Source organism: Triturus cristatus, chromosome 7 (assembly GCF_964204655.1).
Source record: "Triturus cristatus chromosome 7, aTriCri1.1, whole genome shotgun sequence".
Lineage (NCBI taxonomy): Eukaryota > Metazoa > Chordata > Amphibia > Caudata > Salamandridae > Triturus > Triturus cristatus.
In genome coordinates, this window is record NC_140590.1 from 1,716,546,175 (window position 1) to 1,716,834,532 (window position 288,358).

Below are 288,358 nucleotides of genomic sequence, written 5' to 3' on the forward strand. Positions count from 1 at the left end.
AAGCCACCCCAGCGCTACATCCCCCAAAAAGTCCTCCAGGTCTAAATCATCCCTTCTATTGGTGGTATACAATTGCCCGTAATGTCTCGTAAATGCACTAAGAATATTAGCCGTGTCCCGTTAAACCGCCCCTTCAAGTTCTTCAATCTCCAAAATATAGTTTGAATAGCGAGGTTTCCTAACTGAATTTGCCAACGTCCTCCCCGGCCGTTCACCCTCTCGATAGCAGCGGGCCCTCCAATATTTCCCCCGAAAGCAGGTCTCCCTCTCAGCTGTAGCCATGTACTCCATTAGCGTGTCCCTGAACCGTACCTGGACCTTGGCGGAAGGAGTCAGGGCCATCTCCGCCTCCATCAGTTTCAGCTCCCCCCTCCAGCCTATGCAGTGAGTTAGTTATATCTTTAAGCACCCCGAACCCCTTGGACATGCAGAAACCCTGAATTGTTACTTTGAAGGCTTCCCAAATGATTTCTACGCTGTCCACTGAACCTTTATTGCGGGCAAAGAACTGCCATACCTCCTCCCGCAGCACCTCCTGGAAGATCGCATCAAGCAACATGGTAGCTAGCTCGCAACCGCCAGCTGCCTCGCGGCACTCCAAGGTCCGACGAGGACAATGTGAGCCGGACCGGGGCATGATCAGAGTATGTTCTAGCTAGATGTTGCACCTGTGAGATCGCTGGACCTAGCACCCTAGACACTAACCAATAATCGAGCCTCGCCCAGGAGGATGCCTGCGCTGTGTAGTGCGTGCCCTCTTGCGAGCTCGGGTGTATGTGCCTCCAAGCATCTATTAATTGATGTGTATCAATAGTATCTCTGAGAATCCCAGCTGCCTTGGTGTAATGATGCGGGCCGGATGTGATCTATCACACCTCGGATTATAGGTGACGTTAAAGTCTCCGCCCCAAATAATGTGTTGGGAGCCAACCTCAGAAATCTTGGCCCACAGCGCAGTAAAGAATGCCGGATCGTCAACATTAGGCCATAGCAACAGGCCAATGTAACGGACACCGAACCCAGCCGCCCCCACGCTAGGCAATTACGTCCCTGTACATCCCCTGCTGAACCCACAAGAGGGAAGGGCACCTGTCTCATCATAAGTATTGCCGTCCCGCATGCATAAGAGGAGTAGGAGGAGAAGATCCTGTGCTCCGCCCATTTGTTCGCAAACCGGCTGGATTTCTGGGGAGTAAAATGCGTTTCTTGCAGCATAGTGACGTGTGCGCGATGTCTGTCTAGATAGGCTGGCAATTGTCGCCTCTTCCGCGCATCACCTAGCCCTCGAACATTCCATGTTACGATATTCAAATTGCCAACCTCACAATCAGCCATACTCCCGACTACCAGCCATGACCTGGTGCATTACCCCAGTGCTGCAGTTTATCCAACCCTCTACAGTATCACATAAGACAATAAACAAGCTGAGATGCTCAACTTCTAACTCGGTCCACCTCGCCCCTAACCCATTCCCATTATCACCCTTCTGGGAGGTAGACATACTTAAACCAATAAACTTCCCATTAGTCCCCACCCCCTCCCACTGAAGCAGCCCCAACTTGCCAGCGACATACTCCCTCCCTGCCCTCCCCAATCCCAACATGTTCATTGTGTATGCTACAACACCCAACTAGGATGTGCAGCGAACCGCCCCGGGGTAATACCCGCTGGGGGCCTATACTAGGTAGCCGCACAGACACCTCTCGCCCCAAAAGCCTCCCCCAGATGAAACAGCCAGGCTGCAGGGGCCAGAGGGTGCCCGGTGATCAAGATAATTTGCTCAAATAGGTCAGCAGGCAGCAACAATACTTAACCTCAGTCTCATCTCCTGCCTTAGTAAAAGTGTTATGCATCAGGTCCCGAGAAAGACCCCACCGGATCCTCAGGTAGTAGCTCACAGCGAGTCCTCCGCCGCTCCCTCTGACACCGACCGCTGCGAAGCCGGCTCTCCTCCACCATTACGATTCGCTTTCTTCACTTGCTTAAGGAATTCTTCCACTGGGTTCGGTGCGGTGAAGAAATGTTGCTTTCCCTGATATGTCACTCTGAGGCACGCTGGGTATAACAACGCATAATCGATTTGCGCCTTTCGCACTTTAGCCTTGACCTCCATAAATTTACGCTTCTCCTCTTGCATCATAGGCGTAAAGTCTGGATAGATTGAAAAGGTATTCCCGTCATACACCAAGGACTGTTACCCTCTGGCGGCACGCAAAGCCACGTCGCAGTCTCTGCTGTTTAATAGTCTCGCAATGATCGGATGTGGATTGCCTCCTGGCGGCGGCCGTGGCCCCAGAGCTCTGTTGGCACGCTCTACAATGAACTGGTTGGAGAAGGCTTCCACACCTACAGAGGATAATAGCAGTTTCTCTATATATTCCTCCATCCTCCCAACATTGGTGGATTCCGGAATCCCCAGTACGCGAATATTGTTGCGCCTACTGCGCGCATCCAAGTCCTCATTCTTTGCGGCAATGACCCGCAGCAGATTATCCATCCGGGCAAGCTGCGTGGTATGTCTGGAAGTCGCATCTTCCGCATCCGATATACGCCGTTCTGCTTCGTTAGCCGCTCCTCATGCCCCTCTAGCTTGTGGACTATAGCATCCATTCGGGTCGACATGTGGTCTACTTTCTCAACCACAGTGGCGAAGCCCTTTTGGATCTCCTGCAGAATACTCTGGACATCGGTATCCGGCGCCGCAGCGCCTTCCTGGGCCTCATTCCGTCCCTCTTGAAGCTGACCTGCTTGTGGGGCCTGAGTCCCGCAGTTTTGGCTGCCTGGCATCTGTCTTGCCCATACTGACGCTATAGCGGTCTTACAGGTCAAGCGTCAGTTAATCCCCGCCTCGCCGTCCGCCAGGCCTCTCTCTCTTCTCCTGGTCCGCAACCGCTTCTCGCTGCAAGGGAAAATCTCTAGTCCCGGCCACGCTCCTCCACCTCAGTCACCAATATCAACTTAGTCCACAAGTTCTCCTCAACATCCGCTCTTTTAGGCCCACTCAGCAAGCCAACTGCAGGATATCCCCTTAGATCACCGTTCCGCTCAGTCGACCCTGCACCACCCGGGCAGAGAAGCGGATCAACTGCCACCGCAATGTGGATGCCGCCCAGCGATCAAGCCGAGCCGCTCTCTCAATTGTCCTGCCACAGAGGATGGGGAAGTCCAAATCATATAGTGCCCCCTCTAATAGTGCCTTTCTCCTTCTCCGCTGCCAGCAGCTCTCCTCCCAAATGCAAGTGAGGCTGTCTCCCTAGCAATACATATACCACCAGCCAGCAGGCCTCTCTCACCAGTCTCTTTGAAAGAAAAAACGCTTACAGTCCTGGCCGGGGGTCTCAGCAGGTATTCAGTCTACAAACTCCAGCAGCACCGCTTCTCAGGACGCCATTCGCACCCAGGCTGCCACCGGTGCTCAGCGCAATTTTATGCCTTCACTCGGTAGTGCAGCAGGGGGGGGGGGGATGCACCCGTTCCTCCGCCCCACACGTCCCCCGATCCCCACGCCTGGGTAGCAGCACTGGGGCGATCGCCAGGCGGGTCTCCCGTTAGTCGTCACTCACCGCCTTAATGACAGGGAAGGCCAGCAACGCCGCCAACACTCATATTGTCTAGTATAGGGCCACAGCTGAGGTACTGGACGGCGAGCTCCTCCGCTCCAGCCACGGCCTTCCACTCCCTCCGTGCCCGACGTCCAAGCCGCTCCGCGAGGCCTACCGCCTCGTGTGCAGCTGCGGCCTCAGGTACGCCTGCCAGCCGCCTCAGTGTATCCCAGCGCTCCACTGCGGCGTCCCGGCCAATCTTCCCAGCCGTCCAGCGTCGGGTTTCTCGGCGCGATTCTCACCAGACTCGCAGCGAGGCTTCATCTAAGTGTTCTGTAGCCTTTGATATAGGCTTACACTGCCGCCTCTTCATTTGAGCAGGATTATTGTAGGATTAAGGCACCGGGCTGTAGGAGCCTCACTACAGTGCGGCCATTGCGTGTGAGCGCCACCTAGCGCCCCATTTTTACTTGATCTTTCCGCGGCGTTTGACACCGTCAACCATGATCTTTTGTTAAATCGTCTAATTTCTATTGGCATCTCAGATAAATCACTCACACTACTCTCATCCTTTCTGTCTGACAAAACACAATCAATAGCCTTGGGAAGCTCTGAATCTCCATCTTTCGTCCTCCCCTGCGGAGTCCCTCAGGGATCATCCTTAAGCCCCACCTTATTCAAGATTTATGTATCTGAACTGCCTAAGCTCATAAGAACCTTTGAGCTGGCAGTGACATGTTACGCAGACGATACACAAATTGTCTTATCTTTATCAAAAAAAATATGCACCACAAATGCAAAATTTCAAGGATTGCATGCTTGCAGTCAGTTTATGGATGAAATCTCGTTGTCTGAAATTAAACTCAGACAAAACAGAAGTCATCACATTTGGCAATTTCCTGCCTAACTGGTCACACAGCTGGTGGCCGGATGAACTGGGATCGGCTCCGATTCCAGTCAGCACAGCTAAGAACCCTGGCGTGATTATTAATGATAAACTTAATTTTAAATCACAGGTAAATGCTGTCTCTTCATTGTATTTTTTCTTGTTAAAAACCACAAAAAAAGTACTCCCATTTATCCCCATGGACAGCACAGCAGAAAAACAGTGATCTCTTCTTTGATCCTGGCCAAGTTAGACTACTGCAATGGTCTTTACATCAGCCTACCTGGGAAGCAACTCAATAAGCTGCAGATGACTCAAAATGCAGCGGCGCGTCTTCTGTTGGGTATTCCTAAGCATTCATCTGTCAGAAATCATCTGCATAAACTGGATTGGCTCCCTCTCTCTGCATTACCTAAGGAGCACTCCAGAATACTGGCCCCATTTTTTGGGGGGGCGTCTGTTCTACTGGTATATTCCAAAAAGGCATCTACGCTCCGAAGGAGCTAAAGTGCTAGCAACTCTGAGAGTCTTTAAGGCCATATGGGGTGGCAGTAGCTTTAGGGCAGCTGCCCCCAAACTCTGGAACAAACTCCCTTTTGCCATCAGATCCCTTCCAACTCTACTTACATTCAGGAAGGCCTTGAAAACATGGCTTATAGTCATCGTCATCTTTACAGAAACTGGCATAGTCCACGGGCCAGCGCCAAGACACCCCCGGGTAATCGTGCGCTTAACAAATTTATTAACTTAACATACATTTGTGACAAAGCAGTGTGGATTTACTCTTCCCACTGGAGCAAGACCAAGACTGGTCCATCAGGTGATGCTGATTCGAATAGAGTAGGTCTCCATCTGCATTGGCCCACACAACAAGCAGGGATGGACCAGTGGCTTGTTTTTGCTTTTCTCAGTGAGATGCCTCCAACCGGATCCTGTTTTCCCTGTGCCGTGGGACTCCAGCTGCATCACTGATGAGGACCAACAAGGCTGATCCGCGGATGCTCGTGTTTCCATTCAGAGGGGGCCTTGCCTGGCAGTTGCGCTGCTCTCCCTTCATTGGAGCAGGACCAAGGCTCATTGCCCTATAGTTACTCCCTGTCTGGAGGGATACGATGGGCAAAAAATGATGGACTGGAATGCAATATAGTGAACTTACTGACATCTGAGTTTAATTCAAGCGTTCTACCCGTCTCTTTTTTACATTTATTTCGGTGAACCAAATCACAGACTTTAATTGAAGAGAGTGCGTACACCAGTGATGCGGCCACTGATGCCATGTCGTATTATGGCGAATATGAAACTGGATTCTCTCCTCAAAAGGAAACCAATCGGCTGAGAGAGATGTAGTTCAATTTCTTTACCTCAAGGCTTTGAATTCTCTGCTGCAGTCCGAATCCTTTTTTTTGGGGGCCGCCCACCATTAATGTTGTTGCAGGTGTCTTTGTGCTTGTTGGCCTTAAGAGATTCACCCATTGATCAGTTTGGAAGCTGGCGAGAACTCTCCTATGCAATATTTATTGGAAACTGGTTGTCGATGTCTTAAGGGCCATGGGGAACCTCTTCCATGGTGGCTTCTCCCACCCCCTCTTCCATCACCGCTACCCTCTGTTAATTGGTGACAATGTAGCACTACCCGGGTGTGTGCTGAACTTCGGGAAGAAGGAAAGAGCAGCTTTGGGTGACCAGGCAGGGTGTCATCACAGGGTTGAGTATGAGTGAAAACTAGCATGTGGTCACAGTGAAATCTAGACGGTCTTTGTGGATTACCACAACTGCCTCTGCTCCTCCTTTCAACGAATATAAGGATGCTAAGGCTCCAGGGTAAAACATGGTCAAAGAAAGGTGGCTGCGTTCCCGTGTGTCTGCCAGGACCACAGCAGGGCACTTCACAAAAGCAACACGAACTCGTTACAAGGAAACTCTGATTGCATGAAGTAAGTGGCACTAAAAGCCCACAATAAAAGGCCTCGTGTTCTGCAGTGCATTTATGAGCTATGGTTTCTAATAAAAATATTCTGGATAACATTGTCTGAATACAGATTAGGCAAGGCCCCACACACTTAGGTGAAAGCCTCCTTATTGACTATAGATTATTATTTTCATGATTTTGACAGATGGTGCATAGTTTACAAACAGTTACAACACACACTATGGTACAACGTCACCATGCTGTTGAACACAATATTACTACACAGCTACACAGCAATTGTTACAACAGACTTATAAAGCTAGCCAAAGGCTTCTACCAGGGACCCCCTTTTCTGACCCTCACCTCATGGCCCTTCTCACAAAAGGGTCAACAGACAACAAACTCTTGTTGACTTTGTTCAAATTGCCCTCTAGGACCCAGGAAGTCCTTGGGACTGGCCAATCAGGAGCTGGGTCAATATTTACCAGCTCCTGCCCTCTTCCTGCTGCCCTCACCTCCTGCCTGCCCTGGTGTTTGTGCCTGTGGGCGAGCGTGGGAGTCGGGGCAGTATATGAGGACAGGCTCTGGCCAGGGCTCAGTCTGGCTGCCCCTCCTGACACCATGAAGGCCTGGGCCCTGGTCACCCTTCCCTGCCTCCTGCTGCTGAACCTGCTCACAGGATCCGAAGCCTCCCTGTGAGTTTTCACTACCTGGTGTATCCTCTCGCCAGCTTTCTCTTGTCTTCTTTGAGTTTTTTTCCTGTCTCTTGTGAGCTATTGCATGTTTCTTCTTTGAACCTTAACTTGTTTCTTTAAGGTGTTTTCTACCGTTTTTGAGCTTTCTTCTTTTTTCCGTTGTCTCTTCTTTGAAGTTTCCATTGTCTTCTCTGAGATTTCCCCGTATTTCTATGTTGCCCCTAGTCTCGTGTCTTCTTTGATTGTTCTCTAAGTATCTTCTTACGCATTTCTTCGATAATTTGAGCTCTCTCTGTTGTCTTGCGACATTTTCGTTTTTTAGGCTCTCTTGCGTTTAATCCTCATGCTTTCTGTTTTGTCATCTTTGAACTTGTCCTCTGACATCGCTGAGTTTTCTCTACTGTCATCTTTGAAATGTCTTACTTGATCTCTTTAGGATCTCCTGTGCATCATTCTCTTAGGATTTCTTGTGTGGCTTCTTTGTGCCTTCATCTGTGCCTTCTTTCACCTTTGTATTCTGTACTCTGTGGTACTTCATTCTGGAAGCCTGGGTGAGTCTAGAAGACAAGGGAATGACTGAACAAGAATAGTCAGTGATCACTACAACGGTGTGGGTTGTTCTGGTGATGAAGTGTATGGAGAGTGTGTGTTTGGTGGAGTAAAGTCTGCAGTGCAGCATTAGCTGTAGATTGTGAACAGGAATAGATTGGAGTGATTTGGTGTTGATTGTGGCAATCCATCCCTCTCTGGGTCTGCTTGCTCTTTACTGGAATACATTGGCGGGTGGGATTGCTTTCTGAACCTCTGGGGTATCGCTGTCTAGAAATCAGAATAACAATGCGATTTTTGGTGAGCAAATATAGTGCAGGCCACAATAGTGATTGTAGACTGAGCAGGGATTTAACAGCAGCAGCTAAGGTACGAGAGGCAGAATGCACTGTGACTGATTTGTGAGTCAGAGTGGTTTGCATGGTTGTTGATGAGGGCTTAGGTGTAGGACAATGTTGCCCTGTTGGTTCATGGTGGTGGATGCACCTGGTGCTATTGTATGGCTGGTGGTTTGAGGAAGGGATCTTACTGAGGGTGAAGGGATTTTACTGAGGGTGTCAATTTGATGCTGGTGCTTATCTACATTTTGCTTGGAGTGTGTCTGGATATATGCAGCACTGCATGCACCCAGGATGTTGTGTGATGCTGTGTTAAGAGCAGTATGTTAGCAGTGGCTGTGGCACATGTGAGTTGGACCACAGACGCGCACTGTTGTGTGCATCTGAAAGGATGAAGTCCTGCAGCTGGCACGGGCTGTCAGATGGAGAAGAACTGTTGCTCAAGGATGTGGGCATATTTTTAGGGGTGGGAATTGTTGTGTTTTGTGGTAAGATGTCTTATTTTTACAAGCATTTGCTATAGTGTGGGGGCTTTCTGATAGTTTGCTTGAGGTGTGGCTGTGGTGGTGAACTGAGTGTAAGCCTGCCATGCTTTGTAATTACCAACAGATCAATGCACTGATATGAGTTTTCTGAGGCAATGATTGTTTTAAGATCAATGACAAATAACAATAAACACAGACCCAGCAAACCATAAAATAGGGCAACCAAAAGAAGGGCCCAAACATTGTTCTGTAACACCAGCCCATTGGGCATGCCTGATTGTCCCATAGGCCAGTCCAAACCTGGGTTATATTGCCTTTTTGGGTGTGCAGAGGGTGTGTCTGATGTGGTTGCAGATGTCAGGTTCCATTGTTGTGACTGCAAGAGGGTGATTTAGTGGCTGTGTTCATATCATGCCATCTGCACTTTGGCTGTTTCATAGACATATGGGCATGTGTAGCTCGGCAAGTGGGGAGCAGCTGTATGGAAAGGTTTAACACGTATGGTGAATTGACTTGTGATGAGCAGTGTGAGTGTATAGCGAGGGCTAGAAGGTGATCCAGCGGTAATTACTTGGTAATTTCCCTATTCAAAACCTCATTACCTATGGTTTACCGCTGTAAAGGGTGAAAATGATGGACCTTTTGATGACCGTGTTTAACCAAACAGGAGACTTTACATAAATATGAAAATTAAATGCAAACAATATTAAAGGCAATAATGAGAGTGGTGAGTTATTTTAAAGGGTTTTATTTTAAGTCAAAAGATAAGGTTCTCTGACTCTTTATTCATTAGTCAAATATCAATCAGGTTACAGAATTGAAAAATAGGAAAAATAGCATTAATACAGAACATTACAGTCTGCATATAAGCATCACATATAGGAAGGAAAATGTGGCACAAATTGTCAGTCAAACTCTTAAAGAGTTTCTAAGGAAAAGAGTAAGTCTTACAAGTTTAATCAATAATTAATAATGGCAAAAATATCCTATAAGAAAAATAAATGCAGTTTAGCACCTAAAATCTAAATCTGTTCTGATCCTTTCAGCTCCTTCTCTCTCTGCCTCTGCTTCGCTGTGCTAGTCTGTGTCTCTGTCTCAAGCTGCACCATAGCCCCCACAGAATGCAGCCCCTCCCTGTCTCTGTGTCCAGCACAGAAACTGGGCCTGGCCCTCAGAAAAAATGAAAAAAGAAGCAAGCCACTCCTCCCACTTGTAAGCCATATTTCAAGTAAAAGTTCACATGCTCAGTCCTCATAGCTGGTCCAATCAGAACTTCAAGACACATCATCTCCCCATGGGCTGACTGGATACGTCATTAATCAGGCTTGTTCCTGTTCAAATTTCTGTCTTGTGATTTATGAAAAGAAAAGTGTGTTCTTCTCTCCACGTTTAAACAGGCTACAAGAATATGCAACATTGTGAATGTCAAAGGAAACTGTAGGCAGGATTTTTTAACAGAGTCCTTTCATTGAAAGTTGCTAGGGAAAGAGGAGTACATTCCATTCTGAGTGTCCAAGGGCAAAAAAAAAAAACTACAGAAAACTGAGTCCACTAAAGCAAACTAAAATCACATGATGCCATTTTAAAAGTACAAATACATTTTCTAAATTAATGAGCATTCTATAGTGAGATTACATATGGATTAATCACATATAAACATGGCTGTTCAACTAATTAAGCATGTTTTCACATGAAAGCACCTCCAAACTGAAGCATTATGATCAGGCCCTATGTTTTCATCTTGGTTGCGCCACAATCTGCGTGCCATTTTAGAACTCATGTCTGCAGCTTTTTGTCACATAATAATGCATACATTTTATAGGTGAAATCTAAGCTCCATCAAAGGCATGAAGGAATGTGGCATGCACAGGAGGTTTTGGGCTTGTGAGATATGGTAGCTGGGGGCATGGGTAGCTGAGACTGGTGTGAGTATTTGCTAGGCTGATTTTGGCGAGGTATTGTTTAAGGGTGTGCTGGACTGACTGAGATATTATGGCAGTTTCGAGCATGTGCTGTGGTGATAATGTGTTGTAGGTTGTGTGATCATGTTGTGGTCTAAATTAGGCATCACAGGGTGTGAGAAAGTGCCATCTTTCTTGCATGGTATGCCCCCACTTTTTGCTGAATTGCTGAATGTACTTTGACTGAGTGTGCCCTGGACTCCTGCCAATCAGGTGCCCAGGGCCTATGTTCCTTCACTAAAAACCTCAAACCCAAATTGGCAAGCCCTGGCCACATGTCAGCCCCTGGTAAATGGTACTCTAGGTACCCAGGGCCTTGTAACCAGGGAAGGCCTTAAAGGGCTGCAGCACTCATTGTGCCACCCTTAGAGGTCCTGTACCCTAACACACACACACTGCCCTGGCAGGCTCAGTGTCTGGGTACAAGACAAAACAAAGAGTCGACATGGCACACATCCCTGTGTGCCATGCCCATCACCTACACTGCCCTGGCATACATCAGCCACCCCTCTAGCTGGGTGCCCTATGCCAGTGGTGTGGGCACAGGAGCATGAGCCTTGTGCCTCTACAGTACCCAGGTCCATTCCCGGGCACTGTAAGTGCAGTGCTGCCATTTAAGAGTACATGGGGCTGAGAGCTCGTCAAACACGAACTCCTCAGCACCATAATGGCAACACTGAAGACTGAGAAGTTTGGTATCAAACTTCTCAGCATATTAAACCAGCACTGATGCCAGTGTGGGATTTAATGTACCAAGCACCCCAGAAGGCCTCTTAGAGATGCCCCCTGAAACCTAACCTACAATCCACATCTGGTGTGGGAGGCTGCCTAGGCTGCCACACAGCAGACAGGTTGCTGGACCCCTGGGTAGGAGAACCCCGCTCTCCTGGGCCTGCAACAATGCACATCCTGGGCGAAGTGCTAGGTCTCCTCCCTCAGGATGGACAGGGGGAAGCTTCAAAGGCATGCCGCCTCTGTGAGCTTCCCCAGGCCACTTGCTACCCCCACTCTGGTGGGAAGCCTAGCCGGCAACCCCAAATAAGGACAGGGGATGTGCCAGCCTGACAACCCCACCCCTCAGGTGGGGGAGGCAAGGTGAAGCACATCTCCGGGCGCTCGCCATCTTGAAGATGGGAAGCCCTGCCCAATCAGGACTAGGCTACTGCCCCCCTCCCACAGGAGAGTGGCAGGATAGTGGGTGTACCCACCCCAGGGCAGGGACCCATTGGTCCCTGCCCTTTACCTACCTGTAACACCCCTAAATCTAGTATTTAGGGGCACCCTGAACCTTCCTTCCTTAGATTCCAGATTCCGAAAAACTAAGAAGAGCAAGAAGAAAGAAGACCTGCCGTGCAGCTGCTAAGAAGAGGAATACACCAACTGCTTTGGCCCCAGCCCTACCGGACTGTCAACCCTCGAACCTGCTCTAGCTCCATCCCGGCACCTCTTGTGGCCAGCAACCTCACAAACCCCGGAGGACCTGGCTACCTTTTGGCTCTAAGCACCTGGGACGCCCATGAGCAGAGGCTCTGCTCAAAACCCGCTTCTAACCCCTGGCATCAGCCCGGAACCGCGAACCCTGCACACTCTGCACCCGCCTAGCCTGGCCTGTGCCGGAGTGAACAAAGACCCCGAGGACGTCCCCCCGGCGACTGTGACCCCGAATCCGGCACCCAAGGACTCACCTCGACGCTCCTGATGACGCCTACAGCCTCAGAACCAGGTACTCCCCCCCCAACCGCGATCAACAGAGGTTAAGATTTCCCAACACCAAAAGGCACCCCTGCACCCGGCGCCCTGCGGTCCCCTGTGCCCAACTACTGGGTACCTACCCATCCTCCAACTACACAACTTACCTCTCGAAGTGGTGGTGGCACCTGAAGAATCTTCGTCCCCGAGCTTGCAGCCTTTTTTCAACCAGGAGCTTTCCCAATACATTGAGCGCCCGAAGGCTCAAAAGCACCCTGCACCCAGTCGCCTGAGTGGCCCTGGCAGTGTAACCTCTACACCTATCTACTTTCCCATTTGCCCTGAGCAAGTGACCAGGAGCCCAGCTCCCACAGCCATGTGGCCTGCTAGTCAGCAGCTACCAACCAAGGCCCCCCTGCCTCCCATAGGATAACATTGGGCCTAACTCACTCTGCACCCGGCTGCCCCTGTGCCGCTGAGGGTGTAACAATTGTACTTACCTGACCCTGGGAGACCCCTGAGTCTGTGCCCAGAACCTTAACTCTGCCCGTCGAGTACTTACCCAAAAGCCGATAACCCAATTTTCCTCCATAGGGTAACATTGACTGGTTTCTTCTGAAACTTCTTCGAAGTGTGGAGTTTCTAAAACTTAAAATATTCACCAAAAATCAACCGAGTAACGAAGACAAAAATACTCACCTGCTATTAGGAGAGATCCCAGTGCTGGATCTTGGTGCCCAGCACTGACCCTGAAAAATATTCACAACCTTACTTACTAGTAACCCAATTTTCTTCCATAGGAAATCATTGACTGTTTTTCTGTGAAATTTCTTCCGTGTCGATTTTTGCAAACTTCAAATATTCTTTAAAAATCGTACCAACTGTGAAAACGTAATTACTTACCTGTTTTAGATAGAGGTCCCAGTACTGAGCCTAGGAACCCAGTACTGGATTACAAAAGTAACGAGAACATACTTACCTGCAACTTGAATTTTCTCCCATAGGGAATCATTGACTGTTTTTCTATGAAATTTCTACTGTCAACTTTTAAAATAGCAAAATATTGCCTAAAAATCACAACAGTAACTAAGTCGACTTTTATCACTTGTTTCTAAGAACTGTCCCAGGACTGAATCTAGGATCGAGTTCTGGAGTTACAAAAGTAATCCTGAAAGTAATCTATTGCAAATAATTTTAAACTTCCATTGAATTCAATGCATTATTGTGTTTGAAATTGTGTTGCCTATTGCAACAACCTGTATACAGTATTTACAAAAGCCAATTGCATATTGCAAAAGTATTTACCTAAAGCCTCTCATTCTGAGAAAGTATATTTTAATACCTATTGTTGGTTCTAAAATAAAACAAACATATATTTTTTATATAAACCATTGGCCTAGAGTTCAGTTATTGAGTGTGTGAGACCATTTGCTGACTGAGTGTGTACAACAAATGCTTTACACTGTCCTCTGATACTGCCTTACTGCGCGACCAAGCTGCCACTTTAGGGAGTAAGGTTATCTAACTTTAGCCTATGCCAAACCTCTGGGGACTGTGGACTGTGTACACACTGTATTTATTTGGAAACAGTATAAACAGAGCACTTTCTCACACGGGGTACTTGTGTGTATGGTTGGCTGAGTCAGGTATGGTAGGATGAGAAAGGTGTTTTGGGCAGCTTGGGGTATGGTTAGGTGGACGATTGCCCACTGAGAAGAAAGCAGCATGATTGGTTTATCAGAGTGTGCTGGGCCAGTTGTGATTTCAACAGATGCATGCATAAGTCTTGAGCTGAGCTGAGTATGTTGTGTGGTCGCCTGTGTTCAGCAAGGTGGTCTATATGTGTTGTGGTTATCTGCGTTGGGAAACGGTTGGCATGTTGTGGTGCAGAAACCTGTGCTGGGCAGAATGTGGTCTAGTGGGGTCTATCAATGTGTGCTTGTCAGGGTGTGGAGTGTCGTAAGGTGGCAGTCTGTGGTTGGCACGTGTTGTAACAATGACATTACGAGGGTGCATCCGGGAGAATGGCCACACCTGTGTTTTGGGAGTCTGTGCTGGATAGAGTGTGGTATGCTTGGGTATGTGAGGGTGTGTTGAGAAGAGTGCTGTGTTACATGTGGAGTTCAATGCCACAGTAGAATCCTTTTGAGTTGAACTCTGTGCTGGACGGTGCCTGCAAGATTTGAGATTTTATGTTGTGATTGGTAGGGTGGGTATGCTTCAGTGCTAGGCTGAGTGTAGTATGGTTGGGTAGACGAGCACCTGTGTGGCGTGTGCCATGGTGTGATGCATGGGATGTAAATAACGTTTTGGGGGGAATAGAGTGTTGGAAGCCTGGGCAGACATTCTCTGAAGTTCGGTGGACAGTTGTGCAGTCCCTGCATTCTCTATGGTCTTTGTCCTGCATTACAGCCTTGAGTCGCCCCTGTAACTAGAAGGATTATTCTAATCCGCATTTCTTTTGGGAGAAGGCTGATTATAGCATGAGTAATTTTCCAGATATCCTCACCAGACTGTGACTCATGACACCAGGGTAAATGCTTCGTTTTATATTGCATTTATCGCAATGAAAGGTACCCTTTTTAAATAATATTAAGATATTTGTTGTTTAAAAATGTTGGGTAGTGGCAAACTCTGAGAAATGTGATGGATTGTGCGGAAAATGAGGGTGAACATGCCAAATACTGGATATTATTTGTGCTACTGGAGAAAGGCATCAGGTTGCAGAGACCATGGCATCAGGTGACATTGAAAGAGCAGGGCTGCAAGCCACCAAATCTAATATGTCCCTGTTCCTCCACATCTAAGGTTTTTACTCAGTCTTGTATGTATTTCCAGAGTGGCCCTGGCCAGTGCAGGCGTGGGCTCGCATCCTGGTCTGATGTACACACGCATTATAGGGACATCAACCCTTACCATGTGCAGACACTCAGAGTGTCTCCCTCCTGGTCCACAGGCTCCATGTGACTCTCACACAGGAGGAGTAATCACACCTACAGAGGTGGCTGCCTGCCCTACTCTGTGGGGTTGTTTACATGGCCGCCTGCCACAGTAGGGCAACACATATCTAGTCACAAAGTGGGATAATGCAGGCTCTCACTGAGGGCTCACACAATCACTCGATACAACTCCTGCACATACGTTAGTGGCTCAGACACACATAGGTGAGACCTGTTCCATCAGTCAGTACCACCAGGAGCTGGGGCAACACAAGGCCGGTTCTACTCTTTTCTGGGCACTCAAATGAAGAATTTCTTATTTTGTAGTATTGGAAGCGTCTCACTGATTTTGCCCTCAATCCCATCTTTCATGAAGTTACAGTAAATCACAGAGCGGCAATCCGTTTTTCATTCTCCTCACTGTGCATTCACTCTAAACCTTTTGCCAGCTTTTATTTCCTTTCCACTGGTTTTCGAACGCCTTTAAAGAAGTTCAGCCTCTCTGGCAACAATGCTGTCAGTTAGTTTTTCACAATGTGCATGTGATTATTTCACAGCCATTCACGGCATTCAGTGGTGTTATTGAGGCCAGGTTTTACCCCCCCCCCCTCCCCCCTTGATGCCTCTAATGCCACTTACATGTGGGTATAATAGTTGTAAATTCATTTATTGTATAGAATATTCACTTCTGTACACAATACCTGGAAATAATTAGGACTTATAAAATACATAATTTATATTGTTAAAATCAGCAAAATCAGCTACAGATAGTAGCACGAATGTTAGGAATCCCTGTGAGTTTTAAAACCCCGGTAAATCTTGTGCATACCTGATGAGGACCATAGAGCATTTCTCAACCATCATCTGATGATCTGGACATGTCTCTGATTCCTATCTCTCCATCTCTTGGTGAGCCTCTGCTCCATCATCATGGTTCTTAGCTCCCCTCTCTTTGGTCTATTTTGCAAGCACTTCCATCTCCTTGGAGGCTCTTGTCTTACTCACCCATCAAGTAATTTTGCATTCTCACTCCCTCTACGCTCAGGTAAAGTCTAACAATCCTGTTCCATCTGGCAATCTTGTCAAGTTTCTTTTGCTCGTGCTCTCAGAGACAGCCCACTGGGCAGCACTGAGTGCTGAGCGTCTCCCCCCCCTCCTCCTCCATCTTTCTCCTTCCTCCTTCTCCTTCCTCATCCTCCTCCTCCTCACAGAGGGCTTATGTGGCCTAATATCATGGCTCTGTGCCAAATTGGCAACTATTGATATGCACACGCCTCACCTCTCTGAAATATGCTCCTTGTTGTTTCCGCGATCCCTAGAAAATCAAATGCCAAACTTCTCAACACAACACTCACAAAGCGTCCATACTCTTGGCCCTTCCCCTCTGAACGAGCCCAGCTGCAAAAGCGATTTGCCACAGCTACTTCCCACCATGCTCTTTCTGTTCATACAATGTGTTGGTCTTAACGCCACCCGTACACATGACCCCGACTTCAGCCTGTCACCACTTCCATACGTCTGCCCATCCAGGATTATACAGGCTTGCACCATTCCCAATGTGAAATCATCTCAGTCAACTAACACAATACTGCAACACACTGAGCAAGCAACCACCTTCAATGGCCAATGAGCTGTCACTTGAATAATATGTGCATTCCTTGGGGTTCTGGGGGATATGAGCTAGAGTCTTAGCATGACAGGATAAGCCTTGTTTCCTTCTGAGCTGGATGAATTGAGTTCCATAAATAGAATAATAGAAGCATTTTACAGCAATTGGAAATTACTGAATTGTGGTTTTTAGTGCTATATAAAAATATTGCTATGTCTCTCTGCACACAGCTTCTGCTGTGTGCTAGAGTTAATGTCAACACAACAAGAGAGCAACATACAGAGGTGGGTTTTTGGTCAGCTCCTTTCTTCCATTGCTGGCTTGGGTCAGCTCCCTTTACCCACTGCTTGTTTGGCCAGCCGCCTTCAGCCATTGCTTGTTTGGGTCAGCTCCCTACAACCATTTATTGTTTGTGTCAGCCTCCTTCATCCACTGCCTGTTTGGGTCAGCCCCCTTCCTCCATTGATTGCTTGGGTCATCCCCCTTCATCCATTGCTTGTTCGGGTCAGTCCCCTTCAGCCATTGTTTGTTCGGGTCAGCCATCTCTTGTTTGGGTCAGCCCCATTCATCCATTGCTTGTTTGGATCAGCCCCCTTCATCCGTTGCTTGTTTGGGGCAGCCCCCTTCATCCGTTGCTTGTTTGGGTCAACCCCCTTCATCCGTTGCTTGTTTGGGTCAGCCCCCTTCATCCGTTGCTTGTTTGGGTCAGTCCCCTTCAGCCATTGCTTGTTTGGGTCAGCCCCCTTCATCCATTGCTTGTTCGGGTCAGTCCCCTCCAGCCATTGCTTGTTTGAGTCAGTCCCCTTCAGCCATTGCTTGTTTGGGTCAGCCATTTCTTGTTTGGGTCAGTCCCCTTCGCCCATTGCTTGTTTGGATCAGTCCCCTTCGCCCATTGCTTGTTTGGGTCAGCCCCCTTCAGCCATTGCTTGGTCGGGTCAGCCCCCTTCATCCATTGCTTGTTCGGGTCAGTCCCCTTCAGCCATTGCTTGTTCCGGTCAGCCATTTCTTGTTTGGGTCAGCCCCCTTCAGCCATTTCTTGTTTGGGTCAGTCCCCTTCACCCATTGCTTGTTTGGGTCAGTCCCCTTCGCCCATTGCTTGTTTGGGTCAGTCCCCTTCAGTCATTGCTTGTTTGGGTCAGTCCCCTTCTCCCATTGCTTGTTTGGGTCAGTCCCCTTCAGTCATTGCTTGTTTGGGTCAGTCCCCTTTGCCCATTGCTTGTTTGGGTCAGTCCCCTTCGCCCATTGCTTGTTTGGGTCAGTCCCCTTCAGTCATTGCTTGTTTGGGTCAGTCCCCTTTGCCCATTGCTTGTTTGGGTCAGTCCCCTTTGCCCATTGCTTGTTTGGTCAGTCCCCTTCAGTCATTGCTTGTTTGGGTCAGTCCCCTTCCCCCATTGCTTGTTTGGGTCAGTCCCCTGCAGTCATTGCTTGTTTGGGTCAGTCCCCTTCGCCCATTGCTTGTTTGGGTCAGTCCCCTTCAGCCATTGCTTGTTCGGGTCAGCCATTTCTTGTTTGGGTCAGTCCCCTTCACCCAGTGCTTGTTTGGGTCAGTCCCCTTCAGTCATTGCTTGTGTGGGTCAGTCCCCTTCACCCATTGCTTGTTTGGGTCAGTCCCCTTCGCCCATTGCTTGTTTGGGTCAGTCCCCTTCGCCATTACTTGTTTAGGTCAGTCCCCTTTGTCCGTTGCTAGTTTGGGTCAGCCCCCTTCAGCCATTGCTGGTTTGGGTCTGCCCCCTTCACCACTGTTTGTTCGAGTCAGTCCCCTTAAGCCACTGCTTGTTTGGGTCAGCCCTTTTCAGCCATTGCTTGTTTGGGTCAGCCCCCTTCACTACTGTTTGTTTGGGTCAGCCTCATTCAGCCATTGCTTGTTTGGGTCAGCTCCCTTTAGCCACAGCTTCTTTGGGTCAGCCCCTTCCATCCATTGCTTGCTTGGGTCAGCCCCTTTCATCTACTGCTTGTGTGGGTCAGCCCCCTAAGCAACTGCTTGTTTTGGTCAACCCCCTTCAGCCATTGCTTGTTTAGGTCAGTCCCCTTCAGCCATTGACTGTTTGGCCAACCCCCTTTATCCATTTCTTGTTCGGGTCAGCCCCCTTCAGCCCTTGGCCTACATCAGGTAGATGTGGACTGCTGCACAGTGTGGAAGTAGTAACTCTGCGCATGTTTGGGAAGGGAACAGTGCAGGGATACAGCAGTACTGTGCAGTATGTGTGTAGGTAGCACATGTACTGAGTCTTTTTACCTGTATGGAATACATGACACAAGACATGGAGTGCTGTGCAGTGCGTGTTCTGGGTGTATGTGTGCTTGCATTAAGAATAGAACATGAAGGGTGATGTTTTGTGCAGCGCACTAATGGTAAGTGTGTGTGCTTGCAGTGTGTGTTTGTAAATAGCACACCTTGGTCCAATATAAAAAAGTGGATGTATGTCGTTACAACGCATACTTTTACAACGCATGCACTTACAACGCATTTTTTACAACGCAACATCCACTACAACGCATTCCATTACATCGCATGACACTACAACGCATTTTTAAAAACTACCTTTACAACACATTCCATTACATCGCATACTACCTTTACAACGTATACCATTACAACGCATAATATTACATTGCATTTAAAATAAGTGTTGGATAGTATAGGGGTAAAAATTATTAATCTTACTCCAGGGGGTGCAACAGTAGGGTAAGTGTTGGATAGTATGGGGGTAAAAATTACTATTCTAACTCCAGGGGGTGCAACAGTAGGGTAAGTGTTGGATAGTATGGGGGTAAAAATTACTATTCTAACTCCAGGGGGTGCAACAGTAGGGTAAGTGTTGGATAGTATAGGGGTAAAAATTACTATTCTAACTCCAGGGGGTGCAACAGTAGGGTAAGTGTTGGATAGTATAGGGGTAAAAATTACTATTCTAACTCCAGGGGGTGCAACAGTAGGGTAAGTGTTGGATAGTATAGGGGTAAAAATTACTATTCTAACTCCAGGGGGTGCAACAGTAGGGTAAGTGTTGGATAGTATAGGGGTAAAAATTACTATTCTAACTCCAGGGGGTGCAACAGTAGGGTAAGTGTTGGATAGTATGGGGGTAAAAATTACTATTCTAACTCCAGGGGGTGCAACAGTAGGGTAAGTGTTGGATAGTGTAGGGGTTTTAATGTAACATTATGCGTTGTAATGGTATGCGTTGTAAAGGTAGTATGCGATGTAATGGAATGCGTTGTAAAGGTAGTTTTTAAAAATGCGTTGTAGTGTCATGCGATGTAATGGAATGCGTTGTAGTGGATGTTGCGTGGTAAAATTTGCGTTGTAAGTGTAGTGCGTTGTAATAGTTGCGTTGTAAAGGTTGTTCCCCTAAAAAAGCATCAGTGCTGAACTGTGCATACAGACTGAGTGTGTGTGTTGAATTTATGTGTACATGTAAGGGTACAATGCATGGAGGTAAGTGTGCTGTGAACGTACACTTAGTAAGTTTGTCTCCAATGGTACATTACATGGAGGACCCTGGTTTCCATTTTGGGAAGCTCAGGCCTGCCTGGTGAAGATATGAGGAGAGGAATCCCCCAGACAGGTTTGTGTATTGCTGCATTCTTGTGAACTGTGTGGGACACACTGATTAGAAAAATACTTTTTGTTTTATTTGATAAGTGTTTCATCACAAAGAAGGGGTCAGGACAAATCTCAGGAAGGGTGATTAGTCTGATAAGGGAATGATAAAGAGGAGGACTGGGGGTGCTGGGATTAACATTTTGATGCACATATCACTGTGCCTGACATTCAGGTGTAAACTCTGGTCACTCCCATGAATGATGTTGTAGATCAATAAGCTTTGGAGTCTTGCCTACTGTGATGGTCTTTCATGAGAAAAGGAGAAGTGTCCACTTCAAAAGAGGCAGAGTCCCAACATAAAACTTCAATGACTCAGACCCTCAGACATAGAGGTTGAGACCCCAACATTTTTCCTCTGCCAAGCAGCCAGACTGGCTGTGTGAGAAGTGGATGTTCTGCCAGACTTCTGCTGTGATCAGACTGGGGGCAAAGGCCTGTTAGTCTCCCTTCTGGGTTAGGGGTCATTATCTAGGACACCAGGACCACCTGCCCTGGAGCCTGAAGCACAAATGCCTGCCTACTTGCCAAGACCTGTGTGGAAGAGGAGAGCACTGGGGAGAGCGAGGTCCAGTGGTGAGCCTTGTGAGAGGATTCCCTGAGCAAGGTGTGAGGTTGTGCATCGATCGGTTCGTTGCCCGTGTACCATGTTGACTCTATGACCCCCATATACCAGGAGAGGGCTGCGGGAGACTGAGCTGAGAGTGAAGCCCCATGCGGCCATGGGTTAGCCCTTATCGCTGTGCTGTGGTGTCCCCATATGTCAGAGGGGACCACTGCTAAAGTTACCACTGCTGGATCTCTGGGACCTGCGACCATCTCATCCAGGGTATGTACATCAGGAAATTTGGCGTCTGTGTTGTCCAAGTACTGCGGCAACCCCATATGACAGGTGGGGTTGCTGGTATCAATGTGCCAAAGGATTCGGGTTGTTCATTTGCTCGCTTTGAGGGCAACCGCTGCTCCACCGAAGTCCTCCATGCGGCAGTTGAGCCATGGGGGACTAGCTGCTGACAGGGCTGTGGCACAGTAAATACTTATGACTAAAATCCTGAAGAGTCAATAAAGAGCTCTTGAGTTCAACCTAATGGTGTGCATTCCCTGGTTGTGGCCACCGGTGAATGGGGAATAACCCTGAACAAGTTACATGAAGGAGGGTGTGACAGGGATTTGCCAGACAACTACTAGAGCCCCGACCTCACGGGTGATTGTGTTGTTGCTCCTGAATGCTGTATGCCTCTGCTCGTGTAGTGTTAGAAATAAAATACTACTTCTGTTTGTATAGAAGCAAGTATTTGACTGGACATTGATTTATAGTTCGTACTGCGTGACCTTTGATTTATAAGCTGTATTCACTGACCTGTATCTCCACTCCCTCCTGAGGGAGCATTGACTGCTCATCTACAGGTAACACTGAGAGTTAAGTGCTGAAGGGGTACTTGGCCCAGTTCGGATCCATAGTAGGTCAGACCCAGGATATCAGGAAAGGGGTTCAGATAATGAGCTTTTTCTTGGGTCTTTGTTGTGTTTTGTTTGCGTCCTGTACTGGTGTACTCTTTGAACATTTATTGTTGTCTTACTTGAAACTTCTCCCATTTTATCTTTTTGCATCTTTCTACAATCTTTATTAGAGGTTTCTCCATCGCTTCTGTTTAATTTTCTCCTGTGTCGTCTTTGAGTTGCTGCAGTTTCTTCTTTGAGCTCCCATATAAGCCTCCATTGAAGTTAACTCATGTGCTGTCTTGTTGCTGTTTCTTGTATCTTCTTTAACTTTGTCCTATTTCTCCTCTCATATACTAAGTCTGCCTTTTTAAACTTTATCCATCTCTGTGATTGTTTTAATATAATTTATTTGATCATTTTCTTACACCTTTTTTGAGTTCACTTTGCTGAGCTGTTGCATGTGTGTTATTTTAGCCTTCTCCTGTCTCGTTTTCTTTAGCCTTGAATTTTCTTCGAACTTCTGCCCTGGGATTTCTTTGTTGGGAGAAAGCATTGAGAGACTGAAAGTCACTGGAAGTGTTTTAATGTGTTTTGCATGTGAATTGTGTTTATGTGCATTGGTGCCATGTGTCGGGTTTTATGTATTGCATATGTTATTTTTGAGTTGCCTTTATTTTTGTGGGCTGTAGTTAGACAAATCATCACTTACCTCATATTTAAAATTATGGCCATTTATGAACGTCAATTTTTATTTGGCACCAAGGGCCATATTCTTAATGATAATTTCAAATGTAGATTTACTGACATGTAAATTTGCTCTTGCACCTAGGTATAAATCTACACTTTTTTGCTATTCCCCATTTTCAAGTATATAGTTATATGTCGCCACCCTTTGAAACTAGGGGCTGGTTAGATTTAGGAGTACATTTACAAGTGTAAAGCTACCACTAGTAACTTTCCACACTTATGGGGAGATCTCCGCCACTAGGTCAGAGGTATACTTATGGAAAATATAGGGGAAATGAATAAAATGTATTAATATTATTTTCAATATATAACACATATTTTAATGTAAAACAAAATTGTAAATCAATGTAAATTCAATATTAATAACCTAGAACTAACATAATAACATTTTATAGCACAATAACTCATCAAAGTAAATCTTTAAATACCTAATTAACTAAAATATCTTAATTTGTTTTAAAGATAATAAAAATGCAAAATTCCAGAAATTTTATTTAATTTAACACAAGGGTCTTATAGTACCTGTGAGTGGCCAAGTGCAGTACAAGACTTACTCCAAGGCTAGGCTGGAGTACATTTATGACCTTGTGGTCTTGTGGGTTGCAGTAACTTTAGAAGTGCAGCTGATGAATAATAATGATATTGCTCCTTATTTGTATATCCCTCTCTTAACCCCTCCTTACCCCTCTCCAAAACCACTCCTTACTCCTCCCTAAAATCCTCCTTTGTTGTATTAAGTACTCACCATTTTCCAGCCACTCCCCCTGGTCACTGCCACATTTACTACAAAAACGCATATTTATGTGTGCAGAGATCCCCACATAAGCACACAGGCGCCAATTACGAGTTAGGCAGACTTAGGTGTGAAGATGCTGAGTGCCTAAAGCTAAGGATTCCAGCCAATAACCCTGCACCTGAATCAGTCTGTTATGAGTTAATCTCATGGAAGGGAAAACAAGCATGCAGACATGTTTTTCAGGCTGAAATATAGCATGGTATTGCCTTTACCATGTGGGTTAATGCTCAGATTTACCACCTGCTTTGATGAGATGAACAGCATGAGCTGGGGCCAGTGTGGAGAAGAGGGTGAAGTTGGGGAGTGGGAAGAATGGCACTGGAGGATGTGGCCTGGTAGAGGGGGACATAACATGCTTCTCCATTGCATAAGAGGGGTTCAGGTAGGGGCTGGTCTGCTCTAAAGCTCTAAAGTGATTTTATGGTCTAGATATTCTGACAGGTAGAATTGGGTCTTGTGCTAGCCCACTCAGGGGCATATTTACAATAAAGTGGCAAACGTGTTATTAAGCCAAGAAGTCTAACGACACGATTTGTCACTTTAGAAATGCAGGGCTGCACCATATTTAGTAGAATATGTTGCAGCCATGTGTTTCCCAGTGCGATGGCATTAACTTTAGCTACCTAGCGCCAACGCATGTACCCTTGCACCATAGTGCAAGGAGGCCTATGTTGAGGGGGAAGATTGCCTCTTTCCCCTCAACAGGTCCCCCCGTCCTGCACATAAGCAATCTTTAAATGCCGTTTTGTAACTTCTGCATGTGCTGCTTAATGCAGCACACGTAGAAGTTGAAAACCGCATTTTTTGAAATGGTTGTTTATTTGAAGGAAGGGGGATCTTCCTGCACATATCCAATCATAGGCAATTTGTTGTTTATATGTATGCTGCACAAGGAAGCACACATGGAAACAGCAAAAACGAGGAGAAATAAAGCATTTCTCCTCGTTTCGCCTGTTTAAGACCAGGTTTTCCCTTGTCTTAATGTTGGTGCTGCCTCCTATTTACGCTGCCCTTGTAAATAGGGGGCAGCCTCAAAATCAATGAGAGTTGCGGTGGAACGCCCATTGCAACACCCATTGCCCTCTCTTTTCATGCTAAATACAGCGTGAAAGGGGGCCTTATTTACAAGGCAGCGTTAAGCTGCGTTAGGTGGCTTAACGCTGCCTTGTAAATTAGGTGAGGCCCTATTGCCACTGAGAGTGACGTTGTGGTGGCGATAGGGACTTGTATATATGCTCCTCAGTTTGGGAACACCCAGTGACTTAATATGGACGGGGGGAGCTCTCTCTGACCCTGCGATAACCTCCTATTCAACTTGGGACCATTGTCGTTTTCTGCACATTAGGAGGAAGGGTAATCTGGCTTCTGCCACTGCTTAAAAACCATGATGTCACAAAGGAGTGTTAATTGTTTCGAAGAATTTTGATAAGAATTGAATTGTTTGTAAAGCAGAAACAAATAGAAAGGGCCATGATATTTGTGAACTGTGCTCTGGAGAATTGTGAGGATCCTCATAGCGCTCTGTGGTCGGCAATCAAATTGGCCTTCATTGTATCTCTGAAATGGGATCATTTTTAATTCTTGTACATATTAGGTACTTTTTATACTCTTTCGAAGGTCTTTTCTGAAATGGAAAGATTGCTTGCTTCAAGGAGTGAGTTGAGTGACTGAGTTATTGACAGCGTCAGATCAGGATGTAGTCATGAAAGATTGAATCGCTCAGTGGTAAGCATTAGACTATCTCCTGGAGCAGGAGCATTTGTAGTACTTTACAGCACAGGGATCCTTCCCAGTTTTTTAGGTTGCACTGATGGACTTTCTAGACGATTGGATCCAGTTAGACGGTTTGACCGCCCACTCCCATGTTGATTTTGGGACTTTAGTCAACTTTTGGTTGTCTGAGTAAACATTCAATAAATGATGACGGGTGTTTACAGAGACTATCTGGTAGATAACATGGTCACTGGCCGAAGGGATTTTGCCCTGCGATGAGGCCATCTTGTATTTGGATTCTGACTTAAGGCAGTGGGGCCGCTTATCCACTACTTGGTTCAGGAAGGTCAGATTTAGAGAATATTTGGTTGCATATGTTGATGGTATGGCCTTGGCACAATCTATGCCCAATACTGAGTCCAACAGCACTAGACAGATGTGTTTCTGCAAACAGAAGGCGGCTTGCAACAACGTACAAACAGGTGGAGCACTGATGGAGCCCAGTGGAGATACGTCTAATGGCAGAGTGATGTGGGTGTCAGCTCCACACACAGCACAACTGGGAGTTCACTGGAACACTAGCCTTGTAGCTTTCTAAGGACACTTCAGATCTCCTTCTGTTGTGCGACCGGCACGAGCCGTCTGCTGATAGTTACCAGTGACTGTTCTGGCAGCCCCCTTGAACCAAGTCACACAGGTTCTGCACCTGCTGTGATTTTAATTAATTTTATTAAGCACCCATTAACCAACATAGGCATATTGGTACATAGGAGAAAGCATTAAACTTGTAAGGATGTAATACCAAGAGATAGGAAGAAACCAGCAGAAAAGTTGAGTTTCTAAGGAATTTCTGAAGGAAAGATTTGAGTGTTCTTAATTTGTAAAGGGGAGTTAATGCAGAGTTGAGGACCACGCAAAGGCTGCCCATCCAAGAATGTTTAAAATGGGCATTCGAGTGTAGGATCTGCTGGTTGGAGTGCATGGTTTTTGGAAGGGTGCAGTGGTAGAATCATGCAGGATGTGATTTCTCAGTTTCACAGAAAATTCTGTCCTTTATGACAATCTACAGCTCAATCAGTAGCCATTGGAGTTTAGCTGAGGCTTAATATTAATAGCATATTTGAATGTACGCAACTTCTTACATTCCGTACTGTGAGGTTCGGTGTCCTCTGAAGCTTCACTAAGGAGGCCTCGAAGAGGCCCAGAAAAGCTTTGCTACAATAGTGAACTCTTAATAAATCACATGCTGAAACTACCTGAACATAAAGGTGATGTGGGAGGTATGCAACAATTCTCCTCAAGAGTGTTAAAGATTAGAAGCATGCTGAGGAAACAGTGTTAATCTGAGGTTTGAGGGAGAGATCTTGATCCCGCATAACTCCTAGAGACTTTACGGTCTTTAACGGGGAGCAAACTTCTCTCATAGTCACAGGCCAGAGTGTATTTTGCATTTGCTCAATGTTGTTGCCCACTAACAAGCCCTCGGTTTTATTAAAGATGTTTTACAAAAGCCAAGTCCGAACTTCATGCAGACTTGTAGTTAGCCTGACTGCAGAGTTGGGTGCATGACTGCCCCTCTGTTCTTGGGTCCTCTCGTCTAATTGGCTCCCTTACACCATTTCCCTGTCCTGTATCCCTATTGCGTGCTTGTTGGCCCCGATAAATTGCTTTGCATCCCCCCGGTCAATATAGTACAGTTGTGTGTTGTTTGAACAGCTTTGTATGTTTGCGTTATGTGTCCTTGCCTTTGTTATTCATAATGACGACACTTATCCTCGGATATAACTGGCACTACTGCAGGAGAAACACCTAGTGGGTAATGAAGGCCAGCTTGTAGGATTCATGAGAGGCACTTGGGGACAGAGATGTATTCACGTAGATCACTCTAGTTCCAGGATTCCAAGAAATGTCTATTCCTCAAAGGCAGTTATGTTATGGCTACGGTTCAGTGGAGAGTTCACCAGGTGACAGAACTGTGGTGTATGTGCCACACCCACCTTACATGGGGAATCTGTGAACGTGATTGGTTGCATCATGACTGAAGTGTCAGACTCAATCCCGATTATTGGAGGTGACTTTAACAATGTCATAATTAAGGCTGAATTGAGGGTTGGGGCTTCTACTTCTGGGTGGTTTTTGGTCTGATTGGCAAAGAGCAACTCTGGAAAATGTTGACTGCCTGGAGCATGTCTTCAGGATATATTTCAGTTCCTTGTGTGCTGCATATTTGAGCACAGGTGGATGTGGGCCCACAGACCAACTCTTCAAATGATTCAAGTGCACAATGGCTTGTCAGGGTTGTGTACTGGCCCCTGCCCTATCCGCAGACAGACTTACCGATTATCTTAGTAAATCAGTCTGCCAAGAAAGCAGGTGGCCCTGCTAGAATACTGCATTAATAATCACGTCACAGTAACATTTTGGGAAGAAATAATGGATATATTCCTGGCAGTTTAGAGGAAATCTGATGGAGAGCGAACATGCATATAAATATAATGGCTTAAAATGTTCTGCTTCCTTAATCTAGGCAGTGAATTTAGATGAGGGATTTGTCCAGTCTATGATAACCTTGGGCGATTTAGCAAGGTTTAGTCCCAAATATGGGGACTATATACTGAGTCCATTTTATTAGCTTTTAAAGGTAAAGTACCACCCCATGTTCAGTATGGTGCAGAACTACTGGCTTGTGACCATAGACTCTCCTGGAAGTCATCAAGAGAATCCCTTTGAAACATCTTCCACCCAATTTGGTGACTGAAGAGTCAAGCATGGGACTGGGCTCATATCAGGTCATGATCTGGAACGGGCAATGCGAGTTAGATTTATATACTCTTTGGATTCTAGCATTCAAAATAAAATCTCCATCCTATGTTTGAGGGAGATATTAAAGAATGAGACCATGGGCCAGGTCAGTTTGAAGGCACAAAGACCTGCATTATGATTTTTGTTATATTCAGCAGTGGGATGTTTTTTGCTCCCATGCAAGCATCGAAGTGTTCAGCCATGAAATTTTGGTGGTGGTACACCTTCTTGCATGCACTGGTGACACGCTATCCTACATGCGCTGGTGGCACACTATCCTACATGCGCTGGTGGCACACCTTCCTACACATGCTGGTGGTACACCTTCTTGGATGCACTGGTGGCACATCTTTCTTAATATTACTCATGATATATGTGTGATGCAAAGAAGACGCAGAGGTAAGTGAAAGAAAGAGTCAATATTTGATAAGGAGTAATAAAGTGAGACTGTGAGTAAGTCTTTGACACACTTGACCCCCTGCGCCCAATACTGTAATGAGCATTGTCCTAGAATCAGAATACCGCAATCACCAGAATATGTGGACATAGGGCGGTTGATTCCAGCACCCACTATTAAGGTTACCTCTGGTTGCCTTGTCTGGGCATCTCAGATTAAACCTTTGAAGAACTTAATCAATACCATGTTTATGAGTGAGTGGGTGATGATGAAGGACCGAGGAAGGTAGAGGGAAGAATGGCCCTAAAGGAGCCCATGTGAGTGTGATGGTACTAGTGAGAACAGAGCCTGACACGACCCTTGACCTCTGTATTCTTCCCTTTCAGGCACTATGCAGTACTGATCCCGGCAGAGATCCACTTTCCGCACACAGAACGGGCCTGCGTCCATCTCACCGGCCTCAATGGGACTGCACATGTGACAGTCAAACTTTACCTGCAGGAGGTTAACCTTACCCTCCTGGAAGAAAATGTTGAACCCTCCACATACTTCAAATGTGTCTCTTTCCAGGTACAGTATCCAGGGTTTGTGGGTGGGAGGGGGCTGGAGGAACCATCAGTTGATGGTTGGCAGTGCCCAGGTCATAGAGGTTAAAAGCCGACACAGCAATAGTACTGAATCCCCAGCTAGATGCCTAGAATTGCAAGGTTCATGGTAAAGGTTAACGACTGAACGTACATGAAGGTGTATCACCACCTCACCCACAAGTGATAGATACTTCATAGTAAATACCCAAAGACAGTACTTAATTTGATCCTGTGGTTTACAGTGCTCAGCACCGGCACTTATTTGTCAACACTGGCACTTATGACAGTCTGCCACAGTGTGGAGCTGTTTGCCTAATTTAGATATGAGCACAGCGACAGTTCTTTCTTAATTCAACATGCATTAAAAAGACTAATGCCTGCACCCAAGCCATTCTTATAGCTGATGAGGCTTGGAAAATTCTGAATTGTCACACTTACAGGAGTGTGATGGTTTGTAGCTGTGTTGGTATTGGCATTGACTGCACTAGCAGGAGCAATGTGTAGCCTCCTGACAAGGGCCCTGGCACTTACATTTTTACAAATTAAGCACTGTCTAAAGGCATCCTCATAGATTGTTCTGGTGAAACATTTAGGTACCTTTCGGTCTTTATGTCCATATTAAACACATTACACCTCTTTTTCATCTTCAAACTACTTTTTAGAGGTGCTCATTTTCTTTTCTACTTTAGCTCTGGATGAGTTTAAACATTAGCTTCTCAGATTTAAGCCTATACTTAGCTCCAGAATGATGCTGGTCTCCATGGGCCTGGGTGTGTGCTGTTTAGGGGCCTTTACATCTGTCTGTAGTCACAGAATTTGCAGAAGCCGCAGAGGCACTAGGCTGATCCAACGGGTCCAAGAGGTGCTCACACTATGCCACAGGTTCAAAATTTCTTAGAAGCTTGCGTATTCGTGCAATAATATGTTAAACTAAATATGTACTAACTTGTCTCACAACAGTACATATACAGTGACCAAAACAATTACAAACAAGCATTTGCAATGCAATAGGTCTCGCATTTATAGGAGTTTGAGCTATTGGCATTGTAAATGACATTGCCTTGTATTTAAGTTTGGTTTTTTTAAAACATAAATAAAAGGCACTGTAATTTATAATGCCAATAGCTCAAACTCGTATAACTGCGAGACCTATTGCATTGCAAATGCTTGTTAAAGAAGTAATGTTTGGCACGGATCCCAAAATCATCTAACAGGAAGGTATGTAAGATGTCTGAACGCCTCAGCAGTTCCACCCATGATGTAGTGCGCTGTGCACAGCAGCTCTCAGTGCCATCTCTCCCACATCTGAAAGCCATTAAGGCAAGCAGCAACACTTCCGCCTCCCCTAGTTCCTGCCTGGCTTCACCGAGCGAAGTAAGTAGTTTCACTTCTTGTGTTTTCTGAAACATTTTGAGATGTCTAGAAGGGATAACGAACCCCGTGATGTTAGTTCCGCAGTGACACCAGGCACTGCTCCGGGAGTGAATCAAAACACGTGAAGCTGCGACTCCCTGCAGACCGTGCCTCGAGCACCGGCGTGTGCACTCCTGTCTGATGAGAGGCGGCTCGGGCTTGAAATGTCCCGAGCCAGCCTCCGTTAGGAATCGGATGTTCGCGTGCCTGCAGTGGGCTGGCATTCCGCTGAACAGTTTCACGAAGAGACCTCTTCAGATCCTCTGAGTGTGTGTTTTAGGTTTCCTTAACGCTCACTGAGACCTCTGCCGAGGGAGAGACTCGTGCGTGCGTATCTGCCGTGTACTGTTTAAAGAATGAACAGCTCACTTGCAGCCTCCAGCATAAAGTTTGCATTAGTGGCTTCGAGTGAGAGTGAGGAAAGGAAAAGAAAAGATTCTTCTAAATCTAGAACTGGAAGAGGAGGTTTGTGTTCAGCGTACAAGCGAGAGAGTGCTTTCCTGCAATAAAGCGTTTTGCTTCTGAAGTTGCCTGGTTAGGATGTCTCCGAGTGTGATTGGCTCACCGTGGGAACATGACTATCGATTTTCTGGCATTCATGGAGGGAGGAAGGGAGGCGGCCGTGCGGCCGCGAATGTGAAAGTTATCGCGATCAAACATCAAAGCGGCCGCGAAAGTGAAATAAAACGAGTGCTTTCAGGCTGCCAAATGGTGCGCGCGCCCGCGCACATGCACTGTAGTTGGCGGCCTGAAATGCACTCGTTTCCACTTCCAAAAGTCGCTTACTATAAGTCTCGCCAGAGCAGCGCTAAAGCGCTGTCTCAGGCGAGACCTAAAAACCGCTGTATCACTGGTAGCCATTAGTTACTTATACCCCTGAGCTGAGTTTATATAAATAAAGGTGCTTTTATTATTTAGCATGAGTCCTTCAGTCTTCAAAAATGCTCACCATTGGCAAATTGCAGCAAAGATTCCAAGAGGATACCACACCCAAGACATTCTCATCAGAATATGTTTTTCATGTTTCACGGCATATGCCCCTGTCAGCCTTTCCTATTTCTAGTCCATATAGAGGGAGGAATTCCTCAGAATGCATGCCTTCAGTTTACCCATACATGGTACATTCTCCAAGGTTCTTAAAGTATGCACTGAGCAGTATATACTCCTTTACTCACACTCACTCATTCCAGAAAGATCAGTAGTATCTTCTCTCTCTGAATCTGCATATGGGCCTGTTGGACTTGGCCCTTTTTCCAGAAATTTTTCGCTTTTCTGGGAAAATAAATGTGTAAATGGAAAGACTGAATGTGTGCAGACTGAGTTTCCCCATTTTAAAAATGTAATTTAAGATGGATGCCAAAGCTGTGTGGTTGCGCCGTTTGACTGAGCTAGGTTGACAGTCTAGGCGTTATTTCCCAGCAGCCCCAGCTTTTGGAGGGAAGCCTGGCACCCAGGGTGCTCTACCCCTCCCCCTAGGCCAGTTAGAGCCAGTTTCCCCAGATGCTTCTAGAAGCTTCTGGCACTGTCTGGAAGGTGGGGGTGAGGGGCGTAGAAAGGGCGGAGCTGGGCTGCCATGCAGTCAGTCAGAGGGTGGACCTGGGAGAGAGGGGACCTGCTGCCAGGGGTTACCGCCACATAGGCCTGTGTGCTGGGCCCTGAGCCTACCTACCCCCCCCCCTACTGTCCACAGGGCGAGGGAAAGATATAGTTGGGGCAACGCAAACCTGGAGAAGCCCTCGCAGGAGTTTTAGGCGGTAGGATCAGTCAGGGACCTATGCCTCTGAAGGTGACAGGGTTTAGGCACTGCCCTTTAAGTGAGTGAGGGATCCTGAACTACCCACTGATCTGGCCCGGCGAGATGAGAATCCAGGGACGACAGGCAGAGACTGAGTAGTCCGCCTGCAGCCACCAACGCAACTTCCCCCCCCTCAAGAAACCCTCAATCAAGGGGCAGGGACCAGAGAACGCTATCTACAAGCTCCCTGGAAGGAGAGCGCTAGTTACAAGCCCCTGGAAGGAGAGCGCTAGTTACAAGCCCCTGGAAGGAGAGCGCTATTTACAAGCCCCCTGGAAGGAGAGCGCTAGGTTTGGGTGAGCGCTATCTGGGAAGTAACTGTGCACTGCCCCTAAAGCTGGTGGGACTGCCTAGCGCCTGCAAAACGCTACACCTCGTGGCCCAAAGGAGGTGAGGAGTGTGTGGCCAGGCAGAGCTGGGCGCTGAAAGACATATCGGGAGCCTACCCCGTGTGCCAGCCTACTTAGGAGTCCAGCGGGAGCCCACCCCGCGTGTGTGCCACCTTTAAAGATTTGAACTTATAGCGGGAGCCTACCCCGCATTTTTGCCACCCTCATCGCGGGAGCCCACCCCGCACTTTGCCGCCGCCGAAATCACCGCCGCGGCCCCCGAGGCCCAGGGAGAGCCGCCGCGGCTTCAGCGAAGGCCGTGCTAGGCCTGAGGCACGCAAGCAGGCGTTGCCCGGCAACCGGGGCGCCGGCCGTGTCAGTGGCCGCGCCCCCGGGAAGCTGCGACGGGATTGGCTGTCGGGCTCAGGCCTGAGAAGAAGGCCGGAGGACGCCGGACGAAGAAGCCCGGGGAGAGCGGGAGCCTACCCCGTCTCCCCCCCTGGCGAGGAAGTGCCCCAGTAACGTTGGGGGCTCCCCGTGAGGAGAGGAGAGCCCCGCGGAAGAAGTCCTGGGTCCCAGGAGGGGGCCCGGGCGAAGTCTGAAGACGCGCTGCTGTGGTCGGGGGCTCCCCGGGACTGAGGAGAGCCCCGCATGCCGCGCCTACAGCAACAGAAGTCCGGAGCCGGCCCCAGGAGCTGGTGAGTGGGGCCTGGGGTTTTGCTCGGTGGGGGGGTGTCGGGGCACATTGCCGGTGCCCGCCCCTAGTGCCCGGACTGGTCGCCCCCGCTGCCCCGTCTGACAGAGGGCAGCGGCAACGAGGCCCAGGAGTTGGAGGAGGGGGGGGCCACGGGGTACATTGCCGGTGCCCGCCCCTGGTGCCAGGAGCCTGCACAGCTGCCCCACCTGTCAGCGGGCAGCTGCAACGAGCAGGCCTCAGAGCCTGGGAGCCCCTTACAGGAGCAAAGGCTCCCCTTCACAGCACAGCCATAGACAGGGCATTTCTAGAAGCGGGGGATTGAGGGGGCGACGGGGCACATTGTCGGTGCCCGCCCCCCCCTTGCACCAGTGGGACTCTGTCCAACGGCGGGACACGGGAAGAAGGGACCCGGGGGAATATTCCCCCCAAGGAAGGCTCCAAGCCAGAGCCAGAGGTAGCGCTTGGATCCCTGAAATGGGGAAGCGCTGTAAGGACTTGCTACGTTTAATGTGCCAAGAGCTTGCGATGATTAAGGCTCCAGTGAGCGGCTAGGTAGTGCTTCAAGGACCAGCCCTGGGGAATGTGCCTATGCTAGAGTGCCCTGTTTGAAGCGCTAATAGATTGATAGGCGTAGCCCTATGTTTAGATGCCTGATTTAAAGTGCTAGTCATTTGTTCTGTGCAGCGCTAGTTTCAGAGGCCAGGGTTTGATGTATTGGTGCACTGCCTACCCTAATTTCCTGCCTAAGGGGATGCCCAGGACGGTCAGGTATATTGTGATGCTGTGAGGTTTCCTTTACAGGTGTGCCGGCCTAATGTTCAACGTCATGCCCTGATGTATTTTATTGCAGGTTGCAGCTAATGGACTTACGTTTAGTATCTGCTAAATCGCAATGATTCCGGCAGGGGCCCGATTGGCCCTGCCCTGTATATAATTCCCCCCTGTAAATGTGACCCAGCGCCAGTTGGCGCAGTGTAGAGATTACCTGACACCTTGTGGTTTTGGACAATACAATAGTTCTTTTACCTAAACTGGTGTAGTGTCTCTTTTTGTAGTGTGCCTTGTGTGTCGCCTGTGTGTACTGCGTGGATGCTTTGCACATTTCCTCCGGAGTTTGGCCCGCCCGCTCTGCACCACGCTACCCGTTTCCAACATTGGTGGCAGCGGTGGGATAGGACTTGTGTTTGCGCAGTACCGCAGCGACCACGGGTTGCACTGCAAACTGAGGATTGAAGTAATCTCAGGTTTTGGTGAATTATTGGTTTTCCTGATTGTGATTTCCTCCTGGAAGTGTGATTTTAAATTGTGTCCCCTTGTTGCACTGTGGGTGGTGTGTCCCGGGGGTACCGTGCCAGGATGGGGTTGACCTACGAGGAGGTTTGCCTGATGGAGTACACGGAGCAGGAAGTAGTGGATTTCTGCAGGGAGAGAGGGATACCCCCAGTAGGCAACACACGCAGGAAGCTCTTTCTCTATGAGGCCCTCAAGAGGGGGGAACCCTTAGCGATTGGTGGGCACCTGTCAGATTACCCCTCCGCATATTTAAAGGGTGGATTTAGTGGAGACCCGGAGGAGGACCTCCAGTGTAGGGAGGACTCTGAGAGTGAGGGGGCCCAGTCCATAACCCAGGAGGGGGGTGACACTGACGAGGAGGAGGAAGATGACCGGGGGGAGACGCCAGTAGCGAGTAAGGACACCAGAGTTAGGGAGTCCCGCGCTGGGTCCAGTCCCGGGGGCACTGCCCCGTCCCTTTCCCTGTCCCCAGAAGAGTGGGTAGATAGGAGGGAAGAGAGGGAGCATCAGCTGGCGCTGGGAAGGCTCAAGGTGGAGCTAGCGCGGCTGAGTGTGCAGGAGAAGAGGCTAGAGACGGAGAAGGTCCTAGCGCAGGAGAGGATGGCGGAGGCAGAGAGGGCCTTTGCCAGGGAGAGACCAGCTCGGGCGGGTAGGTTGTCCCCTGAGAGTGGTTTTTGTGGTCTGGATTCACCAGTAAGGGTGGGATCCAGTGGTGGCAGCGAGAGTGGATCCAATGTAGGGTGTCCCACTCCCAGAGCCCAGGAGACGGTGCCTGATTCCCAGGAAGAGGGGGACAGGTTAGAGTTCAGGGGCAGGGGAAAACTGTCCCACCAGTCCTGGGGGGAGTTTGCGGAGGTGTGTGGGACGGCATTGGAGGATTGGGTGGTGAGGAGTGCAGTGAATGAGTGGGAAGGGCTGTGCCAGGTACTCATCCGGGAGCACATGCTCAGAAATTGTTCCCCCAGGTTGCGTCACCACCTAGTACAGTGTGGGTTCTCCGACCCCAGGGAGCTTGCACAGGAGGCAGACCTCTGGGTGAGGGCCAGGGTGTCTGAGGAGGCATTGGGGAGTGACCCTGAAGAGGGTGGTGCAGGGATCTTCCAACCCAGCGAGGTGGGAGAGGTGGCAAATAGCCCAGCTAGGTCCCTGGGAAGAGAGAGGGTTGTAGGGCCTCACGACCTATCCATAGGAAGGAGTGAGATGGGGAGGTGTCCCGAGGTGCCCCAACCGCAGTCTCAGGGCCTGGAGAGTTCCGTAAGGGAGCCCCAGGTTGGGAGCCTAGGCTGTCCTGATGTGCCGCCCGGTGAGGGGGAGCCCCTAGTGTCAGGAGGACCCGGGGCATCTGTAAACAGAGCTCCTGAGGTCCTGGGGTTGGCCCAGTTGCAGGGTTTAGATCTTGGGCTGGGATGCCAGGTTCAGGGGTTGCCTGACCTGGCGGGTGGGACATCTGTTAACAGTGTCCCCCCAGAATTGACTTCCAGGGGTACTTCTCTAGGTGGGAGGGTGCGGAACTTTGGAAGGGGGTGCAGAGGGAGGAAGGTCTCACCTCGGGCACCGGCTCAGCCACAGGGCTTAGATCCTGGGTTGGGAGGCCAGGGATGGGTACTGCCTGACCTGGCGGGTGGGACATCTGTTAGCAGTGTCCCCCCAGAATTGTCTTCCAGGGGGCTACTCCCGTTGGGAGGGTGCGGAACTCTGGGAGGGGGTGCAGGGGGAGGGAGGTCTCACCCCTGGCACCGGTGCAGCCTAAGGGTTTAGACCCTAGGCTGGGGAACCAGTTGAAGGGTCAAGGCCCTGGACTGGGGAGAGAGTGGCGGCCTGAGGGTGCCTCGCATGGGAGTAGGGTGAGGAACCCCAGAAGGAGAGGTAGGGGGAGGAGAGCCTCGCCCCTGATGGCTGGTCAGCCTGAGGGTGCGGACCCCAGGAGTGAGTACCAGTGGCAGTTCGGAACTGCAAGAAGGAGGAGGAGGAGAGTGGTCAACGGGTACTACGAGCCTGGGGTTACTGCCCCCCACTCTGTGAGACCGCAAGGGCCAGAGACATCTGGGTGGCCTAGGGGCCAGTCTTGACCACAACCAGCTAGGGAACCCCCGGGTGGTGGCTCAGTCGGTCGAGGAAGGTTTGAGAGAGGGAACCTTCGGGTTCCAGAGTGGAGGAGAACCTGCGGGTGCTCCTGCAGTTGCGGGCCTGCGTCCACCTTTTCTCGCCCTAAGCAGGGAAGCCCATCAAGGCATTGATCGGTCTACCCTGGCTTTTGGCTGGAAGGGGGTTGTGTTGGACTTGGCCCTTTTTCCAGAAATTTTTCGCTTTTCTGGGAAAATAAATGTGTAAATGGAAAGACTGAATGTGTGCAGACTGAGTTTCCCCATTTTAAAAATGTAATTTAAGATGGATGCCAAAGCTGTGTGGTTGCGCCGTTTGACTGAGCTAGGTTGACAGTCTAGGCGTTATTTCCCAGCAGCCCCAGCTTTTGCCCCAGCTTTTGGAGGGAAGCCTGGCACCCAGGGTGCTCTACCCCTCCCCCTAGGCCAGTTAGAGCCAGTTTCCCCAGACGCTTCTAGAAGCTTCTGGCACTGTCTGGAAGGTGGGGGTGAGGGGCGTAGAAAGGGCGGAGCTGGGCTGCCATGCAGTCAGTCAGAGGGTGGACCTGGGAGAGAGGGGACCTGCTGCCAGGGGTTACCGCCACAAAGGCCTGTGTGCTGGGCCCTGAGCCTACCTACCCCCCCCCTACTGTCCACAGGGCGAGGGAAAGATATAGTTGGGGCAACGCAAACCTGGAGAAGCCCTCGCGGTAGGATCAGTCAGGGACCTATGCCTCTGAAGGTGACAGGGTTTAGGCACTGCCCTTTAAGTGAGTGAGGGATCCTGAACTACCCACTGATCTGGCCCGGCGAGATGAGAATCCAGGGACGACAGGCAGAGACTGAGTAGTCCGCCTGCAGCCACCAACGCAACTTCCCCCCCCTCAAGAAACCCTCAATCAAGGGGCAGGGACCAGAGAACGCTATCTACAAGCTCCCTGGAAGGAGAGCGCTAGTTACAAGCCCCTGGAAGGAGAGCGCTAGTTACAAGCCCCTGGAAGGAGAGCGCTATTTACAAGCCCCCTGGAAGGAGAGCGCTAGGTTTGGGTGAGCGCTATCTGAGAAGTGACTGTGCACTGCCCCTAAAGCTGGTGGGACCGCCTAGCGCCTGCAAAACGCTACACCTCGTGGCCCAAAGGAGGTGAGGAGTGTGTGGCCAGGGAGAGCTGGGCGCTGAAAGACATATCGGGAGCCTACCCCGTGTGCCAGCCTACTTAGGAGTCCAGCGGGAGCCCACCCCGCGTGTGTGCCACCTTTAAAGATTTGAAATTATAGCGGGAGCCTACCCCGCATTTTTGCCACCCTCATCGCGGGAGCCCACCCCGCACTTTGCCGCCGCCGAAATCACCGCCGCGGCCACGAGGCCCAGGGAGAGCCGCCGCGGCTTCAGCGAAGGCCGTGCTAGGCCTGAGGCACGCAAGCAGGCGTTGCCCGGCAACCGGGGCGCCGGCCGTGTCAGTGGCCGCGCCCCCGGGAAGCCGCGACGGGATTGGCTGTCGGGCTCAGGCCCGAGAAGAAGGCCGGAGGACGCCGGACGAAGAAGCCCGGGGAGAGCGGGAGCCTACCCCGTCTCCCCCCCTGGCGAGGAAGTGCCCCAGTAACGTTGGGGGCTCCCCGTGAGGAGAGGAGAGCCCCGCGGAAGAAGTCCTGGGTCCCAGGAGGGGGCCCGGGCGAAGTCTGAAGACGCGCTGCTGTGGTCGGGGGCTCCCCGGGACTGAGGAGAGCCCCGCATGCCGCGCCTACAGCAACAGAAGTCCGGAGCCGGCCCCAGGAGCTGGTGAGTGGGGCCTGGGGTTTTGCTCGGTGGGGGGGTGTCGGGGCACATTGCCGGTGCCCGCCCCTAGTGCCCGGACTGGTCGCCCCCGCTGCCCCGTCTGACAGAGGGCAGCGGCAACGAGGCCCAGGAGTTGGAGGAGGGGGGGGCCACGGGGTATATTGCCGGTGCCCGCCCCTGGTGCCAGGAGCCTGCACAGCTGCCCCACCTGTCAGCGGGCAGCTGCAACGAGCAGGCCTCAGAGCCTGGGAGCCCCTTACAGGAGCAAAGGCTCCCCTTCACAGCACAGCCATAGACAGGGCCTTTCTAGAAGCGGGGGATTGAGGGGGCGACGGGGCACATTGTCGGTGCCCGCCCCCCCCTTGCACCAGTGGGACTCTGTCCAACGGCGGGACACGGGAAGAAGGGACCCGGGGGAATATTCCCCCCAAGGAAGGCTCCAAGCCAGAGCCAGAGGTAGCGCTTGGATCCCTGAAATGGGGAAGCGCTGTAAGGACTTGCTACGTTTAATGTGCCAAGAGCTTGCGATGATTAAGGCTCCAGTGAGCGGCTAGGTAGTGCTTCAAGGACCAGCCCTGGGGAATGTGCCTATGCTAGAGTGCCCTGTTTGAAGCGCTAATAGATTGATAGGCGTAGCCCTATGTTTAGATGCCTGATTTAAAGTGCTAGTCATTTGTTCTGTGCAGCGCTAGTTTCAGAGGCCAGGGTTTGATGTATTGGTGCACTGCCTACCCTAATTTCCTGCCTAAGGGGATGCCCAGGACGGTCAGGTATATTGTGATGCTGTGAGGTTTCCTTTACAGGTGTGCCGGCCTAATGTTCAACGTCATGCCCTGATGTATTTTATTGCAGGTTGCAGCTAATGGACTTACGTTTAGTATCTGCTAAATCGCAATGATTCCGGCAGGGGCCCGATTGGCCCTGCCCTGTATATAATTCCCCCCTGTAAATGTGACCCAGCGCCAGTTGGCGCAGTGTAGAGATTACCTGACACCTTGTGGTTTTGGACAATACAATAGTTCTTTTACCTAAACTGGTGTAGTGTCTCTTTTTGTAGTGTGCCTTGTGTGTCGCCTGTGTGTACTGCGTGGATGCTTTGCACATTTCCTCCGGAGTTTGGCCCGCCCGCTCTGCACCACGCTACCCGTTTCCAACAGGGCCTAACCCACGAGGGCTTCACAGTTTATGAGCATGATCAAACTTCTTGGGCTCGATTCACAAAGTGACTTACATGTAGTAAAGCTATGAGTATGGGGTCCCCACACTCATGGCTGAGCCTCTGCGCTCGTGGTGGAATCTCCACACTCAGGCGGAATCTCCTCACGGCGCACTCTATGCAGTGTGTCATGCTGAGAGTCCACCCCCAGTGCTCATCTTGGACATTCCACACAATGCTCAGATCTCACTGCACCGCAACGCACTCCACTGGCTCCCAGTCCAGCAAAGATACCAATTCAAGCTGCTCATGTACTCCTACAAAGCCCTCAACAAAATCAGACCAGCATACCTCAACCATCGCCTCAACTTCTACCAACCCACCAGACACATCTGATCGGTCTACATGGTACTGTATGTACCCCTGCGGGGGACATTCCTTCTCACACATCGCAGCAAAAGCCTGGAACGACCTCCCGCTACACCTCAGAACTGCCCCCTCCCTCATGGACTTCCAAAAGACGCTCAAGACCTGGCTCTTCCAGGAAAAAACAAACATAATTCTATCCATCCACCTTTCTCGGGTCCTCGCCCTACTCACTCACCTGGATACCCTCACTGGTCATTAGCCGTGCATTAGAAATCCACACAACATAACATAACAGTGCAGAGATTTCACCACGAGTGCGGAGACGTCGCACTCGTAATTTTACTACACGTAAGTCCCTTTGTGAATTGGGCCCCTTGTGTGGATCATGTCTTGAGTTGGTACAGCTGCCCAGATTCACTCTGTGGTTGCATCCATCATGAGCCAGTTTCACTCCTCATTAGTTGCTGGGCCTTGTCCTCCTGCCTCAATTAATGCTCATAATCCTGGTTGTATGACAGCATATCAGATACCACAGTATTATTTAGCATTTACCTTTCATCTAATACATCACACATAATTAAATCATTTTTAGGATGAGCTACTCATTTTACCACTCTGTTGTCTACATTTATATCATCTTCCATTATACTATACTAAATGATGTTGTTAGTATTTATGTGCAGTATGTGTCCACACCTAGCCCCGACCCTTGACCTAATAGTTACATCACAACATACCTACCTATATGGGGTACAGATAATTTAAAGGCAGAAGGTATTATAATTCTCCATGCCATTGTGATGCAATTACAGTGATATTACTGTAGCACAATATTTTGTATGCAATATAGTGATTATGCACTGGGCGCATGAGGAACTGACACAGTGCTTAATTTGAACCGGTGGTTTCTGGAGCTCGGCACCTGCACTTAATTGCTAACACCGGCACTTATGACAGTCTGCCACATGGTGGCACTGTTTGTTTATTTAGAGTTGAGCATAACAACAGTTGTATATTAATTCAATATATACGTTAAAAATAAGATACCTACAACCAAATCCATTCGTATAGCTTTGGGCGCCTTGAATAGCCTGAAGTGTACTACTTGTATGAGTGTGACGGTTAGTAGGTGTCTTCGTACTGTCGTTGGCAGCACTGTCATGGGCGATGGATTGTGCTAGCTGCAGTGGCCATTGAGGAGCACCCTGGCACTTTATTCTTTTACAAATTAAGCAATGAATTGGCCTTTATCTTCGCTGATGGACTGGTGTCACTCAGACACTGTCTGCAGAGGTCATGATCCCCACTGTCTGTTCTCTCTAAATTTCTAGGTAAAGGGATCTCTCTAACCTCCTTCATGTTCTCATCAGCTCCCGACAACAACTGGTCCCAATAATGAAAAGAAACCCTCAGGCGTTTTTGTGGCAAAATAGTGTGTAACTATGCCATGTCAGTTCACAGGCTCACAACTCACTGATTTAAAAACTCAAGTCGACTCATAGCCAGGAACTTTTTCCCTCGAGTACCAACTCCTCAACACATAAATCAATGATCCGAGCAAAACAAAAAAAAATCATAGTGAAATTAAAACAATGTTTAATGTCAGTAAAATATGACAATTAGATAGTTGTAATGAAAAAACTAGAAGGCAGTGGAAACCTCTTTACTTGTTGATGGAAGGGGTACGGGTAGTGAGTGCAGCTGCCGGCTTTGGAACTGGGCACCCAAATCCGAATATCACCTTCAGCTCAACATCCAGTGCTTTGGGGAAAATCACCTAATCTAACTGTGCCTCAACCAATAAAAAAGCGTGACGTTGTCTATTATAAAGTGTCTTAATGCCCTCGGGCAGAAATAGCTGTAAACAAAACTGCAAAAAAAAGAGTTTCAATCTGTAAGGAATACGTTTTGATCCACGGTGAGAATGGATACATTTTATAGTGTGCAAGATGCCCAAACATGTCAAAGTGCCTGCCGTGGACATCTGGCCTGATCTGCAGGCTGTGCAGTTTTATCTTGGTAGGGCCAGCTCAGCATTTCATCCTTCAGGGGTTTATAAATTGAGAAAAAATACGCTGAAACATTGTGGCAACTGTTATTTAAAGCGCTTCAAAGGGTAAAAAGAGCAGTTTGAAGCACTACATAAAAACAAATAAGAATCTATCACCATAATTTTAATTAATATAATTATATTAATGCAACTTTTAATTGTTCACATTTCGCCTCATGCTGTAAACTGTTTCTGCAATACCGCAACCAGATTTTCTGAAAAAGCAAGATTGGGTATTTACAGACTGCGGCATTATTGACTTCTGCACAAATCCTTATTCTGCTGATGGTAAACACAGCTCCCAATAAAAACTGCACTCAGTGGTATCAGTTTGTACCTGATGTGGTATTGTCTCTCCGAATACCATGTGGCATTGGTTTGTTTCCAAATCAGGATTCTAGACTTTGCTGCAATTACCACAACTTCAGGTTTTTCCGCAAATAATTTTCTGCCAGTAGAATTCATACAGAAGAAAACACATAGGGTCTGGTTCACCAACTGCACCTTTGAGTAAGTTTACACTTTTGAATAAGTTTAGTACTTTTCCATGCATAAGGTTTAACAAGTATACAGAACATTTAAAAAAGGATACAGCTACTACTGGGATGAAATGAATATGATTGCTTTTTATTACATTCATAATACAATTCTCAAAATACAGATTTTCAGACTTCTTTAGAACTGGCAAGTGAGAATGTTTTTTTAATAAAACAGAGATAGTATGGATAATTCTAGAAACGTTTCCAGTAATATTTTGGTTTAGCTGCAATATTCTGCTGGACTCAAAGAAATAGACTAATTAACAAAGCTGTTAATGATGCTGCCTTGCTTGCATTTGGTGAGGGGTAGCCCCTGTCAATGGTACCCTGAGAGGATGTGCAGTGAAATCTTTCATGTGTGATATGGTTCTGTTCCCTTACAGGTGCCGCTCCCCGCTGGTGGCTCCGAGGAGGTTGGGCAAGTGGGCATTTCTGTTGAGTCTGAGGGCCAGACACTGAAAAACAAGAAGAAGGTGCTTTTGAGGACCGTCAAAAGTGGGACATTTGTGCAGACCGACAAGGCCGTGTACAAGCCGGGACAGACAGGTACCCCCAGGATATATCCTCCCTTCTGTGTTCAAGACAGAGCTTGGTTAGGAGTTTTGAGGCGTTCAAGCTCTCGACCCATGCGAACCTCACACAATGTAGTGATATAAGCGAAGGAAAGAGTGAATGGAATGGAGCGAAAGTGAGGAAAGTTGCAAACTCAAAACTTTTGAAAGATGAAAAGGGCAAAAGGAAGGATGACTAACAATTTAAAGCAGTACTGAAACATGAGTAAAAAAAAGGGATAGCAAGAGTGAAGGAAAAAACAATTAGAAGAAATAGACATTGAAGGGATCAAAGAGGAAATAAAGGGCCAGTGAGTGATTGAAGGAATCTTTGGCGGGAAAATGAGAGACAAGATGAGGAGGATGGGAAGTAACTTGTGTAGAAAAACTTGTTTGAAACCATGTTGAAAGAAGGGGAAAGTTGAGGTTAATACACTTGTATGATTATGGACAATCAATGACACTTAGCATGATGTGGCAGTGAAAAAGAGAAAGTGGATGTGTTACTTGGGGTCCAATTCACAATATTGTTTTCAGCGATTACGATAAATTTACTAATGACCAAAAGCTCAGTGAATTGGGCCTTCAGTACAGTACTGTGTGGGTGCTCCAACCTCCAGCTAAACTAGCTCCTGTCCCTCAACCATTTGAGAGCTGTGAGGTGAGACACACTCCTAGGCTCTGGAGGAAGGTGCACTTGAACTGATCTCAAGGTGTGGGGATTCTCATACCCAAAAGCCACCCACTAACACTCACTTCTTGTCCTTGCAGTGAAGTTTCGCATTGTGACTCTGAATGAGGACTTTATTGCGGAGAACAAGCCGGTAAGTAAATCTGAGCTGAGCAATGCGATGCTCTTCGTGGGCAAAGGAGAGCATTTAATGTGTCAGATGGGTGTCTGCCTTGAATCACCTTTCCAATAGCCAGTGAGATAACTTCTGAATTAGAAGAAAAACCCAAGAAATCAGTGCAATTTATCTTATTACCTTGGTTCATACTTCTATGGAGTGTGCACAAACTGAAACAACTGGTAATGTCTAGTTGCATACTTAGAGCCTACGACACTCTGATCCTCAAAGGACGGTCCATTTCTCTTTTCTTTTTGCACAACTCTCTCTCGAACTAGCTCTAAAACATAACAAATACAGAAAATGATCGTGTCTTAAAATAGCATTTCCCACATGGCTACATTTCAGTTTTCTTAGATATGAATTGCTTACTGGCATTTTTTGTTAATATTTGCTGTTAAGTTTCTTACAGACATAAAAGAATGCCTTAACTATGAGCTATCCTGTAGAACCGGTCTATAGCCGTTCTATTATAAAAACTTGTATTCACGTTGATGTAGCACATACATTGGAAACATTTGGTATCTGCCATTTCCTTTACTTTTTTGTCTCAATCCAAATTTCTTACTCATTTTTTTCTGTACAGAGGAGCAGCTAACATTTATACAATATTTACCAAGCAATTAGCACTTTCACACCCAGAAACTGCCTACAACTCACTTCTATGGTTAGCAAATTTCTTTAGTATGCTGGCTTAAGAAGGATATATTTCACTCTCACAATTTGTCGGGCTTCGAATCTATCATACCTTGTAGTTGAGATAAGCGCCCTGTTGAGTGCCCAGTAGTTTGTGCACCAATTTTACTTCAAACAAGGACAGCTCTTGAATTAGGAAAGTAACATGGATATTTAACTGCCTTCTTTCTAACAATCTCCTCTGTTCTCTTTCAGTACTCACTCGTGCAAATCCAGGTAAGAACTTTTAAGATGTCTGCTTTGTCCATCGTGCCTTTTTAGTTGTTCACCTCCTTTTGGATTTATTATGTTTGGTATTTCTTGGCTGCTTTTTACAGCATTTGTATTTTTTTTGTTATGCCGCACTTGTAAAGTTATGCAGTGCCTAACAGCTAACTGATTTGCCATAAAGCACTATTGATGACAAGGGGATTCCACTGTGATGGTTAGTTGATTTAATGAGTCCGGTGACTATTTCTGGCAGGTAGACGCAAGGAATGGCCAGTGGATGGAGAGCTGGATTGTGGATCCAAGGTTGTGGGTCTTATACCATGATGTTGCTCTCTTCTTTGATTAGGAATTGGGTTTCAGGGATGTTACAGAGGTCCAAGTATTTAGAAGAGGACATAATTCTACGAAGCTCTTGATTGGGATTTGACCATTAAGTGGAATTGAGTCTTTCCTGTTGGCCATTCTGGGTGAGAAGTCCATGAGACCAGGCGGTAATACTATTGGACGATCTCCCTGCTGCCGTTGGTACATTTATCATAATGTTTTGATTCAGCAGCTTGCAGCTGCATGGATTTTGGGCTGCACACTACCTACGGTCTACCCGAAGGACGTTTAAGGAAGTGACTGCCTCAGTTTCACCTTTCAGTATTTTCAGTTTCATGAGGAGTTCACCATGAATTGTTGCTGTTCCAGAGTCTTTCTACCTACAACTTAATTAGTGCTTTCCAGATGTCTAGATACTATAGTCATCGGCTGTCAGTCCCCACCGAATTATGGGCTCCATCCCCACCCCTGTTTGTAAACAAATATAAGTGTGTCACCAGATCTAGGTGACTTAATCTGCCTCACTATAAAATCATATCTACTTCTCATTGACTGTTGTGAATTTACGGGTCAATGTAAACTCAGGAATCTCCCTGAAGACCCCTACAATTTCTCCCTCATGCTAACCATGTGCCATTTTTAATCACACCTGAGAGTCCGCTAATATTATTTCTGGCAAACAAGGGATTGACTCTGTTATCTCAATGCTGCATACTGGTATGAAAGCCTGACAGTACACTTAAAATGCTACCTATCGTAGGGCCTCCTCTAATTCATATCACTCTTGATGAGGGACAGAGGTTAGTTGACTAAAACACATTAAAGGTTTCAGGAACTATGAACCTACAATCTTCTGCACAACAGCAAACACACAGGCGAATGACGTGCAGTTAAATAACACAAAGAACAAACAAAAAAATGCTTTACCTTTGGTATAATCGTGGCACCCGCGCTTTATTCTTAATGTTATAAGTAAAGCGCGGGTGCCGCGATTATACCAAAAGTAAAGAAATGGATGTTTTTTTCTATTCCTTTACTTTTTGTATAATCGCGGCACCCGCGCTTTATTTATAACATTAAAAGTAAAGCGCGGGTGCCGCAATTATACCAAAAGTAAAGAAATAGAAAAAAATCTATTTCTTTACCTTTGGTATAATCGCGGCACCCGTGCTTTACTTTCAATGTTATAAGTAAAGCGTGGGTGCCGCGCTTATACCAAAAGTAAAGAAAAGCAAGTGGCGCGCGCCTCACGCCTGATTCTGGGCACAATCATAGCTCCTCCCATGGCCTATTGGTGTCTATTACGCGCATGGTGCGCGTAATAGACACCAATAGGCCATGGGAGGAGCTATGCGCGCGCCTCTAGCCAATTGCGTGCAGTCTTTAAGACTAAGACGCACGCAAGGGCTAATGAAAGAGCTGAAAAGAAAACAAACACTCACTAGTGTGTGCGATTCCAGGGTCCATTTCTGAACCCTGGACAAAAGGACTCTCGTCTGCGCGATCACAGCTGCGCAGTGCAACGCAGGTCGCAAGACCTAAAAAGAACATATCTTCAATCCCTATGCCTATTCCACAAAATGAATGTGCTATTTGTGGGCTTGGTGTTAGTACAATAAACAATACATTGGTGCAAGAAAGACTTAGGTCATTGCCCCACTAAATACCATGGGGCTGATTCGCAAAGCTATATAATATGTAATTTGTACTGGCACATTTACATATGTTGGTAGGAGATATCCATGCACAATTTGCATTCTTGTCAATTTACCTAACTTCTGACTATTTGTAAGGAATACATGATTTTTTATAAAAATCTTTGTGAATCTGGTCCTATGGATTCATCTAGCTACGGAAAAGTGTCCTTTAGTCATAACTAATGTTTTTTTTAAAAGTAGCAGGCCCCTTCGTGGACTCACTTTATCAGCATCGTGTTTAAAAAAACGCATCAATGCCTGAGCAATTAAATCAAGGACGGGACCGGTGTCTCCAGCCAGCGGACCGTGAGCTATCAGTAGCTGCCAGTCACCTTCAGAGTAGCTCACACCCTGGAGTTCATTTTTAGGTCTCGCCTTGCAATCTCAAAGCGAGACTATTGTAAGGGGCTCCCAAAAGTGCTCCTGAAAGCGGGTTGCATGGCGAGCACGCGCACAGTCACGCGCATCGTACTGCCATGTAATCCGTTTGGCATCGCACTTCAAAGGGTCCGCTCCCCCGCCTGGAATGCGCTCCCCCGCCCCCGCCAAGCGCGCGCGCCACGTTCCGCCGGGCTTGTCTTGTGAAATGTTGTTTTCAAGAAGTACTTCTGTATTCTATCATGGCCCCTTTTGGTGAAATTTTCTGAATAATGAGGCCATTGCATTGTAGCCTCTTCTGTTTCTTTTGCTTCTGGTTCATCAGGCACTTGTATTGATACGTTCTGTTAAAGTGCTCTGATGCGTAACGGCCATGTATGTGCTACAAACAAAATAACATCAATAAATAAATCAGACCCTTCGTTGCCCCCTCTTTTATGTTTCTGTTGCTTTTCCTTCATTTGATCCTTTATAATTGTTTCTTCTGTTTCTATTTCATCAGACCCGGGTTTTAATGTCTGGATGAAGTAAACATTCTCGACTCATCCCAATGCTTCATCAGTGAATACCGGGGCAGGAGAGGCATTACTACATTATAACAGGGGCATTTGGTGACTGAACTGCATAATAGAGACATTTCTCTGTAGTCTCACTTTTACTTCGACTGTCACTCTTTCGACTGCTTCCTGCAGTGTGTCCGGACACCAGGCAACGGGGAAGTGTGAGTCACCGAGATCAAGGCGCGGTTGTTCGTTATCTGCAGCCAGTTGCTTTTACCACAGAAAGAGATGAAGGCCGCTCGTAAATACTTTGATCTGATTTGCAGCAGAGCGTACGCGGCCGTGTTATCTCAATGCACCAAGACACGGCTCTGTTTACAGGCAGGCCCCTTTCAACAAAGCCTGAATCCACACAGTATTGTGAAGCATAGAGAGATATGGACTTCTGCTCACAGAAGCCCCTGTCCCCAGAGAAGTTGTACTCAAGGCTCACGCGGTTCGGCTGTGGTCTTCGTTGCCCTTCACTTTTGTTCTGCTTGTGGCTGCGTTTGGGGCCTGCGCAAGCCCCTCTGTGCAGGTCGTGTTTGTTGTTTCAAACGCACAGATATCTTCGACACAAATGAACGCAGCTACTTTCTGGAATTGCTCTTCCCTGGTTGCTCGGCCGATTTTGCAGCATACCCGAAACTAGATGAAGGAAGGTGTTTAGGATCACTATGCGAGTGAATATTCCGCCGCTGAACTCTATTGACAAACTTCACGCATACTTGCTGGTTAAATTGGGAAGAAAGGAGTGCAAAAATAGACACTTCACTCGCGTTGAGGAACTGGGCGTGAAAGGAACTGGTAGTGCTGCGTTTTTGCAGGAGACTGTGAAAACCATGCACTATTTGGTGCATCACCCGGACACCTCGGGTTTTGGTGCTGTTTAAGCAGCTACGTTCAATTACCCGTGTTGTCTCCTCACAAATACCCCTGAAACTGTTTTGAGGTGGCCACTTCAGCGTGCTGGTTATTTTTTTCTTTAAAAAAAAAATAATAGCAAACATAAATCCGCCACGTTTTCTTCTTTTAGGGCTTGGTTTAGTCAAGAACTTTTTTGGGGATAAAAATATACGTACTATACATAATTATACAAAGTGCCTTTCAGTTTATCCTCTTCCCCCATTAGTCTGCTGTAGTATAATTCCCATTTTACTTTTTCCACCACAGCATGCAGCATTGGACACTGGGTCAGTAGCCCCCTTCAATGTCAGGGAATTACTGGGGCAGTGTGTGGTTTTAAATTAAAACACATATTTTGGCTTTTAGGCAATGATTGTTTTACATAGAAAGGGGGCCAGCAGGTCCCCCAAAACTACTAATGGGCTGTTCAAGTGTCCGGTGTCATTCATACAAAAAAAACTCGCAAACAAAATAAGAATTTGAAAATCCAAATGGTCAACAGCCAGTGCCAATACTATAGGCTTTGCCCATGCTCGATTTTTAGGTCTCGCCTTGCTATCGCGTAAGTAAGCGATCGCAAAGCGAGAATATAGTAAGGGGCTCCCAAAAGTGCTCCGAAAAGCGGATTGCATGGCGAGCATGCGCACAATCTCTTGCATCGTACCTTCATGCAATCCGCTTTCGGGAAGTGCTTCAGCCCACTGGCGCCCTCGGCATCAAACCTCAAAGGGTCCGCTCCCCCGCCTGTAATGCAGTCCCCCGCCCCCGCCAAGCGCGCGCGCCACACCGCCGCGTCACAAATTTACTTTCACTTTTGCGGCGGGCGCTCGTTTATTTAAGCAACACAGTTTATTTCAGCAACACAGTATTTTGTGTGCTTTTGATACATGCACAACGGCCACCACTGCCTCATGTAACGTAACTTTTGTTTTAGTGTTTTGAGTATCTGCCATTTATTGAATTTTTTTTACCTCTACGTGTACCCTATATGCTCTTTTAACCTGCACACGTCACTTTTTCCTTTTGTAACGTATCGTTTGCTACCTCTTGTATTTTGTTTGCTCTTGATACTTGCACAATTGTCACTATTGCCTCATGTAACGTACCGTTTCATTTTGTAACTTGCTCACTTGTAATTTTTCTCCTTATGTATCATTACTGCTCCTATTGTGAAGCGCTCTGACACCTTCGGGTAAAGTCCACGCTATATAAAAACGCATTAATTAAATAAATAAACAGCTCGTGCCAGTTTCCCGCCGGGCGTCCCTTCCCTATCCTATCTCGTATCCCCATCCCACCGCTGGATACACAGTATACTCGTTTAGGAATGTGGAACCAATTGTAAAAGACAGTAGGGGGCCAGACTACTATGAGAGCAAACTCAGGAACATCTTTTGCAATATCCCCAGTGGCTGCCTCGGTGACCCTTTCTGAAAAGGGTCTTTGCAGCTTGGGTTGTCAGGTTGTACCAAAAGCAGGTTATTCAAGTACAATGGAACGCAGAATAACAGCGCCACTGTAAAGGTTGCCTGAGTCACTTCTTTCCACTACAATCGTGTGAAATTCCACTGTGCTCGCTGTTAAATTCTGATACTGATGCTAGCCATGATTATTTTTTTCCCCACAAAAACAAACCTCGTGCGGTCGAAACAGCCAATGGAGCACCCCATTAGCAGGGAGACACATCAATACCTAACCCACCTACAAAGCTCGTAAGATCTGCTTTTATATTGCAAAATCATTTGCTTAACCAGACACCTGCTAGTCAATTTTCTTTTCTTGTCCCCTCTCCCAAATGGAACTTTGCGCGGGTGCTGTAGGCTTCGGTATGCCCCTTCTGGCCCTCCCGCCTCACCATTGCCACCATCTCTGGCGCCCTCGGCATCAAACTTCAAAGGGTCCGCTCCCCCGCCTGTAATGCAGTCCCCCGCCCCCGCCAAGCGTGCGCGCCACTCCGCCACGTTACAAATTTACTTTCATTTTTGCGGCGGGCGCTTGTTTATTTCAGCAACACAGTATTTTGTGTGCTTTTGATACATGCACAACGGCCACCACTGCCTCATGTAACGTAACTTTTGTTTTAGTGTTTTGAGTATCTGACATTTATTGCGATTATAAAACTAAAGCGAGTTTCAGGCTCGCTGCTGACATCAAGTGGGACGATATATTTACAAGACTCAATACTAACGAGAACTCACCCTACTATCCTTACGCACTCGGTACACAGCATACCATTCAGAGTGCGTGAACGTGCAATTATAAAACTAAAGCGAGTTTCACACTCGCTGCTGACATCAAGTGGGATGGTACATTTAAAAGACTCAATACTAACAAGAACTCACCCGACTATCCTTACGCACTCCGTACATAGCATACCATTGATAATGAGTGAACTTGTAATTATAAAACTAAAGCGAGTTTCACGCTCGCTGCTGACATCAAGTGGGATGATATATTTACAAGACTCAATACTAACAAGAACTCACCCTACTATCCTTACGCACTCAATACATAGCATACCATTGGTAATGAGTGAACATACAATTACAAAACGAAAGCGAGTCTCACGCTCGCTGCTGACATCAAGTGCCATGGTATATTACGGCACATATTTCTAACATTAGCTCTGCAAACCCTACGCAGTCAGTACATGACAGAGCATTTCTAAAGGATTCCTAAAACCAGAGGTCAAAACTAGATTACAACTGAAAGCGCTGAGCCCATATTCATTATAACATAAGCAAAGCTTTAACAAATAATGCTTTGTTTTGTGCAGATGCAAAAAACAGCTTAAAGGGCTGACCCATATTTAGTATAGTACACGCATAGCTTAAAATAATGTTTCGTGTTATACATATGCCTGTGCAATTTGAAACTGAAGCGAGTTTCACGCTCACTGCTCACATCAAGTAGGATGGTATATTTACAGGACTCAATTCTAACAAGCACTCACCCTGCTATCCTTACGCACTCAGTACATAGCATACCATTGAGAGTGAGTGAACGTGCAATTATAAAACTGAAGTGAGTTTCACGCTTGCTGCTTACATTAGATGTTAAGGTATATTTAGCGCACTTAATAATGACATCAACTCACACTGCTATGCTTACACAGCCGGTACATAGCATACCATTGATAGTGAGTGAACGTGCAATTATAAAACTGAAGCAAGTTTCACGCTCGCTGCTGACATCTATTGGGACGGTATATTTACAAGACTCAATACAAAAATTAACTCACCCTGCTATCCATACGCACTCGGTACATAGCATACCATTCAGAGTGAGTGAACGTGCAATTATATAACTAAAGCGAGTTTCACGCTCGCTGCTGACATCAAGTGGGACGGTACGTTTACAGGACTCAATACTAACAAGAACTCACCCTACTATCCTTAAGCACTCCGTACATAGCATATCATTGATAATGAGTTAACGTGCAATTATAAAACTAAAGCGAGTTTCACGCTCGCTGCTGATATCGAGCGGGATGGTATATTTACAACACTCAATACTAACAAGAACTCACCCTACTATCCTTACGCACTCAATACATAGCATACCATTGATAGTGAGTGAACATGCAATTATAAAACTGAAGCAAGTTTCACGCTTGCTTATGACATCAAGTGTGATTGTATATTTACAGGACTTAATTCAGACATTAAATCACCCTGCTATCGTTACAAAGTCAGGACATGGCGTGCCATTTGTTATAAATTTATAAAGAGACAGGGAAGAACTGTAAAACTGCATAAAGCGCTGCACCTATGTACACCATAACACTAGTGTTTTCTACCCGCGTCCATACAACACCCAAGCAGCCACTTCGCATTGTCCTTTAATTGGGAATAGGATGTGAAAAAGAGAGACAGAAAGTCTGGTACAGTGTGAAGTATCAGCTTGTTTGCGCCATCTGAGAAACCAGGACAAGATAATTAAGTGCTTTAAGATCGGCAGTAAAGATTGCAATCTCTTTGTTCCCAGCATCAGTGAGATGCAAATGAACAAACAGCGTGACGCCAAAGGTCTTATTTTTTTTAAACCAAACCAGTTCACTGCTACAGTGAAAGGAACAACAAGCATTTGCAATGCAATAGGTCTCGCATTTACGCGAGTTTAAGCTATTGGCATTGTAAATGACGATGCCTTTTATTTATGTTTGAAAAACGAAAACACAAATAGAAGGCATTGTTATTTGCAATGTGAATAGCTCAAACTCGCGTAAATGCGAGACCTATTGCATTGTAAATGCTTGTTAAATAAGGGCATATAAATTTTCCTTTTAAAGTTGAGGGAAGGCTGTGCTTATTTTACATTATTATCATCAGGCTGCAGATAGCATTGCCTTATAATGAGCAGTGCTCAGTCAGATTTATGAACGAAGGTGGGGCTGGGACACAGAGGTGAACAACTGAAGCGCTGAGGTATTTAACTCTTGATTAAAAGTCCTTGTCAACTCAGTATTGGAGCTGTGAACAAAATGATGATTCTGAATGCTTTTTAATGGGAGAAAATGAAAATGTAAGGTTACCTTAGTGATTAAATAAACACTTCATTTTAATTTTCTCCCATTTCAAAGAGCATTTACAAACAGCAGTCCCCTTACTCCCAGTGGCCAGTAGACACAGTGCCATAAGTATAACTAAAAAATACAGCAAGGTTTTTTAAATGTTAATCTTAATCTCAATGCGACTTTAATGAAGTTCAATATACAGCACAAGGTCAATGGATCAGCTGCCCTTTGTAAAAACATTAGCGCTGATTTGGCTTGAGTCAGGTTGGCCTTTTTCAAAATATTAATTAAAAAACTTCGCCTTGGAATGGAGTAATAAGAACAAAAAAATACAAAATGAAGGGTGTCCTGCGGAGACAGGTTGTCGCAGCCGCAGGCACCCTTCTGCTCAATCAAAACAGTGTAGCCTTGTGGATCAGCTAATAAATATGATAAAAGATTGAGACTAAAACGAGATATTAAAAATCTGTCCTGTGCATTATACATTAGGCAAAGATAGGGTTCCATTCCCACAGTAGTCTTGATAAGGCTATGTGCGTTCACTGACCCCTTAGTCCCTTCTTCCAACGCTCTACTCGCGATTCTTTGGGCCAGGAACAAGCTTTTTAACAAGGGTTTATCCTGCGCTCTAATTACTAGTGGGTTAGTGAAGAGTTCTAAATGACCCAAACTCTCCAAGGTGGCCTTAACATACTTAAACCAAGGTATATTCATCCATTTTTCTCTTCCTAGACAGTCACTCAATATTAGCCTACTTATCTTAGCTTCTGGGTTTGACCAAATATTGAGCCACGCTGAAATGGGTCTATACTTGACCATGTCTTCAATATATGGCCTCCCTAGCTCTCTGTTGGCAATGATAGCTGGGGTACTCTGAGGGATTTTTAGTATAGACCGAAAGATTTTATTTTCCTCCCGCTGTAGTTGTTTAGTATCTGTGAAACCCCAGACTTCTGCTCCATGCAGAACTTTAGAACAACTAACTAAAGGACAGGTTTAAACTGTGATTGCCAAGAAGCTATGTATCTATTATGTGACATGTTCTTTTTCCCCTCATCAAACGTTCTTATGATGTTGATTTAATTGTTTTAAAAAAAATTTGTATTGTGTATATATGCTCTTTTATGGTGTTTTTAACATCCGAATAAAGAACTATTGATTGATTGATTGAGTGAAATTTAAAGTGCAGAAAAATGTTCCATATTATGAACATTTTTGCAGAACATTTTTCTGCACTTAAAATTTCTCCCATTAAAACTAATCATTGTATGTTTGTGTTACACATGTAACGGTGCTACATATGGTGAAAGGCATGTCCTGTGCCACAAGTACATATGACACAGTCTCTCAGTCACCCGTAAACATATATCCCATTCATGCACACGCATGTTCATACATCCCCAAAGGCCACGCTCTCACTGACACACATGGCAGCCCTGTCATAGTGTCCCTAATCAAAGTATTTTGCTTAAACCATAGTATCTGGCTCTATGGACATGAGGCTTAAAAGAAATGAAGCTGGGTATGGGGGTGTCTGGTAACACTGCACAAGTTGTTTAGTATTCAGTAGCTAACAATGATTTTCTCTGATCAGAAGCAGCTCTCATTGCAGAAAAGGTTAGAGACTCTAAACCCACTTTTTATTACATAAAATTATATTTAAAAAGTGTTTCCACAGAAGCCCTGTATTCATGTATCTGTATGTAGTAATAGGATAGCGTGGGCCTCACCGCATTGATAGAGGAGTGATTTACATATGAGTGGTAGTGGAGTTGTACAAGCGTGGGCCTCACCGCATTGATAGAGGAGTGATTTACATCTGAGTGGTAGTGGAGTTGTACAAGAGGGAAACCACAAAGACAGCTATAAGCAGGAGAATCTACTAGACTTCAATTCCAGAAGTATAGTTTGTTCAAAATGTAGGTTTTGAACAGGGCTTTTTTAATGCCCACCAGTCAGTGGTAAACACAGATTATTTTCTTTTCTATAAAACGGTTCCGAGGTATGAGTGCATATCATGAAATCCGTGTTAAAGAAATAGAAATGTTTCTATAGGAATGGTGAGAAGGTGTTGTGGTTTACTTCTTGTGAACTTTGAGCCTCCACGCAGTGACATTTTCTCTTTGAGGTACGTAGGTATTACTCAAGACATTTATTACAGTGATCTGTACATTAAGAAGGAGATAATTATGTTTTATTAAGGGGTTATATCATCAGACTTTGTTCCTCTCGATGCGATAATCTGCTGAGGGTAGAATGACATTAAAAAGGGAATAAATAGTGGTTGGAGACCACTAGTATGCCTCTTACCAAATCAATGTGGGGTTAAACAAAAGTTTGTACTCCATCACCCTCTGCTCTGTTCCCTCATTTTTGAAGGGAGGCTTAATATTCAACTTATTGAAGAAACTGAATCAGGACGTTCACACCTTAAGTGATTACCAGTCTAATACTAACTTACAATCCTCACCAAACTGGTAGAGTATGTTCAGAGGGCCAACTCAAAAACTTTCATGACCCATACCACTACTGTTCCAAGTTTAATCTAGCTTCTGGAATTTTGCCTTGGGATATGTTGATGGAGATCAAGCTACCATTGTTATAAAATGGGTTTGTGGTTGGCAGAGGTATGTACCCTGTCCAAGCAAGAACCACGATCCCAGTCAGGGTAAGCGAGATACAGCCTGTGCTCACCCTCTGAGAGCTTGGCACAGAGCAGTCAGGCTTATCTAAAGAGGCAATGTGTAAAGTATTTGTGCAACTTACAAACAGTAACACAAACAGTAACACAATGAAATTACCACAAAAAAACTCCAAACAGGTTTAGAAAAATAGATCGCAATTTAATAAATAATTTACGGTGAAAATGACAAAAATCCAATGTGTAGAAGTGGAGTTATTGAATAGCAGAAGAATGAAAGCAGTGTAGCACTTAGAAACAAATAACACAAAAATGGGTTATCCGGTCGCACTGAACCTGGGCAAAGTCAAAGTTCGGGCTGAATGGATGGAGCGTAGGCCAACAACAGGACCCACGCTGGCCCCGGTGAACAAAGTACCTTTCCTGATTGCAACACAAGATGTATCGTGAGATGTGTTAATGCTGATCCCGCAAGTCGAAAGACGCATCAATCTTTTCCAGGCAGTGGCGGCGATGCGCCGGTTACATAGACGAGGTGCTGGTCCGCGATGCGTTGATTCCGTAGAGTGATGCTCTGGGTTTCTTCATGCAGTCGAGTGATGCATTGATCTCTCCGAGCTGCTTCAATTCCACTGAAGTCCAAACCAGCATATTTGATAACTGAAAGTCCAGTAGCAAACACCTTGTGCCCTGAGTTTTTGAAATCCTCTGTTATCTTACTTGCACTGTTCACAAACACTGTGCTATCACTTTCATGTGTTAACCAAACCAGCATAGTTGGGTGCGACTGACATTGTATCAGCATTCAAAATATCAATATTTTACTTCCATAACATTAATTACACTCAAATTTGTTATTGCCCCTTTAAAAAAATGTATTGTCTTGTGGCAATAGACACCTATCGCATGTGTATGCATTTCTCGAAACATAAAAGCATTTGAAGTATTACTTATTAAATTCTGAAAGAACTGCTATGACTTATGCTGTAGAAATAGAAATACGACTTTATTTTTGCCAGGCGTATTTTTAAGACTGTAACTTCAGAATATCAGCTCTTTAGAAGTTACCATTTATTATTCTTATTTAAAACATGTACATGCCAATGAAGGTACTCTCTTCAAGTATCATTCTTTTTATAGTGTTCTTAAATTGGGATACAATTAAATGCTCGGGCAAGACAAGTGTTGTTTCTTGTTACATGGTTTTATTTTGGGGTTTTATTTGCGTTATTATTTGACTCTCTACTACTCATGGCATTCCCGTCTTAAAATTCTCTGTATTTCTTGCAATGTTCTGTATTGTTGTACATCCCCAGCATTGGTATATTCGGTTCACTCAAGGTCTCCTTTTCTTCTTGCTGTATTGTTCCTCGCCGATGGCTTTCTCTTCTATACACTCTATTGCATTATTCATAACACCTCCTTTTTGGGCTGGTCTATATTGTTCTTGAAATTCTATACTAATATTTATCTCCTATGAATGTTTGTAATCAGCTTTTGCACTCCTCTTTAGCAGCCATGTATTTTTATTTCCTCATTTAAAGTGTGTATTATCCACATTGTTTTCAGTTTTGATCTATTGAATAACATTTGCTAATCATTTAGTTCCAGCACCTGTTTTTTGTTCAGTATTATCTTTCCTAATCTTTGATTTTGCGCCTCTTCTTTTTTTGGTTGTCTGCTATTATTTTTATGCATCTTCCTAATTATCCTGCTAGCTCCTTTGCTGTTTCCTTCTTTCAATATTACATTTACAAATTAAGGGGCCCATTAGGATGGCGGGCAGTCCTGCACCTGCAATTAGGATGCCACCGCGGCGGTGGCATCCTCCATTCCCAGCACCGCCCGTCACAATGCTGGGAATGCACTGTGTGCATTGTCATGCAAAAGGTGACAGGCACTGCGAGGTGCCTGCCACCATGTCCATGACAATGCAGGGGGGTACCATAGGTACCCCCCCTGTGCACCCCCCACGCCCTCGAATACCCCATGGGCCCGCAACGGGCCCCCAAAGACAAAACCGCCTGCCTTTCCATGGAAAGCCAGTTCACCGCCACGATGATAATATGGACGCCACCATATTCCTGGGCTTTTCTGCCCGGTAGGCAATCGGGCGGATTGTCTACCGGCGGAAAACGGTCTTCCCGTCCGCCGGGGTCCCCCCGCATTCGTAATGTGGCGGGGCGGGGGGGATGGGGGGGGGAGTCATGCGGGCGGTAGATTTTAGTGGGCGGATCGTAGTGACCCCTATAGTCTTTTTTGTCAGCGTTTTTTTGTGGTTCCTCTTGTCCTGATTGCATACCCCCTTGCTGTTATATTTCCTTCAAATTTCAATTTTAATGTTGATCGATCTTTTCTTCCATTCTGCTTGCTAAATAACAATAACAGTTGTCATTTTCCTGACCTCCTGACATTCTTCAAATAGACAACTGTTTACTTTTTGATTATCCTTGAGTTCCTTCTTTAATGTTTGAGCTGTTCATTACATACTTACATAGGCATTTCATCTTTTGTTTATACATATGAGTGTGCAGTTTTTGGATTAGAAATGGTTTGCATGTTAAACACCTTTTCCTGTGGACAAGTCTGTGAGCATCACATGTTGCATGAGATTTCTCCCATCCTAAACTCCTCATGTGTATGTTTGTTCAGGACCCGAACAGTAACCGCATTAGTCAGTGGCTGGAAGTGGTTCCGAAGCATGGCATCGTTGATCTGTCCTTCCCGCTGTCAAGCGAGCCTCCGCAGGGGACCTACGTTATTAGTGTGGGAGATACAGCTACGAATCATTTCCAAGTGGAGGAATATGGTAACGTATCATGGAGCATCCAGGCAGAAAGTGTTGGTTTGGAAATTTGGGCAGTAAAATGTGCTCAATAAAAGGTCCTACACCAAAGTGATTTTCTTGGTAAAGTTACATTAAAGTACTCTTAGACCACATGTCGGATTGGGACAGAAAATAGAGCTGGGTACCAAAATTAAAGTAGCCCCATTAGTGAATTAGAAAGCTGAAAGAAGTGGCTCATGTTTGCAAATTGGGGCAGTTTTGACCTTTTAAACACATGCCCTTATAAGTGTTTTCAAGGGATGGAACACTACATGGATATGAGCTTTCTGCAGGCAATGTTTGTTTCAGTATCCGGCAAATCAAAAGTAAATACTGGCCCAGCAGACCATAAAACGGGCACACAAATAGCCAAAAGAAAGTCCCACTCACTGACCTGTCAGACCAGCCCATCAGACCCTGCCTGATTGCCCTATAGTATAGGCCAATCCAACCCAAACACCATGAGGGTGCTTCTTGAGTGTCTGTGGGCTTGCAACAGCTGAAGCTGAGTTACTCCAACACAGGACGAGATTTCAAAGCATGCCCGGAAGCAAACTCATTAAAAATGTTGTCAGGTAAGCTACAGCAAACTGTGCTGTTTGGTAAATGGTCCAGAGATTGCTTAAGCACGTCTGTGGTTTATTTTGGATTTGGAGTAACAAGAAGGCCAAATCAAGTTGATCAAAGGGAAAGTCTTCTTTGAAACTATTAGCGTACAACAGACTGCTGCTAGATCACCTGGTGCACCATGCTGAAAATGTGACAGATCACTAATTTCTAAATAGCTAATGATCCTGTCACCAGTGGTTCATTGTGCCATTATGGGATTAGAGTCCATTAGAGATTCTTCACTTGTATATCTTATACTGGGCAGTTCCCGAGAGCAGGAGGCTAGATGCCTAGATGGAGACTACATTAGAACCATTGTAATTACCTGGGATCTTTCAGGCAAAAGTCACCTAGACTAGCCTAGCAACTGTAGGTTTGCAATCTGACCATAAATGCTGTTTGGTCAAGCATATTCATTCATTACTTCTTTGCTGTCCATTGAGCTTTTTGTGCCATGGGGGCTCACCTTCCTGATGAAGCTCAACAAGACTGAAACGTGTCTGCAGTCGCTTGTGTTCCTCTTCAGAGCAGAGGCAGCCTAGACGGTCGCTCCGAAATGCCACTTTGGGTGGGGCCAACACTGATTGGCATGTGGTTAGTCATTTCCTGTAATAATATAGGCAAACGAAAAACAAGAGAATGGAATGCTGCCTAGAGGAATGATTAGTGAATGAGACTGAGTCGCAGTCCATGAATGTTTTCCATTTGAAGTGTAATTCATTCATTACTGCTGCCGCCAGGAGTGTGCCGGCATACGCCAGCTTGAATATTGGCCAATAGTTTGAGAGATCCACTGGATTCACCTGGGGTTTCTTCAGCCATTTAAAAATGGTATCAATGAAATATGACTTATGATGTGGGGGCCCAGATAACATGTGTAAAAGATGCACCTAATTGGCCCTTCTGATTTTGCCTCCAACACTGATCCTAACTTAGAGCAACTCTTCACAAATGCCACGTTTGTGCTCCTTAGCTCCATCCTTATGCATGCCATAGAATATTGTTCTTTTTCACGTTTGGTTTGTGAAGTTGCCTTTTAATCAGAAAGAGAAGGTGTGATTTATCCTGCTCTCATTTTTCTCTGTTTGTTAAATGTTTGACATGTATTTTGACATTGTTCGAGTGAAAGGGACATGTAGACTTTGCCTTGTTGGCCTTCTAAAGTATTTGCCTGTAGACATGAACAACCCAAGTTTGGTGGAAAGGGAACATTCTCCTATCTGTGAAGTAAGTGCCTAATCCAGGGGACAATGCATCAACAGAATTTCCTCCTCTCTAGGAAGGTTATGGTGGAGGAAATTCCAGTGATGAATTCTGCTCTGGATATATAATTTCATTCAAAAAGGATTTTCTGTTACTACCCTATTCTAGATCAATCACTAAGTTAGTTTGGTGTATGGCTTCATTCCACATTGCCAGGTGAGGAACATGCAAAGGGATGCATAGTGCCTCACCAGTGTGCATGTTGCTGCATGAGAATGAGATGTTTCTGTCTATGCAGGTCTTAGAAAGAGGCAGCATCAGGCAGATATGTCGAGGGGTGGGGCAGGGTCCCGCACTAGTGCATGTTTGTTAAAAAATATCATGAATTTGGAAACCCACCAGATGTTTCACGAAATTTAAGAGATGCTGTGGAATATACATCATGCAGAGTGAAATTAAATTGAAATCTTATGATGTTTTTAGCAGAATGAAAACTATTATTTATTTATGTTTTGAAGCAGTTATACCATGTCGTAATTTAGAGAAAGTTGACGAGCATGTGCTTTATGTTTTGTTCGCCATGATATTTATGTACATAAACTCACTCTGAATGATCAAAATCTTCTTTCTCACCCCTCCCAGTCTTGCCCAGGTTTGAGGTCCAAATAGAGCTTCCCAAAGTCGTCAGCATTGTAGATGAATATTTCAAGATGCAGTTGTGTGCCAGGTGAGGTGAAGTAAAGTTTCGTGTTCCATTCCAGCTGTCACAGTGTATGATCCTTGGTGCAAGGGAAACATGTTTCCTTGTGTAACTTTGTGTATACACCTGTGTGTTGATCTTCTTTGCTCCTTGCATTGGACTGTGCCAAATTTCAGCTTTGACTTTAGAAAATGTTTCACTGGAATTGAGGTAGTCAGTTTGAGACTGAATAATTTTTTGGAGTGCATTCCTAAGCCAAAAAGTTGCTAACCTGGCATCTCTTACATGACATGCGTTTTTGCATTACAGAAACTGAGCCCCAGGATAAGAAAACATTGGCTTACAGTGATTTTAGCATGTTCAAATGTAGCACTAGGGGTGTGCAAAGGTTTTTACTATGCAAGCATAGTGTGTTGTGACGTTACCAATTATTGTCCTTCACACAATTTGTGTAATTTACTGTTTCCCTTTCTTCTCAGTGCCCCAGTGTGGATTCTCCATGAACTCATTGTCCTTGCCTTTGCTCAGCATACGTTTCCACAATGAACTCAAATGTTTCCAAATTTTTTACGCTAGTGTTATTTGGTTCTTGTCACACCCAGTTTGTGATCCCTAGGATACGCAAGGGTTACTAGACCAAGTCGAGGGTACTGAGTCCGATTGCCTCTGGCGTCTTTGGAGGACTTACTAGGGCCTGAAATCTGGACACTAAGTACTCCATGGTGGCGCAAGGACATTTGGCACTGGCGCAAGAAAACTTACGCATCTATGCTGATGCGTCAGTTCCTTGTAAATCTGTCCCTAAGTACTCCACTTTAGCTCTTAACTCTCAGGATAGAAGTGTTAACACTCCTGGGCTTATCCAGGGAAGTAGTATTAGGTTAGAGACTCAGAACTCCACATTTCACAAAATAACTCCCAATAATAGGATGGTCCAGCCATTACTTTAACTTGGTAAGAAAAAGAAACGTATTCTACACATCATGGGCAATATATATGCCTGAGGTAGAAAACTAAAAGTAATTGGCTTACTAGGACTGGGTTCTTTAAATGCAATTCTTGCCGTGCGTGTACATTTGCTACAAACAGCACTCACTATAAAACAGCTTTCAGTGATAAGGAGATAGCAATTCAAGAACATTTAACCTGCCGTACTGAATATGCCATCTACAAACTTAAGTGCACCTGCAATCTGGAATATATTGGTAGCACCAAACTCCCTGTGCATAAGCGTATCTTACAACATGTTAGGGCCATTGTCAATTCTGACCATAACTATCCGGTCGCAAGGCACTTCAAATCTGTTCATGAGAATAAACTAAAGGATTTGGAGTATACAGTTATAGGGTCAGTTGCCAACCCCGGACGGGGAGGTAATCGAGACAAGCTACTGAGACAACGAGAGTCTCATTTCATTTTAGCTCTCGACACAAGAGTTCCTAATGGCCTTAACATGAATGAAGATCTGCATAATTTTTTATGATTGTCATATCTTGCCTTGTATCAGTACTTTTTGTACATTCCTTTCCTGTATCGAGTTGTTCTGTCCTGTGTTGTTTTTTTCAATTTTTGTTTATCCGTTCTATTTATTACTGCACTCGCACTTTAGGATTGTTTTGGCCTAAACGATTTAGGGTCATTTCCCTTGCTGCTAACGATTCTAATTGTTGTATATAGCACTATTTTGCACTATTTTTTCTGCACTTTAGTTTTTTAAGAACAAACAGACTATTTATCATCATGTGAAACTCTGACTGTATTTTTACAACTTTTATCATGCAATTTGACAATAGGAGATTTTTTATCAATTTTTTGGTCTTTTTTAGCATATTGACAATTTCTGCACTAGTAGTGTTATTTTGATACATATGCTGCTAATCTGACTGATATGAGATTTTATCTATTGTTTGGTCATCTTCTGGTCTCCTTTTAGCCTATGGTTTTTAGCCTATGGTTTTTATATATGTGACCAGCTCTTCACTTTTGCACTTGCACTTTAATGAGATATATTTGCTGCCAAACTGACTTAGTTGATATATGCTGTATCTCCTCCGATATCTCTGTTTACTAATTAGTTTATGCATGACATTTACAGGATGCTATAAGTCCAATGCAGTCACTGTGTATTTTCGAGTTGCATATTAGTTTTTTACGCTCTTCCTTTAGAGATTTGTCATCTTTGTTGGGTATTCAATTTGGACACTTGTCCTCTATTTCTTGAAAGTTACTACCGACTGTGATGTAGGTTACTACAGAAGTGGATTCTTCTAAAAAACGTTTTCTAATACGCTATGTAATGATTATGGAAACCACTTCTATGTACTTTTATGTATTTATACATATTATTTTCTTCTCATGGAAATTTTGCGTATTTTGCACATGATTCTAACTACAACAATATTATTATTCAGATGTATTGTATTGGACAAATAGATTGCTGCAGTCTGTTTTCTATTTCTTTTGATCCATTACAGCTTTTTTCTTGGTTGTGCCCATTGTTTCTATTTAACACATCACAATACGGAGACGCATCATGTGATCAAGCTCCCTGCGTGGAGCGAAACACGTCATGGAGGACACTGGTCCTGTGATTTTCCTGGTTTTAATTCGCTAATAAACCATCACTGCTTCACCCACTGTTTTGTGGGACTTTGTATTTGATTTCTGGAGGTGAGAGGTCCGTGCCTATGGTTCCGCTGAGAGAAGAGAGCGGACAGGACTGTTTCTATATATATATGTGTGTATATATATATATATATTCACTGAAAAAACCATAGGTTTCACACATGTTATAGTTAGCGGAAATTTTACTGATAAAAAACCAATGAAATTGCCCCGTTATAGTTAGTGCTGGCAACTATAACTCACGCGACCGCAATCCTCTGCTGATGCTAATACTGTATTTAGACACTTATTTGCCCATGTCTTCTTCCATACATTTTTAGCTATACATATATTACAAATATTTTTTTTTATAAAGACACATATGTCATCAGCAGAAGATTGCGGTCGCGTGAGTTATAGTTGCCAGCACTAACTATAACGGGGCAATTTCATTGGTTTTTTATCAGTAAAATTTCCGCTAACTATAACATGTGTGAAACCTATGGTTTTTTCAGTGAATTTGCAAGGTTTTTTAAATGCTAATTCCTAACTATAACGTGTGTGAAACCTATGGTTTTTTCAGTGAATTTGTACGGTTTTTTAAATGCTAAGTTACTTTACGCCATTCGAGGCGTGCGCGCCCACTTAACGCAGTGCGTTCCGTGCACGGTTTTTATCAACTTTAATCAGCCCTGTACATTTGGTGGCCTTCGGCCACCAAAAGCACAGGGGGTGGGGTCAATGTGGATAGTGTTTTTTTTATTTCGATTTTATAATTTCATGTTGCCAAAATATAGTTTTTTTACAGATGTGATAAGCCCTGTACATTTGGTGGCCTACGGCCATCAAAAGCACAGGGGGTGGGGTAAGTGTGGATAGTGTTTTTTTTATTTCTATTTTTTACCGTACGCTTACGGTAAGCGTACGGTAAGCGTACTCGGCGAAATTGCCGAAAAAAAAATAAAACCGTTTTTGCTCTTGGGGGATGTTTGGGGACTCCCTCAACATGACTATGTGGGAGGGAGTTGTCAAAACAGCCCCGTAACATGTTTTTGGGCATCATGTTTCATAAATAACACTCAGTGCGAGAGACAAAATGGCGGACGCCGCTTCCTGGTTTCGGCCGATTCGAATGTTTACTAAGATCTAAGAGCCAATCAGAATCGCGCTCGCGCACGCCACCGTACGCGTACGGTAAGCGTACGGTAAGCGTACCGTAAGCGGGCTCAGATATATATATTGATTTAAAGGCTATTTTCTCAGAATCTACTGAACAGATTTACACCAAACCTACAAAAGGCACTTCCTTGACATAGGGACTACCTCTCTGCCAAATTTCTAGTAATTCTGTTCAGCCGTTCGGGCTGTAGCTCGTTCTAAAGGTCCTATGGAAAAATGCATGGGAAAAACGCGTTTTGGGACCCCCCTTTTATCTCAGCCCCCGCTTGACGAATCCCCCCGAGACTTTCAGGGTAGGAGCGGAGCGTAGCGCCCCACCTATTTTGAGAAATTCGCGAGGATTCATCGACCGGCGCCAAAGTTATTCAAAATAGAATGTTGCGGATTTCCTATGGAAAAGGGGTCCTAACTATAACTACCTACTGGCGACCGCCAGTAGGTAATATATATATATATATATATATATATATTCACAGAAAAAAACATAGGTTTCAGGCACGTTATAGTTAGGAATTAGCATTTAAAAAACCTCAGAAATTCACTGAAAAAAACATAGGTTTCAGGGGTGTTATAGTTAGCTGGACTTTTCACTTGTACAAAACCATTGAAATTCCCCCGTTATATTTAGTTCAGCTAACTATAACTCGCGCGCCCGCAATGCACTGCTGATGACCTCACATATTACATCACTCATGACATGGTCAGTGACATCACTCATGACATCACTGATGACATCTCAAATGACATCACTGATGACATCACTGATGACATCATCCAGTGAATGTGTGTTTTTCTGAAAATTAAATATGTTTTATATATGTATATCTCAAGGTCGATGGAAGAATAAATGGGTATATAAGTGTCTAAATGGATGATTTGTTTTTGAAAAATTGATTGTGTAACTGACTGATTAAGTGTATCATAGTGAATACATGGCTTAGTGAGTAATGTTTAAATATGTAAATATCTGTATCAGTCTCTCACTTTGTGTATAAGTGGCTGCATGGGTTGGTGAGTAGATACATGGGTGTCTATATAGGTTATTAGTTGGTTTTTTGAGTATCAGTCTGAGTGTCTGCATGGTTCGGTGGGGGGTATTACGTAGTGCATAGGTGCATGAATGAGTGACTCACTGTTTGTATGTGTTGAAGACAGCATGTGTGCAGGACTGTATGGGTGGATGAGTGTGTGTATGGGTGTGTTACTGAGTGAATGACTGTCTCAATAGTGTCTTTATGAGTAACTACATATGTTTTAAACTAGTATATGTGACTATTGGTGTATATAAGTGAGTATATGTGAGAGTGAGAGATTGAAAGAGTTCCTGTATGAATAAGTATGTGTTTCTATAAGTGATTGTTTAAAAGACTAAGTATGTGTAAGTTTCCGTAGAAGTAAGTGTGGTGGTGTGTGTAACTGTATATGCAAGTAAATGTATGTTTGATTCTTTATTAGCATGAGTGACTATGTGTGTGAGTAACTCTATGGATGAGTGGCATTGTGTAACAGGATGTATAGGTGTATGAGTACATATGATGAGTGAGTACATGTATGAGTGACTGTATAGGACTGTTGGTGAATGAGTGGATGTGTATGTGGATCTTAGAATTACTGAAGAGGTTGTTGTAACTGGTATTGGTATGTCCATTGTTTTGAAAATGTTAGTCTCTATTTTTGAATGTGTGTATCAAAGGTTATATTAGGGTGAGAGGAGGTCTGCCACTCTATCACAAGGATGATGTCATCAGTGATGTCATCAGTGATGTCATTAGAGATGTCATCAGTGATGTCATGAGTGATGTCACTGACCATGTCATGAGTGATGTAATATGTGACGTCACCAGCAGTGCATTGCGGGCGCGCGAGTTATAGTTAGCTAAACTAACTATAACGGGGGAATTTCAATGGTGAAGAAAGAAGAAAAAATGCACAGAAAGAAAAAAAAGAAGTGCAGAAAGAAGCAACAGAAGTCCTCAAAGACGAAGAAAAGTGCAGGAAGAAGGATAACGTGCAGAAAGAACAAAAAGAAGAGCAGAAAGAAGCCTTGTTGCAAAATCATCCTGTACCCTCAACTTTTTCAGACGGATACTGGTGGTAACTGAGTCTGACTAACCAGTCCTAGAGCCAGTGCTATGTTAAAAGACACTTAGAATACAGTGAAAACACCTACATACACTAGGGAACATTATGCGTTGGGGTCCCCCTGTGATTAGCATGACCTCCTCTGTAAGCCCCTAGTATATAATAGGGCAGGGGGATTAAAACTACCTCTTAAAACAGGCCACAGGGCGTTTTTGCACACGTTAACTCAGGCCCCGTCCCCTCCCTTCACCACTGTGTAAACACGCCCTGTGTCCGTTTTTAGTTGGGAGATTAAGTTCATTTGAATCTTGAGGGTCCCTAGGGTCCAACTAGCCCACTAGGTACCTCCAGTAAGTGCCACAGAGCTGCGTTGCAGAGAGGTGTAAAAAGTGGCACGGCCTGGACCACCTCTCTGCAATGCAGCTCAGTGGCGCTTACTGGAAGCACTTGGTGGACTAGTTAGCCCCCAGGGGCCCTCAGTATTGAAGGGAAATTATATCCCTAATTTAAAACGTGCCATAGTGCGTGTTTGCACACGTCACCTCAGGCCCCGTCCCCTCTCTTCACCACTGTGTAAACGCGCCCTGTGGCTGTTCTAAGTTGAGAGATTAAGTCCCCTTGAATCCTAAGGGTCCCTAGGGTCAAACTAGACCACTAGGTACCTCCAGTAAGTGCCACAGAGCTGCGTTGCAGAGAGGTGTAAAAAGGGGCTTGGCCTCAGAACACCTGTCTGCAGCGCAGCTCCCTGGCGCATACTGGAGATGCCTGTTGGGCTAGTTGGCCCTCAGGGACCCTCAGTATTGAAGAGGAATTAATTCCCCAACTTACAACTCGCCAGGGGGCGCGTTTGCAGAGTGCTGCAAGGAGGGGGCGTGGCCTCCGGCACGATGCCAGTCTTTTATTTATTTTAATTTTTTAAGAAGGGGGGCTGTGTGGTTCCCCTTCTTATTCTAATTTATTGGCCCTGATGACCCCATTCCCCAGGGCCTGTCTCCTAATTATATTTTTTTGACCCCAATCCCCAGGGCCGGCCACTGTTTTTTATTATTTTTAAAAAATATATATTTATAGACACACCTAGGACATGCTGGACAAACCGTACGTACCTATCACCATGAAGATTTGTGTGATATTCATTAAAAGGCGACTATGCATACAATGAATCCACGTGGAATGTATTTACACCACTAGTGAAGCTCTGACATGTCTGATGCCCTACCGTGCCTAATCCCGGTAGACACCCTTGTCGTTTATTTATACAAACATGGGTAGCTATTGACGGGCACATTTAATACACATGCACACCAAGCCATTCAAAGGGGATTCAACAAAAATTCGACCAAAACTATGCAAGAAACCCCCCTCACGGTTAATAAAACACACATCCACTGCCGGATGTGTAATACTTTTTATTTTACTCTCTGGAAAGGGGACGAACATCACTTGAGAGTCACAGCATGCTCCTGGCAGAGCCCAATGCTGTGTTACACCCACCATTGCCTGCTGAGTGCCACACACCTCTGTGTTGTATTCCACTAGCTAGTGCATATGCTATGACACTCTCTAGCTCATGTGCACTGTAACACCACCCCGTGAATATGTCATGCCACACTTGTCTTCGCCCGGGTTATATTGCCCCATCTAACGTGCCTTCCTCGATGCCTATGTTATAACGCACAGTGCTATGCCATACATATTACAATCTGGGATCCATATCTTTGTCACAGTGCATATGCAACGTTACACTCCCCAGCACATATTTTATATTACAACTTTAGAGACTAGTTAGGTTACACAACACTGCCCTGTGCATATTACACTCCAAGGCGCATATCGCATAGCACGCGCTAGTGCCTGTGCTATCTCGCGCTCTCCAATGAATCTGTCATTGCGGACAATGTATTGCATATTATATTTCACGCCCGGTTCATCATATATCACACTTTTTGGTGCATAGTTTATACCATACACTATATCTAGTTTTCAATTTCAATCGTGCTCTCAGGACTATGTTCTATATAACACGGTGTTCACCTACCCTTTTCACGGGCATTACATTTTGCGATAGGGGGTGGAGGGTCAGGGGGTGTTTCTGCCAAGTGAGCCCAGAGTCACAGTCACAAACGTCCTCTTCTTCCTGAATAAAAGTGAGATTATGCTGCATACTTGTTCATATTTTAAGTAGTTCACACAGACACACGTTTTAAAAACAATAAAGTTCCTAATACCTGCCTTCTCTGAACAGTTAGCTTGCTGCCCATCCCCCTCCTCCCTATCCTCTGTTGTGTGAATCCATGGACTAGCCTCCTCCCTCCTGCCATGCATGGTCTGATGTGCTGCCACTGCCCTCAATTTAGTATGATGTACCAGTCCACTCCTCCTGCCCACCATTGCCCAATTCTATGCCCCATCATTGACCTCCTGCTTAAACTCTGTGCTTAGCTTGCTGCCCCTATTCTCCTTCCCCCTGCCCTCCGATGTCTTTGTGCATGCCCCTGCTCCATCCTTTTTGCCCACCATGTTCCATGGACCTGCCACTCCTATCTACTCTGAGTGTTCTGTTGAGCTGCCACTCCCCTCCCACCTGCCTAGCATTGTCAGATGACTGTAACCTGTCCCTGCCACCTCCACCCTGCCGGTCCACATGCCATGCCCCTATCCTCTTCCTCCTGTCCTACATGGTCCAATGTACTGCCACACCCTTCTGCCCTCCCTGGTCTGTTGTGCTGCAACTGCTCCTCCTGCCTGCCCCGTGCGGTCTGTTGTGAGGCCCCTTCCCCTGAACTTTCTTGTCTGTGCACAGGTCCTGACCCTCCCTTCTATCCTCCATCGTCCTTTGTGCATGCCCCTACACCCTCCTTCTTGCCCATCATAGCCATTGTGCTGCCACTAACCCTCCCACTTGCCATGCATGGTCTTATGTGCTGCCATGGCCCCTCCCACCTTCCCTGTGTGGTCAGTTAGCTGCCCCTGACCCCCTCCCACCTTCCCTCCATGGTCTGTGTGTATGCCATCACAGTCTCACTGTTGCTCTTCATGTTGTGTCTTGCTTCTAGTGCCCATCCTGCCTGACCTCCATGGCTATCTTGCTGCCCTGCCCCCTTGACCCCAGCCCTCTGTTTACATGTGCAGACCCCTACTCCCTCCCTCCTGGCTTGTCTGTCCCATTGTAATGCCCCTGATCCGTCCCTCCTGCCCTTTATGGTCTGTTATGCTGCAGCTTTCTCTCCTGTCTGTCCATTATGGTCAGCTAGCTACCATTGCCTCTTGCCCCTCTGTTCTCTGTTGTCCATGTGCATGGTCCTGTCCCCTCCCTCTTGCTTTCTATGGATTGTTGTGCTGCACTCCCGTCCCGCATGCCCTGTGTGGTGTATTGTGCTGCTGCAAACCCTGATGCCTGCCCTGCAGGGTCAGTTTGGTGCACCTCTCCATGTCCCTCCTGTCCTTTGTTATCCAAGTCCATGTCCCTACCCCATTTCCTTCCATGATCCAATGTACCATACTTGCGAACATTTTGAACTTGGTAAGAGGGAGATTTTGAAAAAAAACTGGGGTATTGATTTTCCCCTTTGAGTTACATTGAAAAAGAGGAGATTGTAGACAGGAGACAGATCAAATAAAGCCCATTTGAGCTTAAAAACATTGGACGTTTCCTGGCTGAATCGGGTCTGTTGGCATGTATGGCTGTACTACCATTGCCTCTTCCTTCTGCCCACAATGGTCTATTACATTGCCACAGCCTCTCTTGCAAGTCCTGTATTGTTGGTTTGTTGCCCCTGCCCCCCTTTCCACTGCCCTCCATAGTCTGTTGTGCTGCCACAGCCCTTCCTGCCTGCTCAGTGTGGTTAAATTGTTGTCTTGGCACCCTCCTACCTGCCTTCAATTTTCAGAGTCCGTGCCCCTGGCCTCTGCCTCTCAACAGTATCCTAATGAACAACTAGATTGCTAACATTCTATATTTATTACAAAAGTGTGGAACGCCTGACGTCATCTTGATGTAATCAAAACTGTAATACCTAGAGCATTTCCTTTAGAAATTACATATATGAGAGGGTCTTATTGGCATCAAAATTATGGTTAGTGCTCTAAAAGACTAAAATAAGGGCATATTTTCTGAGTTTTCGAATAGCGACAAAGCACTTTTAAATTATTTGTTATCTTTATGTTTTTTTATCCAGTTGACCACTTGATTAAATGTTGCACTTAGGGGAGAGGATGTGGTGTTACTTCCAGAACTGCAGACTTTGCAACTGGAGAACCAGGTTGGAGTTTCTGCTTCAGCTCGACATTCTGTGATTCTGGTCAAATCACTTAGTCTCCCCATGTCTACAACCAAAATGAATTTGTTCTTGTGTGATGTAACCAATGCTCATGTAAAGCACTCCAATACCTGACAAGTCTGCACTATATAACACTGCAAAAACACAAAATAATAAGTGTTTTGCACACTTCTGTCATTGGGCTATATTTGGGCTACATCTGGGTGATATTTGGGCTACATTTGGGCTCTTTTGTCTCTGGTGGCCATCTTGGGAGACTTATTTGTTATGAAGTTTCCTAATTTCCTAATTTACTGCAGTCTCCTCAGTAGGAACTACTTTCAGTTTTTTACTTTGATTCTATCAAGAAGGCATTCAGATATGTCACACATTTGCCTAAAATTCAGAATGTTAGCACTCTTTTTGCTCATTAGATCACTGTAGTAAAGCTACTGCTCACCAGGGGAAACTGCTGCTGGTATTGAAAGTGCATGTTTCAGTCTGCATGTCAGAATATTTTAATGAAATAGAAGAGGATTTGAGAAGTCACTCAAAATGTGCCCTAATTTTTCTTTCTGCAGCACTAATCATACTTTTTATGGAAAAATGAACCCCCTCATTTTGTTCCTTTTTAAATTAAATGTTTTAAGAGTTACCACTTTAATCCAAGCAAGATGGCTTCAGGTGTGCCATACGTTTATCATAAGTAGGACTGTTAGCGCTCTAGTTGTTCTTTGGAACACTCTGGGGAGCTGCAGTAGAACACAAAGGAATCAACTGACAGTCTCTGCCCTTGTTGGATGTACATGTTTTACTGAGAATGTCAGACTTCATTCTCACATGACTGAGAAAGATAATGTGAATTTACAGAAAATAAGCTCTCAGTTTAGCTTATAGATCACCTTCCAAACCTCTGTGGGAAAAGCATGAGAAAATATTTTTCTCTCAATCATGATATCCCAGCAGAAGGCTTTTTCACATGGTGAAATCACCTTAGAACATACCACAATTCCTAAAATGAGGATGGTACCATCAACAAATGATTTATAATGTAACTAAAGTCTTAAAACCTTCTATTAACTGCAATGCTTTTTAATGAGGTGCTATCATGTATATTGGTCCCAAGATGGCTGCCAATACTTCTTGGATGAAGTGCTGACAGCCAATCAGATCTCAGGATGAGATGTGTGGTTAGGCTCCGCCCACATATATATATATGATTTTACTTTTGATTTTCTCAGGAACTACTGAACAGATTGACACCAGACCTGCAAAAGGCACATCCCTGAGCTGAGGACTACCTCTCTGCCAAATTTCAAGTAATTCTGTTCAGCCGTTCGGGCTGTACCTTGGACTAAAGGTCCCTATGGAAAATTGCATGGGAAAAACGCATTTTGGGCCCCCACTTTTTTCTCAGCCCCCGCTTGACGAATCCCCCCGAGACTTTCAGGGTAGGAGCGGAGCGGAGCGCCCCACCTATTTTGAAAATTTCGCGAGGATTTGTCAACCGGCGCCAAAGTTATTCCAAATAGAATGTTGCGGATTTCCTATGGAAACATGGTCCTAACTATAACTATCTACTGGCGACCGCCAGTAGATAATATATATATATATTATCTACTGGCGGTTGCCAGTAGATAGTTATAGTTAGGACCGTGTTTCCATAGGAAATCTGAAAAGTCTATTTTGAATAACTTTGGCGCCGGTTGACCAATCTTTGCGAAATTTTCAAAACTAATGGGGCGCTCTGCTCAGCTCCTACCCTGAAAGTCTCGGGGGGATTCGTCAAGCGGGGGCCGAGAAAAAAGGGGGGTCCCAAAACGCGTTTTCCCCATGCATTTTCCCATAGGACCTTTAGTCGAAGGTACAGCCTGAACGGCTGAACAGAATTACTTGAAATTTGGCAGAGAGGTAGTCCTCAGGTCAGGGATGTGCCTTTTGCATATATGGAGTCAATCTGTTCAGTAGTTCCAGAGAAAATTGCAGTAAAAAGCACATACATATCTATAGCCGCGCACCGTGCGCGCACAGTGCGCGCACCCTAACGTGCACGAGCGTAATTCTGATTGGTTGTTACATGTCAGTCAACGTTCGAATCGGTGGAAATCAGGAAGTGTCGGCCGCCATTTTGTTTGTTTTCAGTGCGAGAGTGGAAAAGGAAGGTGGCGAACGTGAAAAGGGGGCAGGGTAGAGAGTTCCTGACCCCCTAGCCTTGGTCAGGGGGTCCCTGAAGGACCCCGAAGGCAGAAAAAAACATTTAAATTTTTATTTAAAACAATCGTGGGGGTGCGCGCACCGTGCGCGCACGGTGAAAAACCATTAAAAAAAATAATAATTTAATACGTAGTTTATTGAAAAATAAATATATAAAAAAATTATAATACATACATAACTTAGCATTTAAAAAACCATACAAATTTACTGAAAAAACCATAGGTTTCACACACGTTATAGTTTGGAATTAGCATTTAAAAAACCTTGCAAATTCACTTAAAAAACCATAGGTTTCACACATGTTATAGTTAGGTGGATATTTCACTCGTAAAAAACCAATGAAATTCCCCCGTTATAGTTAGTTGAGATAACTATAACTCGCGCGACCGACACTCTATCACAAGGATGATGTCATCAGTGATGTCATGAGTGATGCCACTGACCATGTCATGAGTGATGTAATATGTGACGTCATGAGCAGAGGATTGCGGGCGCGCGAGTTATAATTATCTCAACTAACTATAACGGGGGAATTTCAGTGGTTTTTTACGAGTGAAATATCCACCTAACTATAACATGTGTGAAACCTATGGTTTTTTAAGTGAATATATATATATATATATATATATATATTCACAGAAAAAACCATAGGTTTCAGGGGTGTTATAGTTAGCTGGCCATTTCACTCGTACAAAACCATAGAAATTCCTCCGTTATTGTTAGTTCTGCTAACTATAACTCGCGCGCCCGCAATGCACTGCTGATGATGTCCCATATTGCATCATTCATGACATGGTCAGTGATATCACTGATGACATCACTGATGACATCTCAAATGACATCACTGATGACATCATCCAGTGAATGTAGTTTAGTTTGAAATTTAAATATGTATTATCTATATATATATATATATATATATAATATATATATATATATATATATATATACAGATATACCAATCTGTATTGAAGATTGAGTGGATATATAACTGTCTGGATGGAGGATTTAGTAGCTATTTGACTGTCTGTTTAAGTGAGTAATTAAAAGTGTCTCACTTAAGACATGGATTAGTAACTAAACTATGTGAATGTGTGCATCACTGTCTCTGTTGTTGTATAACATGCTGCAACAGTTGGTCACTAACTACATGAGTGCGTATATTAGTTATTGATTAGTTGAGTGAGTATTTGTATGGGACACTGAGTTTGCGTGTGGTTGGATGGGGTGTGTGTAACTCTATGCATAGAGGTGTGAATGGTTGATTGACTAGGTGCATAGGTTTAAGAGTGCATGTGGAAACAGTTGTTTGGGTGACTGAGTGTATTTATTTGTGTGTTGGTGAGCGAATATATGTTTTAGTTGTACATCTTCAACAAAGTAAAAAAATAAAAGCCATTGTATGTGAGAGTTGGTTAATATAAATAAGTATGTGTAAGAGTCAGTGATTGTGAGAGTAACTATATGAAGGAGTGTATAATTGTAATGGTGCTTTTTTAACATATTAATTATGAGTTACTATGTGTTTGAATAAATGAGGTGTTGATGGATAATTGTGTAAGTGAGTAAATGTAAGTGTGATTAATTTTTTCATGAGTGAGTAGGATGACTGCATAACTGACTAAGATGACTGCTGATGGGTCAATGTCTATATATGTGTATAAGTGCATTTGATAGTGTTCTATTAATTAGTGACTGCATGTATAAATGATTATGTTGTTGAATGGGTAGTTGTGTGTGTAGACTTAGGAATTAGTGAGTGGGTATGTAGTAACTGGTATTGGTGTGTCAATGGTTTCAAATATGGTACGCTGTATTTTACAGTGAGTGATGAAAGGTTATACTAGTGTATGATGAGGTGTATCAGATTGTCACGTGGATGATGTCATCAGTGATGTCATCAGTGATGTAATTTGAGATGTCATCAGTGATGTCATCAGTGATGTCACTGACCATGTCATGAATGATGCAATATGTGACATCATCAGCAGTGCATTGCGAATTCTACGAGTGAAATTGCCAGCTAACTATAACACCCCTGAAACCTATGTTTTTTTCAGTGAATTTCTAAGGTTTTTTAAATGCTAATTCCTAACTATAACGTGCCTGAAACCTATGGTTTTTTCAGTGAATTTCAAAGCTTTTTTAAATGCTAATTTCTATCTATAACGTCTCTGAAACCTATGGTTTTTTTCAGTGAATTTCAAAGGTTTTTTAAATGCTAATTTTTAAGTGTGATAGTAGTTATACCTATTTTTTTTTACAAATTTTCTACAGTTTTTAACTGTTCATTTATAAATATTTTATTCATTAAATAACATTATATACTTTTCTGAAAATTGCAAAAAAACATTAAAAAATTATTTTAATATATTTAGATTATTTTCTTTAAAAAAATGTGTTTTCCAATTTTTTTTCGGAGTCGCGAACTCAAAGAGTACACATCACGGTGGGTGCGCGGATTCTAGCCACTATTAAAAAAAAGTTGTGAAGGATCCGCGTACGGTGTGCGACGGCTGCGTGTTTTTCAGTTATATCATATGCATTTAATATTACGTGATGTGCGCGATTGGTATGCGACCAGTCCGCGACTCCTGCTCCCGCGCATTTGTGACACATGCGCATTACGGTACAAGATGCTTGCGCGGTGGCGGGTCCCGCGTGATGTCGGGCTGCGAGAGTGTTTTTTAATTGTTTTCAACAAAAACTGTTTCCTTTTCTCTAAATACTTTCTCCCGTGTAACACTGCAATTGTAGCGGCGGTGCCCGTCCGTGCGATCGAGCCCGCCTTCTTGGGTTAGGGCTCTAGTCCTCCCCAGGAAATTTCATTTAAATCCCACGCTGGCGCGAGCGCGCAGCATATGTAATGCTGGCGCTCTGAGTGCTGTGTCAAGGTGGCAACTTTCGGGCTGCGAGAGTGTTTTTTAATAGTTTTTACAAAAACTGTTTCCTTTTCTCTCAACACTTTCTCCCGTGTAACACTGCAATTGTAGCGGCGGTGCCCATCCGTGCGATCGGGCCCGCCTTCTTGGGTTGGCGCTCTAGTCCTCCCCAGGAAATTTCATTTAAATCCCACGCTGGCGCGAGCGCGCCGACGGCGCGCCATGGGCGCGCCTAAGGCAAACCCGTCTGCGCCCGTCAGCACCCGGATCGCGCCCAGGGCCACGACCCCTGGTCCTATGAGGCTCGTCTGCTACACGCCAGAGATGTTGTTTGGCCTCCGGTCGCAGCAGTCCAGGGACTGCACCCTGTTTAATTTTGACGGTGAGTCAGGAATACACACCTGTACACACTGCCATTTTTCAACAGGTATGAATGTTGGTAGAAGTAGTAGGAGAAAGGGCAGGACAGCTACCTATGCTGATATTGGTAATGGAGAGGGTTCCCGGCCGCCTGCTGCTCCTCGCATTGGTGAGGAGCAAGCTCCGGCCTTAAAGCCTGAGTCTATTCTAGCTAACAGGTTCATGGGTATTCTTTTAAATGCACGCTCAGTCGTGAAACACAAACATGAACTTGAGTTGTTCCTAAATACTCATAGCCCTGACATGGTCTTTCTTACTGAGACCTGGACAGGCGCAACGTCTGGTCCAGACTGGAATGTGGCCCTGCCATCGGGCTATGCACTACTGAGCCAAGATAGAATAGATAGTAGAGGCGGTGGTATAGCCATTATTTATAAGGAAGCTCTGAAGGTTCAGGTTAAGGCTGTGGCGGACCTACACGCCGAAGCAATGCAATTCTGTATTATGTTAAAAGACGTGACTGTTTTTCAAGGTCTGTTGGTCTATCGGCCGCCGGGCCCCAGAGCCGCTTTCCCATCGGCCCTCCTGTTCCACTTGGAATCTTGCACTGATTCTGAATTTTATTCTATTCTTGGCGATTTCAACTACCATCTGGAGCTGGGCACTAATGTTGATACCACCAGACTCCTAGACTGTATGGCTGCCTTTGGCTTGCATCAACTGGTTTCTGATCCTACACACAAAGGAGGCCACACCTTAGAATGACTGTTTTCCAGCCATCCTGATATCTCCTTTTGTAGGGTAGAAGCACTTCCCTGGACCGATCATAAAGCAGTATTCTTTGAGGTCAGGGTCAAACCGATGGGAGGGGGTGCTCCCTACAAACCTATTAAGGTCACGTTTAGGCGATGGAACAAGATAACTTGCATCGGCCTAACGGCCGCTCTCGATCATTCCCCTCCAATTTTAGACAACAATAATGAGGTGGTAGCAACTCAGTTTAATGAATGGATTCAGGGAGCGATCAACTGTGTCACTCCCGTACAGACTGCCACACTCAATAGGCGCCCGTCGGGTGCACCGTGGTATGGTCCGGAGCTCAAACGACTAAAGGTTGAATGCAGAAGGTACGAGCGTCTATGGAGAGTGTATTATAGCAGGGTCAGCAAAGACGCCTATAACTGTGCCTTGCATAAATATAAACAGGCCATTCTGACAACTAAGAGAGCATATTTCACTCGGAAAATCCAGGATGTGGGTAACTCTGCCAAATAACTTTTTAAATCCGTGTCTTTTTTGGCTAAACCCCAGCAGGGTAACCTGTTTAGTCCCGACCAGGTCTTCTGTGATCAGTTAGCAGTCTTTTTCCACAATAAGGTGCAGACAATATACGATGATCTGGCCAATTCATCAACTTTAAAATTTTCATCAGGCAAGCAGCCGCCCCCGTGTGATGAGGAGAACCTGTTGTGTAGCCTTACCAATTTTAGCCCCTTATCGGAGGAGGTGGTAATAGATATTTTAAAATCTATCAAATCGGGATCAGTCTCTGATCCCTGCCCCCCGCCGATCATGCATTTGGCAGCGGAAAGGATCAGTCACACCCTCACGTCTTTGATCAATCAAGTCCTGGCCGCCGGGACCTACCCCACTGCCTGGAAGACTGCCAGTGTTCGGCCTATCCTTAAGAAAGCCACGTTGGAGCCTGCAGAATTTAAAAACTATCGGCCAATCTCCGGTCTGCCATTGGTAGCCAAAGTTACTGAAAGAGCTATCAACACAACCTTAACTGAGTACCTGGATAGTAACGGCCTGCTTGACCGGTCCCAACATGGTTTTCGTCCAAAACATTCCACTGAGTCTGCCCTTATCTCAGCAGCAGAGGGAATTCGGGCGGCAGTTGACGGGGGAGGAAGGGCAATCCTTGTCCTCCTTGATTTGTCGGCCGCCTTCGACACCGTTAATCATATGGTGTTGGTGCGGCGACTAAAGGAGGTAGGGATCACTGAGCGGGCTTTGGCCCTCCTTTCCCCGTTCTTGGATGACAGAAAGCAGAGCCTGAACTGGGCGGGTTTACAATCGGGTAATTTCAACCTGCCCTGTGGCGTCCCACAAGGCTTAGCTCTGTCCCCTACCCTGTTTAATGTTTATGTTAGGCGCTGCCTAGAGTAGTGAGGAAACACGGTTTCACCCTCGTGTCCTATTCCGACGATTCACAGCTGGTGATATCCGTATCCGATAGACCGGAGCTAACAGCGGCAAGATTTCATGCCTGTCTGAAGGACGTTATGGAGTGGATGAGCCTGAGCTTTCTAAAGATAAACACTGAGAAAACAGAAGTCATTGAATTTGGCAACGGTCCCCCATTATGGAGCACCTTGTGGTGGCCACCAGAGGCTGGGGAGTGTCCTCTACCTGTTAGAAAGGTCAGGAATCTTGGGGTGATTTTCGACGATAAACTGAACATGTCAGCCCAGGTTAACAGTTTAACCTCAGCATGTTTTCTCTTGCTTAAAACTCTGCGTAAAATCTTCCCCTTAATTCCCCAGGCACTGCAGAAGACGGTAATGGCTGCCCTCTTCATGTCCAGATTGGACTATTGTAATGCAATGTTCCTGAGCATCAGGTCAGTAAAATCCAGTCACTGCAGAACGCCGCCGTCCGTGTTATCTTGAAATTACCCAAAGGTCACCCTACCTCTAATGGAAGAAGGTCACTATATTGGCTTCCTGTTCAGCAGAGAATCGAGTTCAAGGCGCTCTGCTTGGTGCACAAGGCACAGTACGGAGGGGGTTCGGTGGATTGTCAGGATAGGTTCAGGCTTTACACCCCTTCCCGGGATCTACGTTCGGCCAATCTTGGCTTTATATGTACCTCCAGACATAGACGGGCCAGATGGGGTGGTCGCTCATTTGCCAGTTGTGCAATCCAATTATGGAACAATCTACCAGTGGCCTTTCGACTTCAACAGAATCTTCCCTCTTTCAGGAAAGCCTTGAAGTTCTGGTTGTTCAATCTCCACTAGCTATCAGCCCTCCACTCAGTCAACGTTCACACACTCCAGCGTCAAGACACCTTATGGCATTCGAGCGCTTAAAAGGCTTCTTTATACTTATACTTATGTTCCAAAATGATATGTATGTGTCTTTGATATACATATTGGGGCAAGAGAATATCTAAGATAGTCATAAAAATAACATTTGTACTTATAATAAACATATTATTTTTAAATATATTTTCACAAAGTCGGGTGCGTGCATCGTGAGCACAGAGAACCAGGTCAGCAGAGCTGCTGTAGAGCCAGAGAAACCAGGTCAGCAGAGCTGTTGTAGAGCCAGAGAACCAGGTCAGCAGAGCTGCTCTAGAGCCTAAGAAGCAGGTCAGCAGAGCTGCTCTAGAACCAGAGACCCAGGTCAGCAAAGCTGCTCTAGAGCCAAAAACCCAGATCAGGAGAGCTGCTCTAGAGACCGAGAACCAGGTCAGCAGAGCTGCTGTAGAGCCAGAGAAACCAGGTCAGCAGAGCTGCTTTAGAGGTAGAGAACCAGGTCAGCAGAACTGCTTTAGAGCCAGAGAACCAGGTCAGCAGAGCTGCTCTAGAGCCAGAGAACCAGGTCAGCAGAGCTGCTGTAGAGCCAGAGAAACCAGGTCAGCAGAGCTGTTGTAGAGCCAGAGAACCAGGTCAGCAGAGCTGCTCTAGAGCCTAAGAAGCAGGTCAGCAGAGCTGCTCTAGAACCAGAGACCCAGGTCAGCAAAGCTGCTCTAGAGCCAAAAACCCAGATCAGGAGAGCTGCTCTAGAGACCGAGAACCAGGTCAGCAGAGCTGCTGTAGAGCCAGAGAAACCAGGTCAGCAGAGCTGCTTTAGAGGTAGAGAACCAGGTCAGCAGAACTGCTTTAGAGCCAGAGAACCAGGTCAGCAGAGCTGCTCTAGAGCCAGAGAACCAGGTCAGCAGAGCTGCTCTAGATCCAGAGAACCAGGTCAGCAGAGCTGATTTAGAGGGAGAGAACCAGGTCAGCAGAGCTGCTTTAGAGCCGGAGAACAAGGTCAGCAGAGCTGCTCTAGAGCCAGAGACCCAGGTCAGCAGAGCTGCTTTAGAGCCAGAGACCCAGGTCAGCAGAGCTGCTCTAGAGGCCGAGAACCAGGTCAACAGAGCTGCAGTAGAGCCAGAGAAACCAGGTCAGCAGAGCTGCTCTAGAGCCAGAGAACCAGGTCAGCAGAGCTGTTATAGAGCCAAAGAACCAGTTCAGCAGAGCTGTTGTAGAGCCAGGGAACCAAGTCAGCAGAGCTGCTTTAGAGCCATAGGACCAGGTCAGCAGAGCTGCTTTAGAGCCAGAGAACCAGGTCAGCAGAGCTGCTTTAGAGCCTAAGAACCAGGTCAGCAGAGCTGCTCTAGAGCCAGAGAACCAGGTCAGCAGAGCTGCTGTAGAGCCAGAGAAACCAGATCAGTAGAGCTGCTTTGGAGAGAGAGAACCAGGTCAGCAGAGCTACTCCAGAGGGAGAGAACCAGGTCAGCAGAGCTGCTCTAGAGCCAGAGATCCATGTCAGCAGAACTGCTTTAGATCCATAGAACCGGGTCTGCAGAGCTGCTTTAGAGCCAGAGAACTAGGTCAGCAGAGCTGTTGTAGAGCCAGAGAACCAGATCAGCAGAGCTGCTCTGTAGCTTAAGAACTAGGTCAGCAGAGCTGCTCTAGAGCCAGAGAACCAGGTCAGCAGACCTGCTGTAGAGCCAGAGAAACCAGGTCAGCAGAGCTGCTTTAGAACCAGAGAACCAGCTCAGAAGAGACACTCTAGCTGACACTGACTGACACTGACAGATTGACACTGACTGACACTGATTGACTGACACTGACTGACACTGACTGACTGACACTGACTGATTGACTGACACTGACTGATTGACTGACACTGACTGATTGACTGACACTGACTGACTGACTGACACTGACTGACTGACTGACACTGATTGACTGACACTGACTGACTGACACTGACTGACACTGATTGACTGACACTGATTGACTGACACTGACTGACTGACACTGACTGACTGACACTGACTGACTGACACTGACTGACTACTCTCTACTACTCTACTACTCACTCTACTACTCTCTCTCTACTACTCACTCTCTTCTACTCTCTACTACTCACTCTCTACTACTCACTCTCTTCTACTCTTTACTACTCACTCTCTAATACTCTCTACTACTCACTCTACTACTCTCTACTACTCTCTACCACTCACTCTCTACTACTCTACTACTCACTCTCTACTACTCTCTACTACTCTCTCTCTACTACTCACTCGCTACTACTCACCCGCTACTACTCTCTACTACTCTCTCTCTACTACTCACTCGCAACTTCTCTCTACTACTCACACTCTACTACTCACTCTCTACTACTCACTCTCTACTACTCACTCTCTACTACTCACTCTAATACTCTCTACTACTCACTCTACTACTCTCTACAACTCACTCTCTACTACTCTACTACCCACTCTCTACTACTCACTTTCTACTACTCACTCTACTACTCACTCTCTACTACTCACTCTCTACTACTCACTCTCTACTACTCTCTACTACTCTCTCTCTCTACTACTCACTCTATACTACTCACTCTCTACTACTCACTCTCTACTACTCACTCTCTACTATTTACTCTCTACTACTCGCTCTCTACTACTCTCTACTACTCACTCTCTACTACTCACTCTCTACTACTCCCTACTACTCACTCTCTACTATTCACTCTCTACTACTCACTCTCTACTACTCTACTACTCTCTACTACTCACTCTCTGCTACTCTCTCCCTATTACTCACTCTCTACTACTCGCTCTCTACTACTCTCTACTTCTCACTCTCCACTACTCACTCTCTACTACTCGCTCTCAACTACTCTCTACTACTCTCTCTACTTCTCAATCTCTACTACTCTCTCTACTACTCACTCTCTACTACTCACTATCTACTACACACTCTCTACTACTTGCTCTCTACTAATCGCTCTCTACTACTCTCTACTACTCACTCTCTACTACTCTCTACTACACACTCTCTACTACTCCACTACTCTCTACTACTCACTCTCTACTACTCTCTACTACTCACTCTACTACTCTCTACTACTCTCTACCACTCACTCTCTACTACTCTACTACTCACTCTCTACTACTCTACTACTCTCTCTCTACTACTCACTTTCTACTACTCATTCTACTACTCAGTCTCTACTACTCAGTCTCTACTACTCAGTCTCCACTACTCAGTCTCTACTACTCAGTCTCTACTACTCACTCTCTACTACTCACTCTCTACTACTCTCTCTCTACTACTCTCTCTCTACTACTCACTCTACTACTCTCTACTACTCACTCTCTACTACTCACTCTCTACTATTCACTCTCTACTACTCACTCTCTACTACTCGCTCTCTACTAATCGCTCTCTACTACTCTCTACTACTCACTCTCTACTACTCACTCTCTACTACTCCCTACTACTCACTCTACTACTCTCTACTACTCTCTCTACTACTCACTCTCTACTACTCTCTACTACTCACTCTACTACTCTCTATTACTCTTTACCACTCACTCTCTACTACTCTACTACTCACTCTCTACTACTCACTCTCTACTACTCACTCTACTACTCACTCTACTACGCACTCTCTACTACTATCTCTCTACTACTCACTCTCTACTACTCTCTACTACTCACTCTCTGCTACTCACTCTCTACTACTCGCTCTCTACTACTCTCTACTTCTCACTCTCCACCACTCACTCTCTACTACTCGCTCTCAACTACTCTCTACTACTCACTCTATTACTCACTCTCTACTACGAGGATTCGTCAATCGACGCAAAAGTTATTCCAAAGAGAATGTTGCGGATTTCCTATGGAAACACGGTCCTAACTATAACTATCTACTGGCGACCGCCAGTAGATAATGTATGTGTATATATATAGACATACATATATATAATCTGCATAGCTATATAAATACAAATATAAATGCATGCATACATATACATATATGTGTACATATGCATGTTATGTACATGAAAGTTTGAAAACATTAATACAAGCAAAGCTAAAAAGCCATCTAATTACAAACAGAATTTCTTTAACTTAAACGAGGGCGAGACCTATTGCATTTTCAATGCTTGTTTACTTGGTTCCATCAAGAAGGCATTCAGATGTATCACACATTTGCCATAAATTCTGAATGGTAGCACTCTAGTTGCTCATTAGATCACTGTAGTAAAGCTACTGCTCACCAGGGAAGTCTGCTGCTGGTATTCAAAGTGCATGTTTCAGTCTGCATGTCAGAATTTTTTAATGAAATAGAAGAGGATTTGAGAAGTCAAAATGTGCCCTAATTTTTCTTTCTGCAGCATTAATCATAATTTCTATAGCAAAATGAACCCCCTCATTTTGTTCCTTTGCAAATTAAATGTTTTAAGTGTTACCACTTTATTCCAATCAAGATGGCTTCAGGTGTGTCATACTTTTGTCATAAGTGAGACTGTTAGCCGTCTATTTGTTATTTAGAACACTCTGGGACATTTTGTCATTGGGCTATACTTGGGCTACATCTGGGTGATATTTGTGCTACATTTGGGCTCTTGTGTCTCTGGTGGCCATCTTGGGAGACTTATTTGTTATGAAGTTTCCTAATTTCCTCATTTACTACAGTCTCCTCAGTAGGACATACTTTCAGTTTTTTACTTTGATTCCATCAAGAAGGCATTCAGCTGTGTCACACATTTGCCATAAATTCGGAATGTTAGCACTCTAGTTGCTTATTAGATCACTGTAGTAAAGCTTCTGCACACCAGGGAAGTCTGCTGCTGGTATCGAAAGTGCATGTTTCAGTCTGCATGTCAGAATTTTTGAATGAAATAGAAGAGGATTTGAGAAGTCAATCAAATTACAAACAGAATTGCTTTAACTTAAACGAGGGCGAGACCTATTGCATTTTCAATGCTTATTTACTTTGGTTCCATCAAGAAGGCATTGAGATGTGTCACACATTTGCTATAAATTCTGAATGTTAGCACTCTAGTTGCTCATTAGATCACTGTAGTAAAGCTACTGCTCACCAGGGAAGTCTGCTGCTGGTATTCAAAGTGCATGTTTCAGTCTGCATGTCAGAATTTTTTAATGAAATAGAAGAGGATTTGAGAAGTCAAAATGTGCCCTAATTTTTCTTTCTGCTGCACTAATCATACTGTGTGCCATACGTTTGTCATAAGTAGGACTGTTAGCGCTCTAGTTGTTCTTTAGAACACTCTGGGAAGCTGCAGTAGAACACAAAGGAATCAACTGACAGTCTCTGCCCTTGTTGGATGTACATGTTTTACTGAGAATGTCAGACTTCATTCTCACATGACTGAGAAAGATAATGTGAATTTACAGAAAATATGTTCTCAGGTTAGCTTATAGATCACCTTCCAAACCTCTGTGGGAAAAGCATGAGAAAATATTTTTCTCTCAAACATGATTCATGATATCCCGGCAGAAGGTACATAGTAAATCACCTTAGAACACACCAGAATTCCTAAAATGAGTATGATACCATCAACAAATGATTTATAATGTAACTAAAGTCTTAAAACCTTCTATTAACTGCAATGCTTTTTAATGAGGTGCTATCTTGTATATTGGTCCCAAGATGGCTGCCAACACTTCTTGGATGAAGTGCTGACAGCCAATCAGATCTCAGGATGAGATGTGTGGTTAGGCTCCGCCCAGATATATATGTGATTTTGATTTTCTCAGGAACTACTGAACAGATTGACACCATTTAAGCAAAAGGCACGAGTCTGAACTGAGGACTACCTCTTTGCCAAATATGGTGTAATTCCATTCAGCAGTTCGGGCTGTAGCTGCGGCTAAAGGTCCTATGGGAAATTGCATGGGGAAAACACGTTTTGGGACCCCCCTTGTTTTTTCGGCCCCCGCTACACTAATCATCTCAAGACTTTCAGGATAGGAGCGGACCGGAGCTGGCCAAAAGTTTTGAAAATTTCGCGAAGATTCGTCAATCGGCGCCAAAGTTATTGGGAATAGAATGTTGCGGATTTCCTATGGAAAATAGGTCCTAACTATAACTACCTACTGGCGACTGCCAGTAGGTAATATATGTATATATATATATATATATATATATATATATATATATATATATATATATATATATATATATATATATATATATATATATATATATATATATATATATATATATCTACAGCAAAGTTTGCCTGTTGAAGAGAAAGCCGCACTACAGGTAAGTTTATGCCAAGCCATCATTTATTGAAGGATGCTGCGAGGATTTCGGCTGGAACAGCACAAAGTATTCGTCCAGAGCCTGACGCGTTTCGTGTGATACACTTCTTCAGAGGCGTGGACTTGCGAATTCAAAGGCACGGCAATTTTGGCGATGTTTTATCTTGCTTTCCCCGCCCAGAGTGGGCGTAGCCACTCCCGTGGCTTTCTGGTCTTAGTAGTGCCGTTTCTTGCTTCAGTGAGCTGACATGCCGTTGGTGCAAAATAAAGTTAAATGATACCGCAGTGGGTTAGTGATGTCAACCTCAATGCTTCGCTGCATTCTTTGCCCTTCAACAACAGGCACCTGCTCCATCAGCAGCGGCGTCGGTTGGCGTCGCTGCAGGAATGCAAACTGCATCAGGGCGTTCTCCGTGGCTCAGGCGGGGCCACTAACATCTACAGCAAAGTTTGCCTGTTGAAGAGAAAGCCGCACTACAGGTAAGTTTATGCCAAGCCATCATTTATTGAAGGATGCTGCGAGGATTTCGGCTGGAACAGCACAAAGTATTCGTCCAGAGCCTGACGCGTTTCGTGTGATACACTTCTTCAGAGGCGTGGACTTGCGAATTCAAAGGCACGGCAATTTTGGCGATGTTTTATCTTGCTTTCCCCGCCCAGAGTGGGCGTAGCCACTCCCGTGGCTTTCTGGTCTTAGTAGTGCCGTTTCTTGCTTCAGTGAGCTGACATGCCGTTGGTGCAAAATAAAGTTAAATGATACCGCAGTGGGTTAGTGATGTCAACCTCAATGCTTCGCTGCATTCTTTGCCCTTCAACAACAGGCACCTGCTCCATCAGCAGCGGCGTCGGTTGGCGTCGCTGCAGGAATGCAAACTGCATCAGGGCGTTCTCCGTGGCTCAGGCGGGGCCACTAACATCTACAGAAAAGTTTGCCTGTTGAAGAGAAAGCCGCACTACAGGTAAGTTTATGCCAAGCCATCATTTATTGAAGGATGCTGCGAGGATTTCGGCTGGAACAGCACAAAGTATTCGTCCAGAGCCTGACGCGTTTCGTGTGATACACTTCTTCAGAGGCGTGGACTTGCGAATTCAAAGGCACGGCAATTTTGGCGATGTTTTATCTTGCTTTCCCCGCCCAGAGTGGGCGTAGCCACTCCCGTGGCTTTCTGGTCTTAGTAGTGCCGTTTCTTGCTTCAGTGAGCTGACATGCCGTTGGTGCAAAATAAAGTTAAATGATACCGCAGTGGGTTAGTGATGTCAACCTCAATGCTTCGCTGCATTCTTTGCCCTTCAACAACAGGCACCTGCTCCATCAGCAGCGGCGTCGGTTGGCGTCGCTGCAGGAATGCAAACTGCATCAGGGCGTTCTCCGTGGCTCAGGCGGGGCCACTAACATCTACAGCAAAGTTTGCCTGTTGAAGAGAAAGCCGCACTACAGGTAAGTTTATGCCAAGCCATCATTTATTGAAGGATGCTGCGAGGATTTCGGCTGGAACAGCACAAAGTATTCGTCCAGAGCCTGACGCGTTTCGTGTGATACACTTCTTCAGAGGCGTGGACTTGCGAATTCAAAGGCACGGCAATTTTGGCGATGTTTTATCTTGCTTTCCCCGCCCAGAGTGGGCGTAGCCACTCCCGTGGCTTTCTGGTCTTAGTAGTGCCGTTTCTTGCTTCAGTGAGCTGACATGCCGTTGGTGCAAAATAAAGTTAAATGATACCGCAGTGGGTTAGTGATGTCAACCTCAATGCTTCGCTGCATTCTTTGCCCTTCAACAACAGGCACCTGCTCCATCAGCAGCGGCGTCGGTTGGCGTCGCTGCAGGAATGCAAACTGCATCAGGGCGTTCTCCGTGGCTCAGGCGGGGCCACTAACATCTACAGCAAAGTTTGCCTGTTGAAGAGAAAGCCGCACTACAGGTAAGTTTATGCCAAGCCATCATTTATTGAAGGATGCTGCGAGGATTTCGGCTGGAACAGCACAAAGTATTCGTCCAGAGCCTGACGCGTTTCGTGTGATACACTTCTTCAGAGGCGTGGACTTGCGAATTCAAAGGCACGGCAATTTTGGCGATGTTTTATCTTGCTTTCCCCGCCCAGAGGGGCGTAGCCACTCCCGGGGCTTTCTGGTCTTAGTAGTGCCGTTTCTTGCTTCAGTGAGCTGACATGCCGTTGGTGCAAAGAATGCAGCGAAGCATTGAGGTTGACATCACTAACCCACTGCGGTATCATTTAACTTTATTTTGCACCAACGGCATGTCAGCTCACTGAAGCAAGAAACGGCACTACTAAGACCAGAAAGCCACGGGAGTGGCTACGCCCACTCTGGGCGGGGAAAGCAAGATAAAACATCGCCAAAATTGCCGTGCCTTTGAATTCGCAAGTCCACGCCTCTGAAGAAGTGTATCACACGAAACGCGTCAGGCTCTGGACGAATACTTTGTGCTGTTCCAGCCGAAATCCTCGCAGCATCCTTCAATAAATGATGGCTTGGCATAAACTTACCTGTAGTGCGGCTTTCTCTTCAACAGGCAAACTTTGCTGTAGATGTTAGTGGCCCCGCCTGAGCCACGGAGAACGCCCTGATGCAGTTTGCATTCCTGCAGCGACGCCAACCGACGCCGCTGCTGATGGAGCAGGTGCCTGTTGTTGAAGGGCAAAGAATGCAGCGAAGCATTGAGGTTGACATCACTAACCCACTGCGGTATCATTTAACTTTATTTTGCACCAACGGCATGTCAGCTCACTGAAGCAAGAAACGGCACTACTAAGACCAGAAAGCCACGGGAGTGGCTACGCCCACTCTGGGCGGGGAAAGCAAGATAAAACATCGCCAAAATTGCCGTGCCTTTGAATTCGCAAGTCCACGCCTCTGAAGAAGTGTATCACACGAAACGCGTCAGGCTCTGGACGAATACTTTGTGCTGTTCCAGCCGAAATCCTCGCAGCATCCTTCAATAAATGATGGCTTGGCATAAACTTACCTGTAGTGCGGCTTTCTCTTCAACAGGCAAACTTTGCTGTAGATGTTAGTGGCCCCGCCTGAGCCACGGAGAACGCCCTGATGCAGTTTGCATTCCTGCAGCGACGCCAACCGACGCCGCTGCTGATGGAGCAGGTGCCTGTTGTTGAAGGGCAAAGAATGCAGCGAAGCATTGAGGTTGACATCACTAACCCACTGCGGTATCATTTAACTTTATTTTGCACCAACGGCATGTCAGCTCACTGAAGCAAGAAACGGCACTACTAAGACCAGAAAGCCACGGGAGTGGCTACGCCCACTCTGGGCGGGGAAAGCAAGATAAAACATCGCCAAAATTGCCGTGCCTTTGAATTCGCAAGTCCACGCCTCTGAAGAAGTGTATCACACGAAACGCGTCAGGCTCTGGACGAATACTTTGTGCTGTTCCAGCCGAAATCCTCGCAGCATCCTTCAATAAATGATGGCTTGGCATAAACTTACCTGTAGTGCGGCTTTCTCTTCAACAGGCAAACTTTGCTGTATATATATATATATATATATATATATATATATATAGGAGGAAACACTAACATTACGCGAACTAGACAAATAGGTCCTTACAGTGTAATAAGTGATTCAGTTTCTGCCCTTGCCTTGACCCTGAAGGTCAACTCGTAAGCTTTATGTGGCACTGCATTCTATCACAATTGGTGGCTACCCACACATTGGCAAATATAACTGGCAGCCATTATGCAGGCGTGGTTCCAAATGGGACTGTTGACTTTGTGATGCAGTGCATGGCAACCAATCCAAGGAGAGCACTGTTTTCTTGCAGTATTACAGCTCCTTTGTTCGTATGTCCCTGCCTCTTCTCCTGTGCAAAGTAGCAGATCTTCATGCAGAGGTTACAGGCCCTAACAAACCCCCAGGTGAACAATAGAGGATTCCACATGAATATCTGTTGAGTAAATCAGGGGGTCTGCTGGGAAATTAATCTGTATATTGCAGGGGAACTAAAGTTGACTCTAGGAATTTGTTCTTTAGGATCGCCGGGCTGCAATGGTGAATGGGTACAAAAGTCATATGAGTAGACTCTGCGGCTCTACACTTAGGGCGTGATTTAGAGCTTGGTGGACAGGTTACTCCATCACAACGGTGACCGATATCCACTCGGCCGAAATATAAATTCCAATATATCCTATGGTATTTGTATTTCAGTGGATGGGATATCTGTCACCGTTGTGACGGAGTAGCCTGTCCCCCAAGATCAAAATCAGGCCCCTAGCTCTTTCGATCATAGAACAACTACTGGCCATGGTCGTCCTAAGTAAATCACTATGCGCTTTGGTGAGCAAGGTAGGAGGACCTGCTTGGTGGCAGGAGATTCCTGCATTCACAAAGTTCTGTAAATGGTTAATGATCAGTGCCATTTCAACTGGGCTATCCCACCAAACTCTTCCAGGCAATGGGGGAGAGCAGACATGTTGCTATGATCCAGATGTGTGCAGCGAGGTCATTCTCTTCCAGGTCACTACAGATCCTTAAAGCAACGTTTATCCATTGATACTTTTTTCTCCAGAGTTTTATATAGCGCAAACTTCACCCAAAGGTATCAGGTATCAGAACACTTTACAAGAACACCAGTTGCATTACAGACGGACACATTCATTTTTGTCAGGTACGGGGATAATAAATGATTTGCCCACAATCACAGGATGTTGAGCGTCATTGCAGAGACTCGAACCCGATTCCCCAGATTAGAGATTGACCACCCTAGCCATTAGGATACATCCTCTCCCCACACTTCAAAAGGCAGTGGTTGTCTGTAGTTTCTTGTGCAACTCTCTGAGCAGATTCCCACCATGCAGGCACAGTTGGGTTCTCTGGGCAGACCCCTCCAGCAGGGACAATTCAAGCATCACGCTCTCAGCAGGATAGCAGACTCATCCTCCAAGGTAGATCCTCAGCACCTTCAGCAAAAAGTTGCAGACGTCACAAGGGAGGTCCCCTCGTCTGACTGGAAAGCTGACTCTCAAATACATCAGTTCTGATCTCACAAGATTCTACATCAACAAATAGGGTTTTCCCTATAAAGATGAGAAAGACGTCCTGGAATGTTGACCCAGGTTTCCAGTCTTTCTTAAACCACAGTAACAAGCAGGGTTTGTGTATTCCCCTGGCTCAATCTGGGACTGGTTCAAGGCAGTGCTGTGATTTGTGTATTTCCAGACAAGACAGCCATAGTCTTTGTTTTCAAAAGACAGCCTAAAAAAGGTGTGGCCCTTGCAATCTTTTCATTAAGAAAGACCCGAAAAGAGCGAGAATCATTCACACTCTACACTCATCAGCCTTTAGGGTACTGCACCTCCAGGAGAACAAAAGGGTAGGTCAGGGCCGAAGACTAACTCTGCACTCCTAAAGAAACATCTGTCTAAAGAAACATCTGTCTCCTGTACGTCCACATCACCTATCAACCTGATGAGTGTGATATCTAAAGGGAAAGGAAGGGCAGGACCTGACCAAAGGCTATCCCTGCACTTCTAAAGAGACCACTGTCACCAGTTCCACACTAGTCTGGCAGACTTCCTCCAACCTCCATTCTGTACACCTTGCTTAGGTGGAGATCCAAAATCGATTACACTGTTGCATCCCTAGTTCATCCTACATCACATATACAATATGCATGTGTGCCTAGCCATGCACACTGAATGGGGAAATAGCGTTTACAATGCTGTCATTACATCGCAGTACTATTACATTACGGTCATTAAGACGACCGCGTTGTTAGTACGTGATGCATTTACATCGCAAGTCATTATAATGACTTGGTGTAGGGGGCGCTGAGGTATTGGAAAATAATTCCAACACCCTCCCTACTGTTGCACTAACTGTTGTAGGAATAGTAAATAATAGTATTCCTAAATCCAGCGCGCCCCCTACTGCAAATTACTCCTGCGTAAAAAGTTGTGAAAATGGGTCACATGAAGGATTACAAACCAAACAACGTTCCTTTTCCGGCAACATTAAGCATCGTAACCTTTGTTTATTTTCAGCCTTTTTTGTCAGAAATAAGCAAAAGCCACATGAATTTGTTTTTCACTTTTTACATTTCTTTATAATATACTTTAATACACATACAGTAGAAAGACTGATAGTGTAATTATGAGATGTATGAGAGAAAAACACTTTTAAAGTCCTCTGAAAGAGGAACAGATTTCCCCAAATAGGGAATGAAAATTTGTGTAAGCTATGAGTTAATCTATGCATCTTAGTGGTGGTTTGTGATGCTTTATTAGCGCACTCGATGTGTACATGACATTCACTGCTAAATAAAAAACTTCTAATTAAACTAAATCATGGAGCAGCATCATACCTGCAACCTTTGTTTCACCCTATATTCAGGTTAAATAATAAAGGAGGGACAAAGATGTCTACCCAATTCAAGAAATACCTATTTGAATGTTATTGGGACACTGTACTTTTGCTGATAAGGATTAAAGTGCGTAAAACCTGATGGACAAGGGTTTCAATGCCATCAGAGGAGCAGTTTTTTGTTTTTTTAGGTGGATCAGTTGAGTTCCAGTGGGTTAGATATTACATATTCGCCATGCTGTTCTGCGGTTTCAAATGCTACATGGAAATGCAACTTATTTAATGTGTGCCCATTTACTTTAGATTATATGTGCACAATCATTAAAATCCCTACCATATAACTATGTCCAGCTATGTATATATTTTGGACATTTATGGACAGTTACAACTAGAGCTGTCAACTTTTGGACCAAAATCAACTCATATTGTTAAGCTCTGAAAAGTGACACAAGATACTTCAGGTTCCACTCTTTATAACAACTTAAAAAAAAAAAGAAGAGATTTTCTCAGGTTATGTAAAATATGTGCCCTATTCTGAAAGCTCTTATAGAAACTGCCTCTTTAAGAACAAAATGTACAGAACCACTGCTTGTTTGTATCGGAAGAGTGATGAGTTGAGTGCAGTGGCTGGGAAAGCCAGCTTTAGTCCTACATACTTGTTTATTAAATTTTCTGAAAACAATATTATCTAAATCTTTTTTGCTGGGACAATAAACCATCATTTGAGTTAATGCGAAACTCACTATTTCTGAAAAGTTAAATTTATGTAAATCAATATTCCTTTTCTGGAAATTTTCAGTGCCTTCCATCTGTATGGCAATAATTAGACTATTATTTTTTTCAAAAACAAGTGCTGGTCATTTCTGAATTTGACCTAAACTGTCATTAAAGTTTCGGTGCTTGTCAGATTACTAAAGCCCACTAGACCTTACAATGCTTGAAGCTGTCCCAGTGGTTGGTGTACCAAAGCTTATAGAGCCTGATGTCCCACGGCTGTTGCATACTCACTGATAATATCAGGGTCCCTTCTTCTTTCGAGCCCTTCTCCGAAGGTGACGCAGCACCCTGTTTTATACCTTCTGATCTTGCTTGGCTGACACATACTATCCAGAGACAGCACATCCTCCGCCACCACAGATAAAGGACATTGTTCAAGGGGTTGCACTACAGGGTCAAAGGGAGATGCCCTTATCTAGATAATATTGCCTTCATTTCCTTCATTACCCTCCTCAAGTTATGCTCTGTGTAGGAAGTTAGCTCTTTATGTTGTATACCAAAAAGAGGTATACTATGCAAAGAGTTTTGGTATTCCCTTATGAGTGGACAGGGGATTGCTCTCGCAATCCCAGGTGGTCCTCTAGGGGGAAGTGTCAGCAAGCAGCGTTAGGATTATCAGAGAGGAATGTTAGACATATGCAAATACATACACAGTCAATAGATGATGCACACGACTCAATAAGGAGATTCACACCCATTTATAGAAATAACACATATTTTTTATATTTATTCAGGCACCAGAATCCATGCAATCAGGTAAGTATGTTTTGCAAGAGAAATACTTTTAGGTTTCAAAAGTCAACTCCGTGCATTTTTCACAGGTTGCAATGTTATCCTATGGGAGGAAAAACAACTACGGCATACAGTTAGATTATAGCAACTTACAACACCAATCTTCTGAACTTAAGGTGAGTATGGGGCAAGGTCCAAAGCAGCACCAAGAGGCCACACTGGGCGGCACTGGAGAGGTGAGGGGCAGAGGTCCAATATAGCATCTGGTGCCCAATGTTAGTCTATGGGGATCAGTCTTTGTGAAAAGAGGCTGCAGGTTTGGACTAGGGGGGCCATTTGAGCTGAACCAACCATCTTAGGGGATGTGGGGACACCTTTGGTCGTCTTCTCGAAGGCCAGGGGCGACAGGTGCAGAGGTGTCATTAGGTGTCGGGTTTTTGTTCCCAGGAGCACTTGCTGTAGAGTGAGCCTGCAGACAGAGGATTCAGGTGATGTCGGTGAGTTCACAGTGGGCAAGTCCAAGGTGGGCTTTGTCTCTGGAGGGCTGGGGGACCACTTTGGCACCATTGCCCAACTTCAACTCGGGCTTGGAGTGACTGGGGCAGTCGTGCATGCCGGTGTTGGGTTTTTGCGGTCTTGGAATCCTGTCAGGTTTCTTTGGGTACCTACAGGATGCAGGGAAGCAGATCCGCTGCTCCACTGGAGTTCCTGAGTCTTTAGAGAAATGCTTGCAGTCCTCTCATGCTCTGGAAGATCAGCAGCTTCCAGAATGAGATGACTTTGGCACAATTGTCGAATAGGTGAACAGGCCGGCAGGGTTGGCACAAAGTCAGTTGGTTTGCCTTCAGTTCTTGCTTTCATGGTTCTTCGGTCCTTCTTCTTTTGGTTGGCAGGATCTGTTTACCTGGTGACAGGAGCTCCCCTAAATACTAGCTTGAGGGGCTTTAGAGAGTGTAGGGTAGAAGCCAATGGGCTACTGATCCCTCGGGTCACTATGCCCCCTGTATGACCACTTACTGTGGGAAGTGAGTATAACCTTGTCCCAGAGTCCCTAAGTTTGCCATCACCAAGATGGCAGACTCCAAAAAGTCGTATCCACTTTAGGTAGCCCACCTTACGTGTGGTACTAGCCTGTCGGTGGGCTTGCCTATCTGACTACTAATTTTCCTGCCTGTCCCGGTGCCAAAGGGGCTCAGGACACAGGGGATCTGTATCCTCTCCTGTGAGGATAGCCGGACTGGCTGTACTGTGCATCAGGTGTTTCCCCAGGAGACTGGAAGGGTGGGTGCCAGTTTTACAGCGGTGAGGGCAGACATTGTTACTGGGGTCCAGTGGTGCTGCACTATCGGCCCCCAGTAACAAAAGCAGCAAGCGTTTCCAGCCTCCCGGGGCCAGGTACAGCTTCCCTAGGGGCTGGTCCAAGAAAATTGCCAGGGCTGCTTTGAGTTCTCAGTCCGGCCCTACCTATGAGGGAAGCCAGATTTGCATACCAAAGGTGGCGGGCTCTTTGAAGCTCTCTGCCTTGGAATGCTAATTCACAGGTCATCCTGTGGGAGGGGGTGTAAACACCCTCTGCCCAAGCAGGCTTGATTCATTACCTCCTGAAAGCAAAGACACTCATCCCTTGCGGTCAGAAACTCATTTGTGGTGGCAGGCGGGCTAAGATGAGTCAGTCAGCACACTAGTAGTAGGTAGGTTTTCAGGGGGCACCTCTAGTGAAGATGGTGATCCTCCCCAAGCTGAACTATTTGTTTGATAACATCCCTTAATCTTTTCCTAGGGACAGCTTAGATAAGATACAAGGGAGGATAGAGAGCTTTATTTGGACCTCTAAATGTCCTAGACTTAGTTGGAAGAAACGTAGAAGGTAGTTGGTTAAGGGCGGGGTAGCATTGCCAGGCGTTTTTCTTTACTACCTCTCCTTCCAATTCAGGAACTGCAGAATGGTCTTGGTGAACCCAGATAATTCTAGTAGGGGTAAAATCTATGCAGGGCTGTTCAACTCGATTGGGCAGGAGGATATCCTGTACACGTTCGGGGACTAGAAGTACTTCAAGAAGGTCTGGCTTAAAGTACTGCAGGCCTTCTTACAAGTTTGTTATTGTATGAAGAAAATCCTTGGAATTGATTACTGCTCATAGTTTGCCCCAGTTTGGAACTCCCCAGGTACTCCTCCTTTCTAGTTGGACAAACTGACCATCCCTCTGAATAAAGTGGGCATTAATTGCTGGGGGCAGCTGCAGGAAGGTAATGGGCTAATTTTGTGGGTGGTGTTAAGTGCAGAAACCAACTATTTCTATTGGGTGCGTGTTGCATGTGAAGTCGGAGCTCCATCTCCCTTCATTACCAGGACTATTGGCTGAGGAGACTAATGCATCCCCTTGCAGAATCTGTGTATGAACTCATAGCAAAGGTTAAAATTCTGGTGCATCAACCCAGCCTTTTATCCTTCAGAGGTTAATAAAATGAGTACTGTTGAGTTGCTAATAAATAACATGAGAGCCAAGATGACCCAAAAGGATGAGCATATACTTTACATCTACATATGCTATGTTATGTGAGGCTATGTCATCCTTGCCCTCACTTCCGATAACCCCTCACAATATGAATACTATGTTGTAGATACAGTTAGCAGTGATGAGATTACTATTAGGCTATAGAAAAGGCTATGCCAGTGACTATCACTGGACCCATATCAGGTGTTTTGGCATCACTGCCATCTGGTCATGTTGTTGCTTTACCCAGAATCCTGTGACTGATGCTCCCATTTCTCTCTGTTGCTGACAGGTACACATACGGAAAGCCGGTCCAAGGACAGTACAGTGCTACTGTATGCCGCAAGCCATTTTATTACCAGTGGAGCTGGAGCTCCTCCCTGCGCCCCCCAGATCTGTGCATGAGAATGACAGGCAAGGTAAGGGGGCAAGGGTGAGGGGTCAGTGTTTTGAGAAGGAAGAGGAGAGTAGATTATAAATCAATGGCATTTGCGTGCAGCATTGTCTTCAGAGCTGACAGCCACTATTACAATGTTACAGAAGGCACAACTTGCTCTTCTTTGGCTATTTTAAGAGTTTTGTCATTCTTTGTCCCTATTCCTTGCTTTCTTCCATTTGACCTGACTATCATCTGTATGACCTGTATTTCGGCTACGCCCAGAGAGGTTCTCAGAATTGTCTAATAATGCTGATCTTACTGTAGAGTTTCCATCTGAAATGACGCTGTTGTCTGCACATAGTTGATTCTATTTTATTTTTGTTTGAAAAGCTTGATTTAAAAATTTAGAACAATTGCGAAAAAAAATAAAAAGGAACAGAACTAGATAATAAATAAATAAATGCGAAATACAATACATTGAATTCAGCTCAATAAAGGAAAACATATCTCAAAGTGGACTAGATTTGAATGGATCTCATTATTGTTTGTAAATCTAAATTTTCTTCACCGCACACTACTTAATCCCTTTGGTACAGGCAGTATGCCAATAGTTTAGTTAAAATGCAGTTTGCTTAATTAAAGAGCTTCCTTGATTTCTCAGGCTCTTAAGACACAATCCTATTTTTTAAAGTTCTTTATTTTTAAGGCTGTGTTTCACTTTACTCCCCTTTCCCACCTCATGATGATACGCCACTCTTGGAACGGGGAGAGGTAGCACCTCACTTGGCCGGTTTATGCTTGGGTGCTGTCGGAAATCTCTTAAACTTTTTATGGAAATTGCTCAATTCTGAGGAGATTGCACTGTCTGGGCTTACTCCACCATACTATGAAAATTGTGGAGATATTCAGTTGATGGCTTGCTCTCCATACTAAGGATTTTCACCAGAAATTGACTGGTCCATCAACACCCTAAAGCAAGGGGCCACGGTCACACTCAATGGAAAGTGTTGCTTCACTTGCTGCTGGTGTGTTGTGATTCTCATACTTTTAGAGATGCATTTACAGGCCAGCCTCATATGATCATTAAACACAAAAACAGTGTTTTGTTGCCCTACAGTGGAGCTGAAAACCTGTAGAAAGTAGCCAATAAACAGCACTGTTGAGCTTCATCTAAGTTGGTGTGTAAAACACACCTGATAATACTCTGATAAACACCTGAAAATACCCAATCATTTCCTGTCTTTTCAATCCTGCCTCTGTGACCTAAGCAGCCGTGAAGTGAAAATCTGTCTAACAACTGAAGGCTTCTAGAACTGATAAAAGAAAAGATGTTTTTATGTCATCGAATCAGTTGTTGCACCCATACATTATTTGTGTATTATTCCTTCAGGTTATGTAATTTGACACTCTGCACCCGAATGTTAAATCTATTTGGGTATGCAAGTTTGATTTACACGTACAAGTAGATTTTTTTTACTTGAGTATAGCGACTTAAAAGATAATTTTGTGTTTGTGAGGGTTTTCACAGGAATGGATGTTAACCTGTGGATTTATGAACATACACAAGCTTACACATTTGTACTCACAAACCTTTCTTCAACCTGTTCCATCTCCAGAATAGGTCAGGCATTTACTCCGGTCAAGGATAGGAGTAAGTCACTATGCAGATTTGGGGGGGCGGAGCTTGGCTCGCAACGAGAATGGCCGCTTGAGCCTTGAGCTCTGGCTGGCGGCACCACTATCCGTCCATTATCCTGCCCTACACCGCTGGTCTGCACAACCTGATGGTGAATTCTCGAGTGGTAGCGGGAGCGCTACCGAATGCTGTGACTCCGGTTTCTGGAGATGTTATGCTGGCGAAGTAGCGGAGAAAGAGGAATCGCGACATGCTAGGCCGCTGATCCCCGGCTCTCGAGTCCAGTGCGTGCTGGCGTGCGTCACTTGGCATGCGGCTGGCAAAGTGAAAGTGCACGGCCCGCCAGATCGCCTCTCCGTAACCGCCTCGATAGATGGTAGCCCAGCACGACCGACGCGGTGAGAGCATGGGGGGGACACTTTGATCCCGCCGGAGCAGCACGAGAGGCGCGACGAGGGGCAAACCCCCCTCCACCCCCCCGACTGAGTATATGCCGATGGTCGCCGGGAGGAGCTGACGGAGGGAGCACCGCAATTGGAGCCGCAGTACCGGTTGGTGTGAGCTGAGGGGTGCAGATAGGGCGCCCAGGGACAGAGTACCGTTAAGGGAGACGCGAGTGGAGTGCTGCACCCCAGAGTTGACTGCAGTGCGCTCTCTTGGGCAGCGGCGGGGAGCGCGCTCAACACCCTTCGGGCTTGCATACACGTTCCCAACACAGCGAGACGCGGCAGCTCCGGCTGCCACAGAACACTGCAGATGGTGGAGGCTGGTCCGTGGAGGCCTTGAGGAGCGCGGGCGGTTGCGACCTCCCTACGGAGCTGTATGTGCAGCTACGGTGTGGCCAGCGACGGGTGCAAGATCAAAGAGGAGGAGGCGGCTTGGGGCGGTGGGCCCTGACACCGGCAGCTGGTAGGCGATAAGGAAGTTGCATGGCCTGGGTAGGCTTGCACCCGCAATCGGCGACGGAAGGCGTGCTGGACTAGCTGCGGATGTGCCCCAAGCCAAGGAGGAGCACCACGAACGGCGCGGCGCTCGAGCTGGATGTCTTATAACGAGGCCTAATCCCGCGGTGATCGGGGAGGTGAGTTGGGCGCTCTGTGCCTGTGCGCGCCGGGGGGTGCCTCCGGTCATAGCAGGAGCGGCTGAGAGCGGCACCGATTCGGCGGTCGAGATGGGCAAGTCTGATAGGTCCCAGCCCAAGCTGTCCTTTGATCCAAAACGCTCTAAAACCCAGATCCAGGGAGCGGACGATGCTGGTGGGGCCGCGGTGCCGCCTCCGGAGGAGCTGGACCTGCGTGGATTGCTACTCTCGATGGAGAAAGGTTTGCAGTCTGGAATCACTTCCCTGGGTCCGAAGATTGACGCACTTTCCTATAGAATGGATCGGATGGGGGAGCGCCTTGATAAACACGGGGAGAGACTGGACCAGTCGGAGCGCCGCATTGTGGAGGTTGAGGAGGCCCAGTCCACACTGGACTCGGGCCATAAGCAGCTCGGTCGGCTCCTACAGGTGCTGCAAGACAAGACAGAAGATCTTGAGGCGCGTACCCGGCGCTGTAATTTACGCATCACGGGCCTGCCCGAGACGACTTCAACGGGACGAATGGAGTGCTTTATTGAGACGATGTTAGTGGAGCTGCTGGGCAGGGAGGTGTTCTCCGGGATGTTTGTGGTGGAAAGAGCACACAGGTCGCTGGGTCCGCGGCCCCCACCAGGAGCGCCTCCACGACCGATAATTGCGAAACTATTGAACTACCGCGATAGGGACGCGGCCCTCTGCACGGCACGAGAGAAACAGACATTGGTATACGAAGGGACGACCATATCTCTCTATCCTGATTTCACTGCCAAGGTACAAGAGGCGAGACGGCAGTTTGTCCCAGCGAAAAAACAGCTAGGCGAAATGGGACTAGACTATGCCATGCTGTACCCTAAGCTCCATGTCAACAGGCAGGGGAAATCGCACATCTTTTTGAACCCCAAAGCACTGAATAAGGCGTTGAAGGACTGGCATAGGGAGCGGCGGGGCAGTCCGGAGAAGAATCGGCAGAGTGAGGAGATGGAGAGCTCGCTGGAGACGCAGGACTGAGAAGGCGCACTGGCAAGCATTGTTTTTAATGACTAAGCGCCCAGATATTAAGAGACAGTGGGTAGTGGGGGCAAAGGTCCTTTGTTGGGCACGAGACTCGCAGAGTGGTGGCGACAAAGGTTTGATTAATGTAGCTCTACGACGGTCGCTACTGTTCCCTAGTCATAGTAGTTCATGTGGTTACTGGAGGGGTTGCGGATGGAGGGCCCTGGCACATAGAGGCCAATTCATCTCGTAGAGGGTAGTCATGTACCGCGCCCATAGGGTGCACAGCTGCGTGCTGACTGTGACAAATGTAGGAGTATGGCGAGAGAATGTGGATAAGGCGGTTGGGCCATGATGCGGTTGCTGTGCTGGCTGGCTGAGCTCATATTTACAGAGATAAGTTACCATATATTACGGACTGAGCGACCTCTGCCCACGAGTGCATTTCACTTTTTTACCTTTTGTTTGGGATTAGTTATTTAGGGCTGGGAGGGGGAGGGCGGTGAGTAGTTCCTAGATGGAACACGGCAAGGCCGAGTTGGGGGTGTCTGCTGTGGGAGGAGGGTGGGGTCAGGGTCTTTGTTTTTTCTTTTTGTGTTGGGGGGGGGTTGAACTGTCGGTATGCTTTGATATGGTTCTCTCTCCGCGACAGGCATGTGCGGCAGGTAGAGATAGAGCACAATGCTTACAAAGGGATCTGCCATGGCGCACACTGAAAAAGATAGTGAGTTGCACGCTTCCATCAGAGTGGTGACCTGGAATGTTAGGGGTTTGAATGACCACCGTAAGCTGCGCAAGGTATTGCATTATCTTAACAGACATAATATAGATATAGCCTTCCTACAGGAAACGCACCTCCCCAGTCGTAGTCCAATGCTGCGCGCTAGAGGCCTGGTTGGTAACTCACATGCGGCTGGCTTCACTACACACGCCAGAGGTGTGCTAACATGGTTTAACCCACGGCTGGGCAGCGCGACGCAACTGCTTTATGCGGATGGGGGTGGCAGGTTTGTCCTCTCCCGGTTCCAGTGTAGAGGGCTGGATTTGTTATTGATTAATGTGTATGGACCTAACTATGACAGTCCTGAGTTTTACGCAGATCTAGCTACCAGGGTTAAGGATCTGGGGATTCCATGTATGCTGTGGGAGGGGGGACCTCAATATGGTTATGAACCCGGGTCTGGATAGATCGGGAGGCCCGGCCAGGTCGCTGTCGGCGGCAGCTAAGACTATGCAAAGAGAGATGATATGCATGGCACTTTCAGATGTTTGGAGAGTTCTATACCCTACGGAGGGGGGCTTTACGCACTACTCCGCCTACCATGACCTGCACACCCGCATAGACTATTGGCTAGCCTCGTCATCGCTGGTGCCACAGGTTCGCGCGTGCAGGGTGCTCCCGCGAACCCTTTCGGATCATTCCCCTGTGGTGATTACATTGGTCGCCCCAGGAAAACTATTCCCCCATTCTTATGGCGGTTCCCCCCTTACTCGCTGCTCGACCACTTGTTTGAGGAAGAACTGGCGGAGGCCATAACAACGTTCTTTGACACCAACCTGGGCTCAGTAGACAGCTTCCAAACGGTGTGGGAAGCATTTAAAGTTTATATCAGAGGGGTAGCGATCTCTAAGCATTCAGGAGTGCTGCGCTCTATTCGTAAGAGGTTGGCCACATTGGAGCGCAAGATTGGGGAAACAGAGTCGAGGCAGCAGTCGGACGAGACGGACGATATTGCAGACGAGCTGCTGATGGCAGAAAACTATAGGGAAGCAGACGCGGAAGTGCAACATCTAGGGAAGTATGCCACTGCCAGAAAGTATGGGGAAGGTGAGAGGCCTAGCTCTGTCCTGGCCAATGTCCTAAAGTCCCGTAGAAGCAGGGCAGCGATTACTAGGGTTAAGTCTGACAACGGAGAAATGCTGACGGAAGAGGCGGACATAGCCGCCCGCTTCCAATCTTACTACGCCAATCTGTATGCCTCCCAACAGAATAATATGGAGGAAAGCATACAAGACTACTTAGACCATATTCAGCTACCCTTCCTCTCTAATGAACACAGGGAATTCTTGGCCCTCCCCATCGAGAGGGACGAAATCCTGGAGGCGTTGGCAGGCATGAAGGCAAACAGCGCCCCTGGAGCGGACGGACTTACGGTAGCTTTCTATCGGTCCTTTATAGACCTGCTGCTCCCTCACATCTCCACGCCGTTTGATGATATATGTGTATCCGGGCATATGCCCCAATCAATGCGGGAGGCGATTCTGGTAGCTATCCCTAAACCAGGTAAGGACCTGGAGGAGTGTAGCTTGTACCGGCCACTGTCACTGCTGAATGTCGATAATAAACTCTTGGCAAAGGTGCTAGCCACGCGCCTAGCGCTGCTCACGCCGGAATTGATAGCTCCGGAGCAGGCGGGATTTGTGCCGGGCAGGAACCTCACGTATAACCTCAGGACGGTGTTTGGCGCTTTGCAACATGTTAAGCCGGACTCGAGGGCTCTGGCAGTTTTCCTGGATATGGAGAAGGCCTTCGACTCGGTGGAATGGCCCTACATGAGACTGGCCCTGACGAAAATGGGACTGGGCCCCGTCTTCCTTCAAATGATCGGTGTGCTATACAGAGGCCCGACAGCGAGGATTAGACTAGGCGACTTGGTCACGGACGCTATACCAATCTCTAGGGGGACCCGTCAGGGTTGCCCGCTGTCCCCTATATTGTATGCCCTGGTAGCAGAACCGCTGGCGCGGGCCCTTCGGAAATACCATCACCTTAGAGGCGTGAGCTTCCCATCATATTGCATTGTGGTCTCCACATATGCAGATGACACTTTGCTGTATGTTCGCAGAGACGTTTTAATGCATGGGCAAAGTGGGCTCTGGCCCAGGGCCCCAGCCTTTCAGGGGGCCCCCTGACAGAGTCAGCTCCATTCTCCAGAGTTTTGCCCTAATGACCTTGAATATTTCTTAAACAGATTGTTTTAAATACTGTTTTCCTTTAATTAATTTTTTTATGTACCTTATTTGTGAGTCTAGTATAGCCATTTTGCAGAGAAATGTTGTGTTTATGTTTCATGCAATATACATAAAAAAGTTTCTTTTAGATCAAAACAAGGCCTTACATATAAGAAATGGGAGGGCGTTACAAAGATTATTTGCAGTAATATTGCTGAGCTGCTGCTGTGTTACAATATTGAAAACACACATAACTATCCCTGAATATTGGATGTAAACACATTTAGGGCCTCATGTAGGTGGCCTGGCATTTACCACTTCATAAATACCGAATCATACCGATTCGGTATTTATGAAGTGGTAAATGCTATGTAGGTATTCAATCGGTAAAAATTACCGATTCGTAGAAATTCGGTAATTACCGAATCGGTATTTACCGATTCGGTAATGAGGCATACCTTCCCATTGATGGGAAGGTATGCCTCATTACCGAATCGGTAAATACCGATTCGGTAAGGGGGGAGCACATGCAAGGGTGGCAGGGTGTCACATTGACACCCTGTTGCACCCCTGATTCGGCCATGTGTGCACATGTGGCGCACATACATGCCCTAAGGGCATGTATGTCTGCCACATTGCACACTTAAACGTGCACAAAAATGCTTTTTTACACCTATTCGTCATTTACCACCAACCTTTAGTTGGTGGTAAATAACGAATCCCCACACCCACCACACACTCCCCCTACATCTCATTTCATGATTCGGTATTTACCGAATCGGTAAAATTACCGATTCGGTAATTTTACCGATTCGGTAAATACCGAATCATGAAATGATCCCCCTACATCTCAAAAGCCTAAATACCGGTCGGTAACGGTATATTTACCGAAAATCGGCCGTTACCGACCGGTATTCGGCTTCCTACATGAGGCCCTTAGGGCCTTATTTATGAGAAGTGATGCATGGCTGTGTGAAAACAGGGATGCGTCACTTCTTAGTGCACCCTCCTTGCTACATGATGGATGCGTCATATTTACTGCATGATGCATCATGTTGCATCATGTTACAGATATGTCAGTATTTCTGACGTATCTGTAGGCGCAAAAGTGATGCATTGCTGGGGTGTGTCTGAAAATAGATGCAAGTCCAGCAATGTGTCCTTTCACATGGGGCTTGCCTGCGTCAGTCTTATGCCTGCTGTGAGGCAGGTGTAAGATATTGAGGCAATGGCGTCCTAGAAGTGGCGCACTGAGTTCTCATAGATTTCAATGCGCCACTTCTACGAGGCTTTTTGCGGGGCAACACCCACCCTGCATACATTATACCTGGTGCAGGTATAATGTGGTGCAGGAGTTTCAAAGTGATGCATCAGCCTAGATGCGTCACTTTGCAAATATAGAGCAACATGGCACATTTTTTACGCTGCCGGTGCGTCACAAAAAGTGACGCACTTGCGGCATAAAAGTGAAGCAAGGCCTCATAAATAAGGCCCTTAGAATTTGAACGAGTGTTCCTTTGCACTGTCAGGGAACTAATTAAATGAAATAGTGTATTTAACCCCTTCTGTGCCTATGACGAGCTGGACTCGTCATGGAGCACAGTCGCGCTGTGCCCATGACGAGTCCAGCTCGTCACGCCAATGCCCCCACCCACTCACCACCATTACAGCCTTTCTGCATTGGCCCCCAATCTGCCCCCCCGGGGGGGGGGCAAAAAGACCACTAGACACCAGGGAAATGTAAAAAAAAAAAATAGGGGTGGGGGCTGCCCAAAACGGGCAGGCCCATGCCCCCACCCCACCCCCCAATTATCACAGTCTTTCTGCCCCCCCCCGGGGGCAGATGGGGCATTGGCCCCTAATCTGCCCCTTCGGGGGGGCAGAAAGCCCACTATACACCAGGGATTTGTTTTACAGTTGTTTTTTTAGGGTGGGGGCTGCCCGAAACAGGCACGCCAATGCCCCCACCCACCAGCCACCATTACAGCCTTTCTGCCCCCCCTGGGGGGCAGATGGGGCATTGGCCCCCAATCTGCCCCCCCGGGGGGGGGCAAAAAGACCACTAGACACCAGGGAAATGTAAAAAAAAAAAATAGGGGTGGGGGCTGCCCAAAACGGGCAGGCCCATGCCCCCACCCCACCCCCCAATTATCACAGTCTTTCTGCCCCCCCGGGGGCAGATGGGGCATTGGCCCCTATTCTGCCCCTTCGGGGGGGCAGAAAGCCCACTATACACCAGGGATTTGTTTTACAGTTGTTTTTTTAGGGTGGGGGCTGCCCGAAACAGGCACGCCAATGCCCCCACCCACCAGCCACCATTACAGCCTTTCTGCCCCCCCTGGGGGGCAGTTGGGGCATTGGCCCTCAATCTGCCCCCCAGGGGGGAGAAAAAGACCACTAGACACCAGGGAATTGTAAAAAAATAACCCCCCAATTATTACAGCCTTTCTGCCCCCCCCCGGGGGGCAGATGGGGCATTGGCCCCTAATCTGCCCCTCCGGGGGGGGGGGGGGCAGAAACCCCACTAAACACCAGGGATTTTTTTTGGGCAATTGTTTTTAGGGTGTGGGCTGCCCGAAACGGGCATGCCAATGCCCCCACCCTCCCCCCCCACAAAAATGACAGTCTTTCTGCCCCTCAGGAGGCAGATGGGAGCTGTAGCCCCCAATCTGGCCCCCCCTGGGGGCGCAGAATGCCCACTAGAAACCATGGATTTTTTTGTTTTATTAGTGATGGGGTAGGGGCTCCCCAAAATGGGCATGACAATACCCCACCCCACCCCCAGAGAAATTCCAGTCTTTCTGCCCCCCCCCCCGGGAGGGCAGATGGTGGCTGTGGCCCCTGATGGGGCAGAAAGCCCACTAGGCGCCAGCGACTACGCAGGCTTCTTTTATGCGTGGGGGTGGGGGCTGCCCAAAATGGTCATACCAGTGCCCCCACCCCCACAAAAAATAGCCTCAGTCTTTCTGCCCCTTTAAGGGCATATCAGGATGAAACCCCCTTCCCCGATTCCCCCCCATGGCGGCAGAAAGGCCACTGCGCTCCGGATTTTTTTTAGCAACATGCATACCTGTGGATTTTGGGCCCTAGCGCAGTTGGCACGTAGGCAAACTTAGCAAATCTGTACATTCTTTAAAACTAGACACCGAGGGGAATCCTGGAGGGGTGACTTCACTGGCTCTCACCAGGTTCTGTTACCCAGAATCCATTGCAAACCTAAAAAGGTTGGGGGATCCACGCAAGCCATACCTCCCTGGAATCCCCCGGGTGTATAGTTTTCAGAAATGTGTGGGTTTGGTAGGTTCCCCTAGGAGGCCGCCGAGCACCGGGCCAAAAACCCAGGTGGCCCCCTTGCAAAACCAGGTCGTTTTGAGGTAGGCAATTTTCATGTCGCCTCACTACGTTGTGGGCCCTTGCCTGTCGCAGGTACTTGTGCCTCCCACACGAGTGAGGCACCGTTTTTATCGGGAGACCCGGGGGAACGCTGGGTGGTAGGAAATTTGTGTCAGCCCGGTGATGCCACAACTTTCCGACACAAAAATGTGTGAAAAAGGTGATTTTTTTCAGCTAAATTTGAGGTTTGCAGTGCATTCTGCGTAAGGAAACGTTGGGGGATCCACGCAAGCCATACCTCCATGGAATCCCCCGGGGGTCTAGTTTTCAGAAATGTGTGGGTTTGGTAGGTTTCCCTAGGTGCCGGCAGAGATAGGGTTCAAAAACTACAGCTAGGCACTTTGCTAAAAAAGGTTCATTTTTCACTGCGAAATTGAGGTGTGTCCACGATGCATTTTGCGCCGTTTCCTGTCGCGGGCACTAGGCCGACTCACACAAGTGAGGTACCATCTTTATCGGAAGACTTTGGGGAATGCGGGGTGGGTGGCAATTTGTGGATCCACGCAGATTCCAGAACTTTCCACCACAGAAATGTGGGGAAAATGTGTTTTTTTGGCAATTTTTTAGGTTTGCAAGAGATTCTGGGTAACAGAACCTGGTGGGAGGCAGTCAAGTCACCCCATCCTGGATTCCCCTGTGTGTCTAGTTTTCAAAAATGTATAGGTTTGCTAGGTTTCCCTAGGTGACGGCAGAGCTATGGTTCAAAAACTACAGCTAGGCACTTTGCCAAAAAAGGGTCATTTTTCGCTGTGAAATTGAGGTGTGTCCACGTTACTTTTTGCGCTGTTTCCTGTCGCGGGCACTAGGCCGACCCATACAAGTGAGGTACCATTTTTCTCGGAAGACTTTGGGGAATGCGGGGTGGGTGGAAATTTGTGGATCCACGCAGATTCCAGAACTTTCCACCAGAGAAATGTGGGGAAAATGCGTTTTTGTGGCAATTTTTTAGGTTTGCAAGGGATTCTGGGTAACAGAACCTGGTGGGAGGCAGTCAAGTCACCCCCATCCTGGATTCCCCTGGTTGTCTAGTTTTCAAAAATGTATATTTTGCTAGGTTTCCCTAGGTGCCGGCAGAGCTATGGTTCAAAAACTACAGCTAGGCACTTTGCCAAAAAAGGGTCATTTTTCACAGCGAAATTGAGGTGGGTCCACGTTGCGTTTTGCGCCATTTCCTGTCGTGGGCACTATGCCTACCCCTACAAGTGAGGTACCATTTTTATCGGGAGACTTAGGGTAATTCAGATTTGTAAAGGAACTGTTATTACCTATTGAATTTCGATGCATTTCGCCTTCCAAATGAAAGACATTGTTTAAAAAAGAAGTCATTCTAAAAAATGACTGATAATTCTCATGCTAGTATGAGTATTCCCAATTTCGGAAATGTGCAATGTACACATTTTTACAGAATAATTACTATATACCCGGTACATAATAAAAAACCATTGCAAGTTGCTGCTCAGTTTTTGGCTCTGGGTTCGTCGGGTTCTTGGTGAACCTACAAGTCCTATATATCCCCACAACCAGAAATGTCCAGCAGATGTAACGGTATATTGCTTTCAAAGAGCTGTCAAAATTAGAAGAAGTTACAGGTGAAAACGTTGACACAAAAGGAGCTTTTTTTCAACAAATTTTCAATTTATCCTATATATAACTGTTAGTTTCTATAAAGAAAACTTGATGGATCTACACAAATGACCCCTTGCTGAATTCAGAATTTTGTCTACTTCTCCAAAATGTATAGCTTTCCAGGATCCATTATTGCTTTTGTATCCATTTCAACCATTAACTGGAAGGAGGTCGAAAGCACAAAAAATAGCAAAAATAGGTTATGTCCCAGAAAAATGCCAAAACTGTGTAAAAAATGTTGGGTTTCTGACAAAAGTCTGATATCCCCTAAAAGCTGGGAAAATGGTGATTTCAGCCCCACAAACCCTTTTTTGATAACACTTGCAGGGAAAAACCCAGATGCTTTCATTTGCAGCCCGTTTTTCCCATTTTCCCCCCAAAAAACTAAATTTTGCTGTATTTTGGCTCATTTCTGTGACCCCTCCAGGGGAATCCACAAACCCTGAGTACCCTCAGAATCCCCATGATGTTGGAAGAAAAGGACGCAAATTTGGCGTGGATACCTTATGTGGTCAAAAAGTTACAGGGGCCTCAGCGCGCACTACCCCAAATAGCCAAAAAAGGGCGTGGAACAGGAGGGGGAAAAGGCCTGGCAGCGAAGGGGTTAATAAAGTGCACAACTACTCAGACTAGAGTGTCCTGGCGCGTGACAGCGGGAGGAAAACGTGTGTAAAAGACCCATCAGTTAGTAAAATCCAGGATTTTAAGTTCTTCCTGAAAGAGAGTAGGTCTGTGGTTAGTCTCAGAGACTCAGGGAGGCTATATTCCACAATTTTGCGCCTAGAAAGCCGAGGGATCTGCCTCCAGTGCGGGCACAGCATTTTTTAGGCACGAGAGCTAGGTTGGCATTGGAAGATCTTAGGGGTCTAGCTGTTGTATAGCGATTAACACGCTTATTTAGGTAGACAGCTCCTAAGCTGTGGAAAGCTTTAAAGAAGATGGTCCTCGCTTTGAAGTCGATACGTTCTTTTATGTGGAGCCAGTGTAGAGACTTGAGAATAGGGGTCATACTAGATCTGGGTTTAGGTCTCAGGATGGCCCTGGCCGCCGTGTTTTGTACCACTTGTAGGTGCTGAATAAGGGATTTGGGAAGACCAAGGTACAAGCTGTTGACATAGTCAAGCTTTGATGTCACCAGAGCCTGCACCACAATCTTTCTGCTCTCAAGCAGCAACAGTGGCAGGAATATTTTTAGCATCCGTAGTATGCCAAAGCAAGCGCCAGTTAGATTTTGGATTTGAAAGCGCATGGAGATTGTCTTTTCTATGACAATTGCTAAGTTTTTGACTTTCTCCGTTTCTGCGGGTGGGGATGGCAGATCTTTTGGCCACCAAGAGATTCAGTCAGAAGTTTCTGGATTAACAAAGAAAACAACTTCACTTTTGTCAGGATTGCCCTTCAGCTGATTGATCTTAAGCCAGTTAAAAACCTTTGTGAGGGAAGACCTAATCATTGCCCCGTCAAAGTTGGTTCCTTTTTCACACATAAAAATCAGCTGAGTGTCATCAGCATAGGAAACAGTTTTGGCGCCCTCTTCCTCTACTAGAAATGCAAGGGGGGATAGATATAGATTAAAAAGGGTAGGACTAAGAATGGAGCCCTGAGGGACACCTACATTCATGGCTGGAACCGGGGATGAGAAAGGGGAGCCAGATGTCCTGAGATCCATTTGCCAAGAAGGATGACATCCATGTTATGGCTCCTGGATGTTAGCAAGTCTCTCCAGGAGCCTCTTAATTGGGACTGTATTGAAGGCCGCCGACAGATCGAACAGTATCTCAACAGCCTTGCCTCCCTGGTCCAGCTTACCCTTGAGATATTGAGTCAATTCCAGCAGAGCGGACTACGTACTGTAGTTAGCCCTAAAACCGGAATGGGACACATGAAGGAGCTTCCCATCTTCAATGTGTTTTTGGAGGGCCTTGTTTACATGCTTCTCTAATACTTTGGAGAGGGCCAAAAGAAGGGAGATTGGCCTGCAGTTGGCAGGGTCCATCGGTTTGGCGTTAGTCTTTTTTATCAGTGGAAGAATCTTAGCATTCTTCCATAATTTCGGCGTGTTGCCTGAGGAGAGGGAAGCATTAAAGAGCTGGTTTACAGTGGGGTTTATGGTGGAAGCTAATAGGTTCAGGATATTCGCTGGACATGGGTCGGTAGGAGAGCCAGACTTAATGCTTTGGAGAAGGGTCAGTGACTCTTCAAGCTGAAACTCAGGGAAAGCTAGTAAAGATGGAGGATCCAAGAGGTCAAATTTGCTATTAGAACTAAGGTAGAAGGTCAGTTCTTCCTCTGAGATGTTAGTGAAGGCTTGTTCGATCACGGGGATCTTTTTGTGGAAGAATTGAGCTATTTGCTTAGACCATTCTTGCGTGCATGGCCCTTCCTTTGTGCCAGCTTTCGGGGCGTTAAAGGATTTAACTATGCTAAAGATTACCTTTTCTCTTATTTTGGGCATTTTCTATCTTGGTTTGAAAGAAGTTTTTCTTGGCTGCCTTCACGAGACTCTAATGAGCTTTTAAGTTGTCTTTATACACCTTCCTGTCCACAGGTAGATATTTTTAACGCCATTTACGTTCCATTTTTCTACAATTTCTTTTGCTAGATCTGAGGGAATCGTTAAACCATGGAGCTGGTGGGGGCGAACTCCTTAAGGAGCTGGAAAAAACCGGTACAGGTGCATCAATGTTAGGTCGGAGCCGTGAATCTATCGAGAGGGCATCCGAGTCGGGGCAGCCAGACAGCTCCAGTGAGGAACGACCGAGGGCATCTGCTAACATCAGGATGGATATTTTATACAACGTCCTGTAATTAGGGACCCTCTTCCCTGCGTTAGCCCGAGGGGCTGTGGCAGAGTTGGGAATGACGAATTTTAATAGGAGGTGGTGAGACCAGATAATGGGAAGAGGTAGGTTTACTGATATGTCAAAGTTGTGAAAGATTTGGCTAGGGTATGGCCCTTCTAATGGGTGGCCGAAGAAATAGATGGAAACGTGTTGCAGGCCTGCAGCGTCTCCAACAAGGAAATTGGTTGAGGGTCTTTTCCATTGTCCATATGTATATTGAAATCTCCCAGAATAAGGCAGTTGTTGTATTTTAAGGCCAGGGAGGTGGTGGCTGTATTAAGCATAGTAATAACATTTCCAATTGCACTGGGTGGTCTGTAAATTAGAAAATCAGCTATGCTATGATTGGGGAAGAAGGTACAGTCGAAGTCTAAGGACTCTGCGCCCTCAATGTTTTCCATTGGGATGGGAGAGCAGTCTAGTAATTGATTGTAAATTATGGCGACACCGCCCTCTTCCCACTCGGTCGGTCCCTCCTAAGGATTTTATAACCCGTAGGGATGGCCGAGGTGATAGTAGGGTTGGAGGCTTCAGACAGCCAGGTCTCAGTGAGAAATAAAAGATCAGGCTGTTCGTCTAAAAGTAGACCATAAATTTGTGGTTCATGCTTTTGCATAGAGCGATAATTTAAAAGGGTGGCCTTTAAGTCCTTTGTTTTCTTATTGTTTTTACACTTATTGTTGCATGGGAGGATCTTGGGTGTGGGCTTCCTGGGATGGAGGAGAGACCAGTTGCACTTATTGCATCGAAAGTCTACCTCCAAGCTCGGATCAGCCGCTGTACACTGACATAATGGTAGCCGCCTAAGGCAGTGTTTCCCTATTGTAATATAGTGGAAGAAAATCACCGGAGGGGAACTGGGCAGCATGGCCGGCGCCAGAAGCCTCCGGGCGCAGACGCGCTTGCCTTTGGTGCGCCTTCGACGCGCCGGTGGCGCGCGCCCACTGCGCGCATCCTTTTGCATCAGGAATATATAGACTAGTGCCTATGATGCAAACTGGATCGCTAACACAGCTGAGGAAGTGGAAACTACGTGGGTGGAAGTGAGGAGCCTTATAGTAGCCACAGCCCTCAGCACAATCGGCGTATCAGCCGTGGCGGACCAGGACTGGAGGAAAAGCGAGATGTGAATTGAAGCAGCTCAGGAGGTCCCTGCTATTGCTGTAAGGGTTCCTTTTGGCTACAAGCTTGTCCATTTTGACCGGCCAGAGAAAACAGGGGGTGGCTTAGCCATCATGCATAAAGAACACCTGAAGATCATCACACTAGAACAGAAGCACAGCCCTCTCTTTGAGATAATAATTTTTAAAATGCAATATGCGACAAACAGATTTTGGAAAGGAGCCTTAGTTTATCGTCCTCCAGGGCCCTCTACAGGCTTCTCCTTTGCACTATTGGAACTTTTGGCCCCTCATTTTAAAGCAAAAGAAGATTTCCTTCTTCTTGGCGATTTTAATGTCCATGCTGATAATCCCGCACTCCCTGAAACAATCTCCTTGATTTCTGAATTATCCTCTCTCGGTCTGACTTTGCAAAACCACGAGCCCACCCATATAGGTGGTCACCTTCTCGACCTGGTATTTACCAACTTTCCCAAAATACAATGCTCTTCTCCGGTCCAAATAATTTGGTCCGACCACTTCATCGTGGAATTCCTAATATCCAAGGTGGATAAGCCCTCCAATAAAAAATCCCTACCACCAATCTGGCGCCGACAGTGGCATAAAGTCACCGTAGAGGATTTGCAAAAGGAATGGAAGCAGCCCATCCCCACAGAGATAGATAACATAGAGACCATATTAACCAAATACAATAATTCCCTCAAAGAAGCAATCGACAAAATAGCACCCCTAAAACTACACAAACAATACCCTGCCACCAAACAGGAAACATGGTATACCGAGGAGCTTAGAACAGAAAAACAAAAATGTAGGAGGTTGGAAAAAAAGTGGAGAAAAACACGAACCGAAGAAAATCAGAAAGTACATCATGAGGCCCAGACCAAATATTATAAAAACATCAAACTTGCTCGGAGGAATAGCATCTCCCAACAACTTGCAGAAGCGGGAAACCGATCCAAGGAATTATTTAAAATTCTTCAGGAGTTTGTAAAACCTACTGCATGCAAAAGCCCCGATGACTTCTCCCAACAATTATGCGACGATATCTCCCTGTTCTTTGAAAATAAAATCAATCTGATCTATGACAAAATTCTATTGGCCGCCAGTCAAAACAGTGACAACTCTTTTTCCCCCTCTATTCTGCCCACACTAAATAAAATCACACTTACGACATTTCCAGCAGTCAATAACTCTGATCTCACCTCCCTTATGAGCCATATAAAATCTGGATCCCCAGATGACCTTTTATCAGCTAAAATTACTGCCTCTTTGCAACCCCTGCTTGGGCCCCATATTCAAACATTGATAAATCAATCTCTCAGGGAAGGATCTGTCCCTATAGTATGAAAAAAAGCAGTGGTGAACCCAATCCGAAAGAACGCAGCAATTCCATGGACCGATCTCTCCAACCTCCGACCCATCTCCCTCCTACCCCTTCTCAGTAAGATGACCGAGAGACACGTAAACACTCACTTGTCCAAATACATCGAGGCAACGGAGGGCCTAGATTTCTCTCAATCTGGATTTAGGCCCAATCACAGCACAGAATCTGCCCTCCTCTCAGTGACTGATAACATCAAGATGTCACTAGATGGAGGAAATTCAATGATTCTAGTGCTGTTAGACTTATCCGCTGCCTTCGACACTGTGTCTCATGAGATACTTCTCGATCGTCTAAGGGAGAGGGGAATAGATGGTGTGGCTCTTACTTGGCTGGAAAGCTTTCTTTCGGACCGCCAACAAGAGGTAAGATTGGGCTCCCACCATTCTATCTCAAGGTAGCTCACCAAGGGAGTGCCACAGGGCTCATGCCTAAGCCCTACACTATTCAACGTGTACGTAGCCCCCTTGGCGGATATTGTAAGATCTCATGGATTCACCCCTGTGTCGTACGCTGACGACACTCAGCTTTTGTTCCCCTTTAAAATCTTGATGCCCGCAATACAAAAATCCTTTGCGGACGGAATGAGGGCAATATCTCACTGGATGGCCACTAATCGCCTCCAGTGTAATGTAGGCAAGACTGAGGTAATGTTGTTTGGGGAGGCAACACTTCTGTGGTCCCCAGAATGGTGGCCCCCGGATTTAGGACCAACCCCTATCCCCAAACAGACTGTGAAAAACCTTGGTGTGCGCTTAGACAAATCTCTTCTGTTTAAAGAGCACACAAACCAAGTAGCAGGATCCTGCTTTCAGGTCATTGGACTGCTACGACGAGTCTTCCCATTTCTGTCAGATTCCTATAGGAAGACTCTTGTCCAAGCCTTGGTTATAAGTAGACTGGACTACTGTAATGGCCTGTTGGTCTCGGCAAATGAAGAACAACTACAGAGACTACAGTTGGTCCAAAATACGGCTGCGAGACTAGTTCTCAACGCTCAGCCAAGGTCTCCATCACTCCCCCACCTGATAACACTCCACTGGTTGCCAATTAGACAGCGTGTGAAATTTAAAATCTGCTGCACTATCCACAGATGTCTGTTTGGCAATGGACCCAAATATTTAAAAGAACTATTCAAATCCTATACACCCAGTCGTACCTTGCGCTCCAGCAGTCAACAACAACTTCAGATTCCAAGGATAAAAAAAGCCAGACGGGGAGGGCGAGCCCTGTCCTACAAAGGCCCCATCCTTTGGAACTCATTGCCCCCTGCTCTTGAAAATATTATTAACTTTCAATCTTTTAAGAAGTCCCTGAAAACGTTTCTATTTGTCGCCTGTTAGGTTTCTCCCTCCCTTACTTCTTTGATTAGTATAAGATCTTGGCTCTTTGGTAATACGTAAGCGCGGAGATACCCTTTTGGGGGTTGACTTCCTGCGCTATACAAGAATATAAATAAATAAATAAATAGGCAAGCAGAATCAAGTTAAGTGCAAGTGCGCGTAGGTAGGAGAAATTGTTAAAAAGCACTTCAGCCACACATATACATTTTAAAAAGTATTAAAAAAACTACGAGCAAGGTAGGAAACACTAATTCCTACCGCTGTCAGCTGCACGCGTCCATTTAGATTCGGATTATATAGGCTAGTGCCTATGATGCAAACAGGATCGCTAACGCCGCTGAGGAAGCGGAAACTGTGTGGTTAAACAGGGGCTCAAATTGGATCATAAATTCAAAGCTGTTCTGAACAGGGGCCCCCAAAATATGGTTGGCCTAGGGCCCCCAAAATCCTTAAGATGTCCCTGTATGTTTGGGAACCGGAAAGCAACCTGACGCCGGTGCTGCGGGAGGTAGTACAGTTTGGAGCGGTTTCGGGGCTTAAGGTTAACTGGAGCAAATCCATTGCATTTCCGCTGACGCCGTCCACCGCACCGTTGTACATGGAGTTCCCGCTGCAATGGTCGGATGACGCGGTTAGATACCTTGGGATACAACTTCATAGGGATTCCGACATAGTCTTTACAGAGAACTATGGGAGAGCCATAGCCAAACTGGAGGACGATGTGGAGACTTGGATCGGACTTCCCCTGTCACTTATGGGCAGAGTTTCCATCGGTAAGATGGTGGTACTCCCCCGCTTCTTCTTCCTGTTTACCAATATCCCAATGGTGCTGCCGCGTACATTTTTTGCCAGGCTGACCAGATCGCTACTGCGACTGGTGTGGGCCGGGAAGCAGGCCCGCGTAAGCTGGAGGGTCCTGACGCTTCCCTATCATATGGGGGGCCTAGGGGCGCCTGACATGGAATTGTACTACAGGATAGCACAGGCAGCACAGGCACAGAATTGGGTCCATGGCGATGACACGATCCCGTATTTAAAACTCGAGAGACTGTTTGCGGCGCCTCTCCCATTGCCAGCGATTATGAGCGAGCCTGCATGTCGCAGGACTGGCGTCTTAGACTCATTGAACACTATAAGGCACGGGTGGGATTGGATATTGCAGCAGACAGCGAGGGCGCTCTTGTATTCCCCGGTCATGTCGCTGGATTGGGTGGTCTGGCTGGCACCATGTAGGGAACGCGCGGTGGTACAGTCCCTGCGCGGACTGGGCATAAACCTTGCGGGCGACCTGTTTAAGGATGGTATCGCCAAAACGTGGGATGACGTGGCGTCAACAACGGAGACCAGTACACTGCTGCAGAGGTTTCAATTTCACAGGGTTAGGGGCGCATTGCGACAACATCTGGGAGAGGATATGGTTGAGCCTCCGGATGTCCCGGAATTGTCGTATTTACTTAAGCACAAGAGCCCACGTAAGATGACATCCAAATTATATTCCATTGCCATGTCCCAGATATCCCAGAAATATACCAAAGCCCGCTTGGCCTGGCAAAGAGATCTAGACAAAGTGATAGACGATGCCATGTGGATATATTGTTGCGCGGGTACGCGCCGCATATCGCTGCATGGCAAGCATAGACTGATACATTTTAAATTTATTAACAGAGTCTATTATACGCCGGACAGGCTGCATAGATATGGCTTGCGCGAGGGATCGGAGTGCGAAAGGTGTGCTCATCCTGGGGCTGATTTCATCCACTTGGCATAGTACTGTCCTGGCGTCGCTAAATTCTGGGAAGCTGTATTTCGGCAGATCGGAGAGATAGCTAACTTAGAACTAGTGACGGACCCTGCGATCGCCCTGTTAGGACACTCTAGGGAGCTCCCAAAGGCGGCGCGTCGGCTGGTAGATATGGGCATGTTAATAGCCAAGCGTAGAGTGGCTTTGTGTTGGATGCGGGGCCCACTTCCCACGATAGACCAGTGGAAGAGGGACGTGCTGTACTGTTGTACGCAATCGGAGACATTTAGTGAGCTGCTGCCACCGAGGAGCAGGCCAAAGAACTTCTGGGGACTGTACGCGGAATATCTCAAGAACGGGGGAGCGGGTCCAGGCACCGACGCGGGCGAGGAGGATGTGCCCGTACCGGATCGGGAGGCAGGCTAAGGGTGTTTCACGATAGTTGGCGGAATTTTGGCTAGTGGTGAGCGGAGGGGTATATGTACACGGCGCTGCGGACTGCGAGCTGGAGGGTGCGCTGGTACACGTAGTGGTTGATCTTTGTGTGCACCAGGTCAGTGAATTAGTGAAACAGATCTACGGGAGGAGCAGGCCAGCACTGACACTGGGTGCGGGGGGGGGGGGCCCCTGGGAGCAGCTGACAGGTCATCTCCATGGTTATGGGAGGGGTGGGGGGAGGGGGTTGGTAATGGGTTTGGTGAGTTACAAAGAAGGAAACTTTTGGTTCCCTATAGGGAACAGATTACGTGAATAGACAGGGTAGTTGGCATTCGTGTAAAGAGTTGTGGAATTATTGCACATATACGATAGCGATACCCGGCCTCCGGGATGTGGGAAACGCTAGATATGCAATGACTGTCAGACACAAAGTAGCCGGCCCTATGGGTTGTAGGCGAGTGGATGTATTCGTACCATGTTTCCCTATTTCTTATTTTCTCATTTCAAAATAAATTAATAAAAAAAAAAAAAGTCACTATGCAGATTTGCTGAAAGTTGGGAAGGGCATTTTTTCATTTTATTATGTTTTTAGCTTTATGAATGAATTAATACTAAGTGTTATTTTATTGCACATTGCGCCAATCTATTTTTGTATTTATTATTTGTGTTAATAATTTTTCTGTAATGCATTGACCTCTATTTCGTTTTCTGTATGTGCTTTGATGGTTTTAAATTTTAACCGAATAAAGCAAACTTTGACTTTGACTTTGACTTCATGAGGGAAAAAAACGCTAAATAGTGCATTTTCACTGGTGCTGCTGATTTTCTTGTGGGAAAAGGCATATATATGTTCGAATGAATGTGTGGCTGTAGATACACATGCTCTGCATACTCCTTCCATCTAGTGTTAGGTCCGGATGTGTGCAAGTTGCTTTTCTTCGAAGAAGTCTATCGAGTCACAAGGCAAAGTGACTCCTCCTCTCTGTGATATTGCGCATCGGCATCGACTCCATTGTTTGAGTGTTTGTTTTCTTTCCGCCGTCGGATTTGGACGTGTTTCTACCACTCCAGTCGAGACTGTTCTCGTGCTCCCTTCAGTTTGTTGTTTACCTCCATACCCATTGGTACTGTTTTTGTTCGAGTTCCACCGCCATCTTTCGAAAACAGAAGCAATCATTCAGTCATGAATTCGATGTTCTCCAGTCGCGGCCTTCAGGGTACGCCCATTCAGGCCTTGTTTTGTCGTCTCAACTAACGATGCGCTGATAATGGACAGAAATCCATTTCGGTTCTGTCCCAACTGCTACATCAAGTACCCGCATACAGACTCCATCAGGTTTGCAACCTGTGTTTATCTCCCGACCACAATGAGGATTACTGTGTGGCCTGTCAATCTTTTCAATCTCTGCAGAACTGTTGCGCGCTTCAGAAAGAGATGCAGCGCAAAGATCTGGAATAGACACCCAACATCTAGGACCAACACGATGTCAAACAGGCAGAGGAAGAACTGTGTGAGGCCTCAGCAGCAGAGGATGAGGCCCTTTCCATACCGGACTCCGAATCCGACCCTGGAATAGAGTTCAGCCTACCGTTGCCAGACCTTCCTTGGGGACGGCTCTCGGCACCACTACCAACAGGCCTTGATTTTGGCACTATCGACGTGGGCACGATTTAATATTCATTGTTTGTTTATGTTTGTCTTTGTCTTTGTCTCACGTTGTACGCATGAGTTTCAGTGTGTGGAAGTATGTGTGGTAGTATGGCAATGAAAGTTTTACACTGATGTTGAGTCAACCCCCCTTTGTCTTGTAAAAATCCTGGTGACATTTCGTTTTTTCATGTGCTTGGAATTTTTGAGTCATTAGCTATGAAAAATAGATCAAATAAATATCTAATTCAAAACAGTTTAAATAATTTACTAAGGGTCTTATTGATTTTTTCGTATGTCCCCTTGTGTGGAGTTTCTAGTTGAATGAGCTATCAGTATTGGCAACCGTTCCTGTTTGTTGGATTACTAGGCTCAGCCTTACTGATCAGAGCCACTACCCATAATCGTTTTATTGTTAACAGGCCTTGGTAGGCACTAAATATCTGCTAAGGATGCCCCTCCCTCAGACCGTCAACAAAAGCCAGGCCAAAACCTTCCTCTTCCGCATTGAGCCAACCAATCTCAGTGCTGAGCTGACCATCTGCCTCATCAGCTACGAGCACCCATCCCTCTGCCGTTTCAGCTCCAACCACCTCGTCGCTGAAACAAAGATCAAGTTCGGCACCAAAACTATCCATTTCGGCACCAGAACTGATCCTTGAGACTATGAAAGAGAGACTCAATCCGAAGCAGAAGAAGATACACATTCAGCCTTCTGCTCGTCGCATTCTGGCAAAGGCAGCGCAGTCAGCGCCAACTCCATCAAAGTGCCAGCTTTCTTTTGAGGTGGCCATTGATCTATCCGTGCCTCCTGGGAAAAAGAAAAGGGACATTACAACCAGTCCTCTACTGCCACCTCTGTCTGCTTCTCCTCCATCCCTCCACCGCTTTCACTGCCTCCTTTATCACATCACTTCTTTAGTAATATAGGAGACATTACTCAGCAGGGCTTCCCATAGTCTTACAATGGGGATCAGGGGGAAGGGATAACAATAATCAGCAACCCACAGATCCATGGGTCAGCTACGGAATTGACCCCCCTGGGGATAATGACTCAGATCATTTCCCAGCTAAGCCATCACCTGCGAATGATGCAACATCCTTCCAGGAGCTTATAGCAAGGGCAGCTGAATATCACCAAGCCCCTTTGCACAAAGACCCCATCGAGGATGACTTTCTCTTTGAGACACTCTCTTCTACCACTGGGGCATGTCTATATCTGCCCATGCTAAAGGGGTTTTCTCCGTCACTCAGATGAAATCTTTAAAGATCGGGTGCAGGCACATACTATTACACCAAGAGTAGACAAGAAATACAAAGCTGCACCCTCAGATCCACCTAACATCAAGGGCCAACTTCCCCCTGACTTGCTCATTGTACCTAATGCCCGCAAGAGGGCCATCTCCCATACATCAGCAGATGCCCCTCCATCCGACAAAGAGTATAAACTCATCTATGGTTTGGGGGGAAAAGGGTGGCAGCACAGGCAGCCTACCATTGGTGAACAACAGACCAGTGGGTGTTGGATATTATCCAGCATGGTTATTGTCTGGAGCGCATCAAAACCCCTCCAAACATCCCACCTCACAGGCACATACTTTCCATATAACTCCAAACGTTGCTCAAACAAGAAGCACGGGGTCTATTGCAAAAAGGAGCCTTAGAACCTGTTCTTCCAGAACAACAAGGTTCAGGTGTATACTCTCTATACTTCCTCATTGCCAAAAAAGATGGCTCAGTCCATCCCATATTAGATCTCAGTCCTTTAAAATGTTACATCCTCTCAGAACACTTCCACATGGTAACTCTTCAGGATGTGATTCCTCTATTACAACAGGGTGACTTTATGTCTGCATTGGACTTAAAGGTCATTAACTTTCACATCCAAATACATCCAGCTCACTGCAAATACCCCAGGTTCGTGATGGCAGGAACACAGTATCAGTTTAAAGTGCTCCCATTCCGAGGCACTACCGCACCCCTGGTGGTCACCAAATGCCTAGCGGTACCCAAATCCAAAGGAACTCAACCTTGCGATTTGGCTCCTGAGGTCATAGAATTCAGTTGCCTTAATCTATCACCAGAATTTATGACCATTTTCAGAGAAGCCCGTAAACCCACAACCAGAGCGTGTTACGTTGCAAAGAGGAGATGATTTGTTGTCTACTGCCGTAGGAAACACATTGACCCATTTGATGAAACTGTTCAAGACATTGCCTGCAAGATACTGCATTTGCACACTTCTGGACTAGCATACCCTTCTAAATGCCTGCATCTAGCTGCAGTAGCTGCCTACCTGCAAAACAGACAAGGGCTATCATTGATCAAGATACCAGTTATTAAGGCATTCATGGAAGGCCTTAATAGAGTAATTCCGGCTAGGGTTCCCCCTGCCCCGGCTTGGAATCCCAAGATTGTACTCACCAGACTTATGGGTCCACCGTCCGAACCCTTGCATACTTGCCCTCTCCAATTCCTATCTTGAAAGGTAGCCTTTTTAGTAGCCATCACTTCTCTTAGATGTGTCAGTGAGCTCTAGTCACTAACCTTGGAAGAACCTTTCTTCCAGCTACATAGAGTTAGGGTAGTCCTTCGAACTAACCCAAAATTCCTTCCAAAGGTAGTTTCTGCTTTTCAACTAAATCAATCAGTTGAATTACAAGTCTTCTTTCTGCAATCTGATTCAGTTGCAGCCAGGGCCCTTTATACACTAGGGGCCATATGTAGGTAACATACTATTTACCGATTCATAAATACCGAATTTTACCGATTCGATATTTAAGAACCGGTAAATAGTATGTAGGTAAAAAATCGTTAAATTTTACCGATTCGGAAAGATTCGGTATTACTGATTCGGTATTTACCGAATCGGTAATGAGGGATACCTTCCCATTGATTCCTATGGGCCTGGAGGCCCATAGGAATCAATGGGAAACCATTCACCATTACCGATTCGGTAAATACCGAATCGGTAATAGGGGGAGCATATTCAAGGGTGGCAGGGTGTCACATTGACACACTGTTGCACCCCTGAATCGTGCATGTGTGCACATGTGGCGCACATACATGCCCTAAGGGCATGTATGTCTGCGACATGGCACTGTCAAAACAGCAAAAAATAGATTTTTGAAAGGTATTCGATATTTATCACCAACCTGTATTTGGTGGTGAATACCGAATCCTGAATACAATAAAATACTCACTTGAGTGCTCCCTACATATGATTTAAGGATTTGGTAATTTACCGAATCTGTATTTTACCGATTCGGTATTTTACCGATCCATTACCGATTCGGTAAATTACCGAATCCTTAAATCATGCCTCCTACATCTCAAATGCCTAAATACTGGTCAGTAACGGGATATTTACCAAATTTCGGCCGTTACCGACCGGTATTTAGCTACCTACATATGGCCCTAGATGTTAAAAGAGCTTTATTGTACTATATTGACAGAATGAAAGAGTTTCGTAAAACCAAGCACCTCTTAGAGTCTTTTTCGCCCCCTCACATAGGAAAGTCCATATCAAAATCAGGTATTTGTAGATGGATAATTAAATGCATTCAGACATGTTAGGCCAAAGCTAAAATAACTATGCTCACACCTCCTAGAGCACATTCTACCTACAAGATAGTAGCATCTATGGCTTTCCTGGGCAATATACCAATATCTGAGATTTGTAAAGAAGCTACATGGTCAACCTCACATACTTTCACTAAACAGTGTTGTGTAGATGTATTAGCATGCCAACAGGCAAATGTATGACATGCTGTCCTATGTACCCTTAGCCAAACAACTGCACACCCACAGGTTAGCCACCACTTTCTGAAGGGCACTGCTTTATAGTCTGTGCATAACATGTGGATCCACAGCCACACATGCCACTGAATGGATTATATCACCCTGTAAGCATCTATTCGTGGCATGTTGTGCTGTAGATTCATATGCGATCACCCTCCTCCTGACACCTGTGGCCAATGCGGTACCTATATACACTATCAGATATATGGTCATCTCTTTACTAAAACTTACTCACACTCCGTTCTCACCTGACTTCGGGAAAACAATCTAACAATGGAGTGGATGCCCATGCGCAATATCACCGAGAGGAAGAGTAACTTAGTCTCGTGACTCGAGTGACTTCTTTGAAGAAAAACAACTTGCACACATCCAGACCCAACATTAGATGGCAAGAGTGTGCAGAGCATGCAAATCTGCAGCATTACATGCCACGAACAGATGCTTACAGGGTAAGTAACATAGTCAATTTTTTATGAGAAAAATTAATTTTAAAAATTAGAAATCTGCACCCCCCTGCGATAGGTAACCTGCGGTGCAGATTACCCCTTTTTGGGGGGGTAATGGGGTCCGGTCTCTTTTCCTTACATATATTTTTAGGTCTCGCTGAGCCCAGCGCATGCGCTGGCTCGAAGAGACATTTTGAATGTGGGAATTTCAAAGTGCTGCTGGCTGGCCTAACGCTTGCGTTCACGCGATCGTGCACGCGCGCAGCCGGCCGCCAGCAGCACTTTGAAAACTCGTGCGTCATCGTGATTGCGATCACTTTCGCTTTCAGAGCGATCGCGATCACGATGACGCACGCGCACACACAACTTCCGCTTCTCCCCCTCCCCCACCACATATTGCATCTCCAGCCGCTCGCGCGCGGCAAACGCTTGTTTGTATTTCCTGGGGTAACATGCTGATTTCTGGTGCTTACCGGATCAAACTTTGCATACCCCAGTAATTACTGGGTGATTTCCCTCCCCCACGACGCATATATTACGGCATGTTTAATGTGCAGAAATTCATCAGGGATGCACAACTCCTAAATTCGACCCCTACTGCAAACATCACTTTGCACAGGGATTGCAATGTAATGCCCGTCACAACTAGATCCTTACTTTCGTTTCTTGCCAGTAACCGGTTCAATAAATGCAGGTAGCAGTAGTTTTCCATATTCACTTGTTCAACAAGGCAATATAATCATATTAGCCACAGGGAATGCTGTCATGCTGTGTAGTGTTTGTGGACTGCAAGGATACTGGTGGCTCGTCTTTGGATGTGAGATACTGGCACCATACCGTTTCAGACAGGCGTGCAGCCGGCAGCTCACCTCGGAGGACTTTAGTGCTTCTAACAGCCCCACTATTTAACAGTATTTTATGTAGCATGCCGCCCAGGTTATTCAGTTATCACATGACCCTGTATTTACATGCACTCCGTTGAATGAACATGTGCATATGTGTCTCGCTGGATTGTGTAATTTAACCGCGTCATTTTCTCTGAGTTACATTGTCCTTTTCGTCACATTTAAAATGGTGCTTTTCAAACCCCCTATACAGCATTGATAATTATTTTAAACAGAAGACTATTTTGGGGGGTAAAATAGACCACAATTACCCGAATTTAGTTAAAATTACACCTAAAGTGCCACGTTTTAAAGATTAACATCTCTGGTCATGATTTATCGTGTTTTATGATTCTTGTTTTCTAAATGATGCCTCACCATAGAGCACAATTTCGCAAAAGCGGACAACTGTCTCTGCCAGGCGCAGCAGTAGCACTTTTAGCAAGTAACGGCTATTTATTCATTTTATTGTTGGTGGGCTTTTTTTTGTTGCTACTAGTGCCCAAGCACCCAGGACTTGAATACTGTGATAATGAAGAAAGCAAAACTGCTACCAACAGCAGGCACTTCGACGGCGACTAGATTTTTGTAAAAACCAAAAATAGAGACTTTCCACAAACCTAGAAATAGGACTACCATTTGCATTCATGGCCGGAGATGGAAATGATTAATTAACAGTGCAATAAACACAGAAAATACAGGCAATGATGCATTAAGGGGTCGTCATATGCTCACAGCATCATCTGTGCTAATTAGTTTTCTGTTAAGGGCAGCTAACCAATTAAGTATCGGAACACATGGAAACTTGCCTCCTGTGTTTAGTCACCTGAAAACCGAACGTGTTAAATGTTGTGAAATCTGCCAGGACACATGGTGAAACAAGCATTTGCAATGCAATAGGTCTCGCATTTACGCGAGTTTAAGCTATTGGCATTGTAAATGACAATGCCTTTTATTTATGTTTTAAAAACAAAAATAAAAGGCATTGTTATTTACAATGCCAATAGCTCAAACTTGCGTAAATGCGAGACCTATTGCATTGCAAATGCTTGTTTATTACATATATTTAGCGGTCAGTTACATTTTCCACAAGCCATTCAATGCTTATGAATTTCCTACTTGAGGTTGATGCATGCCTGTTCCCCCTCTCCGAGTCATTGTTCAGACACTTTAGGGATTGTTCCACAACCCCCTTGATCAATGGTCTGTATGAAATCAACACGTTTGCTTCTCCTATCTTGAAGCTGAATAGTTTCTCATCTGTTGACTTTTGTTCAGCTGGAAAGGTCTGGATGCTTTTCTAAGAAAGTGGAGCTGGACTTCTTCAACATGACAGAACGCTCATATACAATGACATTCGATGTAGAGGGCTCCGTGACTGAAGATGACACTGGTAAGTTGCAGACCAGCAAAGGAACCTGCTCCTGAAGTTCAGGTGAAGAACACCGCATCTGTAGACCAAGGTTTTGATACGGGTTTCATAACTTTGGCGGCGATAAAAGCATCTTCTGCTGCCCATGGGCACATTCATTGGCCACAAGTTTGGGATTCATTTCATGTTAGATTAAATAAACACACCTGAGATATATGATTCATCGGAGTGTCTTCTTGAGGGGTTTTCCAGGTGATTCCTCATGACTGACTTCTTGCCCTCTACAGATGTGACTCTCTCTGGATCCAGGTCATGTACGATAGCTTCTGATATTGCAACTGTGACGTTTGAAGGGACAGATGATTACTACAAGAAAGGCATACCCTACACTGGCTGGGTATGTAGGACAACAACTGGAGGAACGGGACGAAGCAGTCTTTGCGACACAGCTGTCCAACCTGTTTCATTCTTTCCTGCGTTGTCTTTCTTCCCCCTCAGACACCTCTCTTTCTTCTATCTTATTTCAGACCTGTGTCTTCTTCCACTCTAACACTTGTTTTCCTCTTTCTACTTTTAAGATATTTTCCGCCCCTTTTACCTTATCTCTTGACCTTCTATCATAGCACTGTTCACTGATTTCTCTATATCTTCTGTCTTTCTTTCCCCACCTTTCTCTCCTCATCCACTTTACTCACAGCGCTTCTCTCTTTTTCCTCGTCCACGTTTACAGCTCCATTTACCTCCTCATCAACATCTGTCACCCGCTGTCTTCCCTCATGTGTCTGTATTCTCTGCCTCTCACATATCTCTTTCACCTCTTTTTTCACATCTGTGACTTCTTTCACCTCTCTTTTCCACATACTCTTACCTGTCCTTTTCAATAGTCTCCATCTCATTTGTCTCTTAAACCCATCTCTCCTTTCTTCTTGCACACTCTAGCCACCAATCTCCCATCCTTATCTTCTCTCATCTATCCGTCTTCATCCTAATGTCAAATATGCCTTCATGTTTTTTTCTTATATCTGCATCCCACCTTTTAAGGAATACATTTTGCTTGAAAAGAAAGGTTTATAGAAATGTATAAACTATAAAAAGTATAAAAAGCCTATTTGAATGCAAATAATATTTTGCTCTGTATGCTTTAAAAGTCCTGGTGCTTTTTCAATATCAGTAAGGGAAATATTAATCAATAAAGGTCTCAGAACATAGTATGTTGAGTACTTTCTGGTTTGAGGCATGTAACTCCCTAACCCTCCTGTCATGAGATGAGGCCTATTTTCTGTGAGCCCTGAATTTGTGTTGCTGTCTTGAATTCTAAAACTGACATAGAAAAGGCACCATTCACATCAATGATTGAGCACACAAGTTGCTTGTACAGAAGAGTCATGTGCAGCAATGCCATGTTATTGGAGCACACTTCCTACAGTCCGCATTGGCACTGTGTATACTTTAACCTTTATGATTGAAGTGCCTTTGCAGGAGTGGAAGTTAGATAGAAATGGGATTTCGCAGACCGTGGTAATGAAATATAATTGCAAAGTTCAGATAGTCAGTGACACCTTTAATAGAAAAAAAAGAATTTCTTCCTCACTTGTTTTCACATCTTTACCCTCTCTTTCACCTGACACATTTCTCTCTTTCTCACACATCTAATGTTCTCCTCATCCTCCTTTCCATGCATCCTCTATCAATGCCTCTCTCTTCTCCTCTCCAATACCTTTTTCTTTATTTCTCATGTCTTATGTCTCATCTGTCGCTCTCCTGTTCTCTCCATCTGTGCTGTCCTTTTTTTAATCTCCTTCCTTTCTTTATCCTCTCAAACGTGGTACCATCCCTCTGCCCTCACATATCTTTCGTTATCCTCTCACCTGTGTTTCAATCCTGTCACACACCTTCTCACTTTCTTCACCTCCCTACCTACATTGTCTTTCCTTCTCTGACACAGTATCTCCTTATCTCCTAGACCTGAATTATTTCCTCCTTTCTTGCCTGAGAGTTCTACCCTCTAGCAATTCTCTTTTCTTCAGTCCCACCTTTCTCCCTTCGACCCTTCTCTTAAAGCCAGTTTCCCTTGTCTCATCTCCCTCACTTGTTGCAGATGAAGCTTGCCAGTGCTGATGGCACCCCAATGAAGGGTCAGACCGTCTACCTGTTTAGTGAGTGGGGTATGCAGCGACTGAACCAATCATATGAGACCGATGATTCCGGAAGGGTGTTCTTTTCCTTGAATACCTCCGATTGGACCTCATCAGTCAACCTGAGGGTAAGTACTTCTCACTGAATACCTCTGATTGCTCTGTTTCAGTCAATCAGAAAGTGCATTCTTTTCCCTGAATACCTCCAGTTAGTCCTTCTCAGTCAACTGTAAATTGTATTTCCTGAATACCTCCAATTGGTTTTTCTCAGTCAACCTTTGGGTAAGTTATTTTTTCCTGAATTCCTCTGATTGGTCCTTCTCAGTCAACCCAAGGGTAAGTTCTTCTCCCAGAATATCTTCAATTGGTCCTTCTCAGTCAACTTGAATGTGAGTTAGCTTCTCAGAATACCCCTGATTGGTCCTTCTGAGTCACCCTTATAATGAGTTCACACTAATTGAGGTGGTCAGTCCCCAACAAACTTGTGCCTTAGTGATAACGGCAAGAGAACCCAGATGTTAGGAGGTCATGAACTGCAGCCTCTGGCAAGTTTCACTCCCCCTAAAAGTCGAGAAAAGAACTTCACGATGTTAGGAAAATCATTTCGCTTGCATTCTGTTGGTTAGGAAAATCATTTCCCTTGCATCTGGTTGACAAATATATAGACAATCAAGAGTCTTTGGTTTTTCTCTCAAGAATGTATATTTTTTAAATAACAACTCCAATTTTTGTACTTGTTTTGCAAATTTCTTGGAAGATTTTTAGAATTTAAAAAATACGGATATGTTTGATAACTGTTACTTGGGAGTTAGATAAACGGCATCATGTCTAAAACATTTAGTTGCCTCTAACCAATTTTTTTCTCCACTGTAACAGCGGGGTGTACATTTTGAAAGCCCAGCAAATTAAGAAAATCAAAGACTTTTCAATTTTGCTTGCAAGAAGCGCCTATACACACCATTACTTAAAACGTGGCATCGCTCCAAAGCAGGGTCCAGGGACAGCCCCTTCTGATTCTTGTATTTTTGTCTCCAAAAACATGCTACTTAGTTCTGGGAGCAAACTTGCCACACCGTCACTCCTTTTCCTTTCAACATTAGAGGTCACTGTGTTAATTTTCTCTGCATAAGATCAAGTTGAAGTGCTATAAAAGTGACTATGTGTGGGGAAGACATCCTGATCGTGTGTTTGCATCCCCTATGCTAATAAAAGTAAGCTATATCTACAACTTTGACACCTTTGCAGAAATGTCCTCGCAATTTAACACAAAATATAATTTTGTCAGAGATAATTTTAAAACTCATTTCATGCCCGCAAGAGTCACTGATACATTCATAATTTTAAAAAGTGAAGAACCGTGCTCTAAATATCACTGCACACAGTTTTAGTAATATTCACCTAAAGAGCAAACAAAGTTGCAGAAATGTAAACTTTAAATGCTTTCTGTCATTGTCAGGTGCACAACTTTTATTTGTATTTGATTTAAACTTTCTAAGATATACATTGCCTTCCAAAATTGTAGATTTGGCATGTGGTACTTTTCAAGCAGAGCTCCCCTTTTTGCCATAATTATAAACCAAAACATCTACAAAAAATAGGTGTGTCACTAACTTTGTCTTACTTAGTGGTGTGTAAATAAATTGGCACAAACACAATTTTGTGAAGGTAATAAACTTTCCAAATTCATCACGTTAAAAGTTCATCATCTTCGCTAAACTTATTTCTAGGAAAGGCGTTTAATTTTCCAATAAAAGCGTGATTTCTCAAAACTCTTCAACAGCACCCATGGCCATGGTTGCAAAGTTAAAAAAAAAAAAATACTTACTGACAGAAGTCTTTTCTACTCTCCAAATTGAAATTACATAAATGTATCTGTAAGCACATTGTATCATATTTACCAATGATGTTTACCAGCACAATGAAATGTTGTACATTGCTGTAGCTGTGCTATAGTCATCACATTTTCCTTGAATGCATTTTGCAAGCCTTATATGCAATAAACAATTTAACATGCCTCTAATGCACAGCTTCTTCCCTCTTATAACGCTCTACTTGATGATGATTTACTTTCAACATTGTGAGACTCCCATACTTGAGTCCCCAATATCAAATGAATTCCCCCTTTTCAATTACAGTTGCAGGTACAGCAAAACGGATATCAAAGGTAATTTGGATGAATGAAGAGCAGTAGCTATACATGGCTGATTTGATTAGCTGTTTTGAGCAAGTTGTACTAATGTTGTGTTATGCAATGCTGTTAAGAATTTGTATTTCTCACAAACAAACAAGAGCGATCTATATGTCCTTGCGAACCAGGTATTGCTAATAAGCAGAAGCAATGTTCACAAGGAACTCATTTTTTATAAAAATTATTCATTTTTGCAGCAATTAGAATGCCCTGCTTGACTCAAACAGAACAGACAGATACAGAATCAGACCTTAACTCAATAAGGCATTCCAATATTTTAACAAAGTTTTACGATAAAGGCCCACAGAAAAAAATGTTTTGTAGTCCCCACTTCAGCCAAAGTGAGTGTTATTTATTTTTCAAAGCAGTATTTCACATACAAAATGGCATAAAATATTTGCTGTCTGTGCATTTACATTATATACATTTTCACATTTGAAAGTGATTTGTGAACCCTAGTGAAATGACCATAACCAAACCAGTGAAATATATTTGGTGCTATTGGAAAACTTGTGGCGGTGGTTATTGGCAAATAAAAGAGGAGCCAATTGGAGATGTAATACAATCAGTTCTTCAAGGACAACTATATGATTTGTTGGGGCTCTCCCTTTTTAATAGTCCACGACGTTTCGACCCTCTCAGGGTATGAGGTCTCTTCAGGACAAAGATTCTGGGGACGAGCAACCCAATGAGGGTGCCCGAATAGTAGAAGTCCTTCTTAATAATTTTCTGGGTACTTCTCAATGATGGCAAGGATACTTAATTCCCTTTATAGAAAAGCCACAGCTTGGCTTCAGTTGTTGTTCACAGTAACAGGATTACTGTAGGTCCAAGTCTTAGTTGTGAGTAGTGTCCAAGGATGAAGGTGGTGCTTCAGGAACCACTTTGAGGCATGGTGTTGTGTATTAGACCGTGACCTTCAGTAAGGCTGTAATTAGCAGTGGAGGTCACTTTTAAAGAGACCATGTCCGTTTCTGAGTTGTGAGTAGCATCAAAGTATTGAGGGTAATGCTTAATTAATGCAAACAGTTTGCAGCAAACAAATGCCAGTAATAGTGCCTTGCCGTCTTGCTGATTTGTTTCCCTGACGGTCACCGATTATACCATTACCGTGCTCCATGCCTCATATTATTGAAGCATTACCCTCAATACTTTGATGCTAGTCACAACTGAGCAACCCACAGGAGACACCCTTACAAAAAGCAGGGTTTAAGGACTTCATGATTGAGAGGGTTCCAAACAAGAGGATCTCTCTAAAGATGAAGATAGTACACCACTGTTCTTGAGAAGCCATATGTATATTATATTATATCATACTATAGTATATTATACTTTACTATATTATGTTATATTATATCACACTATATTATACTATACTATACTATATTGTATTATATTATATTATATCATATTATATTGTATTATATTATACTATACTATACTATATTGTATTATATTATATTATATTATATTATTATATTATATTATATTATATTATACTATATTATATTTCAAGATTAGGGGTCCACCTCCAAAACAGATCTGTCTTGTATTGAACATAATTCTGTACAGTGTTACAGCAACTGTTAGGAAATTCATAAGTGATAGTAAAAGCTTTGAGGCAAGTTATTTCTTTTAAGGCATTAAAGTGCTTGTGTAGAGTGAGATGCTTCCAAAATCTCTGCTTTCAAAATGACATGTGGGAGAAAGGGCCTCTTTTGCATGGTTAGCCCCCCAGTTTTTGCCTAGTTTTGATGTGGTTTCAAATGAAGTGCACAGGGCTCCTGCAAATCGGGTCCCTTGTGCCAGTGCTTCTTCCCTAAAAACAAACTCCCAATTGGTACTTCTACCCTCTGTAAGTCCCTAGTAAATGGTACCCTGGGTACCTAGGGCCTGGGAGCTGAAGAGGGTCCCATGGGATCCCCCTTCTGGGCCATGCCACTGCCTTGCAGCTTGAATGCGCCTGTGAGGGAGAAAACGACAACGTTGACATGGCACCCTGTCTGGGTGCCTTGCCAACCAGCAGTGCCTACAGGCATAGGTAAGTCACCCCTCTGGCAGGCCCCACAGCCCTAAGGCAGGGTGCACTATACCACAGGTGAGGGCAAACCTGCATGAGCAGATATGTCCTTACAATATTGAGGCCCACTTTCCTAATATTGAATGAGCCGGGGAAGCCATAGAGAGTACATTGGCTAGGAACTCAACGACTCGAGTTCCACAGCACCATGATGGTTTCACTGAACCCAGGAGTGTTTGGTACCACACTACTGCTTACAATAAATCCCCATTGATCCCAGAACGGCATTTACTGTACCATGTACTCAGAGAGTGCCTCAGAGGTGCCCCTTCAAACCCTACCAACCCTGGTGTGGTCTCTGAATGGATGTAGGCAGCCAGCCACCACCAGATATATTTCTGGACCCCTGGGTATATAAAGCCCCTGCTCTCTGGAACCAGAAACAACGCACATCCTTGGGCGAGGTGTCATATCTCCTCCCCCAGGATGGGCCAGTGCGGAGGTTTCAAAGGCCTGCCACCTTTGTAATGCGACTCTCCTCCTCTGCTGCTAGCAGCAGATGGCAGTCCCTGATTTACATCCCCACTTTGGGTGGAACAATTAGCAGGAAAGATTCAAAAGAACAGAAGGTGTGCCCACCTCTGCCAATCCCACCCCTCAGGTGGGGAAGAGCACAACTTTCAAACCCCTCCATTTTAAAGATGGGGAGACCCCTCCAATCAGGACTAGGTCTATGCCTCCCTCCCACAGGAGGGTGGCATAATAGAGGGTGTAGTCACCCCAGATAAGGTTACCATTGGCCCTATCTGCTACTGCTCTTAAACACCTCCTAAATGTAGTATTTATGTGGCTCCCCCAAACCTAGAAACTAGATCTGTGACAACCTAAGAAAAAAGTAACCCTGGGAGGGAGCAGGCATAGTGCCTCTATGCAAAGTTTCACGGAGTTGGAAAGCAACTCTGTGGAACTTCACTCCGTGCCCTCCCCCCTCCCAAAGTAATTAAAAAGGCACTTACCAGCCCCGTGGCTGCCTCCTCCTCAACATGGCCACTCTCCGCCTCCTCCTCGCTGTCCTTCTTCACTAATAACCACTACATTGTACGTCTTGCGTGTGCGCATGCGCACTCGCAATATGTACAACGTAGGGGTTACCAACTTATCAGTGAAGATGGACGGTGAGGAGGAGGTAGGAGTGTGGCTGTGTCGAGGAGGCGGCAGCCACAGGGCAGGTAAATGCCTTTTTAATTACTTTGGGAGGGTGGAGGGGCCAGCTAACTACGCTCTGTACGGAGTCGTAGTTTTGCCTGAACTCCGTGTTCGCAATGGAACGGGGAGTATGCAAAACTCGCAACCTCCGCTGGTGGGGCGTAGTTACCCACCTGGGCTTAGAACAAAGAAGACGACCTGCAGAGAAGACTGAAGACAGCCTGTCTCCAGCTTCTGTGATCTTACAACCTGTCTTGCAACCAGCAACATCTGAAACCCTGGGAGGACTGCTGCCTTCAAAAAAGACTTCAATCTCCCATGGACAGCGGACCTGTCCTGAAGAAACCTACTCCAATTACTCCGGATCCAGGTGGATCCGCGTCTCCTGCTCACTCTGCATCTGACGCCCACGGCCCGAGTATGAGTGGTTCACCTGTGCAGTGAAGTCCTCCGGCGATCCTGACCTCATATCCAGTGTTGTCTGACCTCTCCTGCTCTCCACAAAGGTGCCTGCATTGTGAATCCAGAGGCTCCCGCCGACTGCGACCGGCTCCAGTAAGAAGGCTCCAAAGTCAAAAGGCACCCCTGCACCCAAAGCCCCTGGGCCTTGGTGAGTTGAACCGATGGTGCCCCTATGACCCCATACATGCCAACTTACCTCTGCTGTCGTTGGTCTTCCTCTTGCGACCTACGGTGCCACGCCTGCAGCCTCTTTGCCAAAAGAAGAATCCCTATTGAAAAGCATTGGGCCCCTGACGTCGAATTGGCACCCTGCACCCGGCCGCCCCTGTGCCACTGGTGGTGCATGTTTGGTGATGCTTTGAAAGCTTGGCCCCTGCAACTGATCTACTTACCTGTATACAGTGTGGCTCTAGGCACCCCCTGTCTCCATTGGAAAGCATTGGGCTGAACTCCGATTTTGACCTCTGCAACCTGGGACTATAAGTTTGATATTTACCTGTTTAACCGCAATATATTGTTTTCACCATAGGATAACATTGGATTGTTTTGAAAAGTTTCTAAGGGTCGATTTTTGGAAGTGAAAAGTATTTTTAATTAAAAAAACATACTTACCTCATCACGAAGATCTTGGTCTTAAAATAAAATACAAAGTATATTTTTCTAAAATTGATCTGGATCTCCTTCTTGAAACGTGTGTCCATTATTGATCACTGTTGTGCAATAAATGTCTTACACTCCTCTGCGTTAGGCCTCAGGCTGCTCACCCACACTTCCACTAATAGAGCACTTTGGGTTTCATATTGAGCCCTGTACACTTTTGTGGAACCCCTGGACTCAGTGCACAGTATTACCACCCAGTGGTTATTGAGTAGTTTTGTGCACTTATAGCAGGTATCTATAGGTTTGGCAGAGGACTAAAATATATGTGTCAATGCTTTCACTGGTTTAAACTGGAGATGTTGCACATCTGACCAGGCAGGAGAGCCTGTCCCTGCTTTGCAGATGTAGGAAACTGCATCTTCCATTGCATCTGTTGCAAGGCATTGGAAGTCCCAGCAGTGTAGTACATAGTGCCGTCCACTTAAGTGCATCACTGGTAGTTCCTACATATTCGCAAAGTGAAGAGATGTTAAGTATCTAAATATTTTTATACTTTTGTTCTATGTAGGGGAGCTTCAAGCTGGAGCAGCAACCTTGGGAGTATGGGAAAGTCGTGCCCCGCTATCAGGATGCCTTCATATGGCTGAAACCCTTCTACTCTAAGAGTAAGAGCTTCCTGAAGATACACTCTGCACAAGGAGAGCTGCCCTGCGGTCACACGCAGGACTTGCAAGTGGACTACATCATCCAGCGAAACGAGCTGCATGAGCACGCAGAACATATGGACCTGTTCTACCTGGTAATGTCCTGGGAAATAGATTTGAGGAAATGGGGTTGAATTGAGAGATGAGGCTGACATGGGGAGATTGTGGTTTTATAGAGGAATAGGATCCACAAAGCTGAAAATATAAGCTGTAGTGCTGGTAGCCCACAAAATTCCCTGTCTTTCTGTGAGGTGTGGGAGCTAAAGTCTAATTCCACATCTAGTAACACAGCCAGTGACACACAGATTACTAGGCTTCACTTTTGCTTCAGTGCTTATCTTCATCCAAAGGTCCTTAACCAATGTCATACCCTGACTAGCCACTAGGTGACACTGCTATCTTAATTGCTATGTGGTTCATTCAAGATCTCAGCTAAAAAGCACAGACTGCTGCTTCATTGTCTCCTCCCTACATCCAATTCAACATTCCTAACATCCACTAGATGTCAAAGTGCCCCATAATGCAAGGTGCACTGTAGGGCTTGTAGAGTATGAGGGTCTGAGAAGGTTGCAGGTCTGGTAAGGACCACCTGTTTATCGTTTAATCCTCACAAATGACTGTTTGAATAGTCAAAGTCATGAGACCTTGTGAGAGTTAGCTAATGGACATACGTGCATGTGTCTGTTGGCTTAAAAGCATAGTCCTGGGCTCATCAGTAACCTGCATCATGGCTCTCGCTACCAGGACACCGATGCTGACTGGTTCAATCCCTCCCCCAGGTTTCATCCAAAGGAGGAATCATTCATGAAGGAACTAAGAAGATAGCAGTTGACAAAGAGCATGGTAGGTATTGTGGTCCTTTACTCTGTTTGTTCACTGTTGTGATCTCTGCACAGCTTCCTTCCTGCTCTGACCCCACTGCTTCCTGACTCGATAGCGATAGAAAGCTCCTTATTGAACAGATCTATGCATTTCTCCTCTTTTTGCCTAGCCCATTGTCTCCCATGATTATCTCTTGACTGAAGATGTACCATCTAACCACCACCTTCTCTTTTCCTGATCTCACCCCTCATCGCAGTTCTTATGGGCACCTTCTCCATTGAACTTCCTATAAGCACAGAGTTCGCGCCGTTGGCCAAGGTGTTGGTCTTCACCATCTTCGAGGACGGCGAGGTCACTGCTGCCACAACTAATCTCAACGTAGTAAAGTGCTTCAAGAATGCGGTGAGCACTCAGTGCCTTTCCTATACTACACAATAAATGTTAGTAATTTAGTAGATATGTTAACCACACTTTACAAAACCTGGCAAAAAATCATCTTATCGAAACAGAAACTTTAAAAACAATTGAGTTGACGGGTGATGAGAGGAGGTGACCTACACAGTCTACCTTCTTTGTGATGTAATGTATAGTCTTTACTAAAGGGTGGTAGGGGGAAGGGGGTTTGTGTGGTCAAAGCACTTGTAGATGCAGTCTCACCCGAGGTCTGTTATTCTTAACTCTATCCTCACTTGCATCAGTTTCTAGGACATTTTGGGTCTACCTTTTACAGCACACTGCTCAAAGAGACTCACTGTCTTTTAGTTTGCATACCATGGGCTTTGGTACCTCACTTTCAACCCCTCGTTTCTTGGATTAGCCTCTTTTAGTTATGATTGTCAAATCATGTCTCGGCTCAGCCAATTGGAGTATGTCTCGCTCACATGATGCTTTGGCTACTCAAATGAATTCTTCCGCTTCCAATAGAATGCTTGCTTTGCAAAGCATTATGGACTCTTTCCTGAAAGATTCGAAGTGATACGATTGACGATTCCACCCGATGGCCGTGAAAATAGGCCGGCGATTAAGCGCATAATACCTCATACACGGAATGGGACAGTAATTAAGGATAATTGCATATGGAACTAAAACGTGTTTGCAGACTCAGCCAATAAGATTAAAGCATTTTTTGAAAGTGCCATTCGACTTGGGTTCACATCACATGGAATACAGTTCGTGGATTGAGTGAACTATTTCTTTGCCCTGAAGAAGCCCGCAAGGGTGAAACGCATTGGCTGTTGTATGTTTAATAAAGAACTAAAGGATCTACAAAACCAAAAAGTGAAAGACTCGCCATTTCTGTCATCGCTTTCGTGCATCATTTGTGGGATTTGAACCTTACGAACTTTTGTTCTTGTAATGATGCCTCTCCCAGTCTTTTGCATTTCAGCATTAGGGACTACTTTAACACAAGTGATGTTAAAAGTACTAATTCCATTATGATACACCTGCCCTAACAGGTTTCATTATGGTTAATCGACATTGAAAAGTATGAAGCTGAGAGTCAGTCCTTCCACTAATTGAACTTATGGCATTCTGATCATGCACAAATATCGTCAGCAAGCAATTAATTCAAGGGCTCAATCTGTTGCTTTAATTAAATATTGTTCCTGTTCCTCTGTTTGTGCAACTAGTCACTATTATTGGGGCAATGCTGACTGAGCACTGCAATTAGGTTATTTTCTACTTAGTATCAAAATAAAGACAAATGGGAGCAAAACAAGTTTGTGCCCATCATTGTCAGCCTTTGGCCTAACAGCTTCAAAGTGGAACACAAAGTGGTGCACTCTGAGCTGGAGCACATCGCTTCCCAAGGCATCCACTCCCAGGCATCTTCTTTTGTTTGGTAAATAAGCAAATAGAACAATCACTTGAGGCCTGATTTAGACTGGTGGATATCCCTTCCGTCTTATTACAAGTGCATTCGGATGTACTACACTTGTAATAAGGTGGACATGATGTCAATCATGTTTGTAATTGAGTCCTGTCCGCAAAACAGTAAATCATGCCCTTAGTTACTCTTCCATTTCAGAAAGGCCGACCTCCACCCACAACACAAGTAAAACCAGTACCTCAACAGGGCAAACCTCCACCCACAACACAAGTAAAATCAGCCCAACACCAGGGCAAACCTGCACCCACAACAGAAGTAAAACCAGCTCCACAGCGGGGCAAAACTCCAACCACAAAACACATAAAACCAGCACCACAACAGGGTAAACCCACAGCACAAGTAAAACTAGCACCACAACAGGGCAAACCTCCAACCACAACACAAGTAAAACCAGCACCACAACAGGGCAAACCTCCAACCACAAAACACATAAAACCAGCACCACAACAGGGTTAACCCACACCCACAGTACAAGTAAAACTAGCACCACAACAGGGCAAACCTACAACCACAAAACACATAAAACCAGCACCACAACAGGGTTAAGCCACACCCACAGCACAAGTTAAACCAGCACCACAGCAGGGCAAACCTCCAACCACAACACAAGTAAAACTAGCAACACAACATGGCAAACCTCCACCTAAAACACAAGTAAAACCAGCACCACATCAGCTGGTCAGCAGGAAAGTCCTCTCCTCCTTCCTTTTCCACATAAGGATGGCACTAAACAGAAGTTTCTGAAGATGCCTGACCAGCCTGTACCCCTCTCAAACAGCAAGCCCTTCCAGTGTATTCCTTTCTTTGCCTGGCAGTCCATGCAGAAGGAACAGGGGTGTAGTTTGGGTATTGTTGGGGAATTTGTTGCTGCGTGAATCACCCTGGTGAGATCAGAACACCCCATGCCCCCAGTGGGGTCCCCTGCTCATGGCTATGTCAGAGGACAAATACTTGCATCTTCTCTTGCAGTGTGCTAGGAAAGTCATTTCTATTTTACATGCAAACCAGATACAAGTTGGGATAATGCAAGGCAAACTTTTGCAAACTCCCTTGAAATGGATGAAATGGCCCACCCGCATGAGAGATATTCTGATTAACTAACACATACCAAGACCCACTGGGTGGGTGGAATCAACTATCAGTGGTGCATAAGGCGCAGTGGCTGAAAGACTCAGAGGCCTGATTGGCCCACTTTAGCCTAATTGTTATATTTTACTACCCAAACAACAGTGATCGGATGCATTTCTTTTGCATTTCTTTGCTTTCAAAAGAACTCGTGCTGCACCACTGCAGGGCAAGCAACATTAGTGGAATCATTAGGGGTTTAAAAAAGGAGGTCTACATTATTCCAGTGAAATAAGTTTTTTTTAAACTACATTCCCAGTCAAGCAAATCTCAAGCAACAATTCCCACAAGCTCAGTGTTAGATATTGCACACCTCATATGCCCAGTCTCAAATGTGGGAAGTTCAGTCAGCCCATTCTTGCAGTATTGCACTTACCACATGCCTAGTATTTTGGATGATAAGATTTTAAGAGCTCTCTGATAGCTACTGAACATTTCACCAATAACAGTTATGATCAATATTAGACACCCGTAATCAAGCATGCCCATTTTCATGTGCCTGCTAACAAGTATTACCAGAATCTGCATGCACCAAAAAAAAAAGAGGTTGGCAGTTTCACATAATCTGGAAGAGATATTGCCAGTTCCCACAGTACCAGGTATCCAGGCATGCCTATTTGAGCATCTCAGTCCAAGACACCGGCAGCTTCCAAAGGTATCACAAGCTCCCATGTCCATGAATACACTCTAGCCCCAGCACCCTCACTTCTTTCCTGACACTTCCAGTGAGGCAGTGAAGACTCATCCCATGCCTCATTTGGAGAAGACCTTAGTGCAGCAGTGGTGATCCCTGCTCCATGTTTCAATAGAGCAGCCCAGACAGATGCAAGCAAACAGAAGGCAGTTTCTTGCCATCAGTGTGGCAACTAGCCCCTCTCAAACTCAGGCAGTGTTCATGACAATAAGGGGGGTAGAGGACCCTGGCAATAAAGGCACAGCACCCAGACCCTCCAGACATCTTTTCAAATCCTTGCAGGCACTCTCATTTAAAAGGACGGTTAGGATCAAATACCTGCATAGGTATGGGCAGAGTTCTTTAGATAAAGTGTTTCAAAACCCATTCCTTTTTGTGGTTTTGACGAATTGCACATGGAGAAAAGTCATTTGATGACACTGTTAAAGGACGCTTCTCTTACAGATGCCTAAGATACTGAAGCTCGATCTGCTGCCTGTCTGGCAGGCTAGTGACCATCTGCCTTTTCATGAGACCTGGTGAACATACCTCCACTGTTGACCACATCCTACAGAGCTTGCTTTCTCAGTGGACTGTACTTTGCCAGCGCGTCACATTGAGAATCGGTCAATCTTAAAAGTTTTCAGGGTAGCTTGGTAACTTGGCTTCAGACCGCAGTAAACAATGAGGACAGCCTATGTTGGCATATCAATGCTGAAGGTTCACCCTCAGTTAAGCAGCCTTTGCTCGACTGTGAAACTGATGCTCTTGTCCTTAGTTGTTAAAGCAGTAGTTGTGTGGCCAAGTCTAAGTGTACATCTCCTTTGGATGTGTTGGGCTCGAAGATGCACAACGGGGTCCTGGGTTGGTGTCCGGTGCAGGAGAGGCCCAAATGCTTTCCCTGGCCAACAGGACCTTATATGGTCAACCAGGCAGTCAAACTTAGTTTATTTAAGCCTTTTTTGGGGCGCTTGCGTAAAGACATCCTTGGAGATATCAGGAAGAATGCCTTGCTGGGAGGACCGGACCATTTTCAGGCCAGTCATTGCCATGCGAAAGCCCCAGAGGACTGCTGAGACCTGCTTAGAAAGGGTGGGAGGGGGAGGAAAGGGAAATCGGCTCTAAGGTTAGTGGTCAAGGAAGAAACAGTAGGATTGAAGTGGGCCCAGATGGTCAATGGAAAGAATGCCCTTTCCATGCTGCTCCACCCGTCAATCCCAGTGAAAGATCAAGGTATCTTAGCAGTAGTGTGAACTTAGTTGATAGTACTACATTTTTTATTATTTTTGGAAGACATAAACAGCGGCATTGGGGCATACCTATTGAAATAGTTATTATAATTATTATGATAAATAACAGTTTGAAAATACGCAAGTTGATCAACCATGCATATGGGTATTGAGAATCTAAGTTGTCGTGTTTCCATTTTGTGTAGAGGCAAAGAGACGCCTCTTATCTTCTGTTTTGGGTTTTTGTAGGTAACCTTGGGATTCTCTCAAGAAGAGGCATTACCTGGGGCTGATATCTCCCTTCACCTGCACTCAGCTGCCGGTTCTCTATGCGCTGTCCGTGCTGTGGATAAGAGCACGGTACTGATGAAACCCGAGGAGGAGCTCACAAGTGAAAAGGTGAGTAATGCTGCTGCTCCAGCCCAACCTGTTGGTACTGTCAACAGAAGATACTGAAGACAGAAAAGAGGCCATGTGCAGATTATAGGCATAGGGTTGAGGTCACCATGGAATGCCATTCTTCTCTGCCCTCCATCCCTCTGAAGGTGTTGAGACACTTGCATTTAGAATGACTCACGCCGAAGGTCATGATTCCTCTACTCAAGAAAGCTATTGAGAGGGATCCCACATCTCAGAGGCACAAAAGGATGGATTCTCACTATTTTTCAGGCTAGAAGACAAGTCCAGGTCTCTATTTTATATTGTATTATAGCAGGAAATGGTTTATTTGCCAAATTGACCATCATATATTCCCTAATTTACACCAGGAGAGTTGAATAGCACCAAAAGACAGGCAGGATGCTTGCTTCCATATCTCCACCTGCACATCACAGCAGAATTTTCGCTGTTTTCAAGTAAAAGTCACTCATTTGGTCTGCGGTCAGCATCTAGAGGGCTTTCTAAGCTCTTGACAGTAGTATGTTCTAAGTGATATCACAGACAAAGGCCTCACTTTTGTTGTCTATTTGATGTCACTCAAAATCCCTCAGGGAAAAGCATTGCTGTTATTCAGTTACCCATCTATAATTTTATAAGTTCCCTTTATCTTACATCCTTTTCATCTTTCATCACTCCCATCCCTTCTCCTCCCTTAGCACAGCAGTTTATTGGATAAAAAAGTCAACATTCAGTTTAGTCAGTTCCATGAGTTCCTTCAGCACTCCGTGCAAAGTGTATATAAAACACACAAAAATTGATTAAGCAATAATATGTATTTATATAGGTTTTTATTTTTTATTAAGCACAAACAGAGACCCAGAGATGTATGGGGGAGCTAGCGAGTCACAGATATGCCAAACTAACTCTACAGACTGCTGGTCACGATTAAAAGTATGGGCTAAATATTAAACTGTCTCCTAAATTTTGTATGACTGTATTCACTCCTTATCTGACAAAGAAGTTGCAAACAAAAATCTACCCGTCCACTCAGCTACAATAAAACATGCTAGACAAGCAGCTGCAGATTTTGGATTACCTGAAGGTGCACACATCAGAAGTCAGAACTGCAGGAAGTGGGGACCTTGATCATAGAATGCTCTCTGTGCAATGCTCACGCATTTAAAACAAAACTTGTTCCGCAAAGGGCGGTCAATGAAGATTGGTTAAATGATGGGCCACTGTGTCCACTCTCCCAATGCCCAGAACTAATCTGGCTGCAAAACTGTATTGTCTGCAGGATCCTGGTCAGGGACTGAGGCAGACCAACGTACAGAGACTTGCCATAATCCAATAAATCCATAAATTGCACCGGCAGAAGTTTCCTTGGAGTCCTCAATGCATGAAGCTGTTGATTGATTAGATGGAGGCTTTGAAGTCAAACTACAATTGATAAAGACTCAACCTCTATCACCATCTCCTCAGCTGGCAGAGGGAAACCTTTTATAGGAGTCCGCCAATGATTGGACAAAAGTTAGTATTTACTGCAAGCTACTAGGCCCTCTGCATTGCACTGTAACTCATACTCCTTCACCTTCAATCATTTGGATATGTCCATTAAAGAACACAGAAAGCTCTCCTGGACAGTTTCAACTGAGGCCCTGACCTCACCTTGAAAGATCAATCTGGTGTCGTCCACCTATGGATAGAACTCAAACGCAAAGGAACTAATGATCACGGCTGAAGGTCTAACATTAATACTCATCAGCAGGGGGCTGATAGAAGGAACTGGTGATTGTTCTTGTATCCTTGGAGTGGGATCTGTGATTCTCAAAGGTGACAGCTTGGGTCCTATCTGTCTAAGCCAATTTGGAACAATTCCTCCCACTTCCCTGAATTGATGAAAGGCTGGGAGATGGCATAACAATCCAGAAAGATAACAGCATTATCAATAAAGCTGGCCTACTGGTGTTTAAGGCTAAATGAAGATAATCAAAGATGTACATTTGTGGTTTAATCTGAATCCGTCCTGCACCTGATCAAGTATATTATTGTTTTCCATACAGCCTGGCAACGGACAACATTGTTCTTTGTAATTTGATGATTACAAAGAGGAACTTCTACAAAATACATGGTTCAGACAATATGTACTTTTAAAATAGAAGCATAAAATGGAAAACACTATTTTTAAATGGAGAAACAAATTGACAAAGGTTTGAAGTGATTGACTTCAATATACAACAGCAATAGTTTTCTGTTCTTTATACTAGACACAAAAGTTTACCAGACAAGTCATATTGTAGTATTCTAGGCTTTTAAAAACATTTTGGCAGCCTGTAAATGTAAATGATCTTTTAAAGACATATGTGTTGCTGGGGTCTTGTGAATTACCAGCCTGTGATCAAATCTCCCTGTACTTGGGACCTCAATAAACCATTCATTTTTCTATCTTGCTGTTTATAATGTCACTATAAGCCCTATACTGTGTCTTGGACTTGTAATTCACTGCCACTCACCTTTTACTGTACATATTTTCTTCCCAGAAACACACCTGGTCTATTTTTGTCACATTGAGTTCCATTCTCTCCTCCCCTTTAGGTGTTCAACAAGATCCGGCCTGGTTATTTTGGGGGCTACCCTTACCAAACGGAGGACCAGGTGGAATCGCCCTGCCCAGACTACCCTTTCTTCCCTGGAATAATGCCCCGTCCCGCCGATTTGGGTCGGTCATCGTCATCCCGGAGAAGGCGCTCCATTATGCCATGGTGGCCTCAGAGGGACCCTGACGTCTACAGCTTGGTGCAGGTAAGCTGAGTGTGCACTGTATTACAACTTTACACTTCAACTCATGTCAAAGCCCTCACTGGGTGCAAGGAGCAGCTCGTACACTAACAAACACTGCCACCCACAAATGGAGTCTACAAACACTGCCACCCACAAAAGGAGTCTTAGAGCCCTCACTGAGCCCTGGGAGCAGTCTGTACAGAATATTATCACCCCGGGGGAGTCTTTGAGCCTCCGCCGAGTACAGAGAGCAGCCTGTACATCATATCACAATCTTATCTAAAGAGAGTGTTAGACCCCGCAGTGAGTGTTGGGAGTAGTGAGTGCGTCACCTCACATTCTCATCCACAGAGAGTGTTAATGTCCTCACTGAATGCAGAGGGCAGACCAGTGCTTACTTTGTAAATAAATAAGTTCCAGGGCCCTAGGCATTGCTCAGGAGGCCATGAAGCTTACACTATCAACTGTAACTGCCATCCTTGGCACCTGCCAGTATAAAGCGCCCTACTAAACATCACACTCCTATTAATGTGACGTTTGGATAATTGCAGGCCACCCAAAGCAGAAAGAGTGTCCTGAACGCTCTAGAATTGTTGTTTAAAATGTATTTATTAGTTAAACTGATGTACTCGTTCAAAAATAGACAGACAGCATTACCAATGTGGTGGGCTATCATAAGTAAGTGCCAGTGGCGCGCACCTGAAACACCGAAACAAATTAAGCACTGGAGCAGGCTGTAAACTTCCTCCAACTGCTACCCCCAGAGGGAGTGTTAAAGTCCACAATAAGTGCAGGGAGAAGTCTGCACATCATATCTCGTTTTCAACTTTCGAGGGCCCTCACAGACAACAAAAGCCTCAGTGAGTTGAGGGAGTGCCTTGCGGTCCACCTCACATTCTCATCCTCAGAGAAAGAATAAAAGTCCTCATTGAATGCAGGGGACAATCTGTACATTTCCTCAATGTTACCTTCTGATGGATTGTTAACACCCTCACTGAGATCAGGGGGCAGTCTGTACATCTCTTCGCACTGTCACCTCAGAGCGAATTAAAGAGCCCCCGTTGTGTGCTGGGAGCGGCCTGTACATCTACTCAGACACTGATCTCCTGAAGGAGTTCTAGAGGACTCTCTCAATTCTGTGTGCAGTCTTCCCGTTACCAAGCACTGCCACCTACAGGAGTCTTAGAGCCCTCACTGAGTTTGGGAAGAGGTGGATCAGTCCCTCACAGTGTCACCCTCAATTGGTACCAGACCTCTCAGTGAGTGAGTTTGGGGATCAATCCATACATCACCTCACACCCGGTAATGAGTGTAAGTCACCTTACACTTTCCCCCCTCACGTAGTGAAAGGAGTGTACTCAGCATCACGTCACACTCGTTTCCAGAGTAAGTGTTTGAGCCTCAAAATAGCCAAAGAGGTAGTGAGCACATCTCATCACACTGTCACTCAGGAGTAAGTGCTAAAACCGTCAGTGAGTTATAGGGGCAGTCTGTACAAATCCTCACACTGTTACATCTAGCTGGAATGTTTAATTCTTTCAGTAAGTGCACATTCCCTGACACTTCCACTTCCAGAGGGAGTTTTAGACCACTCACTGAGATCATGAAGCAGCCTGCACATCTCCTCACACAGTCAACTCTCACTGAATGCAGGGATCACACTGTACATCTCAACACACAGTCAACTCTCACTGAATGCAGTGATCACACTGTACATCTCCTCACACAGTCAACTCTCACTGAATGCAGGGATCACACTGTACATCTCCTCACACAGTCAACTCTCACTGAATGCAGGGATCACACTGTACATCTCAACACACAGTCAACTCTTACTGAATGCAGGGATTATTCTCTGTAACTCCTCGCTTAGTCAACTCTCATTAAATGCAGGGAACTGTCTGTGCCTCTCACACAGTCATCTCTCACTGAATGCAGGGGTTACGCTGTACATCTCATCACACAGTCCACTCTCACTGAATGCAGGGATCATTCTCTGTAAATCCTCACTTAGTCAACTCTCATTAAATGCAGAGAACTGTCTGTGCATCTCACACAGTCAACTCTCACTGAATGCAGAGAGCAATCTCTCTATTTCCTCAGACAGACAACTCCCCCTGAATGCAGGGAGCAATCTTTGCATCTCCCCACAGTCAACTCTCATTAAATACAGGGAGCAGTCTGTGCATCTCACACAGTCAACTCTCACTGAATGCAGGGAACAACAAGCTGTACATCTCCTCACACAGTTAACACTCGCTGAATGCAGGAAACAAGCTGTACATCTCCTCACACAGTCAACTTTCACTGAAAGCAGGGAGCAGTCTGTGCATCTCACAGTCAACTCTCACCTAATGCAGGGAGCAAGCTGTACATCTCACACAGTCAACTCTCATTACATGCAGGGAACAGTATGTGCATCTCCTCAGACAGTCAACTCTCACTGAATGCAGGGAGCAACCTGTTCATCTTCTCACATAGTCCACTCTCATTAAATGCAGGCAACAGTCTGTTCATCTCACACAGTCAACTCTCACTGAATACAGGGATCAATCTCTGTATATCCTTGGACAGACCACTTTCACTGAATGCAGGGAGCAATCTCTGCTTCTCCTCGGACAGGTAGCTCTCACTGAATGCAGGGAGCAATCTCTGCATCTCTTTGGATACTCCACCCTCACTGAATGCAGGAAGCAAGATGTATATCTTCTCACATAGTCAACTCTCACTGAATGCAGGGAGCAATCTCTGCATCTCCTCGGATACTCAACTCTCACTGAATGCAGGGAGCAAGCTGTACATATTCTACCATAGTCAACTTTCACTAAATGCAGGGAGACGCTGTACATCTTCTCAAATAGTCAACTCTCACTGAATGCAGGAAGCAATCTCTGCATCTCCTGGGACACTCAACTCTCACTGAATGCAGGGAGCAAGATGTATATATTCTCACATAGTCAACTCTCACTGAATGCAGGGAGCAATTGTGAGAAAGTGGCTCTATATATACTGTTCCCAACTAGGTACATTGTGTATAGAGTCCACAGTCCCCAGAGGTTTGGCAGAGGCTAAAGTTAGATATAACCTTACTCTCTAAACTGGTAGCTTGGTCGAACAGTAAGGCAGTATCAGAGGACAGTGTAAAGCATTTGTTGTACACACTCAGTCAGCAAATGGTCTCACACACTCAAGAACTGAACTCTAGGCCAATGGTTTGTATAAAAATATATGGTTGTTTTATGTTAGAACCAACAATAGGTATTAAAATATACTTTCTCAGAATGAGATGTTTTAGTTAAACGCTTTGCAATATGCAATTGACTTTTGTAGATAATAGTTACAGTTTGTTACTATAGGCAACACAATTTCAAACACAATAATACATTGAGCTCAATGGGAATTTTAAGTTATATACAATTGATTACTTTCAGGATTACTTTTCTAACTCCAGGACTGGATCCTAGATTCAGTATTGGGACAGTTCTTGGAAACAATTGAGTACATTCGATTTAGTTACTGTTGTGATTTTTAAACAATATTTTGCTATTTTAAAAGTTGACACAAAAACTTTTTCTGATCAAATTACCAATGTTATCCTATGGATGGAAATTCACTTAGCAGGTATGTGGGGTTATGGTTACTTTTTCTAGGTCAGTGTTGGATCCTAGATCCAGCACTAGTGTACCACCTGTAAGCAGTTGAGAGACTGCGTTTAAGTTACACAGGCGATTTTTAAGGAATATTTATAAGTTTGCAAAATCGACACTTAGAAGAAATTTCATAGAAAAACAGACAATGATTTCCTATAGGAGAAAATTCAAGTTACGGGTAAAGTATGTTCTCATTACTTTTGTAATCCAGTGCTGGGCTCCTAGGCTCACTACTGGGACCTCTATCTAAAACAGGTAAGTAATTACGTTTTCACAGTTGGTACGATTTTTAAAGAATATTTGTAGTTTGCAAAAATCGACAGAAGAAATTTCACAGTCAATGATTTCCTATGGAAGAAAATTGAGTTAGTGATAAGTACGGTTGTGAGTACTTTTCAGGGTCAGTGCTGGGCACCAAGATCCAGCACTGGGATCTCTCCTAATAGCAGGTGAGTATTTCCGTTTTTGTTACTCGGTTGATTTTAGGTGAATATTTTAAAGTTTAGAAACTCCACACTTAGAAGAAATTTCAGAAGAAGCCAGTCAATGTTACCCTATGGAAGAAAAGTGAGTTATCAGCTTTTGGGTAAGTACTCGACTGGCAGAGTTAAGGTTCTTGGCATAGACTCAAGGGTCTCCCAGGGTCAGGTACGTACAGTTGTTACACCCTCTGCTGCACAGGGGCAGCTGGGTGTAGAGTGAGTTAGACCCAATGTTATCCTATGGGAGGCAGGGGAGCCTTGGTTCGTGGCTGCTGACTAGCAGGCCACGCGGCTATGGGAGCTGGGCTGGGGAAGTAGGTAGGAGTAGAAGTTGCACTGCCAGGGCCACTCGGGCGGCTGGGTGCAGGGTGCTTTTGAGCCTTCGGGCACTGAATGGATTTCAATGGGAAAGCTCAAGGACGAATAAAGGCTGCAAGCTCGGGTACGAAGATTCTTCAGGTGCCACCACCACTTCGAGAGGTAAGTTGGGTAGTTGAAGGATAGGTAGGTACCCAGGAGTCAGGCACAGGGGGCCGCAGGGCACCGGGTGCAGGGGTGCCTTTTGATGTCCGGAAATCTTACCCTCTGTTGATCGCGGTTGGGGGGGGGGGGGGTCCCTGGTTCGGAGGCTGCAGATATCGTCAGGAGCGTCGAGGGGGTCCTTAGGTGCCGGGAGACGTCCTCGGGGTCTTTGTCCACTCCAGCACAGGCCAGGCTTGGCAGGTGCACGGTGTGCAGAGTTTGCGGTTCCGGGCTGATGCCAGGGGTTAGATACTTGCTTTGAGCAGAGCCACTGCTCGTGGGAGTCCCAGATGCTCAGAGTTCCAAGGTAGCCAGGTCCTCCGGGGTTTGTAAGGTTGCTGACCACAGGAGGTGCCGGGATTTAGCAGGAGCAGGTATGAGGTTCAACAGGCCGGTATGGCTGGGGCCAAAGCAGTTGGTCTCTTCCTCTTCTTAGCAGCTGCACGGCAGGTCTTCTTTCTTCTTGTTCTTCTTTGCTTGTTCGGAATCTGGAATCTGGAGAAGGAAGGTTCAGGGTGCCTCTAAATACTAGATTTAGGGGCGTTACAGGTAGGTAAAGGGCAGGGACCAATGGGTCCCTGCCCTGGGGTGGGTGCACCCCCTATCCTGCCACACTCCTGTGGGAGGGGGGCAGTAGCCTAGTCCTGATTGGGCAGGGCCTCCCATCTTCAAGAAGGCCCGGAGATGTGCTTCTTCCTCGCCTCCCCCACCTGAGGGATGGGGTTGGCAGGCTGGCACATCCCCTGTCCTTATTTGGGGTTTCCCTCCAGTCTTCCCGCCAGAGTGGGGGTCAGAACCGGTGGGGCCAGTTTGCTGGGTACAGCAAGTGGCCTGGAGAAGCTCACAGAGGCGGCATGCATTTGAAGCTTCCCCCTGCCCGTCCTGAGGGAGGAGACCTAGCACCTCGCCCAGGATGTGCATTGTTGCAGGCCCAGGAGAGCGGGGGCTCTCCACCCAGGGTTCCAGCAACATGTCTGGGCAGCCTCCCAGACCAGACATGGAGTGTAGGTTAGGTTTCAGGGGGCATCTCTAAGATGCCCTCTGTAGTGCTTTGTACATTAAATCCCACACTGGCATCAGTGCGGGTTTAATGTGCTGAGAAGTTTGATAGCAAACTTCTCAGTCTTCAGTGTTGCCATTATGGTGCTGTGGAGTTTGTGTTTGACGAGCTCCCAGCACCATATACTCTTAAATGGCAGCACTGCACTTACAGTGCCCAGGAATGGACCTGGGTTCTGTAGGGGCACAGGGCTCATGCTCCTGTTCCCACACCACTGGCATAGGGCACCCAGCTAGAGGAGTGGCTGATGTATGCCAGGGCAGTGTAGGTTGCGGGCATGGCATACAGGGATGTGTGCCATGTCGACTTTGTGTTTTGTCTTGTACCCGGACACTCAGCCTGCAAGGGCAGTGTGTTTGTGTTAGGGTACAGGGCCTCTAAGGGTGGCACAATAAGTGCTGCAGCCCTTAGAGGCCTTCCCTGGTCACAAGGCCCTGGGTATCTAGGGTACCATTTACCAGGGGCTGACATGTGGCCACAGTTTGCCAATTTGGGTTTTAGGTTTTAGGGGAGGAACATAGGCCCTGGGCACCTGATTGGGAGGAGCCCAGGGCACACTCAGTCAAAGCGCAGTCAGCAATTCAGCAAAAAGTGGGGGCATACCATGCAAGAAAGATGGCACTTTCCCACAAGCCCTACTTGAAATGTTGGTCAGCCCATAGGAGAAGCTCCCCAACAGGCCGAATCTTCTCAGCAGAAACAATGGGCAGATCAGGTCCCTAGATCTCAAGCAACTCAATCTAGCGATCTGGCATCTGAGGTCCTAGATTTGGCAACCTGTGTCGCCCTCAGGAATGCATGGACATCCTTCAGGAATCTTGCAGACCTACCACAAATGCATGATGTGTAACAAAGTGGAAAACATTTGTCAACTACTGAATTGACAATAAGCCAGACCTGAATTGACAATAAGCCAGATCCCTAAAGCCTACTATCTAAGATAATATTACCTATGTGTTCCACCGTCTAAAGTCAGTGCTAGCCTACTCCTCGATACAACTCCATCTAGCCACTATAGTTGCATACATGCAGAACAGGGAACATTCCTCCCTCTTTCGCATACTTGTAATCAAGGCATTCGTGGAAGGCCTTAAAAGAGTCATCCTCAAAGAGTTCCCCCAGCACAACTTCGGAACCTTAATACAGTTCTTACCATTCTCATAGGTCCATTGTTTGAGCCCTTACATTATTGCCCATTTGAGTATTTTTCATGGAAGGTAGCCTTCCTAGGTGTGATAACTTATTTGCGACGCCATCATGAGCTTCAAGTCCTTACACTGCAAGAACCCTTCTTCCATGTCCACAAGGACAGGGTCGTGGTCAAGACAAACCCTAATTTTCTTCCTAGGGTGGTGTCCCATTTGCCCCTTAACCAGACCATAGCTACCAGTGTTGTATGTTTCCTGTATGGCCCATTTTTGTTTTCCATATAATGCCTAATTGTGCACTTTGTAGGTCGCTTTTGTTTCGCTCGTTATTAAATAATTTGCTTGCTTTTGTGCCAAATTGTATTTTCACACTGCACCAGCAGATGTTTTTGCATTTTATTATTTTCCTGGGATTTAGTCTGAATAGCCTTGGCAAGGTAAAACATCACTGCTCCTTGTTTTTCTCTCTGGTCAGACACTTGCACCTAGACATAATAGAAGAATGCTGTTTTGAATACACATATCTTGACACATAACTAGGGACAGGGTTCAGGAAAACAACAGACACACATTGCGAAGGTCCTGAAACAAGAGTGCTGCATCAGCTGAGATGTAGAACATCCACCAATGTATGCTGAGGTATGGAGTTTGCCACTAAACCCAGAGATCTATAATTTATAACTACTTAGCTTTAGTAGTACGGGAGAGTTTAGGCAGATCTGTCAGATAACATGACAGGGCTTTTTATTGTTCATGGTTTATTAAGCACGCTGATGACATTATTGACATGTATTTGTTTTCTAATTGTAGCACATTTATTGCATCTTACAAGTACGAGTGAGAGAAAGAAAGAGTGTGTCCTGTTACCGCGATCCCTGAGAGGGCCGAGAGTGTTATGTTTAGGGGTTGCCAATCACTTATCTCTCTGGAAAGGTTAGGAGGGCAATAGAGTACTATAGCTAGTTGGACTTGGGCTCATAGATACTAGTGTGCTGTGGTGACTCAGTCCCCTACATACCGATGTTCTATGGTCCCAAGCATAGTTCTGTTACTAAGTAGAATCTTTGAGACACCAGTCTTCTTTCCCCAACCAGACTGGGTGGCGAAAGATCGCTTCATACTCTAGATGTCAGGTGTGCCTCACCATAGAAAGCACAAAACCTTTCACAAAGCAGACCAACTGTTTGTAGCCTTTGAAAAACCCCTCAAGGCTCAACCAATATCTAAGGCAGGAATTGCTAGATGAATAGTCCAGTGAATCCAAACTTCCTATCAAATAGCTGAGAGAACACTCCTTATCACTCCCAGGGCACATTCTATTCAGAACACGGCTGCAAGCATGGCCTTCTTAGGAAACATTCCCCTAGATGACCTATCCAAGGCACTGCTTGGTCACCTCCGCACCCACACACATTTACTAAATACTATTGTGTGCATGTTCTAACCAGGCAACAGGCTATGATTACCCACACAGTCTTAAGGACCTTATTTCAGACACCTGCACCATCCACATGCTAGCCGTTGCTTATGGAAGGGTTTTGCTTTACAGTCTATGTAGACCATGTGTATCTACAGCAATGAATCCTTTGAATGAAAAATGTTACTCTGTAAGCATCTATTCATAGCGTGCAGTGCTGTAGATTCACGTACGTCCACCCTCCTCCCCAGATGTGTGTGACTCTGATCACAAATCTCTTCTCTCTTTCAGTTACTATCCTTTGCATGCAATACACATGTGCATCATATTATGTTCACTCACCACTCCCTACTACTCTCACCTGTTGTGCAGAAAGCAATGGAGATGATGCCCATGTATATTTCCAAATAACAGAGGAATCAATATACCTCATGAGTCGAAAGACTTCTTCAAAGAAAAACAACCTGCAAAAGTCTGAGCCCAAGACTAGATTGCAGGAGTATGCAAAGCATGTGACTCCACAGCACTACACGCTACTAACAGATGCTTATGGAGTAAGTCACATTTTCCTTCACCCTCTGAAGCCACTCTTATCTTTCCCTACAGGCCATGGGCATAAAGATGATAACCAACGCTAACATACGGCAGCCGGTGAAATGTCCTGAACACCCTATGTACATGCATCGACACGTCGGATTTGCGGGACCTCCAGGAGGGGCTGGTGTAGGAGCCGGAGGAGTTGTTCTGGCTGACCGTGGTCCTATGGTATTTGGTAAGTATCCCCTATCTCCTCTATCCTTACATTACTGTATTCGCTGCTCGCTGCTCCATCACTTTCTGCTGCATAAGATAAACATCTTTTTTAGGTTTCACCTACAGACAGCTTTACCTGTCTGGCAGAAGGTATTGTCACCACACAAGATATAACACACACATACACATTACATACATATAGAATATAATAGAATATACAGAGAAGGGATATTAGAACATCTGTCTGCACCCAGTGGCTACTGTGATTTAGCTGGCTTGTCCACATAGATCACAAGGTGGTCCATTAGCACTAGTATCATACCAGGACATTTTGGAGATGTTAACATCTGAATTGTACTTTCTTTTTTACTTTGTATACTGATACACACAAATAATCAAACAGCCCTGCCACCACCCCAACACACACATTCATGAACCCCTCGTACTGAGCCTAAGCCTCACCCCACTGCTGTGATCTTGTGATCCCTTGCTCACTCCAGTCCTGCTTTGGTGTGCCCCCGCCTGTTTCATCTCTTCCTGTTTCTCAAGCCAGAGGAGGCCTTCTTGAGGTTGCTCCTGCGTTCATGTCTAAGATCCATGGTAAGCGAACCTGTCTTTTCTGTATCTTGCAACCTGTGCAAGCCGTGGTCTGTGAGTGCAGATTCCCTGCTCTACATTCAGAGGGGACAATGCCACCCAAAACAGGCATGTGGTGACCAGGAGGGCAAGGTGCCTGCAGTCCATCTGAAGATAGAATAGAAGGGGTGACCAGATGTCCCGGATCTTCCTGAAGGGTCCCTGGTTTTTCAGCATCTGTCCTGGCAGGCCGGCAGTTGTCATTCAGATAAATCAATGTCTTTATTTTGAAGAGAGGTTCAGGTGTATGTAAATAATGTCTGGGTGATCCACACCTGTATTTTCTGTTCCTCACACCTTGCACAGAGAGTAATTGCTTCACAGTCTCATTTGATGTGCTGCTTCACCTCATTCCTGAAGCACAGCAGGATTTAAATAAACATCTATCTTATTACAAAGGTGCCTTGAGCAAAGTCCACGTTTACAAACCTTCCTCTGAGCTTTGTCTCAGTCTAGGGAGGGAAAAGGGAGTGGCTCATTTAATAATAGCATTATTTGGAAGTGTCTTAACATAAACTTGCACATTATTAATACTATGTGAAATTTTAAATATGTGCCCATAATGTTTTCTATGTTATTCTACGTTTTTTCATTAGGACTGGCATTAGGTAAGCCGTTTGGATCATTTGTAAAAATATATGTATCAAATACGTATCAGGGCTTTTCAGTCAGTCCTCTTTATTTATTAGTCTGTTATTGTGTCATTCACATTTTTCTTCCACCCACTACAGCATACAGCATGGGGAAGCCAACTTCTGTCATGGCATTCTGTCTTTTGACAAGGAGCACATCCACACACATGGCCCTATTAGGATGTCGGGCAGAAAGCCTCTGACCAGCGGTCGTAGGCTCTCCGCCATGACATCCTGGGTTTCCCTCTGATAGTCATATTTTGTTGACAGTGGTCAGAAGGAAACCAGTGGTGACATTCAGCTCCTCTGCCGATGGGCTCTGCGAACCCGTTGGAACAGGAGCGGAATAGTAATCCCTATAATGACAGCAAAGCCAGGCTCGGCTCTGCCATCAGGATTATGATGTTGGTTTCTGACAGCAAATCCATGCTGGCCTTTCCAACATGGTTTGGCTGTCGGAAACTGACTTTGGGGGCCTCTAGCAAGAACCCCTGGCCCTCTGCAATAGGGCATGGGGGCACCTATAGTGCCCCCCTCAACATCCCTGCACCGTGTGGCCTTTTCGACCCGCCACACAAGCTTCCATCGAGAAATGGAGGTTTGCGACCCCCCTATGGGCGGTCACATCAAAATACTTCAGGTGGTTCCTTTACGCAAATGTAATACACATCGTAATAAGGCCCAGAGTAGTCCACCTTCAGTGCCAGAGACTATTCTGGCAATGTGTTCTTTTTGAAACCAAAATATAGTTTTGATGTTAGCAGATGTTGTTTTTATCTACCTTGAGCAGTGCCCAGAAACTTCCTAGCAAAGCCAAAAAGCTGGCAGCCAACCCCAGACCTATTGGCTTGTTTGTATACCTGGTCACCCTCAGAATAAAGCTCCACAGAACATTTTTAATATCTTCAGTGCCAGTGTGAGGAACGTATGCACTACTGATTGGAGACAATTTGCAGCATTGCATTTTGTTCCTCCCACTCTTAATAATGTGGTGCTGCCCACAAACAAATTTCTCATGCCTCTGGTTTCAAGCTTCTTTCAATATATGACTGTAAGGAGGAGATGTGGCCTCACAACTAGAGCGATCAACTACGAAGCTGGGGAATGGGATTCGAGTCTCGGCAGGGACACTCAGCATACTGTAATTCTGGGAAAATCGCAATGGGCCTTATTTAAGAGGACTTGCAACACTTTTGCGCCGCCAGTGCGTCACTTTTTGTGAGGCACCAGTGGCGTAAAAAATTAGCATTGCTGCGCCCTTTTTTACAAAGTTACACATCTAGGCAGATGCGTCACTTTGTAAACCCCTGCGCCACATTATAACTGCGACAGGTATAATGTATGCAGGGTGGGCGTTCCCCCGCAAAAAGCGTAGTAGAAGTGGCACATTGAAATCTATGAGATTTTAGTGCGCCATTGCTTCACTATCATACACCTTCCTCACAGTGGGCATAAGACTGACGCAGTGCTATAATCCTAGCTCTCTCCCGTGCATTGCTTGAGTGAGTCACGCTTCCGACACAACTCCAGAAATGCGCCACTTTTGTGCCAACAGATACATCAGTAATATTGACGTATCTGTCATTGCTTGCGACATGATAGGTCATACAGTAAATACGACGCATCCATCATATCGCAAGGAGGGCCCAGTGAAAAATGTTGCATGCTGTTTTCATGCAGCGATGCAACAGTTTTCATAAATAAGTCCTGAATCTCTGTTTCCGTCTGTAACGCAACTGGTGCTCATGTAGAGCACTCTGATACCCTCGGGTCGAGTACCCAATATATAAAACTCGGAAAAATAGAGAAAACCATCACAATGACACCTGCAAAGGCTGGCATGTGCAAATACAATGCATGCTCAGAAAGTGCTGTGTCGAAAATATACGAAGCACCCATCTACGGTGACCAGATGTTTCCAAGTCCCTCGGGCGCCACATTTCCATTCCTGGACTTTGCTTCTACATATCATAATCAGTTTTGTTGGGGCGATTGAATCAAACCACGACTACAACTCCCAGAATGCACTGATATGTAAATGCAAAGTCCAAAAATAGAAAAGTGGTGTCCCGATAAAATGGAGCCATCTAGTCAACCTAGGCACTTCAGAAAACATATCAGCCTGCACGTATGCAGCATGTTCGGAGAAATTGCTTGCGAAAACCTTTCCTAGGTGTTCATGGTTATTATAAGGCTTGCCAAAGATACTTTGCCACTAAATATTTCTACAGGAAACAAGACTCGCAGTAGATTTATTGGGCGATATTTTCGGAGGACTTTCTCAACTAAAAGCCACCGCACTGTCAGCCCCAGGGAATGCGCTCTAAATTACTTATCACGTGTCTGTTATAAACCAGTTTTTGTGTCCTACTTTCATCAGTAATTGGTTTCTATTGATGCTGCGTGACCTATCGCTTTACCTGGGCTGTTTTTTAAAATGTCACTACCTATGTGCATAAAATACGGGTGCAACAGGTGCTGATATGAACTAGACTCCCCCTGGGTTTGCTATGTCCATTCGCCCATCATCAGTTGGAGGCACATTTCGTTGCCTCAAACAGGACATATGCCTATACCCCACCCCCAGCTTCTTCACTAACAGTTGTGACAGTTACACCCACCCAATGCTTCAGTGTTATTCTTTCAAAATCCTGCATTTTAGGTATGGGGTTAGGTAGAACCTTCTGATTTTATTAAAATTATACACACAATATGCCGACTTGTACACCTGTCAGCCTGCCCTCTTCACCCATTGGTCTGTTGTGTCTTTCACATTTTTATTTTGCTCACTACAGCTTGCAGCATGGGGAAGTGAGTCAGTCCACTTCAGCCATTGGCTAACCTCACTCTGAATGGATTTCAGCCATATCACAACGAATTCATTCACACAAAAAGTAGTTCCCTTAAGTTCCAGAGACTTTTCTGGCAATGTTTGCTTGTTGAGAACAAAAAGATATATTTGTAGCATGTGCTGGCTGTAGATAACCTGACCATTCACACTGCTGACATCTAGCGTTGGGCCCAGACTTTACAACTTGTTTTTTTTTAAAGAATTCTTTGTTGCCGACATGTTGAGACACCTCCTCTTCAAGTAAATGCGCAAGCTCTACAGCTCCATTGTTAGATTGACTTTTTTCTGCCATCGGTCTCAACATATAGCGCTTGAGCTCTGTGCAACTTCGGCGTCCTCAAGATTTGAAGACAATGGAACGGAATCGAACGACAACACCGTCGGTGATCGTTGACGTTGTATCTGGTGGCCTTCTTCAAAACTCCTAAGGTGGCTGCCTTGATAATATCTCTTCCTCCATGCCGTGAGAATGCTCGACTTCAGGTAATGGACCGTAAAAGACAGGCTCTTTCAAAAGTGCCAACGATATGGGGTGAAGTACACATACTCAAATCAGCACGACATTTGAAACCTTTGCCTGTCGCCAGAGCATAACAAACAGGATTGCAGAGTCTGCAATCTGTTCAAGAACAAGAAAATGCTTCGCTCTCGATGTGATCAACTCTTAGGTCACAACAAAGAGATGGTGGCGAGGCAGAATTCTCTGCGGAAGAATAACTCCTAGACAGGCAGCGAAGAAAGGATGAAACCTCATCACCAGTTCTAGAGCTCCAGGAAGATCCCACGACTACAAGATCCGGTCATCAGACCCACCCACACATCTCAGAGTTACCTCGAATGTCCATTCAACACCGCCTTGGTGCTCCACAGCCTTCGGGCTATGATCGACACCAATAGCCCAATGGAGCTGAGACAGGATTATGGCGTCGATCTCAATTGGTCTCAGGGCAAAACTGAAGGGGACATTCAGCTCTCAAAGCCAAAGCAACATTCAGTGCTGACAAAGCCATTGATGCCTTCATAGCTTTTGATGCCAAGCATACTATTGGCGCCACTTACTTCTTCGGTGCCGGCAAATTCGTCGGAGTCGACTAGACATGACGTTGAGTATGCAAACATCATCAACGCATAAAACGACTTTGGAATCAAAGTCATCAATGACAATGGCTTCAGTGCCACAGGAGCACACAAAAAAAGGATTTGCCACATCAGAAGGTTCAAGTCACAGTTAAAGTTGAGGATGAGGGCAATGTCTTTGAAAATCTCGAAGGACTTAAAAACATGAAAAGACTTTTGGAGGCTGAAAATTACCAAAATAAATCAAGCCATAAAAGGACACAGCAGGCTATTGCTCAAAACCAGCCTCCTCCGCAGATAAAGACTATGGAACACAAAGCAACTAACCCTATGCCACTTGACACTTCAGTTGACATTGATACAGGCAGCCCTGCATAGTACACTCAGGACGATGACTATCAGGGAGTGCCCACAGATAGTCCAGATCCATGGGAAGCCTATGACGTTGTTCTACCAGACCCAGTCATAGATGTACAGACAACAGCCGAGGCATCACCACAAGATGACACTACATCATTTCATAGTGCTCTACAGTGCACAGCTATCACAAAGTTCTTATACACACCACGGAGGAGGAGGAGAATTTTTAGTTGAAACACTCTCAAAGACTGAGCGCTCAGTGCAGTATTTGTTTATGATAGGGTCAATGCTTAAAGTCTCTATAGAAGTATTTAAACCCCCAGTTTTCTGAAGGGTATTAACACCTCGTAATTAGCGAAAATACAAACCTTCACCCAATGATCCGCTCTTTATTTAGGGACATCCTACAGCAGATTTCCGAGTCACAACAGCTAGGAAAAAGGCAGCTTCCCAGAGTACGAGTGGCACACATCCTCCAGATAAGGACAATAAGTGAATAGATGCAGCAGGCAAACAAGTGGCGGTAGGACTTGTCAATCGTTGGTGCATAACCAGCTCAGTCGGCCTACTCGCATGTCACAACTGAGCAACATGGGATGAAATCGAGGAACAGTTACAATACTTCCTGGATCAGTACAAACAAAGAGATGAGGAATTAGTGTTTGAGGGCAAACTAATCTCCAGCGCAACTATTTGCGGAACCTTGGCCTGCACAAAGAATTAACTCCTCAAACATTCTACACAGGAATGCTTGGCTATGCATATCAGGCTTTAAATCTGAGATTCTGCAGCACCTCTTAAAAGTCCCTGTTGATGGGGAACTCCTTTTTGGCCCAGAGGTGGATACCCAATTAGAATTTGTTTTTAAAAAATGCACACAAACCATGAAATTCATGGGGGGCCACAGTCCACAACACCTAGACAGCAGCCCTTTCACAGGTTTCAGGGCAGGGGTGCAGCCAAAACCACCTCCACTGACACACAGTCCTGTCAGAAACAACAGAAGGCATACCACCAGAAAACTGCTAAGGGATACTATGGAAGTAGATTTAAATGGGGTAGTCAAAGAGGGAAAGTTTAAGGTACCACCGGAAAGGGAGCCTCTACCTCAAAACTATGACTCACCACAACTTCCCCCGATCATACAGCACCTGGTGGGGAACATTACAGCAATACCATTACCTCTGGCCCGAAATAACAACTGACCAGTGGGTGCTGTCCATTGTTTATCGTGGATACTACCTAGAACTTACTTCAAAACCTCCAAACATACCACCACATAAACACTCAACCCTCAGCACCTCTACCTTCTTAAAGAGGAGGTAAAATCTCTGCTATTGAAAGATTCCATAGCGCTTTTTCCAAAAGAACATCTCGGAAGAGGCGTGTATTCCATATACTTTTTGATACCCAAGAAGGACAGCACGTTGAGACTAATATTGGATCTCTGCCCTCTTAATCAATACATATTATCGGAACACTTCCATTTGGTAAGGTCGCTTACTTTCACATCCCCATTCATCCAGCACATCGTCCATACATCAGATTTATGATAAGTGGCCATCCTTACCAGTTCAAGGTGCTGCCCTTCGGGTGAAGACAGCACCAACAGTCTTTACCAAATGCCTGGCAGTTGTAGCAGCACATTTGAGAAGACACAACATTCTTGTGTTCCCATACCTGGATGATTGGCTGATAAAGAGTGCAAATGGCTGCAAGATATACAGACTACCATCAGCTTGTTGGCCAAATTGGGTTTCACAATCAATGCAACAAAATATCACTTACCACCTCTCCAGATACAAATGTGTATGGGAGCGACTCTAAACTCTCTTACAGCCAAAGCTTCTCTCCAGAACCAACTAGCTCTTTTTCAGCCACATCTGCCAGGCAGAGTAGTGATGCACCTCTAGGGTATGATGGCACCCTGTATAGCGATTGCCCCGCATGCCAGGCTTCACATGCATCCCCTAGAAGAGTGTCTAGTATCTGAATGGTCACCGGCGAAGGGCAGTTTAGATGATCTAGTGTTGATTCCACCCACGGTCCATCGGTCACTGCAAAGGTGGTACACAGCCAATCTACTCAAGGACATACATTTTTTGGCCCAATACCACAACTGACAATTACCACAGCTTAGGATGGGGAACGCATATGGAGGATATCATAGTCCATGGTACATGGACCGATCAGCAACAAACTCTACGCATTTGCGTACTAGAACTTGTAGCCATCCAGTTAGCATTAAAAAGCCTTTGTCACCACTGTAACTCAGAAAGCTGTTCTCTGATCAGACAACATGACGGCAATGTATTACATAAAAAAGCTGGGGGGGGGGGGCACCCATTCAATACAGTTGCCTCATTTGGTGCAGGAGACACTTGGCATTGGTCTCTTTGCCCTCACATCCAACTCCTTGCAGAATATCTTCCGGGATAGGACAACTCGGTAGCAGACCAGCTCAGCAGAACGCAGCAACAAGTCCACAAGTGGGAACTCCATCCCGAAGTCCTCCAATTCTACCTCCACTGCATGGGCGACACCAGACATGTAACTATATGCCTCATGAGAAGCTTTCCAACACACCAGACCTTCTCACTCGCAGCGGACCAGAGCCAGTCACCGCAACCCTTAACAACTGAACCTCGGGATTTGGCCCCTGAAGTCATATAATTTGGATAATTGCATTTGCTTCCAGAGTGTATGGACATTCTTGAAGAGGCACGGCATCCAACAACTTGAGCCTACTATGCTGCTAAACGGAAAAGATTTGTCTATTACTGTAAGGCTCAACACATAGACCTATGTGTACCCATGTTACAAAAGATAGTATGTTATCTGCTACACCTTCAAAAATCAAAGCTAGCATACACTTCCATACAACTGCACCTTGCAATTGCAGCATATCTGGAAAATTATAAGGACGGTTCTCTTTATCGCGTACAGGTCATTAAAGCTTTCATGGAAGGCCCTAAAAGAATTATCCCTCCGTGAGTACTCCAGTCCCAGCATGGAATTTTAATGTGTAACTTACGAGACTTATGTCCACACCTTTTGAATCTTTGCATTCCTGCCCCTACAGTTCCTGTCATGGAAGGTTACTTTCTTGGTAGTTATCACATCATTGACAGGGGTTAGCGAATTACATGCCTCCACATTAGAAGGACCGTACTTTCAGGTTTTCCAAGAAAAGGTGCGACTACGGATGAACCCACAGCTTCTTCCAAAAGTCGTACCTCCTTAAATAAGACACTAGACCTCCCTGTGTTTTTTTCTAAACTGGTGACAGTTGCAGAAAGATTCCTACACACACTTGATGTTAAAAGAGCATTTTCTGTATTACATTTATAGGACTAAAACCTTTAGGAAAACACAGCAGTTATTTGTTGCGCTCTCAAACCCTAGAAAATTAAACACAATTTCAAAAGCAGGAATTGCATGATGGATAGTACAACGCATCCAGATATGTTACATTAAACCCAAATGTACATTACCATCGATCCACAAGCACCTTCTACTAGAAAGAGAGGTGATCCTAGGTAACATTCCTTTAGCTGGCATATGTAAGACAGCTGCTTGGACTAATCCACATACATTTAAAAAACACTTAGTTGGTGTCCAATCAAGAAAACAAGCTCTGGTTGGTCAAAAAGTGTTAAAAACGTTGGGGCCAATTATGATGTCCGTGGGACCAACACTGACATACCATCGGTCCCACTGACATCTCTAACCTCGGTCAGACCGCCGCATTAGGATGCGGTCAATCCGACCACATTGGCCCAGAGACCGACTGACAGCTTCCAACTGGCTCTTTGAGGCAGTCGGGCAGTCGGTCCGATCGCATTCCCCACAATGGAGGCAGTGCCTTCTCAGGCACTGCCGTGGGGATTGCAATCCACCTTTCCGCCAGCCATTTCACGTCGGTTCTTCAGAGGTGAAAAAGCTGTCGGAAAGGCTTTTTTGAGGCCCGTAGCAGGGCCCCTGTCTCCTGTAGCCTCCATGGGCTGTGGGCGGCACTTGTGGTGCCCCCATAAACATCCCTGTTCCGTGAAGTGCCTGCCACGGGGTGCAGGGATGTTTGATAACATGCCTATTTGCATTGGGACTTGTGGTACGGCACTTCTACGGGCCACAGCACAAGCCTCTATACAAATAGGCATGTTTCCGGGCACCTCCATGGCGGTCAGATCCTAATTTGGCAGGTGGGACCACCGGCTACTTGTTGGTCTATCCCGTTCTGCAACGATGGCAGTCAGGCGCTTGTCCGACATCCATCTTAATCGGCCCCTTTATTCCAGACATCTGCACAAACTGATACTTGAGAGGCAGAGACAGGCAGTGATAGTGAAAAAGAATGAGTGGATGAGAAGCATTTTCTACACTCAATAATAAATTGTTCACCAAATTTCACACAAACATGTTGTCAAATCCTCACTCTTTGACTGATAAATCATGGCAAAGAGACTGTATCAGGAATGTGCAGCGAGAGAGATTTATTGCACGCTCTAGACCTCCTACCTGGATCTCACTCAGCAGGTCTATCCGGTGGTTCATTGAGGCAAAATATCACGGTCTTCTGCTCAGTTACAATAGTTGTCTTTATTTTCTCTTAGCATCCATGCCAGAAAGCTCAGTTCCGCAGGCCAATGTCCTACCAGAATCTCAACCGAAGGTGGAAGAGCAGGTCCGGAAGCATTTCCCAGAGACTTGGATCTGGCACCTGACAGCAGTTGGGTATGTTATCTTTACTTTAGTAGAATCTCTTGATGATATTTTATGTTCTTGATTCACAGTGGATGGCCTGTTGCTTAAGTTGGAATCAACTATTGCTTCATTGTCCACTGTCCAGGGTCTGTGTTACGCTGCGTTTAAAATATTGTAGCACATAAACATCAGAAAAAATATTGTGATGCAAAAATATCTCGGTATATATATTATTGTTATCAAGAACATTTTTATATTTGTTAGATAATATCGTTTTTAAGAATATTGTTGTTTGAAATATTGTTTTCAGCAACATAGGGTCCGAGTCTAATGCCCTCCTAAAAACACAGGAGAGGTGGTTGCCACAACCACCTCTCCTGTGTTTTTAGGAGCATCTTTGCATGTCAGTTGAATGAATAAAATGGATCGAAGCAAGCAAAAAAATGGTGAAAAAGAATATTGAGTACAAAATGAAAAAGAGAAGTAAAATAATATAGCATTTGATTGATTAGATTCATTCAGCTTCGTGGCTGTGCTGCTTGAACAAGATCAACACTTTGGTTCCTTTGTGATTGGCAAAAGAGAAGCACATGAGCGAGAAAGCTGCACAGGAGGCAGAGAGCAACACGGAACAAGGTGGCATGGTCTTTTTGGCACCGAGAGAAGCACACAAAGGAAAGCATTAGAAAACATATCACTCTCATGGATTGGTTTAAGAAAAATAAAAAAGAAGTTCCCTGTAAGTGAGCAGTGATGGTATACAAGACAGCCAGTCAAAAGGATGGTGAAGAGGGTGTCCTACGGAAGAAGGACAAGAAAGAAAAGAGGAAGGAAAGCCATTGAATAAGTAGCAAGCAAATGAGAGTGACAAAACCAGCCAATGAAAATTGTGAGCAGGCTGTAAGTCCATTGTAAGTTCTTGGTATATCCCACAGAAAGTCGATCATAACCAGACAGCTAACAGCTAGACCTGAAAAGGAGGATTCCGGCATTTTACATTTTTGCCAAAACGTTTGCCCAGCACTAGAGTTTCAGTTCTGCTGTAGGCTGTAGACCTTCCTGAACAGTGTGGTTTCAGGAATTTTCAGAATCTTCAGAAGTCAGCTTTGAGCTCCATAGAAAGAGGGCAAGAGTAGAGTAATGTCATCTACTGATAATGATGTGTCCAAAATCTAAGCTGTAGACCACCACACTGTGATCACTGCCCAAAGCTTTGCTGAAATACTTTCCATTTCGAATCTGGCTGTGCCTGAGACGTGATGCCCAAACTGGATAAAAATTCATGAAGGATATTGTAACATTGTGCCATATCCATCAAGCCATTAACAGAATGCTGTGTCCAGGCCTGTTAGTTTTAAGGGCCAGTAACCATGTTCACATAGAGGGTTGCTAACAATAACATAGCACCCACCTTCAATGGTACTCCGCAGTGATGCCAAGGGGGTACCTGTTGATGCTCGATCTTCTCTAACACGCAAATCCTGCTTATCGCGCCTTTTGAATTAGTTAAAAGAAATACAAAGATATTAGCTTGTGGTATACACTTTGGCAAGAGTGGAGTGAAGAATGTGGAGCTTGCCATAGGAGAAGGTCCTTTTTTGCCAAGCGGTACCCTTTGACGGTTGACACCATGGACAGGCAGCTTGGGCAAAGCTGAAAACGCACCAATTTAGGAGTTAAATGGACATGTTGAGTGAGCCTAGTATTGTGTGTCTGTCACCCAAGGCCCCATTTGCCCTAAAATAAATTCCAGTAGAATCACTTGCAAGTGAAAATATGTCCATAAGACGGACTTTTGGGGGGGGGGGTGTGGCCAACCGCGCACATCTCTAGTGTTCCGACTGGGTGCCCGAAAAACCGTGCACCATCTGACATAATCTATGTCACAAGGGGGAGCTGTACCACTATCCCTGTGTGCGGACACCCTCCTTACGCCCTTAGAGCCACTTGGGGCAAAATTTATTAAGCGCGAGCCGGCGCACGAATGCAGACTGACCAACTGCATGGAAGATGGCCCAGTGGCTGCACTGCATGGCCGTAGCGGTTTCTGCCTTCCTCTGATCCGCCCTAGCCGGTGCTAAGGCTACACTGGAAGTGCTGACATACATAAAGGACCTCATCTGGTTTTCTTCCCAGTGCTGCCCTGGACAATCAAGCAACTGGGCAAATGCTCTGGGGCCCAGGCGTGGGAGGGAGAGAGGCCTGCGGCGTGGGATGCCAGAGACGCCTAACGCAGTCAGCAGGAAGACCGACTAAGGGGATTCACCTTGTTCGGAGACAGGCTAACTGGGGGTCCTCTCTGATTTTCCCATTCTGCTGCCCTGGGTTGTTGAGCAGCTCAGCGGACATTCGGGGGCCCACGTGCAGCATGAGTAGCGAGCCCGGGGGATTCGCTTTATTCTGCAACAAACTCGCCATGAACCATACTGGCGCTGGGAGTGGTAGATCACACCTGCTGACCGCCTTCCTCCCCAGCCTGAGTGGCAGTGCTGCTTGGGCATGCTCCTGCCGATAGCATCACTGACAATACATGTGAACCTGGCCGGGCGGGCCGCAGGGATAGGATCAACGGTGTTGTGTTGCCCTCCCAGGCCTTCAACCTCTCCGGCACATTTGTGCTCCTTACTAAACACGTCCCCACTGAGGAGCTTCCTCCTATTCTTGTGGGGGCACTGCAGCACTCAGGGTCTCATGACCTGAAGCGTACAGCTGCTGTAATTTTGGGCCTACTTTAATTCCCCCTGAATGAACCATCGATTTAGTGGGGATCTTCTCCAACAGCCCAGGAGTGCCCTTCTGTATTGCTTTCCACTAATAACAGTGCTACGATCAGTAGTGTGGGCAGCATACCAATTCACCCTGACAGGACTTTCTGACAACTGAGGGCCATTCCTAATGCATGAGCCTGGCACACCATGGACTATATATATTTTAATTCTAACAACTCTCTACAGGGGTCCTTGCGTCTCCCACAGCACTTGCTACCATTCAACATGGGCCGTACCAAATCTACCAGGTCATCGTCCCATCCAGGCCAGGGGATGTCTCAACGTAACCTTTCTGAGGGCTCCTAAACCCAAATGCTGGCAGACTGCATTCCGCCCACAGCATTGGATCCTTCTCCTGATAAACTGGACATCATCCTCCAAGAAATCCATGACTCCAGAGCAGCCATTGAACACCGCATTGGTACACTGGCAACAGACTTAGGCCTGATAAGAGATGAGCACCATAAGTTATCAGTTAAGGTTAAGTTAGCTGAAACATCCTTAACTACGCTAGCTCCCGAACAAGCATCATAGTTTGCCACTATAGATGTCTTCTGTCAACAACTGTAGCGATCACCAGCGCACGAGCGCCAACATTGTGCCAACAGCGAGGAACGCGATTCCCACAGCGGGAATCACGAAGGAACTACATTTCCCTGCATGTACTGGGGCGCTAGTCCCGGAAAGGGCTACTTAAGCACTTCCGCGGGAAGCGGAAGGTGCTTGTCAACTGTTTTCAGTGGAGACCTGTGGCGGAGGGTGTTCCCCGCCGGATTTCAGCAAGAAGAATTTACAGCATTTCGAGCCGAGCACAGCCCCGTTTCACCTAGAGGGTGGCGCCGAGTGGAGAACGCGACAAGTCCCAAGATCCCGCGAAACAGATAAGGTAACCCGGGAGAGACGCCCGGGAGCTCCTTTCCCAAGTCCGCTTCCTGAATCACTTTTGTTACTCCAAGACTCGCACTCGTGTGCTGGTTCCATCCCTTGAGGGGATTTAGGACGCACGCTGTGCGCTCACGTTGTGGCCCCTGGTATTTCTTTCGAGTGTGAGTTAACACTCCTTCACGTAGCACTATCGAAACATTGCGAGTAGTGCTAGAGTATTATTTCTTTACCTACAGGACCAATGTGGGAAGGCATTCCAGTTTTCCCACGAGACGCTACCCCGAACTAACATCCCTAGAGGAATTCCCGTAGTGGAGATACATTGTGCTACTCCTTCCCCCACCCCACTCCAGGGAGGTGATTCCCGGATCACGGCCATTGCAGGGAGAGCGCAGGAAAGGACTTCCTTTCTCTTGGATGGCATCCACACCTCCTGTGTCGTAACAGGTGGGTACTTAACCAGGGAACGTGAAGCGGAGTCCGTCCGTGTACAATTCATCCCTGCATCCTTGACTCTCGCTTTCTCGTCCCTGCAGGTTGTCCGTCGCCCAGGAGTCTCCCGACTTCCCTGCCACGTCTTCGAAGGGATCCTCCTCCTCCCGGTCCTGTGTGTTTCCCTTTCCCCCTGGGTCCAGCCCCCGGTAGTCGAGTGCCGTTCTCCTGCCGGGGTTGTACTCCGGGGAATTGGGGATCTTATCTGCAATCATCGTCCCCGCTGAGATCACGACAGCAGGTCAGTGGTGCGCGCCTGTGTGAGCGACTGACAGTCTGACAACCTTGACAGATTGACAAGCCCACGTTTGCACCCAGCCTGGACGATGGATACTAACGTGGTACTGACCTCGTTGTTGGAGAGCCTGGCGGCTCTGCAGCAGGAGGTGCAGACCACCCGGTTAGAGAACCAGAATGTACAGAGAGAGGTGAGCTCGCTACGAAGAGAGGTGGCGGGTCTTACGCGTAGGGGTCCCGGGGAAGGTTCGTACATAAGGCCAGCTACTCTACCACCGCCTGGGTCGGTTACACCTCCAGCCCATCCCGTTGATACTAGAGGGTTTTTTTTCACAGCCACCACATATCCCCCCACAACCTCAGACACAGTGCCCACGGTCCACGTATTACAAAACACCGGTATCCCTTTAGCCCCCCCAGAGCGCTTCTATGGGGACCCTAAAAAGTTCGAAACCTTCCTGAACCAATGCAGACTGCATTTTCTATGCAAACCAGCCGTGTTTCAAGGAGAAGCCGCTAAGACGGCATTCATGATGTCCTACATGGGGGGTAACGCCGCAAGTTGGACCATCCCGTTAATGGAAAGGAATGATCCGGTTTTACACCATTTTCCGGATTTTTGCCTAGCCTTAAGGAAATTGTTCGATCGGAAGTCCCACATGCTGTCATTGGATCGGGAACTCCTCACCTTGAAACAGGGATCCCAAGACTTACTGACGTACATTACCACCTTCAATCGGTTGGTCGTGGAAACAGAGTGGCCCCCTGAAAAAAGACTCACCCTGTTCTACCAAGGGCTGCGGGGGGAACTCAAAGACGTCCTTGCACAAGTGGTGCAACTACCACAAACATGCGAAGAACTTATAGACTTAACAGTACAGCTCGACCATCGCCTTCTGGAGAGAAAAGGTGACAAGAGCCGAGGAGAGATGAAGTTTTCTTTCCCGAGACCAAAGGACACGGTGGGTGAACCACCGAAAACCGTAGAGGGGCCAGAGCCAATGCAGTTGGGTGGAATCAGAGGCCCTCTTACGCCCGAGGAAATAGACAAACGTAGAAGAATGAAGTTGTGCCTGTATTGCGGAAAAGGAGGGCACTTTATTAGAGAATGCCGGGCCCGAACCCCGATCAATAGCAGACCTTCCATTCCCAGGGTACAAGCCACATCCAGACAAGACGAACCGGCGGAAAACTAAGAGGCCCAAGTCAGAATGAGGTCTCTGAGTTGGGTAGGTCAAGCAAAATGATCTCCTCTGTCTTAGCGAATACCCTACAACCTGCTGTGGCTCATTTGAATCTAGGAGTGTCTCTATGGCTCACTTCCCGGGACGTGCTGGAAACGGACGCCCTATTAGACTCTGGAGCAACGGGCAATTATATCGATCAGGAATATGCCCGCCGACTCGGACTACCCTGCGAGAAGAAATAGATCCCTGAACTAGTAAAAGCGGTCGATGGGACGACCCTCTCTTCTGGGCCAGTAAAGTACCGGACGCGGGCTCTTCGGATGGTGGTGGGTCCTGACCATTACGAATGTATCCGATTCGACCTCATTGACGCTCCCCAGTTCCGGCTCATCCTGGGCATACCCTGGTTGACGTTACACGACCCCGTAATCAGTTGGACTGCGTTACTATGGCTTCAGTGTATTGTCAAGAACATTGTAAACACCAAGAAGAAGAGCCGGACCACGAGGAAACACCAGCCACGCACTTAGCGGCAATCGGTACCCAAGAGCGGTACTGTTTTTCCATAACCCTTCCAGAGCACTATCGAGAGTATCGGGAGATATTCGATAAACAAAAGGCGACCAGATTGCCTCCGCATCGGGAGTATGACTACCAGATAGAGCTCATTGCAGGAGCAAACATCCCTTGCAGCCGAGTGTACGCCCTGACGGAACCTGAAACGCTATACCTCAAAAAATACTTAGAAGACAACATGGCATCCGGATTTATCAGACACTCTTCCTCACCAGCATCCTCTCCCCTTTTCTTCATACCGAAGAAAGACTGCGAAGAATTGAGGACCTGCATTGATTACCGCGCCCTCAATAGGATCACAATAAAGAATCGGTACCCTCTTCCCCTCATACCAGTACTTTTGGATCAGCTAAAAGGAGCACATTACTTCACCAAGCTCGACCTCCGCGGAGCATATCACCTTGTGCGAGTCCGAAAAGGCGACGAGTGGAAGACCGCCTTCCGAACTAAGTTCGGTCTGTTCGAATATCGTGTGATGCCTTTCGGACTCTGCAACGCCCCGGCGGCCTTCCAGTTCTTCATGGATGAGGTGCTACGTGGATATCTGGATGTGTTCTGCGTGGTATACATTGACGACATTTTAATCTATTCAGCTACTCTTCCAGAACACATCACCCACGTACAAGCCATCTTGGAGCGATTGCAACAACATTCCTTATTTGGTAAACTTGAAAAATGTCTCTTTCACGTTCAGGAGGTTGCGTTTTTGGGCTACATCATCAATTCCCAAGGTTTCCAAATGGAAACGAGTAAGGTGGAAGCCATCACCCAGTGGAAAACCCCGCAGAATGTCAAGGCCGTGCAAAGCTTTCTCGGTTTTGCCAACTTTTATCGGCGGTTTATTCAGGACTTTTCAAAGATAATCCGCCCCATTTCCCAACTGCTACGGAAGAACGTCCCGTTCGAGTGGGGAGAGGAAGCAGCCCGATCATTCCAGATGCTGAAGGATAGATTCACCCGGGCTCCCATCCTACGTCACCCAGACCCACAACTCCCATTCATTCTCGAAACTGACGCATCACAGCACGCCCTGGGAGGGGTACTCTCACAACGACATCCGGTAAACGGGCAGCTCCACCCTGTCGCGTTTTATTCCAAGAAGCTTACACCCAGTGAGATCAATTACACCATCTCCGACAAGGAATTACTGGCCATCAAGAGGGCGTGCGAAGAATGGCGACACTACCTTTTAGGAGCCTTGCACACGGTGGAAATCTATACAGACCACCGCAATCTACTGTTTCTGAAAACCGCAAAGGCGCTGACGCCTCGTCAGTTGCGTTGGACTTTATTCTTTTCAGATTATGATTTTGTCATCAAATACCGATCAGGACCTCAAAACGGGAAGGCAGATGCCCTCTCTCGTATAGGAGAATGGGAGAACGATACCTCCATAATCCCACAGAATCCACCGCTCATACTAACTGAAACCCCATCACCCAGTGATGTCATTGCTCTTATTACCTCCCAAGACTTTCTAGAAGATGTAAGAGTAACAGTAGCGGACCTAGACGTACAAGCATGGATCAGAGAAGAATCAGAGCACCGATCAGAAGTAGATGGACTAGCCTATCACTATCATGCACTGTACGTACCACACAAGACCCAGCAACGACAAGTCCTGACGTGGAGCCACGATTCGGTCCTAGGAGGACACCTAGGAATCCATAAGACCATTGCCTGTGTGGAACGCTCCTTTTGGTGGCCCGGACTGCGGAAAGATGTAAAGGAATACATCCAGGGCTGTGCTATCTGTATGCAGGGGAAAGCCATTCATACAAAACCAGTGGGCCTCCTACAAACCTTGCCTACTCCCCCACGACCCTGGCACACCATATCCATGGACTTAATCGTGGAGATGCCCCCCTGTGATGATAAAACAGTAATCTTGGTACTGGTTGATCACTTAACGAAGATGGGCCATTTCATAGCGCTAAGAAGGCTACCCACATCCTCAGAGCTCGCTATCGTTTTCTTCCAACATGTGGTCCGGGCTCATGGAATCCCGAGCGTCTTGATAACTGACAGGGGCACGCAGTTCACGTCGCGCTTCTGGAAATCCTTATGCAACACTCTTCACATAGAAGCACGACTCTCCTCCAGCTACCACCCACAGACCGATGGAAAGACCGAACGCCTGAATCAAACCCTTGAACAATACCTACGCTGCTTCACCCTGCAAAACCCCATACACTGGCCCACCTTGTTATGGTTAGCCGAATTCGCCTATAACAATGCCAAACATGCCACACTAGGATGCTCTCCGTTTTATTGCACTTATGGGTATCACCCCAACATGCTTCCGTTTGAATGGCCGGTTCACTCCCCCATACCCAGCATCCACGAGCACCATGCACATCTCGGGGCGGTCTTGCTAGAAGTCAAGCAGAATCTAGCCACAGCACAAACCATGCAAAAGACCTATGCAGATAGGAAAAGAACCACGGAGCCAGAGTATCAAGTGGGGAACAAGGTATGGCTCTCAACAAAACATCTACATTTAAAGGGGGTTGATATCTGGGTCCCTATAGCATAGAGGAGATTATTAATCCCGTGGCTATGCGACACTCGTTGCCTAGTTCCTGGGGAATCCACCCTGTTTTCCATGTGTCCCTGCTCCAGCCATGTCTCAGCAGTACTCGTTTACCATCAAAACCACAGCCTATCAACATAGACGGGCAAGAAGAGTACGAGGTAGAATTGATTCTTGATTCCCGACTAGTGCGGGGAAGGGTTCAATACCTGGTCGATTGGAAGGGGTTTGGGGTGGAGGATAGAACATGGGAACCCGAGGAAAACCTACATTGCCCTGCGTTGTTCGAGCAGTTTCATGAGGAACATCCAGGTAAACCGGGACGACCGCCGAGTCGTCGGTCCTTGAGAAGGGGTACTGTAGCGATCACCAGCGCACGAGCGCCAACATTGGGCCAACAGCGAGGAACGCGATTCCCACAGCGGGAATCACGAAGGAACTACGTTTCCCTGCATGCACTGGGGCGCAAGTCCCGGAAAGGGCTACTTAAGCACTTCCGCGGGAAGCGGAAGTTGCTTGTCAACTGTTTTCAGTGGAGACCTGTGGCGGAGGGTGTTCCCCGCCGGATTTCAGCAAGAAGAATTTACAGCGTTTCGAGCCAAGGACAGCCCCGTTTCACCTAGAGGGTGGCGCCGAGTGGAGAACGCGACAAGTCCCAAGATCCCGCGGAACAGATAAGGTAACCCGGGAGAGACGCCCGGGAGCTCCTTTCCCAAGTCCGCTTCCTGAATCACTTTTGTTACTCCGAGACTCGCACTCGTGTGCTGGTTCCATCCCTTGAGGGGATTTAGGACGCACGCTGTGCGCTCACGTTGTGGCCCCTGGTATTTCTTTCGAGTGTGAGTTAACACTCCTTCACGTAGCACTATCGAAACATTGCGAGTAGTGCTAGAGTATTATTTCTTTACCTACAGGACCAATGGGGGAAGGCATTCCAGTTTTCCCACGAGACGCTACCCCGAACTAACATCCCTAGAGGAATTCCCGTAGTGGAGATGCATTGTGCTACTCCTTCCCCCACCCCACTCCAGGGAGGTGATTCCCGGATCACGGCCTTTGCAGGGAGAGCGCAGGAAAGGACTTCCTTTCTCTTGGATGGCATCCACACCTCCTGTGTCGTAACAGGTGGGTACTTAACCAAGGAACGTGAAGTGGAGTCCGTCCGTGTACAATTCATCCCTGCATCCTTGACTCTCGCTTTCTCGTCCCTGCAGGTTGTCCGTCGCCCAGGAGTCTCCCGACTTCCCTGCCACGTCTTCGAAGGGATCCTCCTCCTCCCGGTCCTGTGTGTTTCCCTTTCCCCTGGGTCCAGCCCCCGGTAGTCGAGTGCCGTTCTCCTGCCGGGGTTGTACTCCGGGGAATTGGGGATCTTATCTGCAATCATCGTCCCCGCTGAGATCACGACAGCAGGTCAGTGGTGCGCGCCTGTGTGAGCGACTGACAGTCTGACAACCTTGACAACAACTTACAGTCCTGCAGGACAGAGTGGAGGATGCCTAAGGCCAGGCACGCCTTAATTATGTGCGCATCATTAGAATGAGGGAGGGGGTGGAAGGGTCCAACGCCACGTTGTTCATTGCACAATGGTTGAAGACGGAGGTTGCCCCGCAGGGATTCTCTGCCTTGTTTACAGTGGAAAGAGCAAATAGGGTGCCAGTACATCACCCTCCCCTGGTAGCACCACTGAGATTTATAGTTGCACAAATTCTCAATTTCAGAGACGTAGATGTGGTCCTACAGAAGGTCAGAAAGAATACCCCAAACATTATGGACAATATCAACATGTCTCAGTTTCTGGATTACACCTTGGCAGTCCAGCACCAATGGGCATCCTTACTGCCTGCCAAAAACAACTCAGGATGGAGGACTCACCTAAGCACTGATATTCCCAGCCCCGTTGAGGGCCGTCCATGAGCAACGCACTCCTTTTTTGTCACCCCAGAGGCTTTATGGTACTGATTGGACCAGCATTACCCTAATGCATGCAATCATCCTCCAGTGGAGCAATCATCTCAGGGGGCGCGGAGGGATCACTGACGAAATATGGAGAAGAAGAATATCAAATTGCCAGAATATCGAAGGAAAAATATAGAATGCCAAAATATCGAAGCCGTATCTCCAAACAGGTAAGTACAAAAACATAGAATCCAAAATATCGTTGTAAAAAATATAGTTAGTCACAATATCGAATTATTTTAAATGTCTTAAAATGAACGTAAAATTAATGAAATAAAACATATAATTAACTGAAACATACTTAAAAATACTTAAATTACTTTAAAATTAATCAATAATTAATGTAAGTAAAAAAAACAATAATAATACATATATATTAACGTAATATTAATTAAAAAAATGCAATATTTTTGGCGTAGGATAGCGGGCGGGTAAAATTTACTATTACCACTCCAGTAAGTGCAATAGTAGAGAAAACGTTGGATAGCGGGAGGGTAAAAATGACTATTCCCACTCCAGAGAGTGCAACAGTAGGGAAAGCGTTGGATAGCGGGAGGGTAAAAATTAGTATTCCCACTCCAGACAGTGCAATAATAGGGAAAGCATTGGATAGCGTAGGGGTAAAAATTTATATTCACACTCCAGAGAGAGCAACAGTAGGGAAAGCGTTGGATAGCGGGAGGGTAACATTTACTATTCCCACTCCAGTGAGTTCAACAGTAGGGAAAGCATTGGATAGCGTAGGGGTAAAAATTACTATTCCCACTCCAAAGAGTGCAACAGTAGGGAAAGCGTTGGATAGAGTAGGGCTAAAAATTACTATTCCCACTCCAAAGAGTGCAACAGTAGGGAAAGCGTTGGATAGCGTAGGGCTAAAAATTATTATTCCCACTTCAGAGAGTGCAACAGTAGGGAAAGCGTTGGATAGAGGGAGGGCAAAATTTACTGTTCCCACTCCAGTGAGTGCAACAGTAGGGAAACGTCAGATGGCGTAGGGGTAAAAATGACTATTCCCACTCCAGTGAGTGCAACAGTAGGGAAACGTCAGATGGCGTAGGGGTAAAAATGACTATTCCCACTCCAAAGAGTGCAACAGTAGGGAAAGCGTTGGATGGCGTAGGGGTAAAAATTACTATTCCCACTCCAGTGAGTGCAACTGTAGGGTAAGCGTTGGATAGCATAGGGGTAAAAATTACTATTCCCACTCCAAAGAGTGCAACAGTAAGGAAAGCGTTGGATAGCGTAAGGGTAAAAATTACTATTCCCACTCCAAAGAGTGCAACTCTAGGGTAAGCGTTGGATACCGTAGGGGTAAAAATTATTATTTCCACTCCAGTGAGTGCAATAGTAGGGAAAGCGTTGGATAGCGTAGGGGTAAACATTACTATTCCCACTCCAGTGAGTGCAATAGTAGGGAAAATAATAATGTAATATTTTATTAAAAATAAATAAATTATTAATACCAAATACAAATATTAAAATTAATTACCAATCACACAATATTTAATAATTATTTTATTATAAATACCAATGTTTTTATTAATAACCTATTAATACTTAATTAACAACCAATTAATTTTCAATACCAAAAATTAATACATAAAATGTATACCAATTAATAATTAATTTGCAATAAATTAATTAGCAATATACAAAAATTATTTCAATAATTAATTATTTACAATTAAATTAATTCCCACCAGATTCCCCTATTAACCCACAACCCGCTACAAATAATAAATTAATACAATTAACATAATTATCAATTAAACAATTAATACTAATTAATTACCAATTGATACAAATTATTTACCAATTAATAATTAATCAACAACCAATTAATTTTCAATACCAATTAATAATTACCTAATAACAATTAAATTACTTCCCACCCTATTCCCCTATAAGCCCACAACCCGCTACAGAAGTAAAACACAAAATTAAATTAAAAATAATTAATAATTCCTAAAAATTATTATTTAGGTGCCGATTCCGATCCGTTAAAAATAATTTGCATAACGACCCGTATCCGTATTTTTTTCCGTACGAGTCGTACAAGTACTGTACAAATGGGCAAGTACGATTCGTGCTTGAAAAATAACTACGAATAGCGTTGGGAAAAGTGTACGAGAGGGCGTCGGAAAGTTTTTACGTCGGAATATCGTCGGGAAAATTGTACGAGAGTGAGCCGGACATTTTTACGTGCAAATCGTAAAACACAAGTCCAAGCGCGCAAGTACGATCCCGACCGTCCGTCCGAATACACAATTGCACGTCAAATGGCCCGTATGAAGCCAACGCAGTAGCACACATGTACACAGGTAAACTTATGCCTGTGTACAAGCCGTACAGCCCCCCCACCCCCCAATATGTTAGCACCGTACATCACCCTGTCCGCACTGTACCCCAGCCCTGCAACTGTACGCACCGTCCCCCCCTTATGTACACGCCTTACCCCCTGTCCACACTGTACCCCAGCCCCGCACCTGTACGTGCCGTACCCACCATGTAAGCGCCGTACCCCCCCATGTACGCGCCTTCCCCCCATGTACGCGCCTTCCCCCCATGTACGCGCCTTACCCCCCTGTCCGCACTGTACCCCAGCCCCGCACCTGTATGCGCCATACCCCCCCATGTACGCGCCATACCCCTCCATGTACGCGCCTTCCCCCCATGTACGCGGCTTCCCCCATGTACGCGCCGTACCCCGGCATGTACGCGCCGTACCCCAGGCCCACACCTGTACACGCCGTACCCCCCCATGTATGCGCCTTACCCCCGCATGTACGCGCCGTACCTCCGCATGTACGCGTCGTACCCCAGGCCCGCACCTGTACGCACCTTACCCCCACTGTATGTACGCGCCACACTCCAACACCATACCCCAGCACCCTCACCCAGCATCACGTATGTACAAACCGTACCTACGCGAAAAAAACACTTACAGAACCAGGACACTGTAAAACAGCACAAGGAGGGTCAATTCGACTCGCACAACACCACAAAACACGTCTACATGACAAAATACATCTCAATGACTGACCTGGCACATCCAAACAGGCAAACAGAGGCCCTAAATTACAACCACCTCTTATAACACACCCACCAAAATTCAAACAAATCCACACCCAAAAATGGACCAATAAAAAGGGCCCACACACACAATCCATGAGCCTTTGCAACAGACCCACTGCTGCCAGACCCCACAGAGAAACAACTCTACATTACTGATTCCTTCACTACACCTTCACGCACACACCTTCACACAACCACCTTCACAAACATCCCCCTCTTCACATTCACACACACACACCCACAACCATCCATACCCACACCCCACACCATGCCCACAGACAAGAATCCAAAGTTCACAACAGCGGAGCTGGACCTCCTTGTCAACGAAGTCATTAGAGTCGAGCCACAGCTGTTTGGAACATTGGTCAGACAGACCAGCATAGCTGAAAAATCTGCCATGTGGCAGAGGATTGTCGATAAGGTGAATGGTGTTGCGCCCATCCGAAGGACCAGGCATGAATGCCAAGCCAGGTGGTACGATCTGCGCAGAGCGGTCAAGAGGAAAATGAACGGAGAATATGCCCAGAGTAACATCACTGGAGGTGGGCCGCCCCGCAGACCCGTACACTACCATCCCTGGGAGGAGAAGGTGATGGCCCTGCTACCGCCGATGGAGTACACGGAGTCGAAGGAGTCGCAGAGCCTGGTGAGTACACAAACAATTTACATAACATGGGGGCAATGGGGTCCACACCACATATACACCAAATGCACGCAACTTCCCCCAAGCACTCACCGCACACAACCACACTCAAAAACCACACTCATGCCACTAACGTCTCCATGCACCCTTCACAAATCAAGGCAAGGCCATGTCCAAGGCTACAACAACCACAAACACAAGACTGGATGTCCGGGAGGCTGGGAGGGTAGGCCCCACACAACACATTGTGAAAATCAGACGCAGACACCAATGCCCTCAGCCCATATGGCATAGTTACATACCCATGCACAATGCACAGGGACTGGCAAAGTACTGACAAGGTAGCTGACACTTGGCCCTGCTGTATGCAGCACAAGGCCCTCCTGGGACCACTGTACACTCAAACACCAACTCCACAAGCACAGGTATCTAGCACAGGAACTCACACTGACTGTCATGCCAGCATCCACCATGAGGGGACAGACACATCACCTGGGAGACCCAATGACAACTCACACTACACACAACAGCAGGCCCGGTCACACCCCCCCCTAACACAAGCGCACACCCCCGGGGCAGGCAACGGACTTACACACTCCCACAATGGACATGTGACACAACGAGACCAATCCATAGCCAAATAAGCATCATAGCCAACAATCTACAGGTCAAACACTCAGGAGAACATCACAATCTGTCCCCCGCAACATACCCATCCCCAAGTGGACATTGAGAGGAATGCTAGGCACATCCAACTACCTGGAGGAACTGTGTCAACTTGAATATGTATGAAACATAAATGTCACATGAAACACCATTAACATTGTCTCTCTCTCACACACAGGGCAACGTCGTCGATCTCCCCCCAACACTGGGGGGGAAGAATCACAGTCCCAGGCTCCGCGTGAAGATGATCCCACCGGCAGCGACGACTCTCACCACTCCGTGGATGACCCCGACCAACCTGGACCCTCTGGTGCCCAAGCCCCTGCAGCACCTGCGTCAGGTACATCTGTGCCAACCACCACCCCCATTCCTGCCACATCCCAGGACACACCCAGGAGCCCTGCTCGCACTGAACAACAGAGCCAGTCTGACCAGGAGGGACAAGGTTCTCCGGGCACCCAGGAGGAGGCAGGCAACCCTGCAAATGCCATACCTCAGGCGTCCCGTAGACCTGATGTGCCCACAAGGGCAGGCCAGGCTCAAGTGGGCAGGGGTGGTGGGAGTGGAGGCAGGCGGAGGCGCGAACCTGACCAGCCAGCTCAGGACACCGGTAGGTCACACATACGCAACATCCTGGACACATACCGGCGTGACACCAGAGGCATCAACCAGGTCGTGTCGAGACTCTCAGAGATGCAGGTGACCCTCGATGAGATAAAGAACCTGCAGGTCGAGCATCATGCCAGTCATCAACAACACCAAGGATGGATGGAGGCAAGACTGGCTGAGCTCCTGGCGGTGCACAGGGACATGAGCCAATCACTCAGTCAGATCGCCCAAAGCATGGGCAACCCTCCCTGTGCCACCAGGCGTAGACCAGCACCAGACACAGGGAGGGAGGAGGAGGAGGATTCGTCTGACGGAGCGCCCCAAACATCGTCAAGGCCTGCATCTGAGGGTCCCCGGAGCAAGGTGGGTCGTCCACGGAAAAGACAGTGAGAGTCAGCGGACCATCCACATCTCCCAGGTCACCTGGCCTGGCACCTGGCCCTCTGGCGCAACAGCAGCACCTCATCCAATGACATTCTCTGCCACATGGACTTGCTGGTCACAGTCTGACCATGATGACCAACACTGTGCCCTGGACTCTGATGACTTCCAATGCCAAGGATACCATCTCCCCCTGTGAACTTTGGATTCTATTCCCCCGGTAGAGCACCTAATTTCATCTACCAAAACACGTACCCCACCGCAAATAAATATATTACTTTGGTCATGAGACGTTCCTGTCATTTTGCATTATTCAACAACATATGTGGGTGGAAATGTCAAACTATGCCTGAGTGTTGAACTAACTCCAGCCATCCATACCCTGGTCAGAGTCTGGTACACGACACACATGGGTCACAAGGTATCATTCAATGTAGGCATGGAGCACAACACTCACCTGTGATGGCCTCTGGCTGCTGAGGGGGGGCTTGCTAAACTGTGCGGACAGACATATTTGGGAGATTATCATCAAGGCGTAGAGGTCATGGCTCATGTGGAGGTTCCCGGGGAGGGAGTCCCAGGTATGTGTGGCCAGGTGGGAGAAGAACAATGTCCTGTATGCTGGAGTACGGTGGATGTGAAGAACGGTGTCCAGGGCAAGGTTGGATGCACGGAGATGGCCCAACGGGATCTAGGATGACAGACGTACAAGGTTGGTGTGGGGTTGGGGTTGTGGACTGCCTCCTGAGTGTGGGTGGGGAGTGTGGAGGTCATCCTGCAGCAGACAGTGATCCATTGCAGCTATCTATGGTGGACGGTGAGGTGGCTGGGGCGCAGGGTGTTGAAGCTGAGGTGTGCAGATGCACCCTGGATGTGGACAAGTTTCCTGGGAGTTTGGATGTACTTGCTCCGTAGAGGGCAGGCCAGTATTTGACATGGATGTTGTCATGGACCTGGGGGATGGTCTGTCTTTTCTTGGAGTGGATCTATCAGTGGATCATGTGCATAATGCAGAGGGCGTTGCAGCATGAGGTACAGATGCTGTGGACTAGCATGGCAAATGTGAGCGAGCCAAACATGATGCACACCATCTTGTGTGTGTGGCCACTGGGTGCTTGAGCAGGGCTCTTGCGGGTGGAACACAAGCACTTGACCCAGCTGGAAGGGGACAATCCTCAGATGATCACCTCAGTCCTGTACAAGTCCAGCCTCAGGTGGCTTGTGTTCAGCCATACATCAATGGATCTCATGCATACTTGAATGATGGAACTGCCAATGTCTGTGTCTTTGTTGAGGGTGAGGTGCACCTGGCTGTCAATGGCATACGAGCTGATGATGAGGTGCTGTGTGCATTTGATGGTGGAGAGGGGGGTCCTGGACACTCTGTAGATTGACATGCTGAGAGATGATACCTGTGCCATGTCCTGGACGATGACACCATACTACATGCTGAAGGCTTGAGTCCAACTCCCATGCCCATGCTGGGCGACAATGCCGGTGGGGAGTATTAGGGACGTGACAAGATTGGTGTGACATGGCCTGGAAGGCGGGGCAGCGCAGTGTAGGCAGTTGGAGTTGCACACTCAGCATGCAAAGGTGTTGTGTGTGTGCCCACGGTATGTCTGACAGCAGGTGTTAGATGTGCCGATGGACATAGCTCGGAGTGTGGCTGCTACATCAGACTGTAGTGTGATGTGGGTTATGCAAGGACAGGATGGTGGTGCAATGTGCACCTTGCATGTGCTGATGGTCCATTGTGTGGACCAACATGCCAAAAAACATACACGACCATGTACTTCATGCCCAATAGGGAGCCTAATCCATGAGCAACTGCATGCATGTTGCTAAACTACACATGGACTCCTATGCATAATCTTCCACAACTATGCCAGATATGCCGCATGCAAAGTGGCAAGAGACCTGCATTGACAGAGATGAGGCACCTTGGAGTGTGACGAACACCTTTATTACTCAGCCTCACACTAAGGGAAATGCATCAATTGGAACAGACTCACAGGTCATTTGGCTGACCATGTGTGACCTACACTGGACACCCCCTTCAACACACAGATGTGGTAAATCCTACTGAGCTGGCACACAAGTGAAGGGGTTGAGCCTAACACCCCTTGCTGCACACGGAGAGTCTGCAATTCCCGATTTAGCCTCATATGGGGATGTCCCACACTATGTTCACCATTAGCATCCCGTATGTTCCTGAGGGACGTTATACACACATTGATGCCTTCATCAGAATCCACAAACCATTACAGATGACTGTCAGGAAGGGTGACTATCAATTCATGGGAGCCATGCAACACGTCATGTGCCCCATGGTGAGTCGACATGTATGCATGGTAACACAACATGCACAGGAGCAGTCCCCACATATCAAAAACACGTACCACCCACAAAATGCCTTGCTGCACTCCTTACCCAAAATGACTTTTCACAATGTCTGTGCATGGAACTCTGATCCAGCACACGTTGCAATACTCATGAGGAATAGCAGGAGGGCAATGATGACATGAGCAGACGACAGCCGCAAGAACCTGGGGAGGACAGAGACACAACAAGTCAGCGAAGAGCTAGTAATCCGCAGACACGTACATGTACTCTACAGGAATGATGTTGTCACCATGCTCTTAAAAATGTTTGTGTCCCAGCTAAAATGTGTGGAATGACATCATCACTTGAATGACACAGCAAAACACACCTCCAAGTCACTTAGCACACAGTCAGCTGGACACACACATTGCAACACATGCCACACAAGGCTCAAAGCGTGCACACTCAGACACAGGGACTCACCATTATGAGAAGAAGTTGCGGGTAAGCTGAATCCGGATGTCCTCATCCTCATCCTCATCCTCACTTGCCCCGTGCCCAAGCCCTTCACCCTCCATGGGTGGATGATCCTGCTCATCCGGATCAAGGATGAGTGGCACGGCCTTCTCCACTGCCATGTTGTGCAGCATGCAGCACACAATGAAGATTTTGTAGACCTTCACTGGGGCATATGGGAGGGCGCCGCCGATCTTGTGGAGGCACCGGAATCTGCTCTTCAGGAGTCCAAATGTCCTCTCAATCACGCGCCTCGTCTGCCCATGGGTGTCGTTGTACCGGTGTTCTGCGGCTGTTCTGGGGTTGCGGAGAGGCGTCATCAGCCATGGCATGTTGGGATAGCCAGAGTCCCCTACATGGAAACATCATGTGAAGAAGTGGGTCAGGAGATGCCGTAAGATACAAAGAGAGCGCGAAACACAGGACTAACAGAGTATACCCACCAACAAGACATGCTCGTTCCGCGTGCAGCTGCAGCATCATTTCTGGCACCCTGCTATGCCTCATGATGTAGGCATCGTGTGCCGACCCTGGAAAACGGGCACAGACATGGGAAATCAGCATGTTAGCAAGACACACCACAAGGGCATTGATAGAGTGATAATGTTTGCGGTTCCTAAAGGCTACCTCCTGTGCCTGTGGTGGTACCAAAGCCACATGTGTCCCATCAATGGCCCCAATTACGTGAGGCATCCCTCCCAGGGCATAGAACTCACCCTTGACACCTGTCAACTGCTCACGAGTGGGAAAATGGATGAAGTCATCCAGGTGCACCAACATGGCTTCTAAAACATCATGCAGGACACGGCTGAACATTGTCTGGGACATGCCACCAACATCAGCTATGGTCAATTGAAACGTGCCGGTGGCAAAAAAATGTAGGGCTGCCATCACCTTCATCTTGGGGGTCAGAGCTGTAGGATACATGTGTTGTGGTTGGAGGTGTGGTTCAAGCCGGCGGGTCAAGTTCTCTATCAACTCTTGTGAGAAGCGGTATCTGCGTATGCAGTCATGTTCACGCATGGCATCTAGGTCTGGCATTCGTCTGGGGAGAGGCGGTGCCCTGCAGAGATTTGGAAGGAATAACGAAGAGTGAGTACATTACCACACCAATGTCACTGAGGTGAGCACATGTTCAACAGCTAATACACATCTGCTTAATACAGAGTCTGGTCTGTGCAATACATCCAGGACACGTAGGCCAGCCAGGTGATACTCCTACGAAGAGCCAGCCACAATAGTTGCATGGCAATGTTGACGTGACATGCCATTAAAATAGCTGTGGGCCAGTGTAAGTGACCAGCCAGACACATTACATGAGTGACAGACATCCACATATCAGCATTTGAAGGATGTTATCTCATACAGACAGCTGGCGGGAGTCTAGACGCACAGGTCACATGTCATCTGAAAAAGGACAGATAACACACATTTCCATGAAGGGGTACATGTCAAAAACTGATGACACAGACATTGAGACAACGCAGATATTGCCTCATGTCAGGAAGTCATCTTGGAACCATCATGACACATGTAACGTGTGAGTCCACATGTGGCATGGTGTGTGTATATGTGTGTCATGCACATATGCACACAGACACATGTTGGATGCTGCAACAGCAGATGGAGTTGACGGAACACCAACGGCAAGCTCATGGGAACACATGACACACACATGACATAGTCACATCGTGGCACGCTGGTAGTCACATGTCAGGTGTAATTATCTGTGTACCTGGCATCAGGGGACAGTTGCGGGTGTTGCTGACTGTGCCATACCAGTGATGCAGTGCTTAACACGTGTGTCCTACATGCACACATGTGCAAAGTGTGAAGGGGAAGTGTGCCACGTAGTGCCCCATCACACATGACATGTGTAAACAACGCATCACACATCTATTGTGCCACAACATGAAGAGACGTGTGCCACATCACTGCCTGACACACCTAGGCCCTGCACATGAAGGACTGAACTGACAATGACTTGATGTCCAGCCATGTGCGAGTCTGACACCTCCATTACTTCCGTGTGCGCCTCCTATCACCAGTGTAAGCTGTGAAACGCAGTACAGTACACACGCTCTGAGGGCGTGTGTACGTGCCGTACTCACGCGTGAGTACGTGCCGTACACGCGTGAGTACGTGCCTATCACTATAGTTGGGGTACCATAGGCCCTAGTGATACGGCACGTACTCACGCGTGTACGGCCCGTCCACGCGTGAGTACGTGCCTATCACTATAGTTGGGATACCATAGGCCCTAGTGATACGGCACGTACTCACGCATGTACGGCCCGTACACGCGTGAGTACGTGCCTATCACTATAGTCGGGGTACCGTAGGCCCTAGTGATACGGCACGTACTCACGTGTGTACTGCCCGTACACGCGTGAGTACATGCCTATCACTATAGTTGGGGTACCGTAGGCCCTAGTGATACGGCACGTACTCACGCGTGTACGGCCCGTACACGTGTGAGTACGTGCCTATCACTATAGTTGGGGTACCGTAGGCCCTAGTGATACGGCACGTACTCACGCGTGTACTGCCCGTACACGCGTGAGTACGTGCCTATCACTATAGTTGGGGTCCCGTAGGCCCTAGTGATACGGCATGTACTCACGCGTGTACTGCCCGTACACGCGTGAGTAGGTGCCTATCACTATAGTTGGGGTACCGTAGGCCCTAGTGCTACAGCACGTACTCACGCGTGTACTGCCCGTACACGCGTGAGTACGGCCCGTATCACTGTAGTGATGGTGCCCTAGGGGTACGTGTGAAATGCGCAGTACCTGTGTGGGGATTTAAGAACTACAATGGGGACACATGAGGGACAAGTATTAGGGCCTAAATGCATGCTGGTTGTCATGGATACCGAGTTTCAAGTTCAAAATTTAACATCATGTGGTCTGGAAAAAGCAGTTGGCCACATTATACATTGTTGCAAAGTGGTTATTGACTTGACATGATGCTGCAATTTCGAAAGATGCTAAGGCTGTCACTGGTGTATGTTTAAAGGGATTGAAGGAAACGTAGGATGCAAATGAGTCTGACCAATCACTCTGTACTCCTGTAAATGAAATAGGCCAGCAAGGCAGATATAAGGCAGGCAGAACCCATGGGAGGGCACTTGCCTGCACAACATGTCAGTCGATACCACTGCTGCTGTATTGTCTCCCTCTGGCACCATGTCAAGGACTGTGGAGAGGGCCCAGCCTTTCACCCAGGAGGAGAATGAGGCCCTGCTGGATGTGATCCTCCCACGGTACCCCATGCTGTATGGTCGACCAAGGGAGCAGGTGAGTGCTGACTCCACTACCTTTGCCTGTGCACCTTTTTTGTGTCTGTCACTTCTGGCATTGTGTCCAGGTGTGACAGACATGCAATGTTGGTTGAAGTGGGTCCCGGGGGGGGGTGGATGGCTTATGTCTCTCATGCAGGGCTTGATGTAGTTCATGTGTGCACTCCTCACTTGCATTGTGCTTACTGTGACATTCACTGCATAGTGCATGGCACATTCAGCCAGCCTAATCCTCTTGGGCATTCTTGTTCTATTGTCCTGCGGTGATTCAGTGGTCACCCCAGTGTGACAGGTGACTGCACCCACAGATGTGTGTGAGAGTTGAGTGGAGCTGTGGTGAGAGTGGTGAGAGTGTCCAAATGATGTGTACGCCCTCTGGACATTGATGTGTGTGAATGTTTCTTGTCATGTGGGTGAGTGTCTATGTGGAGTGTTGCACCACAGCTGCATGGAGGAGGCAACTGCTCAATCCATCTGATGTGAGAAGTAAGCCGTGCTGTGTGTCTGACTTGCTGAGCTAGCCCCACACCTGTGACCCCCCCTGGCAAGTGGCACATGTGCAGAGTGAGGTTTGCATCCGCTGTTGCCAATGACAGGTGATTGATGTGTGCCTGTGTGTGTCTGTGTACTCTGCTGAGGTTTCGTCAGTGGCCTGGGGCATGTGACTGCTTTGCGGTGCTGTCCATCAGCCTTGTGTTGCTTGGGATGCACAGTGTGTGCCATGATCAGGGATTGTTTCGCACCCCTATGCCATGTAGTGCATTGGTGCGTCCACAGTGGAAAAAGTCCCTATGACTAAGGTGCTATTACTTGCCAGCATACTATGCCCTGTTCAACAAATCAAAGATGTTCAAATGTGTGTCTCTGCGACATGGTGCAGGTGTAGTGATGTTGTCCCACTTTGTCATCCACACAGGTAACCGCCTACCACAAGGGGAAGATCTGGAAGGATACCGTCAAGGCCGTGCAATCAGTGGAGGGTCGCAGTCGGCGCCTGCCACAAGTGAGGAAGAGATGGCAGGACATCCGGTGCTGGACCCGGAGGATCGCCCGGGTCATGCTGAAGGAGGAGGCTCCTCGCAAGCATGGCGGGCGCCGACGCCTGACCCACCAGATGAAGCGTGTCCTGGCGGTGGTCTTCCCTGACCTGGATAGGCGGATACAGGAGTTACAGCAGCAGGAAGGGGGTAGGTACATGTGTGTTTGTTGTGTGTCTGCAGCTTTTGTAGCTGCTCTGTCGCCTGGATACACTGGCAGGGCATATATGTGCAGTGCATATCCTGTTCCCCCAAGTCAACCTGTGCTGTTCTTCCTCCCTTCCCCTCCTTGACATGTGTTACCTGGTCTGTGTGTTATCACTATTGCACATGGTCATCTAGGCTGCCAGTTAATCAAGGTGCACACTGCTTTCAGCATCATGTGTGGGGGTGGTCTGCCTGTGCCCTGTCCTGTTCAGTCATTTGGGGGTGCATAATTGTTGGCACTGATGCTGAGTCTCAACATAGGAGTGTGAGGTTTCAAATGAACATACTTGCAGCATGCATTACCAATGTTGTGGCCTCAGACATGATGTGCATGAGTGGAATATATGCATAGTGCCGGGACGGTTGCTCCTGTTACAGTCAGCTCATTCTAGGACCATGGAGCAGTGTGCCCACTACAGTCCCCTGGCACAGCCTGCCCTCCTACTCATGTGTGTCATCCAACACTGTGCACATTCACTGTGGGTTCAGCATGGCTCTGCCTCTGTGGCATTGTTCCCTGGCCTAGGTAGTATTTTTCACATGTGTGATACATTTGTCCACTGAACAGGGATACACCAGTTTGCTTGTGCATACACAAACTGGGCAGTGGCTGTGTGGCTATTCACAACAATCTGTTGATGTTTGTTTGTGACCAATATGTTTTGGCAGCCCTACAAGGTGATGTGTTAATGAAGCTAGTTTTCAAGCACAGTTATTGTAACCCTGAATAAGAGGTGTCACTTCTCGATCGGTATCAGTCACATTGACTCAGGTATAGGTGGGTGTGTGCGGGAGGGGCGTATATGTTCAACCCTGATGTTTCATTGCCAGTTCTGACTTGTGTGTGATGATTCGCAGTGCAGAAAGTCATCGTGCAGTGCCCCCGTGATGTTGGCCAGTGCTTAATGTTCGTGCTTCGTAGCCTGTGTCAGTTTTTGACAATCATGTATCCTGCTTGTACATTTTTTGCACCTGTGTGTGGTTCAGATGCTACACAGTTGTGACTTAGTGTGCTGACATCTGTGGGTACATTCTGGCTTGCCATGAGGGTGTCCCCACAGTACAGCTAGGCTTTTTTACAAAACAATTGCAGGCCCATTAACTTATTCGTTGTCCTGGGTGTGGACATGTGTGCCACTCCAGATGACAGTCAGTAGGTCATATGTGTAGCCAACTGTGTAATCAGGTGACGGATAGCCATGTGACAAATGACATTATTCAAGTTGTTACTCAGAGAAATTGTCCCTTGGCAATCACTACACCTGTCAACATGTCTCAATGTTTCATATGCTTGACCTTGTTGTTTTGTTGTGAAGGACAATAATGTGCCTGCATGACAGATGTCTCCCAAGGAAGTGCACAAGACACCCCCTTTACACTCTCCTGGGAGCCGCTGGCGCATTTTAAAGTAAGGCACAGCTTGAACAAAACTTGTTTAGAGTTCATACATATACATGTTCCCACAGTGTGGTTGCATTTGGGTTAGTCCTTGGTTGTTGCCGATACCAACTTACGAGTGTCAAGTCATCCAGACCACCGTGGTGCCATGTATATGTACTTACTGATACCCCATTTCTGCCTAACAGTGGCTTATTTGAATGAGTCTGGCAGCTCAGACAATGACTGTGTACATGTAGTTTGGTGTGCACCTCCTTGTATGACTTCTGTTATACAGACACCTGTGTGTTCTGTTCACAAAGTGGCACATTCACACATTCTAGACATGTCCATTGTGTAAAGGGTTGTGATTCTCCAGGAATCACAATGTATTTTTTGGGGGATTCCTAAGTACTCACAGGTCTCTGAGTGTGGGGACACCTTCTGCATTGGCATGTGGTATTTGGCCTTGGGTGTGACATTACTGTTGGGTTCACAGTGAAGAAGAGGTGGCATGCCTTCATAGTCTTGCTGTGCTCAACTGATCCCAGACACTAGCTTCTCATTCTCAGGATCTTGGGATTTCAAGTTATTTGCTGTTGTGTCCTAATGTTCATTTTTTCCAAGTGGCATGGTGGGTCAACCAACTGGGGAGTGCAGGGCTTACATATGTGGGGAGTATTCTAGATGTTACTCATGATGCCTTTCCTGTTATGCATTGTTGCCTATTTTGTTTGGACTCATGTGTCAGATGTATACAGGTGATTGATTTTTTCCTGTGTCTTCACCTTGCCCACAGCATCATCGGAGGACACCGAGGGAGACACCGGCACGGACGTGAAGGAGGGATCGAGCACTGGTGCCACCACTGCTGAGGAGTCGGCTGAATCTAGTGGCACGGAGGGCGAGGGGAGTGAGGCGGAGGACCCGCCCAGTACCAACACTGACTACGAGGCTGACGGGTCCGAGGCTGAACTCCCTGAGGGGGCAGAGGCTGCTCCAACAGCTGGCAGCAGCACTCCATCCGTCACCGCCCCCTCCATTACCATCACCGCCCTCCCACTTGCTCGGGTCCCTTCTGTCCATGCTAGGCGACCACATGTCTCCTTCGTGCCAGGCACCGCATCCCCTGCCCCTGTCCCCCTGCTGCCCTCACTGCCGAGTCTGTGGACATTCAGCGGCAGTTGCAAGTTGGGCAGACACCGATCCTGACTGTCCTCCATGGCAACACCAGACTGCTGACCTAGATGGTGTCGTACATGGAGGGCATGTCATCAGCGATGTCTGACCAACGGATGTTGCTGAGGTCCCTGGACTCGTCACTGACGGCAGTAGTGAGTCACCTGCAGCGCTGCGTCCCCCCCCTACCCCTGCCCTATCCACAAGTCCCACACCCATGCCTGTCCCAAGCACACCAAGACATCCACACACACGCACCCCACCAGACACAAGCAGCACACCACCACGTAAGGGCAAGCGCACACCTCCTGACAAGCACACTCAGGGGGAAGCAGGCACACCCACTGGGTCTGGGGCACACAGGCAGGCATGCAGCCACAGTCCTCGTCCACATGACTCACTCCCCAGTCCCTCCGATGTCACTCCCCTTGGCTCCCCTGCCCCAGATTCGGGGAAGGAGGCCCACTTTGCTGGGCTGGGCCTCAGCCCCACTAGTTCACCTGGCCGGAAACGGTCAAGGCACTCCACGGGTAGGGGAGTTAAGTCCCCCAGCCTGTCCACCACCTCCCCCAGTAGCGCTGCAACCCATCCCTCTGACCCCCCCCCCTCCTTGGGGCCTGTTGTTTCTCCGGGTGCAGGGGAGACGCTTGAAGAACTGGCAGAAGTGTGCAGCGTCGAGCTCACCTCCACCTTTGGCGCTGCCCCACCCCCTGTGGTGGAGTCGTCCGTCCCTGCACCCACCACACCTACCCTTACCCCTCCTGTCCCTGCGGTGTCTGGTCCTTCCTCACATGATGCCCCCCCCCCAGTCGACGACACAGAGTCTTCTGATGTGCAGACAAGCTAGGGGAAACGCATGGTCATGTGTCTTCCCTCCAAGGACTGATGATATGGACTGGCCATTGGCCTTTGTGAATAATCTCATTTACACATTATTATTTTAATGCTGAATAAAGCTTTTTCTATTTTCGTTGGAAAAGTCTTGCATTTCAGGTATTGATGTTGATGCTGATGCTACAGGAGTTGGGCTTGTGGGCATGTGTTACGTTTCAGGGAAATGTTGTAGTCTGCTGCTCATGGGGTGGAACCTGGTATCTGCGTGCCATCACAAGATCTCTGCAAAGATTCTTTGTCGTGTATGCTCTTTGTGTTTGGAGACATTGTCCCAAGGAGTGTTCCTTCCTCTGTGGCACCTGACATCTTCCCTGCAGAGAGTTGCACAATTGGTGTGTTGCCCTGTGTCTACATTTCCTTTGTTGGTGATGGATCCCTTCAACTCTGGCCATGCCTGCTCAGCAATGTCTCCGGCTGCATCGTCTGTGCCATCCTTGGTACTCACTGTACTTGTGTATAGAGTATTTTGCCATGCCTTCATGGAGAAATTGTCCCTTTTCCGCACAATGCATGTGTGTAATCCTAGCCTAGCACACATATGGTACTTGTTCTGCTGGGTATTTGAACACCTGACTCACAATTGTGGGCATTGTATATGTGTGAACTCCACCCTATTCCTTCCATGACAGACAACATCTTGGTGGCTGGCCCAGCACCTGGACATTCCTATCAGTCCTGGGATGTGCGTTACAGTGTGTGTTCTCTTTGGCTCTCTTAGTTTAGTAGGCAGTGATATGACTATACAGTCTTGTGGAATGATCTCAGTGTGTGTATTGTGCTGCATCTGCCAGGGGTGGGTATGCATGTGTTATTTGTCCTCACACCCACATGTGGTGTGTCATGCAGTGGGGGAAAGACATCCATCCTCCTGGGAGTGGGACACTGCTGTCAGTGATGTGTTGTTATGGCACTATCATCATTGTCCAAAGTTAGGGATGCGTACATACACCCATGAAGTTGTGGTCATCTGATAATGATGCACAACCCCCATGTCTCTGTCCACTGCTGGGAGTCCTCTGCACCCACCCCCATGTCTCTGTCCACTGCTGGTATTCCTCTGCACCCACCCCCATGTCTCTGTCCACTGCTGGGAGTCCTCTTCACCCATCCCCATGACCCTGTCCACTGCTGGTATTCCTCTGCTCCCACCCCCATGTCTGTGTCCGCTGCTGGTATTCCTCGGCCGTACCACCATTGTGGCGGTGACGTAGGGGTACGCGTGGTACGGCCCGTACCCATGCTCTCGGGGCGTGGGTACGGGCCGTACCACCATTGTGGTGGTGCTGTAGGGGTACGCGTGGTACGGCCCGTACCCATGCTCTGGGGGCGTGGGTAAGGGCCGTACCACCATAGTGGCGGTGACGTAGGGTTACGCGTGGTACGGCCCATACCCACGCTCTGGGGGGCGTGTGTACAGGCCGTACCACCATTGTGGCGGTGACGTAGGGGTACACGTGGTACGGCCCATACCCATGCTCTGGGGGGCGTGGGTACGGGTCGTACCACCATTGTGGCGGTGACGTAGGAGTACGCGTGGTACGGCCCGTACCCACGCCCCCCAGAGCGTGGGTACGGGCCGTACCACCATTGTGGCGGTGACGTAGGGGTACGCGTGGTACGGCCTGTACCCACGCCCCCCAGAGCGTGGTTACGGGCCGTACCGCCATTCTGGCGGTGACGTAGGGGTACGTGTTGGAGTGTGGAGTTTACTCCAAGTTTTTACAATAGAGGACCGTTTGTGCAGAACATGAGTGTAAATTTCTCAGAAGACAGCTGGAGTGGTATTTTGTGCAGCGAAACATCTGATGGGTGTACCACTCACAGCTTCTGCTTGGATGAACGAAGCTGAAAGTGGTATCCTTAGTCCTACGGTCCATCGTACTTTGTGGCCTGAAATGATGTGGTGTTCTGGCTCTATGGGATACTAAGTTCCTCCTGTGATTGGCGTCGCATTGCTGAATGTTGCACCACTGGAAAGAGTGATTGATACTAATCTCCCTCTCTTGACCTCAAGGCCTAGAGATCCCTCTGATTACACCTTTCCCCTTTCTCGTTCTAGAGAGTCTGGGACAGCTACAGTCCCCGTCACCGTCCCCGACACCATCACAGATTGGGTTGCCGGTACCTTCTGTCTGGCGGATATCGGTTTTGGGATATCTTCCCCAGTGACGCTGAGGGCTTTCAAGCCTTTCTTCGCGGAGCTCTCACTGCCATACTCAGTGGTGCGGGACGAGACCTTCACTCTCAAGGCCAGCGTCTTCAACTATATGAAGGAGTCCATAAAGGCGAGTACCTAGAGAGCAGGTCAGAGCGATGAGGCCAAGTCCTGAGACCTCGATGGGAATTCCACAGAGATGCATCTTCTTGTGCAAACAATAATTTATCATGGATGGGGCAGGCTGATGGGCGTGCTCCAGTAAAGACGACTGTCAGTAGCTGCAAGGATTACCAACAGAGCTATTCACCAACATCTGTTGGTTGGTGTTAATGTTGACTATGTATAATATTTCAGGGTCATCTTTGTCAAATCCCCCTTTTTCAGTTCCTTTCTTCCAATTGTTTAATAAATAGGTCTCAGTGTTATTCTGGGAACGACAGTTCAGTTTTTTCAATGTTTTGAAGAACAGTAGATATATCTTTGGTAAAGTTGTGCAATATCCCTAACAGATGGCCCCTTTCTGCACATTCAGGGGGAATTAATCAACTATTGGAATTAAAAGCAAAGTTAGTTGCTAGTTGCCAGAAAGTGAAAAAATATTAAAGGTCATCTAAAAATCAATGCGGCAGAAAGATGACAAAATTAGGACTGCAGCTGATGTTTAGTAAAACGTGCAGCAGTTAGGGACAACTAGAGAATGTGAAGTCTTATGTAATGTGTTGGTCCTGTGCAGATCCAAATACATCTTTTGAAATCAGAGGAGTTCAAGGTGGAAGCCCATCCTAAAAGCGAGTACACCTCCTGCCTCGGTCCCAGCGAAGGGAAGACATTCTCTTGGTCGGTCACTGCGTTGAAACTGGGTAATGCTACTTCTTGCTTCAGTGTTCGTTCTATTCTTCTGCTGTTAATTTCTTTTCTCCATTCTTACATCATTTAATTGCTTCCTTTTTTCGGTTGTCTGTTCCCTTATTTTCTTCATTCCTTCCTTCCTTACTGCTTCCTTCTTTATCATTGTTCTTTTTTCTTTCAGCTAAAGTCTTCATCTCTTCGTTAAATTGTTTAATTCCTCAGACTTTCCTTGTAAGCAGCTGTTTCTCATCTCTTCATTCCCTCTCTCATTCACGCCCTCCCCATCTTATTTCTCTAAATCATCCTTCTCATTTTCCACTTCCTCCATCCTGATCCCGTTCATCTTCTGTAGTCATTCTATTGCGTCTCTTCATTTCACACTCACTTTAAGTCTCCTCTGATCAGAACAAGCCCAATTCATCAACACTTTCTTTCATTCTCCTACTTTATCCTTCTCATTTTCCCCACGGAATTAATTAATCTTTTTAATCTCTTGCCTTTGTCCCTTGATGCTTTTTCCCTCCATGGATCATTCTGAGGGTTTTCGGGCAACATTAACGCCCCCACAGATTTGTGGCTGTAGAGCCCACTGATTTATATTGTCCAGGTCGCCACCATTTACAGGCGCGTCAACATGGCGACACAGGGCCATGCTAAGCACGGTGGTGCTTGCAGGAACAGGCTGCGGGTGTCCCTGCTGCACACTGTCATGCGCATCTGGAATGATTGTACTGCTAATCTATGTCCTGTAGGAACATATTTGTGATTGTCTATTCTTTATCAAATGTCATTTAATTCAATTTAAAATGTGGCACAGACTGAAAAATATTTACAAGAAAAAACCTGAACAGACTCAAGATAGCCTTAAATGGGGAGAAGGATTATCCGATTCTTCAAAGTCAAAGTTAGTTTGTTTTAGCGCCTGAATCTCGCTGTCGCATCCAGAGTCTTAAAGTAATCTAATCCTATAGATTAGGATTGTGTCTAGAAGATATCTAGTTAAAATGTTTGCAACTGAAGGTCAGTCCTCACTTTCAGGATATCATTCCTAAAACTCTATCCATGGGCCCCCCTGGGGTGACGACAAACACAAACATCACCCCCCATAGGGTCCAGATATAAATATCATGCCAGTGATGGGTCTAATCATTCTTCATATTTCTCTCATTGACACAGCCCTTTCCATAAATGTATTTTGTCCGTAAAGGACTAACCAGGAGATGTGTTGTGAGTCAGTTTTGACAAGACTATAATTCAAAACTATAATTGCAAATTATTTATAATGTCATTTTCTCAATGAGACAAGATTAACATTGATGGTCAAAAAGTGTCTGTATCACCTTCCGCTCCTGCCATCTCCATTGTAGAACAAACTTAAACATTTATCCAGATCAACAGAAAACTAGACAGAAAAAGCTAAAACACCAAGAAGTGGCTACAAAATGGCCAGCTCGAGAAAGATTTGTTCACTCAGTTACCATCAGAAGGGCTCCTGCCATAGTTCTTGATTGGTCGGAGCAGTCCTCGGTTTCTTTGTCATGCCACACACTTTCTACGTCATCAGGACATCAGGAATATATGTTTCTATGCCAGGAAATGATGAAGCTGTGTGGTTACTGGTTACCTCAAGGTGCACTTCACATGCCAGTGAGCGGCTGACTGTCAAAGATTAGGAACAGGGCTCGAGTCGGGGTACCACGCGGGTGGACGGCATCCCCCCACTTATTTTACCGGGTTTTTACCGGGTGGACACAGTCCCCCCCTGCCCAAAAGATGGAGCCGGTACCAGAATCTGCACCTGCGCGCGCGCTCAGCACTCACCAAACCTCACCTCCTATTGTAGAGAGAGGGCGAACAGAGCTCTTTAAGTTGTTTCACGTTGATGGAGCCGTTCAGTATGACAGACGGGCGCTCGTGGCCGTATATTGGAAAAGGTCAGTATGTATCCATGCATTTCAGATGGAGACCAGCAAATTTACTGTGGGCAATACATACGCACCGAACAAGCGCAGCTTTAATTTAACGGCTCCTTTGAGTGTCAATACGGCGACGAATTCCAACGTAAACATTCTGCTTTGCCCTTTGAACCTGCCCCATCGCCTTGTAACCTTTGTTAATTAGAAGGGACTGCATTTCGTGACATCACTTCCTGTCTTGATGTCACTTCCGGTGACACCACCTAACTTGGAGTGTCCCCCCACTTCTTTTTTTAGGACTTGTGCCCTGATTAGGAACTATCACTATGCAAGTAGTGTGCAAAGTTTAAAAACTGAAAAAAACTTGCTCCTCGAGAAAAACGCTGCTAACAGCATTTTTGGTGCAGGAGTTGTTTAGGTGAGTGAAGGGGGGGGGGGGGACTTCCCGGAATTAGCAACTTCAAAAAGAGCAGTTTCCCAACTTCACTGGACAACTAACACCATTCACTCACTGCTGCCCTTTGGTTGTTGGTACGGTATATATGGAAGTCGATTGACGCACCAAAATTGTTTGAATGGTTTGCAGAAATCTCTTACAGAACTCTTTCTGGGATCTCATGAAGCACCTCCCGTGACCAGCATGGAAGGTGCTCCCCGGCCATATCTTGGCGAAGAAGCGGCCATTAGCTCATGTGTTTGGATTCAGGCTCAGGTGTTTCAGGGCTTCCACTCCTTTGTGGTAGTAACTTGTAGTCTCTCTTGAAACCTGGGGTTTTCACATCACTGTGTGCTCCTCCTGTCTGAGCAGTGGTCGCGCTTGATGAAAGTTTCTTCATTGATTCCTATCGCATTGAGGTTGGGGTCGTGGGTTTCTGCTCAGTATGTTTCACCCTTGTTCGTTCATTTGCGTCTGCGCTGGATGAGCCGCAGGCAGTAAATTACAGATGGCTCTGTGGAGCTGCAGAGGAAAGGAGTAGTCGTGCCGGAAACCTTAACATTTTCCAGTGGTTTTGCCCAATCCTCCAATGGGGGTTTTACTCTGTTTTAAGATGGAGAGACACAAACCCTCCACATGAAAATCTGCCAAGGCAAGAGGACAGCAACTTCCTCCTCCCCACTTATTTTTCCTGTAAGCCACACTTACTAAGGGGACCTTATATGACGAGGAAGATGCTGTGTAACAATGCAGTCAAAGTGTAATTTTCATGGGGTTCCTAACCTTCTTGCTATATATTTCAGCCCTAAGGGTTTTTGCTGGATTTTTCTTTATCTCTGCAGATTTTAGTTCCTCTGGTTTGTTCTGTTATTGTTCTATTAGCTATTCTTACATTCAATTAAATGTGGTCTGCAGTCCCAAATTGCTTGGGGTATTTCTGTCTTTTGAGTTTTTCCCCCCATAAACTGACACTTTCAAGGAAGTACCTCTCTTTACCAAGAACATTTGGAATCCGGTAAGACAAAGAGGCTTCAGAGGGAGTCTTTCTTACATCAGGCAATCTAAGCAATGAAGACTGAAGCATCCTTACAGCCTGTCTTTGATAGGCCTCTTCTCTGCAATCCTGCTCATATTCAACACAGGAAATTCAGCCCACAAACTGAATCTAAATACCATTATTTGAAACTGATACAAGTTGATACGTTAAGTTAGCTGTGCAGAGTTAAAACACCATAAAATCAGGTGGGCATTTTGGGCAATGAGTTGATATTGTTAAATGCACATTTTTAATAAGGGGCCAGGCAACCATAACACACTGCTTTGCAAAATACATCTTTTGACATCAGTAGTGACATCATATGTTCTTCCCTACAGTCCATTTTATTCCTGACCTCTTTGCTCCATTCTTCTCTCCTTCTTGACTTCAACCCTCTTTTGCCTACTTTACTCCTGCTGTTATCCCTCCTCCTCTTTCATTGACCACTTATTTTTTTCTCTCTCTATTCATCTGCTCAGTAGATCCTGCCACTCCCCGTCACCTCGCCAGCCTATCTCACCCAGTGTCCTCTCCCACTTTTCAGGTGAAGTGAACCTGACGGTCACCACGGAAGCTCTGGACTCCAAAGACGCATGCGGCAATGAGATCACTGTGACACCCACTGAAGGGCGCATTGACACAATCATCAAACCCATTCTTGTCAAGGTAAGTGTTCCCATGAGTCATTACTCCCTCCAGCTGTTTCCTTGCCATATAGGACTCTATTTCATTTCTTCTTCATTGTTTACAGTGTTGCGGTCTTGCTACAGACAGTTTTAGCTGTCTGTTGCAGGTAGTGTTGTGACCAATACGTTATTGTATACTTAATAGTGTGAAGTGGGTCAGCCTTTTGGTTATGATTTGATGGCTTTCTTGTCTATTTCAATTCCCTCCTCCTGATATGATGGCCTTTCTCCCTGTTCTTGCAGTTGTCTTGCCCCCGGAGCAGGTTCATCCTGCTTTTTGATTGGTTCAGTGTGTCCTCCCACCACAGACTTAAGGGAACTGATTTTCTTTCATTCTTTTTTGTTCCATTTGAGCTTTAGCACTCAATGGGAGCGCATGACCTGCTCCTTAGTCTTTTTTCTCTTTTTCTGACACATGCTTTCTTTCTTTCCATCCCGCAGTCTACTGTAAGATGGTAGACACCGTCTTGAAAGTATAGAAAATAATGTTCCAAGAATTTAGTTTTACTAATACCCACAGTGAAATTTTACAATTAATTGCAAGGATTTGTAAATCCAAAAGCAACAGTGTTGGCCTTCTTTGAACATTGTTTTTGTTACATCAAAAAAGCCATCATCTAGATGCAGTATGGAATGTAATTAGAAGTAAAGGAAATGATGTTGGTGATTTGCTATGCGTCTAAGTTGGATACATTTTGCTTCTATAAGGTTCCTGTAAGTAGCCCCCAGGGCCAGATGTACGACTCACCAATTTGCAAATCGCAAATTGGGATGTATAACAGTGTCTCAGACACTGTTTCCGATTCCTAATGGGGTCTCAAATTGCATGTCTCATGAATATTAATGAGGTAGGTCGCAATTTGGACCCCCATTGGGAATGGCTAGCATTCCCAGGGATGGTGGCCTGCTGGGGTCAGCAGACCACCATGTCTGAGACTGCTTTTAAATAAAGCAGTCTTGTTTTTTTATTAAATGCAGCCCGTTTTCCTTAAAGTGAAACAGGATGTATTTAAAAAAGGAAAATTAAACTTTTCAGTTTAGCTTTTTTAAGGGCAGGCAGTGGTCCCTGGAACCACTCCCTGCCCTTAAAAATATTTTTTCACAAACTCAGAAAGGGGAAGGGGTCCTCAGGGAACCCCTTCCCGTTTGCAAGTGGTTTACCACCTACTTGAAGTAGGTGGTAAACTGCGAGTGTTTTGCAGCCGCAAATGCAGTAGCAAAACAATTGTACATGGCATGGCGACTCGCTATTAGGAAGGGACACCCCTTCCTAATAGCAAGAGTCGCAAATGCTATTTTGCGAGTCAGTGACTAGCAAAATAGCATTTGTAAATGCCATTACCCTTTTTTTGCAGTCGCAAACAGAAGGATCTTCCGTTTGTAGCTGCAAAAAAGGGTCGTACATCTGGCCCTAAGCCTCTTCCACCAAGCGAGACCGTGTAGAAAAACTGATGCAAATCCCGTTATGTATTTTCAAAAGGCTAGGTGTCCGAGGTGGGACACAAAATATTCTGCATCCACAGTCGTAAAGTTTCCAAAGATTTAATAGGCAACGCGTTTCAACCAACTGGCCTTATAGTGCACAATTTCCATATAAAACATGCCATAAACAATAGAACTAGAAAAAAAAAACGATGTGCTTTTTTGTGGTGTGGGGTATCTTTCTCATACTGAGAATACATTTGGGGAAGAACAGGGGAAGGTTACAAAGCTGGGGATGCTGTAGAGGTTTCGAGGTGGATATGTATTGCAAAAATGGTGCATATTACTGCCATTATTTGACCTTTGTTATATAGTATGATCTGTTGTCATCTCTATTTCTAGACGTTGGGTGAAGGCGCACAATTCATCATGTTGTGGCGAACACTTGTGTGATTTTTTGCCACTAGGCAGATGCTCTCGTCTGCTTGCATTTCCATTGAAAGGGCCACTTGGCTGTCAAACCTGCACTCTGTCCTTTTCTGTGCTGCTAAAAGTTGAATGTGCTTTGTGAGCACGTGACCTGCCATGGTGGCAGTAAGCGCGCGAACAAAGAAACAAATTCTCCTATCCATTGCAGCTTCACATGATTCCCCCTTCTTTTTCCTGTTGTTTTATTTTACGGTGAAACAGGACTAACTAGACGATGCGCGCACGCGCTTTAAATAGAACTAAAATAGTGCTTTTATGAGTTTTTAAAGCATTCAGAAATAGTAACGCTAGGAAACAGATATATATATATTTATTTTTTATATCTTGGTGTTATTTGTTGAAGGGTCGGGCAATGTTATGAGAACGATTCTGTTTTCTTTTTTGTGGCCATAAACGTGACCTGCATATATTCAATAATAACCTGCAATTAATCAAACTTACAAATGTTTTTCTATGTCTGTCATGAGAACCAAACTCACATAGGCGTTTGCCATGTCTATTGTTTATTGCACATTTTATAAAGAAATTGTGCACTCACTATAAGTTTTCTAGGTCGTGAGGAAGGCCGGTTGGTTGAAACGCGTTGCCTTATAATCTTTGGAAACTTTAGACTGTGGAGTGCGGAAAACTTTGTGTCCTGACTCCGACACTTTTCCTTTTGAAAACACTCTGCATCTATATGCAATCTGACAGCTCTCTTGAAAATATGCACAATAATAATCCAAGAATGGTGTCTAACACTATTGGACTTCCCAAATTCTGTTAGTATTACGATGGAGCGATAAAACCAGAAGTTACATTCAATGTGATTTACAAGACAAGTGTACACTTGTTTCTGATTTTAAATGAAACCGCTTTGTCTTTACTTGGTTACAACAACAATAAAGAGAGTGTGTTGCTCTGTTTCTTTTATTTATCACCTGAGTAAAGTAGTTCGTTTTTCAAATGACTATGTAACCCTTTACCTCCTTTATGGGATGGTTCTTTTGGGATATTCTAGCCATGGAAATCAAGAAGAGATAAAGAAGTAGTGTGAGAGACGGAAGGAAAGAGAGAGAATAAAGGAGAGAGAGATAGAGAGAGAGAAAGCAAGGGAAAGAGAGAAATACTGAGAGGAAAAAGCTAGTGCTATGTGTCATGTTAATCAATATGTCATTATTGTTTGCTTAGGTCTGTCAACATGTGGGATTTAGCACTGTTACCACTCACTCACTCACTCACTCACTCACTCACTCACTCACTCACTCACTCACTCACTCACTCACTCACTCACTCACTCACTCACTCACTCACTCACTCACTCAGTTTGACATCACTTAAGGAGCATGGCAGGAGATTGAAATGTTACTCCAAGAACATAATATCAGAATTTGGCATTACTCTAGGAATATGATGCCTTCCTCATAGCCAGTTTCAGGACACTTAAGTCTGACTGTAATATCACATTATAAAACGGATGTCAAATTAGTATCCTTCTGAAAATCCTGACATCACGCTGCTGCAGAATCTGAGAACCCAGACTCCATTCAGACTCCAGTAACCTGCCTTCTGGCTGTAACTTTACTCCAGGAATCTGATGTCATACTAGGGCTCTTAATGGAGGCCTTGCGTCTGTCTGGGGCATCACATCCCTATTAGGGTGTAATACGGGTCCCTGCAGCAAAGATGGGGGCCAGTTAGTCAGTGGTACCTTACTTGATCCAACAGCTATGTATGTCTCTGAAGTGCTAACTTACTTGGAAGTTCTCTGATTGTTTCCTCTTCTGTCTTTTCAGCCCGGTGGCGTCCTGCAGGAGAAGGCTCACAGCTCTCTCCTCTGTGCACAAGGTAAAGCTCTGACCGCCATTTTATGGGAGGGACATGTGGAAGTGTCACCACTGGAACCAACTAAGATATAAAAAGGCATGCGTGCTTCAGATGCAGCAGGGGGTCAGTTTCCTCCCTGGATGAGATTAACGGAGATTGTCTTATTGAGAGGGAATGTAAAACACCCAAAAGATGATGAGAGGAAAGCTTGCAAATAGTCTAACCACTCAGAGATGCCTGGGCAGCGCTTCAACCAATCGTTTTCTGCCCACTATGCTGCCTTAGTTTAGACCCAGCCATATGCAAATCCGCCTTGGTCATGTTCGAATACAAACATTTCAGCTCGAACTGCCAAACCAGGCTCTCTCTGAACCGGAACCCAGGCAACCAAAGCCCTTTTCAACATATTTGGGCCTCTTCAGTCGGGGGCAACTTGTTGACTCACGCCTGAGCATCCACTTGGCCACTTAGGGCATGACATCAAACATACAAAGAGGATGGAAGGAATAGCCTAACTACTGGAAATCATTTGTTTCTTTTTTAACCGACTGTGCCACCTCAGATTAGACCCAGTCATACACAAATCAGCCTTGGTCCTGCTCCAGAAGGAACATTGCAAACCCAGACTGCCTGGTCAGGTCCTCTCCGAACAGGAACACACACAATCCAAGACCGGTTTTGGGCTAGTTGGGCCTCTTCAGTCAGATGCATCTTGGTTCCAGTGGCACAGTGATCACAGAACTCATGTCTAGGCAAACCCTTGGCCATTTAGAGCATTACATCAAAACACATAAAAGGTGATGGGAGAAATGCTTGCAAATAGTCTGGCAATAACTAGGGGTGGGATTCCAACCTGTCATTTTTTAGCCCGCTACTTTTACTCACAGTTTCTGTGTTTAATGAGAGGGAATTATCAAAGATTGGGCTGAGAAGGCTAGAGGGCAAATGAGTGAGTGGGGGCAAATGGTAGAGCAAACCCACAGATTCATGGATGAGTAAGTGTTTTAATAGTTGGAACGGAATGCAATCTGAAAAGTTGAAACTCTTGCTCAAGATGGGCAGATCAATAATCAAAATTGTGAAGGATCTGGACTGTAAAAACAGATATGACCAGCAGCAGCTGCGCACTATATGTATCAAACTAACAAGAAGACTGGATCTTTGAGGGGGCAGTAAAAAGAATGAAAGTGTGGGGAACAAAGTGGGGCGCTTTCCTGGCAAGATACTGCTAGCAATGAATATGTCCAATACAATTTATGGTGGTTACAGACAACCCAAAATGTGATCCATAATCCACTGATGAGACCCATTTCAGTCTTTGTGGCCCTTGAGACTTCTTTCCCACCAGCAAAACTCCACTGACTTTTGTTGATCTTTGAGTGCGCAATTAAGATTGAGATTTCTTGGTATGGGAAGTGCCTTTTACGAATGAGCAGTTGTTATATTGAAACACAATGGGAAGAAGAGACATAGGGTTAGGTTTCTAAATTCTAAGGTTTCTAGCCATTACCGGTGATATGATATTGCGGTTTCTTGATGTTTTTACTCTAGGAGACAGTGAGGCATCAGAGGTGGTCTCTCTGAAGCTCCCGGAGAACATTCTTAAGGATTCAGAGCGAGCACATGTATCGGCCCTGGGTAGGAAAGACTATCCTTATCTTGACTTGCTTTTTTGCAGAGCTTTATGTTTATTGAATCACTTCCTGTCTTCTTATATCATATCCTATATCCTTGTATTCCACCATTGTAAAAAGGCATGATTCAATATATTCTTCCATGGTTCATTACAGGCATTATTAGTTTGTTGCAACACTTCCAACGTCAGAAATTCTCTTGGTGTTTCACTACATCCACATTGATTTTCTGGCCCACTTCCTGCATGCATCATTGCATCCCTTCATGTCTTAGTCGAGAATTTCCTGATACACTGATTTCTTTCCCCATCGCCTTGTTTCATGTCTCACTGCATCTCTTCATGGCTCATTGCATTGGATAATGGTTCAGTGCCACCTTCCTTTCTTGCCTTTATGCAACTCTTTCCTTTTTCCTACCACACTCCCTCTTCCCCTTTTGCCAGCCGTTCCACTTTTGATTCTTCCTTTTCCCTTCCTTACTCCCTTCTGTTTGCCTTTTTTTAATCTAACTCTTATTCCCTATTACCACACACACACTTCACTGCCACATTTTTGTCTCTTTCACACCCTTCTTCCCTCTTGATTGTTTCCTCTTTCACTCCCTTTCTCTCTTTTCCACTGTTTTCAGTTTTTTGCCCCCTTCTTCTTCATTTTTTCCCCATTTCCTCTCTCCTCTCTTCTGTTCATTCCTCTCAACCCCTTTCTTTATGATGCATGTGTTCCCTCCTTCTTTAATCAATACCCCTCATAGTACCACCCATGGTTTCCATTCCACATCCCCAATCTCATAAACATTGAAGTAAATTACATCATTACTGCCTTAGGTTTGTCCACTAAACCTTTACATTGATGTTAATAACTGTGAGCTTGTGTTCAGTGCTGTTGTTTGTGTGTGTCCATTCTCATCACTGCATTGCCCTTTTTCTGTATAGGTGACATCATGGGCACTGCCCTGCAGAACATCGACAAACTCCTGACCATGCCCTATGGCTGTGGCGAGCAGAACATGGTCAAGTTTGCCCCAAATATCTACATTATGCAGTACCTAACACGGACCAATCAAATGACACCGGAGATTAAACAAAAGGCAGAGGAGTACCTGAAGAGCGGTGAGTGCAGAATGGCTGAGATAAATGTGTCATTGCTTCCTGTAAAGGGCATCTCCTAGGGCTTGGGCATTATTTTGCTTCGGGTGGGCATCCTGGGTGAAGGTATTCCTGACCCTAGGCTGAGCAGGTGTGGAAGTGGTGCATGCAAGTCCTTAAAGAAAGGGACAGGCTGTTATTTAGGGAACCAATCCATGCATTCAATAAATGCAGTTGGTATTGGGTGTACACACTTTGTTGTGGGGACTACAGTTTGCCCAAAATGAAAAGGTCATTATTTGGGAAAGCAGATTAGTTTTGTCTGGAAATTTCAAGCTGCTTTTGGGAATACAATGTTTGCTTATCCAGGGGTCTATGATACACTTATTTGTGTTATTATTCCTGCTAACTTGGGGACACTTTTTGCTGATACTTCTTCCTTGGTGCTGGACGGCAATGAATGCTTCCGCTGCTCTTTTATATTTTATATGGAGGCATTTCTTCATCTATATTGATAAATATCATCAGTGCTGCTGTCTGAAGCAAAAATCTGTAACATTGGTGTAGTCTTATGGCCATGCCTGCTGGCTGCCTGTAGTGTCACAGTAACCCCAGTTGAACTTCTAGTGTCTGAGCTTGTGGGATCTGTCTAACCTGAGGGGGAGGAGAGCCTAAGCAGTCTAGAGATTGTATGAGATTTTGTAATGTGTCAATCCCCCTCCTGCCTCCTTACAGTAGATTCTCATTCTTAATATATGCCTTCATCCATAAAGAGTTTGAAGGTAGATTTGAATACAAATGCTATACAGATCTGTCAATGATTGGAGGCTATGTAAGATTGCATACCAAAATTACATAAACTGCTTTTAAAAGGTTTGACTTTATAGCCAATTTCTAGGAAACCTACATTGAGAAATACTCCATTGTGCAAACATTTAGCCAAGGTTTATTGGAAAGGTGAGCCCTTCAATGCCTCCTGGGTGGATCTGATGTTTCTGGCATTGCATACAAGCATGTCAAATATTTCATAAGTTTCTTTTCAGAATTGCGTATAAAAAGTATGATTAAAGCCAAATTAATTAATAATTGAGATGTGAAACACACAATTTGGCCTCATTATTTTCAACATTATCTCGGAAGCTGGACCCCGCGTGGAGACTCTTTACTTGTTATATAGCATGCGCCCCCTACTCATCACTTCATTGTCATAGTCCTTGTGTATGTTCTGGGCCAGCTCCACATTGTAACACCTATTATGAAACATAAAAGTCCTGATATCACCTGATTGTTGCATTCTAGGTTTCTGTCCTTTATTGATGACATTTTTGCAGGTTGTCCAGTTCCGGTCCACAAAGACTGGAGCAATATCTCTTTTTCAGAATATTTACCTAAGTTCACCTGATCTTCACCTTTTTTTCTGTGAAGGAGACCTTTCCCTTAAATCCTTATACATTTTGTGTTTGTTATTTTCCCACAGTGGGATTAATTTATTCTTGCTCCAGATAGGAGTAACTCCCTGGCTGTCTACAGGGCAGGGATGGGTTACAGAGGAGTAATTTTGTGACTACCCAAAAACTCTTAGGTTTGTTGGTTCTCCCAGGCTTTTCCAGGCACTCCCTCATTGCTGAATTATCCAATCATCGCCCATGGGAGGTGAGTTACCCATACATAATAATTTGCATCACTCATTACGTGTTAAATGACAACATTGATGACAGCACTCATTAAACTTAAAGAACAGTATTGTTCAAATTATTCAGTACCACTGTCTCCAGGTAATGTGTGAGGTAATAATCAGTACTTGATGGGGCACAATGTAAGTAAAGTAAATTAACTAAATTCCAACTGGCATACTTTAGTATTTTTCCATATTTTTGAATGTTAATTCTTTTCTCATTTCAACATCTAACTATAACATCACATGGAAGGGAGCATGAAGGTGGTGGTGGGAGGGAAGCAACAGGCAGCAGATGAGGGGAGGAACAGAAGGGGCAGAATATTAAAAAAACAATATTAAAAAGTCAAAGAGGAGGCAGCACTGGACAGGGTGGGGAAGGAGGGAGTAATACAATGGGATTCAGAGGGCAAGTCAAAGAAAAAACAGCACACAAAGGAGAGAGCAAATGAAGAGAGAGAGCAGCAGGAAGCACTCTGGAGCAGGGGTTGTGGGATTTGGTGGAGAAGAAGCAGCACACGATTGAGAGATCCCAGAAAAACATGCACTCTCATGGAGCGCTCACAGAAAAAGAAAGAAAAAGTTCCTTAAATGTGAGCTGTGAAAGGATGCAAGTCTGAGAATCAAAAAGATTGTTAAGAGGCTATGCTTTGGGGGAAAGAGCGTGGGTGCAAAATACCTTACTCTGGTGAATCAAGCACCTGTAGTTCGGACCCATAGATGCAAACAGCTTTGTGAATTGGGCCCACTAAGTACTATAGGGCATCAGTTACACATTGGTCATCTTGAAAATTGGGCTTGAAGTCCGCTGTGTGGACAAAGGTGGAATGCCTCTGTTTTGTGGGTTTGCAACAGAACCTCATGTTGGTGGAATGTCACCACGATGATGCTGCTGGTGAGGCTTTCCGAGGCAGACGGTTAATCTGCCTGGGCGAGATGCCGGGATGGTCGTGTGCTGTCTTTGGTGACTCAACCTACAGAATTACTTCGACTGACACTCGTTGCGTGCTGTTTATTCCCAAGATGCTTCAGAACATCTTGCCTTTTTTCTTTCCTTACATTCTCCCTCAAACAGCTTTGAGGCCCTTACCCTCCAATGACTAGGGATGTGATGTCACTTGCTGGAAGCAGAAAAATGTCCTTCCAAAAATTTATATGAGAAATAGGGCCTCTCACTTGATTTATTTTTCTGCAGGGTACCAGAGGCAGCTCAACTACAAGCACGAGGATGGGTCCTACAGCGCCTTTGGCAAAAGCGATCAGGAGGGGAACACCTGGTACGTGTGTCTGTGCAACTGTATCCCTACCTGTAAATGTGATCCAGGAAAGTGTATGGAGGGGGCCCTTTTTCAGAGCTGTGTCCAGTTTTGTTCACAAATGGTCAGTATTTGTTGTGTCAGGAGTGGCTCCTGTTTCAATCCCAACTTGTGATGGATGGATGGATGGATGGATGGATGGATGGATGGAAAGGTTGATGGGTTGATGGGTGGATGGATGGATGGATGGATGGATGGATGGAAAGGTTGATGGGTTGATGGGTGGATGGGTGGGAGATGAATAAATCAATGGAACTGCACATGAATCCAGTGAAAAAACAATGAGGTGAATGAAAATATGAATCTGGATAGATGGAAGAATGAATCCAAGTGGGAAATTGATGACTGAATCGGTGAGTGATTGTTTTAGGATGGATGAATGCATGTATCATTGAATACGTACAGGGAGAAGGGGAGAAGAGTTGATAAATCTGTGTGTAAAGAGACCTAAATGAAAGAAGAGAATGGATAGGTGGGTGGATAGGAGTGTTAGCAAGTAATAGATGATAGGATGATGAAACATACACGTGTGGGAAAATGAATGCTTGAACGTTTGAGAATGAATGTATAAATAACGTGGATGCATGAAAGAATAAGAGCACAAGGAATCACACATTAAAGGATTGGTGAATGAACAGAGAAGAATAAAGCAGTAATTTTCAAGGACAGCAGTATTTTGCATATGACACAACGGCTAAGATGGCTGACTTCCTACACTAAGTGCACCAGGAAAGGCACAAACTTCTGAAACAGCCTCTAGCAAGGAGAGGGGGACAGGGGAAGAAGGGGAGGCTAGAGGGGTGATCCCAAATGTTGTGCTATACATACGCTGAATCTCACCTGGAAAGATATAAGTAACACCTTACTGTTTACACTCACACACCCGGAAAGAGAGCCACATGGACAGGGTGGAGGCAGCCCTGCTCCCGCCCTTGCACCATATCCAAGGCTCCTGGCAAACAGCTTCAAGGCCACCCACACATTAGACGTTTGAAGGAAATAACTTGGGACACTTGCACACACACCCATCTGTTCCTGTTTCCCCAGTGGAGGTCCTTCCGCCATTTTCTTAGCACCTGATATGACGAGTAGTGACTTTAGAAAGGATGATGACGCCCAGACTTTTATATTTTATATTTGTCCCTTCTCTTTTCGTACACACAAAAAACAGTAATTGGTCAAATTTGGTAAACAAAATGTATTTGCTATAGAATAGAAAAACATGGAGCTGGCCTGACAATGGGGTAGCTGGGTGACATGGAAGAGAAACAGAAACACATTTTTGGCACAATTTCAGAAGCCACCTCCTTTATCAGGTGATAGAAACTGTCCCAGCTTTCTTACACGCCTGTCTCTGACCCATGGGAAAATGTGGTGTGGAATAATTACATATTAAAAACCTTATAGGTATTTGAACCACTCCAGTACTTGATTATTGTGTCCTCATTTCCTGCTCCACATTACAATGCCCTCTGCTGCCATCTCACCCTCTGCCTGTGACGTGGTGCCTTCCCTCGAAGAAGCAGTTAACATGCTTATAAAAGAGCAGGGACTGTGGTGTGTGGTTTCAAACGACAACACTAACCCCTTTGCTGCCCCTTGTTGTGGGTAGCCAGGGCTTACACTGCTATCCCTGGCTTGCACATGATGCCCCTGGCACTGCCATTGCTACCCGTGTTATGAGAAGTTATAAAAGCAGCAGAAACATAACATATAGAGCTGTAAGATCCCTGTTTACTTCTGTAGTTTGCTCCCTGCAGGTCCACCAGCATCTCACATGTTGAGGGGTTAACAGTAGGACAAGGTGTCAAGACTTTGGACCTTATTCTCAAAGGTCCTCCCCACTTGTGTTGGAGGCCCCACAATCGGGGCGGGGGGCTCGCGGGCGGGGGGCTCGCAGCCGGGGCAGGTGGGCCTGCAGTCGGGGGTGGGACCTCTGCAATGAGAAACTGCAATGTGGAAGTCCCACAAGTGCGGGGTCCCTGACACGAGTGCGGAGCCCCTTTTTGAATCGGACCCTGTATTTTTCTTGGGGGGGAGGTAAAGAGTACATCATTTCATTTCTGCTATGCCTGGAATTTTGCTAAATTTACACCCATAACTGTACCTGTTGAGTAGGTTTGTCTAGTCAGTGTTTGCCCCTCAGAATTGCTAGGAATACTGGACCCTGCATCTTTACCCTGACAGGAGCCAGTTCTTGAATATGAGATTCCGGCTTGTGGGATGGGGCACCGACTAGGATTCACGGTCCTTCTTCCTTCTATATATAAATTAACAACAATGAGCTGTTTCACAGTACAGTGCACACGTGATCTGATAGTCATCTCAACACACTCTAGACCTACTCCCTAAAGCCTTGGGTGTGAGGTAAGTGCTCGTTAAAGGTGGTAATCTGACAAACTATGTCTCCTAGTGCCCTGCAAGCTTCTCCAGACAGCTGGTTTGTGTACATCAATCCTCCTTAACATGGGAACAGGGTAACTCAGACACTAGACTCATCATGTCATGATAGCTCTGCTAAAATCCATATTGAGGAACCACTGTGGTATAACACACCATTTTATTTCAGGTCTTTGCCTCCTTCCCTTTTCTCAGATCGTCACCTAGTATATCATTTCCTATATTCTACCTTCCCTTGCCTCCACATCCCCTTCCAGCTCATCGCTGTCTCATCCTTCTATTCTCTTTACCACCTTTTCTCCCCTCTTGCCTGTTCTTTTGCAATCCTGTCCCAACATCTACAGGCCGCCCTTTCCCACCTGGCGGCATCATTTGCCTCATTTTTTTCCAATCTCCAGGATCATCGCTCTTGTTTCTTCCTGTTCCTTTTCATCTTTAAGACTTTTCCTTTCCTTCATCCCAATCCTTCCCCTGTCTTTCTGTCCAACTCTCTACAGCTACAACTGTTCCATCCTTCTCACCCTCTCATTCTCTGTCTCCTCAGGCTCACTGCTTTCGTCATGAAGTCCTTTGGTCAGGCCCAGGACTACATATACATTGACAAGGTGTACATCCAGCAAGCCCTCCGCCATCTGAAGGAGCATCAAGTGGAGAGCGGCGGCTTCAACAGTTCTGGCAAACTCTTAAACAACGCTCTAAAGGTATGGAGGCTCCACAAAATGGTGCCTTACCCCATCCAGGAACGTTGCCTTTCCTTGGGCTTTAATGTAGTAGCATGCCAAGTGGAAGTGAATAGCTCTAAGTTTGCTTGCAAGTACAAGATAAGACATTTCCTCATGTGCATTATGAGGGTCTTGCAAGTCAATGAAGAGTTGTAGAGGAATGTGGATGAAGTCCCAACTCCTTTACAAAGTCTAGGTGCTCTGAGGTGACTTGCATTATTTTTATTGATAGATGTTTATAAAGCACAACTGTCACCCAGCATGGTGTGCTGGCACTGAAGGAAAGGGGCTGTAGAATCACAATGTAGGTCAATTAAAGAGAGGATCAGGAAAGTAGAGCTGTCAGAGATTTGAGGCAAGATCGACCAATCAGATGGATAGTGAGGGATAGAAAAAGGAAGAGAGTGCCAGTGTTTGGCCTCTAGAAACATGAACGATGACCCCTCAATTTGAGAATAACCTATTATAGGTGAGATAAAAAAAAAAAGCAGAGGCAGACATGAGAGAGCAAGAAGGAGAATTATGCCGAAATTTGAACTGAAGATACCTGGGTCCTTGTTCGTGAAAGGCATGATGGCAAAACAAAGATAATTGAGTTTATGTATGTGCATTTTTGTATTTCTAAAGCATGAACCTAGCTGGCTAGTGATGATGCCCTGTACAGGGGACAAGGCCCAGGGAGGAAAGGTTGAAGGGGTGAGAATCGAGCCTATCTCAGATAGTTTTCTTGAAGAGGTGAGCTTCTAGTTTCTGCGTGAATTGTAGTAGGGTTGGTACTGTTTTAATTTAGTAGGGGATGTGTCTCTGGGGCATAGACTAGGAAATATAATTTTCTTTTCAATATACTGCAGGGTTTCTAGTGATGTTAAAACTCCTTGTTTGGTGTTAATCTACCAATTTTTTAAGTTTGTCAGCTAGGTAAACAGGGGTCTTGGTGTAGAATGACTTGTAGTGATGCCAGGCTTGCAGGGGAACCACTGTCTATACTTTAGAATCAGTGGCGGGCATTAAGGTCCAAAGTGGCTGGGGGGGGGGGTTAAATTAAAAATCTGAAAAAATCACTTACCTGATCTCGCCGCCATTCCATCGCCGCGTCTCTCCCACGTCAAGTGAGTCTCTTCCGGGGACCTGGAAGCACCCAGACTCCCCACAGCCATCACAATGCTGCAATGCAGCTTTTTGATTGGTAAGCACCCAGTCTTCCCTGAGCCAATCATAACGCTGCAATGCAGCGTTGTGATTGTCTGAGTGCTGTGGTTCAGCCCTCAGCCAGGGAATGGGGGCCTGGGCATGTTCTCCATGCAGGCTGTAATGCAGAGGGGCGGTAAAACATTTATGTGCACTTTTTACAGAGTGCACAACCCCTCCTCCTCCCCGACGTCAGGGGAGCTAAGCAACCCCTACCCTGACCATACAAGAAATAAAATGATATTAACTCCAGTTATTATCATTGTACTTTTTAGTTTACACCCCTCAGTGAGCAGTGGGGCTACGCTCCTACGCCTTAGCAGAGGAGCCACCACTGTTTACAATGAGGGTAAAGTCGTCAGTCTGCCCCAACCCCTTGATGAGCCATCCTACTGATTGAAGGATGTCTACCAGTGGAGCAATGGTGGGATGCTGCTCAGCTGGGTGTTGCCTTCATCAACGTGGGAGAGGGCTAGGGCTTGAACTGTTGTTCTGAAGTCTTCACCTGGTGGAAAAAATTGCACTTTTTTCAGGAAAGGGAGATGGGGGCTGCGAGGAAGAATACTGGACTGGACCCACTATCATCGATTGGAAGCGAACTTTCCCCCTTCATCTGCAGCATTCAAAGTAATATAAAGTTGACATGCAGTGCTACATAAAATATCTTAATAAAAAATATCCTGCCATCGGTTAGATATAGAAAAAGGTTAGGTGAAAGCAAACCATGAATATAGAATGGAATTAATACTATATTGCTACTGTTCAGCCAGACAGTTACAATTTAATAAATGGCAATTTGAAGAATCAAGAGAAACAAAAATATAGTGGGGCACAATCCTGTATCCAAAACATAGAAGCGAACGAAGAGAAACAAACAATCAGGCAAGGCACAAGGCTTGTTTTGAAATGTGAAAAGTTAGACAAGCGGGATAAAAAACACAACCATTACACATTACATAAAGATAGACTCATGTGTAAGGTGTCAAGCAAGTCAACGGCTTTTCGCTCCTTTTTAAAAGGATAATGAGATCATCATCAGGACAGATTTGGATGGATGCCTGAAGGACATACAACCTGTACAACAATACCTACAATACACTGGGTGTGTGTTAGGAAAATGCACGCTGCGCGAGGTCAGCAAAGGAATGTGAGGAAGCGAATTAGCCTCCGTTGCGGGTGATGGGGTAATTAACGTGGTTCTGGTGGTGTGCTTGAGGGGAAGGCGGAAGCGAATCCTCGGTTCCTGGATAAATTAACAGCAACGGCTCGATGACCGTGGCGAAATTATGGTGTCTGGGGTTTGCCCATTGAGCCACTGAGCACTGCGCAGACCGATTTCTCCTGGCTCGGGACCACATGCCTTGAGCACCGCTCATAACTCCCGATCATAGAATTCTGTGCCTCATCAAGCCATCGCGCCAGATTGATTACCTGCTCTCGCACAGGTTACCATCCTCCCCGGACACCTTCAGTCCCGCCACGGTCATCGAGCCGGTTCTGCCACTTTGCAAACACATTGATTGGCTGTTCTCGCACAGGTTCCCCTCAACCCCTGACACCACACAAATCTCAATGAGGTCCGAAGACAAGGGGAGCCCACACTTTTATTTTTGTGGCAACAGATCCCCTTCCATGCATTGACAATGCCTGTGGTGCATGCTAGACTTCCCGTAAATGCACCACCCAAGTGCACTGATGCATCTTCTCGCACTAACAATAATCTAAGAATAAATTTCCCTCTTTAAAAAAAATATGTGAAAACACAATGATTTCGGGGCTACAAGATGGTTCATGTGGAAAGTCTAACTTTGTACCCATGATAAGTCCCTGCAGATTACTTTCAAAGGGGCTCCTGGTGCTTGTGACATTCAAGTGCAACTTGTAAGAGGCAGCAGGCTCCCCACACCTGCAACAGAAGCAGAAGATTGGCCAATCAGCTCTGGACAGGGCCCTCTGCATTAAAGGAGCAGGCTGTGACTTCACCAGCACAGTGTATGGCATGCACACTCAGTGAATGTTGCTTGGAAGATGCCACGGTACACTGGACGTCAGCCCTTCCGTGCCACAGAAGGTTCTAACGCCATGGGCTGCATACAGCAGAGAAGTCCGTCAGCCCCCATTCGCTAGTCCATGTTGATTCACAGCTCAGGGTAAGACCTTCCAAGGACAGAAATGGAAGGAACGGAAGTGGAAGTGACTTCAGAGTTAAAAACCTCCCCACCATCCTCCAATAATAAACAGGGGCCACTGTAACACTGACATGCCTGTTGCATCCATTGCAATGCTTACTTATGCTGACACACAGCAACCTGATGCTAACAACTATAATACAAGTAATTGCAACATTGACATGTGTTGATAGATGTCATTGCAATGCTTGCATGAAACTGTTGATACATGCCAATATATGTTGATGGCATGCCTACATGCCTTTCATCTGTATGCGGAAGCACATACGTGCACGTTTTGTGGAGTAATATCCACCTATTGGCGAGTTAATTCGCTTTCTACAAACTTCCAGCACAACTCACCACAACATATTTTTTTATTTTCTTTATTTTTTGGGTTTTGGATAGTTTGGCCTAATCCAACAGCATACGCTAAAGACATCCCATTGCACAAGCATGTTCATGACACAGCGCATTACACCCTTTCACCATCATATATATCCAAACCATTCAGAACATGTTAAATATACCACAATCATGTGTACAACATTGCCTTAAAGTTATTTAATCTACTAATCATACCTCCAGACTGAAGAGCCACCCTAGCCCGAGCAATGAACCACTGTGCACCACAGCTGAGCAAAACAAATGGCAAAGGCCATGGGCACCATATCCATCAACATACTACATGGATGTATAACCGGATCTTGTCATCAACCACCTAATGTAAACATTACAAATTAAAACAGTTCTACTGTAGTCAGTCCCTTTCCTTTGTGAACCATTGCTAAACAGTACATTAGCCAATTCTGCGGCAGCTGTCCCGTATGAGCCATCACAGAACCGGTCCTTACACATGGCCCTACTTTTCATTTAAATGTCCCTTGTTGACATGTGCCACCAGATCAGACGAAAAGGTCGGCAAGAGTGTCGTATAGGACAACATGCCACAGGCCCGGTGAGCCCCACGTCCAGGAGTAAATCAGTAAAATGTATTTACAGATTTTTAATTGTAAGCAAACCTTCTGTATTAAATAATAATGAGTCAGTTTACATGCTTTACGTAAGATGCCAAGTTTTCTCTTTATTGATACTTAGACACAGGTTCTTATGGCACCTTCCAATAACCGCTGACAATTACATGCCTGTGTCGAAGCCATGTAAATACAAGTCAGGGCAAAACATTGTGACCTGGCTGTAGGAAAGTGCCCCTTTTTGACATGGTCACACCCACATTTTGCCTGTTATTTGATGTGATTTCGACTGGAAGTACACTGGGTTCCTGCGAACCAGGTCCCTAGTGCCAGATCTCTTTCCCAAACTGTACAATTGTTTCCCCCAATTGGCAAAACCTTTAGCACCCTCGGCAAGTCCTAAGTAACTGGAACTAAAAAGAGCCTGGAGTACTAAGAGGATCCCTAAGGGCTGCACCACAAATCATGCCACCCTAAGAGAGTGCTCACCAAACTCATGCAAGGCTGCCATTGCAGGCTACGTGTCTTGGTGCAGACAAAAGTGAAAACAGGACATGTCACACATCCCTGTGTGCATGTCCCCTCACACTGCATGGACTATTTGTAAGTCACCCCTACAGCAGACCTGACAACCATAAGACAGGATGCTTAATGTTACCTGTGAGAGCATACCTGCATGAGCAGATATGCCCCTGTCCCGGTCAGTTCTATTCCTGCGAGTGACCAGGGAGGCTATTCTAAACCATGTACTGGACACTGGTGAAAACGAGTTCTCCAGCTACATGATGGCTACACTGAAGATAGGGATGTTTGATTTCAAACATCTCATATTGATGAACCCACACGGTTTCCAGTGTTGGATTTATCAATACATGCACCCAGAGGGCACCTTAGAGGTGCACCCTGAAAACCTACCGGCCTCTGGTATGTTGGCTGACTGGTTTGTGTCAGCCTGCAATCCAAGACAAGTGTCTGACCTCCTAGGAGGAGAGCCTTTACCTCTCAGGAGGTCAGGAACAAAGCTCGCCCGGGAAGAGCGTGTCACATCCCCTCCCACAGGATGACCTGCTGATTAGACTTCCTAGGCCGGCAAGATTCAAAGAGCTGTTGCCCGCGAAATATGAATCTGGCTTCCCTCACAGGAGAGGAAACTGACCTCCTTTGTCCAGAGCCCCTTTGGCACCTGGACAGACGGGAAAATTAGCCAGTCGGGTAGGCATGCTACCCCCGGGCTAGTACCACCCCTAAGGTGTCTAATCTGAGGTGGGCATGACTTTTCAGAAGTAGCCATCAGAAGTAGCCATCTTTGTGATGGCAAACGTAAGAACTCTGGGACAGAGTTATGCTCACTTTCCACAGGAAGTGGTCATATAGGGGGCGTAGTGACCCGAAGGGTCAGTAGACCATTGGCTACTACCAAACACTCCCCTAACGCCCCTAAAATCAGATTCTGATGGCCAAAAGAAGAAAGAGGACCAAAAAGTACTGAAAAGCAAGAACTGTAGAAGAAGAAACTGACTTGGTGCCAACCCTGCCTGCTTGTCTGCTGTTCCTGATGATTGTGCCAAAGTTGTCTCATCCTGCAAGCTGCTGTGCCTCCAAAAACCTCGGAGGACTGTCAGCACTTTTGCTAAGACTTAGGAGCTCCTGTGGAGCAGCGGATCTGCTTCCCCATCACCCCAAGAGAACTGTGAGGACTCCCAACTGCTGATGGAAGTAGTAACCAGATGCCTCTGCACCCTGCTCCAGAGGTTGAGCTGAAGTAGGCCAACAGAGTCAGCATGGTCCCCTGACCATCCAGAGATAAAGCCCACCTTGGGGTTGACCAATGTGGGCCGTCTGTCGTCACTTGAAACCTCTGTGTCTGACCGCCCTACTGCGACCGCTGCCGGTGATGAAAATCTGACACAGCCAAACACCTCTGCAGCCAGCCGCTTTGGCCTGAGGAGAAAATTACCAAAGGTGTCCCTACGTCCCCCAGCCTCATGTGACCTGAGTTTCCTTGTTGGTTCAGCCAGACTGGTCCCCCTTGGTGCTGCCTTGGACCTTGCCCCATACTCACCTTAACTCCTGGAGATTGGTTCCGTAATGTGCCTGAATGCCGCACTTGCTTTTCCTCCCATAGGATAACATTGCAGCTTCTAAAAATTGCACAGTGTCGACTTTTTAAACTCAAAAGTATTTCTTGTTAAAACCGTACTTACCTGAAGAAATTGATTCAGGTGCCTAAACATATATAAAGATACCCGTTATTTTGATAAATTAGTGTGGATCTCCTTATTGAGTCAGGCGTATCACTTGTTGACTATTTTGTGTATTTGCAGATGTCTTGCACTCATCTCTGGGCTGCTCAACTACACTACCCTCTATAAGAGTACCTTGGGATTTCAAGAGTAAGCCCTTGTCCACTCATAGGGAACCCCTGGACTCTTTTCTCAATATATCTCAATTTGATATAACTTATCACTTTGGTCCTGAAGAAGGCCCATAGACCTGTTAGGGCACCCTAGGGCCGAAAGATACTGGCCTACCACAACCTAACACAAGGGGCAGTGGAACATTAACACTTCCACCACAGCACCATCCACTCCTTTTAATCTTGCCCCTTCCTTGGTAAATAAAAGACTGAACTAAGGAATGGAGGTAATTTTAATCTTCTTCACTCTCTAACCACAACTGTCTAAAAACCAGATGGGCTCCCTCCAGGTGGCGGAACGTAGATCACTTGGAGAACTGAGCACTCAAGTGATAAAAGACCCAATGATGATGCTATTCACCTAACCAACACAGCGGAGAATCAACATATACCACACCCTGAGTTTAATGTGAATGAGGGTCTCCAAAACATGAGTTTGCAAGACCCTGGCAAAAACAGGATATTCTCCTCTGATTCTGATAATATCATATAAAGAACCAGTTTCCTATACTGACTCATTAATACATGCATTGATTAAGATGGCTGATAGAAATTGTGCGATTTTAGTGCAGCTCTGTCACTGTAAATCCTTGGGTGTCAGTATGAGACACTCTAGTTTTGCCAAATGGCAATAAACTTTGCATGCTATTACATGAAATAAATTACAACAAAAAGTAGATACTTTGGCTCACATCTACCTGAAAAGTCTGCTTGCCAGAATGAACTAAAAATTCAAAATTTTCAACAGATTGGTGAGATTACATTTGTTGCACCAAAAAGTTTTGAAGAGAAGCCTTTTGCAACAGTAATTGAATTAAAGATATTTAACATGCAAGCAAGAACTGCACAATATGTTGATTGTTACTGCTGAGAGAAGGGAGGGGTTGGAGAGAACTCTGAAAAGCTGTGTTTATATGTGTGACAACTGTGCTCTGTCTCTCACAGGGTGGCGTTGAAGATAACCTCTCACTTTCGGCCTACATCACAGCAGCCATGCTCGAACTGGGGATGAATGATACGGTGAGTCTCGTTCAAGTCTTTACCATGGCTTAAGACACACCTGGGTTTGGGGAGGCGGGGGATGGAAGAGAGCCTTTAAAACAATGATCAGGGATTTGGAAACCCGCGGGTTCATGCTAAATTTGACAGGCTTTTAGTAATGGCCAATCTTCAACTTTCCATCTTGATGAGATGGGTTCAAGGGTCTAAAAGGAGAGTCCAATGGATAGTTCAGGAGATACTTGTAGCTGGCCAGTACCCTGGAAATAGCTCACTGAAGTGGAGTTCAGCACACTGCTCAAATCAGATGGTCTGGTACTGCCATACTGAAGAAGGTCACATTGCAAGTAATGGACAGAACTTTCTCAGGGCATAGTGCAACAAACCAATACTGAGAAACAAACATGCTAATGTTTGAAAATCAAAATGGTTCAAAATCCATAATATTCTTATGCTGCTTTTTGAATTATAGGTCATATTGAGTTGTGTAGATGTATAGCTTTTATTATTTCCTTTGTGCCAATAGCCACATGCTGCTGTTGCTGTTATTGTATTATTCACGTGGAGGCAGTTTATTATGCTGAAGGTTTTCCTGACATAGTTAGTAATGGCTAACTAGATAGTTGGCATGGTTCTACCACAATACCGAATTTTAAATATCGGCAACCAATATATTGCATCCAGAATATAGACTACCACAATATCATGAAGGTAAATATATAAAAGTAAGTATAGTTTCATTTACATTCTTAACTCCACACCTATTTATGTTGAAGGTATACAGATCTTCATGTTTACATAATGTAGTTTGGAATAGTAAATATATATTTAACCATATATGTACCTTCTTATTATTGTATTAGTCAATATTCAGGATATAATATTTTGCTCTAAACCAATCCACACTTATTGAAAAGAGAGATAAAGGGGGTTTGCTCCGTAATTGAGCTTCAATCTAACTCTAGAGGTGGTCATGGTGAATAGCAGCCAAGAATGGTAGGGAGATGAAGCGGGAACTCCCACCCTTCATCTTTTTGAATCCATCAAGAGGTTACAATTTGAGAGTAACTGGAAACATAACACCCCTCCAGCCCCCTCAAAGATTATTTCAAATATAGTGGGTTCATAGACTGAGTGGGTAAGGAGACTAGACACTCATCATCTGCAATCTCACGTTCATAATCTGGCTGGCGATGTGTGTTTGTATGATGGCATCACTAGGTCCAAGTGACCAACCTCCACTTCAATTACTTCCCTGCAGGACAGCACGGTGAAGCATGCTCTGGCCTACCTGAAAGAGTCTTTGCCCACTGTTACCAACACCTACACACTAGCTCTGATGGCCTACACCTTCACCCTCGCTGACTACAAGGAGGCGCGTGATAAAGTGATAACAGAGCTGAATGAGCAAGCCATCAAATCAGGTAAGGAGGAGAGGCATATTCCCACAAAAGTTATTGAGACCCCAACCATTTTAAGGTAGCAGAACAGCAGGTTTTATGAGTGATGCATCCTAAATATATATTTAACTTGCTCAATAAATTCTTATTATTTGACTTTTTTTTGCTTGAAATGATGTACTAAAAATTGGACACTCAATTCTGAAAAGAGAAATAAACACCTCCCTGTCCTAGAGATGTGTAACACATGGCATATAGATATTTAATTTAAAAAAGTGTTCACCAAGACACAGATTTTTGCCTAAATGGGGAAAAAGTTATTCTGTTCTTCAATTAACACTTTCAATAAGGTTCCCCAAAAATACATGCTTGATTCATCTGTTTTACATTTGCCTTTGTAGCATATTTTTAAAATTAAAAACAGATTGCTTATTATAATTGAAATTAAAATGAACATTTCTACCTTTCCATTGCTGATAATGGATCTAGCCAGACAGTTGAAATGGCTAGCCATGTCAAACATGGTCTCATTCAGGGACTCATTCCAAGTGGCTCGGTCATGGTATATATTGCGCACACTAAATACCAATCCATTAGAGGGCAGAGGTTACTGGGTGTGGTGTTACCTCTCCAATCTGAGCTGTGTACGTCAGAATGTGGACTAAACAAGGAAAACTGCACGTTCTCCTCTCCCCAAGCCCTTTCTGTGCTTCAAAACTCTCCAGTACTGCTGTAAATACCATTTTACTCAATGCCATCTGTTAGAACTGGGGGTCTCTAGTTGGCAGAGGTAGGTACCTTTGACCAAATAGGGACCCTTGCTTCTAGTCAGGGTAAGGGGGTACACTTCTAAAATGACCCCTGCTCACCCCCTTGGTAACTTGGCACGAGCAGACAGGCTTATGTCAGAGGCAGTGTGTAAAGCATTTGTGAACGCATACAGTAATACAGTGAAAACACTACAAATGGACACAGCACAGCACAGGGGCAGTCTCCTCCTTCAGTTTCCTTGGTTCTTCTCCTTGTCAAAGGGTTGTCTTGATTCTCAGAAGTGATCTAAAGTTCTGGGGCCTGGGTCCCCCCTTTTATACACCAAACTCCTTTGTCTCTGAAGGCAGAGAGTGTCTGTATCTAGTTCACACCAGTTCTGTGTAGTCCTGGAGCACTTTTTTACAGGACTCCTTCTTTCCTTTGACAGTGTGGGCAAGGGTCATCAGCCGCACCACAGGAGGTGGAGCCAGCATTGTGGAAGGCAGGCACAGCCCTATTCAGGCACCAGTGCCAATCCTCCCACCACCCTACATGCAGATAGGTCTATTCAGCCCTGTGCTGACTCACCCTGTCTCCTGGAGCCCCTCAACCCCTGTCGCTCACAAACTAGACAAGGAATACATAACATAGCAGAGGCAGTCTTGGATAATTAGGCAAAAAAATACCTACTTTCTAAAAGTGGTATTTTCAAACACAGAATTCTAAAACCAACTTCACTAAAAGATGTATTTTATCAGTTCAGGCATACTAAAGTCGAATTTCTACCTAGTTTCCTGAGTCAGTTAGGTTTATAAGATGTTATAATCAAACTGCCCATTCGGGCCTATGGGGAACAGGTAGCTTTGCAATAGTGAAAAACTAAATTGGCTGGAATTCACTATTAGGACATGCTACACACATCAGGGCATGTCCTACCTTTTACCTACAATGCACCCAGCCCTTTGGCCTACTTTAGGGGTGGCTAATATGTAGAAAAGGGATGATTTAGGGACTGGCAAGTTGGTGCACTTGCCAAGTCGACATGGCAGTCCCAGGCTGCACACAGGCTCTGCAATGGCAGGTCTGAGTCACATTTTACAAGCTGTTTCTGTGGGTGGCACAACCAGTGCTGCAGCTGTTAGAATCGAGCGAGCTCAGTCTGGTACGCCGTCTCTAGAGGCTGTTTCTTTGGTGATTCGTCTCACCCCACATACCGATTATACAGCGGTGTGTTTCCGATGGAGTATTCGTTTCCTCCTTTTTTCAAATAATAAACGTGACTTTCACTCCCACCTGACTTTTGAGCCTCTGTGCCCAGATGCCAAGCTGTCACTGACTTGATGCCTTCTTTTTCTCTGGTGCCTACCTTCCCCGGTTCACCATCCTCTTCCGTCCTGAGGAAGACCCCACCTGTAAGGAATTAATTTACCTACCTTTGTAGAGGGGTCGAAACGTCGACATCCCATCATGCCAGTACCCTCAATAGTGCGTTGAGCACTGTGAACTCTCATTTGTATATGGCTTCTTGGCAATAATATTTGATTTTGTTCATGAATGACTTTTGAACCTTTGGCACGCCACTAAGGTGCCCAACAATTGATTTGTACCATTGTTTTGAAATTGTTTATGTCACTTACTCAAATACCCTACCCATTCCTTCACTCCCTTCCCACCCCCGTGGCACCCTGCACATTTGTAAATAGTGTGATTTACTGTATGCATTTATTTGCCTGTTCCTAGTGTGATTAAATAACACTATGGTTTTGCCTTATAATTGTTGCAATTTTTGTTGATCTTTCTTAAATCTCCATTTATACTCTGGGACCACTTCTATTCCACTGCAAGGCCCCAGCAGCATTTGATTTACAGGGCCTGGGCACACATGGTGCACTGTACTAGGGTCTGACAAGTAAATCAAATGAACCAATCATGGAGTCACTAATCCAATACAATACAATAAGGAGCACTTGCACTGTGGCACTGAATAGCAGTGGCACAGTGCCCAAAGCATCTAGACCAGCAAAACACATAGCAAAAACACAGGAGGCAACAGCAAGAAATGGAAGGGAGACCCACGCCAATGGTGCCAGGTCTAACACGGTCTAGCTATGTATTTTTTTACAATTACTACCTAATGAACTAGTATGTTATACTGTGGCCTCATATCTACTTCTCTCATGGAAGACTAGGCGGCGGGACCACTCTGTTTCATGAATTAGGAAACATATATTTTAGTCCTGTTTTTAAATCTAATGTCTGCCATCAAATTACTGTGACTATTTCTTATTGTGAAAACTGTATCCTCTCTTTTAACTTCATACTGTGCGTCTTTGTACTTTTATTATCTTAAAAATGTTTTAAGTATCGAATAAAGTGATTTGACTGACTGACAGCACTGCAGTATTTCCTGCACAAATTCCAGGCGGTTGTTGTTAGCAAAATGAATACTGGGAATTACTATGAAATGTATGCCCTCGTTATAATGCTGATTATAGATGAAACTCCTATTGGAACTACTGTTTTCAATGGAGTGCTGACCCTAATGGGGACTAGTAATGATCGAGAGATTTCAGTCCTTATTGAATAATAACTCTACTTTCAAACAGCTGCGTAAAGCAACAGGGGTTTTTATATACCATGAGAAATTTGCCTTATTCTTATTTTGTGACAAATATTTATTAAGTTACTTATAACAGTAGCAGAAAAATAAATAAGGACCTTACAATCTACTTCATAAGCAGAGGAACCCAACCGGCTACGAATAACACTAAGAGCCCCATTAGGATGGCGGGCGGACTCCAGCATCTTGATGTCATTTACTTTTTTTCCACCACCTTTGATGTGGATCCGGAGTTGCACTCCTCAAATGTTTTCATGCAAGATGATTTCAGGGTTTATATGGTACAACTCCTTCTTTCCACAAGCAGATGTTGATGTCTGACCCTCATAGCGGTACAAAAGGGGGTGGTGATGGACGGAGCATCAGAACCAATCAAACACTCACACCCAGTCAACAGATCTGGGTTTGATCTATCACCGTTCTTTAGCCCACTCTGCCACCCCAGTTCAGACATGGCTATATGCAAATCAGTCTGACCCTGTGCCTCATGGGAACAGTCCAGCCCGAACTGCCAAGCCATGCCTTCCCTGGACCGGAAACAAGCTTCCTAGGACCGGTTTCTGGCATTTCAGCCGTCTTCAGCCAGGCTTGCTTGAATCCAGTGGCAAAGTGAGCAAGGGACTCACGTCTGAGCATACCCTGCCAACTTATGGCGAACAAAGCGGTACAAAAGGGGGTGGTGATGGACGGAGCATCAGAACCAATCAAACACTCACACCCAGTCAACAGATCTGGGTTTGATCCATCACCGTTCTTTAGCCCACTCTGCCACCCCAGATCAGACATGGCCATATGCAAATCAGTCTGACCCTGTGCCTCATGGGAACAGTCCAGCCCGAACTGCCAAGCCATGCCTTCCCTGGACCGGAAACAAGCTTCCTAGGACCGGTTTCTGGCATTTCAGCCGTTTTCAGCCAGGCTTGCTTGAATCCAGTGGCAAAGTGAGCAAGGGGCTCACGTCTGAGCATACCCTGCCAACTTATGGCGAACAAAGCGGTACAAAAGGGGGTGGTGATGGACGGAGCATCAGAACCAATCAAACACTCACACCCAGTCAACAGATCTGGGTTTGATCCATCACCGTTCTTTAGCCCACTCTGCCACCCCAGTTCAGACATGGCCATATGCAAATCAGTCTGACCCTGTGCCTAATGGGAACAGTCCAGCCCGAACTGCCAAGCCATGCCTTCCCTGGACCGGAAACAAGCTTCCTAGGACCAGTTTCTGGCATGTCTGACCCTCATAACATTTTCTCTGGTGCTTGCATCCAAAAACACATAGCTGGTTCATGTGAAAAGTAGGCCGCATGACCAGCAACGTCATCAAGTAGTACTGGGTGAAACTCTTCATGGTGCGGGTCTTCCAAAAACACTCAACCGGACTCTACTACAGGTTTCACTCAAAATCTCTCTCTAGCTTGCTTATGACAGCTAAGTTTTCATAGTGGCCAGCTTCCAAGAACAAAGACAAGTCATCTCGCAAAAAGCCCCACAACAGGGATTGTTCCACTTTTAGACATTGTTCCAGTTCGAAGGGGAGGTTTTGTGTTAAGCTGCAGGGTTCCCAGACTCAATCCTTAACATCGCCCTCAACGCCTGTATTGGTAGTGGTGTAGTTGGTGTCATACTTCATTCCAGCTTTGTAGCCCCTTTTCTGAAGTTTCAGTGCTGATCAGCTTAGGTCACATCTGTCACACATGCTACAGTGGCAATATTCTGCCCTGTTCTGACTCTCTATGATGTGCCTTCCAGTCCTATGGAGTCTTCAGGAAGTCCAACCAAGTTTCTGCTGGTAGCTCCATCCCCGGCAGCTGTCAACCCCTCCCTGTCCCCTTTTCATGAGGTTCCGGTGCTGGCCGTGGTTCTTCAGCTGACAAAGTTTTGTCGATTGCTCTGACATCATCATTTCTAGGCCTATTCTTGGGCATGGATTCTTTACTGAAATTGAAGAAGTTTCGAAGGACTAATGCCTTTTGATCAGATTTAGACACAAAGGGCATCAACTGCTTGAGGAGGAAAATCCTTGCATGCCCTTGCCTCATGATAAGTACTTTGAGCATCTTGAGGAACGCTCTGATTCTGATCTTGTCTCTCGTAATGTATGGATACTGGTGAATATTTAACTCTGTAGCGTGCCAGAGGTTTAGAAACGTCCCTAAATGTCGATCTGAAATGCCCCTCAGGGCCTCTCACTGGGTAGTTGGCCCCATTAATGGGTATTTTGCACAAACTGTGGAAGTTCTACAATTGTCTGTATCAGTGGAGGAGAACAAAGATAGCCTTCTCATGGAAATCCTGTGGCACACTTGCTTCCCTTGAACAAAGCTTTGATGGGCCCCATTTTGGTCGCAAGGAGGAAACTTGCTTCTCCTCCAGCCCTGAATCGACAACTTGCCATCAGCCATTGTCCAGTGCTTGGAAACTTAAAGTTCTTGATGGATGAAAAATAGAGTGCAGGAGCGGGCATAGAAGAAGCAAAAAAAAAAAAAAAAATGAGCAGAAGCAAGACAGAAAAATTAGCAGGAAAAAGGGAAAAAGCAAGCAGAGGAGCACAACTCGAAGGCAGCAGAGGGTAGCGGACTGCGGGCATGCTGTACAGGAGAATTGTCGCAGGAGGAGATTGGGCGGAGACCTGCTCAATGGGTTCATGCTATGGCCTCCAGTAAGTAGGTCCTAGAAGGAGGGCGGGGCCCTGGGTGGGGAGAGGAGGGAAATGGCAGGAAGAGGTAGGAAATGCACATAAAGAGGCAAAATAAAGGTCAGAAACCAGCATAAAGTGGCAGAATAATGGGCAGTTCGAGCAGAAAGAGGCAAAATAGAGGGCAGGAGCGAACAGTGAAGAGGCAGAACAATTAGCAGAAAACGAGCAGAGTAGGCACAAACCAAAGGCAGCAGAGGGTGGTGGACAGGTGAACTAGCGCAGGGGTAGATGGCACAAGGACCTCTAAACATGACTCAGGCATGCCATTGCACCCTGTGTGTGTCGTTTAAAAATGTAACTTTGACCTGGCAAGATAAACCTCCTGCCAGCCGCAAACTTTCCCTTTTAATACATATGTCACCCATAAGGTATACCCAAAACCGCCCAGAGAGCAGGGGCAGTGTAATTAAAAACTTGCACATTTACCTTTGAGTTTTCATGTGCGCTGGTAGACAAAAACTCCTAAATCTGCTTTTCACTACTATGAGCCTACCCCTTCTACAGGATATTATTTGGTTACCTTATTACATTTAGTAAGTGCTAACTTTTCATTGGAAACAGGTAGAAATATCATAGTTGGTCTCAAAAGAAGTATAATTTAAAATCATCTTTAACAGTAAAGATGGAGTTTAAGTCACAATTCTAAAAACACCACTTTTAGAAAGTTGTAATTTTCTTATCCTAACCATTTGGTGCCTGCAACAATTGCCACATGAATGTGAATAGGCAGTTGGCCTTTATGTATTCCTCCCAACCACTGAGACAAAGGGGGACTAGGTGTTGTCAGAATGGGACATTCTGCAGGATGGGAGGAGTGGAGTTGTTCTCTGCCTTAATTAAATTTTAAAGGGGACACTAGCCTTTTGCCACTAGCCTCTTGGAGCCTGGGCAGGGGAAAGGGGTCGGGAGTTTCCTGAATCAGATGTAGATAGGCCTAGAAGTTTCTCCCACTTCAAAGGCTGGCAACATGTATAAATATTAGATGCTCAGACCAACTCTTCAGTTCACTCCTGGACCTGTGGAGGATCGCCCCCCTCCCCCCCCCCAAAAAGGATTGCCTTGTACTTCAGAGGACTGCCCTGCTGCTTGAGGCCTGTTTTGTAGTTCAGAGGACAGCCCTGCTTCTAGCCGAGCACTGCGTGGCTGCTTGAAGCCTGCTTTCTACCCTCAGAGGACTGTCCTGTTGCATGTAACCTACCTTGCTGCTTGATCACAGGACTACCAGAGTGATTCCCAGGGCTAGTTGGCTGGCTTCCTGTTCTGAGATAGTGACTCAAAAAGCTCCAACAATCTTGAAACCACACCTGGAATTTGCCTGAAATTAGTCCTTCCCTCCAAGTGGTACCCATTTAGTCCTGTACCCCTTTCACAGCTGCTGGAATAGACAAATACTGGTGATGCCTGATGACCAAACACTTTGTTTTGGAAAGTATGATTCAAGTTTATTATTTATGCCCAAGTATATTTTTTCTTCTGTCTGTGACATCGTTGTACATGTAACCCAAATGTCCAAAGGATGAAACGCTAGACCATATGAAAAATTGTGCCATGTAGGAAGAGCCCTCACCCTTCCCTTCAGCTTCTCAAGCTGAATGTGAACAATAAAAGCTCAGTGTTCAATATAAGCAGGCACAGAGGTGCCTAAGAAGTGGTTAGAAGTTCTAGCTTGGAACATTCAGGATCTCACATCTTCCCCAACAGATGTCCTGGGAATTACTGCATCCAATAAAAAGACACTTCTTGCGTTCATTAAAAATGCAAGCTAGTAAAACCTACATATTTGGTGACAAGTTTGATAATTAATTAAACTTCATCTTCTCTCTTTGATGGTCATCTTCCTCAATGATGTGCCATACTGTTCACTGTTAGGGTTTCCTAAACCCCCGGATTCTAATTTGTATTTTTACAGAGGGACAGATCCACTGGGAGCGCAAAGACAAACCCAAGCAAGAAGATGTGCCCTATTGGTATCAAGCACCCTCTGCGGAGGTGGAGATGACATCCTACGTGCTCTTGGCGTACATGTCTCAATCCCATGTGTCCAAAGAAGACCTCGGCACAGCATCACAGATCGTGAGCTGGCTCTCCAAGCAGCAGAACCCATACGGGGGCTTCTCTTCAACCCAGGTAAAAGGCGCAAAGAGTGAACATGGAAGTGCTCCATTAAATAACAATGTCCAAATATCACATCCATAAGATGTCTTTTGTTTGTTATTGAACCACATTTCATAGAGGGCAGGTCTGTTAATGGGACAAAGACATCTTCCTCTAAATATCATGCTTTGCTTCCACGTTGCCTTTTTACTTCTCTGGTTCTTCAAAAGGTCTCGCAATCACAGGGGGTGAAGGTTTAATTTCCCTTCCATCGAAACATGAATGTCCTCACTAATGCAGAACATTATCTGTGAACAATTTCAGGCCATTAAACCCTGACAGAGAGTGATCTCCCAGGATTATTTGAACACTTCAGATCATTGACGAGCAGGAAGCGGTTTGTCTTGGCCCTGTAACACTTAAAGGCATTGACGGATGGAATGGCAATGGTTTTCCATGCTCAGGTTAATAGGTAGGCCATGTTGGTCTGCCAGAGGAGAGATCTACCTGATTCATGAACTGCTTAAATGCTATCCTTAGCTAATAGTGAATGGTGGTCATACCTCACAGACTACATCTAGTTCTTTAGGGTGTCGTTTTCTGAGATATGGGTGACTGATGCCGAGACCTGCGTCTTCATGGATGATTTCACAGAATAAACAGAAGCTGCCCCAAAAAGATATGTGATTTCACTTGTAGCAGCATATTGCATGAACTAGTCAGTTCCCACCATTCTGACAATCTGTAGTCTCTTTCATTTTCCTGCCAGTGGGTAGGTGCTGGTGCGTTGCCACTTTCAGGTTCATATAGGTGTGCGGATGGTGATGTAGGAGAATCGTGAAACTCCCAATCAGTCATTGTGTGGGCAGAGGCTTGTAGCAATGATTGGCTTCTGTTAGTGTTTGTACAGGAGAATAGACCTGATCTGTGTGAGTGCTTCCGATGATTCGCTATTCTGTAGGTGCAAGTGTGGTAGTGCTGTGGCACTCCATCCAGTAAGGGGGCGGTGGTGCGTGGTCACTGTTACAACAATTCTGCTTGTGTATGGGCACTTTCCAGTAACCATGTTGCCTCCATGTTCCTAGGACACAGTGGTAGCTCTCATGGCTCTGGCCAGATATGCTGGGGCCACCTTCAGTGAAAAGGGAGATGTGACTGTGACTGTCAAAAGAGGGGACGAGATCCAACAACAGTTCCATGTGGACAACAAAAATCGGCTTCTGATGCAGCAAGCACCACTCGCGAATGTTCCAGGAGAATACACAATATCGGCAGCTGGGAAGGGCTGCGTGTATGTGCAGGTAAGTGAGGACTCAAATTTTGGGCTCTTTTTGTTATAAACAGTATCCTGCCAGAGACCTTAGGAATTCCCCACACAGAGCTCTGTATGAGGAATAGTTTGGGATCACTGGAATGTTGCTAGAGGACTGCTGTTTCACCCCAGGCTTATTTAGGGAGAAGAAAGAAGTCTCTGATATGTCAGGCATTTGTAGAATGAAAGCTTCAGATATTTGTAGACAAGAGATACATGCAACTACAGAAATAGTAGGTTCAAGCCTAGCTTTTTTTTTATCAGTTAGAGGTGCATGAATTCCTAGGAAGGAAGGCCTAATATTTATTAGTGGTTAGAGTGGAATTCTCATTCTTCTCTCTGTAGAAGAGCCCAGCAGATGAGCATTAGTTGGCATGAGACATGCTAAGCTATGCAGACAGGCCACACTCCCAAATATAGCAGTTTGTTTACTGAATGAGGTTACAGGCATTTCCTGAATAAAATCCCCTCTTGTAGATGATTGTTCTGGTTACAAATTCTTAACATATCATGATGGAGGCATTATGGTTTATTCAGTACTTAAGTTGAGCCGGTGGTTGCAGGTGGAGCCCACCAACATTCATGTTTGGGGACCTGCTCATTTTTCCTCATCACACTATTACCCAGTGCAAGAGAAATAAAACACAAAAGGAGGAAAGGAAGAAGAGAAATACAGTAAAACAGTGACCAAGAAAGAAAGCAGGGATGACAAAGGACCCAAAATAGTGAGATAAAAGAGCAGGGACTCTCTGATGGAGAATGAAAAGGCATGGGGTAGATTCAAGGCTAACGTGACTTGGGATTCTGAGCCATCACTTTTTATAGCATTAGCCATGGGCTTCTGAGCTGAATGTTTAGTCCCCAGCACTTATTCTGTTACAAATTAAGCACTGGGTTTATGCAAATTTATGAATATGGACTTGCAAGGAAGCCTGGAGCTTCCTGCGATTGGAGCCCCCATCACTCTTGGCCATTTTTGTGGAAAATTATTAAATTCCATTCGTCAAAAATGCAGTACATGAATCCTTAACAAATTACTTCTCTGCAATTCATTGACATTTATATTCTTGAGATTTTTCCAAAGTTAAAAACTAAATTCACTAAAGTCGGAACCCGGTTCAAAAGGTTTTTCCCCTGAAGACACCATTGGAATGTCAGGTACACAATGGGATAATATTCCAGACCTTTGCCGCTTGGAGTCATAGAAACCCTTAACCAGAACCTCCCATTTTCCCATTCTTGTCTTGGGTTTTCCAGGATTTCTTTGAGATCCATCAGATTTCCTAGAATGTGTTGCAACACCCTCAGCCTGAAACCCACACTTTAATTCCATGAGCGTTATTCATCTACAGGTCTAGGCTTTCCCTCTGGTGCTCTGTATTTTCAAGTACAAGAGCTGACAATGTACAAAACCTTCCTTTTGTGAGATTCTAGAGTATCAAAGCCCAGACACACTCTTCAATGCTTTTCTTGGGTTAAATCTATTGATTTAGTAGAATCTGCTTCTTGATGTTTCCATTCTTTTTATGGATCAGATTCTGGGACTGTATCAGGCATTTTTTTTCTAAGTGAGCTCTTTCAAATAATACATTCCATGAGCAGAAATACCCTTGAACTGAATGGTTCTCCTGGATGGGCCGGCTGGTGTTCCTTGGACAGTATACCTTGATTTTTCAAGTTTTTCCGGATCCGTTTCCTCTAAGACTAAGGAGATGAGACCGGAATACTCAACGATTCGTTTAAGTTACATTAATGAAATATTTTACAAAGGATTCTCAATTGCAGCAAATATACCTTCTGAAAACTTCCCCCATTTTTATTTGGACCTCTGGGCTTTCACTTTTTGCCACTCTCTCTGATTTTCTCCATTCTCTTATCAATATTTTTTTCTGGCAGACAACTTTGAGGTACAACATTCCGCCTCCGAAGAGCGATGCCACTTTCAAGCTGGCTGTAACTACAGATCCGGAGAGTTGCACAGAAGCAGCAAAATCAAAGTTCGGGGTCACAGTCACTGCCAGGTGAGAATCTCTTACATCATGATTATACTAAATGTTTAACAGGATTCTAGCCACCATGGAAATGTGCTGCAGTAGAGGAAGCCCATCAATGGGGACTTAAGTAAAGCTTCAAATTGATATGTACCTGTGCAATTGTGTAAAATGTAAATTTTTCATGTTTTTTGTGGGTGCAACAACCCTACCAGCCCTTATTTTAATAGTTTAAATAACGTAAACAAAATATCTCTAAAATATAGTTGGATTTGTCTTTATTCTCAGGATATAAGTAAAAAATGCTTAATAAATTGTATAGATCTGCATTTTGACTTGGGAAAAGAAAAATATTATAATATATATCATTTTTATGTCTAATAACTATACAATAGTACATTTAGAAAACAGTACAATGTCAAAAACCCACCCACATTCATGAAATGTTGCTGGGAGCACAGGTAATGCTGCACCTGGTTACCTCTGAAATTTCATTGAGATGGGTGGCAATTCGAGTCAGTTGGCAACATTAGTAACCACCATTGACTCTCTGGAGGCATTAGGAAGCTACCTTAATAGAAGATACTGGAGAGGACAGGCCTGGTGGCTCTGCAATTCTCCAAGACGGACCGACCTGTAGAATGTTCATCTCCAACTCTTCCTGCCCCACTTGGCGCTTGTTCCATGTAAGGAAAAGATGGAAGGTTGCTCCAAGGTTACCTTCTATTTTCTATCCTAAAATCTCAGAGTAAGCCATCTTGGAGGAAGTCTCCTACTACTGAAAGAAGTACTGCTGCTTCCTCAGATATTTTCCTTTGGTTAGTAACACTGAGCTTTTTTTTAATAGAGGACTTAAACTTAAAGGTGGTCTCCAGCAAGGTGATTGTCTGTGCTAAGTGACCCTTGCATATCCATTTGACAATAGCATCACTATTGGGTCAGAAACACTCTACAATAGCAACTGTGATGACACATAGATTGAAAAACCGGGAAGGTTATAATAATTTAGATGAAATTAGGCATTACTCAACTGTAACACTTTAACCAATCAGCTTTGTATTACAAAACTACATGTCTGTGCCACATAGTAAACTTCTTTTCAGTGTAGTATGATTTTCCACCATACCCGTGGCTGTTGTAGTGTTTGGGTTCCCGCTCACTGTTGCCACCGAGGTATACACTTGGATCCGCTCCTCCATGTGTCCACAGCACAATGATTCTTTGATGGTTAGGAAATGTAACAATCATAAATGTGGATTAAATATGCGACAGAGAAGATGGCTCTGATGGATTCTAATGTTCTAATGTGAAAATGGGCCTACTTCTACATATTTGGAAAGTTTTAAAAAGCAGAGTGGGGCAGAATGGAGCACAGCCAGGATTTTGTCGATAAACAATTCGGCAAAACGTACTTTTAGCAGATGAATTTTACAGCATAAAACATTTGAAAAAAGCGTTTCTGTTGGAAAATTTTCCAACAAAAACTTTTTTTACTGGAAAGCTGACCTCATAGGTGCAGTACAACTTCCCTACAACCTCATGCAGAGAAAAAATGAAGTTCTCTGATGGAATGATAGGGGGTAAGTTGCCCATTTTGCATGGGAGAGCCAAAGTCACTTGCCAGTGAGGAGATGCAGTGCAGTTGCGCCCTCTATCATCTTCATAGGCCTCAACCATAACGCTTGTGAAGCTGAATGGTCACTTCTACCATCTTTGTTTTTCGGAAACCACATGACTATGAAGAAGCAGTGAAAGAATCCACCCTCCAAGCTTCTTTTTCCTGATTAAATAGTTTAATGTTTGTCTTTTGTTGTAATGCACGTATTAGCGGTGTCACCAGGCTTCAACAAGTAGCAACAGCAACTTACAGACTGTGCCATAACTTAATCAATTCCTTATCAATTACAACTTGCAGAAAAGGAACATCATCTGTCTCAATTTAGATACGCCTGTGCCAAATAGGAAATATACATTAGATGTTGATACAACATAGTATGGGTGAAGTTCAATCACCATGGTGCATTCTTTCCCTCTCTAAAACTTGGTCTCTATAGACTTTTAGGGCAAGAGAAATGGGCCTATATTTAGAGGATTTGTATAGCCTTATGACAGTTATGGCTTGTTGTGTTAATTTCAAAGAGCTATTGTCCACCTGACAAGACCATGTGGGCTGATGGCGAGGGATTTAGTTTTTTGGTGATTGGTCTCCAACCCGCGTTCATTGCAGAAAGACAGGAATCTATCTACAAGGTGTGTAGGCTTGACGGCATCTTAGATATAAGTGAAGTATAATCTGCAAACAATGACCAGGGTTTCTTACTTCCAGTCAGCCAAGGAGGGTCGTTTTTGCAGTTTTCAAGGTTTGCGTTTAGGTATAAAGAAAACAAAGCGGGCACAAGAATGCATCCCTCGTGTACACCTTTCTTGACATCAACCTTCTCAGTCAGTTAGGGCATGGGGAGCGCTAGTGGAGGGGCTCCGCGCTTTGGAGGAGGTGGATGAGGAGGACGGGGATCCTGTAGACGTTGCCCGGGGTATGGGACCCAGGGCGGGGCCCTCTGGGACTGCTGGGGAGACTGCATCGGATGAGGCCACTTAAGCGTATTTGGGAGGGGTTTGTGTCTACACAAAGTATTGAGGTGCGCTTGGATGGTCAGGGCAGGAGCATGAAGTGTATCTGGCAGGGGACATGGAGCCTCAGGTCCTTGGAGATTATTCCTGATGTCTTTTCCATTGCTTTGAGCTAGGCTGTCTCGGACCTTGGGGTGCTTACTGTCTAAATTTACAGGGGTTTGAGGCGGGCACGCTGACAGAGGGGGGGAGGGGGTAGAGAGGGTGGTAGGGGGGGGTGTTAGGGTAGTAAATGTTGACGATTTGGTTTCTCCTGATCTGTGCATTGATGACTGGGTCTTATATAGGATGCTATTGTATGCAACATTGGCTTATTGGTACGTTGGTTGGAAAACCTCAATAAAATATTTTAACCAAAAAAAAAAAAAAAACCTTCTCAGTCAGTTCACCCCCAGCGAACTAGGGCGTATGTATCCTGATGAAGTTGATTAAGTATATCCAACAAGTCTAATGGGATCTTATTGTTCTTCAATGTGTCCCATAGCTTAGAATGAGGGACTAGGTCAAACTTGGATTTGAGGTACCCAAACACCAGGTACAAGTGGGACTTTTCAAGTAGAATAGTTTTCCAGTAGATGGTAATAAGCCAGAAAGTCAGGTCCACTCTGGTAACCTGGCTTCTGAAGCCCGCTTGGAGATGCGACAAAGCACTGTGTTCCTCTATCCAATGGTGAGATGATACAATATCTGTGTACAAAAGTTCTTTTGAGTCTCGTCAATTAGACTAATAGGTCTAAATTTAAGGAGGGAATCCCTTGAGCCACAGGAACAATCTCAGCCGCTTTCGAACTAGGGGGGGTGGCCATCCCTTTTACAATTAAGTTGCTTTGCGTGTTCATATAGGCAGCCCAGTTGTTTGGATCAGAAAGATAAAGATCACCAGGAACTTCATTGGGCCCAGCAGCTTTACCTGCAGCCAAAGGCATTATGGCCCTCAAGGTATCTTTAAATTTAATAATTAGATCACGTTGGCGTGTCTGGTCTATAGTTTTAGATATAGTTGTTCCTAGGCAAATCCTATCATCCAGGGTATCTAGCTTGGTAGTTGTGTAAAGGTCTGTGAAATGCTTGTGCCACACATCAGACTGAATAGTATCAGCTAGGCGTTCAGTAGCACTATGCCACTTATTGGCGACAAGCTGTCCAAACTTTCTAGTATCTTTTTGGTTTGGGGCCTCATCTATGTTATCCCAATCCTTAATATCCCAATCTTGCTGGGCCTTAAACTAAGCCACTCTACACAATTTCCTACAAGCTCTAATATCGTCCACCTTGCCACCCAATGGGGCCTGCCTCAGATTGGATTTTGCCGTACTACAGTCCTAATTAAACCATGTTTGATAATGTTTGATTTTCCTGTGTCTATTCGTGGTCTGCCGAGTAAAGCATGCTCTCAAGGTATCATACAAATTTTCATGGGCCACAGTAAGGGCATCATAGGTAGCCTGTTGTGGGCAAATAGAGCTGGCAAGATACGTAAGAGCGCTATCCAAAGCCCCATTCGTTTTAACTATGAAAACGGGCTTAGAGGCAACAATGGGCCATGTCACTCTACGCTAATCGTTGGAAGGGATTAAATCCACTGTATGTGAAAAGAGAATGCTTACAAAGTGCCTGAATATATTACTCAATGTGCAGTGCAGGGCATTATGATCGCTATCTACCCCACGAATGACTTTCATGTCTATACCAAAGTTCCAGAGGGGAAGAGCAATCAGTATATAGTCGATCCTGCTAAAGGTCCCTGGTCGATTAAATGTGTAAAGGGCAGTGGAAACAGAGAGGGTGCACCCATTACAGGCCCTCAGCCCCAATGTTAGTGTGAGTGTCAATAGATGGAGCGTTGCATCTGTCCAGCACTTTATGGGGGAGGGGGGGCAGTTAATGAAGGAACATCTCAGGAATCATCATCAGATTTTGGTATTAGTGTCACTGTCAAAACATTGAAATCACCAGCCCTAATTAAATTATCCTGGGTGTCAACTCCTCTCCTGTGAGTGGCCAGATGCTTGATGGAGTCCAAACAGGGTGGCAGAGATCCTGCATTACAAATATCTCACTCCTCTGTCTGCTTCCACAGCTACATTGGTAACCGGGAGACTTCGAACATGGCCCTCATCGTGGTGGACATGGTGTCAGGGTTTATTCCTGTGAAGAGCTCTGTGCGAGAGGTGAGATGGGGCAATTACGGCTCAAGGTAAAAGGTGGTGGTGGGATGTTGTTCCATCCGGAATCTGGGTTGTAAATGAGCTAGTTCCTCTAGATTTCCTTTCCTGAATGGAGCACATTACTGACTGTCACAACATTCATAAAAATACCCAGAAGTAATCCTGAAAATATGACAGTGGTAGATTTCCTGGAATTCTCCAAGGAGCACAAAGTAATCATGCAGGCTTTTCACTTAGTGAAACATTAGGATACTGAAATGTGCATGGTCACATTTGTCACATTTTATTTTGTAGGTTTTCTCTTATTTTCATCATGTGGACACCTCTTAATCTACACACCATGAAATATGAGAGATTTCTGTTCCTTTCCAACCTGTTCCTTGCAAGGCCACCCCACTTATAATGCACACTTTCATGTCACTGACCTTAACACATGAATGCAACATGCTTTGCCATAATGGTGGATTTTTCAGAAAGACAAACTTGACTTGGCCAACCATTACAATACATACCAAAATCATGCACTTGAAATTGATGCAGATTGGCTGGGGCGAGGGGGAGATAGAGGTTGACAGAAGTATTCCCAAATGTAACAGTTTCCATTAAAATTCCTAATTATTTTTTTCTCAACTTAGTTGCAAAAAACACTATATATTTGCTCCAATTGAGCACTACAATTTGATGCTCAGTCCATCCTGATTTATTTGGTGCAAAAGTGGTCAGTGTTTTTCTGAATTTCTTTGAAAATATTCGGCATTAAAAAAAATGCAGTCTTAGGCTTGAATCTGATTGACATTTAAGTGCCTTCCTTTGGTCAGCGCTAGTTTATTAATGTATTCCTCAAAAGTATATCCGCTGGTTATCTGTGCTATTGGGTGGTAATATCTATAAATGTTCCCTCTTCTCTACCTATTTCCATTACAAGTGGAATTAGAAATGGCCGCCCCTCTTCCCCATAATTTCTATATGGACTCTTTCATCATTTCACTTCTTCAAGCACCAGCAGTGGTATCTGCCAAGGGTAGAAGGCAAAGGGCTGACATTTGTTAATGATATTTAATCTAGATCCAACTGCATCCTTCCCGTTCACTGAGACTCTTGTCTACCAATGTGAGATTAGATCCCGCTAAGGGGTAAAGGGGGCTTATTTACAAACCACTTGCAACACCAGTGCGTCACTTTATGTGTCTCACCAGCGGCGCATTTTGCTGTCCCATATTTACAAGGACATGACGAGCCACCCTGCTTGGCTTTTCCTGTCCTTCTAAATACGGCCCCTTTACACGCAGCACTTTGCGTAAAAGGGACGTTCCATGGGTGTTGCTGTGGGTGTCCCCACGCAACTCCCATGGAACCATACATATTTCCAGATTTACTAGGAATTGTAAATCTGGAAATGCGTGTGAATGCTTCGCCTCCCCTAGGGAGGCGTAGGGAGGCGCAATGAGGAGAAATGTATTCATTTTGCCTCTTTCTATTTCCCTTTTCTATACGTGCTTCATTCTGCAACACACACAGAACACGGAAATCACCTCTTGTGATTATTTATGTGTAGGTAGGTGTTCTTCTTGCATATAAACAATCATTAAAAAAATATATGTTTTACAAGTTCTATGTGTGCTAATGCAGCACACATTGAAGTTGAAAAACACCTTTTCAGATTGTTTTTGTGCAGAAGTGACACCTTCCTGCACATAAACAATCATCCCGTGATGCAGGCATCCTTGCACCATGGTGCAAGGGTGCCTGCGTCGGCACATGGCACTTAATTGTGTGCCAGCGCAGGGGAGAGCAGAGGGATCCTTCATGTCCCTGTGCTTTGAAAGTGCCACAGTGTGGTGCAGCCAAAAAGCCTGCGGTGGCGCGCTGCGGCACTTTATTGAAAATGAGGCCCAAAGTGAGAAAAGTCAAGCTACGATGATTACTGCATCTAGATTCCCAGATCTGGTGATCATGAGAATCTTGGATATCGTGTGTCCCTCTCACCAATGAATTCCTTAGAATTTTTTCATAAAATCTGATAACTATAGTCATATTTTGAAGTCATTGGAGAATTTACCCCTGCATCACAATTATTCATATTTGGCCGGTGTACGTGGCTTGAGCCAAAACAATATTTAATGCACGATGCCACATTAGTTACTGATACAGGAAAAGATAGGTATAGTTAAGTTTGGGTTGAGCGCAAAAGAGAGGAGAGAGTCTCAGACAGATATAAGATGCAGATGTACAAAGTGAGACAGGATGAGACAGAGAAAGATGACAGCAAGACACAGAGAGAGCAAGTAACAGGGGTGAGAGGGAGACAAAAAGCATAGCCACAAAAGGTGACGGATGCATGGAAGCATTGAGTGTGACAGTGCGGCAGCGCCCTGGAGTAGTGACGTGCACATAAACAGGTGGTCAGGTGGGTGGAAAAGCTGCATAGTAATAGGAGGGGCCCAAGGACCCTGGGATGCACACACTAAACTGTGCTTTTTTGCTCACAGCTAAAGGACAAGAAGGATGTTAAGAAAGTGGAAATCACACCAGATCAAGTCACCATCTACCTGGATCAGGTGAGAGCTGCTCTTTTCTCCAGTTTATTATATTCAGTTGGACATTGAGGGCCTGATTCACAAAGGTAAAGTATGACTTTTGGTCTGAGTTTAGACCAAACGTCTACCTTTACTACTTTCTGGTATTCACAAAGGTAAGTTATGACTAGTATCTTGACGTCCGCACTCGGGGTGGAAACTCCGCACCCGGGGTGGAGATCTGCCTGAGTGAGGAGATTTCCCCCAAGTGCGGAAATTCCACTCTGGGCGCAGAGTGGAATTTCCACAATCAGGCAGAGATCCTACCCCGAGTGCAGAAACTCTGCCCCGAGTGTGGACTCCTAACTAACCTTTGTGAATACCAAAAGTCGTAACCTTAAGACTTTTGGTCTAAGTTTACCTTTGTTAATCGGGCCTTAAATCTAAAAGAAATTGAAATTATAGGAACACTGAACAGGGGGGTTTGCATGAGATGACCTTGACCGTATCAACATAATTTACTTCTCCTAGAATCAATTTCTCATTCTCATTATCTATTCAGTGACATTTGGATTGACTGGCAGCCTGATTTAGAGTTGGAAGGCAATGGGAAATCATCTGATTTCTGGAGGCAATGCTAAGTGTTACAGAGACTCTACTAATGGGCTTATATCCACCAGGAAGATTGGAGTAAACACCACCCGTGGCTGCTCCTCCAAATTTTGCATTTATCAAACAAACTCTAAGTCAGGCCACGAGTCCAGTGTGCACAGATTTAGGATAGTGTCATGAGTGTTTGCCTTCAGGAGGCTATGAAGTTCTGGGAGACTCAGTCACCTCAAAATTTAGCACAAAGTCCATCTTTAATTTTACTTCTACATGGGAGACTCTGCGTTAAGGGAAACATTGTGAGGTGCATCCTGTGGTGGATACTTTGAGAGAAGTAGCTTTCAACTATAAGTTATTAAAAGAACAGTCCGGAGTGTAGCCTGCGACTCTTGGTTACAGGCAGAAAGCGTTAAAAGTAGCTTTAATCCACAGGTCCATTAAGTGGCTTTTTCCACCTCATATACTTTGAATCTCCTAAGGTAAAGCTCAAATGCCTACAACTTATGCGCCTAATAAATACCCTTCCCTTGTTGAAACTGCCAGTGTTGTCTGAATACTTTTATTTGCCCCATTGTTGGTGCGGGTGGATCTCTGAAGCCATTAAATATCTTGCAGGTTTTCTGTGGCAAACATGTTCCTCACATTTCTTTGGTTGTGTTTTCTCTGTTAGCTTGACAAGACCCCACATCAGTTCAGCTTCTCACTGGAGCAGGACAGTGAGGTGAAGGACATGAAGCCAGCCACGGTGATGGTCTACGACTACTACGAGAAAGGTGAGACCTCATGGTCAAAGAGCGGCAGCCAATGGTAGGAGCTGCTGTCCTGGTCACAGCCCCTGCTACCTTGGTCTCAGTGTTCATGAAGGCAGCAGTAAGAACAGAAAGTAAATGATATGTAGACCAATGTTTGTTCTTTGTACTTTCAAATCCTTTCACTCCTCGTAGCCCATCAGCAGCAAACAGGAGGCAGCTGCATGACTGAGGTTGGGACAAAGGGTCAAGCGTGAGTCAGAGTGGGCGAAGCCACTTCTACTAACCCTGAATCAACATTTTCATGAATAGCAACAGATCATGCGAGCTTCACTCCTTCCTGAGAAGATGCTATGTATCAGGTCCAAGCCTGCCAGCAACATTTCTTCTTTTTTAAGATTAAACTCCAAAAGGGAGCTGATTCTTGAAAAACCACAATCTATTATTCTGAGGGACAAAGAATTTCTCCCTTCATGCGAGGCCTTTGAACACATTCTCTGCCCAGGAAGGCCGTGTTTTACATGCCGGTCCTGCCCTCTATGGCTGCCCCAAGCAGGCAGATCTAGTGGTCCTTAACCCGCCCGGGTTAAGGCGTGGCAGCCTCTTAGCATGACGTGAGGGCCCTGTGGGAGAAGGCTGTTTCCGATGGTGGAGCTGTCGAAACCCAGCACTGTCCCTTTCACTATTAAGTGGGGGAACCATGGGTTAGGCCTGGAAGGAGCACCCCTGATTTACGCCAGTGCTTGTGCTTTACCAACCTGTAACTGGCTCCCTATGTCTTTATAAATCATCATTGTGGAATTGTGCACTGCATGAGACAATAGATATCTCCTCAAGCAGGCTGTGAAATGATCCCTTCTAGCAGACAGTGAGCCCTGCAAGCAAATAACGCCTCCCATACAGCAGTCGTTCCCTCTTACCATGGGACAGCTGCTCCCGCAAGCTAGCCCTACTTACTAGGCGCTAACCTCCCTTAGGCAGCTTGTGTATTCAGGGAAGCAGGACCATTTTCCCAAGTAATCCCTGCTTTGTGTTATCCGCCCTAGTTTTGTAATGGGGGTAAATTGATTTTGTTTTGTTTGCAGGACAGTTTTGACAAATCTATCTCTGCAGGAGAAGAGAGACGACCCATTAATTGAGCCTTTTCTGACCCTTGTTTCTCCTTCCCTTGCAGGTGACAATGCAGTAACAGAGTACAACGCCCCCTGCAGTGCAGGTAGGTGTACTGGTGAAGGGCAGGCTCCTCCCTGCAGACACATGGCTAACACCCCCCCCCCCCCTCAGTGGTTCCTGCTCTTGTTGTCTCTGTTTTACCCACTCCATCTCTTGCTCTTCTTTCCCTTTCCTGCCCCCACCTCGCCTTAGGTGCTAGACTGTCTCTGTTCCTATCATACCTGCTGCTATGCCCTATCAGCAGTTCACTGTGCACGCTGCTTGTGTACATAAGCCTCCCAGCTGTGTATATTTACATCAGTAGTATTTTGGCTCTGCACAGTTACACCACATTTCTTGGCAATTAACATTTACATGAAGTTTTCTGTAAGTGCAGCTTTATAGCAGATCTAATAGCAGTGTATGTTCCAATCCAGTTTCTATACACCTGGTCTCTTGACACTTACTTACAGCAGTTCTCTTGGTAAAGTACCTTTACTGGAGGTCTCTTGGTAGTGTAACTGTACATCAGATGTCCTGCCAGTGTAACTGTATTGCCACTGTACATTCACAGCAGGTCTCACACCAGAGATCACAGTAGCGTACACTTCCATCACACCTTCTGGCAAGGTGACTTTACTACAGGTCTTTGGGTAGTGCAATTTAACATCAGGTCTCCTGTCAGTGATGCTGTAGGGGCAGGTCTCCTGGAAGTTTAAAGTTAGTCCAGTTCACCCTAGTTCTCCTTGCAGTGTAAAGTTCCACCACTTCTACTGACAGTGTAAAGTTGCACCAGTTCTCCTGACAGTGTAAAGTTACATTCGGTGCTCTGGCAGTGTAAAGTTACATCCGGTTTCCTGCCAGTGTAAAGTTACATCCGGTGACCTGGCAGAGTGAGGTTACACCAGTTCTCCTGACAGTGTAAACTTGCATCCGGTGTCACGGCAGTGTAAAGTTACACCAGTTCCCCATACAGTGTAAAGTTACATCCAGTGTCCTAATAGTGGAAAGGTACATGATGTTTCCTGCCAGTGTAAAGTTACATCCGGTGTCTCAGCAGTGTAAAGTTACACCAGTTCTCCTGATAGTGTAAAGTTACATCCACTGTCCTGGCAGTCTAAAGTTACATCCAGTATCCTAACAGTGGAAATTTACATCTGGTGTCCTGCCAGTGTAAAGTTACATCTGGTGTCCTGGTAGTGTAAAGTTACAACTTTTCTCCTGACAGTGTAAACTTGCATCCAGTGTCCTAGCAGTGTAAAGTTACACCAGTTCTCCTGACAGTGTAAAGTTATATCCAATGCCCTGGCAGTGAAAAGTTACACCAGTTCTCCTGACAGTGTAAAGTTGCATCTGATATCCTGGCAGTGTAAAGTTACATCAGTTCTCTTGATAAAGTTACACCAGTTCTCCTGACAGAGTAAAGTTACAACTGGTGTCCTGGAAATGTAAAGGTACATTCGGGGTCCTGACAGTTTAAAGTTGCATTCGGTGTCCTGACAGTGTAAAGTTACATCTGGTGTATTGACGATGTAAAGTTACACCAGTTCTCCTGGCAATCTAAAGTTACACAAGTTCTCCTGGCAGCGTAAAGTTACACCAGTTCTGCTGGCAGTGCAAAGTTACACCAGTTCTGCTGGCAGTGTACAGTTACACCAGTTCTCCTGACAGAATAAAGTTACATCCAGGGTCCTGGCAATGTAAAGTTATATCAGTTCTCCTGGCATTGCAAAGTTACAACAGTTCTGCTGGCAGTGCAAAGTTACACCAGTTCTCCTGGCAGTGTACAGTTACACCAGTTCTCCTTGCAGTGTACAGTTGCACCAGCACTGCTGGCAGTGTAAAGTTACACCAGCTCTGCTGACAGAATAAAGTTACATCCAGGGTCCTGGCAATGTAAAGTTGTGTGCGGAGTCCTGGCAGTGTAAAGTTACACCAGTTCCCCTGACAGTGTAACGTTTCACCAGTTTTCCTGGCAGTGTAAAGTTACACCAGTTCTGCTGGCAGTGTAAAGTTACACCAGTTATCCTGGCAGTGTAAAGTTACACCAGGTCTCCTGGCAGTGCAAAGTTACACCAGATCTCCTGGCAGTGTACAGTTGCACCAGTCCTGCTGACAGTATAAAGTTATATCTCGTGTCCTGTCAATGTAAAGTTCTGTGCGGTGTTCTGGCAATATAACTTACACTGGTTCTGCTGGTAGTGTAAAGTTACACCAGTTCTCCTGGCAGAGTAACATTCACTGCAGGGTCTCATGTTTGGCCTCTATGGGGCGCTGTAGGTTTGAAAGACGGGTTGCTTTTTAATGATGGATCTTTGGCAGTAATATTTACATCATGTCATTTAGCACTATAAGGTCACAGAAGGTTTTCTGACGATGCACGCTTATACTTGGTTCCCTGCAGCTGCACATTTACACCAACCAGCCAGCAGCCTAGAAGCACACGTCTCCAAGTCTGGGAGCTAAGTTTCTGATCTGTATTTTTTCTCTCCCTTACAGGTGACTCCACGAGCAAAACCACCGAATAGTGAACGTGGGCCGCTTCTCCTCTGGCCCCACCCGAAGCCCCAGCCTTCCTGTTGCTTCGCCTCACCCCCCTCACCCTCTCTGTACAGTCCCCTCCCTTTTACTCGTCTACTCTACACATCACTCTTCCTCTCCAGCAGGGGGTTCCTTAGTGAAACTGGAGATGATCCGAATGGAATTCATACAATTGGAAATAAACCAGCTTCGTATTAAAAGCGGGTGTGTGGGGCCTTCTGATTCTACTCCAAGCACGTTGTGTGGGGGAGGGGCATCTGTGGTTAGGTCTCTCGCACTTTTGGGCAAGGATGCAGTCAATGCACTTTAGTGCAAACACCGCGTGACTCTCCAAGCAGCATCCACAGGTGTTACAGAAACATAATGACTGGTGTAAATGTACACCCTGTCTCTTTCCAGGGCATATTTACATCACACCTAGAAGTGTGATGTAAATATCCTGGTGTCACATTTTCTGGCACTTTAACATTACACTTACCAGGTTCACTATAAAACGAATTGCATTTTGGGGTCCTTTGTAGGTCAGCCAGGGCGCAGGAGTTCGAAGTGGGGCAGATACACACACTAGGGGAGGATAGAGAGCAATTATAAAGAAGATTTGTCAAAGCCAATAGTTCTAACCCGTAGCATTATCAAAGCCCACATAGTTAGCCCATAACCTTGCCGTGCAGACTTGCAGAATTTACCAGTGCTTGTTTTTTTTAGAGATGGCCGCTGTGCGTGCACACAAATGTGTGGCAGTCATATTGGAATTGGTTTTTTCGTTGCTCTGAGGGCATCCAGCCCAGATGTCATTTGACTTGTAGAGTGGTTAATAACATCAGTAACAAAGCAAGAATATTAATAATAAAAATACTTTCTGGCATAAATATTTTGGCAAAAATATAAATTACAAAAAGCATTGGCAAAGCCAATAGGTCTGGCCCTGACATCCTGGAGCAGTGGTAAATTTGTTTTCAGTTTTTATTTCAGGCGTATGTCATAAAAGGAAAGAAAACAGACAATCACCTAAAGTGGCACCACATCCTTGCAATACAATTTAAAAAAACATTACTGATGCGACTGTTTTACTAGTGATGATCTTTAAAAAAAAAAAAAAAATGCCTTTATGTGTTGTCATGCATTTCACAGTTTCGTTTTTGAAGGTGACAATAAGAAAGAATCACTCAACAAATTGCCATTTAGCTGTGCACCTGAAGTGCTAGGAAAATAAATATCCATTTTTTAACGATCATAAAATACAACGCTTTGAAAGAGCTTTTTCACTGAAGAAAATGAACTATTTTTAAACCGAGGTGAACAATGTGCTCAAGCGTTGTGCAGTCACTTAAAGTGAAAGGCATCAATAAGTAAAGTGGGCCGATCCACTGTGCCACGCGTTATGCTGTGATTGGTGGAAGCTTAATGTGATGAAACCTGCTGGCCCAAAACCAGCTAAAGGTGTGTATATATATTATTTTTTGAGTTTTGGGAAAATAACAGACTGGCAAGACAGCTAAAGCGGTCTCAAACGCTAAACCTAAATTATTGCTCCATTGGATGGAGGTTTTGTATTATTAACTCCAGTATGGTGATATTTAAAAAAAAACATTTTTAGGTCACATTTTTTTGTCAGATCATATTTAGGCCTCAATATTCTAGTGCCATTCCATGGTGTCTTCTTGTGGTGTCTTCATTGTTTGGGCAAGACCACTGACCTGGTCAGTGTGACCGCTCTCCCCCGTGCAGCTTCACCACTGAGTGCTGAGCCCTGAGCGCTCTACTGCTGGGTGTTCGAGGCCCTCCCCCACCTGCAGGCTCCTGCCTGCACCTCATCCCTGGTTATCCAGTGGGAGAGCACTCTGCTCTGCCTCTATTGCCTTTTTTCTCTGTGCCCTCCTTTTTTCTTTCATTTTCCTCCTCTTCCCTTTTTTCCTTGCTGCTTCTTCTGCTGTACTGCCTCGCTTGTCTTTTTTCTCTGTGCCCTCTTGCTCTCTCTCTCTCTTCCCTTTTTCTTCATTTACCTGTGTATTCCCCCTGCCGCCCCTGTGGCCCCTTCCCCTCCAGTGTGTACCTTCCGCCTCCCAGCTAACTCACCCTCCCCGATACCTACTTAATGGTGGCTACTGTGCGACTGTGCAGTGGAAGTGCGCAGCGGGCACACCAAAGGCAAGCCCGTCTGTGCCCGTCTGCAACCCGACCGCGATCAGTGCCAGGGACCCTGGTTCTCTGACCCGCCTCGGCTACAACTCCAGCACCCTCCATGATCTCAACCCCGGACGCAACAACAACTGCCTGCTCTTGACACCGAACAACACCCAAGGCCCTCTCTCCTGTCTTCACTGCTGCCGCACCTTCACCCACTTCTGTACACCAGCAGCATCACCCAGCCTAAAGGACTTCACCGCTCACAAACCACTCAACTGCATCCTACTCAACATACGCTCCCTACACAAGCATGCCATAGAAATCTGGGACTTCCTCAACACCTACTCGCCCGACATTGCCTTCCTCATAGAAATCTGGACCAATGCCAACTCCACACTCTACATCGCTACCGCCATTCCCAACAGATACAAGATCAAGTGCAAGGACCGCCCCATCCATCCAGGAGGCATCGCCATCGTCTACAAAAACATCCTCTGCATGACCACTGTCCGGAACAACACAACGATCCTCATGAAGCACCTCCACTTCCAGATCCAGACCAATCCTACAACAACCTTTCGCGGAACCCTCATCTACAGACCGCCCTGCCCCAGCACTCTCTTCATCAACGCCATCACTCACCTCAACACACTCCACGGCCTCGCCTCCATAGACTACATCATAATTGGAGACCTAAACTTCCACATGGACAACCACGAGGACTCAAACACCACCTCCCTCCTAGAGAACCTCACCAACATAGGACTGAAAGAACTAGTCATCACGCACACAGTGGGGCAGATACTCAGCCCCGTCCTCGCCGAAGGAAACAGCGTCTACTACAGCCACACCACGGAACTCCTCTGGACAGATCCCCGCTGCATCCACTTCTCCTTCAAAAAACCCACTGTACACAAGCATGCCCACTGCCTCCCTCGCAGAAGCTGGAACACGATCACCTGAAGACTAGCTCATCTCCGCCCTTATCAGCATCCCACCACCGATTACAGCAGACACAAACACCGCAGCAAGCAACCTCTACTGCTACATCTCGAACTGCGCAGACACACTCGCCCCCCTCAAGTTAGCCACTGCAAGACATTTCAAGAAAGTGAGCTGGTTCACCCCTGCACTCCAAGAATCCAGACACTCCTGCAGACGACTCAAACAGACAGGGAGGAACAACAAAACCTCAGAAACATGCTCCGCCTACAAAGTAGCTACCACCACACACTGCCAGCTCATCAGATCCACAAGGAAGAAATCCCTCCAAGACAGAATCCTCAGCAATGCTCACAGCACCAAATAACTATTCTCCATCATCAAGGAATTCGCCAAACCCGGCAGCGAAACAACAGACGTCCTACCCTTCCAAGACCTCTGCAACAGAATCAGCACCCTCTTCCACCATAAGATTACCATGATCTACAACAACTTTGAAAACCAAGGCTTCCTCACCACTCCAGCCCCCCTATTCATGAAATGCCACCCAACAGACCCTGCTAAAATGGACCCCTATCACGACAGAAGACACCCTGAAGACCATGAAAAGCATCCACTCTGGAACACCCGCGGACCCCTGCCCACACCACATCTTCCAAAGAGCCACCTCCATCATCGCATCCGAACTATGATACACAATCAACTGCTCCTTCGAGACCGCCACCTTCCTGACTGGAAACACTGCATGAAGCAGCACACATGAAAGTGGCATTTTAGGATTGTTTATTTGCAGGAAGGGGTACCTTCCTACACAAAAACAATCCTCCCCTACATGCAGACACTATTGCACTATGGTGCAAGGGTGCCCGCGTTGGCGCTAAGTTGCTAAACTTGGCGCCATCACAGGGGGAAACGCAAGGTTGCACCACAATCTTGTAAATATGGTGCAGCCTTGCGTTTCAGAAGTGGCGTGGAGAGGCGTTAAGCCAGGAAGTCTAACGCCTCACTTCGCCACTTCATTGTACATATGGCCCTAAGTTTAGACCAAAAGTTTAACTTTACGACTTTTTGCTGTTCACAAAGGTAAGTTACAAGAAGTATCTTCAATTGCAGAGATTCTACTCCGAATGCGGAGATTCAGCTTAGAGTGTGGAACCCCGTTTCCGAGTGCAGAACCTCCACAGTCTTGAAGATACTACTTGTAACTTACCTTTGTGAATACGAAAAAAGTAGTACAGTTAGACTTTTGGTCTAAACTTTACTTTTGTGAATCGGGCCCTAGATCGATATCTACTATATATTATGGTATTAATATGTTGGAATTCACATATTAATAACATATTATAACCCAAATCTTGCGTGTTACCACCCTTCAATTCCTCCCTCGTCAGTTGCGCTATGCTGTCTCAGAAGTAATTTAGTAGACAAAGTTACGTAACAAAGACACATTTGTAAGTCAGTAGAATACCTCATGCATCATCAGTTGACGCCTCTCATCAGACGCCTTCAGGATGTTCCATTGAGTGAGTCCATGTCCGAGGCTGCGTGATACCTTGTTCACTGCTGTTATTCCACCTTTGGAGTAGTCCTGTGGCAGACTAGAGCCTGATTTAGCCACCAAGGCGATCAATATCACATCCCAATCAGTGGTTGGGTCAGTTCCACCCCGCTTTGCCAACAATTTGGCCCTGCTCCCTCGACCAGGGTGCTATACTGAGTGCCCCTTCACTTCTCCAACACTTAGCTATGCCATGATTGGCCAGTACTAGGGAGAAATCTGTAGATCTACCTGTTTCGTTCGATCCTTTGGGTCTGTTTTGGCGACCCAGCAAACAGACCGCCGCACTGAGCCCCACCATCCTACCATTAACCTCATCGATCTATTTTACTGTAATTTCCCAGTAATTCCAGATCACTCTACAATCCCAGTCCATATGATAAAAATCCGTTCCAAAAGACCACACTTTTGGCAGAGGTCAGTGGCCCCAGGATACACGCACCCTTTTTTTGGGGGATACCCCATAGATCTATATAGTTAATCTTTATGTATAATGCCCATTTCCATAGGCTGCTCAATGCCGCTCCTGTACGGGCCCCTGCGTGAACTCCTCTGTGCATATGCTACGGCTAGTTACATGATTTGCATTCGTGTGGTTCGCTCCCTTGCCTCCTGGGTCGGCTCCTCAGAACATACAAAATACATTTCATTAAGCTGGAAAAACCAATGGCAATGCCACAGTTGCAAAAAAAAAAAAGCATTGGCAATGCCAATCTGTTTTGTCTTGCCAATAATTGATTCCTATAAGTAATGGATTTCTCTAATGTGGAATTCTGAAGCTTGCCGATATGAATAAGAAAGAAAATACATTTTGAATTGCGCTAAAGCGGATTTCATCAAGCGGAATGGCCAAGCAGCAAATGGCAGCTGTCAGGCCCCACCCAAGAAATGTACCAGAATTATATTTATAGATATGAAAAACAAAACCATTTGTGATCAACATTCCCTTTTATGAATCATTCATTGAAGGCTTTTCACGCCAAACATTTTATCTTCTCACTCATCACAGACATTGAATGACACGTCCATAAGTCCAGTAACTTTCAAGCTGAATTCTATTGTATGAATATGTCCTCTTTCTGTGGTGAGGCTCCCAGCAGTGCCTGAGCTGTGCCTTACTATCTTCTTTATTAAACCAGTCCTCATTTAGTATTGTATTGTATGATTTATATACTACTTACTACCCCTACGCAGGGCACTTATCAGATATCCTACATGGCTAGTACGCTACACCGTGTAGGGTGAGTTGTTGAAAGGGTGTCATCTTTGTTTTGAACCTATATGAGAAGTGTTTCCATGTCGTTTTTAATGACCACTGAGGTGCAGTTATTGAGTAATGCAGCACATAGCAGTGTGGACGGAGGAAGAAGTGTCAGAGGTACATCAATGTATTCACTAAACTGGCAGCTTTCATCAGCTCTGCTGATCCATTTAGATTTGATTCTAGTTTGCAATCTTGTGAAAGGAGATGCACAGTTTGGCTTGAGCCTGCGCTCTTTAAATGTGAATAAAATCCCACACTAGCCATGACAATAAAAGCCAAGGGTGCTTCCTACTAACAAGGCAAGTGAACATCTGAAATTAAATAGGTAGGAAACAACAAGTTGGCAAACATGAACTGGAGGCACTACTGGGGTGGACTGTATGTGCACTGTTTAATGTGTTTCTTTTGATGTGCGGAAAACCGATACAAATATATATATTTTTCAAATAATTGACAAACATATTGGAGGTAGGCCAAATATAGTGGGATAGCCTAGAATATTGCATGATTGTGTACATATAAAGGAAACAGGAAGTACAATGACAATTAGTGATGTTTAAGGCAGAAGTTAGGTATCACAAACATGCTATTACAGTGATTCCCAAACTGGGGTCCGGGGACCCCTGGGGGTCCCCGAAGCCTCCTCAGGGGGTCCGTGACTACTTTGAGAATCAAATAATATTAACAGATTAATAAAGTGTAGATATATAAAAATGCTAAACGTACAATTGAACATTTTAAAACATACTGTAAATGTGAAGGAATTTGAAAAGGCTAAAAATTAAATTAGTACCCTCATATTAATTTGTGAGAGCAGTGCAAGTATATCAAACTGAATATAGTATGGAGATGAATGGCCTCAATTGAATTTAGAAAAACTCCAACCATTCTATTAAAATTAAATTTTGATGTCTTTTTTATTTATACGTTTTCTAATATAATAAAATATGTAATTTGTGTATTTGTTTGATGAATGCTTTTTTGTATATTTGTGCATTGTTTAGTGGTTCAAATCATCAACATTGCTTAGGCCGGGGTCCCCGACTTCCAGTAATGACTCATGGGAGGTCCCCGGATTCGAATAATTATTCAGTTGGGGTCCCCGGATTCCAGTAATAATTAAGTGGGGGTCCCCAGAAGTCAAAAGTTTGGGAACCACTGTGCTATTACATTTTTTGCTGAAAGACTTGTGAAACCAACAAGCATTGGCAAAGCCAATTGGTCTCGCCTATTGACTTTGCCAATATGGTTTAGCAATGTTGTACACCAGACTGGCTGCTGCTCAGCATGGTTAAAAGTTAGCAGAGTAAAGGAGAGTGGAGTGGAGAGTTGTAAAGTGGAGAGTTGTAAAGTGGAGAGTTATGGAGTGTCGTAGAGTGGCGTGGAGTGGTATACAGTAGAGCTGCATGGAGAGGAGTGAAGTGGAGTGTCATGGAGTAGTGTACAGTGTTTGGAGTGTTGTGGAGGGAGTAGAGTGTCATAGCGTGGAAGGGCATAGAGTTGAGTGGCATAGAGTGGCTCACAGTGTCAGAGTTGAGTATAGTGGAGTGTCATAAAGTGTTGTGGAGGTTTCAGAATTCAGCAGATGCTGCACTAAACGCTGCATGTGAGCAACCAAACCTGTGTTACTGTAAAGAGTCACATCCTACATAGGATGAAAGTATTTTTACCCAGATTCCATAAGGAAATGTACAGAGACAACTATACTTGTTACTACGTACACAAAGAATAAAGAAACAAGCCCCAAAGAAGTCCTGGATTGGACAAAATGTGTTGGCTGTGGCTACAGAGAGAAGAAGTGTTGTAGGGATTCTGCTCATGAACAGAACTATGCTTGGAACCATAGAATATCAGCATGTAGGGACTGAGTCACCGTACTATCTCAGTACCATGAGCCAGAGTCCAACTAGCTATAGTTACTCACTTTTCCTCCTACTCATATCTAGAAAGATAAGCGAATTGACACCCCAGAACACAACACTCCCAACCCTCTCAGGGATTGCAGTAACAGGACATCCCCTTTCGCTCTCACACTCGTACTCATCCACAATATGATATAACAGAGACATGAAGGAAGTATAAATTATTTATTAAAACTATTGTGCTCTAGAATGCAGTATATGTGCCACAATCAGAAAACAACTGCCTAGCAAAAGTACCAGCAGCATAGTCAGTAAACCGTATATTATGAAAAGCCCTGTCATATTATGACAGAGTAGCCTAACCTCACCTCCCCTTCTACAGAAGCAAAATGATTATATTACAAAGATCTCTGTGATTAGCAGCTGACCTCGTACCTTAGCATACACAGATGGACGTTCTACATTTCAGCTACAGTTGTGATCATCTCTCCCAAAAATCTCTCTGTGTGTAATACATTACTGTGTGTACCTATATGACAAGGCGTACATGCTCATAAACAACAGCTGCATTTTTGTGTTGTGTCCAGATACTAGTGCCTGACCAGAACAAAATAACATGGGACATTGTTGTTTGACCTTGTGTGTTTTGTTCAGACTAAATCCCAGGAAAGAACAGAATGAGAAAACAACTGCAGATTATGTGTGAAAATACAATGTGGCACAAAAGCAAACATGTTTATATAGTAACGTGTGCAAAGCAAATGCAGCCTGTGTCGTGCAGTTAGGCTAACATAGGGAAAACTACAATGGGCTATATACAGAACACACAAAACCCTCCCCTTGCTCAGGAAGGTAGCATGTAAAGGGATAACAAAAATCTGAGGATGAACAAATTCAAAGAAATTACTAAGAGTTATTCGATTTTGGAAAACCACAAATGGCAGATTGGAAAGAGAAAAAAAACAAAATAATGTGTGTCAGAGGAATCCAGTATATAATCAATCATTGTATAATCAAAGGAATCCATAATGGGGTCTGACCACATGTAGATGGACAAATCAGCAGCCCAGTTCAGAAGCTCCAAAGAGCACACATGATTCTCAGCTCCAACCGATGCAGGCACTGTTACCGGGCAACCTGCGTTAACTTCAACGAAACATTGATCTAATAATCGCTGTGCCGATGCACAGGAACTCCCATTGGCCATTTACTCCAGACTCGGATTCGACAGAGGTCGCACACCCAAAGAACAGTCCTGTTAATGGGCCACTAAGGGACTCATCAGCAGTTCGAGATACAGGGCAATGGGCATCTGTACAGCCAAGCATATGTCCAGTGCCCATTGAAAGAGGCACCAGATGCAGTGAAGTACAGGTTGCACACAGGTGAAGTAAGCCCGGTGGATTATTAAGCACCAATCTACAGCCAATGCTGGCAGTGGAACCATTCCAAAGAGCTGAACCATACGCTCACGGAAGTGCTGTAGTGATGCCAGTTTCGGGGCGGCTGCAGAGGGAATATCCATTGCGGAATGGCAGTACAAGGATGAGAATGCAGCAAACAACGAACAGCAATAATGGAAAACCACTGAACACGCTAGAAAAAATAGAGTGTTTAAAAGAGGGAATTACTTCAAAAACTGTTTGAAAAGAAGTCATGAGGCCAGAGCCTACTAGTTTAAAAAAGTGGACTACGCCCACTGTATCAGAGGCATTAAATATTTGATGTATCAATTCCCCGAAACGCAGGGGCAGATTTGTATTTAATAATGACTGTATTTCAACAGTAGTTCTAGCCACCTGCAATTCGAAGGTCTTGCGGGCAGATGTAAGAGTGACTTCTTGTTGAAATAATAATGCTTTGAGTTTGCTTAGCTTGTTGAAATCTGCCTTCAAAGTTGGAATGGAAGGCCACAGGCAGTTGTCTACAATTCCTTGTGGGGGGGAAACAGGACGTTGTTACAGCAAGTGACTATCTGGGAAATGAACACAATATACGGGACTCCCGCCCACATACTACAACAGTCCTGGTTATTAAGCATGAGATAGCTTCCATTAGAAAGTACTGTAATGAAGGGAAGAATAACAGGAACTGGAGTTCCTTTTAAATAACAAGCCAAATTAGGCACCAATACATTACACAAGCCATTAATTTTAATGTGTTGACAAACAAGGGAATGGCCAGCAGGGAGTCACACTCCTCTCCCGTGAGAAATACTTCTCTATCAGCACGCTCACAGCGATAGGTGAAGGGCAGGGACCACAGTTCATGTATGTAGCTGCTCCCAAGGGATTCATATCTACCTATTCGAAAATGTTTCCTGCAAGCTGTAAACTAAAATGTTGACATGGGCAATGAAATAACTCCATGTATTAATCACACCGCTAAAGGCATTTGGCGATAGTGAATAAGAGTTTTTGCCATTTCTCTAAATGTAGCATGGTGTAAGTTGCTTCTTTCGTAGCCATTGATTGTTGTTTGTGTATTAGATTGAAAGGCAGGAACAAAGCAGTACAGTCAAGGTAATGCCAAGGAACACGTCCATTTTTGAGTGCTTGAAGTGTCCAACTAAACTGCATAATGGATCTGAACTAACTCTGACCATGAAACAAAGTTGACATATTCTGTACAATATCAATAACAGACGACACAATGCTATTCAAATTATAAATACGGTACGATAACGTAGTAATACTGTTGTCTGCTACAGCAGATCCTTTATCTAAATTATCTTGATCAATTTGTCTCAAAGAAAAAGCAGCTTCCATTTATGAAAATTTTCAAATTTCATTGTAAGACGCATATAGAAATCTTTTAGAATGAGGGAACTTGGGGCCTAATAAAAAATATGATAGATTCATGTCCTCGGACAGAAGAGAAATATGTTGTTTCACTGCAGATAAAGTAGAATGGTCTCACCATTGCTGGCATAGCTTGCCCACTGAATAGGTGGTAATAGTGTTTGAATGGGGTGACTGTAAATACCGTGGATCAGGTCTACTTGATTTGAAACCAGGTGTGGAGTTAAGGAATCGGGCATGACAGCTATTGGTGTCCACTGGCCCCAATAACCACCCACCAAGATTAACAAATGATGCGTCAAATGTACCATTTTGTATCATACTATTTAACTGGGCTTCTGTATAATTTCTGTAAGATTGCCAGTCTTGAAAGAGGGCAATTGAAGGAACAGTCAGGGCATTCAATTCTTAAGTTTTTGCCAATCCCAGACAAGTAGTCTGTTGGATCATTTCGTTGAGGAAAATAATTTGTGTGGGAACTAAACATGCTAGAAATAAAGTTTCTGTGCCCTGAACCTGCTAAGATTTTGCACCCCAAATTGATTTCAAAGCAATATTGTTTTTCTAATAATCATAGCCTTTATGGGCCAGCTCATCAACAAAAGAAGCCACATATATCAACTTGGTCTGAGTAAGCATGTACTTTTTAAAATGAGTTGGAACCAACTTGAAATAGTATGATGTCAAGTCTGAAAGTTTATAACTTGTAAAATATGTGAACTTGTCTGCTTGAGTTTTTGAACTCCCCTGAGGTGGAGTTGGACAATGTTCCCACTGTGTATATTATAATTAGGGCTCCCGGTTTTCCGTATTTACGGATTTATACATATAAATACAGACGGAAATCGATATTTCCTTTGTCTGTATTTATATTTATAAACTGTAAAATACGAGTAAATGTTGCCGCGCTAGTCTCCCGCCTCCCGATTCCTGCAAGCAAAAACCCGATGCCTCTGGGTTTCAGCTGACAGGGCAGTATTGTGTAACGTGCTAATTCTTCCAGCAATAGTCGGAGTGGCGATGCAGGGGCTCTAGAAGGGGTGAACAACCAACAACCAACAAAGCCCCATTAACAAGCGAATGGTCTTTTAAAGACCTGTGAAGTGCTCGGGGCGGCTGTGTGTAAGCTGTTTCAGCCCGGGCTGCCACAAACGTGGGGGGGGGGGGGAGGTACGCACTGCCAGCAACCTGCCAGGCCAGTGCACAACTCTTGCATCACCCTCTCTCTGCCATTGCGCGCCATGCTTCTGAAAGGTAAGAAAACAAAGTGCATTTGCGTTTCAAATGTCCAGTCCTGCCCCTCCCGCCCCCTTTGCATAGGCTCTTCTCCTTTCCTTCTGGGCATGGGCGTAGGAAGTGTGGGGGACGCGGGGATATATCCCCACCAGATTGGAGTGGGGGGGACACGGGGGACAAGGATGGGGGGGACGAGGGGACAAAGGAATTTCCCCTCTCCCTTCTGTTATCGCAGGGCCATTAGCACGAGAAAGCGCTACCTAATGGCCCTGCACTTGACCTGCCTGGAGTCAGAGGCCACCCGCCCTCTGCCTTTTGTTATGCTGCAGGAAGGCTCAGCCGTTCTGGGAAGGGCAGAGAACGGAGAAAAAATAAACGCTGTCTCTTTTCCTTCATGGCAAGGACCGTGTCCACTACTCCTGATCTGCCTCTGGCGGCTGCCCTCTCTCTTTATTCCTCCACCTCTTTCTGTCTCTGTCTCGCTCCTGCTTATGTGCTGATTTCAAGAGGCAGCTCTTAAGGTACTCTCTCTTGCCTCTCCTTTTCTTTATTTGTTCCCCTGTGAAATTGATCCAAAAAAGGCTGAACACTTTGGCTGTAAATGTCCTCATTTTCTGACCGTTTTCTATTGAAAAGAAAAATCTCGGAATGGAGAGAAAAAATAGTTAAATACCTAAATAAAGCAATACAGAGTGGACAGCAGACAGGTCAGACTGTTATTTACACCCACACACATTAGCGCCACTTTACAGAGTTTGCCAATGAAAGCGCTACTTTCTTTTTATCTTCTTTCTTTGAACAACAATGTTTTCCCAGGGTGGGTAAGTGCGCCATTCCTAAAGGGACTGCAATACCTGGTTGATGGGTAGAGTGGAAACGTTTAATATGATCGTTTTCAACTTTTTAATTATTTTAGCTTATAAAATGCGGCTCTGTGTTTGGGGATGTGGTCTTTTTTAAACCAAACTGCATACATTTTGAAAGGATATAAGCAATGGACATTGAAAGGGGTCCCTTCCTGGTCCTGTAGCCATGTCTTGAACTTTTCAGGCAAAATCACTTACTGATTTCTGAATAATGAGTTTAAAACCGTTAAGGTAACCATGTTTCTTTCTGATTACAGTTCACATGCTTTGCTTATTCTTGCATTCCCTATGAGTGTTTGCTTTTTCCAGGGTGTTATTCATTTTTTTTCAGACAGCATTTTACCGTTGTCTAGTGCATAATTTGAATTTAGTCGCAGCACAATTGAGTTGTGCTGAAGGCAGTGCGAGTTTCTCTCAGTGGGGCAGTATAGTGTAAATAAATGTCGAAAAATACTAGCTGTAGCGTCGCCTTTTGCTTGTGGCAAAAATAAATATGGATAAATACAGAAAAAAAGCCCAAAAAATAAATATGGATAAATACAGACGGAAATGGCAAAAAAATAAATACCATAAAACCGGGAGCCCTAATTATAATGAGGATGCTGTGCACCTGCCATATGCAGAAAATGATGTCCATAATTGTGTTAAAAGAACGTCTTGGCGTATTTAGCGGAATTAAGGTATAAATCTTCTGATTCAAACACAGTATAATATTCTAATTCAAAAAGCATTGAATTCACAGTGTCAACATCCCAATCATCTGATTCTAACCCTGGTACTATTAAATCAACTCATAGAAACCTTGAACACATATGGCACCACAGGGTCTCCGTAGGACCAAATATATCGAAAGGAACTTTATCCCAAACAATTCCATCAGTCACTGGATTGGCTGAAATGTTGACTAGGAACAAGTCTCTTTTCATTTTATGTGAGGAGGAATGTGGAGCCAGCACCTGGTCAACCAGTTCTGTAGCTGAACGTTCTGAAAGGTAATGGCCATAAAGCTGATGGAAAAAAACTGTCACAAATCCAATCCACATGAATAAAAGAACCAAAGAAAAAAAAGATCCAAATGTGTATCCAAGGAGGAAATTGATAAGTGTGATTAAACCAGGAAATAAAAACACAAATCGACGCTAGAGGTGGATGCAGAACACAAGAGATTGAAAAATTATCAGACGAGAAATGGTCCGGATCCATATAATATCCGGAGGAACTCAAATTGAAAAGAGGAGGCTGTGACTCAGCAGTCGGATTTGAACAATGTAACTCAGTAGGGATATCCAACTGCAGATCACTATAAAAAGCATCCAATGTAGAAGACGGAGAAGTAGGAAAAGGTACCAAGTCAACAGAGGTTTCAGCCTTCCCCACCCGAAAGCCGGGGTGAAGCAGCAACGCTGGTCTTCACGGGCTGCAAATGAAAGTCTTTGGGGGACCACACCTGGGGCATACTATGGAGAAAGAGCCAAATGGTGTAGTTTGACATGTTCAATGGAAACAAAGCGATTTTCTTTTATGTCCTGGAAGTGGTGACAAAATCAGAGTTTGTGTACCCTGGATACCAAGGACCAGAACAGGGGCACGGTACGTTGGGCTGAATTCCTTCTTGAGGAACACTTTTTCGCGAGAAAGGTCTCCAACTTTGGGAAGAGAGATGCAGGCAAATGCGTGCAAGCCAGGGTATCACAGCACTTTTGTAGATCCTCCAAGACAGTATAGTGGTTATCTACTTCAAAGGTCGCGGCAGCCGCCACAGTGTCTGGACCATCAAGGTCTAGAACATGCATCTTGATTCCAAAGAGCATTTAATATGGGGTCCTCCCACCCACAGATCTTTTGGGACATTATTTAATGCTTGTTAATCCCCATTGGAATGATTCAACCAACCACACCCTGCACCTAATACTCTAGCTGTTAAGGATTGCCTTAAGTCATGGTTCATTCCCTGAGTTGTCCTCAGAACTATACGGAGAATAAAAATGCACTTGCACACCCATGGACTTCATCGAATCCCGGTAAGCCTTAGAGGCAAAAGCCAGGCCTTGGTCCGAGGGGAATGCACGACAGGCATAAGTCCCAACAAAGACTCGCAAAGGTGTAATAACAGTGCAAGCATCAGCCGAGCGCTGTGGTCAAACCTAGAGAAATCTAGAGCAAGAATCAACTGCAGCCAGAATACATTTAAATGCAGTATTGGAAATTAAAGGACCCCAATGGTCTATATAAACACAACCGAAAGGTTGATTACAAATAAACAAATGTGTCTGCGGTGGTCTAGACACAGTAGAACTTTTGGTTTGTTGACAAATGTCACAACATAAGACACATTTTGGGGTTTGCTGGTACACACCCTGTCACCATTGTTGTGGTAAAAGTGAAATTGTGGCAGCCACCCCTGCATGTGCTGAAGCGACTCCTTCATGAGCAGCAACTATTAAAAAATGACCACGGTCAAGGATGGATATCATGCAATAGCCAACCACAGGTATAGATACAAAAGGAATGAGATGTTCATTCAGGGTATAAGAAACTTGGAAAGAAAACCTTTTGGTAAAGTGGTGCCGGCTTGAAAAGCACAGATGGCAACCAAATTGTCATTTTTGGGGGGAGGCGGAGTTTTATATAGCACAAATTCGACCCAAACGTATCAAAGCACTTTACATGAGCACCTGTTGCATTACCGACGAACATGTTTTTTTTTTATTAGGCACGGGGAGATTAAGTGAGTTGCCCAGAATCACAGGATGTTGAGTGTCCCTGCCGAGAGTCGAACTCAGTTCCCCAACTTCGAGGTCGGCCGCTCTAGCCATTAGACCACATCCTCTCCCATCAGCGCGAATGTTACCAAGCCTAACTGCTACTATCTTACATGTGGTTACTGCAGATTTGACAGCCTCATCAGCTATATAATTTCCTACTGCGTGTGATCTCACATGTTGATGACCCAATGTATGAATTACATGAGCTTGTGGAAATTTATCTTTAATATTTCCCAACTTAACCCAAAGCATTTTATGCTTGATTGTGCTACCTTTGGAATCCTTAAAGTCATTTTGGCTCCAAAAATGCAAATTATCATTAAATGATTGTACACAGTAAAACAAATCACACACGATAAGTGAGGGGAACTCAGGATTCAAGAAGCAAAGCTAATCAGTTCAGCTATTTGAGCAGTACAGTCTCCTAGAGACCAAGAGTGTGTAGTAGTAGGCCAAAAATTCAATACAACATAGTGCCTAAAACGATGGTGCATTCCGCACAGTATTGCTGCTTAGAACCTATTGCCAGTTGTGCTGAAGCACTGGTGTAAATAATACACTTGTATTCATCAAGTGGAAGAATTGTAGAGGGTACTGGATAAACTTGCTGATATTGCAAAAATTCTTGTGTCTGTAAAGAAGGGTCAAAAACAAAGCTGACATTAACTGCTTTTAAGAACGTAGCCCATTGTATTCATCGGGGATGGAATGTTTTTGAGTCAGGAATGCTAGCTTTCATGACAGCCTCTGAGGCAGGCACAGGAGAAACAAGAATAATGCGTTTACTTTGAGCCAAAGATCTTTCTTTGAGGACGACCCTTTTGACTGCTGTCAGTATTTTTCAATTGATAAAAAAAAATTCTGTCAAGGGATACAAATGAAATTTATATGCAATAGGTACCGTTTCACCTTCATTAAATTTAATATAGGTAAATCCAATTGTACCCCGTAAAATCCTGATAACTAAATTTGTTGTATTAAGACGTGTATTTAAATGTCTTGTTAAAAGCAAATCAGATAGTAAAGATCTGAGAATCTCAGTGTGTTCAGGCATCCAGCAGGACGCCGCAAAATTTGTACGCAACAAAGCATAAAGGGATTTGATACGTTGAGCATAGTCAGAAATTTAAAAAGCCCAGCAAAGATTGTAATTTCTTAAGAGTATTAGGAGGTTGCGAATGAGCACATTTTTCTAAAAAGTTAGGGGCCAAGCTCCTATCATCAGCACTTAATTTATAACCAAGGAAAAGGACACAGAGGAAAGCAATGTGAGATTTAGCAAAATTTTACTTATAACCAAGGTCAGCAAATCGCGTGATTTTGTGATCTACTCTCACCAAATGTGTTAAGTAAATGTCATCGACATAGGGTAAAGCATCTGGGTCAATCCCATGTAGAATCAAAACAATCTGTGCCGCAGACACCTGGGCTATTCTATATCCCATAAGGCATCCGAAGGTTGTAAACGCAGACCAATCACGGCTCTCATAAACCAGATTGTGACATAAACAAACATTGGAAATATCGCGTGGTTTTACATTTTTTATGAACAATATTATTAATAAGTGCTGTACTATGGATATTCTGGCCTGCTAAGGTTCGGGTGTAACTATTCAAATGTCAATAATCCAATACAATGCGAAAATACTGATCAGGTTTAGAAACCGGAAAAATATGATTATTCATCTGAGATACACAGAGTTCAATTACTCCCTGGAACTCCAATGAAGTAAAAATGTCTTTAACGGTCACTTTGACATCACGTTTAATCAGATACAACGACTGAGGCTGTGGAGTGGAACGTATAGGAATAACATGAGAAAGAGATTCCTCATCCCACCCAGCTAGTTTGCAATACAAAGTGGGGGTCAATGCAAGGGCCCATTCAGAAGCATATGCTTGTTAAAATGCATCTGGAATTAGATACGAAAATGAAAGGAGGATAACATTTTCACCTTGGGGACAAGCAAGAATAAAATGAGGAGGCCAATCAACCTCTGCCAAAAGAATATCATACAAAGAAGTCAAATTGTCCCAAAAAATTGCTTTAATGGTGCGTTTAATGTCACCTTCAATTTGAACATCCAATCACGGGGCACAACGCAGGTGTCCACGGTCTCTACAGAGACAAAAGTGTCTGTTTTTCCCGCCTCCAGAAGCTAGGGGAGTGTCTTGCCCATTATGGTGACATCTGCCGTGCTGTCAAGGAGAGTCTCCGTCCAGCTCCTGTCCAGGAGAAGGGTTCTCACCGTCTGGGGTATATTTGGCTGTTAAGGCTGCAACCTTCTTTTTCTGAAAAGGGGGCTCATAAGGAGGTGGTTGATCCTCCTTCTCGATGTTTACGTCAAAAGAGTGTTATGTGTCCCATTTAGGTTGCACGCACTCTCCTTGTCTGCGTTCAGATCGTCATCCTCTGTCGTACTGTTAATCAGACAAATCCTCTAAGGAACAAGCATAAAGGGGGGTCAGGAACCTGAAATTAATCAGGAGTTTTAATCTTAGAGTGGTCCTGAAAATCGTAACGCTGTTCAGAGTATTCCTGGGGTGGTATACAGCCATGAGGTCTACCCTTGGTTTAGATTTAACCAATGTTTCTTTGGAAAATCACAGGCAGTGCAAGCATCTTTGTCAGAAGATGGTTTTACAAGGGTCGAAACAGAAGGTATGGACCCCAAACTATTAAGTCCTAAGGACATATCCACCTGAGAAATGATAATAGGCAACTCGAGTTCACTGTAGGCAATAGCCAGCGGAGGAAGTCGCTGGCGTATAGCCAAATAAGCTGATTCACTTTTATCATTAGAAATAATAATTTTGGGGACAACAGGAATATTTTCAACAAGTTTCCTCCTCAAATCTAGGGCCAGCCCTATGTTCATTCTGTATCTGTTTGAGGACGTTCGGTAGAACGCCCATTGAGCGAGTGCCATAACAAAGAGTATACACTGTAGCAAAAACAGTCCCCCAGGTCAGTCAGCTAAAGAGGGAACCAAACCATTAGGCAAACACATAGTTCAAATTGTATGTTTTTCTTGGGGTCCTGAAAGGGGAGACACAGCATCAAGTTGAACAATTTTCTGGGCAATCTAAAAGAGAATGTCCTCATGAGTATGTGGGCGTTTGCCCATAACCGAATGTGCAATGACCGAACTGATTACAAGTCCTACTGCTTGTTGTGCCTGTGCAGGTGCACCAGCCCTAGCAGGGCCGGCTGGGAAAGCGCGAGAAAAAAATGGATCAAGCGTCCCTACAAAAGAACTACTTGGTTACAAAATACACACGTTTCAGCCAAATTTAGCACAGCCAAATTCGGGAAAGGTGTAAAGCCTGCAAAAGTAGCCCAAGTGTCCCTGTCAATACTTAAGGGGCTCATACGGACATGGGAAAGGGCGCCATTGAATCAAGTCTGGTGCTCCAAGACCGTAAGAGGAATTTCAATAAATGCATAAGGACGATAAACGTTTGGTGCTGCAGCAGCAATATATATATGAAACATATTGTCATTAGCGTCAATAGCTGAAAATGTTACCCAAGAATAAAAAAATTCAGAGCGGTACGCAGCATCCACCTCAATCCCGAAAACCAGAGGAGCCCCTGCATTAGGGAAACCATGCTGGAGCAAGTGTTGAGTAATTGCTGGGTGTCAATTACTCATAAGTAAAGGATTCACAAAGGCAGCACAAAAGGGGGTAGAAACCTTTTAATATCCAAGCTTGAAAAACCAACAGAACTAGGTGGAGGATAGATTCCAGACACCACAGATGTCTCCACAGAACGGTGCAAAGGTATTGTGGAAAAGCACAAGGGCTACTCAGGGTTCCCACAAATCAGTACCTGACCAAACGTTGGTGGCGGCATGTTGCAGGGATTCTGCTCATGAACAGAACTGTGCTTGGGACCATAGAACATCAATAGATAGAGGCTGAGTCACTGTATCACCTCAGTACCAAGAGCCCGAGTCTGACTAGCTATAGTGTCTCACTTGCCCTCTCACTCATATCCAGAGAGACAAGTGAATTGATGCCCCAGAACACAACACTCCAGACCCTCTCAGGGCTCGTGGTAACAGGACACCCCTTTCGCTCTTACACTCACACTCACACTCATACACAATAAGATATAACAAAGTACGAAGGAAGTTAAAAATGTTTATCAAAACTATCGTGCTCTAGAATACAGTATATGTGCCACAATAAGAAAACAACTGCCTAACAAAAATACCATCAGCATAGTCAGTAAACTGTATATTATGAAAAGCCCTGTTATATTATAAAATAGATAGGCTAAACCCCCCTTCTACAGAAGCGAAATTATTATATAACAAAGATCTCTAGGATAAGCAGCAGACCCCATACCCTAGCATACACAGCAGTGGTGTAACGAAACATGAGGGGGAAACCCTGCAAAGTGCATGGAGGGGCCCCCCTCCAGACCTACTCAGGAGCGCTCAGGCCCTGGTACTGTGCTAAGGGGGCCCCCCTGGGGCTCGGGCCCCCGCACTGCGGGGGCTGCGTGGGCCTTTGTTACGCCACTGAAACATAGATACAGCTGTGATCATCTCTCAGAAAATCTCTCTCTGTGTGTTAAATTACTCTGTGTACCTATATGACAAGGCATACATGCTCATGAACAAGATTGTTGTGTATAGGTGCTAGTGCCTCACCAGAATAAAATAACAAGGGACATTGTTGTTTGACCTTGTCTGTAGTGTTCAGACTAAATCCCAGGAAAGAATAGAACGAGAAAACAAAAACGAGAATGAGTGAAGTCGCATAGAGTGCAGTGGCGTAGAGTACAACCAACAACAAAGGCACCCATAATTGCTCAAAGAAAACCCAGTAAAAGGCCTTCTCAGTGTCTAATAGTATCATACCGATCCTAATACCTGTTAACTTTGCAACGTTAAAAACGGCAACGTTGAATTCGTGTGGCAAGTGGTATCTCTACCAGGTATAAAACCATATTGTTGCGCCAAAACCAAATACTGGACCAGGGAGGCCTGCTGTGAGGCTAAACCTTTGTCAAAACATTTTGCATCAAAGTTGACCAAAGACATAGGCCAATTTGACCCTTTCTCTGCCGGAGGTTTCTCTTTCTTTAAGAAGAACCGCTATATCAGTACACCTCCAGGAAGCGGGGCTCTCTCCACCATCATAAACATTCATTACCAGCTTCATGAATTCTGGGAGGAGTATCTCACTGATTGTCTTATAAATTTCCAAGGGGATAGTGTCTTGGCCCGCTGCCTTCCCCGTTGGCAAAAATCTATTTGCCACCTCATCTTCATGGATAATAATATCAACTTCTAATACTGGAACCTGATGAGGATCAAGAATGGGTAAGTTTGCCCCCTGTAAGTATTCATTAATCTCAGACTGTCTGCTTGGCTGTACTTGGCCATAGAGGTCCCTTTAAAAATCGCTAAACTGCTTCGCCATGGCTTGAGCACCGTAGTGAAGAGTGCCACTTTTGGCTAAAAACATTATATTACATTTCTGTATTTTCTTTCTGTGATTTGAGGAGCTAACACCCTTACTATGTCATCCCCGTATTCATATTGAAGCAGATTCTTCCTATGATATTTGACTTCCATCGGTGCTCAAGCCATAGCGAACCAGTTTAGCGATTTTTATTGGGACCTCTGTGGCCAAGTACAGCCAAGCTGACAGTCTGAGATTAATGAATACTTACAGGGGACACGTGTTAGACCTGGCACCTTGGTGTGAGTCTCCCTTCCACTTTTTGTCGCTGTGCCTCATGTGTTTTGCTGGTGTTGGCTGCTCAGAGCACTGTAGCACAGTGCAAGTGCTCCCTATTTAAAATGTATATGTTGGTTGGATTCCATGATTGGCTTATTTGGTTTACTGTCAGACCCCAGTAAAGTACACCAGGAGTGCCCAGGGCTTGTAAATACAAATGCTGCTGGTGGGCTTGCAGCACTGGTTGTGCCACCCACAGAAGCAGCCTAGTAAAATGTGTCTAAGGTCTGCCATTGCAGAACCTGCGTGCAGTCTGGTACTGTCATGCTGACTGGGCAAGTGCACCCACTTCCCAGTCCCTAAACCTTCCCTTAACTTCATATTAGTCACCCCTATGGTAGGCCCAAGGGCAGGGTGCATTGTAAGAATAAGGTAGGACAAGCCCTGATGTGTGTGGCATGTCCTAATAGTGAATTACAGCCATTTTCGTTTTTCACTATTGTAAGGCTACCTGTTCTCCATAGGCCAGAATGGGCTGTTGGAATTGTTACATCCTATGATCCTAACAGACCCAGGGAACATGGTAGAAATTCGAGTTTAGTATGCCTGAACTCAGAATAATGAAATACATATTTTAGTAAAGTTTATTTTAATATTCTGTGTTTGCAAATACCACTTTTAGAAAGTTGGTATTTGCTTGCCTGACTATTTCGGCCCGCCTCTGCTATGATGTGTATCTGCCTGTCTGGTTTGTGTGAGTGACAGGGCTGGGGAAACCCAGAGGGGCAGGGCTAGGTAGCCTGGCGGTGAATAGGAAGATTGGCAGTCAGATGGGTGGGAGGAGTACACCTGGGCTCTGAATAGGGTTGTGCTCTGCTACCACAATGCTGGCTCCACCTCTTGTGGAGCGGCTGATGTCTCTGCCCTGCACCCTGAATAGAAAAGCAGAGTCATGTCAACAGAGTGCTCAAGAACTGGTTTGGACTGGACAAAGGCCCCTCTACCCCAGAGGAACAAAGGAATTAGGGGTATAAGTATTGGGACCCTGCTCCCAAGAAATTAGACCCTGCTGAAACAAGAAGAACCTCTGCCAGAAGAGAAGGAACTGGAAAAGCTGTAGGAGGAGTACTGTCCCTGACATGGGGGATTGGCCTGCAGTGGTTGCCTTGCTGCTGAAGGAGAGGAGAAAGACTACTAAAGACTTTGCTTCAACTTGTGCTTTAAAAAGATTTCCAAGGGCTTGAACTGAGCTTGCCCCCTGAACGAAGTCCCAGGACCAGTGGACTTCACCCTCCAGCTCCCCAAAGTCTTTTGGAAGTGCCTGCTGCTGTTGTTGGGCCTTCTGAGGGACTGCGTGTCGCAAGGAACTTTAAGCGCGACTCAAGGGAGAGAAGCGTGCCGCCGTCGGAGCCGCTGTCGTCGCATCTCGCAGAGAGTGCCGCCGCTGCAGCATCGCATCGAGCGGAAGCGTCACGCATCATCCGGAAGTGTCTCGCAACGCCGAAGAAGCGTGTCGCCATCGCAGCCATCGTAGCTGTCGCATTGCACCGCATCGAGAGAAGAGTCTCGCTTCGAGGAGGAAGCGTGTCGCCATCGCAGTCATCGTAGTTGTCGCATTGCACCGCATCCAGAAAAGCGCCTCGCATCCACGGAGAAGCGTGCCGCCGTCGGAGCAGCTGTCGTCGCATCGCGTAAAGGGGTGACGCCACTGTAGCATCGCATCAAGCGGAGGCGTCTCGCAAATGTCGGAGAAGAGTGCCGCTGCCAAGGCCGCTGTCGTCGCATCTCGTCAAGGGTGACGCCGCTGTAGCTGACGCATCGAGTCGAGTCTTCTCGCAACATCGGAGAAGCGTAACGCATCTGGAAGATCCCGTCTTTATTTCTTTTGCACCAAGAACTTCATCGCATCAGCATCGTTGCAACACTTTCGTTGCCCTGCGTGTCGCATCTCAGGTACATTGACTTAAAGTGTCGCATTTAAGAACTTAAGAGAACTAAGCAAACTTCTACCATCTAAAGTAACAGTATTGCGTTTTTTTGTCGTTTAATGGTCTTGTGGTAACTCTATATAAAGAATCCTTATTTTTAACCCCTTCCCCGCTCATGACGGAACCGTTCCGTCATGAGCCACGGTTGGCGTGTGCTCATGACGGAACCGTTCCGTCATGACACTCCCGTTGGCGGCCGCTCCGCCTGCGCGGCGCTGTTTCCCCGCCTGTGCGGGGGGACAACGCAAATGGGCAGAGTCATGACGGAACCGTTCTGTCATGAGCACAGCTCAACTGTGGCTCATGACGGAGCGGCTCCGTCATGAGCACAGGCCCACCGCGCTGCCCCCCTGCCCCCCCCAGCGCTGCAGCGGAATGTCCGCAGCAGCGAAGGGGTTAATATAAAAACCTGTGTGGTGTCCATTTGTAGAGTTGTCACTTGGTTACTGTATGTGTTCACAAATGCTTAACCTATAACGCTCTGAGATAAGCCTTGTCTGCTCGCGCCAAGCTACCTAGAGGGTGAGCAGGGGTTATTTTAGTGTAACCCCTTACCCTGACTAGAGGAAAGGTTCCCTGCTTGTCACAAGTACCTACCTGTGCCAACCAGAGAACCCGGATTCTAACACATGTTCTCAGGGGAACCAAAATGCGGACGGAGCGTAAGCCCCACTCTCAGTAGAACTCTCAAAGCCTTTTTAATTGTTGCTCACAACAAACTGCACTGTCGATCCAGACCTAAAAAGTTAGATTGTTTTTCTGAAATGTGGGTGTGTCTCCCTTGTAGAATTTCACCAAGCAAATGGTTTCAGGACTGGACGATTTTATGAGGACCTGATCTGTCCCTGACACAATAAGTTAATCAACCAATCAGTCAAGCCATCAGATTATAATGACAATTATGTATTTCAAACAATTTAAGCATCATGCATAAAATGTAAACACAATGTAGACAATTTATGAAATATCGGCATGCATTATCTAATAACCAAGACCTAACTTCACATCTAAGAAGAGCGCATCAGCTAAAAGTTTAACTGGTACCACGCGTACCCCTACATCACCACTACAATGCTGGTACGGGCCGTACCCACGCTCTGAGGGTGTGGGTATGGCGCGTACACCTGCATCACCACTACAATGCTGGTACGGGCCGTACACATGCCCCCAAAGCGTGGGTACGGCCCATACCACACATACCCCTACATCTCCACTACAATGCTGGTACGGGCCGTACCCACGCTTTGAGGTCGTGGGTACGGCACGTACCACCATTGTAGTGGTGATGTAGGGGTACACGTGGTAGGGACCGTACCCAACCTATGAATGCGGGGTTACGGACCGCATCACCCGTACCCCTAGGGCACCAGTACATTTGTGATACAAGGCGTACACACGCCACAAATGTTTGCTTAGGGCCTGGTGCAGCACATAACCAGTATTTTGGGGTGTGTTCATGGGCAGGACAGCAGCGTACAGCACCAAGGGTGGGTGGGTGTCTGCCTAGGAGTCCCAGCAGTTGACAGAGACATGTGGGGGGTGGGTGCAGAGGAATAGCAGCAGTGGACAGAGACATGTGAGGGGTGGGTGCCTATCACTCCCAGCAGTGTACAGAGACATGGGGGTGGGTGCAGAGGAATACCAGCAGTGGACAGAGACATGTGAGGGGTGGGTGCCTATCACTCCCAGCAGTGGATAGAGACATGGGGGTGGGTGCAGAGGAATACCAGCAGTGGACAGAGACATGTGAGGGGTGGGTGCAGAGGAATACCAGCAGTGGACAGAGACATGTGAGGTTTGGGTGCAGAGGAATACCAGCAGTGGACAGAGACATGTGAGGGGTGGGTGCAGAGGAATACCAGCAGTGGACAGAGACATTTGAGGGGTGGGTGCAGAGGAATACCAGCAGTGGACAGAGACATGGGGGTGGGTGCAGAGGAATACCAGCAGTGGACAGAGACTTGTGAGGGGTGGGTGCAGAGGAATACCAGCAGTGGACAGAGACATGTGAGGGTGGGTGCAGAGGAATACCAGCAGTGGACAGAGACATGTGAGGGGTGGGTGCAGAGGAATACCAGCAGTGGACAGAGACATGTGAGGGGTGGGTGCAGAGGAATACCAGCAGTGGACAGAGACATGTGAGGGGTGGGTACATCATTATCAGATGACCACAACTCCATGGGTGTATGTACGCATCCCTAATGTTCAACTATGTTGATAGTGCCATAACAACACACCACTGACAGCAGTGTCCCACTCCCATGAGGATGGATGTCTTAACCCCACTGCATGACACACCACATGTGGGTGTGAGCACAAATGATACATGCATACCCACCCCTTGCGGATGCAGCACAATACACACAGAGAGATCATGCCACAAGACTGTATAGTCATGTCAATGCCTACTAAACTAAGAGAGCCAAAGGGAACACACACTGTCACGCACATCCCAGGACTGATAGGAATGTACAGGTGCTGGGACAGCCACCAAGATGTTGCCTCTCATGGAAGGAATAGGGTGGAGTTCCCACAGATACAATGCCCACAATTGTCAGTCAGGTGCCCAAATACCCTGCAGAACAAGTACCAATTGTGTGCTAGGCTGGGATAACACACATGCATAGTGCGGAAAAATGAGAATTTCGCCACTAAGGCATTACAATATACTCAATACACAAGTACAGTGACTAGCAAGGATGGCACAGACGATTCAGCCGGAGACATTGCTGAGCAGGCATGGCCATAGTTGAAGGGATCCGTCAGCAACAAAGGAAATGTAGACACAGGTCAGCACAACAATTGTGCAACTCCCTGCAGGGAAGATGTCAGGTGCCACAGAGGAAGGAACACTCCTTGAGACAATGTCTCCATAGCACACACGACCAAAGATTATTTGCAGAGACCTTGTGATGGCACGCAGATACCATGGTCCACCCCATGAGCAGCAGACTACAACATTTCCCTGAATCATAACACATCACCACAACCCCAACTACTGGAGCATCAGCACCCACATCAATACCTGAAATGCAATAGTGTTCAAAGTGAAAAGAAAATGCTTTATTCAGCATTAAAAGCAAAATTATAAAAGGACACTATTTACAAAGGCACATGGCCAGTCCAGATCAGAAGTCCTTGGGGGGGGACACATGGCCACGCCTCTCCCCTAGCTTGCCTGCACATTAGAACCCTCAGGTTCGTCGACTGGGGGGGGCCATCATATGGGGAAGGACCAGGCACCGCAGGGACAGGAGGTGTAAGGGTAGGTGTGGTGGGTGCAGGGACGGACGCCTCCACCACAGGGGGTGGGGCAGCGCCAAAGGTGGAGGTGAGCTCGGCGCTGTACACTGCTGCCAGCTCGTCCAGCGTATCCCCTGCACCCGAAGAAGCCACAGGCTCAAAGGAGGGGAGGGGTCGGAGGGATGGGGTGCAGCGCTACTGGGGGAGGGGGTGGACAGGGGGGGGGACTCAACTCCCCTACCCGTGGAGTCCCTCGCCCGCTTGCGGGCTGGTGAGCCAGAGGGGCTGAGGCCCAGCACAGAAAAGTAGGCCTCCTTGTCAGATTGTGTGGTAGGGGAGCCAAGGGGAGTGCCATTGGAGGGACTGGGTAGTGCGGCATGCGGACTCGGACTGTGGCTGCGTGTATGCCTGTGTGCCCCAGACCCAGTGGGTGTGCCTTCCTCCCCCTGAGTGTGCGTGCGAGGAGGTGTGCGCTTGCCCTTACGTGTTGGTGTGCTGCCTGTGTCTGGTGGGGTGCGTGCTTGGGAATGTCTGGGTGTGCTTGGAACAGGCATGGGAGTGGGAAGTGTGGATGGTGCAGGGGTAGGGATGGACGAAGCGCTGCAGGAGACTCACTGCTGCCGTCAGTGAAGAGTCCATGGACCTCAGCAACATCCGTTGGTCAGACATCGCTGATGACATGCCCTCCATGTACGACACCATCTGTGTCAGCAGTCTGGTGTGGCCATGGCGGACATTCAGCATCGATGTCTGGCCAACCTGCAACTGCCGCTGAATGTCCACAAACTCTGCAGTGAGGGCAGCAGAGGGGACAGGGGCAGGGGGTGCGGTGCCTGGCACGAAGGAGACATGGTGGTGCCTTGCACAGACAGAAGGGACCGGAGCAACTGGGAGGGCGGTGATGGGAAAGAAGGGGGCGGTGACAGATGTATTGCTGCTGCCAGCTGTTGTAGCAGCCTCCACCCCCTCGAGAAGTTCAGCCTCGGACCCGTCAGCGTCGTAGTCAGTGTTGTCACTAGACAGGTCCTCCGCCTGACTCCCCTCACCCTCCGTGTCACTTGCTCCCGCAGACTCGCCAGCAGTGGTGGCAGCGGTGCTGGATCCCTCCTCCACGTCCGTGCAGGTGTCTCCCTCGGTGTCCTCCGATGATGCTGTGGGTAAGGTGAAGATACAGAAAATAATCAGTCACCTGTATACATCTGACACATGAGTACAAACAAAATATGTCACAGTGCCCATCAGGAAATGCATCATGAGTAACATCTAGAATACTCGGCACATATGTAACCCTGCACTCCCCAGTTGGTTGACCCACGATGCCACTTGGAAACAATGAAGATTATGTCACAACAGCAAATAACTTGATATCAAATTATACTGAGAAGCTAGTGTCTGGGAACAGTTGAGCACAGCAATACTATGAAGGCATGCCACTTCTTGTTCACTGTGAACGAAACAGTATTGGTGCACACAAGGCCAAATAACAGACCTCAAAGCTGAAGGTGTCCCCACACTCAGAGACCTGTGAGTACTTTTGAAACCCAAACGAAATACATTGTGATCCCTTGGGACTCACAACACTTTACACAATGTACATGTTTCGAATGTGTGAATGTGCCACTTTGTGAACAGAACACACATGTGCCTATATAACAGAAGTCACACAAGGAGGTGCACACAACACTACATTTACACAGTCATTGTATGAGCTGCCAGACGAATTCAAAAAAGCCACTGTAAAGAAGAAATGGGGTATCAGTAAGCACATATACATGGCACCATGGTGGTCTGGATGACTTGACACTCGTAAGTTGGTATCAGCAACAACCAAGGACTTACCCAAATGCAAACACACTGTGGGAACATGGATATGTATAATCAGAAAACAATTGTTAATCGAACTGTGCCTTCCTTTAAAATGTGCCAGCGTGTCCCCGGAAAGTGTAAAGGTACTTTCTTTTGCACTTCCTTGGGAGACATCTGTCATGCAGGCACATTATTGTCCTTCACAACAAAACATCAAAGTAAAGCATATGAAAAATTGAGACATGTTGACAAGTGTTGTCAGTGCCAAGGTACAATACTTCTTGACTAACAACTTGGATCATGCCACCTGTCACATGGCCATCCGTACCATGATGACACAGTTGGCAACACATCTGACCCACTGCCTGTCATGTGGAGTGGCACACATGTCCAAACACATGACAATGCATTAGCTAATGTGCCTGCAATAGTGTCGGGATAAGGAGCACCTGCACTGAGGAGACACCCTCATGGGAAAAAAGAATGTCTACACAGATGTCAGACAATGTGATTGAGACAGATCATAAAGTTACACCTCTTAATCGGGGTTTACTAAAATGTGCATCAAGAATTCCTAAATGTACTACACATCACCTCGTGAGGCTGCCAACACATATTTGTGACAAACAACCATCAACAGATATTTGTACATAGACACACAGGCACTGCCCAGTGTGAGGATGCACAAGCCAAATGGGGTCAGCCTGTACAATGGGCACATGTAGCACACTTTAGATAAATACAAATGAGGCCAGGGAACAATGCCACAGAGGCCAACCTATGCTGAACACACAGAGAATGGGCACAGTGTTGGATGACACACATGATTCCGAGGCAAGGGTGTCTTAGGGGACTGTAGTGGGCACCCTCCTCCATGGTCCTGGAATGATCTGACCGTAACATGAGCAACCGTCCCGGCACTATGCATATCTCCCACTCATGCACATCATGTCTGAGGCCACAACATCGGTCATGCATGCTGCAAGTCTGTTCATTTGAAACCTCACACTCCTATGTTGAGACTCAGCATCAGTGCCAACTAATATGGATCCCCAAATGACTGAACAGGACAGGGAACAGGCAAGGTAACAACACATGTCTCAGACCCCCCCCCCCCACATGATGCATGAAGCAATGTGCACTTGGATTAACTGGCAGCCTAGATGACCATGTGCAATAGTGATTCCACTCAGAAAAGGCAATACATGTCAAGGAGGGGAAGGGAGGAAGAACAGCACCAGTTGACTTGGGGGAACAGGATATGCACTGCACATATAAACCCTCGCAGTGTATCCAGGCAACTGAGCACCTCCAAAAGCTGGTGACACACAACAAACACACATGTACCTACCCCTTCCTGCTGCTGCATCTCCTGTAACCGCCTATCCAGGTAAGGGAAGACCACCGCCAGGACACGCTTCATTTGGTGGGTCAGGCGTCGGCGCCCGCCGTGCTTGCGTGGAGGTGAGTCCTTCAGCTGGCACCGGGCGATCCTCCGGGTCCAGCACCGGATGTCCTGCCAGCTTTTCCTCACTTGGGCCTGGCGCCGACTGCGACCCTCCACCGATATCATGGCCCTGATGGCCCGCTTCCATATCTTCCCCTTCTCGTAGGCAGTTACCTGTGAGGATGACAAAGTGAGACAACATCACTACACCTGCTCCATGTCACAGAGACACACATTTGAACATCTTTGATATGTTGAACAGGGCATAGTATGCTGCCAACGTTTAGCACCTTTGTCATAGGGACATTACCCTCTGTGGAAGCCCCAATGCACTACATGGCATTGAAAGTACACAGGTGGCATGAGGGGTGCGACACACACCCTGATCATGGCACACACTGTGCATCACAAGCAACACCAGGCTGATGGACAGTACCTCAAAGCAGTCACATGCCCCAGGCCACTGACACAACCTCAGCAGAGTACACAGACACACACAGGCACAGATCTATCACCTGACATTGGCAACAGCGGATACAAATCTCACTCTGCACATGTGCCACTTGCCTGTGGGGTGTCACAGGTGTGGGGCCAGCTCAGCAAGTCAGACACACAGCACGGCTTACTTCTCACATCAGATGGGTAGAGCTGTTGCCTCCTCCATGCAGCTGTGGTGCAACACTCCATATAGACACTCACCCACATGACAAGGAACATTCACACACATTATTGTCCAGGGGGCGTACACATCATTTGGACACTCTCACCACAGCTCCACTCAACTCACACACATCTGTGGGTACAGTCACCTGTCACACCGGGGGGACCACTGATTCACCTCAGGACTATAGAACAAAAATGGCCCAAAGGATTAGCCAGGCTGAATGTGCCATGCACTATGCAGTGAAGGTCACAGTAAGCACAATGCAAGTGAGGAGTGCACACATGAACTACATCATGCTCTGCATGAGAGACATAAGCCATTCCCACCCCTGGGACCCACTATGAACAACATTGCATGTCTGTCACACATGGACACAATGCCAGAAGTGACAGTCACAAAAAAGGTGCACAGTCAAAGGTACTGGAGTCAGCACTCACCTGCTCCCCTGGTCCCCCATACAGGCTGGGGTACTGTGGGAGGATGACGTTCAGCAAGGCCTCATTCTCCTCCTGGGTGAATGGCTGGGCCCTCTCCACAGACCTTGACATGGTGCCAGAGGAAGCAAAGACAGCAGCAGTGGTGTCGACTGAAAGGTTGTGCAGGCAAGTGCCCTCTCATGGGTTCTGGCTGACTTATATCTGCCTTGCTGGGCTGTTTCATTTACAGGAGTACAGAGTGATTGGTCAGACTCATTTGCATCCTATGTTTCCTCCAATCCCTTTAAACATACGCCAGTGAGTGTCTTTGCATGGTTCAAAATTTGAGCATCATGTGCAGTCAACACCGACTTTGCAACATTGTATTTATTTCCCAACTGACTTTTCCAGGCCACCTGATGTAAAAATTTGAAATGGAAACTCGGTATCGATGACAACCAGCATGCATTTAGGCCCTAATACTTGTCCCTCATGTGTCCCGATGTAATTTTAAAATCCACACACAGGTACGGTGCGTTTGACACGTACCCCTACGGCACCAGTTGCACAGTGCGTTTGACACGTACGTGTACTACGGTAGTACACGTACATGTACGACCAGTGTGTACACGTACGTGCAGTGTGTACACGTACGTGTACAACCAGTGTGTACACGTACGTGTACGACCAGTGTTACCATAGTACACGTACGTGTACACACTGGTAGTAGACGTACGTGTGTACGGTCCGTACACACACGCGTACTCCGGTGGCAACACCAATATAATGATACGGTCCGTTCACACGCCCTCAGAGCATGTGTACGGGGCGTTTCACAGCTTACACTGGTGATAGGAGGTGCACACAAAAGGTATGGAGGTGTCAGACTCGCGCAAGGCTGTACATCAAGTCATTGTCATTGCAGTCCTTCATGTGCAGGGCCTAGGTGTGTCAGGCAGTGATATGGCACATGTTTCCTCATGTTTTAGCACAATAGATGTGTGATGACCTGTGTACACATGTCATGTGTGATGGGGCACTATGTGGCACACTTCCCCTTCCCACTTTGCACATGTGTGCATGTAGTACAAACGTGTCAAGCACTGCATCACTGGTATGGCACAGTCACCAACACCCGCAACTGTCCGCTGATGACTGGGACAGGGACACTAACACCTGACATCTAAGTACCAGTGTGCCCTGATGTGACTATGTCATGTGTGTGTCATGTGTTCTCATGAGCTTGCTGTTGGTGTTCCGTCAACTGCATCTGCTGTTGCTGCATCCAACATGTGTCTGTGTGTAGATGGGCATGGCACACATATACGCACACCATGCCACATGTGGATTCACACGTTACGGGTGTCAGGATGCTTTGAAGATGAATTTTTTGACATGAGGACATATCTGCGCCATATCCATGTCTGTGTTTCCGTTTATCACGTGTAACCCTTCATCGCAATGTGTGTGATCTGTAAATTTTCAATGACATGTGACCTGTGCGTCTAGCTTACCGCCAGCTGTCTGTATGAGATGACATCCTTCAAATGCAGATATGTGTATGTATGTCACTCCTGTGATGTCTCTGGCTGTTCACTTACACTGGCCCACAGCGAGTTTTGGGGCATGTCATGTAGAACTTGACAATCAACGGGTGTAGCTGGCTTTTTGTAGGAGTATCATCTGGCTGGCATACGTGTCCTGGATGTATTGCACAGACCAGACTCTGTATTTAGCAGATGTGTAGTAGCAGTTGAGCATGTGCTCAGTTCATTGACATTGATGTTGTTATGTACTCACTCTTCGTTATTCCTTCCAATTTTCTGCAGGGCACCGCCTGTCCCCCGACCAATGCCAGACTTGGGTGCCATGAGGGAACGTGACTGCATAAGACGTTACCGCTTCTCGCAACAGTTGATTGAGAATTTGACCGCAAAGCTGGAACCACACCTCCAACCGCGACACAGGTATTCTAATGCGCTGACCCCCAAGATGAAGGTGATTGCAGCCCTACATTTTTTTGCCACCGGTACGTTTCAATTCACCATAGCTGATGTTGGTGGCATGTCACAGACCATGTTCAGCCGTGTCCTGCATGATGTTTTAGAAGCCATGTTGGAGCACCTGGATGAATCCATCCATTTTCCGACTCGTGAGCAGTTGACAGGTGTCAAGGGTGAGTTCTATGCCCTGGGAGGGAAGCCCCATGTAATTGGGTCTATTGATGGGACACATGTGGCTTTGGTACCACCACAGGCACAGGAGGTCGCCTATCACAACCGTAAACATTACCACTCTATAAATGCCCTTGTGGTGTGTTTTGCTAACATGCTGATTTCCCATGTCTGTGCACGTTTTCTAGGGTCAGCACACAATGCCTACATCATGAGGCGTAGCAGGGTGCTATAAATGATGCTGCGGCTACACAACGAACGAGCATGTCTTGTTGGTGGGTATACTCTGTTTGTCCTTTGTTTAGCCCTATCTTTGTATCTTATGGCATCTCCTGACCCACTTCTTTACATGATGTTTCCATGTAGGGGACTCTGGCTATCCCAACATGCCATGGCTGATGACGCCTCTCCGCAACCCCAGAACAGCTGCAGATCACCGCTACAACAACGCACATGGGCAGACCAGGCGATTGATTGAGAGGACGTTTGGCCTCCTGAAGAGCCGATTCCGGTGCCTTCACAAGACAGGCGGGTCCCTCCCATATGCACTGGTGAAGGTCTGCAAAATCTTCCTTGTGTGCTGCATGCTGCACAACATGGCAGTGGAGAAGGCTGTGCCACTCATCCTGGATCCGGATGAGCAGGAACATCCACCTGTGGAGGATGAAGGGCTTGGTCACGAGGCAAGTGAGGATAAGGATGAGGAGGAGGACGACATCCGGAGTCAGCTCATACGCAACTTCTTCTCATAATGGTGAGTCCCTGGGTCTGAGTGTGCACGCTTGGAGCCTTGTGTGGCATGTGTTGCAATGTGTGTGTCCAGCTGACTGTATGCTAAGTGACTTAGAGGTGTGTTCAGCTGTGTCACTCGAGTGATGATGTCATTCCACACATTTTAGCTGAGACACTCAATTTTAAATTAGCATGGTTATTCCTGTAGAGTAAATGACCATGCATGTGGATGACAATCTTTTCGCTGACTTCTTGTGTGTCTGTCATCCCCAGGTAGTTGCGCATGCTGTCTGCTCGTGTCATCCTTGGCCTCCCGCTATTCCTCATGAGTATTGCAACGTGTGCTGAATCAGCGTTCCATGCACGGACATGGTGAAAAGTATTTTTGGTTAAGGATTGCTGCAAGGGATTTTGGTGTTGGTAGGTGTTTGGAATGTGTGGGCACTGCTCCTGTGCATGTTGTGTTATGATACATACATGTTGACTCACCATGGGGCACATGACATGTTGCATGACTCCCATGAAGTGATAGGCACCCTTCGTAACAGTCATCTGTAATGGGACTGTGGATTCTGATGAAGGCATCAATCTGTGTACAACTTCCCTCTGAAACATACGGGATGCTATGGGTGGACATAGTGTGGGACATCCCCATGAGAGGATCAATGGGGAATTGCAGCCCCTCCGTGTGCAGCAGGGGGTGTTTGGCTCACCCCCTTCACTTGTGTGCCAGTTCAATGGATTTACAGCATCTGTGTTGTGAAGGGGGTGTCCAGTGTAGGTCCCACATGTTCAGCCAAATGACCTGTGAGTCTGTTCATATTGATGCATTTCCCTAGGTGTGAACCTGAGTAGTAAAGGTGTTCCTCACCCTCCAAGGTGCCTCATCTCTGTCAATGCATGTCTCTTGCCACTTTGCATGCGGCATCTCTGGCATAGTTGTCACAGATTGTGCATATGAGTCTATGTGTAGTTTAGCAACATGCATGCAGTTCTTCATGGATTAGAATCTCTATTGTGCATGATGTCCATGGTTGTGTATGTATTTGGGCATGTTGGTCACCACAACGGGCCGTCAACACCTGCTGAGGGTGTGTATCCAGTGCGCAGCTCGCCCTTCAGTTTCCTGATCCTGTGTCAGTCATCTTTGGTGATTGTGCATCCATTGTCTCTGGGTGTGCCATGGGAAACCGGACACTCCTTCCTTTACATACGCCTGTTGCAGTTGTCCTTTCTGACATCCTTGTCTTTGTGTACAACTTGTGGCAGTTTCCAGGTCATGCCGCCTGCTGCTCCGGCCCCTGCAGCAAGGGCCCACAGAGTTTCTGGATTCGGCAACACACACACCTCAAATATGCTCCTCCCTTCCTCCCTCCACCCATTCATTTGCCTGTCATCAGCTTGTCTGTGCCACTGTTGCGGCCACACGGTGCCAAAGGCTGGACCGTCAGCGCATGCAACGTGCACATTGCACGACCCTTATGTCCTTGCATGACCCACATCACACTACAGTCTGATGTTGCAGCCACCCTCCAAGTATTGTCCATCCGCAATTCTATCGCCTGCTCTCAGGCATACCCTAGGGGCACACACGACACCTTTGCATGATGAGTGTGCAACTCCAACTGCCTACACAGCGCTGGCCCGCCTTCCAAGCCCTGTCACACCAACCAGGTCATGTCCCTCCTACTCCCCACCGGCTCCGTACACCAGCAAGGCCAAGGGAGTGGGACTCAAGCCTTCAGCATGTAGAATATGGGCATCATCTGGCACATGGCCCAGGTATCATCTCTGAGCGTGTCAATCTTCAATGTGTCCAGGTCCTCCTCTCCGCCATCACATGCGCACAGCACCTCATCATCAGCTCGTATGCCATTGACAGCCAGGTGCTCCTCACCCTCACAAAATACGTAGCCATTGCCTGTTCCAACATTCAAAAAGGCATGAGATCCATTGATGAATGGCTGAACATCAGCCACCTGAGGCTGGACTTGTACAGGACTGAGGTAATCATCTGAGGATTGTCCCCTTCCAGCTGGGTCAACTGCTTGTTTCCCACCCGCAAGAGCCCTGCACATGCACCCAGTGGCCACACACACAAGATGTTGTGCATCATGGATTCGTCACTCACATTTGCCATGCTAATCACCAGCATCTGTACCTCAGGGTGCAACACCCTCTGCATGATGCACATGATCCACTGATAGATCCACTCCAAGGAAAGACAGACCATCCCCCAGGCCCACGACACCAGCTGTGCCAACTACTGCCCCGCCCTCTACGGAGCAAGTACATCCAAACTCCAGGGAAACTTGTCCACATCCAGGCTGCATGTGCACACCTCAGCTTCAACATCCCGCGCCCCTGCCACATCACCGTTAACCAGAGATAGCTGCAATGGATCAGTGTCTGCTGCAGGATGACCTTCAGACTCCTCACCCACACTCAGGAGGCAGTCCACAACCCCAGACCCCAAACCGACCTTGGCCGTCTGTCATCCGAGACCCCGTTGTGCCAACTGCGTGCATCCAACCTTGCCCTGGCCACCATTCTTCACATCCACCGTACTCCAGCATGCAGGACATAGTTCTCCCACCTGGCAAGACATACATGCTACTCCCTCCCCGGCAACATCCACATGAGCCATGACCTCTACGCCTTCATGATACTCTTCCCAATTGGTCTCTCCGCACAGTATTGCATGCCCCCCCTCAGCAGCTTGAGGCCATCACGGGTGAGTATTGTGCTCCATGTCTGTATTGTATGATACATTGTGACCCATGTGTGTCCTGTACCAGACTCAGATTCCAGGGCATGGATGGAACACTCATGCATAGTTTGACATTTCCCCACACGTAGGTTGTGTACTCATGCAAAATCAATGCAACATCTTGTTGAAGAAATTTAAATGTATTCTCGGTGGGGGGCGTGTTTAGTGTGGACAAATATGTGCTATACAGTGTGCATGGAATCCAAATTTCACAGGGGAAGATGGGATCCTTGTCATTTGGAGTCATCAGAGTCCAGACCACAGTGTTGGTCATCATTGGTCAGACTGTGACCAGCAAGTCCATGTGGGAGAGAATGTAATTGGATGAGGTGCTGCTGTTGCGCCAGAGGGCCAGGTGCCAGGCCAGGTGACCTGGGAGATGTGGATGGTCCGCTGCCTCTCACGGTCTATTCCGTGGACGACCCACCTTCCTCGCGGGACCCTTAGATGCAGGCCTTGACGATGCTTGTGATGCTCCGGCGGACGATTCCTCTTCCTCCTCCCTCCCTGTGGCTGGTGGTGGTCTTCGCCTGGGGGCACAGGGAGGGTTGGCCATGTTGTAGGCGATCCGACGGAGTGAACGGCTTATTTCCGTTTGCACCGCCAGCAGCTCAGCCAGTCTTGCCTCCATCCGTCCTTGGTGTTGTTGTTGACAGGCGTGTTGCTCGGCCTGCTGGTTCTTGATCTCATTGAGGGTCGCCACTACCTGGCTGATGCCCCTGGTGTCACGCCGGTATGTGTCCAAGATGTGGCGTATGTGTGACATACCGGTTCCCTCAGCTGGCTGGTCAGGTTCTCGCCTCCGCCTGCCTCCACTCCCACCACCCCTGCCCACACGAGCCTGGCCTGCCGTTGTGGGCACATCGGGTCTACCGGACCCCTCTGAGGGATGGCATTTGCAGGGTTGTCTGCCTCCTCCTGGGTGGCCTGAGACCCTTGTCCCTCCAGGTCAGACTGGCTCAGTTGTTCTGTGCGGGCAGGGCTCCTGGGTGTCTCCTGGGATGTGGCAAGAATGGGGGTGGTGGTTGGCACAGATGTACCTGATGCAGGTGCTGCAGGGGCTTGGGCACCAGAGGGTCCAGGTTGGTTGGGGTCATCCACAGAGTGCTGAGAGTCGTCGCTGCCGGTGAGATCATCTTCCTGACGAGCCTGGGCCTGTGATTGTTCCCCCCCAGTGTTGGGGGGAGATCCATGACGTTGCCCTGTGTGTGAGAGAGAGATAATGTTAATGCTGTTTCATGCGACATCCATGTTTCATACATATTCTAGTTGCCACAGTTCCTCAAGGTAATTGTATGTGCCTAGCACTCACATCAATGTTAACTTGTGGATGGGTATGTTGCAGGGGACTGATTGGAATGTTAGCCAGGGTGTTTGACATGTCGCATTTGTCCTTGGATGCTTTTTTGGCTGTGGCTTGATCTTGTTGTGTCACATGTCCATTGTGAGAGTGTGTGACTCCATTGGCTGCCCCGGGGGTGTGTGCTTGTGTAAGGGGTGAGTGATCATCCCTCAGCCTGACACTGTTCAACATCCACATGGCCCCCCTCACACAAGTGGCCCGCCGTCACCTCCCCAAAAACATCTCCTACGCCGACGACACCCAGCTCATCCTCTCCCTCACCAAGGACCCTCATACCGCCAAGACAAACATCCACAAGGGTCTGAGGGCCATCGCCAACTGGATGCGGAGCGGCCATCTGAAACAGAACTCGGACAAGACGGAAATTCTCATCCTCGGACCCACACCCTCAGCCTGGGACGACTCCTGGTGGCCGATCGCTCTGGAGACATCACCGACACCCACCAAACACGCACGCAACCTAGGATTGATCCTCGCATCCTCCCTCTCCATGTCCAAGCAGGTCAACGGCGTCTCCTCCTCCTGCTACGACACCCTACGCACGCTCTGCCGGATCTACTGGTGGATCCCGACCTAAACAAGTAGAACAGTGACACAGGTCCTCATCAGCAGCTGACTGGACTACGCCACTGCACTCTACACAGGACTCCCATCCACACACCAACGGCGGCTACAACGCTTCGGAAACGCCTCGGCACAACTGATCGTCAACGCCTCCTGCCACAGCCACATCACCCCCCTCCTGAGTGACCTGCACTGGCTCCACATCGACAAGAGGATCACCTGTAAGGTCCTCACCCACGCACACAAGGCACTCCACACCGCCGGACACGCCTACCTGCACATCAGACTCAGCTTCTACACCCCCACCCGCCAGCTCCGCTCCGGCAGCCTCGCCCTCGCAGCTGTCCCCCGCATCCAACACACGCCCGACTGCAGCAGATCCTTCTCCTACCTCGCCGCAAAGACCTGGAAGACCCTCCCAACCCACCTACGACTGACCCAATACCTACTTGCCTTCAGGAGACTCCTCAAGACCTGGCTCTTGGAGCAGTGGTGGTACCCCCCCCCCCTCAGCGCCTTGAGACCCTCACAGGTAAGTAGCGCGCCTTACAAGTACCCTGATCGATTGTTGATCGTTTGACGGTGCCTGCTGGTGGCTGTGGTGTGATTTTGCAGTGGGTCTCCCAGGTGATGTATCTGTCCCACCATGGCACATGCTGCCTTGTCAGTGAGTGTGAGTTCCTGCCCTAGATTTCTGAGCTTGTTGTGTTTGTGTTGGAGTTTGCAGTTGTGACAGGAGGGCCTTGTGCTGCCTACAGCAGGGCCAAGTGTCAGCTACCTTGTCAGTACTTTGCCAGTCCCTGTGCATTGCGCATGGTGCATGGGTATGTACCTGGGCCATATGGGCTGAGGGCAATGGTGTCTGTTTCAGAGTTGTACAATGTGTTTGGTGATCCCCACCCTCCCAGCATCCCAGACATCCTGTCTTGGGTTTGTGGTTTGTGTAGGCTGGGACATGGCATGCTTGCTTGCTTTGTGAATGGGGCATACTCATGTTAGTGGCATGAGCATTGTTTAGAGTGTGGTTGTGTCAGGTGAGGGCTTGGGGGTAGGTGAGTGCATTTGTTGTAGTTGGGGTGTGGATGCCATTCCCCCCATGTTACGTAAGTTGTTGGTGTACTCACCAGGCTCTGCGACTCCTTCAACTCCGTGTACTCCCACCGGCGGAAGCAGGGCCATCACCTTCTCCTCCCAGGGATGGTAATGTACCGGTCTGCGGGGCAGCCCACCTCCTGTGATGTTACTCTGGGCGTAGTCCTCGTTCATTTTGCGCTTGACTGCCCTCCGCAGATTGTACCACCTGGCTTGGCATTCATTCCTGGTCCTTCTGATGGGCGCAACAGTATTTACCCGATCGACGATCCTCTGCCACAGGCTAGTTTTTTGGGATATGCTGCTCTGTCTGACCAATGTTCCAAAGAGCTGTGACTCGACTCTGATGACTTCGTTGACAAGGATGTCTAGCTCCTCCCTTGTGAACTTTGGATTCTTGTCTGTGGGCATCTTGTGGGGTGTGGGTGTGGATGGTTGTGGGTGTGTGGGTGTGAATGTGTAGGTGTGTGTGTATGTGTAGAGGGGGGCTGTGTGAAGGAGGTTGTGTGAAGGTGTGTAAGTTAAGGTGTATGGGTGCAGTTGTTTGTGTGTGATGTCTGTCAGCAGTGGGTCTGTCGCAAAGGCTCATGGTTTGTGATTGTGGGCCCTTTTTATTGGTCCATTTGTGGGTGTGGCTGGGTTTGAACTTTTGGTGGGTGTGTTATAAGAGGTGGTTGTGAGTTTGGGCCTCTGTTTGCCTGTTTGGATGTGCCAGGTCAGTCTTTTAGAAGTTTTGTGTCCTGTAGACGTGTTTTGTGGTGTTGTGCGAGTCGAATTGACCCTCCTTGGGCTGTTTTACAGTGTCCTGGTTCAGTACGAGTCGTTTTCGCGTATGTAAGGTGCGTCCATTGCTATGGTGTTGTACAGTGATCACATATGCAATGGTGTTGTACGATTCGTACATACGCGATGCTGGGGTATGGTGTCGGGGTACGGTGCGTCCAAGTATGGGGCTGGGGTGGGGGGTATGGGGCGTACATACGCAGGTGCTGTGGTGGGGGGTACGGCGCTTACATACGCGTGTGCTGGGGTACGGCACGTACATACGCATGTGCTGGGGTACGACGTGTACATACACGTGTGCTGTGGTACGGCGCGTACATACGCGGGTGCTGGTGTACAGCGCGTACATGTGCGTGTGCTGGGGGTACGGCGCGTACATACGCGGGTGCTTGGGTACGGCGCGTACATATGCGGGTGCTGGGGTGGGGGGGTACGGCGCATACATACGCGGGTGCTGGGGTGCGGGGTACGGCGCGGACATGCGTGGGTGGGGTGGGGGGGCCGTACGACTCGTACCCCGGGCCCAAGTGTACCCGGGGTAGGGGTCGTACAAAGTTCGGTCCGTACGGGACGTTTTCCATACGCTTGTGTATTCGGGACGCCGGTACGGATCGGACTTGTGCGCTCAGACTTCAGTTTTACGACTCGTACGTAAAACTGTCCGGGGACGTCTCGTAGACTTTTCCCGATGCAATTCGTATGTATTTTTACAGTGCGAATCGTACTTCGCCGTTTGTACGGGACTTGTACGACTTGTGCGTAAAAAAAATACGGATACGAGTCGTACGGGAAAAAAAACATACAGGATCGGAATCGGCACCATTATGATATTAATACATTTTCATTGCAAAGGTTTTCAATGATCAAGCATTTTGACATACTATTTATAAAAGTCCTTCCACTCTTTCTACACAATCATATTACCCAATCAGATCTCAAAATGGCTGATATGCCACACGCCAACAGACCGAAATATGTGGTTAAACACACACTTTATTATTTTTTTAATTTAACCAAATTACTCAGGTATTATTTTTAATGCTGAGTATTTGTTTTTTACAGCTCTTTTCCTCTCTACTAGAGAGGATATGCGAAGTGCTGGCAGGCTACCCAAAGCTTTGGTGGCTCTTTAGCTTTCAGGACGAGTCACTCTGTTGCGATTGTCGAGAGAGTTGCTAGCAGGCAGGGTTTCACACCAAACAGTCGACAGCTCTTCTGCTGTTCTCGCCATGCAGTGACTCTGCTGCATCCTTCTTCTCTTGATCCGTCTGATCTGAGTTCTTGGGGTCAAGGGTACCACCTAAATACTCAATTTAGGGACGTTAAGGGGAGTGACAGGTAGTAGCCATGGGGCTACCTACCTTTAAGGTGTCTACGCCCTCTATATAACCACCTCTTGTGGGAAGTGGCCATAACCCTGACCCTAGAATATTAATTCCATCCAAAATAACGTAGAAGAATCTGAAAAGTGGTGTCCACATCCGCTACTCCTCCTGAGAGGTTGTCCTGGCTTGATGTTGGCCTGCCTCCTAATTTTATTAATTTTCCCGCCTGTCTTGCCACCAAAACATGGGATGAGGAAAGGGGGTGGGCATCTCCACTATCTAGAGAGGCCTTGGTTACATAACAAAGGTGGCAAGACCTTTGAAGCTTCCCGCCCTGGAAGGCACATCCACTTCGAGGAGGTGTGAATGTCTCCGCCCAGAGCAGATTTTGTTTCTGGCCATCAAGACTGATGCCTCTCACCTCTGGGGGTCAGACACTTGTTTCTGGTGGCTTGCTGGTCGAGACGAACGCCAGGGGGCGTGTTTGCAGAGTGGTGTAAGGAGGGGGCGTGGCCTCCGGCCCAGTCCCGTTTTATTTTTGTTCCTCCTTTTTTTTTTAGAAGGGGGGCTGTGTAGCCCCCCTTCTTTTTTCTATTTTTTTGTCCCTGGGGACCCCATCCCCCAGGGCCTGCCCCAATTTTTATATTTGAAAAAAAAATCGGGAAGTGGGCTGCGTGGCCCCCCTCCCGAGGCCATAATTTGCCCCGGGGACCCCATCCCCCGGGGCATGGGTCTTTTAAAAAAAAGAAAATGATGGAGGGGGGCTGCGTAGCCCCCCTCCTCTGACCACTTTAAGGCCCCGGGGCCAGCCATTGTTTTTTTTTTATATATATTTTTTCATTTAATGGGGGAGGGGGCCACGTGGCCCCCCTCCCGGGCCACTTTTGGCCCCGGGGACCCCATCCTCCGGGGCCTGGCCTCTCGTTGGAGACCGTGGGGGGGTCCCCAATCCCCCCACGGTCCCAGCCGGCTTCCAGCCTCCTGCGGGAGCCGGCATTGCTTTTCCACATGGGGAGCAGCTAACATGCTGCTCCCCATGTGGAACAGCAATCTGCTTTGCTTCATTGAAGCGAGAGCAGGTTTCCCTGCTCTCGCTTCAATGAAGCAAAGCAGTTTGCAATGGCAGGGTGGGAGCCACAAGGCTCCCGCCCTGCCATTGCAAACAGCAGGGTCCCGGGGGTGGGCACCCCGGGACACTGCAGGAGCCGGCCCTGGGGGGTGGTGGTTCCCAGGGCCAATACAAGGCTCCAGGAGGGGGGCCACATGGCCCCCCTCCAACATGTACAAATTGCCCCAGGGGGTGGGGGTCCCCGGGGCTGGGGGGGCTGCGAGCCCCCCACCTATGGTAATGAAGCCCCGGGGGTGGTGATCCCCGGGGCTGCGGGGGGCCGTGTGCCCCCCGCATATACAATCTTGGAGCTCCTGGGGTGGCGGTCCCCGTGGCAGTGTGGGGGAGATTGGGACCCCCCACACTTTTTTTTTTTAATTATGCCCCCGGGATTTGGCCCCCGGGGGCAAAATAGAATATTCAGCGCCAGAGCCCGCACTGAATTCCTTTTTTTTTTTCAGCCGAAATTCGCGCTGGGTGTGCGAATCTCGCCGATTTTCGTTTTTAAAAAATTCTTTTTTTGGCCCTGGGGGTCCTTGTGGGACCCCCTGAGTAGGCCTAGGGGGTCAGGGTGTTTCTATCCTGCCCGCGTTTTTCGCTTTTGTTTTTTAGGTTTCTTGTGCCTCGGTTCTACCGAGGCACAAGATGGCTGCCAACACTTCCTGATCTGGAGTGTTGACAGCCAATTAGAATACAGCTCGTGCACGGCAGGGTGTGCGCTGGGTGCGGGGAGGGTACGCGGATCCTCCGAGGCCATAGATATACCTATCTTTTTAACTCTAATTTTCTCAGGAACTACTGAACGGATTTACACCATTTAAGCAAAAGGCACGAGTCTCAACTGAGGACTACCTCTTTGCCAAATTTGGTGTAATTCCGTTCAACAGTTCGGGCTGTAGCTGCGTCAACAGGTCCTATGGGAAAATGCATGGGGAAAACGCGTTTTGGGACCCCCCTTTTTTGTCGGCCCCCGCTTGACGAATCACCGTGAAATTTTCAGGATAGGAGTGGACCGGAGCTGGACAACAGTTTGGAAAATTTCGCGTAGATTCGTCAATCGGCGCCAACGTTATTCCAGATAGAATGTTGCAGATTTCCTATGGAAAATAGGTCCTAACTATATCTACCTACTGGCGACCGCCAGTAGGTAATATATATATATATATATATTCACTTAAAAAACCATAAGTTTTACACAGGTTATAGTTAGGTGGACATTTCACTCGTAAAAAACCAATGAAATTCCCCCGTTACAGTCAGTTCAGATAACTATGACTCGCGCGCCCGCAATCCACTGCTCATTACGTCACATATTACATCCCTCATGACATGGTCAGTGGCATCACTCATGACATCACTGATGACATCATACTAGTGATAGAGTGGCGGTCGCGTGAGTTATAGTTATCTGAACTAACTATAACGGGGGAATTTCATTGGTTTTTTACGAGTGAAATGTCCACCTAACTATAACCTGTGTGAAACCTATGGTTTTTTAAGTGAATTTGCAAGGTTTTTTAAATGCTAATTCCTAACTATAATGTGTGTGAAACCTATGGTTTTTTAAGTCAATTTGAACGTTTTTTTAAATGCTAAGTTATGTATTTATCAATATATATATATTTTTTAAGGTTTTTCACCGTGTGCGCACCGTGCGCGCACCCCGCGATTTTTTATTAAAAAAAATAAAATGTTTATTTGACCCATGGGGGTCCTTCTGTGACCCCCTGACAAAGGCTAGGGGGTCAGGAACTCTCTTCCCTGCCCCTTTTTCACGTTTTCCACCTTTTTTCCCCCTTTCCTTTTCAGTGCGAGAGACAAAATGGCGGCCGACACTTCCTGATTTCGACCGATTCGAATGTTGACTGACATCTTACAACCAATCAGAATTTCACTCGCGCACCGTGCGCATGTATAGATATTTATATGCTTTTTAATGCTATTTTCTCAGGAAATACTGAACAGATTGACACCAGACCTGCAAAAGGCACTTCCCTGACCTGAGGACTACCTCTCTGCCAAATTTCAAGTAGTTCTGTTCAGCCGTTCGGGCTGTACCTTCGACTAAAGGTCCTATGGAAAAATGCATAGGGAAAACGCGTTTTGGGACCCCCCTTTTTTCTCGGCCCCCGCTTGACGAATCACCCCGAGACTTTCAGGGTAGGAGCTGAGCGGAGCGCACCATTAGTTTTGAAAATTTCGCGAAGATTCGTCAACCGGCGCCAAAGTTATTCAAAATAGAATTTTGAGATTTCCTATGGAAACACGGTCCTAACTATAACTATCTACTGGCGACCGCCATTAGATAATATATATATATATATATATATATATATATGCTCCAAATTACCGATACTTGAAAGTAAAGGATGACGACGCCGTGTCTTGCATAAATTCAAAATTTAATGCTCAGCTGTTGGACGCGTTTCGCCTGTCCCGCAGGCTTGTTCACCAACCGTTAACAATAAAGTTTGCCACCATTTTAAGACACTCACGGTGTGTCACGTGCACAAGAACTACAAATGCAGTGTATTCAACAACAGACTAGTAGTTTTTTCACATATATATCAATTCGACTTGAACAATATCTTAGCTTGATTATTTAAGAATCATTGTTGATCCAAAAATTAAAAATAAAACTAAGTATCAAAAGAACAACAAGCAAGTTAATGCAGGAAGACAAATTACGCGCTATCATTCATTATGAACCTCGTAATAATCGGTAATGTACCTGTCAAATGCTAATTGCATTTTCACTGCAAAACAATGCCGTTTTCTTTGGTCACATTATCTACAATATTGTTTGATGTTAATCAAGACTGGTGTATTGCCCAAGTGGGCCAAAATTGCCAAATTATTGAATATATCTGCAAATATTACAATTTATAACAGTGCTCCCAAATAAAAATAAAACAACTTAAAAAAGTGATAATATAAAAAGTGGTTAAAAACGGAAGGGAAGTCGGCTGCACTTATACATTCAACCTAGGTGGGTATACAGGTCTTCCTCAATATTAAGTCCTGTCGGGGACTTGCAATTTAATTTGATTATATAAGAAGATTCAAGTCTTCTCAATTGTTTTTCTTTGTTACCCCCTCTTTTGCTGTTCTTGACCGCATCAATTACAAAGTATGACAAGCCTGCTATACTTTTGTTATGAAAGCGTTCAAAATGCCGCGCCACAGGGTACGATTTATCACCATTTTTAATCGCTCTCAAATGCTGCAAAACACGTTTGTGCACAGGCAAGATTGTGCTGCCCACGTATCTCAGGCCACAAGGGCACTGAAGTACATAGACAGCAAAATCTGTCTTACATGTGTAATGTCCTTTGATTTTAAATACCTTATTGGCAAAGCCTGATGTATACCTGGAGGTGTTCGTGCCATGAATACAGGCTTTACATTTCGTACATTTCACAAAACCTTCTTTCTTAGTGAGCCACATAGTGGCAGCTGTCTTAGTGGGCGGAGTTTTCAAAACATTGCTTACTAACATTTGTTTAAAACTCTTCGCTTTTCTGAATGTTATTTGTGGTTGTTTCGTTACTAATTTACTTAGCGTTGGTTCACTGGAGATCAAGTGCCAGTGTTTGGTCAGGATGCTTCTTATTTTCTTATGTTGGATATTGTAAGTTGTTATCATTCTGCACTCATTTTTATTTTTATTGAC

General features: G+C 46.1%; 1 protein-coding gene across 1 annotated transcript; it reads left to right on the forward strand.

Moving 5' to 3' along the window:
* The first annotated feature begins 6,875 nt into the window (after positions 1–6,875).
* Positions 6,876–242,290, forward strand: LOC146812868 (alpha-2-macroglobulin-like protein 1). Its single transcript, XM_085619943.1, has 36 exons — positions 6,876–7,032; positions 28,491–28,674; positions 42,571–42,733; positions 43,510–43,562; positions 44,478–44,498; positions 58,146–58,302; positions 60,775–60,859; positions 96,347–96,473; positions 125,039–125,153; positions 125,420–125,529; positions 127,231–127,395; positions 134,312–134,542; positions 135,227–135,290; positions 135,526–135,671; positions 140,437–140,586; positions 143,161–143,367; positions 152,232–152,397; positions 162,548–162,668; positions 191,542–191,767; positions 192,374–192,500; positions 196,422–196,543; positions 200,250–200,301; positions 201,832–201,918; positions 202,847–203,023; positions 205,870–205,951; positions 208,935–209,091; positions 216,804–216,878; positions 218,119–218,281; positions 226,237–226,454; positions 227,507–227,722; positions 229,630–229,754; positions 234,436–234,526; positions 237,013–237,081; positions 238,319–238,421; positions 239,572–239,613; positions 242,049–242,290. The coding sequence occupies exons 1-36, from the start codon at positions 6,959–6,961 to the stop codon at positions 242,075–242,077; spliced, it is 4,500 nt and encodes a 1,499-aa protein (XP_085476069.1). The 5' UTR covers positions 6,876–6,958; the 3' UTR covers positions 242,078–242,290.
* The last annotated feature ends 46,068 nt before the right edge of the window (positions 242,291–288,358 follow it).

Bases quoted from the DNA above. Each gene is read 5' to 3' on its own strand.
- LOC146812868 (XM_085619943.1), top strand. From the start codon at position 6,959: ATGAAGGCCTGGGCCCTGGTCACCCTTCCCTGCCTCCTGCTGCTGAAC. The intron at 96,474-125,038 runs GTAAGGGGGCAA...ACTTTTGTTCAG, and splicing joins GCATGAGAATGACAGGCAAG to CTGGAAAGGTCTGGATGCTT. The intron at 200,302-201,831 runs GTAAAGCTCTGA...TTTTTACTCTAG, and splicing joins CTCTCTCCTCTGTGCACAAG to GAGACAGTGAGGCATCAGAG.